Source organism: Mytilus galloprovincialis, chromosome 3 (assembly GCF_965363235.1).
Source record: "Mytilus galloprovincialis chromosome 3, xbMytGall1.hap1.1, whole genome shotgun sequence".
NCBI classification, from domain to species: Eukaryota; Metazoa; Mollusca; class Bivalvia; order Mytilida; family Mytilidae; genus Mytilus; species Mytilus galloprovincialis.
Window position 1 is genome coordinate 90041016 of NC_134840.1, and position 288358 is coordinate 90329373.

Sequence of the window (288358 nt, forward strand, 5' to 3'; positions counted from 1 at the left end):
GCACAAACAAGGTTCATTACATTCCGCATCATCCTGTAAAAAAGGATTCAGTCACCACCCCGATACGCATAGTATATAACTGTAGCTGTAGAGCGAATGACAGTAGTCCTTGGCTTAACGATTGCCTAGCAACATATCCACCAATTATGACTGATTTGACGGAGATATATGTACGCTTTGGAATGTATAAATATGCAGTTACAGCGGATATTGAAAAAAACATTTTTGCATATTGAATTAGATGTTGATGAGAGAGATGTCACAAGATTTTATTGGTTAGAGAATCCCATGGACATAGAAAGCCGTTTGATTACTTACCGGTTTAATGTTGTACTTTTCGGCGCCACCTGTTCGCCATTCATGTTAAGGGCCACGCTAATGAAACATTTTAGAGACAATCCGTCAACTACATCAACAGAATTACAGAGAAATTTATACGTGGATAACGTTCTGACCAGTTTTACAGATAAACAATCACTTTTGAAATTCTACACGGTCTAATTTCATGATCCTCATATATGACCATACATATCAAAAATGAGTTTATTGACATTGGGGCATGCACAATGCACCATTGACAACATTCTAACATTGTGTATTAATTTGCGTACGAGTCGGAGGCAGGCCTTGTTCGTAAAATCAGTATATGCTTTAATAAAGACCTATGCCACCTATATATGTCAAGAAAATTATTATCAGAGGCAGGATTCAACTTACAACCTTGAAATTCTAATAGTACAGAATTACAGAACGTCGCAGGACGAGACTAGATCGGCGACAATGACGACAGTCAAAATTTTAGGCATGAGATGGGATAGGGAATCCGACGATTTGAAATTTCAACAGATTGAATTTATGGAAAAGGACAAAATGATAACAAAGCGTGAGGTTTTGCGCATATCGTCTAGAATTTTCGACCCCCTAGGATTAATCACGCCAATTACGGTAAAAGCTAAGCTGTTTATGCAGACTTTATGGAAGGCACAGTTGTATTGGGATGAATGTTTGTCCGACGAACTGAGAAGTAAATGGCAGGTAATAGCTTTAGATATCGAGGAGGCTACCAAAATAGTATTTCCACGAATGTTAACGGAAGGAGTTATTACCGAGAAAACGTCGATACATATTTTCACAGACACCAGTCAGTTAGCATACGGAGCTTGTGCTTACTTAGTTACAGCAAATTCATCGGTCATCGTCATGGCTAAAAACAGAATAGTACCCGTGAAACCGATTTCATTACCACGTTTAGAACTTATGGGCGCGCTTATCGGCGCCAGATTAGCAAGGCATCTTCTTAAAGTCATAACAACAGAACATGTGTATATGTGGAGCGATAGTCAAATTGTTTTGAGTTGGATTAATTCGTCAAAAAACTTAAAACCGTTCATAGCAAATCGACTTAAAGAAATAAGAAAATTAACAGAGAATGCTGAATGGAATTATTGTCCAACAGATGACAATCCAGCTGATTACTTAACTCGAGGAATTTACGCTAAACACATAATAACAGCTTATGGATGAACGGTCCACAATGGATTTTAAATCGTGAAAATTGGCCGACATGGATGAGGAAAATTGAAGACTGCAGCACGATGGTAACTGTTAGTGATGACAATACAGACGATGAAAGTAAAAATGCTTCAACACAGACAATTTCATGTATAGATATACAACGATACAGATCTTTAGAAAAAGCAATTAGCGTAACAGCATACGTGTTGCGTTTTATACAGAATTTACGGAATTTAAAAGATAAACGGTCAATCGGATTAATCAGTGTTGAGGAGCGATGTAAAGCATTAAAAGTTCTAATAGTAACAGTACAACAGGAAACATTTAAGGATGAAATTGAAAGCTTGAATTCATCTTCACAGAAAAAAGTCCCATTTGTTCGACAACTTAAACTATATACAGACAAAAATGGATTACTACGTTGTACCGGGAGAATACAAAACGCACCTGTGAAGGAGAGTACTAAATATCCGTTGTTATTGCCAACACACCACAGTCTTACGTCCTTAATCGTAATGGATGCACACACAAAGACTTTACATGCCGGACTTAACAGTACAATCGCATATATTCAACAGAAATATTGGATACCGAGAATAAGGCAGTGCGTAAAATCACAAATTCGCAAATGCGTTCAATGCATTAAAATATCAGGAATGCCTTACAGCGCACCCGATCCGCCACCGCTACCTAAAGATCGAGACAACTACGATTATCCTTTTTCAGTAACCGGCGTTGATTTCACAGGAGCTTTGTATACAAAAGGAAAACACAACGAATTAAGCAAAACATATACTGCTAATAATATTATTATTGTTTAACGTAAATTTTACATTGAGGTTCTACAAAAAGAAATCACCAATTCACCAACATTCCAACTGACTCCATTTTCAGAAAACGACATCTGTAACAAACATAAACTTTTAGCTACCGCTTTACAAGCAGAACCAAAAACAATGAAAGTTCCAACTATGTATTGGCTTCCGAAACTACACAAAACACCTTACAAATATAGATTTACTTCGTCTTCAAGCCATTGTTCCACTACTAAATTATCTATTCTTCTTACAAGTACACTTGGTACAATCAAAAACCTGATAATAAATTGTTCAAATAAGGCCTTCAAAAATAGTGGAATTAATTACTTTGGAGTGTCAAAAACTCGTTGGAAGTACTTGATAAATTGCATGCTTATATTGGTGATTTTGAATCTGTTGAAAGTTTTGATTTTTCTACCCTATATACCACATTGCCTCACATTCTCATTAAGAAAAAATTCACACACCTAATTAAATGGGCATTTAAAAAGTCAGAATGTGAATATATATGTTCTAACTCTTTTAGGTAATTTTTTAGTAGCAATAAACAAAAATACTATGTCAATTGGACATGCTTTGATACTATATCTGCTCTTGAATTTTTACTAGATAACATTTTTGTTCGCTTTGGAGATTCCGTATATCGTCAGGTTATCGAAATTCCAATAGGGACTAACTGTGCACCACTTATTGCGGATCTGTTTTTGTATTGCTATGAGTTACAATTTATGACAAAAATCAGCAAAGACCCATCGAAACAACATCTGATACACAAATTTAATAATACTTTTAGATATTTGGATAATATTTTAGCTCTCAATAATGACGACTTCAGTATGTATACTAAAGAAATTTATCCTGTTGAACTTACTTTAAATAAAGCTAATACTCGATCTTGATATATATATCATTAACGGAAAGCTTAATACTAAAATTTATGATAAAAGAGATGATTTCTCATTTCCTATAGTTAATTATCCATTTTTAGATGGTGACGTTCCCTTGTCACCATCTTACGGTGTTTACATATCTCAACTTGTACGATTCGCTCGTGTATGTAACAATGTTTTAGATTTTAACGAGAGAAATTTATGTATTACTGAAAAATTATTACACCAGGGTTTTCGATATCACAAACTAGTCAAAACATTTACTAAATTTTGTCATCGGTATAAGGACATCATTCGTAAATATAGCTCAACATGCAGACTTCTTATACGTTCAGGTATTTCACATCCAATATTTTATGGAAATATTCTTTATAAAGCACAAAAATGTCAGTATTCACATCAGAAGCTAACAAAACCTTTAAATAGACTTATTAAGAAGGGATATAGTTACGATACTGTTGTCAGGTCATTAAAGATTGCATATTTTGGCGTTAATATTGATTCACTTATAGGGTCTTTGCATCGGAACTAAACACATTTATTATTAGTAAACCAGTTGTTGGCATGACACGGGTTATGTTCTTCTCATATTTGTTATGATGGTGTGTTACTAAACTCCCCACGGGGAGAATTGTGCCTGATATTCATATGATGAAGACATAAGTTTTCAATCAGTTTAATTGAAGTCCGGAGCTGGCATGTCAGTTAACTGCTAGTAGTCTGATGTTATTTATGTATTATTGTCATTTTGTTTATTTTCTTTGGTTACATCTTCTGACATCAGACTCGGACTTCTATTGAACTGAATTTTAATGTGCGTATTGTTATGCGTTTACTTTTCTGCATTGGCTAGAGGTACAGGGGGAGGGTTGAGATCTCACAAACATGTTTAACCCCGCCGCATTTTTGCGCCTGTCCCAAGTCAGGAGCCTCTGGCCTTTGTTAGTCTTGTATTATTTTAACTTTTAGTTTCTTGTGTACAATTTGGAGTTTAGTATGGTGTTCATTATCACTGAACCAGTATATTTTTGTTTAGGGGCCAGCTGAGGGACGCCTCCGGGTGCGAGAATTTCTCGTTGCATTGTAGACCTGTTGGTGACCTTCTGCTGTTGTCTGCTCTCTGGTCGGGTTGTTGTCTCTTTGGCACATTCCCCATTTCCATTCTCAATTTTATTTGTTTATTCACTTGCGCCGCTACACGAGCTATACACTTGGAGATAGTCACAGATTTAATCGAGGAGTCTTTCATGCTTGCTTTTAAAAGATTTGTCGCTAGGAGATCTACACCAAGGATAATGTTGTCGGATAATGCAACAACCTTCAAGGCAGCCGCCGAAAAGATTACACGATCAAGCCAAGACAACCGAATACAAGAAAAAGTTGCCGATCAAGGAACTGAGTGGAAATCATACCCAACCGTTCACCGTGGTTTGTGGAGGCTTTAGGGAACGCCCAATCGGACTCACGAAAAAGTCAATTAAAGCAATACTAGGAAAGTCATGTGTCACTACGGAAATTTTGAATACAATTATAATTGAAATCGAGGGAACTCTAAACAATCGTCCTATAACTCACATTTCTACTGATATTAAAGATCCCGAACCGCTGACACCAGCGCACCTTTTATATGGTCGTCGACTTGACAACCAATCGGAACAGAATATTGACAGTGTTACTTCCGAAGATTTGCACGTGAAACTGAATAAAAATTTACAGAGAAATAATGAACTAATCAACCATTTTCGCTCAAGATGGAAACACGAATATCTGACGTCACTCCGTGAATTCCACCGTACATCTGGAAGAAACGAACAAACAATACAAATAGGTGACATTGTACAAGTACACAATGACACAAATCGTATAATGTGGAAATTAGCAGTTGTACAAGATTTAGTTCGTGGAAAGGATGGGCTCATTCGATCAGCTGTTATCAAGACCGACACAGGAATCACCAACCGTCCGATTGTGAAGCTCTATCAGTTGGAAATACGCAGTACAAATGATGACAGTGAATGAACTTTTCTGCCCTGGAGAAATTAGTTTATGTATAGACTGTTCAATTAACTACGGTTATTAGATAGACTTGTTAAAGTGTTAAATTATTCGGACGTGAACAGTTAAAAAATATTTAGAGACTTTAACTATGATTATTTCACTTTATGTCACAATTGATCAGAAATAATTAATCTAATGTCAAATTTACGAATTTTTCATATTGTATTTCAAATTTGAGTTAAATATCATTTTTTGCGGCCCCAGAATGTAAAGAATTGCGCTTATATTAACGTACCTATTTGCAGTACTGCCACTATCTTTGTGACGTCGCGTAATTGTGATACTTATGTTGTATTGAATAGAAACGTAGACGTAGTTCTATCTTTAACGCCTTTGTTAGCTGACGATCAAATACACAACGCAACGCAATACTCTACAAGTATCATCAGTGCCAATCGATAGTCAAACCGAAGTATCATGTGAAATAGTATCATCAGTGCCAATCGATAGTCAAACCGAAGTATCTTGTGAAATAGTATCATCAGTGCCAATCGATAGTCAAACCGAAGTATCTTGTGAAATAGTATCATCAGTGCCAATCAATAGTCAAACCGAAGTATCATGTGAAATAGTATCATCAGTGCCAATCGATAGTCAAACCGAAGTATCTTGTGAAATAGTATCATCAGTGCCAATCGATAGTCAAACCGAAGTATCTTGTGAAATAGTATCATCAGTGCCAATCGATAGTCAACCCGAAGTATCTTGTGAAATAGTACCATCAGTGCCTATCGATAGTAAAACCGAAGTATTTTGTGAAATAGTATCATCAGTGCCAATCGATAGTCAACCCGAAGTATCTTGTGAAATAGTATCATCAGTGCTAACCGATAGTCAAACCTGTGTATAATTAGTCAGATTAGGGTCGAATTAAACAAAACAGAAAATTCTTACACAAGTAAATAAAGTATTACAAATGGCTATAACATTTAATTCGACTTTTTAGTCAATTAAACTCTAAGTAGACAAAGTGTGTTGTTTGCCTGCAGTGCTTTGTTCGTGCTTTGAATCTTTGAAGTTTTGATTTTGAGGTCATTTTTTTTCTAAAGAAGACAACAAGCACAAATAATAATAATAATCATTTAATAGAAAGGTATCAAAACAAAACTAAACTTAAAAAGCTTGTAAACAAATAATATGTAATCTATATTGCAATCAAACTGTTAACAACGTGCAATAACACACCACACAAGGACTAGAACTGTTCAAAGAAATTTGATGTTCTACAAAGTATATTAGTCTTAATAATAAACTATAACAGTTAGGTACAACATTATAAGGTAAACAATTAAGGTACAAATGTAGTTGAACTTAATGTGAGTCATTTAATGTATAAAGGAACTGTTTTGAAAACAATAACAAAAAGTGTTGAACTGAGAAGTTTGCAGTAAGACGGATATTATTTTTTGGAAATATCATAATTACTTGACTGTCAATTGTTTTATAATCAAAATGAATTCGATAAGCTGTGTAGTTAGTATCAGTAAATAAATGTAACTATATGCATATGGGAAACAGCATCAAATGTTACAAAATAAAAAATGTATTCAATATTTCATTTTTCTGCTTATCACAAAACACCCTGTTATCACAAAACATAACCTGTTAATATAAGTAATAAACATAGCAAATAAATTCTTACAAATAAATAAATAGAATTGTGCAAATTCAAATACATTAAAAACATTATAATCATTTTATGATTTCTAAATCGGTACCATTAAGTGCACCATACTGCAAATAAATTAATATACATCTCAATAAAATGAATACAAAACGAAACAATGTTCTATAAGTTAAAAACCGCATAAAATCTATTTTTGTGTACAATTAAAAAAATCAATAATCTCGTACAGGAATGTCTGCACTAGGAATTTCAGTCAAACATTCAGGTTTATAATAAATTTTATAAAGAGTTATCAAAACTTGCGAAATATAAATGAAACAGAAAAGACCGAATGGTTATATCCTGACTTGTATATTTATGCTCTTCAACTTCGTACTTTATTTGGCTTTTTTTTTCTTTTTTTTTTTACTTTTTTGGATTCGAGCGTCACTGATGAGTCTTTTGTAGAGGAAACGCGCGTCTTGTGTATATATAAAATTTAGTCCTGGTATCTATGATGAGTTAATTTAATGCATAAATAGCAATCCATACACCGTAAGATTCTTACGGGAGGGTAAACAAAAAATAGGTAAGAAACCTATTTCTGATAAGATTCACAGGCACTTTTTTAAACAATGCCAGTCAAGGTGGATCACAACTGTAAAACTGAGTATCCAACTAAATCTTCTTAAACAGGATTCTTTGCTTATCTGATATTCAATGCTATTATTTGAAATTATGTCTTAACTAAGAAATAACTAGGTAAATTGTTAAGTGTTCTTACAGAGGCATCATCTATGAAATTCATGTTCACCCATTTGATTTAAGTTCTCTTCTTTCTTGACTTATAACATACTAAATTGAATATCAAAAGTACAAAAAGTCTAAAATAATCCATTAACAATACATGGACTCGATAATATGTACCAGCGTTTCGTGTGTATTTTTTTTCTAGATGTCATTTAATTTACCATCGAGATGACCTCCAATAACTGTCGACGGTCATATAACCCGATATAAACATAAATTTATAAATAGATAGCAACTACGTGCAATAGATTTTTCTCGGTCTGTGTCATTTCATAATGTTAGTAAAAAGGTAGGTTGATCATCGTTTTTACCTGTATAAGAATGATTCAGTTGGATCGAATCAGTCAACTAATTATTCACCCTTGTTTCACTTTCAATTTTAAAATTTCTTTCCTTTTGATAGCTGAATACATGCGTCACCCTTCTCCAGCTAAGGGGTTTAATTGAGAGTCATATGAAAACGGAATCATTGAGGTCGAATTATTCACTTACAAGTGGATAACTCATCAGCAATGTTTCTCAACTTATTTTGACAAAGTTAAAACAACTGGCGAATTACTATTTTACTATTTGACTCTCATTTATGATTGAACAAAACAAATTCTTATTTCATTGTTTTTCATATTTCGTAGCTTAAGCCCATTTAAACTAAATCCTCAACTATATCTCTAGAAATAAGTCAACAACGAAACTTGTAAATGACTTCACAAAAGTTATTGTTATTAAAGACATATGCAAGTGCTGGCAGTAAAACCAAACATACATAGTATGTAAAATGACTTAATTGAAATTCGTTTTTTTTTTTATAAATACAATATTATTGAATTGCAACAATAATCTAGAGAATTGATACTTATGAGGAAACTCTGTCTACTTTTTACGGTTCATCAAATTATATTAACACAGTTTACCTGAAAATTACATTAATTGTCTGTATTTGATTTTTTCGGTGTTGTACGGATTGTTAGTTTTATTGTTTTAACATAATGTTGCATCATCATAGCTATCGTGTTAGTCTGTCTGCGTGGTCATAATCATCGACTCTCTTACGACGTTTGATGCTACATTTGATAGCATTTAGTATGGTGATTTCAGAATATGCTGTTCACAGACGACACACAAGAAAGGACAAACACTCCAGCTGTCGATTGGACAAGGTGAGCAACTAAAATAAGAGAACTTTCAAAATGTTATCCTTTCAAACAAATTGTATGCTTTAATATTCCAAGTTTCTATAACTTAATTCCAGGTCGTCGACTGTCAAATAAATCCCAAATTCTAATGGTACCATCTTCACTGCATGTCACAAAACGATCCTCCGTTACCTTAAAATAGAACAAAAGTGTGATAAGTCATAAGTATTATAGAAAACTAGCTTGCACACACTGTATGGTAAGGTTGGCTACAACAAGCTAAATCTGTTCAATCAATGTTGTATATTGGTTTAGGAGATGTAGATTCAAGGAATCAACCTAAAGATTCCAACTTTCTTCTTGCTTTCATACGTCAAATTAGTTTTATTTCACATAAACCGTAGCTCTGTGATCCGGCATTTAAAGATGTTCGTCCTGGTATTTAAGTTAAGTTTATTTTAAATATAATCAATACTTTTCACATTGGCCATTTTGTCATCATTAAACATTTAACGTTATGATTACTGAAACGCAATTTTCGCTATATTGTTTACGTTGTTGACAATTCATGATGTCAACTCGTAAAACAACGAACTTTGTAGGTTTTCACCTTCGCAAAATAATATATAAACATAACTAAAACACATGGCAGAGGGTATCAAGGAACCAGTAGTAAGTCATAAGTCAAAAGAGAAACTCACAATGTCATGGCAAAACTAGAGGCCTAAAGAGCTTGAGTCGCTCAACTTGATCTACGTGCATATTTAAGGACACGCATTATAGACAAGAAAAGAATTCATGACAAAATTCTCTGTTTTGACAATTTATCTCCATCTATAATGAACTTAACCCAGTAGGTTCAGAGGAAAATCTGTTTGTAAAATAGTACAAAAATTTAAGAAAAAAAATGTGAAAAATTGACAAGGGATCGTTTCAGAGATATAAGCCAAAAACTTCATTTTACCACTGTGTTCTATTTTTAGCCATGGCGGCTATCTTGGTTGATTGGCAGGATCATCGGATACATTCTGTAAACAATATACCCTAAGGATGACTTGGGCCAAGTTTGGCTTTATTTGGCCCAGTAGTTTAAGAAGAGATTTTTGTAAATGTTTACGGTCGACCACGACTGATGACGGACGCCAAGTGATGAGAAAAGCTCACTTAGCCCTATTGGGCCAAGTTAGCTAAAAATATATTAAACAAAAAGGAAAGAAAAGAAAAGACAAGACAAGACAAACAAGTCGACAAAACATAATATACAAACATAGACAGCAAACTTCAATTGCGGAAAGAGTTCCATATGGAAACCCCATAACAGTTAATACATAGAGGTTTTATATAAAAAAAAGTTTTAGCAATTTCAAGGAAAAAAAAAACCAAAATAAAACGTGAATAAAAAGAAAATACTGCTAGGAAAATGTCAATAACTATATAAATATATCTTTTGAAACAGCTTTGGTACATAATCCCTCCGGCATTTGGAATACCACACTTAAATTAAACCATACGTCAAGTTATTAGATCTACAGACGTGTTCATTAACGTCATCATTTTGGAAATGAGTAAGTTAAAATAAACATCTTTTATTTTTCGCAGGACCAAATTAAAAAAAAAAATGGATGCTCACTAAAAGTTTTTGACTTGTTTTCAAATACTATCTTTCTTTTGAACACAAAATGGATTTCATACAGTATATTATATATCAAATATGTTATTTCATCCCATTTAGGTGATTGTTCCATACCTATTTAATGACACACAAAATTGAATATGAAGCATGCAGAAAATAATTATAGGTTTATTATGTAAAGTTTGTGAATTGAAATTGATCAAGATATATCATATAAAAATGACGAGATCTAAAGAACTTTACATTAAAGGTAAAATTACCATTGACAAATTATTTGTCCCATAAACGGATACAAAATTCTCGTCTAATTGAAAACTAACGTAAATATGAACACCTGTGCTCTATCTTCATTATTCACATAGAAATTTACCTGAAACAGGTGTTACGATTTCAGCTGATAACGAGGATGAGCTTGAAATGATCAATCACTGAATCACCCGTACAAATTTGACAGATGATTTCAAAATTTTAATGTACAAATTAATAGCCAGGTAATGTAAAATGAAATACACAAGCACTTAAGAAAGCAAACAATAAATGACATTAATACTATCACCGTCATTAAATGCAGGTGTGTTTACTTTGTTTAAATTTAACTATTTATCATAAATAAAAACTTTTACCTTTTCACTTCGGTATGTAGTTATTTAAGTACAAATTCACTGTAATAGAATCTCATAGACAAGTAAAATTAGCCGATCAATTAATCAGTTGTACCCCCCTGAAGCAGCAATTAGAATAAGTATATAACTGTGGCGGCAACAGAAGTTTACGTTAGTTAGTACATCTAGTAAATTTTCAATATGAAAAGGGCTCATTTATACACCAAGTAGATTTTTACAAGCTGTAATTTATATTCAACAAGCATGTGTCAATAGTACAAGGATGCCCCACTCGCACTATCATTTTCTATATCCAGTGGACCGTGAAATTGGTCTAAACAAATGTGGCACTGAAATTAGAAAGAATCTGATCGTAAAATAGGGAACATGTGTACTAAGTTTCGAGTTGATTGGAATTCAACTTCATCAAAACTACCTTGAGCAAAAACTTTAACCTGAATCGGAACAGACGGACGGACGGACGCACATACCAGAAAACATAATGGCCATAAATGGGGCATAAAAATAACAATTTATTTAATTCATAATAATATAAATTATGAAATAAATGCGTTTCTAACTTTTACATTTTTTGTGAACTTTTTCCTTGGAGGAAACTCAACAATAATATGGTTTTATTTGTATTTAAAGACAAAACATCAAATAAATTTAAGTTAGAATGTACTTTCTATACTATTGTTTTAATCTGTATTCGAAATTGTCTTATATTGTGAGCATGCAGCTCATTAAGCATGAATCAGCAACATATAAGTGGGGTTTAAGCCAACAAGTATAAAACAAACCATCAAACAAACAATAAGACATCAAGCAGTTAACCTACTGTCTTAAACAACAATACTGATTCAAAATACCAGTCTCTAAATCGTACCAATGCAGAAAATTTTGGTATATTAATCTTCTATCCTCCATCACCTCCATATTCTATAAATTACAAACGTATCAAAATTGGTGCAGTGAATGTATTTTTTTCAAAAGTAATTAAAAACACAGAATTATCCCCTCAAATGACAGTAGCAGTATGCATCGTCAACTAGAGTTCTTAAGAACTGCATTGATAATCTGATAAGTGTCTGTGCTTAAATGGCTTTACAATGATTAGTTTGTTGAGTTCTAAAGTTTAAAAAAACTTTATTTAATCCCCATTAAAAAAAACACAGCAAACGACTCGTGCTGGTTTCAACAATTAACTCTTCAGAGATATCAGGCACAAATTGTGAACGCCAGACGCGTGTTTCGTGTACAAAAGACTCATCAGTGATGCTCGAACCAAAAAAAAATGTTAAAGGCCAAAAAAGCAGAAATTTAATGCACTTCTAAGTCTTACTGATATCACTAAATGGTAACCTGGAATACAACTAACTTTCGTGTTAGAACAGAGCTTTATGGTAGTTTTAGTATATGCATATTTCAAGAATGTTAACTTCACACAAGATGCAAATGCTTGGTATTGCAAACTTATATATAATGTTTAATAAACGACTTAATCGATGAAAGGTGGACATATATTTGTATGAAGTAAAGAAAACATATATCAGTTGTCATGATTGTGGGCACAATTTAAGATCGCTCAAGTTACTGCTGAAGCAGTGTCCTTGTGATTTTCTAATCAGAAAAGTAACAAATATTTGACTTATATTCTTTAAACTGTATATATAAGGCTTCAAAGTTTGACTTCTGAATCTTTCAATTTCTGTTTGCTAAATATTTATGGATTTTACGTTGAAAATAAACTCATCATAGATACCAGGATTGAAATTTTATATTTGCGCAGACGCACGTTTCGTCTACAAAAACCAAAAATTCCAAAAGGTTTTGCCGAATACAGCTAAGGGAATCTATTCCTAAGGTAGAAACGTCTTAGTATTTCAAAAATTCAAAGTTTTGTAAACAGTCAATTTATAATTATGAACATATCAATAATAACTCAAGTCAACACAGAAGTGCTGACTATTGGGCTGGTTCCCGAGTTTGGACATCTTAGGGCGATTTAAAGCAATTCATTTCATATAAAACCAGGTTTCAGCTTGGAAATTTTACGTTAACGTTATGGTTTTGATTTGTCTTAATTTACATGAAGTCAGTGTGAAATGTTATTCAAATTAAAAGCTGGTTTCTGTAAGTGATAAATTGATGAAAGTTTTTATTCCGGTTCCAGAAGTTTGATTATAAGGAAAACAATATTGGTATTTAGTTCGAAATTAGCTTTGCTTTGTTTGACGTTCGGGTTTCATGATCTGTGAAAAAAGCTAAACACGCCGAACACGTTTCAGACTTGGTTTTCAGCGATGGGATCCGAGAATCTTCAGCGTAAACAGGATTTTGTTTAAATCATAGATTCTTGCAAGCAGTAAGTCTTTATTAAATAAGTAAATAGTTTTTTTGGTTTTAATGAAATTATTGTATACATCGTGTAATAATTACATTGCATGAATGTTTCATTATATATACATTTGATTGGATAACAGCAATCTTGCGTCCTTCTGAAATTGACATACATTACACAATGAAATTTAACATTCATGATGACACGAGGTCCTACAATAAAGTGCGTGAGTAAATTAAATAAAGACTAAATAACGTTTTCATGATCCTAGCTAAAAATGTAATTTTAAGTACTGAATGTGTGTAAAAGCGTTGACCGTGCGCACAGTTTTAAGAATGAAGCGTAAAAGTGTTGACCGTGCGCACAGTTTTAAGAATGAAGCGTAAAAGTGTTGACCGTGCGCACAGTTTTAAGAATGAAGAGCGAAAGCGCTTCATACAAAATGTACTTCGTCACCGCTTTTACACCCCTGAGTTTACAAAAAGAAGCATTCAATTCTTAAATAATATTTAACCGATATGCCCGACCGATCTGGGAACAGTAAATTTCTTACTTCAAGGGGCCCAGCTGTCAAATTCATGTTCACCGATTTAACTCAAAATCTCCTGTTTGATTTATAACATTCTGAAACATTTCCAAATTACAAAAAAAAAAATTACAATGCATTGACTCGACAATTTGTATCAGCATTTGGTGTCTATTTCAGTTTAGACGCCATCTAATTACCAACGATATGACCTATGGAGACTATAGCAGGACTAGTCGAAAGTTGTTCGTAAAGTCTGCAGTGCTACAGTAAAATCAAATGGAACCTTAGCAAAACGAAATTTTACTGATTATGTTCTAAAGATAAACTGCGTTACACGGAGACATGTATTCGTAGAATGAAATCCCTGCTGGTACAAATGACAGTGTATTGCAAAAATAGAAAAAATAACACACACAAATCCGCTTCCACATGACCATGGATAGATTTCGACGCTTGTGCTAGACGAATATCTAGAGTGAAATGGTGTAATAATTTGGACAGCGGTATGGTTATTATTATAAAACTTATGTACTTTTTCTCAAGAAAATTCTATAATTTAACCAAATTCAGAAGATTTTTTTTTTAATTGTTTGTTTCCAATATATATACAAAAAACAATTTGTTGAAAACCATAAAATATAAAGGGTAAAAAGTAGATTCCCTTTTTGACGGAAAACACAATTCAAAGACTGGCGCATTTCGACAAGTGGAAAAGATTGGATATTTTCAAAGCAAATATTTTGATATGAGCGTCACTGATGAGTCTTATGTAGACGAAACGCGCGTCTGGCGTACTAAATTATAATCCTGGTACCTTTGATAACTATTTACACCACTGGGTCGATGCCACTGCTGGTGGACGTTTCGTCCCCGAGGGTATCACCAGCCCAGTAGTCAACACTTCGGTGTTGACATGAATATCAATAATGTGGTCATTTTAATAAATTTCCTGTTTACAAAACTTTGAATTTTTCGAAAACTAAGGATTTTCTTATCCCAGGCATAGATTACCTTCGCCGTATTTGGCACAACTTTTTGGAATTTTGGATCCTCAATGCTCTTCAACTTTGTACTTGTTTGGCTTTATAAATATTTTGATATGAGCGTCACTGATGAGTCTTATGTAGACGAAACGCGCGTCTGGTGTACTAAATTATAATCCTGGTACCTTTGATAACTATTTACACTACTGGGTCGATGCCACTGCTGGTGGACGTTTCGTCCCCGAGGGTATCACCAGCCCAGTAGTCAACACTTCGGTGTTGACATGAATATCAATAATGTGGTCATTTTTATAAATTTCCTGTTTACAAAACTGAATTTTTCGAAAACTAAGGCTTTTCTTATCCCAGGCATAGATTACCTTAGCCGTATTTGGCACAACTTTTTGGAATTTTGGATCTTCAATGCTCTTCAACTTTGTACTTGTTTGGCTTTATAAATATTTTGATATGCGCGTCACTGATGAGTCTTGTGTAGACGAAACGCGCGTCTGGCGTACTAAATTATAATCCTGGTACCTTTGATAACTATTCAAAGAAATTGTCATGAAAATAGGAAAAAGGCCCATAAATCAAAATCCAAGGTGGAAGAAACAAATGGCACCATAAGGATTAATAATCTAGCTCATGACACTAGTATGTTCTGGAAAAAAGGGAATATGGTAAATGCAAACTATTGTTAGAAATAGCATACATACTTAAAAGACAGTCGAAAAAATACCAAAGGGATCGTCAAACTCATTAGTCGAAATCAACTGACAATGATCTGACAAAAAAATAACGAAAAAATGATGATGTTGCACTCGACGTGTTTCTCGTGATAGTGCGAACCCGGTGGTAGGTCTAATTCGGTATGTAAAATTCAAGGAAAAGAGGACAGGATTGGGGTTTAGACAATCGGAACATCCATAACGCTCAACCATGCAATGCGTGATGGCGTACGTCAATTTTTCGAAGAAATGATTTCAACTTTACCGTTTTGATCTCTTGATTTAAAAGCTTCCGTGTTAGCAGCAACCATCTATCCAAGAAATCTTGACAGAACATTAAGCAGGAATGCAAAAGAAGATGCTCATAGACTTGCAACTTGTAGTGCAATTAAAACAAGAGTTAAAACAAATATGTATCATGACATGTAAAGGTGAAAATTTGAAAAGTGAGATGATGTTTATGTTTATTGCCTAAAGAAAACTTGGATGTTATTCAAAACTAACAGGTATGGACGGGTCCTTTTTAGATTCCTCGAAAACTTTGATGTTTTATTTGGGGTTATATGTGGAAAACGCATATTATGTGAAAATCAAAAGACAGGTGGCACAAATTTAAAGGAGACGATCAAGAGCAAACAGTGGTGAACAGAAAGTATGGATTTTAATTATTCAGAAAGAAATGAGGGATCTGTTGACGCTTCTGTACCCGGAAAATTGAACATCAAAGACAAAAAATATGGATACAAGGTCATTATTAGGATTAAATATGCACATTTTAGGTAGAAAAACAATAGGCTTCTGAAAAGTAAAATGACAAAAATACTGAGCGGAGAGGAAAATTGAAAACAGAAAGTCCTAAGGCAAATGGCAAAATCAAAAGCTTTGGCGAATGGATAACAATTGTAATATTCCTGACTTGGTACAGGCCTTTTTTATGTAGAAAATAGTGGATTAAACCTGGTTTTATAGCTAGTTAATATCTGTCTTAGAGCCTGCTCCATTCAATCAAACTTTGTTGTCAACTAGATCATTCTGACATATCAGCCAGGGCACAGACTGCGCATTTTTATTCTAGACGATGAGACTTTTGAATTTACATATTATGCATAAATCTTTGATGACATACTACCACAAGAAAACATGATTCGCAAATTTTGTTAGTTTGTACCATTTTTGTTTAATTTGTCTATCACGTCACTCGTGAGTCTTTTGTAGAGGAAACGCGCGTCTGGCGTAAATATAAAATTTCAATCTTGGTATCTATGATGAGTTTATTTACAACCACTGGGTCGATGCCACTGCTGATGGAGTTTTAATTCCTCGATGGTATCACCAGCCCAGGAATAAAAGATAAAGATAGAATAGTTAGAGAGAGAGAAAATAGTTAGTTAGACAGAGAGACGGGATAGTTAAAGAGAGAAAGGAGAGAGGCGGAGCAGTGAGAGAGATATAGTGAATGAGAAACAGGAAGACAGGGAGGGAATAGCGTGGAGTGAGTGAGAGACAGAGGGAATTATGAGTGAGTGAGAGACAGGTATTTGTGAGTGCGAGAGAGAGTAGTCTAGTCTATGAGTGAATGCGGGGAGAAAGCTAGCATTGAGAGAGGAGAATTGTGTGAATTTAAGAGAGAGCAGTAAAATGGAGAACACTGAGAGAGGAGAGTTAGAAAGAATGGACAGCGAACTGTAAAAACGAGAAGTGAATGGGGTACCAGAACGCGAAAGACAGCTGTGAGAGAGTGAGAGGTTGATTGAGCATAATTGTACATTATTTTCTGAGTGGTATGATTCAAGTTCTGTCTCTGTGTGACACGTGAGGTCACAGAAAAGATGAATTTACTGAGAGAAGATAAGCTTTATTTACATTTATTGTGCTATTTTGATAAAGTATACAAGTTGTAATAATTAGTGAGAGTGTTTGAATTGGGCGAGTTGACCTTTTCCGCCTGCTTACAAAACGAAGAGGAACCAGTTACGGTACTTTATTTGGAGTTTAATTAATTAAAGCAATTACTATAGTAAGCTATGAAGTACATTCATACACTGACTATTTATTATTATATAATACTTCAGACGGTCGTCGGCTGGGAGACAAATCAGCTAAAATATGTTTGCCTCTAATTTAATAGTATATATAGATATACAATTAGATGACGAATATTTCATTCATTTCCCTGATGAACAAACTTATTTTATATATAAATCCAACTTCTTTAGACATGGTAGAATTATTTACTACTTTCTAAAAAGGTAATTATAATTGAGGGCAGAGGTAGCATTGTAACATGGCTTTTGAGTATTGCAATATTGTAAATTTATCACGTATGTTATGATGTTTTTTTATTTGTTTGATTTTGTATACTGTTTTGTTTTCATATGGTTGTTTATTGTTTGTTTAAACTGGTATTGCCACAGTAACTGTTTAATGCCAATAAATAAAAATTAAATTAAAAAATATTAAGATACCTTTAGAAAATATATCATAGTTTTGTCTTACAAAAATCTATAACACTATGTATCATTGATAACTGCAATATAACAACAAATGTATAATTGGTTACAAGGCATTTGCTTATTTAAGGTTTGTGAATTTCCCGGCATACTGTATTTGAGGTCCGTACTCCAAGTATAAGGGTAATGAAGACACACGACAATTCATCTTTTAAATATACATTAAGACCTTATTAGAGAAAAAATTACATGTCAAGCACATAAAATGATGAAAAAGGTAGATTGAGCGAGAGCTGTTAGAGAGGTTTAGGTCGTTAAATACTCCCGTATAGTAGATCAAAACATTTTTTTCCGTCAGACTATGTGCAAAACGTTGCTTTGTAGAGGTTCAAAGTCCCTAAATAGATGGGCACTTTGTTGTTAATTTGGACACACGAAATTCATAACGTGTTTATTGCATTTGAATGCCTAACGTGACGGATGAAAAGGTGGTAAAAATATAGGACTAAGATCAGAAAAAAAAGAAGATAGCTGGAAAAACCATGACTGTGCACAAAGATAATATAACTTGGTATAAAAAGATGTGGTATGAGTGACAATGAGACAAAAAAAAGCTTGGATTTTAAACCAAGCGTGTGAGAATTCTTCACGACAGTGAGTTATTCTGAACCTGTAAGTTCCTTTGAGAATGGAAGAAGATTAAAGAATTCTTCGGTTTTGCAGTTTCATATGTGTCTCTGGTTTATATTTCAATGTTAGGGTTTTGGAATTACGGTTTGAAATTTTGAATCTCTGTTTGCCAAGTTATTTACGTTCAAAGGAATTAATGAGTTTGGACCTTAATTCATATCAAAAAAGATTTCACCTTTAAAGTTAATCTTAGAGCATATTTTGGGAATTTATTCTTATTTTCTCAAAGTTGGATTTAATTGCTTCTCGAAATTCAAACAATGATAATTGTAAGTAGTAAGTTGTTCCAAAGTTACAATTAATTCGTGTTTCAGAAGAGTTTTTAAAATACATTTTTTTCTTCTCAAACTTTATTGGTATCAAAATAATAATTTTTTTTAGGGAGAATATGAAACTCATATGCAACAATAACCTACAACTACCTACACATTAGATGAACGCGAATTGAAGTAGGACTGACAACGCTTCCGAATCTTCTTTTATCCAGTATATACTTGTGAAGAGGTTAAGTTTTTTGGTTGTCGGTCTGCATTTTGTGAGATTTTTTCCAAGAAATGTCAGTTTCTTTCTTTATTGGTTCTGAAGAACTTTATCTCAAACAATCGGTCGTGTCTCAAGCAAACTAACACGTTCCGATGTTTTATATATTTGTTTGATGCCTGAGTATTAGGCATTGCACATCCACGAGTCTGCTAAAGCATACTATGTGACCAATAACCATGGTAACTTACTTTTTCATTTAATGCAACCCAAAATTATTCTCAATATTTGATGGCATTTTAAAGTTAAATGGATATAATTTTATCAAAACTGAAAACTAAAAAGCAAAACTATATCTGAATTTCGATAAGCAAACAACATAACAAGAAACTGTCGTATTACGACTAAGTAACAGGATAACAGAACGGCTGAAATAGACGATCAGAGGCGGATTTAGGGGGCGGGGCAGGGGGCCCGGCCCCCTTTTTGGTTGCTTATATGTGGAATCACTGAAGCGTGACTGGAGCGGGCCCCCTCTTAGGTCAGTCAGTGCCCCCCCCCCTTATGAAAATTTCTGGATCGGATCCGCCACTGACGGTAATGTGTTAAGTAATATGTCCTGGTCATTCATGTGTATCAATCTACAGCTGATTTTTTTTTTCTTAATAAACCGTAAATAATGTCGGTGGTTCAATAACAATCCAAACTTCACAAAGTGAAAAATAACTGTTTTTATTTCCTTTTTATTTTTCCCATTTTGAAATTTTAGTTAACCAATAGCTAAACTACACCTAACTAAATTTAGCGATTTTATATAGTTATGACGTTATATCGAATTTCTACACCCCCTACATTGTTAATTTCCAAAAAGAAATTCTCTGAGTAGAAGAAAGCCGACATACTTTGATAGTAACGCATTGACACCTTATGACCAACACAGAGATTTTCCATTCTTACAATCTGTCAAATAATTCAATGTCTATTCATGAAATAACAGTTAGTGTCAAGGCCTGAAAAGGTATACACTAGAACTGGTAATGCTAAAATGAATCTCTCTGCTCACCTGACAGTGACACCTGTGAACCTTTATTTCAATACCTGCGTTATATAAGAAATAGAATAAACAAGGATCACACCACAAGACAATATAAAGTATATTTATTGCATGAAAATGATAGTTAAATAATGATTTAAAATAAAATTTCATTTAAGGTCGTTGTTTAACAATTATTCCACATAGGCTAGTGGCATACGAAAGGGGGATTGAGATCTCACATAACACCTTAAGTCCGACGCTTTTAAGAGCCTGTCCCAAGTCAGGAACATTTAGCCTTTGTTAGTCTTGTGAGTTTCTTTATTATTTTTTGGTTGTTTTTTTTTTTTTTTTTTTTTTTGGGGGGGGGGGGGAAGGGGGGGGGTCAGTTAAATGTTTCGCTGTTTTGCGATGCGTCCATTTTCGCTTGTATATATTATTGTTTAGGGGCCATCTGAAGCCAACCTCCGAATTTTACAGCTGAGTCTTAGACCGATTGGTGGCCTTGGCCTGTTTTCTGTTCTTTTGGTCGGGTTGTTGTCTCTATGACATAATTCCGATTTCCATTCTCAATTGTATTAAAAATCTGCCTGATGGGGCCAGGCTCTTTTGTGATTGAAATGTTGCTTTGAGTTTGACTTTTGATATGCTAAGATTGTTTAACTTGTACAAGGGGAAAAGGAATACCTTCTTCTGAAAAGATGGTTTGATCACCTTGAGAAGCCTGTTATTGCAAAACTGATAATACACATAAAGCCAAAAACGCAAATTAGATGACGTTACAAATTTATAGTTCGGCTGTCAGTATAAAACATGACGGTGTGCGTCAGACAAAAACACCCAATAGCACTAGGTTAAGTTTCTTTGATATTGAGTACCACAGGTTTCTAATATATAATGTTCGTGAACTAAAATTATGCACATCATTTTTAAATGAGTGCACATAAAGAAGTGTCAAGTAGATCAAAACAATTCACAAGAACTAAAAATGCTTCTAAAATGAATATTGTGGACCAGAAATCAATGAACACAACTTGATACAAACGAAAATTAAGGTTCGGTACGTACTAACAGCTGATAAAAATGTGGTAATTCTTAGAATATTTAGAATAATATCAACAGATGGTCATATAACACACGAGTCTTAAGTATGATATATATTGTTTTAAGAAAGAAGCAACTCGAGTTGAAACAAATGAGAACCGACACCTGACAGAGGTATAACACGTGCATACATCACCTTGTAATTATACCCTGAAGAATAATGTATTTTGATGTACTTATGAAAAGATACCTTTGATAATAATGCGATAATAATGTGTTCCAGTAAAAAAAAAGGGAAAGACTACATCAAACAAATGACAAAGAAATGAGCAGAAATTGCTTTAAACTATGATCCCTTGTGCAAGCAGAAATGGTTTAAAGACTATTTTTTTAAGAATAAATTACGAGATTAACTGATTACCAGTAATGTTGTTAAACTTATTCAGACAGATCTACTGAATGATAAAATACCAGATTTGAGGGAAATAGCCAATGTGGTGAATAAATAACAATACAATTTTAATAGTTCACGAAAACTAAATATCGTAATATCCAATTCAACAAAAAAAAATATTTTAAGGTATGGTAAACACAAAACATCCGATTCGATTAAGTCAATGATAGTCAAAAGTAAAAGCATGATAGTTTAGATAAAGATTAGATTGTCGCAAAAAATATTCTTTTCTCCAAAAAGTATCTGCTAGATCTTATTGACAAAATACTGAAGTGCCCACACACGCGTACTGTAACTTCTATACAAAATAATATCAAATACCACAGGTATTTAACACTTTAAAATTGGAGAGTCCAAGCGGAAAGGTCAATGTTAAAATTGGAGTTGAATTTCTCATTCACTGAAATACCATACGACAGAGGGTATAGATATACAAAAAGGATAACATTCCATCAACAAACCATATTGCATTCTTTATAAGCGTTAAATACTTCGGGTGGAAATGATGTCCTGTCATAAGCAGTTTAATCTATTATATACCCGACGATAAATTGCATAGAACAGATGTATTATTGTGGTGTTACAAGTCCCAGATCGTTAATTTTGAAATACGAGGAAGCTTATCTTTCCATTGATGTAGTATCCGACATTACAAATCTGACAGCTCTCTAATTATCACAATATTATACTTCTGTTTAACTCTTGATGAAACATCAGTCTGGAATCTTGTCAGATAATCAACTCAATGCATACGCGTTTCCGATTAAATGAATAATGAACTTTATTTTTAAAGGCAAAAGATCAGAATGTGTTGCAGTTTTAACAAGGTTATCGCTTAATTTTGAAAGGTTGACATTAAACCTTTATGAAAAACCTTTAACAAAAGGAGCCAAATAAAGCAAAACAATCCGCCATATACAAAAAAAGGTTAAAAATTAATAAGTATTATTCATAAAAGACAGTGGCGGATCCAGTCATTTTAAAAAGGGGGGGTTCCAAACCCAGGACAAAAAGGGGGGGTTCCAACTATATGTCCCCATTCAAATGCATTGATCGGCCAAAAAAAAGGGGGGTTCCAACCCCCGGACCCCCACCTTGGATCCGCCACTGAAAGAATAAGATGTGGTATGAATGCCAATGATACAACTCTCCACAAGATACCAAAATGACACAGAAATCAACATCTGAAGTAAAACAATTCGAACGAGAAAACTAACGCCGTTCTTTGTACAAAATAATGAACGAAAAATTATTATGATACCGGTATACAGCAACAAACAACAACGAATGAATTATAGGCTCCTGTAAAAACCAATATTCTATTCCATTTTTCGGTTTGCAACTTATACTGTCATATTTCTTCCAGTATAAGTGGAAACAATATTATAAATAAATTCAATGATTTTACAATCACAAAAACAGTGTCGTGCAAAAATTGATAGAAATTGTAGGTGGTGAATCAGAATTAGCTTTTACACTTTTGAATATGTTCCATTTATGTCATATGGTGAGGTCTTTGATAAATATAGATACAAAAAATCTAATCTTCCTTAGCGTTCGGCATTGTCTATATCTTGCTAAAAGTTGTGAACTCTTGGGGTCCATCTGAACATTCAATTAACTGTCAAGTAAAACAAAAACAGAAACAAAATCGCATTTCTTACATAGATAATTTAGTATAATAAAGAACTACTATTAAGTGATTAAAGAAGACCAATAGATTGTACAACACTTAGTATCCTTTACCTGAATGTTGATAACGAAATGAAATAACCAGAGTTGAAAAAAGCAACAATTTGTGTCAAGTTTATTCACATCACATTGGGAGTAGGCATACTCTTGTACATGAAGGTAAACTCGTCATAGATACCATGATTAAAATTGTGTACACCAGACGAACGTCTACAAAAGACTCATCTGGGATGCTCAAAGCAAAAGCTGTTAAAAGGACAATTAAAGTACGAAGTTGAAGAGGATTGAGTTCTGTTCGCAGTTTAACAGCACAAAATGCTTACAACCGACTGATGGCTGTTAATCTATGTGTCATTTGGTCTCTTTGGAAGAGTTGTCGCATTGGCAATCATACCATCTTCTTTTTTATATTTCAAACGGTAAAGCTGTGAATATGAACACGAAATAGCACATTTTAATTGAAGTCACGTTAATAAGTTCACTCATTATAATTGAAGGGAACTAAAATTGCATTCCTCCAATATAAGTGTCATTTTTCCAGTTTGAATATTTACCTAATTGATCATTTTATTTGATTGATGCAACCACCGATAACTGTTATTTAGTTCCTAAACACTGTTTTCATTATTTACGAGAGGTTCTATAATTAGTTATCAAAGGTACCAGGATTATAATTTAGTACGCCAGACGCGCGTTTCGTCTACATAAGACTCATCAGTGACGCTCATATCAAAATATTTATAAAGCCAAACAATTACAAAGTTGAAGAGCATTGAGGATCCAAAATTCCAAAAAGTTGTGCCAAATACGGCTAAGGAAATCTATGCCTGGAATAAGAAAATCTATAAAACGATCATCAAACTGAACGAAGGAAAATATTAAAAGCAAACATAATGCTACTATCTATTATTATAACACATGTGTGTAGTAGGTGATTTAAACACATGTTTGAGCATTTGTAAAATGCTTTTAAGTATATGCAAGGATCTACAACAATTATGTAACAATATGAAATTAAAATACCTCAAGGGACTATATTAATTTGTCAAGGTTAAAATTGTTACAATGAAGATGCACCTGTGCTTAATGAATATTTTCCATCAAACATGTACTATCATTACTGATATTTCCATGAAGTAGGGATGAAAAAAAAGGTACTAGGTCAACTTGAAACTGAACCTCACAAGGACTATCATTTAGCTAAAATACAAATGTTCAGTGAATAATTACAAAACCTCGCAGTGGTACTTGGTTAAAGTCTTGAGTAATTTTTGGCCTACCTGAGCGTATTAGCTTACTTCTTATAGATTGTATCATGATACTCTCAAAAGTCATTAGAGGAATTCTTATGTTCAGATTGCATAATTTGAATATTAAAAGCGAAATCTCTGAGGTCATCAGCTCAGTGAACTTTTCAATAATCCTGACATAAATTAACTATTTTTGAAATATGACATGGGGTTTATTCATTTAATATCAACCGACAATAAATTATAACAAAAGGTTCACCTTTCTATTCTGACATATGATATAAAACTATACTTAGCCAAGTCAAAACAAAAGGTGTAATTAATTCTTTATGTGACAGACTTTGCAAAGATTCCATGCCCGCAAAGACCCCCTGTAGTCAATTTAATGTAGTTTATTTAAAATGTGTTTAACACAATTTTGATGGAAGCAGAAAACTTCATTCATTACATCATACTGTTAAGTAATATAGTTATATGGTAATAGTAAGTACATTATTGATGATGCAATAACAGGTTATGGAGACAGTAACTAAATAACAGTAAAATTCAAGACGTCAAGAAGTAAACATATGCTTTTCACATTCAACAAAAATCCATACAATATGTCAAGCTAAATCACTTCTGACATTTCGAAGAGATGAAATATTTAAGAAACTACCAATGAACTAGCTGCCATTCTAAACCTCAAATGTTCTTATGAATAACCATGCTGTCCTGGTTCAAGATTACTGAGCCCTCCCATTTAAATCTTGACCAATAGACTTATAAGAAGCTTACAACTATAAAATGATCAGAACAAGCACTTAAACTTAATTGTAAAGTAGATGAAAATACAATTGCAAAATTAAAAACCAATTGTTAAAGGAACAATTGGATGTGTTTATGTTTAAAAATAACTCATTATTATATTCAGAAATTTGCATGAAAAACAGTGGCTCTGGCATCAGATGATATTTTATCTACATTGACTCCAAAAATTGATTACAGGACATTATTGACTGAAATAAATGAGATATATGTTCCTGGTTGTAGTTACTTCAACATGATTTAGTCCTAAACAGTTACTTTCTTTTAACAAAATATCACTTCCAATCTTTCGTTTATATTAGGTCAAGTCCTTACAATTAGGAACACTTTTTTGATATTTCTTATGATTTTTTAGGAGAAACAAAAAAAAACATCTAAAACAACTAAAAAAAACTAGAGGCTCTCAAGAGTCTGTTCGCTCATCTGTATATATTGATGCTTTGGAAATCAGGTAAAATAAGGTTAAAATCAAAATTAATAGTATTAGATATTAGATATTATAAGTTACAATAATAATATCTAAGATAATAACCAAAAATTGAAAAATTTCTGTAAAATTACTAACTTAGGGCCAACCACAGATTGTTGGAATCGCCTGAAATTTCAGGGCAGATAAATCTTAATCTTATATCATTTTTGCCACCTGTTGGATTTGCTTTAAATGCTATAGTTTCAGAAATATAAACCCACCACTGCATTTTACCCCTATCTTCTATTCTTAGCCATGGCCATATTGGTTGGAAGGTGTGGTCATCAGAAACATTTTTTGAAACTACATACCCTGATGATGATTATGGCAAAGTTTGGTTAAATTTGTCTCAGTAGTTTCAGAGAAGATTTTTGAAAAAGATAACAATAATTTAAGAAAAATTGTTAAAAATTGACTATAAAGGGCAATAACTCCTTAAGAGGTCAACTGAAAATTTAATTGTGTTAACTTTTTCATAGATCTTACTTTGCTGAACATTATTGCTGTTAACAGTTAATCTCTTATCTATTATAATATTCAAGATAATAATCAATAAAATGCTTTGCTGAGTGCAGCCTAATATGACCGCAGAGGTTGAACCGTGAACAGTTGGGGCAAGTTTGTACACAATATTCAAGCTTGATACTATCAGAATCTGGATTGTGATCAAATTTTTTACATAATATAGGTGTCTGACACAAAACTAATGTGCAATACTTTGCAATTGAAGGTTTCTTCTTGAAACTTTTCAAAAATCCCCCCTCCCCCCATAGTCATGGCTTAATTTTAAATTACCTTCATCAGCATTTTTAAAACTTCTAAAAATAAATTGACACTGAATCACCTGAAGACAATACATTGTCCATTAACCAGGACAACCTTGTTTACCCCTTTGAAGTCCCTATCCCTAATTCCTAAACAGCTTGAGCCATAACCTCCAAAGCCAATTCTTACCATCCCTTTGTGGTATGGAAACTTGTGGTAGAATTTCAGAGAGATCCATACACAATTCCACAATTTATTGTCTGGAAACAAGAAAAATGTTTATTTCAGCCCCTTTTTGGTCCCCATTCCTACACTGTTCAGACCATAAACTCCAAAATCAATCCCAATCTTCCTTTTGTGGTCATAAACCTTTTGTTTCATAGATATCTATTTACTTATACTGAAGTTATTGTACGATAACCAAATGTCTTGGACGATGCTGACAACAATATGATACCAATAATTTAAGGAAATTTGCAGTTTTCATACGAAAATTTTGCAACATACCTTGTTTGTATTTTGAAAAAATATTGTTCCCAAAATAAATATTACCCTGATTTTCAATTGACATTATAATTATACATTGAAATCATATTGGTAAAGTTATGCAGTAAACAAAACAAACAAGAGACTCCAATAAGTTTGCTCACCTGATAAAAATTATGCCAGTTTTCTTCATTGTAATCAGTAACATAGTACAACATGTAATATAATAAACTAACTTTTTTAAGAACTCATATAAGCTGTCAATTGACAATTTTGACAAAGTTGACTTACTAATAGATCTTATTTTGATAAACCCTTTAATCTATAACAATTTTTTATTGCAAAAAGCAAAAATTACTACAAACAGGTCGTCCATTTTTTCCCTGAAAATTGCACAGGAGATAGACATTGACCTCCTGTTTAATTCTACCTATATCAGAATGAGATATAAGCCAAAAACATTGAAATATACTAAACATTGACAATTACAGGACAATTAATCCCAAATTGTTTACTGATAGACTTTGACCTGATTTTTACCCTATATCAGATTTGCTTTTTATAAAAAAAAAAAAAAATAAAAAAAATGTGCAATTCATCTTTTTTAACTTAGCCATACAAAGGTGGATAACTCTTATAGTAAAAATTTTATAAAGGAATGAAATTTTATTTTTCACGTGTAGCAAGAATACAAATGGGGTGAAACCATTTTTTCTAAATGTATATAATTAAACTTATCTTCCCATTTTTATTTTCAAATCCTATTTGATATATTTTTTTCCTTTTCACAAAAAAAGTGCTTATTCATGAATTATCTACCGGTATGTAAAACTTATAGCTTATAAAACAAGTGTTATCACATTTTTTTTTAAAAAGCATGAACAAATCTACATTTTGCCAAAGTAAAAGCAAATTCTATCTGAGGAATTATTTGGTGATAATCCACCTTAAGACAGTAAATACATTAAAATAGTTCTGCAGTTAAGTCTGTGGTTGTAGAGGTTTGTTCCTTGGTGTCTAAAGGATGATGAGATAAATATTGTTTATGAATACTTCAGGAATTTCAATGCAAAAGGGTTTTGAAATTGCAATCTTAATATTAAGTAAGGGCATATGATACAGTTTTGATCCCATGATCATTTTCTTATGAACATTTGCTTACAAACTATTTCCCTCCTCAGAAAAATTCAAGAAAGTAATAAAAACAAAAATACCTTCAAGTGCTACTTAAGGTGGTATGGGTGTCTTTCACCATCTTGGATTGTAAAAAAAAAAACAGAGAACCTAAATTCCAGAGTTTTAATCAAGTTAGCAAAATTTTATGCAGGAATGCAGATAACTAATGTGTGAATTTGCATTTAAAAGAACAAATTTATAAGATTACAGCTTACAAATATTAATATTTTTTTCTTTGATTTTTAATGTTTTAAAATTGGCATTTAAGGGGAAGTAACTCTAAAATGGTGCATTTTCTGAAGGAATCTACATGGAATTTTGCTATTTTGTATTTTAACCAGAAAAAAACATAAGGTGACCCTATCTTTTCTTTTGATATTCTCAAAACATTTTCTAAAAGCTATCTTCTATTATTTTATTTTACAATTCTATCATTTAGCCAAGCTTCTAGTCACATAAGGACGTTTTTTGCTGTATAATCCATACAAAATGTGTCATTTTGTCACAACTTGTAGCTTGAGAAAATGCACGATGACCTATAATTTTTATTATATTTTTTAACATATATCAATAACAAGAGTGCACACACTGAAATGTCTCGCCTTCTTTACTAATCATTGATATTATGTTGATACTCCTAAATATAAAGCTTTATTACGACTGTCACATAAACTTAACATGAACCATGAAAATGAGGTCAAGGTCAGTTGAACCATATGCCAGACAGACATGTACAGCTAACAATGCTTCCATACAACAAATATAGTTGACCTATTGCTTATAGTTTAAGAAAATAGACCAAGACACAAAAACTTAACACTGAGCAATGAACTGTGAAAACCAGGTCAAGGTCAAATAAAACCTGCACGACTGACATATAGATCATAAAATATTTCAATACACCAAATATAGTTGACCTATGACATAAAGTATTAGATAAAAAGACCAAAACTCAGAAACTTAACTTTGACCACTGAACCATGAAAATGAGGTCAAGGTCAGATGACATCTGCCCGCTAGACATGTACACATTACAATCATTCCATACAACAAATATAGTAAACCTATTGCATAAAGTATGAGAAAAACAGACCAAAACACAAAAACTTAACTATAACCACTGAACCATAAAAATGAGGTCAAGGTCAGATGACATCTGCCCGCTAGACATGTACACCTTACAATCATTCCATACAACAAATATAGTAAACCTATTGCATAAAGTATGAGAAAAACAGACCAAAACACAAAAACATAACTATAACCACTGAACCATGAAAATGAGGTCAAGGTCAGATGACACCTGCCAGTTGGACATGTACACCTTACAGTCCTTCCATACACCGAATATACTAGACCTATTGCTTATAGTATCTGAGATATGGACTTGACCACCAAAACTTAACCTTGTTCACTGATCCATGAAATGAGGTCGAGGTCAAGTGAAAACTATCTGACGGGCATGAGGACCTTGCAAGGTACGCACATACTAAATATAGTTATCCTATTACTTACAGTAAGAGAGAATTTAACATTACAAAAAATCTGAACTTTTTTTTCAAGTGGTCACTGAACCATGAAAATGAGGTCAAGGACAATGGACATGTGACTGACGGAAACTTCGTAACATGAGGCATCTATATACAAAATATGAAGCATCCAGGTCTTCCACCTTCTAAAATATATAGCTTTTAAGAAGTGAGCTAACACCGCCGCCGCCGCCGCCGTAGCTGCCGCCGCCGGATCACTATCCCTATGTCGAGCTTTCTGCAACAAAAGTTGCAGGCTCGACAAAAACTATGTTTATGCAAAGTATGAACAAATTCTCTCATTTTAGTTTTAGACACCAATGAGCCATATACAACATTGCACAACACAAATAATAATTTTATTCAATCTTCTAATTTCGTGAAAAGTAAACTTTTGAAATCTTTTTAAGTACAAATAATGACACCATGTTTCTAAAACAGTTCAGAAGAATTTTAATCTTAAAGCAGATTAACTCAGAAATGAAAATATTATAAGGTCAGCTTTGGTTGCACTTGGTTTGGTTGTATAACATGAAACACTTTAAGGGAAAATCTTTCCAAACATTTATGAGCAACTATGTCATTCTAATGAACCGCACTGTTAACAAAGGGTAACTTATGAGAAAAAATGACAATATGTAAAAAGCCAGCAATAAAAGTGGGTGGAAATTAGTACAAACTCTTATAAGACAGAGAAACAGGTGTTTTGATACTTTATGAATATGTTATGACAGGTAATAATATTTAAATGTATTGTAGGCGTAGAGAAGAGCAGTACATTTGACAGGCTATAAGGTGACATACCTACAGTAATTCAGCTGTCCACTTTTAAGAATGTGACAAAGGGAATAGTTTATATATAACTATATTTGTAGAAAATTAAAATTTATTCAGATGTACTAATTTAATCTGTATGAATAATCTTATAAATTTTCAGGAATGTCATTTCCTACTTGACAAAACAATTATCACCCTTCTAAAAACCACCAACCCTAACTACACTCTTGTACAATGCTGGTAACAAGTTTGATGCATGCATGCTGCATGAAATCATCATAATTTTTTTGATTGAAGGATTCTAGCTTCAAGCCAGTAGATGATTGCAGTATTCTAGCGTCAAGCTAGTAGATGATTGCAGTATTCTAGCTTCAAGCCAGTAGATGATAGCAGTATTCTAGCTTCAAGCCAGTAGATAGTTGCAGTATTCTAGCTTCAAGTTAGTAGATGATTGCAGTATTCTAGCTTCAAGCCAGTAGATGATAGCAGTATTCTAGCTTCAAGTTAGTAGATGATTACAGTATTCTAGCTTCATGCCAGTAGATGATTGCAGTATTCTAGCGTCAAGCTAGTAGATGATTGCAGCATTCTAGCTTCAAGCTAGTAGATGATTGCAGTATTCTAGCTTCAAACCAGTAGATAATTGCAGTATTCTAGCTTCAAGTTAGTAGATGATTGCAGTATTCTAGCTTCAAAACCAGTAGATAATTGCAGTATTCTAGCGTCATGCTAGTAGATGATTGCAGTATTCTAGCTTCAAGCTATTAGATGATTGCAGTATTCTAGCTTCAAGCTATTAAATGATTGCAGTATTCTAGCTTCAAGCTAGTAGATGATTGCAGTATTATTATAGCTTCAAGCTAGTAGATGATTGCAGTATTCTAGCTTCAAACCAGTAGATAATTGCAGTATTCTAGCTTCAAGTTAGTAGATGATTGCAGTATTCTAGCATCAAACCAGTAGATAATTGCAGTATTCTAGCTTCAAGCTAGTAGATGTTTGCAATATTCTAGCTGGAAAACAGCAGATAGGAAATGGAGCAAACTAAGTATTTTGGTCTCAAATGTTATACAGGTATGCCAACTTTAGAAAGGTTCTATGACATTTATGCTCTACATCAACTGAATGTATTTCAGATCTTTTCATTTTATTTTGGGGTAAACAGGAATAATTGCCATAGGATCAGTTTTACTGGATTAATCTGTCATAACCTGACACAATGCCATTGGTATATGTACTAAAGTAAATTTCATTTCATATATAGAAAATGAAATGAAATATGACTGCCTATAATACGAACTATCCACCTAATCACCATCACTAAATATGGTCTTCACTTAATGTTAGACTTTGAATCTTAACAGCTTAACAATCATATTATAAAGTAACTCATTTAATTGTATCAAATACATGTACATGTAAAAATAAAAATGCTTTTTTCTACAATATCATGGGCAAATTTGGAGTACCCAGTAGCATATTCCGGTAGTACTGATCTGGACAAAGGTGCAATTACAGCTTTTGGGTCACTTCTATCATCATATAAAACACAATAACTTTTAAATATTTCTAAAGTAACTGCAAATTTATTCCTTCTTTTCCACCTGTTTTATGTCATTCTAAGGACCAGTGCAGATTGATGATTACAATAAAATTTGTATGTTCTTAGGTACTATACAATTTGTTATTATATAACAGGTGTACAACAATACTGTTAAAAAAATATATCAGACAATATTTCATACATGTTTACAGCTAATTAACTGTAAATTACATCAAATAAAAAGCACTGAAACATACCATAGGTCAATAGTTGGTCATTAAAATAATGGGATGAAAAAACAAGGCCATCAAAGCAATCATACAAATGTTTTTCACAAAGGTGAAAAATAAAACACTTACAAATAATTGTTTAACTTGTGCTTTTAATTTATCCTCCTGACAAACATCTAATGATATGGGTGTTGGTAACCAATTACAAACAATTAACACATAGTTGAATATTTCATAAAAAAAACCAAGAGACAGACTTGTTACTGTATGGCTCACGTGGTAAAAGTTCAAGTTTGTTAATAAGAACTTTTATATGCCTATACTGTAGTAACTAATTGTGATTCGGTCATTTTTGCAATTTACATGTCAAGCTCCTATAGATTTTTTTTAGAAATTCAAAGCAGCCAAACACTGTAAAAATTAATAAATATAGGGGCATTACTCCAAAATAGGTTGTCACTAAATCTTGTCATGCAGATCAAATTTACAATTTTTACTTTAAGCAAAGCACTTATAGTTTTCAAAAAATCTTGGTTGGCAGGCAGAATGAATTAACACAATGTTTAAACTAGATATTCCAACGATGATTGTGACCAAGTTTGTTTTGGACCTGTAGTTTCAGAGAACATTTAAAAAAATTAACAGATGATGAAGAAGGACGACAGATGACAGACACCAAGTGATGAGGAAAGATCACTTGACCCTTAGGGCTAGAGGAGCCAAAAATCGGCTTAACAGTAAAGGTTTATAATTTACAAAGACAAATAAAAGAACACTATAACACATTATTAAGGTAATAAACAATGTCAGTATCTAGATTATTTACTTCAAGACCATCATGTATAATTTGTGAAGTTGATACTGAATATTTATCAACAAGGTCTTGATATCTTGCGATAAACTTTTTTTTAGAAATGTCAATTGCCTAACCAGATGCTCCGCAGGGCACAGCTTTATACGACTACAGAGTTCGAACCCTGAACATTGGAACAAGAATGGACACAACATTCAAACTTGATACATCCCTGAATTTGGATAGTGATTAAATGAAATCAAATAAAGTTCAATTTTGGACCCTTTAGACCTCAATTTGGACCAATCTGATAACCGGGCCCAAACATCAAAAATCTAAATACATGGTTAGATTAAGCATATATCAAAGAACCCCATATATACAATTTTTGTTGATATCAAACAAATTTTAATTTTGGACCACGATTTGGAAAAACTTGAAAACTGGGCCCATAATAAAAATTATAAGTACATGTTTAGATTCAGCATATCAAAGAACCCCAAGGATTCAATTTTGGTTGAAATCAAACAAAGTTTAATTTTGGACCCCAATTTGGACCAACTTGAAAACTGGACCAATAATAAAAAATCTAAGTACATGTTTAGATTCAGCATATAAAAAAAACCAAAGAATTCAATTTTTGTTGAAATCAAACAAAGTTTAATTTTGGACCCCAATTTGGACCAACTTGAAAACTGGGCCAATAATCAAAAATCTAAGTACATTTTTATATTCAGCATATCAAAAAACCCCAAGAATTCAATTTTTGTTAAAATCAAACTTAGTTTAATTTTGGACCCTTTGGACCTTAATGTTGACCAATTTGAAAATGAAACCAAAAATTAAGAATCTTCATACACAGTTAGATTCAGCATATCAAAGAACCCCAATTATTTAATTTTTGATGAATTCAAACAAAGTTTCATTTTGGACCCTTTGGGCCCCTTATTCCTGAACTGTTGGGACCAAAACTCCAAAAGTTAATCCCAACCTTCCTTTTATGGTCATAAACCTTGTGTTTAAATTTCATTGATTTCTATTTACTTTTACTAAAGTTTTTGTGCGAAAACCAAGAATAATGCTTATTTGGACCCTTTTTGGCCCCTAATTCCCAAAACTCCCAATATCAATTCCAACCTTCCTTTAGTGGCCATAAACTTTGTGTCAAAATTTCATAGATTTCTATTTACTTAAACTAAAGTTATAGTGCAAAAACCAAGAAAATGCTTATTTGGGCCTTTTTGGCCCCTAATTCCCAAACTGTTGGGACCAAAACGCCAAAAGTTAATCCCAACCTTCCTTTTATGGTCATAAACCTTGTGTTTAAATTTCATTGATTTCTATTTACTTATACTAAAGTTTTTGTGTGAAAACCAAGAATAATGCTTATTTGGGCCCTTTTTGGTCCCTAATTCCCAAAACTCCCAAAATCAATCCCAACCTTCTTTTAGTGGCCATAAACTTTGTGTCAAAATTTCATAGATTTCTATTTACTTAAACTAAAGTTATAGTGCAAAAACCAAGAAAATGCTTATTTGGGCCTTTTTGGCCCCTAATTCCCAAACTGTTGAGACCAAAACTTCCAAAATCAGTCCCAACCTTCCTTTTATGGTCATAAACCTTGTATTTAAATTTCATTGATTTCTATTTACTTATACTAAAGTTATTGTGCGAAAACCAAGAATAATGCTTATTTGGGCCCTTTTTTGGCCCCTAATTCCTTAACTGTTGGGACCAAAACTCCCAAAATCAATCCCAACCTTCCTTTAGTGGTCATAAACCTTCAGTCAAAATTTCATAGATTTCTATTTACTTAAACTAAAGTTATAGTGCAAAAACCAAGAAAATGCTTATTTGGGCCTTTTTGGCCCCTAATTCCCAAACTGTTGGGACCAAAACGCCAAAAGTTAATCCCAACCTTCCTTTTATGGTCATAAACCTTGTGTTTAAATTTCATTGATTTCTATTTACTTATACTAAAGTTTTTGTGTGAAAACCAAGAATAATGCTTATTTGGGCCCTTTTTGGTCCCTAATTCCCAAAACTCCCAAAATCAATCCCAACCTTCCTTTAGTGGCCATAAAATTTGTGTCAAAATTTCATAGATTTCTATTTACTTAAACTAAAGTTATAGTGCAAAAACCAAGAAAATGCTTATTTGGGCCTTTTTGGCCCCTAATTCCCAAACTGTTGAGACCAAAACTTCCAAAATCAGTCCCAACCTTCCTTTTATGGTCATAAACCTTGTATTTAAATTTCATTGATTTCTATTGACTTATACTAAAGTTATTGTGCGAAAACCAAGAATAATGCTTATTTGGGCCCTTTTTTGGCCCCTAATTCCTTAACTGTTGGGACCAAAACTCCCAAAATCAATCCCAACCTTCCTTTAGTGGCCATAAACCTTCAGTCAAAATTTCATAGATTTCTATTTACTTAAACTAAAGTTATAGTGCAAAAACCAAGAAAATGCTTATTTGGGCCTTTTTGGCCCCTAATTCCCAAACTGTTGGGACCAAAACGCCAAAAGTTAATCCCAACCTTCCTTTTATGGTCATAAACCTTGTGTTTAAATTTCATTGATTTCTATTTACTTATACTAAAGTTTTTGTGTGAAAACCAAGAATAATGCTTATTTGGGCCCTTTTTGGTCCCTAATTCCCAAAACTCCCAAAATCAATCCCAACCTTCCTTTAGTGGCCATAAACTTTGTGTCAAAATTTCATAGATTTCTATTAACTTAAACTAAAGTTATAGTGCAAAAACCAAGAAAATGCTTATTTGGGCCTTTTTGGCCCCTAATTCCCAAACTGTTGAGACCAAAACTTCCAAAATCAGTCCCAACCTTCCTTTTATGGTCATAAACCTTGTATTTAAATTTCATTGATTTCTATCTACTTATACTAAAGTTATTGTGCGAAAACCAAGAATAATGCTTATTTGGGCCCTTTTTTGGCCCCTAATTCCTTAACTGTTGGGACCAAAACTCCCAAAATCAATCCCAACCTTCCTTTAGTGGTCATAAACCTTCAGTCAAAATTTCATAGATTTCTATTTACTTATACTAAAGTTATAGTGCAAAAACCAAAAGTCTTCAGACGCCGACCCCGCTGGACGACGACGGACGATGATGACGCCAACATGATACCAATATAAGATCAAAAAATTTTCAATTTTTGGGGTCGTATAAAAAGCAATGCACTGTCAGTTTCAGCTATAAAATTTCAATAAATGAAAGATAAGAATCATGATATCCACTGCTCTTTGTCATTATAAAACTTACCTTTATGTCCCTGACAGGTCCCTTGTGTCCCTGTAGCACTCTGACACTTGTCATTGACATCAGGTCCCATTCTCTTACTGTAGAATCACTGAAAGCAACAAATACTCATGAATTTTGTAATTTGCCTTATGTCAACAAGTACCCTTTACAGACACAGTTTATTTCAGTCAAACTCATTAATGTTTTTTCCTGTCTTCAGCTGAGAAGAATATATATAGACCCTTCTACAACGAAATTTGTTTTACATGCACACGTATAAAAATTGCGGTTTTTATCCAACGCAATCATAGGTTTGAACGTAGTTTTCAATTAAGACTCGGTTATATTTTTTCGTTTTGGGCTTGTATCATATTTTCCCTCCGGTTTATATGATCCGTTCATCCTATATTGACTCTTAAAATTCAAGAGTTTATCTAAAAATGAGGGTACTTTTTCTAAAATTGAGGGTACTTTTTATATGGCCTTCCAAATACCGTTTCAATCCCTAACATCACTGAAGAGACATTTATTGTCAAAATCCAGATCTGGTGTACTAAAAAAATATTGACACCGTATGTTTGTGGCATAACATCGTGGCCACAAGTTAAATTTTTTTCTGTTTAGTATTAAAATTATATTAAGATCCATTTAGTTACATCTTGTGATCCATTTTATTTGGCAATCGCCAGTGGCAGTCAGCAGGGTTAAAGAACATCAGTTGTTCGACCTGTTAGTCAAATGCGTTTTGTTTAAATATACTTTTTCACTTTTTTGGTCTTTTGGAAAATGTTGTTTGTGTTGTTTTTAGACCCTTCTACAACGAAATTTGTTTTACATGCACACGTATAAAAATTGCGGTTTTTATCCAACGCAATCATAGGTTTGAACGTAGTTTTCAATTTAGACTCGTGTATATATAGATATTAAAGTAAAATAGTTCAGAACCCATTATCAGTAGTTATTCTCCTAACAATACTAGATGGCTCTAAAGACTTAAATGGTAATCATTCTACAGTTTTGTACTCAACAATTTCAACAGAAAAGTTCATACAAAGTACTGCGTCTTGTCAATCAACTTCAGCAGAGAAGTTCAAAGTAAGTTGTCTGCGCAACGCACTCAGCAGAGAATTTATACAAGAAATGTGGTCTGAGATATGACAAAACTGATAGTATATTACAAAATTTCAGCTGAATGTTATCATTGATAGATGAAATTTCAATAGGAATATAGGAAAACACACTTTAAATTAGACTTAACAAGTCTCATGTACCAGTCTCAAATTTATTTTCATCATGGTACCACACTCCCCCCAGAAATCTGTTATCATGCAAAAAGATAACATATGTTTTAAATATGGTTAACTATTGGAGTTGCAGCTTCTTTTATTTCTTAAACAATTATGACAATATACCTTGAAGCTGTGAAAAATCTTCCTTTATGGAAACAGACTTTGTGAATTTGTCCATCATGTGCTTGTACAGCTGCTTCTGTCTCACCTGTTTCTTTGTTCCAAAAGTATACATGGCCTCCAGAGTCACCACTAATGATTAAGTCACCTTGCATCTAAACATAAAAAAGATCACTTATTACCTTGTTCATTTACATTTAAAAAGTTCATTGATATACACATAGAAATACATTCTAACATTTCAGAACAATTAAACTATTGCTATAAAAAATAAGGAGATGTGTTATGATTACCAATGAGACAACTATTCTCCAAAGCTCAAATGAAGTGGATGTAAGCAATAATGGGCAACCATTTGACCTTCAACAATGAGAGAAACCCATACTATATGGTTAGCAGATATTGTTGTTTATAAAACAAGAGTGCACATGCTGAAATGTCTCTCCTTTACTAATCATTGATATTATGTTGATAGTCCTAAAAATAAAGCTTTTATTACAACTGTCGCATAAACTAACATTAACCAAGAAAACTAAACATTAACCAATGAACCATGAAAATGAGGTCAAGGTCAGATGAACTATGCCAGGCGGACATGTACAGCTAACATTTTTTCCATACAACAAATATAGTTGACTGATTGCTTATAGTTTAAGAAAAACAAACCAAAACACAAAAGCTTAACTCTGGGGAATGAACCATGAAAATGAGGTCAAGGTCAAATAAAACCTGTGTGACTGACATATAGATCATAAAATATTTCAATACACCAAATATAGTTGACCTACTGCTTATAGTATAAGGAAAAAAGACAATCAATCAAAAACTTAACTTTGACCACTGAACCATGAAAATGAGGTCAAGGTCAGATGATACCTGCCAGCTTAACATGTACACCTTACAATCATTCTATACACCAAATAAAGTAGACCTAATTTGCATATAGTATAAGAAAAATATACCAAAACACAAAAACTTAACTATAACCACTGAACCATGAAAATGAGGTCAAGGTCAGATGACACCTGTCAGTTTGACATGAACACCTTACAGTCCTTCCATACACCAAACATACTAGACTTTTTTGCCTATAGTATCTGAGATATAGACTTGACCAACAAAACTTAACCTTGTTCAATGATCCACGATATGAGGATGAGGTCAAGTATAAAGTGTCTGACCGGCATGAGGACCTTGCAAGGTACGCACATACCAAATATAGTTATCCTATTACTTATAATAAGAGAGAATTTAACATTACAAAAAATTTTAACTTTTTTTCAAGTAGTCACTGAACCATGAAAATGAGGTCAGTCAAGGACATTTGACAGGTGACTGATGGAAACTTCGTGACATGAGGAATCGATATGCAAAGTATGAAGCATCCATGTCTTCCACCTTCTAAAAAATAAAGCTTTTAAAAAGTTAGCCAATGCTGCCGCAGCAGTTGCCGCCACCGGCCCCAGATCATTTTCTCTATGTCAAGCTTTCTTCGACCAAAGTCGCAGGCTTGACAAAAATCAAGAATATAGGACTGACAAAAAAATTAAAAGGATAGCATTTCAATTACTACAAATGGTCCACATTTGTTATTCACTTTCTTTGTTTTATCATACAATATAAAAAAAATCTCATGATTTTACTTACAAAGTTTTGAAGCTCCAATTGTTACAAACTCCCCTTATTTTAATTATATATAGATTAGATAGGGCTGTTTCATAAGACTCAAAACAACAATTACATTGTACCACAATTATTTCAAACTGGTTAGGTAATATTTCATTTATGGTACAAAACAAGCTGCCTTAAGATATTACTTTCATACCTAAACAAGAGAGCACATGCTGAAATGTCTCACCTTCTTTAACATTGAGCAATGAACCATAAAAATGATATCACGGTCAAATTAAATAAGCGAGACTGACATGTACATCCTAAAATATTTTCATACACCAAATTAACATGATCTTTTGCATACAGGTTTAGAGAAACAGACCAAAACACAAAAACTTAACCTTAACCACTGAAAATGAGGTCAAGGTCAGATGATACCTGCCAGTTGGACATTTACTCCTTACAATTAATAATTCCATACACAAAATATAGTAGATTTTTACTTATAGTATCTGAGATATGGACTTGACCACGAAAACTTAATCATGTTCACTGATCAATGAAATGAGGTTGAGGTCAAGTGAAAACTGTCTGACAGACATAAATACATTGCAAGGTATGCAAATAAAGTTATCCTATTACTCACAATAAGAGAGAAATTAAGAATACTAAAAACCTTTTTAGTCACTGAACCATGAAAATGAAGTCAAGGGCAATGGACATATGACAGACAGACACTTCATAAAATAAGGCATATGTATACAAAGTTAAGTACAAAGTATGCAGGTCTTCTTCTGAAATATAAAGCTTTTAAGAAATTTTTTAACGCTGTCCCTGCCACCAAATTATCATCCTTAATTTGAGCTTTCTGTATCAGAAGTCCAAGGCTCAACAAAAATCAATGGACAAACACACTGACAAGACTAAACCTTGAAGCCCATTTCACCTAAAGGCATGGTTAAAATAAGAAGATGTTTTGCTATTTAAAAAAAGATATCTATGGTCATCTCTGTCACACACAGATTTTTTGTATTGCTAAACAAATTCATCGATTTTAGGAAAAGTAAAAAAAAAATCTTTTAATTCATGTAATCACTGCTTTTCATTCTGAGATTTATAAAGATAATATAGTCATCAATGTATTTAACACCTACACTTAAGACATCAAAGAAACTTAAAATGGAAACATGTTGTAACTGTCAATGGCTTATTTACATACAACATGCAATGTCACAAAGGTAAAATTACATAAACACATCTATAAATTACAAATTGTCATCAAAATGTTCAAGTATGGCAATTATTAGAGTATTTATAAAGACAAATTTACCCAAAAATATTGATAACTTGATTGTGTTTTATTTGATTTATTCAGGTTGGTAGAAGTTCAAATTGTTCCAATACACCATTTGACAGTTTAGTTCAATGACTATAAAAAGATCAATCACTGTATTGTACTGTAGTAACAAATATTGTTCTAGACAGAAATGTAATTGTTATAATTAGCAGCAATCACATGTTATATGATACATTTTCAAAGATCTGTCACTTACAACATGAATGTAGTTTCATTATTTAAGCTTCTAGTTATCTATTTAAGGATTTAATTGAGAAAGTTAAATTGTTTTAATGGTTTACACCTGCAAGAATTTGGATAATTATGTAAATTTATATGTCAAGTAAAGTACTCAGTCAGTTGAAAAAGCCTCAAGCTGCAATCATATTTCTTACTTAATATCTAAAAGAGTTAATCTCTTCTGAATTATGTACCTTTCCTACCCTAAAAAATCAAAAAAATGTTTATGGCCTTGTTTTGCTAATTGTTTTTAAAACTATAATTATTAAAGTGAATATAATTTTGAGTGTGTACAACATAAAATAATTGTAACATGATTATAAGTACGGTTGATCACTTTGCACTTTAATGACTTGACTTATTTGCAGTTGCTTTGAATTTCTAACCAGATGAACAGTTTGATTTGAAAAAAAAACAAAATGAATTTGTCAGAATATTGAGTGACAGCAATAAGTTGAGAGGAACACTTATAATAAAGTGAATTATAATTAAAAAAAAAAATTGTTAGACATGTATAATAAAAGTGGAAACAAGCTTAGGTTTTTGTCTTGCCTCGAGGAAGTTGAAAAAAAGCAAGACTTGGGTGTGTTGTCTCCTGTGACAATGTATTAGTTTGAGATTTACCTGAAGGTCATTTTATAGAAACCACAAGTGGCAGGTCAATAATAGTTGAAATGCAGTTGTATAAGCATTGGCACATCATTTCTATGGAAATTATTTGGTCCCACCCCATCTCATGGTCTATTGACTTGAAATTTTAGTTAACATGTTAAGGTTTTGATTAGATCAGTTAAAGATGAACCACACCCTTTAAGTCAATGATATTTGGTACACAGTTGTATTAATATAAGCAGGTCTTATTATCATGGAGATGATATGGCCCAGCCCCTCATCATGGTTCTTTAAAAACTTTTGCATAGTTTACAAGTTAAGTTTAAGGGAACCACTATTGATAAGTCCATGGTAATTGGTTTGAAAGTTTTATAAGCATTTTCATTTCTCATTTCTCTGTTTCAACTATTCATTTCTTTGTGTTTTGTTCTTTATTTCATATTTTTCCTCAATAAAATATAAGTATACAGTAGATTCATTTGTTTGACCACTATAAGAGTACAGTTCATAACATTTTATACTTACTACTACAGAAAGAATTTGGTCTTGGCAGCCACTAAATATGCGTAAGCATTCAGATGTTTGTATGTTTACAAGCCTAAGTGTCCTGTAAATAAACAAGCAATAACAGATTATATGTGTACTAATTATATTCATAAATATAGTATGCTCTTATTTTGGCTGAAGATAAGAAATATGTTTACATATATAATCATTTAAGGTGACTTGATTGTAATAATTTGTCTCTACCTACTGCAGTTCATTCAAAATTCTGACCCAAAAGCAATTTGTTACATCAAATGAAATATAACTTATTTCTATCTTTATATAAATATTCATTATTTCTATTAGATTTATTTTTTTAATCTTTATCATTTATATTAGATTTGACTTCTTCTTTAAGGTTACTATGACAGGATACTGTACATTCTACATATATATTTATTGTAATAAATCATCTGAAAGTTAAGGTAGTAACTTTTGAATTGCTATAAAAATGTCAAAATTTTGTTTTTGAATAATCTCTTCTGACACATCATTTGTCTTTCTATTAAAACAAAGGTGTCTTTGTTAATTAAAATGGAAAATAACTATTGAAAAATATGTTTAGCTAAAATATGTTTTCTTTAAGTTGAAAATTCAAAGGGAGATAAGACAATCTAACTCAATATTTCAAATAATTAGGGGTGGTGGTGGTGGTGGTGGTGGAAAACAGTGGCGGATCCAGAACTTTCCCTAAGGGGGGGCCCGCTGACTGACCTAAGGGGGGCCCGCTCCAGTCATGCCCTGTATAATCAACCAAATTTTTCCCACGAAAGGGGGGGGGCCCGGGCCCCCCAGGGCCCCCCCTGGATCCGCCTATGGAAAAGGGGGGGATATAACATGTTTTAATTAAACTGCTTTGGTAATGGAACTCCACTTTTTAATTCTTGATCAATGCATTTGAAGGTCATAAAGTTGGAAACCTCCCCTTTATCCTGGATTGGCACCCCGTTGGATTCACCCCTGAAATGACTTCTTAAAATAAGCATATGAAGAAAAATGAATCCATCATTTCAAAGCATTGAAATCTAATAGGGTTGTTAGTATACTACTTTATTCTATCACTTGCACTTAGACGACTTGACCATGGTTCTTCTACAACAGTTTGTTAAGATCCATAATCAGTTGAAAGACAAACTGTAATTGGGTTAAAATTTTGAATAAACTGCTATAGGTTGAGAGAAAAATTAATAATCAAGTCAGACAACTATGATTTTCATATATAGAAAATTTTCAATTTCATAATTTAAATAAAGGGCTGCGCTTTAGCGTATGATACGCCCGTTGCTCTTTTAACTTGTCTTTTATGCTTTAAATGAATTATATGATCAACTAGAAATATATACACAAATCAAAAGGGATGTTACATTAATATATTCACCAAAGTTTCATAAAATCCCCCTTTTTTAAGTATAAAAATTCATTACTTAAGAAAACGTAAAATCTAAAATTTATAAAAATGGAAAGGGAGCTTATGTCAATAGATATAAACAATTTATCAAAGTTGCATAAAATTTTGTGAAAGTGTTAGTTATTGTCCCAAAATTGGAAAATCCCCCCTTTTTTAAGCATAAAAATTCATAACACGGAAATGTAAAATCTGAAAGTTTCATGGACATTGGTGAAAGCCTTTTTGAGTTATTGTCCGAAGTGTTGAAAATCCCCCTTTTTTTTATGAATAAAGCCCCATAAATCCAAAACTTAAAATCTGAAATTTATAAAAATTGAAAGGGAGCTTACATCAATAGATATAAACAATTCACCAAAGTTTCATGGACATTGGTGAAAGCCTTTTTGAGTTATTGTCCGAAGTGTTGAAAATCCCCCTTTTTTATGAATAAAGCCCCATAAATCCAAAACTTGAAATCTGAAATTAAAAAAAAAACGAAAGGGAGCTTACGTCAATAGATATAAACAATTCACTTAAGTTTCATGGAAATTGGTGAAAGTGTTTTTGAGTTATTGTCCGATGTGTGGACGACGGACGGACGGACGGACAGACGGACGGATGGACAACGGTATACCATAATACGTCCCGTCTAAAAGACGACAGGCGTATAAAAATCTCTTTACAAAAAAAAAACCAGACAATAAACAGTATAATCTGCTATCTTTTTATACATAATAATATTAATCGATAGCAAAAGTAAATTTTCATTTTCAAGAACAGACATGAAATAATGTAAAAGAAAAGAAGAAAAAAACAGCCATACAGATAAATTCGACAAGTTTTGTTTTGGCAATAATTATTAGTAGGAATATGCACATAGTTCCTTTGTATATTGACCTGATGAGTTAATTATCCTTTTTCAAAAGATTTTTAGTTTGCTCTTATGTTGTTTTTTACACTACTGTCCCAGGCCAGGGGAGGGTTGGCACCTTAAAACTAGTTTAACACAGTCACATTCTGTATGTGCATTTCCCAAGTCAGGAAACAATAACTCAGTGGTTGTCTTCTGTATATCATATTTGTTTTCCATTAATTATTTTGTACATAAATAAGGCAGTTACAGTTTTGTCATTTCTATTATTTTACATTTGTCTTTGCAGTGCCTTTTATAGCTGTCAGACTATGCAGTATGGGATTTGTTAATTGTTGAAGACAGTACAGATTTGTATAAAATTGATACCAAAAAAAATGCGATAAGAATCTTTGTGTTGAATGAAAAGTTCTTTTCTGGACAGAGTTTCTGATTTTTCATTTTTCTATGAAAGTTAATAAACAAATATGTTCTCAGGAAAATATGCATTATATATATAAAAATTAAAATATGTGGTATAATGATAATCTCCCATCCAGGATGTTCTTTTTTTATAGTTTATGCTAAAAATTTAACTTCCTAAGGATGCATAACATAATGTAAAGACCAAATAACATTTGTCAGACATAATATTTGTTACAACTAATACATATACCAACTGATAGCTATTGACCAATTTTGCAATTTTATGTAATTGCTGAATTATTTTTGTAAGTTTAACAAACAATCTTTTAATAAAAGTATCTTCTGTACTCCTTTTTCACTTAATTGTCTGTAGAAAAAATGATAAAATACCTTGGTCAGACATAGCATTGATAGTATCAATGTATAGACAGAATAATTGGTATTGACAGTATGCCTTTCTGTTCATTAATGTGTTACAGTCTTGTTGATTTTTCAAAAGATCTGTTAATCAAATACATCTCTGTGGTAATAGGTAGACATACAGCAATGATGTCATCAACAAATTAAACAAGTTTTGTCTTATAAATATTGCTGCCATTTGCCAAGATGTGAGGTTCCAATATTAAAACAATGTTATATTTTTCCAAGCCTCAATTAACTACAAGAATTCTTATATGAATATTCATTTCAAATATTTCTATTTACATTTGCACTCAAAAATTGATTTTTGCTTTAAACTCGACTTTTGTTATGTTTTTTCTGCAATGTCATATTTTGAGGCAATTCTCTTCAAATTACACTGATTTCACCTCATTTTGTTTCGACTATCCTATGTTATAGGCCTTGATCCAAAGCAGTTTTGTTATGTCATATCTTAATGTTTATGTCATTTTGAGAACCATTTATTCACTTCTATTTTAGAACTTGATATATTGTATTATACACATGACTTTTGTTTAAGACTGTGTACAGCCCTCTAGAAATCTTTTGGTTATTTTTGTTGGTGTCACATTGAGATATATACTCGACATCTCGTTTATTTATATCATAGTGAAATATTACACATGTAACTGTAAACATTTGTTTTATCAATGTGACATAAAAAATAATTGATTTTTGCTTCACAACAATATATTTTGAGTTTGTTTGCGCATGTTCACTTTTTTTAATGATAATGATAAGATATTTTCCCTTTCTAGAATTTCTCTACCTATCTATAACAGTTTCTGTAAAAACAAATCAAAAGGGATAAAAAATAGTCTTTTCATATAAGGGATGAATGGTAGATTGAAATCATATTGACCTCATTATAAATTTTATTTTCTGGTCACTTAAACTACTTCAAGATTCTCTATATGAACTATAGTTTCCAAAAATGCAAATAAATGAGAATTAAAAAACCTTCAAGGGCGATAACTTTGTAAAACATGGATTGACAATTTTCGTCATTTCTCATATTTGTAGATTTTACTTTGTTGGTCATTTTGACTGTTAAAAGATTATCTCTGTCTATCAAATTTTCTGCAAATAAATGTAAAATAATAAATCAAGAGCAATAACTTCTGCAAGTGCACAATTGACAATATAGGTCATGCAGATCATTAACCATTCAATTTTCTCTTTTTTACTTTTCAAATTTTCTCTAATTACGATTCAAAGTTTCTGTTTGTCTTATGTATTTCAAAAAATTTGCACATGATAAAAAACAGATAACAAAAGCCTAAATTATTTCATGTTTCTATTAATTTGATTAAAACTCATGTCATTTATTTGACTTGTTCTATAGCAGGGTTGTCAAACCTCCAAAGTTCTCTTAGACAAATTATTCAATAGGTGATTGTCATAGAAATTATTTTTGTAGAGTCAATATTTCTTTGAATAATCAGCTAATTAAAGGTAACAGCAAAAGTCTCACATTTAACTTGGAAAAAACACACGGACTATAGTTAGTCCAATTTTACATGACAAACAACTACCGGTACTTACTTAAAGACAAACTATGGTGAAAGACTAGAGGGAGAAAAAGAAGATTAGGCTTTAGGTCTTGAGAATACTTTTCAAAAGGAGATTCACATTTTAAAAATAATTTTGTGATGAAGGCTTAACCAACCAAGATATTGAAACTGACACTAATGTTGTTTAAATCTTGCCAGCAATGTTTCCATCTGTTGATGATTTGTATGTATAAATTTAGATTTAGTCTTCTCATATCTGAGGGGTGTTAGCCAAAGATGTGAGAGACTATATCTGATTATTACATAGAAATTATAAATAATGATATATAAGTCTCCATGTTGAAGACGGTAGCTTGACCTTAAATGGTTTACTTTTATAAATTGTGACTTGGAAGGAGTTGTTTCATTGGAACTCATATCACATCTTCCTATATCTATTTTCTCTTTTCTCTATTTCTTAAATGAGCAATCAGTTTTGATAAAACAAGAATAGTGTCATTATTTTATTCAATTTCAAGATGTATCTAACATTTTCAGAAGATGTTTCATAGTTTTGGATTTGGAATGAAATCATAACTGATCTGTCATCAAATGGGTAACCTTATCATGATTGTACATGCATGGCAATTTGATGTACTATCTGGTCTTTCTCTAGTTTAAGGTGGCCTTAACCTAACACAACAGGGAGATAACACTGTAAAATCAGTTAAGCGTTTTAATAACACTCTATTGTTAAGGAAATATTAAACTTCTCAATGATCAAAATAAGTGTTTGTCAAACTGTTATCTATCAAACCATTTTTTTGGAGAAAATAATTGGTTCAAGTTTTCTGAAATTTTTATATTTTTTTCAAAGGGTCAAAGTAAACATTTTGTCCAAATTTTATGAAAATTAAACCAAATTAATTTTAGTCAAGGTGTTGGGTACCACCTTAATTGCCAAATTCAGTGATTTTTGCTGATAAATGATAACACTTCTAGGTTTATATCTCCTATTAGCTACAACTAATGAAATAATTTATTTGAGTGACAAACTCCAGATGTTATGAGAATTTGTGGTCTGTGGTTTACACAACAGGAACTATAATATGATGTCAATATAACCTCATGTGATATCCAATCAGAAGTCATTACCAACTTGACTGGTAGAGACTGCTCTACATGTCACCTAGCTATTGTATTCAATCTATATTCTAACATTCTTTATATGTCAGTTTGTTAACACTGAGTCCCAAAATATGACATGGATTTTTATGAACTACCAGATTAATAGTTGCATTTAACATGGTATTCTTTTTATGAATTCAACTATATATATTTATAAAAACAAAAACAAAAACCTGCACCAGGTAGTCAAAATTCAAAAGTTACTAATAATATTATTGGTAAAAAACATTGCTATAGTGCCTAACAAGATTTTGTGAGGTAGACGAAATTGACCTTTAAACGATCGTATTGACTTTTTTGCTCCAAAAATAGGTAAATCGGACATATTTTGACTTTATTTAATGACTACCTTAGTTTGGGATTAATTGTAATTAGCATGTTCCTATGAGACTGAAAAATGTTTTTTTTTTGTAAGATGAATAATAGTTTTACCTGGCGTAGCCGTGTGTAAAGTGTATTTTGGCTTTTCTCTTCGAAAAATGACTTGTTTATTGGAACAAAATGTCATATTTGTAAACTTTTTTCTGTTTTTCTCTGCAATTGACTATTAAAAAATAATCTATCTACTGTGTATTTGGAAAATTTTGTGAAAATAGGAGAATTGTCAATTCTTACCTTTCATACCTATACTTTCATTGATAAAACATAACATGGACTCATCCAGTGTCCAGTTTGAAGGTCATTTTAGTTACTGTCACATTCATGCACGTTCTGATTTAATAAATAGTCATGTATGTAAAGCATAAACAGTTTGAAGGTAAACTAATAATAACTTAACCCAATCAAATTGCGTAATATTCAATAACAATGACCGGTCCACATTATAATAAGTGATAGGGGTAAACTGGGTAGGGAGAAAATGTAAGATATTCAAAATTTATTTGTTTGTTATAACGAATAAAAATTTGTCAACCAAAAGTTTTGCTATAATTTCATAAACATGTCGTTCTGTATTATAACAGTTTTTGGATCTTTCATTTATGTATTTAAGGCCATACAAAGTTTGGGCTTCAAAAGTCCACATAATTATTGACTTTATACAGAAAATTTGTACTTTTAAAACATAACATGTTTCCAAAAACAATACGTTACTACAGAGTAAAATCATTTCTCAAAACACTGCAAAAATTTTCATTTCGATTGGTACATAAGTATTCTCATAAAGTGCGTTAAAATAAACAGTGGTATAGCAAACATCGCATTCCCTCACAAAATCTTGTTAGACACTATAAGAAGTATCTTTAGAGGGAAGATTCTAAGAGCTTTTTCAGAATTCTAAAATGAAAATAACACTATGAATTTGGTGGGTCCAAAGCTCTTCCCAGGATGAACCTTCATAAAAACCATGGATGTATTAGACCTTGAATATGTGATGAGCTTTTAAACTAACAGGAATATAAAAAGAATAGCTACCCGGTAAATCCATCAAGGTTAACTTTGCCTGAGGGAGTTAATTTGGAACCTAAGTTTCCTAATAATTTCTAAATTTAAGAAAGGTATGACCACTATGTTATAAATCATGTCAGTACCAAAGTACTGATGAACTACCATAAAAGCCTAGCAGTCCAACAGTACCAGTATCAACCCAGTGAAATGAAATTACCTGTACACTTTATCAGTTTGTTTGACTTTGTCAAAAGCTGATCTAGAAAAGGAGGGAGACCACTGACTGCCAAAGAGGGGCACACTCCAGTCATGCTTCAGTGATTTGTTTAATAATGAACTAAATATTTCCCAGAAAAGGGGTACAGGCACCTACCCCCTAAATCTGCCTCTGTATGTGTGTATGAAGCACAGTCTAGGTCCATGATTGGTCAGAATGGTATTCAGAACAAAAATCTGATTGATTGATTGTTAGTGTTAAATGGCACTACCAACACTATGGCCACAACATTCAGTTTTTAATGTGTGCACAGTACTAATCACCTGCCTTCTGCAAAAAAATTGACAATCCTATTCTATGAAGATTACAGTTGATCTAACCTCAAGTGCAGGGTTCAAACTCACAGACTAAGTGTTGACTGACTTGAGATATATGAGATGAACTATGTACTTAGACCACTCAGCAATTGCAATAGGGGGATGTAAAATACTAAAGGTTCATAGCATTCAACTTGTTACTATGTTCTGCGCATAATTTTTAACGGATACAAGATAAATTTTGATAGAGGACAGACCAATATAATTTTATGCGATCCTAATTACAAAAGCAATATTCAATACAAGTATGTATGTGTTCTATGTTCTTTTTTTAAGAACCAACTTTAATATCTCTTAAAATTGTTGGTAAAACCAACCTGGTGCTTACACAATGAAATAAATAACAAATATATCCTGAATGCCAAGATACAACTATCCATCAAAACCAACAACAAAAATATGAAAACAGATAAGCTAGGAAAAGAACTTCTTGAAACTATTCAAAATGTTTTGCGCCTGTCCCAAGTCAGGAGCCTCTTGGTTGTTAGTCTTGTATATTTTTTAATTTTAGTTCATTTATCTGTTTTGGAGTTTAATGTGTTGTCTATTTTCACTGAACAAGTACAAATTTTATTTAGGGGCCAGTTGAGGATCATTTCCGGTACAGGATTTTTATAATTAGTGGCCTTGTGGCTGTTGTCTGCTCTTTGGTCAGGTTGTTGTCTCTTTGAAATATTCACCATTTCCATTTTAAATTTTGTAAAACTGATTTTTAAGTAGTTCTGCATAATTTGGTTTTGATGGTAGATTTTTGTTAGTCTCCCTTCATTTTATTTACTACCTTCAAGATTTTATATCATAATTCAAAGCAGACTATTCCCATAACTCATGTCACCTCTGCATTTCCTTTGCTGCTTGAATTGGTGTTATTGTGATGCTGTTTCATTGATATTACCCCACTCATGTCTTATTTTTTTTCAAACTAATGTTATAACAAGAATGTGTCCTTAGTACACAGATGCCCCACTCGCATTATCATTTTCTATGTTCAGTGGACCCTGAAATTGGGTCTAATTTGGCATTAGAATTAGAAAGATCATATCATAGGAAACATGTGTACTAAGTTTCAAGTTGATTGGACTTCAATTTCATCAAAAACTACCTTGATTAAAAACATTAACCTAAAGCAGGACAGACGGATGGACGAATGAACAAACAGACAAATGGACGCACAGACCAGAAAACATAATGTCCCTCTGCTATCTTAGGTGGAGCATAAAAAGGTAAATCTAATCCAATAGAAACTATTTCCATTCTCTGTAAAGACAGTAGGAATTGTCAGATTTAAGTTTAATAGAATTATATGACAAAGATTCATCAATGAATCATTAAAGTAATTAAGAATGAAGGTGGAGGTCATGTATGGCTATAATAAATATAAAACACATGTTCTAATACATATGAATTAAAATTTCAAATAAAAACAAGAGGTTCAGACCAAAACATACCAATCATATAAATTTCACATCAACTTTAGGATAATTGCTTGTCTGGACAATATATTTAAAAGAGACATAATTTGAGTCCAAATGATGTGCTGGTCACTGCACAACCTTCAACAGAGAGTAAAATCCATACTGTAGTAGTCAGTAAAAGCCAAAACAATAATAGAAGAAAATCACCAATTCAGAAAATGCTATCAGAAATTCTTTCTCTAAATCGTTCTATGTTATGAAAATCTAAATATTCTAAATAAGTAAAATCTAGATCACCTAACAGATGAGAAAGATGATCAGTTACTACAGATTAATAAAATAAAACTGCATCAAGGGAGATAACTAGAAAGCTGTCATGCTATAATAAACTCTTCTTAAGAAAAGCAGTTTCATTCACCTTCAAATAAACTTAACGTGTACTGAAAATTAATTGTAGACAATTAAATTAAAACTTCAATCTAACTGAACCATATCTTTTTTTAACTTTTAAATATTTTTTTGTTTAATTGCATTTGGTTATAGATGCAAAATATACTTGGAGATAATGTCTTTTTAATCACATATACTTTTGTGTTGCTCAAGTAGCTCTATTTGTATCTCTCACAACGTACACTCTTCATCAGAGTTCTAATGTCCCCTCTGTTGCACATGTTTTATCTATCTAGGGGCAATGAAAATTTAAAATAACTTTTTTTGTTGTTGTTTTTAAGACAATTTATAGATAAAAATCATGCACAGGGGGACAAAAAAGTTTTTTTTACTGTATACTTAAAGGGCATAACTTGTAGTATGTTATAGTTTATAAAACAAGAATGTGTCCTCAGTACACAGATGCACCATCCACACTATCATGTTCTATGTTCAGTTGACCGTGAAAATGGGATAAAATCTCTAATTTGGCATTAAAATTAGAAAGATCATATAAAGAACATGTGTACTTAGTTTCAAGTTGATTGGAGTTCAACTTCATCAAAAACTACCTTGACCAAAAACTTTAACCTGAAGCAGGACAGACGGATGAACAGATGAACAGACTGACGAACAAAAGGACGCACAGACCAGAAAACATAATGCCCATAAATGGGGCATACAAATTGTACCTGTGAGATTCCTAACAAAGGCCATTTTCCATAAATCTAATATTTCCAAGTAACATAATTCTGTTAGAAATAGTTCATTGAACATCATTATAAAACTTGTCCATTATATTGCTGATATTAACCTATAGTATAAGTTTTATAAAAATCTAGCAAGAATGAGAGAGCAGATAGAGGCATACTTGACATTTCCATGTCTACCACACTGTATTGGTGATAGAAGTCATGTAAAAAATGTTAAAATAGTAAAGTTTGTTGTAAATTCTGTGGATAAATGTTTTTTCATTCATTTTTATACATAAATAAGGCCGTTTACATTTGTCATTTGGGGCCTTTTATAGCTGACCATGCAGTACGTGCTTTGCTTATTGTTGAAAGCTGTACAGTGACCTATAGTTGTTAATTTCTGTGTCATTTGGTCTGTGGAGAGTTTTATCTTATTGGCAATCAAACCACATCTTCTTTTTATATTTATAATTGTGTATGCCAGACATGTGTCTCATTTATCATATATAGCCATATGGCAAAAGTATATTTCATTATTCATTATTATAAATGTATGTCCCATTAAGCCTTTGTAAATAGTTTCAAGCAACACTACACATATTTAAACACAATTTGAGATGCTAGCCTATATAACTCACATGTCACTGGACCCTGATACAAAGCAGTCTCCATCACATGACACACTGTTAACTGCTGCTGTATGACCCCTGATAACCTTCCACTGGATCAATGTCTGTCTAAACCATACCCGGACAGTCTTATCATATGATCCAGAAATTCTGAAACAAATATAAATTTATGTTAGAAGTAAAAAAAAAAAAAATGAATGAAATAATTATGAAAAAGCTTTTGAAAAAGTTTACCGACATTCCATGAAAGTTATAAAAAGTTATTTTGTTCTTAAAATCTTAAGCCCTATTTTAATGTAAACTAGAGGTCAAAAAGAGCCAGTGTACCTCACCTTGGTCTATGTGGATATTGAATAAAGGACACTCTCCAACATTGTAGACTATATTCATGACAGAAATCTATGTTTGATTGATCCTATATTGCTAATCATTTAGTCTGTTTACGGTAGATTCTTTATATTCTTTATTTTTTGCTCAAAACACAAATGAGGGTATATCAAGTATGTGTTCATAAAACGTAGATGCCCCACTTGCACATATTCAGTTGACCGTGAAATTGGGGTAAAAACTTTTTCTCTTCTAATTTTGGCATCAGAATTAAAAAGATCATATCATAGGGAACATGTGTATTAAGTTTCAAGTCTATTGGACTTCAACTTCCACAAAAACTACCTTGACCAAAAACATTAACCAAATTCTTAACCTGAAATGGGACAGATGGACGAAAGAAGGAATGGGCACACAGACCGAAAAACATAATGCCCCTAAGTGGGGCATAAAAAATACTCATTCAAAGGTAATCATTCCTATAAAGAATAACAGTTTACTAACTATATCTTGTCTTACTGATTATTGTTGTATTTTAAAGTGTCTATTTATCTGTTATAGTTTTTATCATACAAGGAAATTGGTAAAAATTGTCATAAGAGGGCAATAATTTCCACAATGCAGACTTATTTGTGTACCAGTTACTTGTCTTGCTGATCATTTTTGCAAAATAAAGTTTCTCTTTATCAATTATAGTTTTTAAGATAATAGGTTAAATTTAAAACTAGAGGCTCTCAAGAGCCTGTGTCGCTCACCTGTTACTGTATTTACTGATTTCGGACATCTTGGATGGTAGGCGGGGTCATTAGACACTTTTTTAAAATAGATACCCTAGTAATGATTGTGGCCAAGTTTGATTAAATTTGGCCCATAGTTTTAGAAAAGAAGATTTTTGTACAAGTTACAAAATGACAAAAAGTTAATTAATGTTGACTATAAAGGACAATAACTCCTTAAGGGGTTCTCTGACAATTTTGGTCATGTTGACTTATTTGTAGATCTTACTTTGCTGAACATTATTGCTGTTTACAGTTTGTCTCTATCTATAATAGTATTCAAGATAATAGCCAAAAACTGCAAAATTTCCTTAAAATTACCAATTTTAGGGCAGCAACCCAACAATAGGTTGCCAGATTCGTCTGAAAATTTCAGGACAGATAGATCTTGACCTGATCAACAATTTTAATGCTTAGGTTTTAAAGATATAATCCAAAATATACATTTTACCCCTGCGTTCTATTTTTAGCCATGGCGACCATCTTGGTTTGATGGCCAGGTCATCGGACACTTTTTTAAACTAGGTACCCCAAGGATGATTGTGGCCAAGTTTGGTTAAATTTGGCCCAGTAGTTTCAGAGGAGAAGATTTTTGTAAAAGTTTACGGACGACGGACGAAGGACGACGGACGCCAAGTGATGAGAAAAGCTCACTTGACCTTTCAGGTCAGGCGAGCTAAAAAAGGGAAAATTTGTCATTTAAGGATTAATAACTCCCATAAGAAGTTGTCTGACAGTTTTGCCGTATATTTACAACTGGTAAAGCTCAACATCCTGAACATTTTTGATCATGTCTGATTTATCTTATTCATAACACTTTTCCAAATAAAAGACAAAACTGGCATTTTGTGCCCCTATGTTCTATTTTTAGCCATTTTCATCATCCAACAAATTTTTAAAACTAGATGTCCCAATAATAATTACAGCCAAGTTTGTTTCACTTTGACCCTGTAGTTTCAGAGGAGAAGAGTTGTGTAAATCAGAGGAAAAGATTAGTGTAAAAGTTAAAGAGGATTACGACAATGCCAAGTGATCAGAAAAGCTCACTTGGACTTGAAAAGCAAGGTGAGCTAAAAACAAGATCAAATAAATAGTACAACAAAAATATATCTTATTATTATATTAAAAATTAATCCTTAACTATCATAATCTTTGCCTTGGTGCACCTATCATTGGAACCAAATATACCACAAAAACCCTGAAAGAATCTTAAATAATTATTTTTTCTTAAATTTCTGCTATTAAGGAGGGGTGGTGTATAATTGCTGCAATATATATATGATGGTTTCAAACTACACCTTATAAGTAATTTTTGTCAAATTGTGTTTTGTTTTAAATATTAATTCTTTTATTTTATATAGTACAATAATCAATAACATACATATATTCTGGCCCAATGTATAAGCATGAAACACAATCTGTATGTTTAGCAAGTACTGTCCTTTTCTCAAATGTACGCAAATCCCATACCTGAAAAGCAGAGAAATAAATAGTTTGAAGAACTAGTTTCGATACTTTCATAGCAATCTGAGAAATCGTAAATTAAACTATAATTGTAAACTTTGTCATATTTCAACCTTTATGATAAGTTAGTGTGAAAAAAAAAGTAAAATCACAAAGGAAAATTCAAAACGGAAAGACCCTAATCAAATGGCAAAATCAAATGATAAAACACATCAAACGAATGGACAACAACTGTCATATTCCTGACTTGGTGTAGGCATTTTCAAATGTAGAAAATGGTGGATTGAACCTTGTTTTATAGCTAGCTAAACCTCTCACTTGTATGACAGTCGCATCAACCTCCATTATATTTACAACGATGCAAGAAGAAAACAGATATAATAGTTGTTTCAAGGTCCATAAGACCAATGTTTGTAGGGATGAGAGTTGGAGATAACCACCACAAGTTATCAGTTAATATCATCACCAGGAACCAAAAACAATAATATTAATTGCAAATCCATTCTTTTTCAATTACCTTTCGCTGTTGTGCAAATATTTTACATGAAATTCAACGAAAAATAATGTCAGATTACTTTTTGCCCTCAGAAAAGTAATAACTTAACAGTCACTATTCAGAGGGATGCATAGAATACTACCCCTTTAGTAATGTAAATTGATTACAATGAAATATTTTTGGCACGATGAAACTGCATTGAAAAAAAAACATCATAGCTTAATCAAATTCCATTCAATTTTAGAAAAAAACATCATAAAAATCAAATTCCATTCAATTTTCGAGAAAAACATCATAAAAATCAAATTCCATTCAATTTTAGAAGCACAGACCCCAGATCAGTTGCAATTACTAAACTGATCATGGCAGAAATAATTACAATGGGATGAGAGAGAAAACTTATAAACGTACAATGCATGCACCAACAGAGAATAGGACTTAAAAGCAGATTAAATGACAGAAAAAACATATATATAGGTGAAACAGTGATTAAATCAATACGTGAGACACTTCTGAATCCAAGAAAAGAGAGTACAAAAATGTAATGCAGCAAATTCTTGATAAGAGCATTTCTAAACACAACTGATTTGGGAATGTCAATTAGGTTTTGGCTTCAAACATTGTTCTTTTAACCTTCTTTATTTTGTATTTCCTCAATCAACCTTGCTTTTCATTTTGTTTCCTAAACTCATACAAAAAGACTTTATTTTCCCTTTGATGAACATGTATTGCATATTCCTATTGTTAATGTACTTACAATGATGGTTGTATCCCATGATCCTGTAAGTAGTGTGTTGCCCTCAAACTGTAAACATCTAATACCTCCCTAGAAAGTAAATAAAATCTTGATCAACAGCTGACAATGAAAATTACATTAACCAAAGTTTTTTGCCAAAACAGTTAAAAAACAATTTTTTGTCTTGGAAAACATGAATTATCTATCAGTTATAACTGGCTTTCAGTAATACAAGTAATCTTAGATTGGTGCTTTATGTATAATTTTGTTTTTTATGAGCTTCCTGAGGATCTGATGAGGCAAGCCCTTTCCAAATGATTTCTACAGTTTGTACTCAAGTTGTGCTGTTTCACCATTGTCCCCTTTAGGGGAGGGTTAAGTTGCTTATTCTTTAGTTTTCTATGTTGTGTCATGTGAACTATTGTTTGTCTGTTTGTCTTTTTCATTTTTAGCCATGGCGTTGTCAGTTTATTTTCGATTTATGAGTTTGACTGTGGTATCTTTCGTCCCTCTTTTAAGTGCCAACAAACATGTTTAACCTTCATTGGTTCTATCTATCATCTTTCAGTGCAGGAATATGGTTGCATGGTTCATAACATACTTCAGATTAGACATTAAAATTACACTTTAAAATATAAGTTACCTTGTGGCCATAAAATTTGTGAATGCTTTTGCCACTTCTGATATCCCATAACCTGATGGTCCTATCTAATCCTGCTGATATAAGTCTCTTCTTGTCAAAATGTACACATAAAATGGAATTCAAATGACCCTACAAAAAGATTAATATAATATTACTGTGCTAACTATTGGAAAATATTATAAACAGTCCTTTAAACTGTACATCTGGTAAAAACTTTATGCTGATATAAACAAGAATGTGTCCACAGTACACGGATGCCCCACTCACACTATCATTTTCTATGTTTAAAGGACTGTGAAATTGGAATAAATTCTCTAATTTGGCATTAAAATTAGAATGATCTTATCAAAGGGAACATGTATACTAAGTTTCAAGTTGATTGGACTTCTACCTTATCAAAAACTACCTTGACCAAAAACTTTAACCTGAAATTTGCACTATCATTTTCTATGTTCAGTGAACCGTAAAATTGGGGTCAAAACTCTAATTTGGCATTTAAATTAGAAAGATCATATCATAGGGCACATGTATACTAAGTTTCAAGTTGATTGGACTTCAACTTCATCAAAAACTACCTTGACCAAAAACTTTAACCTGAAGCCAAAAACTTTAACCTGAAATTTGCACTATCATTTTCTATGTTCAGTGAACCGTAAAATTGGGGTCAAAACTCTAATTTGGCATTTAAATTAGAAAGATCATATCATAGGGCACATGTATACTAAGTTTCAAGTTGATTGGACTTCAACTTCATCAAAAACTACCTTGACCAAAAACTTTAACCTGAAATTTGCACTATCATTTTCTATGTTCAGTGAACCGTAAAATTGGGGTCAAAACTCTAATTTGGCATTTAAATTAGAAAGATCATATCATAGGGCACATGTATACTAAGTTTCAAGTTGATTGGACTTCAACTTCATCAAAAACTACCTTGACCAAAAACTTTAACCTGAAGCCAAAAACTTTAACCTGAAATTTGCACTATCATTTTCTATGTTCAGTGAACCGTAAAATTGGGGTCAAAACTCTAATTTGGCATTTAAATTAGAAAGATCATATCATAGGGCACATGTATACTAAGTTTCAAGTTGATTGGACTTCAACTTCATCAAAAACTACCTTGACCAAAAACTTTAACCTGAAATTTGCACTATCATTTTCTATGTTCAGTGAACCGTAAAATTGGGGTCAAAACTCTAATTTGGCATTTAAATTAGAAAGATCATATCATAGGGCACATGTATACTAAGTTTCAAGTTGATTGGACTTCAACTTCATCAAAAACTACCTTGACCAAAAACTTTAACCTGAAGCCAAAAACTTTAACCTGAAATTTGCACTATCATTTTCTATGTTCAGTGAACCGTAAAATTGGGGTCAAAACTCTAATTTGGCATTTAAATTAGAAAGATCATATCATAGGGCACATGTATACTAAGTTTCAAGTTGATTGGACTTCAACTTCATCAAAAACTACCTTGACCAAAAACTTTAACCTGAAATTTGCACTATCATTTTCTATGTTCAGTGAACCGTAAAATTGGGGTCAAAACTCTAATTTGGCATTTAAATTAGAAAGATCATATCATAGGGCACATGTATACTAAGTTTCAAGTTGATTGGACTTCAACTTCATCAAAAACTACCTTGACCAAAAACTTTAACCTGAAGCCAAAAACTTTAACCTGAAATTTGCACTATCATTTTCTATGTTCAGTGAACCGTAAAATTGGGGTCAAAACTCTAATTTGGCATTTAAATTAGAAAGATCATATCATAGGGCACATGTATACTAAGTTTCAAGTTGATTGGACTTCAACTTCATCAAAAACTACCTTGACCAAAAACTTTAACCTGAAGCCAAAAACTTTAACCTGAAATTTGCACTATCATTTTCTATCAGTGAACCGTAAAATTGGGGTCAAAACTCTAATTTGGCATTTAAATTAGAAAGATCATATCATAAGGAACATGTGTACTAAGTTTCAAGTTGATTGGACTTCAACTTCATCAAAAACTACCTTGACCAAAAACTTTAACCTGAAGCGGGACAGACGGACGAACGAACAGACGAACGAACGAACGAACGAACAGACGGACGAACGGACGCACAGACCAGAAAACATAATGCCCCTCTACTATCGTAGGTGGGGCATAAAAAACTAAATTTGAGGTACTTTTTAGAAATTCCCTATCATAATGACTATGTATGTAAAGTTACAAATGGATGCAACTATAACTTCATCATAAACTACCTCGACCAAAAACTTTAACCTGGCAAAGAGCTGTTTCACACAATCTCATTTTCATGTTCAATGAACCATGAAATGAGGACCAAAACCTAAATTTGAGGTACTTTTTAGAAATTCCCTATTATAATGACTATGTATGTAAAGTTACAAATGGATGCAACTATAACTTCATCATAAACTACCTCGACCAAAAACTTTAACCTGACATGGGACAGACGGACGAACGGACGAACGAACAGACGAACGAACAGACGAACGAACAGACGGACGAACGGACGCACAGACCAGAAAACATAATGCCCCTACTACTATCGTAGACGGGGCATAAAAAGAAGTTGGTATGTAGCAGGTATTTATTGTGCAATGACCCATTAGTACATGTATTGTTAAAACTAATGAATATCTGATCACTCATGCATTTAAAGTCAACCTAGATGCTGAGCTTGCACAAAAAATTAATAGCTATTGTCTCTTCTCCCCCGGTTTCAACAGCATGCTTTTTGGGGATATTTTGGTCCACTATGGGATATTCTACTGTAGAACTTCATTATAAGCAGGTAAAAACATATAATGTTGTTGGGGTTCTTAACTCTGATAATTATACTCATCAACTGAATAGGTCTTTCAATCATGATTTTATATGATACATGAACCTTCAGATGTTAACCCTTGTACACAGATTTGTTTATTGGAACATAGATGATGTCCTTACTTCCATATTTCATTTTCAAGGGACATAACTGAAGAACATAACTTGTGTATAAGTTTCATAACATTTGGTTGAGGCAAAATTAAGTTTGGGAATGGAAACAAAAATTCAGCAATTTTTCATTTGTAAATGGGCATAGTAATTTTATTCAAAGTTGGTGTTTTTCTAAAATTGTTTAACATTTCTCAACATTTCTCAACAGTTTTACATTTTTACTTTAATATTTCATCCCTTATTTTTATTAACTTTGTATTTACATTGTATCATAGATCAAATTTATTCATTCATTGTGTTTATTTTAGTCTTTTTATTTTTTTGATTGAGTTAAGTCATTCCAAATGATATTTTATAGTGTGTCTTTCTATTTGGTGATGTTATACTACTGTTTCAGAAAAGGGAGAAGGTTTGGTACCATTAAAACGTTTAAACCCTCTGCAATTGTTTGCACCTGTCCTAAGTCAGGAATCTGATGTTCAGTGGTTGTCGTCTGTTTATGTGGTTCATAAGTGTTTCTCGTTTTTTATATAGATTAAACCATTGGTTTTTTCCGTTTGAATGGTTTTACACTAGTAATTTTTGGGGCCCTTTATAGCTTGCTATTTGGTGTGAGCCTAGGCTCCCTGTTGAAGACTGTACCGTTGGCTTCAGGCAATAGAACAATGAGCTGATCTTCATACCATATAACGATAATATCCTGTGCAATAGACCATGGAACAAAAAATGGCACAAAAATAATAATATAGAAATATTAATAAAACAGTAAAATACTCTTTATAAGGTAATAAATAAATCTATGTTGTATTAGGTAGAAGATAAACCAACCCTTGCCATATTCAGTACAATTCAATATTATTACCCATGCTGTATAACAACTGTATTGCTTGTTTTAGTTAATTACAGTGGCAATTTTATTTCGCAGAAGTAACATTTTTTTAAAAGTGTAAATAAAACACATTAATCACTAATTTACCTGTAGCCTCCTAACTCGTTTGACACTTTTCACAATACCCATGTATCTTGGCATCTCAAAAGGTCTAGGTGTTTTATCATCAGTATCTTCCATTTGTCTCCATTCTAACTTCATACTTGGCATTGATTTACCCTAAATTAATTAATGATATATCAAATTAAAGCTCTCAACTTTTTCAAGATTTTTGTGCACAAATTTCACCAAATAAACTGTGACTTTTAAAAGATGGAATAATGACAATTAAAGTGGTGCTTTTTTGTATATAGTGATTATGTGTAATGAAATATAAGAAATATAACCATTATACTTTTTCTTTTTCATTAAAGCAGTTCTGGTAATCCAACATTTCTCACTTAGTATCGATGCATTATACATATTCTTGACTCAATCCAAGTTTTAATAATGTTAAACTATGATTCTAGGTCACTTTGTACCAAATAAGTTACCATAGACCATTACATCAATTTGTAGAATTTTTTTGTATTATACATGAGTAAAATATTATTATAATACCATCTGCAACAATTTAATGAAATTTATTAAATCTTCTTGGAGAAGTGAATTGGTCTGTTTAATGAATATATATATATTACCAGTATGTCTCTTGCTTGTATTAAATCAGTTCTAATATCAAATGCTGTTTCATCTGTTTTCTTCTCTGTGTCAACATTTCTCATTTGGTCTGGTACAAACGTACTAAAATTTAAAGTAAACTGCTACTGAGAAAAAGGTCATATTAAATATTTTTTTCATTTATGAACCTGAACAAGAGTAACTACTGTAAATTCAGAAATTATTGCGTGCATTAATTATTGTGATTTTGTCACTTCAAACTATTTTAATTTTCCGATATTGAGGAAAATCCTTTTATTTCATATACAAAATTTCAAAATGTAAGTTTAAATTATTCTGATTATAACCCTGTTGCATTTTTTGCAATAATTAAAACATTGCAATAATTTCTGAATTTACAGTATAGTGAAGGGATGCCAAAGAAACAGATAAAGGAAAATGGTATGAATTAAGTCAGAGTGAAGGTTATATCATACTGTAGTCTATATTGTGATCTTAAGTTAGTCTTTCTATCTGGAAATTGCAATCTGATCAATCAGCTACCACATTTTTTCACTGAAGAAACAGTATTTGTATAACAAAAACTTCCTTCTATTGATAAAGCTTCTTTTTTTTTTTAAATTTGCTCACATGATAAGAAAGAAATAATCAACATACAATGGATAATAATTGTATTTTTGATTATGTGATTACTAAAACTGTTTAACAGTAAGTTTCTACTGTAAAATTCACAATTGTTTCTGCAAATTATCACAGTTTTATGATTGCCTAGCCCAAAATGAAAGTTATTCTTTGGCAAGTAAAAGCTGCATTTGTTAATTTGTTAATTAGGCAAGTATAGTAAGACCAATACTAAGTGTGTAATATTATATGCGACTCTCCATGAAATTGGTTAAGGTTACATGCATACTGAAACTGATCATTCCCTCTCACTGAAGACAAAAAATGTGACAAAAATTTTCCTTGTACAGTAAGTACTGTCAAATTTCAAACTACCAGGAAGTAACTGGACAGCAGATGTAAAAATTGCTTTCTCATAACTATTCAACATTATGAAGCTGCAGCCTAAATCTGAAATCATTCCCTTCAATTAAAACAAGGTAAAGTTGATGAAAATCCCTTTTACAATGAGTGTTGAAATTTTTTAAAACCATAGGCGAACAGAAAGTGAGTGCAGGGTTGATGTAAAAATTGCTTACTCCCTAACACTCAATATTATCTATCTGTTGAGCAAACATTAAACCATTCTCCTACATAGTAACCAAGAAAACCAAAAACAAGCAGTGATATCAGGTGCTCCAGAAAGGTTAGAAGATCAACTACCCTCCATATCTTATAATGTGCTCCAGAAGGGTAAGCAGATCAACTACCATCCATATCTTATATTGTGCTCCAGAAGGGTTAGCAGATCAACTACCATCCATATCTTATATTGTGATCAACAAGGGTTAGCAGATCAACTACCATCCGTATCTTATAATGTGCTCCAGAAGGGTTAGCAGATCAACTACCATCCATATCTTATATTGTGATCAAGAAGGGTAAGCAGATCAACTACCATCCATATCTTATATTGTGCTCCAGAAGGGTTAGCAGATCAACGATCCTCCATATCTGATATTGTGCTCAAGAAAGGTTAGCAGATCAACGATCCTCCATATCTGTTATTGTGTTCCAGAAGGGTTAGCAGATCAACTACCATCCATATCTTATACTGTGATCAAGAAGGGTTAGCAGATCAACGATCCTCCATATCTGATATTGTGCTCCAGAAGGGTTAGCAGATTAACTACTCTCCATATCTGTTATTGTGGTCCAGAAGGTTTAGCAGATGAAGGATCCTCCATATCTGATATTGTGCTCCAGAAGAGTTAACAGATCAACGATCCTCCATATCTGATATTGTGCTCCAGAAGGGTTAGCAGATCAACTACCCTCAATATCTTATATTGTGCTCCAGAAGGTTTAGCAGATGAAGGATCCTCCATATCTTGTATTGTGCTCCAGAAGGGTTAGCAGATCAATGATCCTCCATATCGGATATTGTTTGAACAAATCTATGCACTTCAAACTTTCATATGGACCTGACCATTAAAACTTGACCTTGATCATTAATCCATGAAATGAAGTCTGACAGGAATGTTTACCTTACAAGGATCCCAGACATCAAATATAGTTATCCCTTTACTAATAACAAGTGAGTATTTCACACAACAAAGTAACTATTAATTTTTTTTAAAAGCAGTAGCTGAATCATGAAAGTGAGGTAAAGAACATTTGATATATGAAAGACAGAAACTTGGTAAAATAAGGCATCTGAATACAAGGTATGGAGCATCCAGGTCTTCTAACTTCTGAAATATAAAGCTTTATACAAATAGTTTACTCCAGTTTTATCTCTTACAGATTGTAATCCCTACATCTTCAATTCTATGAATTTCATCACACGCAAGACAATTCTGATCTTCATCTTATGTATAATAACTGTTATCGCAGTTATACTCTACATTTTGAGTTTTTGTCTACATAGAAAATTGTTGACAGACAATACAGATAGACGAGTGAAAACTTTAGGTCACCAGAATCCTCTAGCTAAGCTTAACTATAATTTATCATAGCTGCCATTCCTTTTATCTTATGGGAAAGGCTAGTTACTGACTCTAAGAGCAGGGTTAGATCCTGGCTCTATGGGAAGGTTAGTTAATGACTCTATGGGCAAGGTTAGTACTAGCTCTATTGGCAAGGTTAGTTACTGACTCTAAGGGCAAGTCAGATCCTTGCTCTATGAGAAGTTAGTTACCAGCTCTATGCGCAAGGTTAGTTCCTGACTCTATGGGCAAGGTTAGTTACCAGCTCTATGCGCAAGGTTAGTTCCTGACTCTATGGGCAATGTTAGTTACCAGCTCTATGGGCAAGGTTAGTTCCTGACTCTATGGGAAAGCTAGGTAATTTCAAAAATTATTTCTAGCAAACAGAAACACCTAAATATTTTTAAAATGAGAAATAAGACTATGTATCTTCATTGTGATATTTGAAAGAAACATATCATTTAGCCATCATATTATTGACAACTGATTTAATAACTGAAACTTGTGAAACCACACACAATGATAAAATCAATTTTCCAAAACAGAAATACAAATTATTATTTAATTATAATTAGAGTTTTGATTGTTTTATTGGTTTTTCTATTTGCATCATGATTAATCGTTAATATGTTTTGACAAAATGTATTTTGAATAACAAGGAAACATATTTTCTACATAAATCAGAAAACATGAAGTTAAGTCTGTCTTGTCAATATTGATGAAGTTATAAAAGAAAACATTTAGTTTAAGCACAGACATAATAATTTGTTTAAATAATTTCAATTTCAAATTATTCTAAAAATTCAAAAAAAAACCTGTCTTGAATTTGATTTGTTTCTGACAGCAGAAAACCAACCAATCAATCATTTTCAAAATATTCGCTTCATCGAAATGGATGCAAAATTCATGTGACAGGTACAAAATATTTCCAATATAGTCCACACCTGTTTCTCAAAATAACATGTGTTTAACCACAATAGGAAACGATCAAATAAAGAACAAGGAAAGTCATTTTATAATGAACATCAATTAACAACTAAAATCTTACATAATTGTACTTCAGATGATCATACAATGCTCTCATATTGTCTAATCAGAACTAATGTAACTTTTTTGTACTTTTATGGGCTAAAATTTTAGAGAACAAAACTAAATTGTCTGAATGTGTCAATTTATACAACCAAAAATCTAAAATTTAAATTTGTTATTAAATTAAGACAATAACATAAAACCAACTGAAAAAGACTTTACATACTCAATATAATAACATTAAAAAAAAAAATCAGAAAAATACAGTTCTACAAGAAAAATTACAGAATCTAGTAGGGTAAATTCAGCTGTTAGTATATAGGAGTTATATGTATTGTGTCTAGCCAAAGAAATGATTATATATAACATATAGTGGGTTATTTTCGCAGGTGTAAAATTTCGCGAGTTTCATTGAATAAGGTATACAAAATATTTTGGCAGTTATTATTTTGGCGGATTCGAAACTTTTATCAATCCTTGTGCATGTACACTTTTAAATTGGCTGTAACGCTATACGGTATAAAGCAACATTTCAGTCATAATTTAAGTGATTTAAACTGACTCAAATGCCTATCTAATAAATAATGCATTCTAATGATCTTCTTATATGTAATAACAAAAGTGGTCACCAAGAAATGACTTGCCTGCATAACAAATCATAACTGATTTTTTGGTGCTTTGAGTCAAGAATATAAATTAAGGCTCTACTACAAGTAATCACACAATTTTTGCATTATCAATGATCCATGAAAATGCATTCAAGATCAGATGAACTCTTCTTGCAATTTAAATCCATAGAATAAATATAGTTGATATATTACAAAATAGTATTTTATAAACAGACAATTTTGAATATAGATATTATCAAAAGAATCATGCAATAACTGTTGGACAAAGTAAACATGATTGATTTATAACTATAAATGGGAAAAAGCACTGATAAAGATAATAAAACATGATCAACATACTTTTCTGTGGCCTTCCTGTTCTTTTTTGACTCTTGTTCTAGTTTTTCTTTCTTTCCTCTTTCTTTCAAAGCTTTCCTTGCCTTGACTTGTTGCTGTGTTCTTTCTATATCTTGTAGCCTTGCTTGGTTAATCAATGGTCTCAGTTTTTTCCAATATGATGAGGATCTTGATTTTTCTAAAAGATTTAATGTATCATATCATTTAATTCATTCTTGACAAAATTGAAAAGTTTATTCAAAACTGACTTAAAAAGATAATCTTGGGCCAATTTGAAAATAAAAAATGTCTTCATGCGTTTCTTAAAACATTAAAATACTTATCATTGGTGGTTCATCTAAAACTTACATTATGTTACATTTATTACATAAACTTTAACATATATATAAACTTAACAAAAATTTCAAAGTCAATAGACAAGACTGAGGTGAGAAGATAAAACAATCATGGTAATGAGATGTACCAATGCTAATTCAACTGCATACCATACACTAGCTATAGTGGAACGCCTTAATCATACCAAATTACAATGTATTATATTATTGACGATACCACCACTGTCACAAACAGTCAGAAACAGCACCCATTAGTATCGCTTTTTCAACTTCATTGAAGCAGGTGAGACAAAAATCATATATTTTTGTAGTGAACGTGAATATTTGCATAATATAAAGATATAAGAAGATGTGGTATGAGTGCCAAGGAGACAACTCTCCATCCAAGTCACAATTTTTAAGAATAAACTTATAGGTGAAAGTACACAGAGCTTTAATAAAAAGATAATCTTGGGCCAATTTGAAAATAAAAAATGTCTTCATGCGTTTCTTAAAACATTAAAATACTTATCATTGGTGGTTCATCTAAAACTTACATTATGTTACATTTATTACATAAACTTTAACATATATATAAACTTAACAAAAATTTCAAAGTCAATAGACAAGACTGAGGTGAGAAGATAAAACAATCATGGTAATGAGATGTACCAATGCTAATTCAACTGCATACCATACACTAGCTATAGTGGAACGCCTTAATCATACCAAATTACAATGTATTATATTATTGACGATACCACCACTGTCACAAACAGTCAGAAACAGCACCCATTAGTATCGCTTTTTCAACTTCATTGAAGCAGGTGAGACAAAAATCATATATTTTTGTAGTGAACGTGAATATTTGCATAATATAAAGATATAAGAAGATGTGGTATGAGTGCCAAGGAGACAACTCTCCATCCAAGTCACAATTTTTAAGAATAAACTTATAGGTGAAAGTACACAGAGCTTTAATGTCCTTTTATAATCATTTGTCTTTGTATCATCATATAATCACCAACTTCTATCCATCTACTTAAACATCTTTAATACAATTATTCCCTGATGGTACTGTACAAAAACCACAAACCTAACCACAACCATCTACTCTGTAGAATTCAATTAAAGTACAAAAATCTCAAATAGGGGAATAATCAAACTATAAAATCTCACCTTAAATTACTTAGTACTTTAGAATATGGATAAATCAACCTTAAAATGAAAATTAGGTAAAGGTTTGATTTACCTGTTCGACATGCATTTACACTTTACACTAATTCAAAAGATAGATTTAAAAGAACCATAGTAAGGAAGCTCAGATATTCATGCTCCAAATACTTTCTAGGATGTTAGTGCTAAGCAGTACAATTATAAAGTGGTCCAATACTTTTTTGTATCAACTAAACTCATCATAGATACCAGGATAAAATTTTGTATTTATGCCAGACACGTGTTTCGTCTACAATAGACTCATCAGTGACGCTAAATTCCCAAAAAGTTAAAAAGTCCAAATAATGTACGAAGTTGGAGAGCATTGAGGACCAAAATTCCTAAAAGTTTTGCCAAATACATCTAAAGTAATCTATTCCTAAGGTAGAAAAGCCCTAATAATTTAAAAACTCAAAAGTTTTGTAAACAGTTAATTTATAAATATGACCATATCAATGATAATTTGTGTCAGAACAGAAGTGCTGACTACTGAGCTGATGATACCCTCAGGGAATTAAAACTCCACCAGCAGTAGCATCAACCCAGTGGTTGTAAATAAACTCATCATAGATATCAGGATTAAATTTTGTATTTACGCCAGATGTGTGTTTCGTCTGCTTCTTTCAAAAACTTCAAAATTCTCCAAAAAATACTAAGATTTTTTTTAAATCCTTGTTTTATATGAAATTCAATAGGTGATTCAAACAAAACAGTAGTCTTTTTGTAGTTGGAATGTAAACATCCCTACTACATATACTGTTTTTGTTAGATGTATTTCTATTTGATGAGTTAAGCCTTTTCTATAGCTGACTATGCTTTGCTCATTGTTGAAGGTTGTTAGGTGACCTACAGTTGTTAATTTCTCTGTCAGTTGGTCTCTTGTGGAGAATTGAATCATTATCAATCATACCACATCTTCTTTTTTATATTTGACAAACTAGTCTGTCTTTTACATTTAAAATTGATTTCAGTTTCATAATCTTTGTTTTTCTGAGTTTTTGTATCAAAAGTAGATATATAATTTGAATTCCTTGTTAGTTGTTTTAATATATTATTGCGAACCCTATGATAGTTTTCCATAGATTCACCTGCAAGTTACCTGTCCATTTAAACTTTTGTAAGTTCTATTGTCCCATCTAACAAATACAACAGGTATTGTTCTCTGTATAGTTCATTCACCAGGACCTTTAAATTTCTTCTAGGAGAAATATATCACTCATTGATTAATTTACCTGACCAAAAAATTATCTGTTTTTTTATTGAAATACTTCTATAAACTCACATAAACTGTATGCAATATTGTATTTGTTCAATATATCATTAATATATTTTCAATCTGTTCAATATAAAATCTGATTTAATAATAAAAAGTTTATTTTAGACACATTTTTTAGTATTTTCCAATGAATTTGCATGTTTTTGTTGTTTATTGTTTGTAATTTATAGACTATGTTTATGAAGGAAGACCTTAATTTAAAAATAATAATATTAAAATTTTTATTTATCAAACACACAAAAATATTTATTGAATATTTGATCAGAAATCAACTTTAATTTTTAAATCATTATTAATATTGAACACATTAAAAACGAGTTTTTGGTATTGAATTAATACAACACCACATGCAGTTTTGTGGGTCCTTTCTTAGTATTGGTAGAAGTATTTTTTCATCATTGACAGTTCAATTTTTTGTTCAGGTAAATTAATCAATGAGTGATATATTTCTCCTAGAAGAAATTTAAAGGTCCTGGTGAATAAACTATACAGAGAACAATACCATTTGTTAGATGGGACAATAGAACTTACAAAAGTTTAAATGGACAGGTAACTTGCAGGTGAATCTATGGAAAACTATCATAGGGTTCGCTATAATAACAGATTGTGAACTTTTGCTATCAGTTCAGTTGTGTGAACTTTGGAAGCAGTTCACAGATCTTACCTCTTTTAACAACCTGAAATACTGAGTCCATATACTCCTCCAAATCTTCTGAGGAGACTTCACTGGAAACATCATCATCTTTTTCTGGAACTTTAGTTTTTGACTCAAGTTCAGCTTTAGCTGCAGCTGCTGTTATCTCCCTTTGCTGTCTCTTTTCTTCATGTTTTTGTAGGCGAGACAGTGTCCCTCGTTTTACTTCAAGTTCAGCTGAAGATATTAATTGATTAAACATTTTAAATTATAATATATAGTTGAATTTCAAATGCCATATGTCTGTATGAAATATACATCAAGTGAGTAACAATATTCTTGATTTGATTTGGTACCTGAGATTATTTACATTAGTATAAAATAGACTTTAAATGATGACCTAACTTTAAACAAACATATTTAAGAATAGGTTAAGTTTGAAAAAATCATAATTTCATCTTCATTGATATTCAAAGGACTGTTATGTCTTTATTTTACATAAATCTATCACTTATAAAAAATTCTTTGTGTAAAATTTATTGCCAAAAATTACATATGGTATAACTGATAAAATAAATCATAAGAAACAAAAAGATTTCATGTCTAATAATCAAAATTAAAGTTTGAAACTACTAAGAATACTAATACTAATAAAAGATGTCATTAAGTCTATTTTGGAATAAAAAGCAAAATGTATTTTTTCATAGGATTTCAATGTAAACGTTGTTGGGGCCATATTGAATTTCCAATCATGATAACATCAAAGTTCCAACATTTGTTTAGGATTTCACACAAACATCTGGCAAGTTTGGTTCACATGCAGTGGTTCAATAGTTCTTGAAAAAAAATCTTTGCATTTCAAATCAATTGGACTCTCTTATATGGCCCCAATAAGCCATTTTGGATTTTCATTTAAAACCCAAGTATTAACACTTGGTAATAAATTTCCTTCAGAAAACATTTCTACATGTGTTTTTTTCGTATTTCACTTGGTCTGTTTTTGAAAAGAAAACAATATGTAATTTCCCATAGGGTTTTAAGTAAACTTAGTCCTGAACTCGCTAAATCTAAATCTAAATCTAATTCTAAATCTACAACATTTATGGTAACAATACTTAATAAGGACTTTCATAGGAATATATCTAGCAAATTCTTAATTTTATCAGTTCAGTGGTTCTAAAGAAGAAGATGCTTTATATGTATCAGTTAGGGGCTTCAAACTAGCTTTCAGAATCTGCAAGTGCTTCATGCCAATGTTACCTGTTTTCAAGTGATTTTATTTTCAGTTGATTCATATGCTGTCCTATAGCACCACTGTCCCAGATTTAGGACCCCCTTAGGCTGAAATCCACATCATTTAGACAATGGTGATTGCAAGTAGTTCATCATTGGCAAATCATCCTTATTGTTTATCAAATAAGAATTATAGCTGTGAGAGTCAACGTAACTTAACTGATTAATTGTTGGTGTTAATCCACTTCCAACATTTTTAGCTATATCGTGTGTGTGTGTGTGTGCGTTGGGAAAGTGGCAGGAGTGCCCAGCGAGAACCACCAACCTAATGCAGGAAAACTGACTATCCTAGGCATTCAATAACAGACTTGAACACACCAACCAATGTGGGGTTCAAACTCAGGCCTCATACTTGACAGGCTAGTGATTGCTATAGATGAACTTCTGAGACCAAAGATTAGTAGTTTACATTTCCAAGGGCATAACTCACATAAAAATATTTGAACCATTGCTAACTTATTTTTGCGTAAATAGATATAAGAAGATGTGTTATGAGCACCATTGATAAATATCTATATATAAATTACACCAAAAATATTCCATCAATTCAGATCTTCAAACTAAAGTGAGACATTGCTAATGAACATCTTTCATATAAATTTTATTTAACTCTGATATGGATTAATGATAATCCATCAGTGCATGATTTCAAACTTTTCTAAAATTTTGCTAATTGTTATCCTTGTCATCGTGTATTGAAATGTACTGTTCATTAAGAGTGCTTTTACACCATGTGAGATAAAACAAAGTTGCTCATACAACATCAATTGTGCATAGAACATTAAACTGAACCAGGTGCTCCGCAGGGTGCAGCTTTATACGACCCCAGTGGTCGAACCCTGAACAGTTGGGGCAAATTTAGTCACAATATTCAAGCTTGATACCGTCTGAATGTTGATTGTGATCAAATTTTTGACATAATATACGTTTTTGCCACAAAATTAATGTGGTTCAAGATCTAACACATCTATTGCACAATACTGTGCAATTGAATATTTCTTATTGAAACTTTTCAAAATTTCAAAAAAAAAAAAATCTCTTACAAAAAATGGTAAACTGAGATCCCCCCCCCCCAATTTATTGAACCCCCGCCCCCCCCCCCCCTTGGAGCAATAACCCTTAAACTCAATCCCATGCTTTCCTTTGTAATATTGAACCTTGTAGTACGATTTCAGAGAGATCCATACACTTAAACACAAGTTATTGTCATGATTGTTTGGAAACTAGAAACATGCTTCTTTTGGCCCTTTTTTTGGCCCTTAATTCCTACATATTTTGGGCAATTAACCCAAAACTTAATCCCAGCCTCCCCTTTGTTATATGGTACATTGTGGTACAATTTCAGAGCGATCCATGCAATTACACACAAGGTATTGTCTGGAAACTAGAAAAATGCTTGTTTTAGCCCCTTTTTGGCCCTTAATTCCTAAACTTTGGCCCCATAACCCCTTAAATGAATCCAAACCTTCTACTTGTGATTTTAAACATTGCAGTATACTTTCAGAGCAATTGAAATACTGGTAAACAAGTTATTATCCTGAAACTAGAAAAATGCTTGTTTTGGCCCCTTTTGGGCCCCTAATTCCTAAACGGTTCGTACCATCATCCCCAAAATAAATCCCAACCTTCCTTTTGTGGTATTGAACCTTCTGAAAAAATTTCATTAAGATCTATTCACTTAAACTAAAGTTATTATCCGGAAACCAAAGTGTCTTCGGACGACGACGACACAGACGACTGAGATGACGACATCATACCATTATACGAACCCAAAATTTTTTTGGGGTCGTATAAAAAGCATTTGTTTGGGATAACTGGAATGCAAAGTGAACTTTATTGCTGATTTGTACAGTCCACATGGCCATACTTGACCAAACAAAACATGCTAGACCTATAACTGATGTACTTGTATATAAGGGGAAACATGCTAGATTACCTATAGGGGAAACAAAACATGCTATATTACCTATAGGGGAAACAAAACATGCTAGATTACCTATAGGGGAAACAAAACATGCTAGATTACCTATAAGGGAAACAAAACATGCTAGATTACCTATAACTGATACAGATTTCACTGAGAGCTCTTCTTCTGTTCAATTCAAATGGATTATTTATTAAAACTATGTTTTTACTTTCTATAATGCATGATGTTAATCCATGAACAAAAGGAATGTGCTGCAAATGTTTTTAAAACAATTTTATTTTGTTTTATAGATGTATAAAAGGTTTGCAGTAGTACATAATGACTTATTTTTAAAAGTGAAATTTCTCAAAATTGCTGAGAGTATGGAAATATCTTTTTTCGAAATTTCTCATCTGACCATTCCCTAATTTTGGTGTTCTTTTGGCTCAGGCAGCTGTATAAACAGATAGGTGAAGTAAGAATGAGGACATCAAATCTAGTACCTCATGTAGAAAGAGTCCCACCTTTTTTGCATGACAAAGAGCCATATTGCAACAACTCTTTGGCCTGATGCAAACTAGGTTTCTGACCCTATCAAACATATTCCTATTTTCAAATGCAAATGAAAATCCCTGCCCATCATCCTGTCTAGATGTAGTTACATGTTCTTATCTGAATATGCATGAAAATTTTGCCACTGGATATAAGGAAAACAATAACGAAATCAATAAAATATCAATTTATATTTTGTTCAAATTACTTAAAACAGATAAACATATTTACAGCTGTTTGAGATGTCTAAAAACACACAATTGCATCAGGAATTTCTCATTTTCAATACTCAAAGTTCTAATATCACATGCTCCTATAGCTTTCGAAACATTATATTTGAAATTGCAACGTCAGTTGTATTTTAAACAACATTAAGTCGAAATGGACAGTTTTGTTGTTGTTGCTCCCTAGGAAATTAAATAAAATCATTCTAAAAGTAGCTGATATTAGCTTTCAATTTCTTGAATGAGCAAATACAATCTCTAGTATCAAAACTGTGCTTCTCCGAACTTTTCACTCTATAGTTATTAATTTTCTTTACTTAGCATACAAAAGTAACTAGAGGCTCTCAAGAGCCTGTGTCGCTCACCTGACTCTTCTTTGGTTTTGGAAATCATGTAAAAATAGATAAAATTCATAACAGATACCACAAAAACTAAACACTGTGCAAGAACCGTGAAAATGAAGTCAAGGTCAAATAAAATCTGCCAGATTGACATGATCATCATAAAACATTTCCATACACCAAATATATTTTACCTATAACATATCATATTAGAAAAAAGACCAAATCTCAAAAACTTTACTTTGACCGCTGAACCATGAAAATGAGGTCAAGGTCAGATTATATTACACCTGCCAGTTGGACATGTATACCAAACAATCATTCCATATACCAACTATAGTAGACCTATTGCATACTGTATAAGAAAAACAGATGAAACACAAAAACTTAACAATAACCACTAAACCATGAAAATGAGGTCAAGATAAGATGACACCTGTCAGTTGGACATGTACACTGTACAATCCTTCCATACACAAAATATACTAGACCTATTGTTTATAGTATCTGAGGTATGGACTTTACCTCCAAAACTTAACCTTGTTCACTGATCCATGAAATGAGGTTGAGTTCAAGTGAAATCTGTCTGACGGGCACAAGGACCTTGCTAGGAAAGCACATACCAAATATAGTTATCCTAATACTCATATTAAGAGAGAAGTTAACATTACAAAAAATTTTAATTTTTCTTTCAAGTTGTCACTGAACCATCAAATTATTGGTCAAGGTCAATCGAAATGTGACAGACGGAATCTTCGTAACATAAGGCATCTATATACAAAGTATGAAGCATCCAGGTCTTACACCTTCTAAAATACAAAACTTTTAAGAAGTTAGCTAACGCCACAACCGCTGCGCTGGAACATTATCCCTTTGTCGAGCTTTCTGCGACAAAAGTCACAGTCTCAACAAAAACCTGGTGGCCATCTTGAACAGAAAATTGGCAACAAAGTAGAAACACCTTATAAGGAACATTTATGCCATGTTTGGTTTCATTCCATTAAGATGTCCTCTAAAAGAAGATATTTGTATGTATTTCCCTTAGGGTCCTATGTTAAAATAAGCGCCCCGCTGGCAAAAATCTTGAAGATGGAGTGGCTTTAAAGTAATAACACTTGGTCAGCACCTCATAAGGAAAAAAATGTCATGTTTGGTTTCATTACATTTAGTGGTTCTCTAAAAGAAGACATTTGATTGCATTGTCCATAGGGTCCTATGTTAAACAAAGTCCCCCACCCCCCTTGGCAGCCATCTTGGATAATGAATGGGCTTCAAAGTAACCACACTTGGTCAGCACCTTATGAGGAACATTCATGTTATGTTTGGTTTCATTCCATTTAGTGGTTCTCTAAAAGAAGACATTTGTATGTATTTCCCTTAGGGTCCTATGTTAAACTAAGTCCCCTGTTCGTGACCATCTTGGATGATGGATTGGCTTTAAAGTAACAACACTTGGTCAGCACCTCATGAGGGACATCTATGCCATGTTTGGTTAAATTCCATTCAGTGGTTTTCTAAAAGAAGACATTTGTATGTATTTCCCTTAGGGTCCTATGTTAAAGTAAGTCCACAGCTGACGGCCATCTTGGACAATGGATCTGCTTCAAAGTAACAACACTTGGTCAGCACCTCATAAAGAACATTCATGCCATGTTTGGTTAAATTCCATTCAGTGGTTCTCCAAAAGAAGACATTTGTATGTATTTCCCTAAGGATCCTAATTTAAACTAAGTCCCCTGTTGGTGGTCATCTTGGATGATGGATCGGGTTCAAGGTAACAACACATGGTCAACACCTCATGAGAAAAATTCATGCCATGTTTGGTGTCATTCCATCAAGTGGTTCTCTAAAAAAAGACATTTGTATGTATTTCCTTTACAGTCCTATGTTAAGGCCAGGTTAGCTTATAAAACTAGAGGCTCTCAAGAGCCTGTATCGCTCACCTGATTCTACTTGGGTTTTTGAAATCATATGAAAAAATATAAAATTTGGCTAAAAGTGACAACACAACCTCATTGATAAGGAAAGGAACATGTTTAATTTCATTCAAAAGTCCCCCACTGGCGGCCATCTTGGATGGTGGATCGGCTACAAAGTAACAACACTTGGTCAGCACCTCATAAGGAACATTCATGCCATGTTTGGTTTTATTCCATTCAGTGGTTCTCTAAAAGAAGTCATTTGTATGCATTTCCCATAGGGTCCTATGTTAAACTAAGTCCCCTGCTGGCGGCCATCTTGGATGATGGATCTGCTACAAAGTAACAACACTTGGTCAGCACCTCATAAGGAACATTCATGCAATGTTTAGTTTTATTCCATTCAGTGGTTCTCTAAAAGAAGTCATTTGTATGCATTTCCAATAGGGTCCTATGTTAAACTAAGTCCCTGCTGGCGGCCATCTTGGATAATGGATCGGCTACAAAGTAACAACACTTGGTCAACACCACATTAGGAACATTCATGCCATGTTTGATTTCATTCCATTCAGTGGTTCTCTAAAGGAAGTCATTTGTATGCATTTCCCATAGGGTCCTATGTTAAACTAAGTCCCATGCTGGCGGCCATCTTGGATGATGGATGGGCTACAAAGAAACAACACATGGTCAGCACGGCATAAGGAACATTCATGCAATGTTTGGTTTCATTCCATTCGGTTGTTCTCTAAAAGAAGTCATTTGTATGCATTTCCCATAGGGTCCTATGTTAAACTAAGTCCCCCGCTGGCGTCCATCTTGGATAATGGATCGGCTACAAAGTAACAACACTTGGTCAGCACCACATTAGGAACATTCATGCCATGTTTGATTTCATTCCATTCAGTGGTTCTCTAAAAGAAGTCATTTGTATGCATTTCCCATAGGGTCCTATGTTAAACTAAGTCCCCCGCTGGGGGCCATCTTGGATGATGGATTGGCTACAAAGTAACAACACTTGGTCAGCACTCCATAAGGAACATTCATGCTATGTTTGGTTTCATTCCATTTAGTGGTTCTCTAGAAGAAGTCATTTGTATGCATTTCCCATAGGGTCCTATGTTAAACTAAGTCCCCCGCTGGCGGCCATCTTGGATGATGGATCAGCTACAAAGTAACAACACTTGGTCAGCACTCCATAAGGAACATTCATGCTATGTTTGGTTTCATTCCATTTAGTGGTTCTCTAGAAGAAGTCATTTGTATGCATTTCCCATAGGGTCCTATGTTAAACTAAGTCCCCCGCTGGCGGCCATCTTGGATGATGGATCGGCTACAAAGTAACAACACTTGGTCAGCACCCCATAAGGAACATTCATGCTATGTTTGGTTTTATTCCATTCAGTGGTTCTCTAAAAGAAGTCATTTGTATGCATTTCCCATAGGGTCCTATGTTAAACTAAGTTCCCGGCTGGCGGCCATCTTGGATGATGGATCGGCAACAAAGTAACAACACTTGGTCAGCACCTCATAAGGAACATTCATGCCATGTTTGGTTTCATTCCATTCAGTGGTTCTCTAGAGGAAGTCATTTGTATGCATTTCCCATAGGGTCCTATGTTAAACTAAGTCCCCCGCTGGCGGCCATCTTTGATGATGGATCGGCAACAAAGTAACAACACTTGGTCAGCACCTCATAAGGAACATTCATGCCATGTTTGGTTTCATTCAATTCAGTGGTTCTCTAAAAGAAGTCATTTGTATGCATTTCCCATAGGGTCCTATGTTAAACTAAGTCCCCTGCTGGCGGCCATCTTGGATGATGGATCGGCTACAAAGTAACAACACTTGGTCAGCACCCCATAAGGAACATTCATGCCATGTTTGGTTTTATTCCATTCAGTGGTTCTCTAAAAGAAGTCATTTGTATGCATTTCCCATAGGGTCCTATGTTAAACTAAGTCCCCGGCTAGCAGCCATCTTGGATGATGGATCGGCAACAAAGTAACAACACTTGGTCAGTACCTCATAAGGAACATTCATGCCATGTTTGGTTTCATTCCATTCAGTGGTTCTCTAAAAGAAGTCATTTGTATGCATTTCCCATAGGGTCCTATGTTAAACTAAGTCCCCCGCTGGCGGCCATCTTGGATGATGGATCGGCTACAAAGTAACAACACTTGGTCAGCACCTCATAAGGAACATTCATGCCATGTTTGGTTCCATTCCATTCAGTGGTTCTCTAGAAGAAGTTCAAAATGTAAATTGTTAACGACGACGACGACGGACGACGACGACGGACGACGGACGCCAAGTGGTGAGAAAAGCTCACTTGGCCCTTCGGGCCAGGTGAGCTAAAAAGGGGTCAAAGTGCAAAATGAAATCAAAGATCTTACTGATGTTTCTTTGTCTGGTTAAACTATTTATGTCTTTTAAACCAAGTTGGATTTAGTAAATTTAACTTAAAATTTTGAAATAGTTATCCTAAAATTTGTACAAAACCCAATACAAATATTATCAAGACTAAGGTTTTAATCTTAGTTTATTATTACAGAGGTCTGATGAATTCAAGAATATTTGTGTGGTTTCCTTGACACAGTCATAAAATAGGAAGAAGATAAATACCTTATTCAATTCACATAATAAAATCAGCATTAATTAACTATTTTTTTCACCCTGGGTGAATTTCCTTCTGGCAAATAAACCTGCAATAAATGGACCATATGGAAAATTCCTAGCTTGCTAAATTTAATAAGCCAAACAGGGGTAAATCCTTTCATGATTGCATAGATAAGGCCCAATTACAGTAACAAAATAAATGACTGGAACTAAATTTGATTGAAAATGGGTAGTAATTGATATAAATATTTTAATTTAAACTTTAAAAGATTCACTCAACATTCCAAACACTATCATCACATGCTGGCCTTTTTCATTTTTCTGCCATCCTGGTAAAATTATCAACTTATAAAAAACAGCTAAGGGCTGAAATGAAACTTGTATGGTCTAAGGTTGAATGAACAAAAGAAGTACTATAAATCAACCTAAAACTTCAAAGAAAAATACTTTTAATGTCAATTTATGTCAATAAAAGTATTCTATATATAAATTTCCAATAAACTTTTAATGATTTACAAGAAGCTTTCACTTTAATAATTTGGCATTTGAATTATTTATTAATCTCATTGAATATGTTTTAAAAACAGTGATGTTTTAATCTTGGATCTAAATTAAACATTTAAGTTGAATGATCACATCATAAATCATAGAATTTTCTATTTAATATTATACAATTTATTCTATTATAAAGTTTATCTTGATACAAAGTTTGATGTTAAAATTTGATATCAGCTATAAGTAACAATGATAAATGTTTAAATCACATCCTTCACTTAAATATTTAATTATAATCTGCACGTCATGGATGTAAACTGATTAGTCATTTTTTGTTCATTAACGAAACCAAGACATATCTAATGATATTTAATAAAATACCTATAGAACTTGAGATTTTCATTAACAATTTGATACAAAAAACATATAAAAAGACTTGAAAGTTTTACTGTCAAAATATGGGAGGGTCTTCATAATTATAAATAATTAAATTTAAATTATAAAATGAAACTAAGGAACAGCTGTATCGTATTTTATGATAAGTTTGTCCTTAAGATTAGAATATTCATTATGGTCAAAGGCTCAATAATTATAGTATAACTAATTGTCATATTTGAATAAAAAAATGACAATGCATGACTGAACGATACATGGATTGAAAAGTGTGTAGCACAAGTTTAATACATAGAGGCATTTAGTTACAAGTGATCTTACTCTTTATATATTCAAATTGGGTAATTAGTTATACTTTTAATTGTATAGAAACAGAATATTATTATTTTTCCCTGGTACTGGCTTAAGTTGGATTCACTTTATGTATACTGTACTTTTTTGGCTTATGAATATAATATGTAACAGTTGTCAAAATGGCAGATCATCACTTGAGAAGACTGATGCAGATTTTACAATAGTTGTGAATCAAGAAATAGGTTGAAATTCACTCAAGACTTTTGAAATATGACATACATAATCAATTAGCTTTTAAGTTTCAAGGCCCAAATCTCCAGTTTGAAGTCTCAAGTCAGGGTCCTAGACGGGGAAAGTCTCAAGGGTGAAAATAAACAAGTTATTTCATAAGTGAGATCATTAGAATTTATCATTATGGGAAATTAATATAAATCACCATCTATAAAATAATCTTCCTTGATACTTCATATTTTTTAAAGACTGGGTGAAATTTAAAAGTACAAAGTTAAATTTGTCTATTCTTGTCAGATCCTCTTTCAATCTTTGGTCATATAGCTCCTTACATGTTCAAGTTCTGTACCCTTGGCTTTCATCTGTTGGTGTTTGAGCATTCATTATGAAGGTAAATCTAGAAAAAGATTTGGACACAACACATGCAGAATGAGTTATGTTTGCTTATACAAATGGTTTATGTGCTTGCCACTGTAATTGTTGGATAATAAACCCCAAAGATTTGTATCCTGCTATATGTGTTGCTGTTTAGGTAAATAAGCCTTTTAGAAATTAAACTGCTATCTTTATTTAAAATGAAAATGACATTTTACCTTGTGCATTCAATCAAAGGGAGACAACTCAATCTAAATACTTACTATTCTACAAGCAGTAATCTAAAGCTGATATATATAAATTAAAGATGTATCTACTTTTATATCTGATTATAAAATGTTATATGATGCAAATTTTACCGTATGGACTGAGATGAAACAATTTACAATATTTCTCCAGTAAATCTTGAAAATCCAACACACTTGTTGACAATCCTGTCAAGGCAAAACAATTGTTTTAGAGCCTAAAAAATTTTGGCAACATTATATATAATTACCGGTACCCTAGTTTAAATAACCTTTGATCACTGCTAGGTATACTTTCAGATTAAAACTGTAGTTGCAAAAAAACTTACAAAGTGAGCAACAAAAACTACATGCATTTAAAACAGAGTGTTCACTCATAGGGTTGATATTATTTATAAATAGGAGCATATGTGCTCAATTTAATCTGCATTATTATGCATACAAAATCACAAAGTGAAGTAAATTCCATGAAAATATCTTAGATTCAACATACAGGAAACTATCTTTCTTACAAACATTAAACTTTCAAAATAGTTTTTGCAGAATTCATTTCCTGCACATACCATAATGAAATGTTAAATTCATATGAACCAATACCGAAACTAGTTCTAAAAAGTAACAAAATATGAATGTCATTTGTTAAAACAATGAAAATTGACATTTTTGTAACAAACGTTTGTTAGGAAAATTCATTATGATCCAAACTATGCATTCCTTTTCATCATGATTGCAAGATGTCTAATATATATTTCATTTTACAGTCACTATACCTTACCATTTAAAGTCAAGTAACAGTAAAAAGGCTATGTAGCAAATTTTTCTAAAACTGTGCATGCAACTTTGGCTCTTTGAACTACAACTGAAAATCGATTTTCAGTTGAAGTCCATATCCTCTCAGAGTTGTATGCAAAATTTTACTGAAATCTGTGACATAGCCCATTTACTGTTACTTGACCTTAAGTCAGAGAATATTTGGTCAGTGATTCAGTGATCCCTGCCTGTTCAAAATTTCCTTACAATAAGTTGTTTTAGGACTCAATCCAACCTAACCAAAGAGTATGTTTACCTGTTTATTTCAAATTTTAAATGAAATGACTGACATGGTTATATTGTATGCTCAAGTAAGGGGTCATCCATAATTGTCAACCATTTTCCAAAGTGTACAAAACATACACTTTTTCAGACCCCCCACCCTCCCTCAGAAAGTGTACATCAACCATTTTCAGATTTCAAGACAAGAATCAATAATTCTTAATAAAAAGAAGATCCTGTCTATTAAAGTTTAGTTTAATATAGAAATTTGCATTTGATGAAAAAAAGCGTACTGTAAAAATGTTGATTTTTGAACCCCCTCCCCCCAAGTGTACGTTTTGTACACTTTGGAAAATGGTTGATAATTATGGATGACCCCTAACTAAGTGGTATGAGGCATGAAAAAACAACAACACAACAATAACACATAATAGTTTAAGGCATTATTTGTACTTATATGGAAGTCACTGAAAATATTGATACAGTCTAATTCAACCTTTTGATTAAAATTGTTTCTTTAATTTTCAACTTAAAAGCAACAGTCTGCAATTCACTCAAAACCTGCCTTCACCGTCAATCTAAATAAATAACACAACAACATGCTTACAGAGTGCTTGTTAGAGTATGAGTCATGGATGGTTAGCAGATATACATGTAGCAATGCTAGAAGAAAGAAGAAAATTATCAGAATGTAAGTTCAGTGAAAAAAACATTTAAAGATTCAAACTATATATTAAACTTAAAGAAGACATGGAAGAACTTAAATATGTCATAATTAAATCGCTTTTTTGCAAATAAAATGAATGTTTTCCTTTTTTATCATTCTTAACATTTTGTTTTATTTTGTAAAAACAAGTATTAATAAAAAAAATACTGAACTGATTTATTAGTAATGTATTAAAACAATATATACAATATAACTGACTAAAACAATATCACAGGTTTATATCCTAAAATAAATTCCGATGAAATTGATATAATTTGTTATGATTACAATTCAAACAACCCCCTATTCACCATGCAGCTCATGCTATCAAACAGCTATACTTACTGGCCATGCTTGTTTTCCTTAACAAAGCTAACTTTCTCAGGAGCTCTATCATAAAGTACATCAATAGTCAAATTGTATGTATACATTAAATGGTATTTCAACAGATCTTTTGATATTTTCTGACTTTGCTCTTTAAATACTAGTACTGTAGTTAACCAGACTATTTCATTTGTATTTAGCTCAAAGGAAATGTGGTCTTAGTATTAAAGTATAAGTGAAACTTTATAAATGGAAGTTAACAGAATCGTTAATTATTTTTAGGCAGGAGAATTTGGAAATTTTCATCAAATATATGACAGTTATTTAAACAAGACACATGTGATGGTACAGCATTTCTACTTAGAGCACTAAAAGAGGAAACCTAAAAGTTCAGAGAAACTTTGTTATAGTTCTACAAGTAATGAAAATGACAGAGTTGCAGAATATCTATAAAAGTTAATCAAAATTGTAACAGATAATTTTATGATGAAAATTACAGAAAAATAGAAGAAAGAAAGACATAAATTGAGAACTATATGTATAACATAAATACAGTGCTATCTTATTAATACAAATCTAGGTCTATCAAATGAAAAGAATAACCCACTATTTTCTTATTTTGGAACTTTCAATTCCCAGACATAAAACGGACTGCGAACACAAGTAATGCTTGCTTAAATTCAAAGAACAAGATTTTGAGTATCAGAAAATCAAACATGCAAGGTATAGTTAAGTAATTCTTGCAATTATTTATTTAGAAAAAAACTTTTCATTTGGACAATCTAAAAGTTCCTATTATCTTGCAAGGATGCTTATACAACAGCATACCAAATATCAATAATCTTATACAACAGCATACCAAATATCAATAATCTTATACAACAGCATACCAAATATCAATAATCTTATACAACAGCATACCAAATATCAATAATCTTCCATAAGTACTTCTTTATTTACACAGACCATACCAAATATTAATAATCTTCCATAAGTACTTCTTTATTTAAACAGACCATATCTATGTATAGCCGTAGTGTGTTTAATTACCAGCCTGGTCCCACTAAAGACTTTAAAAAAAAATTGCTGCTTTTTTTTCAGCAATCTTCACTAAGCATGCAACATTCAGGAGTTGGAATAATGTGTCTTGCTGCACTGTTACATTGGTAACCAGGATTTGAAAAATCCACCTAAGTGTGTCTTGTGTGGAATGTTTGTGCTTTTATATAGGACATCTGTGTCTTTAAATGGACATTTGCAATTTCCATTTTTAGGACAATTCACTTTCTATACATAACCTATGAGCTTAGGTGTAAGGGACTAATGGGACCATTATGTTTGATCTGGCGACTTTAAGTCATATTGTTTAAAGCTTGGAGTTATTAATTTCCAAATCACAGCATATATCTTTTTTTATATACATCTAAAAATAAAAGTTTTAAAAATATATAGGTTATGCAGGTCAATTTAGGCTTTATACCTGCAAGGATAAACAAACTTTAAAAGGCTTATCTGTGATTACTGGTGTTTATCCCACATCTTAATTAAGTTTCCTTATACCTTTCTTTCTATTTTAAATTAAGGTGTCAGCTTATCAATATTTCTAATTTTGGTGTAGTTGATGGATACTCTTAATAGCGAATTGCAAGATGAGGTACTTTGAAACTGTTCTTTACAGTTATAGTCAGAATAAAATGATTCTGAACCTCTTGTTGTTTATTTGCTTGTTAAAGGTGGTGATTCTAATCTCTCTCACAGGTATAAAGGAAATAAACCCTGCAATTTTGCATGAAAAAAATTTTCAGACATAAATATATATCTTGGGTAAGCTAGCACTGTAGTGATGAGATACAACTTTTCTAAAGAAGGATGAATAAAGATGAATAAAGGTAAAATCTGTATAAAGTATTATGTATTACCTTCTTCTTCTTTTTGTTTTCTTAGTCGCTCTACTTCTTCTGCTGCTCTTAATTCTGAGGAAAATCAGATGAAACAATTAGAATAGAATGTAAAAAGAAAACATAAGTAATTTCATAATCTATAACAAGGACATAAATATGGTTAAATCTATCATCATCGTCAAATTTTCAAGATGTCATCATAACAACACTGGTTCAATTATAGACTCTTTCAAAGATCATTTTTCATAAACTTTGTGCAGTAAATGTTTTACTTTGGGACAATATTTGCCAACATTAATTCAATAACCTTTACTTTGTAATTGCAGAAAATATCCACCTATCTAGTCTACTTTGTATTATCCACCAACAATGCTCAGACATCTTTATATGTATATGTATCTTTACTAACCAATGACTTAAAACTATATTATAAACTGTTCATTGAATACAACTCTAGTGTCTAGGAACACCAGATGGATTTTAAAAACTTGTTTCTTCGTCAATCCAGACTTCTAGCCTTTACAATGTTTCAACAAAGTGACATCAAAATCAAAGGGCTAAATTAATAACCCAACAGTGAATAAAAGGGTCATTCATGTCTTATCATCAATTTTTAGGTTAATTCATCATTCCTTGCATTCAAATGAAAATTAATCAAATTACAGTAAATTAAGAAATTATTGCATGGTTTCTATTAATGCATATAATGCAACTAGACCTGTTGGTGGCCTTCCAATAATAAAAAAAAAATGAGTATTGAAAAGGGGAATGTGTCAAAGAGACAACAATCCCACCAAAGAGCAGAAAACAGCTGAAGGCAACAAACAGGTCTTCAACACAGCAAGAAAAATCCCCTACTTGCATTTCTGACAATGTATACATACAACTGTTCTGACAATGTATACATACAACTGCTCTGACAATGTATACATACAACTGTTCTGACAATGTATACATACAACTGTTCTGACAATGTATACATACAACTGTTCTGACAATGTATACATACAACTGTTTGTATATATATTTTCCTTAAAACAATAATTGACTTTGCATTTTTGTTGGTTTCAAAAATTGCAAGAGTAAATTGCACAAAAATTTCTGAATTTCCAGTAGTTCATATTGAGCATGTTTAAGTCTTCCTAGTTGTATTTGTCCTTGATCAGCTTTTGATGGTTATTTTAAGTCATTGGTAACAAAGGTGACATAAAACTGCTGTTTTTATATCAAATCCTGTATTTGTTCTCATACAGTGGTATTGAGAAAAATCAAACCAATACAGCTAACCTCAACTTATTCAACTTTCTAGAATATTAAACAGGAATAAACAGAAAACACCAACTTAATAACACTATAGTTTCAAATAGCCATTGACAATTTTATACTTAATCATTAGATAACAAGAATGTCCCCATAGTACACAGATGCCCTACTCACACTATCATTTTACATGTTCATTGGACCGTAAAATTGGGGTCAATACTTTAATTTGGCATTAAAATTAGAAATATCATATCATAAAGAACATGTGTACTAAGTTTCAAGTTAATTGGACTTCAGCTTCATCAAAAACTACCTTCATCAAAATCTTTAACCTGAGGCGGGACGAACGGACGAACGAACAGACGAACGAACAAACAGACGGATGCACAGACCAGAAAACATAACGTCCCTCTACTTTCGTAGAAGGGGCATTTAAATAAAAAAAGATAATAATAGTATTAATAATACACACATATATATGATTGAAATGTATATCTTTCACTCTACATTAAATAAAAAGCTAACTGCATATAAATTTGCTTGTAAACAATTACATAATGCATGATTACTATCAAATTATGTGTTCAAAATGCTACAAAATACATATTAAATGAAATTATATCTAGCCATGTGATTGTGGAAATCCATTATTCTACGTAACAGCTGTGCATTGAGTGCAACTTTGATATGCCCATATCCCTAAATTTGAAATGTTTTGACTTCAGAACAAAAATCTGGCACTGTAAAAAACCGACAGGGATGTAGCCTTTACTAAAAAAAATCATCAGTTGAAGGAAAACAAGACTTTGTTCAAGACCAACACAAGTTTCTACAATTTCAAGTCCCAAAACTGTTAAACAACTATTTAAAAACAGCTTAGTCAAAAGGTAACTTATCTTTATGGAACCATGAATAAACTTCTTACAATGAACTTGAATTATCATGATAGTAAAAAATAATTGGAAATGACTAACCAAAAAATATTCAAACCATTCAAAACACGAACTTTCTAAAACCAAACATTGTATTAATTTTTCAGACAGTTTGAATAATGCAAACTATAGTTATCCTGAGATATGATTGAACAGACGTACAGACAGGCTGCATTATAAAATAATACATCTATCATTAACAGGTGTATAGCAAGTGACATATAAATCAAATGTGAGATCAAAACAACATCATACCATAATATACCACTTCTTTTGCAAATCTTGAATCTGATATAGAAATTCATTAAAGGTTATCTATTATCATACATAATTCTGTTGATTTAACATCAAAATCTTATGCACTGCATATCATGCATCATAATAAAACTTAAAATGTGCTACTTCATGCTGTGTAGCAAGTTAAATAAGTTAAATACTTGAACAAATAAAATATAAGCAGACTTACTGATAAAGTAATAAATTAGAAGTGTTTATTGGTTAAGATCATAAAATGTTATAAATTGGCTATCACACTTGTAAATTATTCAAAATCCCATTTAGGTTCCCCTTTAGTAAAGTATCAAGTTTTTACCTAAAATCAATTGTTTAACTTTCAATAAAGTTTTGTTTAACATCGTTTGATGAGTTACATAACATTTCCAGTTCTGATCTGACCGTACTGTATGATTTGATTTATCACTACATGTAATATATCTTAATTTTACACAAATTTATTTTTGCCTGGTTTTATTTCTATTTGTTTACTTCTTAAACAATAAAAAAATGTATTTATGATCTTCAGGTTTATCTATATTCAAAGAGACAAATATGGATTAGATCCCATGGTTACAAAAAGGTGAATGGTACTTATAACTGCAATATAAACTATATATACTTTCATACTCTTTGAAAATGTAACTTTGTATAAAATTTATCATATGTCTATCATTTTTTATAATATAATTAAAAGATCATCAAGTGTAAGTTTGTTCAATGTTGAAGTTGTTTATGAATTATACAATTGCCATGAACCTATGATTGAATTGTCTTTTCTTAATATTTTTTATGTCAATAGAGTAAGTTTTATTATATTCCCCTTTCCCAAAATATTGTCATTCAGACTGAAGCGATATGTTGTCTGTGGTGGTTTAATCAAAGACTGGCTAGCAACTTTAATGAGATCTACAAAATTGTTTGTGATTGTCCTAGTTGTTTCTGGGTGGTTTTGAGTGGCTGGAATTTTCAATTTTGCTCAAGCAGTTTAAATGTTCTAGTGTTATTCTTAAACTATTCCCGTCCTGACCTGAACACCACATTTAGGTCTAGCTTTATACACATATTTATATATTCTTTTTGTTTTTCAAGTAAATTACTTAATATGTTTTAAAAATACAATTAAATTCTGACAAAAAGTAAGATTTATTTGCCTAATATATTTTTTAGTTTGTTAATATACCCAGTAGCTGCGTTCTTCAATGCATAGTTGTTTTGTTAATGACATCTAGCAAAGAATTTAGCACAAACTAATGGATGGGGCTGGCTTAAACTTGCAGTGAGATGAGATAATTAGCTCCATATTTAAGGTCCCACTGGGATTTTGAGTTGAAGAACACAAATAAAAGCATGTTTGGTTTTGGAGGCTTTGATTTGTCTCATGAATTGATACACTTTGTCCTTTCTATTTCACCATGGACATACAAACAACTGTACAATTTTACTTTATTTTAACTGACTGAGAAATTTAATCAATACATTTTAAACAGTTGAAATGATATTATGAAACCAAAAATGTTTGATTCTCAAATGAAATTATCATACAGAATGGTAATTTCTCTGACTGACATCTTTTTTAAAATTAAGACTTAAAAACAAACTGTCATATGAATTCAACTCATACAAATTTATTAGAAAAATTATTATAATATGCAAACCATAATTAGTTTCCATGCATAGAAAGTCTCTTTAATGAATTATGAGTGACATAATATGCATTTATCTTTGAACATGCAGCAGACATTTACCTGCACCTTTAGCAGTGCTTGGAATGGTCACCAAAACAGGCAAAAATTGTTGCCATGGTATTGGAATGTAACTTTCTTTAGAGAAATAAAGTTCTAAATTAACAATCATATACCGGTATATAATAGCACCTACTATTAACCAATAAGCTATGTGCATAATATTGCAAGTTTTCTTGACCTTTTATAGCAAAAATATGAACTAATTTTATCAACCTGAACAGGTAAAAATTGATAATTAAATTGGGGTTAACAGGGAAGTTGATTTTTTCGGCTAACAATTTTTTATTCCAAATTTACAGTCAAACATGCCTTAACAGTCACCTAGATTCAGTGGTAACCTGTCCCTATTGGTATTTATCATACACTTCAAAACCTTTTGCCTATAAAACTCAACTCTTTTCAGAGTAACCTAACTAGCAGTCAGCCTTCAAATTATTTTCACATGAAAATTGTCATTTCAACTTTGAACAACTAGAATTTTAATGGTTTTTTTTAAAACTACCAATACAATCATAACAAAAAGTATATTTGTGTATAAGTATTGAAGTAAAAAAAAGAATTAGATACAGTTTACAAACAAGATCACATAATAGAAGAGGAATTCGTGAATTCCTCACGAGTGCATGAATTCCTCATGTTCACCTCCTTTCATTTTTCCACAGTATCACTGACTTCTAGGAATATTAACATGTTTATAAAGTTTTCAAAAGGTCCCCTCTCTTGAGCAGTCACTTTTAAAGCTTCCCATGATTGACTGATCAATACAGGTTTGACAGTATCGTATATATCAATGAGTTTAGAAAAAGTTTAAATCTTGTCCTATTTAAATGATTTATATGTATATAATGTGTATTCCTACCTCTTTGTTTGGCATCCCATTTCATCATACGTGTGATTCTCTGTAGTTCCATATAAGCCAGCTTCCAGTCTATACCCATTTTACTTTGATTTGACTTCATTACAATATCATCCATGTTATCTATTCCCTCTTTCACACCTAAAGTTAAGTCATAAAAAGCTAAACAGGGAGCTCCAGGATTGCCACAGTTGAAGTAATTACAATAAACTTAATAAACAATAAAAGAAATGTATACTTTGTGTCTTCCTTGTTTTTTTAATATGTATAAATACACAGCAACGTACTGTGTGTGTTTTTGTTAGATTTTTTCCCCTGCTTTTTATCAATCTGATGAGTTAAGTCCTTTTCAACTGATTTTTATAGTAATATCACTTTGTAAACTGTACAATAAAACAAAGAAACATATTTTGACAATATTGTGAATTGATTTATTTCCTTTGATCTATAAAAGTGTAAGAATATAACCAATAGATTCCTAATTTACATACTACATCTGACAGTATGTATTTTAATAAAAAGGTTTTCTTTAAAAGTTTGGTAAAAACATATATTCTTTTGCAAATTGAGGTATCCATAAATTGCTAGATAATGGATAGAATCTAAAGTATGGACACCACACACTGATCTGAACTACATTGTGTTTATAAAGATTTATGTAATATAGCAAACCAACGAGTGTATATATGGAGTTGATTTGACTTTGTACAATCTTTACCATACAATAACTCAATACCTAGTTCATGACATTTAATCATCCAGAGATCATCTGTATCACATAAGAACCTCCATCTCCTGCACACCTGAAATTAACAAATTTATATAAATAAACTTCAACAAGAGGCTCTCAAGAGCCTGAATCGCTCACCTTCAAATTTTTTGTTTAAATCATTCATCAATGATTATTTTTGCTTTTCAGTGTGTGCTAAAATATGCCATTCAAACATTCTTTGTATCTGTCATATTTTCTTCACAGGCAAAAATAATGCATTTTACCCCAAGCAACATTGGCTATTTTTCTTGAAGTAAAAGGAAATGAAAGAACATTTAAAATTAATAATAATTAGAGTTATCTCTCTTTGCATATTTTAAGTCAGTGTGTAGAAACCAAAAAAATAACTAAATCTATATAAATTAAGTTAATTATCTCACTTCAAATATTTCAGACCAAGAATATCTTCCTTTATGCACATTCTCTGGTCATGTACTGGATCTGTGTAAAGTTTAATTAATATTGGTACAGTTGTGCTTATCTCCCTTGAAAAAAATCTTACCAGAAATATCTTCCTTCATGCACATCTACAGGTTGTGTACAAAAACTGTGTAAAGTTTCATCAATATTGATTAATCTGTTTAGGAGTAGTTGCGCTTACAGACTTGTTGCCATTTATAGCTATATTTAACTAAGTAAAATCAATTATCTCCCATAAAATAATTCCGACCAGAAATATTTTCCTTCATGCACATCCTCAGGTTGTGTACTACAACTGTGTGAAGTTTCATTAATATTGGTCCATCCATTAAGGAGGAGTTGCGTTTACGAGACATATGGACAGACAGACGGACGGACAGGGTGATTCCTATATACTTCCCCAAAATTTTGTTTTTTGGGGGGTATAAAAAACAAATTAATACAAGTTACCCTAAGGATTGTTAAGTTTTAAGTTAAAGTGAAATTGGTTCAGTAGTTTAAGAGAAAAAGATTTTTTTAAGTTAGCAAACAATGAAAAATTGTGTAAAATTATCATTAAAGGGCAATAACTCCTTAAGGCGTCAACTGGCATTTTTAGTCATTAAACTTATTTGTAGATCTTACTTTGATAAACATTTTTGTTGTTTACAGTTTATCTCTATCTATGATAATATTCAAGATAATAACCAAAAACTGCAAAATTTGCTTAATCAAATCGCTAGATATAATTATCTATATTATTTTGATCATGCTGACTTATTTGTAGATCTTACTTAGCTGAAAATTTTTCTCATTTAAACTTTCTTTCTATCTACTATAATTTTAAAGATAATAATTCAAAACCTGTAAAATTTCCTAAAAAAATAACTATATCTGACATTTACCCAACAATAGGTTGTTCAATTAGCCTGAAAATTACATAGCAGATAGATCTTGACCTTTTCATCACTTTGACTCCCTGTCACTTTTGCTCTTACTAATTTAGTTTTTGAGATATAAGCCAAAAACTGCATTTGACCCCTATGTTCTATTTTTAGCAATGGCGACCATGTTTGTTGATAGATCAAAACTTCGGATACAATTTATAAACTAGATACCCTAAGGAACATTCAGTTAAAGTTTGGAAGTATTTGGCCTAGTAGTTTCAGAGGAGAAGATTCTTGAAATAGCTTACGACGACAGACGACGGAAGCCAAGTGATGGCATAAGCTCACTTGGCCCTTCGTGCCAGGTGAGCTAATAAAAGCTTATTTAATTAGTTTAATAAGTAGTTGACTCTCCTTTAATAATTAAAAATCAAGGTAGCAATAAGTGTTGATAAATTATCAACAAATTAGAATTTAAACAATCTTAACTAAGATTGGCAATAAAATGTGATTCATAACAATACCCAGAACAAGGTTCTAATAAAGGGGTACAAATGGCGATCATAGGAATACCTACAACTCATCCATAAACTTTCTTTCCATAAGGTCTAATTACAGAAAAATAAGTTTCAGCAAATAAATCTGCAATCCAATTTTTCAAATGACTATTTAATTAGATGCACATTTTAATTTTTTCACAATAACATAGGAGTGTCCCAAATGTTGACAAATTAGCTTAATCTCTCCATGTTCTCTCCATGCAACTGTCAAGGCTTGGTTACTATTTTCAAAACTATTGCACTAACCGAGATGGCAACAGAGGTTTTATATTCAGGAATACACTATATCACAATTGGTCTTAAACCTGACAGACTCACCTGTGAAGCTTTAAAAATCTCATGTGGTGTCAAAAAGGAAAAAATGTACAGCAAAAGTTTATCTGACAGCCGATTCACATCTCTGGTGTCTCTAATTCTGTAAAATAAAATGGAAATGGTTAAGATTAATCTTTAAGCCCATAACTAAATAAAAATGTTGTTTTATTATAGAACAAACAAAGAATTTTGCCAAATAATAGAACCAAAAAAAATGTTGTCCTATCATGTTGTTCTATTATTATAAATATTATTCAATATTTAAAACTTAAGGCAAGTCTCACGTTTTAAATTTCATAATTAACTGTCTCGAGTTGATAAATATCGAATCACACTTGACTTATTGATAGAATCTATATATATAATACTGAAGTGAAATACCTTGGTTAATCATGTTGATTGGTTATATTGACAGAGAATATGAGCTTATAGCGATATACATGTATCATCTGATCAAAAATGAAGATCAGAATGGTAAATAATGTGTAAATCAGGGCACTTCAGTATAATATAATTGTTATATGGTCTTCACAGATGCCATGGGCTCATATTCCCTGTCAGTGCCTTATGTCCCCTTTGCCTGATGGCTCAGGGGATGTTAAACACTGAAAGGTAATTTAAGTTTATATCCTTTGTGGAGATTCTGAATAACATGCAATACAATGGATTTAAAGGAAAACATAACATAAATCACTGAAGCATACAATATAGGTGATATGGTAGCCTATAATCTGCTTTATAATAATAATATAGTATACAAGATAACTGTGTTGGTAGTAATTTCCTTCTTGTAACCATAGATTCTTTAGAAATGTATATAAACATATCACTGAATCAAAAGAATTTATTGTTTAATACAATATAATGTGGATTCATTTATTTTCATGGCTACCAATTTTCGTGGATTAAGAAAAACTTACATTTTCATGGATATTTGATTTCATGGTTTTACCAATGTCTGGATATAACCTTATAGAGAATTTGTGATTCGTTGAACATTAAAAGTTGTGGTTTATCTATACCCACAAAATCCATGAAAATTGGTACCCCACAAAAATAATGATTCCACAGTACCTATTAACATCTTTTGTTTGGTAAATTATACCTTTGTTGTATATGTGTAGTAAGTTGACTGAGAACTTCATCGCCACATAACTTCAACACTTCTTTTAGTAAGTTAATCTTTTCATATCCTTCCCACTGACCTTGCCACTAAAACAAGAAAATTCTCAAAGATGTAAAATATGTTATTTGACTTTTTTATTACCGGTACTGCAAGTGGTATTTCAACTGTATCTATAAATTAATTTCATAATCTAATTAATCCATTAATGTAGTATTTTAAGTCTGGATTTATTGGTGAATGAGATGCCACCTAACTTCACAAGTATACATAACATTCCTACACAGGAAAATTAATTCTGTAAGTGTTAAAATGATTTTTTTTGTCTAGCATGATTTCTTTTTTTAAATTAAAGAACCTTAGTGAGCACGCTCACATACCCCACGTCCCCACATTGTCATTGGAGAAATTAAATAAGTATAAGAAAAAATATTGAATAATAATTTCCTGTCAATATACATAGTTTGTCCTTATTATCTACAAAATTTCATGAAATTCTGTTGTGTGTTTTCAGAGGAGTTAAGATGACAAACTGTTGCAGAAGTACATTGAAGCAAATAAGTTCAAAGGGGCATAACTCCTAGAAAAAAATTGAACCGTAATTTCCTGTTGATATGCACATCTACATAGTATGTCCTTATTATCTACAAAGTTTCATGAAATTCTGTTGTGTGGTTTGAGAGGAGTTGCGATGACAAACTGTTGCAGTAATACATTAAAGTAAATAAGTTCAAAGGGGCATAACTCCTAGAAAAAAAATTGAATCGCAATTTCCCGTCGATATGCACAACTACATAGTATGTCCTTATTATCTGAAAAGGTTTCGTGAAATTCTGTTGTGTGGTTTGAGAGGAGTTGCGATGACAAACTGTTGCAGTAATACATTAAAACAAATAAGTTCAAAGGGGCGTAACTCCTAGAAAAAAAATTGAATCGCAATTTCCCGTCGATATGCACAACTACATAGTATGTCCTTATTATCTGAAAAGGTTTCGTGAAATTCTGTTGTGTGGTTTGAGAGGAGTTGCGATGACAAACTGTTGCAGTAATACATTAAAGTAAATAAGTTCAAAGGGGCGTAACTCCTAGAAAAAAAATTGAATCGCAATTTCCCGTCGATATGCACAACTACATAGTATGTCCTTATTATCTGAAAAGGTTTCGTGAAATTCTGTTGTGTGGTTTGAGAGGAGTTGCGATGACAAGAAACAGGACTGACGGACAGACAGACTGACGGACGGACGGACGGACGGGGCAAAAACATTATACCCTTCGCAACTTCGTTGCGTGGGGTATAATAAGTGCATTATATTGGGAAAATAAGAAATTAAGGTTAATTTTACAGATTTAGTTGGCCTTCAATTGCAAACACAAACTGTACATTGTAGTTTGAGAGCAAGTCAACCAAGTTAACCAATGGCAACACATCAATGAACTCCTTTAAAATAACTTTTTATTATGACTATACATAAAATGAGTGGCACATTTCCCTTTAAGGAAATCATAATAATATCAATAAAATCATATTGAACTGATACATGTATCTATAAAATATAAATCTGAAAAGTAAAAATATCCCTTTTCTACAAATTAACAGATTTATAAGCAATTGCAAGCTTTTCTTTAAAGTCAATATAGTAGTTATTGGAAAACAAAAAAGAGTTCTGGGTTTTGCTCATTGTTGAAGGCTGTAATTGTTCAGGTATTTTTCCTTTGGTCTTAATGGAAAGTTGTCTCATTGGCAACATACTTCATCTCCTTGTTATTTCTTCCCTATATCAACCTACGATGACATACAAACAAAAGTAACAAGAAAAACATTACATACCCTTCCACTGTCTTACTGGACATTAAAAACAAAATATTATAAACTTACAGTCCATATCTGCTTCAGCTGATCTTTAAAATTAGACATTAAATCGACTTTCTGTGCCTTTAAGAAGATTTTCCCTTTCTTTGGAGCTCCTGTCCACCACTTAACATTCTTGTAAGATTTCTGCAGAGTAACTGGCAAATCATCTACTCCTTTAGGTTTCCGTACTGTACCAAATCTAATTTGCCGTTGCATGGGTCCTTTCAAAAAAATAAATAGGGAACATTTTCTTGAAAAACTGCACAAAAAATCACATATGTACTGTATTTAATCTTATACTTGTTAATATAAAATTTGACTTTCATATATATCTCTGACTTCTTATGTATGTTTGATATTTTACTAATGTTACATGAAAGTACATAAAATAAAAGAGAAGTGAAAATTAAAATTTGGCAACTGTACTACAGTAGCAATAATCAAACGTTGTAAATTAAGATATAATCTATAGATGTTGATTTTTAAATTAATAAACCTTTTTTATTTCCTTGAAAGATTGACTCAAGTAAGCTTAAATATTTTTAAGAATTTTTTTTTATATAGTTGTCAATCTCTAAAATCATGGACGTCATAAGGTGTTGGTGTCATGTCAGGCAAGACAAAAGTATGAATGCTAAAAGAATTTTAGAATAAATATATGATTGTCTCATTAACGGTTAACCTATATACATGTATAGCTATACCTAACAACTCTGTATATCCTTTAATTCATAGGTACAATGTATATCTTTTGTCAATATTTACAATCAAAATGTATGGTTATTTTATTTTGTTGCCCTGATTTCCACTTTAGTTTCTTTTCTTTTTGCTAACTGCTTAATACTAATTTATTCATATTTTAATTCATACCTAATTTGTGGACATTTTCTGTATCAACAGTGAAGAAATCTGGAGTACTAGCAAAATTACTTCCAAATAAGTGTTGTCTAACTTGACTAGTATTTCTACTCGAAAAATGTTCCAGACTTTTTGACATGTCAGAATGCACACTTGAGTAACTTTTTTCACGGTATACTTTATTAGAAGTCTCTATGATTGTTGGTGATAATACTCTGATTCTAGAATACTGTTGAGATTTGGCAAGACCTCTCAATGTTGTATCGGTTCCCCTCATTGATATATTTGTATCACGTAAGTGAGAAATATTGGTTTCCCTAGCTAAAGATTGATTGGTAATGTCTCTCAGTGAAGTAATATTCTCTCTCCCTTCGTCCCCCTCAGTTGATTCAATATCTGTTGAAGCAAAACTAACTTGGGACACAACTCCTTGACGAGGAGTATGATAAATAGGCTCTTCTCCCTTGTACTTTGTTGCTGTACCATATTTATGTAAAACTGCAGCATGGTTCACTGCTTGTTGAATTATAGTTTCAGTTAAATCTGTTACATACTTCTCAAATGGGTTGATGTTTGCTCTGACTTCACATAATCTATCAAATGTATCCTGTTTTTCTAATTGTCTACTGTCGGGAGAATTTGTTGAACTGACTATATCCTCCAGCAGATCAATCCGTCCATCTCCTGTGACATCAAATTCAAATAGCTGGCCTGGTGTTTCACTGATTATATTGGACTTGGGAGGTTGTTTAACTGGCTCTTCAAATGTAAGTTTGTAGTTTCTTGACTCTTGTCTTTGTTTAAGTACTTTAAATGGTGTAGATGGATACCTATGTTTGTAAGCTGCAGCATAGTCTCTGTGTCTCACTGGTTCTAGTGTTGTGGCAAGAATATCCAGCTGAGTAATACTACATCTGTTTATAAAACAAATATATTTAGAAAAAATATATATAAATTAGGTAAGAGAATAATAATAGTAAATACCAACAAAATGTCAACTGCAGTGTATAAATGAGGATATAAAATGTGTGTCATAATTTGCTATTGTATGATTGTAAAAAAAAAATGATGATGCTCCTGCTTGCATGAAATCTTATAAAAAGACATAACTCAAGACTTGTAAAAGTGATGCTATCCAAATTCGTACTTGATCTGAGTTTTGTGGTAATAAGCTTAAGCACTGTGTATAAGTTTTGTAACATTTGGTTGAGGCAAACTTAAGTTAGAGGATAGAAACAAAACATTCAGCAATTTTTCCATCTGAAAAGGGGCATTACTTTAGAATGGTAAAATTTAAAGTGATGCCACCTAAACTCAAACTTGATTTGTGTTATGTCGTAATAAGCATTGTGTATGGTAAATATTTATAACATTTGGTTGAGACACACTTAAGTGGGAGAAAGGAAACAAAAGTTCAGAAATTTTTCAATACCTAAAAGGACACAACTATACACAAGTAACATTGAAGCCACTCAAACTTGATCTGTGTTTGTGGTCATTATCATTAAGTTCAAGAACAGAAATCAATTTTGGGGCATACAGACAGATGTACAAATGGACAAGTGTTAAATTGCTACAGCTGTAGGTGGATTGGTCATGTACAAATATACTTGTGGTAAGAGAAAAAGGATAGCACTTAGACAGCAATCCATTGGACCCAAAAAGGTAAATGAAAGAGTGAAAGACCAATCTGGTCAACTTTTAATGATAGCAAACAGAAGTATAAGAGCTTTTGTAAACTAGAGGCTCTAAAGAGCCTGTGTCGCTCACTTTGGTCTATGTGAATATTAAACAATGGACACAGATGGATTCATGACAAAATTGTGTTTTGGTGATGGTGATGTGTTTGTAGATCTTACTTTACTAAACATTCTTGCTGCTTACAATTATCTCTATCTATAACAGTACTTTCTGTGGAAAATGTTATTGAAAATCTTCAAATTTTAAGAAAATTGTTAAAAATTGACTATGAAGGGCAATAACTCCTTAGGGGGTCAATTGACTATTTTGGTCATACTGGCTTATTTTTAGTTCTTACTTTGCTGTACATTATTGCTGTTTACAGTTTATCTCTATCTATAATAATATTCAAGATAATAACAAAAAAACAGCAAAATTTCCTCAAAATTACCAATTCAGGGGCAGCAACCTAACAACCGATTCATCTGAAAATTCCAGGGCAGATAGATCGTGACCTGATCAACAATTTTACTTCCTGTCAGATTTGCTCTTAATGCTTTGGTTTTTGAGTTATAAGCCAGAAACTGCATTTTACCCCCATGTTCTATTTTTAGCCATGGCAGCCATCTTGGTTTGTTGGCCGAGTTACCGGACATATTTTTTTTAACTATATAACCCAATGATGATTATGGCTAAGTTTGGTTAAATTTGCCCCAGTAGTTTCAGAGGAGAAGATTTTTCTAAGATTACTAAGATTTACAAAAATGGTTAAAAATTGACTATAAAGGGCAATAACTCCTAAAGTGGTCAACTGACCATTTTGGTCATGTTTGACTTATTTGTAGATCTTACTTTGCTGAACATTATTGCTGTTTACAGTTTATCTCTATCTATAATAATATTCAAGATAATAACCAAAAACAGCAAAATTTCCTTAAAATTACCATTTCAGGGGCAGCAACCCAACAACGGAATGTCCAATTCATCTGAAAATTTCAGGGCAGATAGATCTTGACCTGATGAACAATATTACCCAGTCAGATTTGCTCTAAATGCTTTGGTTTTTGAGATATAAGCCAAAAACTGCATTTTACCCCTATGTTCTATTTTTAGCCATGACGGCCATCTTGGTTGGTTGGCCGGGTCACCGGACACATTTTTTAAACTAGATACCCAAATGATGATTGTGGCCAAGTTTGGTTAAATTTGGCCCAGTAGTTTCAGAGGAGAAGATTTTTGTAAAAGTTAATGCAGGACGACGACGACTATGGACGCCGGACGCCAAGTGATGAGAAAAGCTCACTTGGCCTTTCGGCCAGGTGAGCTAAAAACAAAGTCACAGAAAAATTGTAATTTTTAGTGTTAGTGTTATAAAAGTTAAAAAAAATTGCTTAAAGTCCCATAACTCCAATGAAATGGTTGGATCAAAATTGTGGTACAAAAAAGTACAATACTGTTCAATTTAGATGATGACAAACAACCTTACCAAGAATGTGAAATGGAACCAAAGGAGGTGTGGTCACATACGTACATGGTGCAGTTGAAACAATACAGAAAATGTAACTGTATTGTTGACAATGCGATTAGAATACTTTAGTTTCCAGAAAACCTATAGAGTTCAAATAAATAAAGAAACTAAGTTTTTTATACTTATATATAATTACCTATCAATAATACCGAATAACAAATGTTGCTGCTGCCATGATCTCCATACTTCAAACCAATCGCATATCTTTTTATAAATTTGTTGGTTGTTTAATTTTGAAAAGTTCTGTTCTCCTCTTTTCTCGTATTTGGCTGTGGGTGGTAAATAAACAACACCTTCAAAATTTCCATATCTTAATCCATGAGCTGGTTTAATAGAAAAATCTCTTGTGAGATTGATTGGGACTATAGATGATGGCATTTTTGTAGACCTGAAATAAAAAATTCAAAATCAGATTTACTGATTAAAACAATGGTATTCAATATTTGTAAAATATTACCTTTTAATCAAATTGACATGATTATTACTAATAAAAATGAATTATTTTTTACAGGAGGGCATAAAACTCTCTTAAGTGTATCTTTTCACAAATTTACATTTTACATTGCATTTGATCATTTGTGGATCAACACTTCCAGAAAAATTAAATCATTGACATCCTTTCAATCATACCAAAGGTAATACATGTACTTAATGAGAAAGTAAAAAAAAAAAAATTTTTAAATATAAGCAGGGATCTCCATGTATGAAAATTGAACGATGGAGGAACTTTCACCATCACAAACCGTGTCTACACCATACAGTGTAGTGCAATCGAAAGTATTTCATCCCATATAAGGAATGGTGAACATGCTAATTCATTGCTTATTCAAATTATATTTATTTTAATTTTCTTTATAAATATTTTCAATAATTGCCGTTTGTAACCGTTCAACTGCCAAGACTTCATGGTCCCCCCTTTAGTAGGTAATGACCAAAAGCTGTCATGAAGGTCCCCGTAGTTTTCTTGCTATTTTTGGTAATTGTTATGGGGATTAATAACCATGTGGAGCTTATTTTTCACGGACACTGTCAAATTCAGAAGTCATGAACCCATTAGACATTACCGGTATGGCTCATTTGTGGCAACAACAAAACGATTCGTACAGGTTATGTAAAAGGTTAGAGATTTGTAAAGCAAATGTTGACAAATGAAAAGGTTTTTAATGACTTTATCTAGCAAATTGATGCTATGCAACATGCATCTTTCGAGTCTGAATAAAACTGGAAAGGCGATAATTACGATAAGAAATTTTTTTACAGGAAATATTGAGTTTTCACTCTTTAACTATTAAAGTAATATTTTAATTCTATAGTACCCTTACAGCAGAACTCGAGTTATTTGCGATGAAATAATAATAAATGTTTTACGTCTTTAATATTTTGCACTTCTTAAAAAGGCGGATGCTGATTGCGTAAGTCAAAATAAAAGCATGTGTTCGACTTGTTAAACTGTTTTCTTTGTAACTGGATTATTAATCTATTTATTTAATCTAAATTATCATAAGCATTTGCAGAAACTTAGTTGAATAATTTGACAAATCAATCATCGATCTTCAGATAGTATTCTCCTGTCTGATTTGTTGATCTACCTGTACAAGCTCAGGTACAAGTGATTAGTGATCTTAATCCAGATATCCCTTAGGCATTAGAATTAACTGTATTGGATTATAATATAAAAAGCTTAGGTTTATGCAATTACATGCATTTGATTATAATTGCTCAAAAATGGCGTCAAGCTATAAAAACGATAACAGTTTTCAACAATGGGGGAAGACAATTTAACGATGGCGCAAGACATTTGAACGATGGCATCGTTAAACAGGCCATGGAGATCCCTCATAAGGATGAATAGACTATGCACAATCAAATCTTCTACAATCACTTACCAAAAGGTGGTTACCCTTTGTTAAAATGATATTTCTGATTTTGTGATTTACTCTATAACCCTCAGGCTGATGAAATTCTTGAAGGTGTAGTTTTTTGTATCATATCCAGAGAATTGTCTTTTGGAAGCAATTATTTTATTGATATGGTCCAGGAACACAATTATCCTCCTTTGATTTACCGTTGTCTTAGTTCAAATATAGTCCTTTGTGTGGACAGTACAAAAATGTATGTAACTTTGAATTATTTTCATACACCTTCCATATTTATTTCTTTATACTTTATTCGTATATAAAAACAGAAAGCTGGAGGATAAAATTACTAGTATAAGAAAACCGTCCAAATTTGAGAAAATAAAGGGTGGCAGGAAGTTGAAACTTACATAAATGAAGAGATAAATGAAAATAAACAAATTGAGGCCCAATTTATATGGATAGAAGTATGTATGTCGGTTGTGGCAGCAATGAGGCAGCGCATCCATTTTAGGGCTGGCAAATATCCACTTTTTATAATGGACAAGCTTTGACATTCCACAGCCCTAGCAGCTACATGAATATTGATATAACTTCAAAGTAGTAATCAATTTTTTTTACTAAAAAAAGTATTGACATGTTTATTTCACGTTCCATTCCCAATCTGATGCATTTTATTATAAAACCTTGTGCAAGGACAAGTAGCCTACAAATAGCCCTGAAATGGGTCAATATCGCTAATGCGCCTCAAAATGAGGAACTCAAAAGTTGTGTGTAAACAAAAAAATATCCCTGTGTAGTGATATTGGACATGTTTCTTTTTTTAACAAGTGACTAAGCTGAACTATTTGTGTTGATTTGGAAAGTAGAGGAACAAAGAATAAATTTGTAAAAACCATGAGTACTAAATTTTCAAAGAACTTGTTGTGTTAAAAAGGGATTTTTTACCTTGAGACGCCACATAACGAAAGGATTTTCGTGGAATGCTAATCTCACTTGTACCAGGAAAATGTAACCACATATGTGAAAATGTCTCAGCTTCAAAACAAGCTATCACACATATCCAAGTTTACGATATGGACTGAGCTACAGGAAAAGATGCTACCATCACCGCCTATGGAAAATCAATGAAAGATATAGACCAAAATGTCAATTTGACTACTCGTCCGTACACAGGGTGGCACAGACAGAATCTGTGTCCATTCACGTTCGCCCCCTTTCACTTTTGCAACTTCATGTTTACACCTTTTTTTTTGGATTGTCAAGGATTTGTAAAGTTAGACGTTTTGTGTTTAATAATTTTGTAATTGAGTTTAAATAAATCTTAATTATGCTTTTGTCAGTGAACGTATTGCTTTATATTTTTTTTCATTGTTTCACAAAAAAGTAAAATTCTGACTTTTTATTTTTTATTAAAATAAATCTTAATCATGTTTTGGTTAGTAGTGTATTGCTATAAATATTCATTTATTGTTTCAAAATACAGTGACATTCTGTCAACGTTTTTTGTGCTGAATTAATCTTAATCATAATTTGGTTAGTGCATTGTTTTTACTCAAGTGGACCTATGCAGCAAATATGTGTTTTGGGGGCTATCAGATCTGATATGCACAGTGCAAACATGATGTGTATTGGGTGCTAACAGATCTGATATACACAGACACTGCCAATCAGAAAATCATCCAGGACACCTGGAACAGTTAATACATATGTTCCTGGGGACACAGAATCCCAAAAGGGATGACATTTTCAATTATATTGTTTCAGACAAGATCATTTAAACTACAAAGTTTACGTTTTATCTGATTAAATGACACATAACATTGCCACACAATAATGGTACGAGTCAGTAGAAGCGCGAGTACAAATTAAAAATGTACACGAATAATTTAGCCGAGTACGAGTTCGCAAACTTCTGATCTATTTTACAGGTATGTATCAATTGTCAGCTATCACAGGCAATACGAGAAATGTTCAAATCATCATAAACATTTATTTCAAACCTTTTTGAATAGCATTTTCATATCAGAAAATAAGATAACTTCTGGTTGTTTACATCTGTAACCTCCATCTTCCCGTATCTAAGAACAGGTGCTTGACAGGGTAAAACATGCAATCAGTCCCGTATAAAATGAATCGATTCTGAATATATGATTTCCATGAATTTTGAAATAAAGATAAAATGTTAAAACTTTATTTTTTTATATATCTCCAATTACCATTGATGATTTAAATGATTTTTAAGCTAAACTCATTACTTGCGATATATAATTGACCTCGGAAGTTCATGGCTACCTTTTGCCGTTTACAAGCGTCTCACAGACTAAAACACTAAAATGACCTAGAGCGGGAATTTCAAAACAGTTCTAAACCTGTACCTTGTCAAGAATTTTTCTATGTCAAAACTAACAGAAAAAATGAAAGTCAAAGAATCACAAAGTGCGTCAAATTTGGATTCGTCAGACGAAGAACAAGGCGAATTAGATATGTCACCTTTGAAAGTTTCTTGGTATGCAGAATTTCTGTTTTGCCCCCCCCCCCCCACCCAATTAAGGATACCCCTTAAAGTTAAACAGTAACGACAGCTGAGATTAAATAAAAACAATTAAGTATACTTCAATCAGATGAGACTGACGAAAAACATTCATACACCCCAGTTAATGCAGCAAGTTTTTTAAGGTTCATCATAACAAATGGACAAATATGGCCGTATTTTCACCTCAAAAACCACTCTGTGTACAGACTTACATGTGCTGTTTGGAAAGTTTTAATGGCTAGCATCCACTAGATATATAAAAGTAAAATGCATTTTGTGTTTAAGAAAGATATAATCTTTCTTGGTTTTTGATGGGCATTTTTTTCCTTAAACTGCAGAAGGTGCAAAAATAAACAAACACCTGAATTACTTTGATACTGTCCACTCACAGCTGACTCAGATAAACTCTTTAACTCACCTATAGTTATGAAGATACCTCTTCTCCATGTCAATTAAGGACAATCAAAACAATACAAACCGGTTTTTTAACCTGAGGGTGCATCTGTAAGTGATAAATTTGTCCTGGTAAAATATGTCTGGGCGGACAAACATTTCTAGTATAAAAAGTCCATGGTTACAGAATTTACTAGTATATTTAGTCAGATGTTAGTAATATATGTCCCCAGACTAATTTTCCTAGGTAATCATGTCCTTTGAAATCATATATTTAAATTCAATTACATTTAAACCATGGAAATTTAAATATTATGTTTTAGTAATGTTTAAGAGTTGCATAGTTATATTTTTGATAAAATTCATGTCCTCAGACTAATTTTTCTAAGAAATCATATCCATGTTATTAATAGTCCTAAGTTAAAATGTCCATGCCCTTAATTTTAAAAGGTGAATATGAATGTAATATGTCTTAATATTGCTCAAGACAAAACAAAAAAGTTGTGTATCAATCTGTTAAATAAAACTTGTCTCCAGACTAATTTTCCTAGGAGATCATGTCCATGTCATAAATAGTGCTAGGTTAAAATGTCCATGCCCTTAATGTTAAAAGGTGAATATAAATGTAATATGTTTTAATATTGCTAAAGAGTTGTGTATCAATTTTTTAAATAAAATTTATGTCCCCAGACTAATTTTCCTAGGAAATCATGTCTATGTCATTAGTATTCCTAGATAAAAATGTCCAAGTCTTTTATTATAAAAGGAAAATGTTATAAGCAGTGGGAACTCAATATTCATGTTTTAATTAGGTTATAAAGGAAATGTCCTTCATTTTAATTGGAAAAAATAATGAAATTGTAACATTTTTTTCATCTATTTTAAATATATTTTATGATTTAATAAAACTATAAGAAAAATAAGTCTTGGGACAATTTTTCCTAGGAAACCAAGTGCCAGACATAGTTTACTAGCTATGGACTTATTTTCCTAGGAACATTTGTCCTAGGACTTATATTCCTAGTAAAATCATGGACATGGACTGATTAACTAGAAAAAAAAAGTCTGGAGAACAAATTTTGCTACCGGACCAAATTTACTATTACACATCTCAAAGTTGTACCACAACTTAGTTAATTTTCACACCTTTTGCATGAAGGAAAAAAAATGCCCATCAAAATCCAAAAGAGATTTTATTTTTCTGAAACACAAATTGCATTTAACTTTATTATATCTAGTGGATGCCAGGCATTAAAACTTTTCCAGAGATTTTTAAGACTTTTAAAGTCTGTACTCGGAGTAATTTTTGGCATGTAAATACAGCCATATTTGTACTTTTGTTATGATGAACCTTAATTACGAAATTAATAAAAAAATCCTTTTTTTTATCAATGTGACATGATTTTTAGCTGTAAATTTCCCTAGATGCAGAGTGCTGATAGATTTGATGAAATGCGTAACGGTTATATATTTGACATGCATTGATTGCTTTATTGTTTTCTGCGGAATCTTCTGATCATTGTTGACATTTAAAATAATACTTTTTTTTTAAACCAAAGCATCTGTTTGACTTATATATACTTATATCTTAGTTTTAAGACTTTACTCTTATTCATGCAATAAATTCTGCCTGATTTATGATGCAGGCCGTATCCCCATGAAATTTTGTTTTGAAAATAGGAATAAATTTATGAAAACTCAGGTCAATAGGTGGAAATACGGGGAATTGTACTCCTATCAATGCAATTTCGTTAAACCCATTCATTTTAAGATTATCACAAACAACACCGCTAGCAGAATAAAAAAAAGAAATTGATTGGACTAAAAGAATACAAAATGTATGGATGGAATCCGAATTAGGCAAAAAGCGCAATACAAGCATACGTTGAAACTCATGAGCATACAGAAAAGAGTTTGTTAGCATGGATTGAAATTTTTTTATTGAACTTGTTTATTTGTTCGAATAACTTTCACTGTGTTCCAAGTGAAAACTGTCTCTGAAATTCATTGGTTTGTATAGAAATCTGACATACAACCGATGTATTTTCGGAAATATCTTAAAAATAGTAATATTGTTTGTGTTACTTGTACATTATAGTTAAACCATTATTTTCAAGGCTTTAACATAAAATCAATGGTCAGCATACAGATCAATAAAAAAGGCTATACCGGTACATACAATGTACATCTTTATTATTATTGATCAACTTAAAAAATTCATTAAAAGAACAAGTTGCATTTTATCTTAATCTCCGATACATGTATTTATTTTAAGTCAAAAGATTTTGCTGTTATGATTGGTTTACAATATCATTGAAAAGTATACATTTTGCAGGGTTCAATTGGCCTCTTTCAGGAGTTTATTCAGTTGTTTTAGTGGTACATGTATATATATGTAGTGAGAGCTTGATGTCAAAGACATTAAATATATTATTTAGTTAAAATAAATTAAGTAGATGCGTTGTTTCAATGTGTTTTCATTAACATTATCATAGATGTCTGTTTTTTGCAGGTTAGATTTATCTTCATTAGGATGTGATGAACCTGTTGGGATTTGTGCATTGCCAGGTGTGTAAAATAAAAACTTATTTATAAAAAAAGCCCCAAAAATATTTAAATACTACCTACAATACTCTATTAAAAAGTCTTCCATATTTCATAACAAAATATTAATACATTTACATGTACTATCAAAAACAAAAGAGGGAGTATCTAAAATACAAATACCTCTTTCTGTGACTTCATACAGTTTCCAATTTCATGAATTTAGGGCCCACAAGGAGCATATTAGAGAATACAAGTATAAGGTAAAAGAACATTGATTAGCATAGATACATAGAATTTTAGATATGAATCCTCTCCAATTCTAAAAAGCCTGTGCTTTTCTACCAATCAAACAGCCTTTACCCTTAAAGTGATAACAAAGCTTATTATGCTGTATTGTTGAAGATAGTATATTGAATGTTGGTTTATTGTGTAGCTGGGATGTCGTCTCATTGATATATACACCACATATACTTTTTTCAGTTATAACCCTGTACATTGTACATTGTAGATGCACTCAATTCCAATCTTAATTGACAAGTTTTTCTGCTGAAGAGTAGTGGTTTTCTTGTGGCACTCAAACTGTCTTCACAAATAAAATCTGACCATCACTAAATAGCCAGTAGTGCAATGTAGTGCTGAAATAGTTTAACATCAATCAAATAATCCTTTTCTTCATGTTCATTTTAATGTTTATTGTGTGCATATGTTTTCAACTAATTGTTTGTTTTAAAATTTTAGGTTGCAGATTTAAAGACATATGGAGAAGTCTTGAAAATGACATAAGTATGCATAGTGGTGAAATATTAGACTTAAATATTAAAAAAAAATAAACAAAAACTTAAAAAATAAAAATATGGAACATACTGTTTGTCAATGCCACAGGTCTACAAAGCATATGACGAAGGCCAAGACTCCCATATCTCCATAAAAATCATTAAACATATTGAAAGATTGAAATATACATTCTCTGAGGGAACGAAATTTGGCAAATGAAGTCTGAATAATATTATATTTTAATAAATATCAAGTACAGCAAAATTTGTCTTAACAAATGTCTTCAAAATGTGCTACTTTGAGGGGGAAGCAAATTTAATCAGCTAGAAACAAGCATACATTCTTAAAACTAATAAATGAACCCCCAACAATATCTATAATACTAAAATTACGAGGTCCAATTTGTCAGCCGTCATCACGTAAAAACGACGAATCAAAGAATTCAACTTTATATATAACTAATATAGTACAAAGGTGTAGATTAAAAATTACACCACTCCAGGCCCTTTTGTTTTCCACGTAATTAATATTGCCAATAATTAAGAAGTTCCGGGTCGAGTCCGATACCGATACCAATAGTATATTCACCTGTTACCTATTACCTTATCTGTACGTTCCGCATATGACAGGCGCACCACCAAACGGTGTATTCAGGATTAATATGCTATATACACGGGTCATAATCACAGGGTTGACACTACTAAATTGTCAAATTGTTACCTATTGTAGTATTTTAATCAGTAAGACTTTCTAAGATAACAATACGAATACTAAAAATCTGTGACTAAAAATAAGGCGTATAGGTACAGTTTTCAATTTGTAAGCGGGCATGGCGTAAAACAGCGAATCAAAGAATTCAACTTTATTTATAACTAATAAAGGACAATGCTGTTGATTAAAAAATACTCCATTCCAGGACCTTTTGCTTTCTAAATAATTAATATTACCAATAATTGATAAGTTCCAGTTCGACGGGTTCAAACAGAAAGATTTGATAGCAGAGAAAACTTTGTATCTTATAATCGGCATGACTTTATCAGATGACAATACTAATACTAAAATAAGGCTTGCGCATAGTTATATACTTTAATTCAGTCACGGACCCGCGATATCACGGGTGTGTTCTAGTGACAATGTAAAAATATAAAGCCTGCTTCTTAAATTTTAAGCCTGATTTTGATAATAAGTTACCCTCAGCATAAGTTTTTTTAGGAAGACACGAGAAGAAGTTGAAATGTAGTCTTTCAATAAATAGACATTTATTTTCATTTACTGAATTTTCAAGAAAAATGTTTTATAAATGTATTTTTTAATTAAAAGATGCCTCATTATTTTTTAGAATGTCTAGTGTCAGAAGGTGTAAAGGAAGTGTTTTGTTTGTGCAGTAAAGGTGAACTTAACAAGTATAGAGTGCCAAAGTTAATAGGAGAGCTTCAAGAGAATGACATTACTGTACATCATACACCTTTCCCTGATGGACTGGTACCTAGCACTAGCGAGCTGATCAAAATCATTGATGACCTTCATGTTGTACTCATGAATAGAAGAAAAACTATTATACAGTAAGTTAATCATTGATGACCTTCATGTTACACTCATGGATAGAAGAAAAACTGTTATACAGTAAGTTAATCATTGATGACCTTCATGTTACACTCATGGATAGAAGAAAAACTGTTATACAGTAAGTTAATCATTGATGACCTTCATGTTACACTCATGGATAGAAGAAAAACTGTTATACAGTAAGTTAATCATTGATGACCTTCATGTTACACTCATGGATAGAAGAAAAACTGTTATACAGTAAGTTAATCATTGATGACCTTCATGTTACACTCATGGATAGAAGAAAAACTGTTATACAGTAAGTATAGGTTACTTGAACCTTGGTTAAAAAAACAACAACAACAGTACACAAAACACAAGTTCAGTACTATACAGAACTCTTAAAATATAAAACTAAAGACTGATCAACTATAGGTCAACCAAAAAACTGATTAATAAATATGGTCCTTGTCATGTTTGTTCCGCTAAAACATGCCATTAAAAACCAACAAACTGCAGAAATATGTTTTTTTAAACAAAGAAACAGTTAAATGAAAAGAGTACACAAAAAAGTAACCAAAACCAAAATGTAAACATCAATTAAAAACACTTGTTAGATGATAACATCAAAACAACAAACAATAAGATCAATAGAAATCCAAAATTTATCAGGTAGGGGTAATGGGAGGCACTCAAATCAATTAAACATGGTTGGTTGCATTTTGCTCAGAATTTTGTAAGACAAAAAGGTTATACACCTTTATAATTAAAGACAGATTTTTCACAACAATAATACTGTAGTAATTTTTTTTAGCTGTTATGGAGGTCTTGGAAGATCAAGTTTCTGTAAGTACCAAGTTATATACTATTTGTCAACTTTTTTAATTTTAGTTTTGAACACCTGTTATAGACAGTGTTCTTGAATTATAGTTGTCTTATATGAAAAAAGAATAAAATGTTACTTGAAAATCATAAAGGACAGCTTCTTAATCAGGTTGATTTTTATAATGATTCCAAAACAATATTTAAAAGCATTACAGTGTAATTTTGTTAATCTGTTATCTTGTCAATTCAGAAAGTGAATTTCAGACATTGTGATCACAGATAATTAAAAAGACTAGTGTATACTTGTGAAGGTAGTTTTAGTATTTTATTTCATATAATTACATTACATGTATGTTTCAGAAGAATCCCTTATTTTAGTCGGATAACAACGCTTGGGCGTCATACTAAAATTCATCTTCATATCCCAATGAAATTTAAAATTCATGATGACACGTTCTATCACAAAAATGTGCACAGGTTATTTAAAAAAATAAATGATACAAATCGATTTATCATTATCATATCAAAAATATGTATTACATTAAAGTATTGAATGCTTCTTTTAGTAATTTCATAGGATTGTAAAAGTGTTGACTGTGTGCACTTCTGCGCTTCATACAAAATGTATTTCGTCAATGCTTTTACACCCCAATGAATTTACAAAAAGAAGCATTCAATTCTAAGTACATGTGACCCCTTTATTTCAGTGGCTGCAGCATTGATGATGAAACTTGATTCTTCACTAGAAGCAGACAAAGCAATAGAGATAATGAGAGAACTAAGAGGTCCAGCAGCTGTACAATCTGTCAAGGTATGTATTCTATATCCATTCAGCGTTGATTCCTCACTAAAGGCAGACAAAGCATTAAAGATAATGAGGGGAAAAAAAATTAAAATTAACCAAATGTGTACAAAAACTGAGATGCCATAAAAATATATAAATGCATATAAAAACAATCAGCCCCATTTATATTTTCTATTTAATTGCAAACTATACAAAGTATAATTATCAGGTCATTGGAAATTTTGACCCTTTTTATGGATCAAAGTGATTGCAACAAAAAAACAGGTGAAATGTATAAAAGTTGTAGCTTACTGGTAGTCAAACAAACGATACATGTAGAACAAATATCTTTAGTGGTACACTTTACCAATAACATCAACATAATCTAGTACTTAACAAATAATGACAAACTTGTGTGGTTTCATTGTTTTAAGAGTTCTGCATTTCAATATTTAAAACTTGATTTATATGATTATTTATGATTGTTTTATCATTTCAGCAATACAATTGTCTACATGATCTTCGACAACAGATAGCAGATCATGAAGCAAAAATGGACGAATCAAAAAGATCATTATCTAGATGACTTTGTAATATTGATTTATTCTGAGCAAGACTTGTGACTGTTTTAGTTACCTGAAGGTGGTTGAGAAGGTCTATTAGTTGGATGCTGGCTACAACTTCTGTGTCATTAGCCTTTTTATAAGCTCAAGTTCAGTTGTCAGATACTGAGGGACTTTCAATTTAACTGTAACTTGGTGTGAGGGTACATAAATGCCAAAATATCACAAAACATCTGATTTTAGTAGGTCCAAGTCATTTTAGAATTTCAAAATAATTTTTTTTTTAAAGAAAATCCTCATCTTAATCCTAATTTTATATGCCTGTTTATATTGTTTTTCCTTGTTATGGTAATACTGTAATACATGTATATAAATATGTAATTGTTATGAACAGAAAGAGTAAGACAATTATTTTTTTATACTCTATAACTATACAGTTTATGTTTAATGTATTCTTAATTTTTATTGAAAGAAAAAGGTATTCATTTGGTCTCTTGTTTACAGTTGTCTCATTGGCAATCATACCACATCTTCTTATTTTTGTATTCAAATGTAATTATATGTGGAAAAATCTTCAGCTTATATATATTTGATTTAAATAATACCATGTAAATTATTAAAAAAAAATTGATGAGATATATCTTCTAGACTTTATGCATACAATTATTAAAAGGTACAAGGACAGACCAATTATTAAAGTTGTATGGAAATGGGGAATGTGTCAAAGAGACAACAACTCAACCATCATAGAGCAGACAACAGCTGATGTTGATACAATGTATTACCATGCAGCTAAGTTTTTCAATTCACAGATGTAGCATAATCAAAATCTAGCAAAGAGATCTTCTTGTAATCATAGCTAGGGGCTGTCTTGAACTTGCAGTGAGGTGAGAAATGAAAATTGCTCCATGGGAAAGGCCTCATCGACTTTTAGATGAATAATAGCAATACAAGAGCTGTTCCTTTGCCTTTGGTTTCTTCATGATGTACAATGACTTTGTCATGAATTAAACATCATATTCCAACTTTTCTACTACAATTAAGTCAACTGAATGGCTGAAATCTTCTGTAAACTCCTCATAGGAGTTATTGTCCTTAAATGTAATTTTTAGCTTACCTGGCTTGTAGGCACTTGGGATCCGTTGTCCATTGTCATCCGTCACTAACTTTTACATAAATCTTCTCCCCAGCCACTGAATTGGTAATTTTAAGGAAATTTTGCCGTTTTGGGTTATTATCTTGAATTTTATTATAGATAAAGATAAACTGTTACCATAAATGATGTTCATTTTGGTAAGATCTACAAATAAGTAGATCAGTTGACCCCTTAAGGAGTAATTGCCCTTTATTGTCAATTTTTAACAATTTTTCGTAAAATGATACAAAAATCTACTCCTCTGAAACTACTGAGACAAATTTATCCAAACATGTCCACAATCATCATTGGGGTATCTAATTTATAAAATGTGTCCGGTGACCGGGCCAACCAACCAAGATGGCCACCATGGCTAAAAATAGAACATAGGGGTAAAATGTAGATTTTGGCTTCTATCTCTGAAACCAAAGCATTTAGAGCAAATCAGGACAATATTTATCTGCCATGAAATTTTTGGATGAATCAGACAACCTGTTGTTGGGTTGCTACCCCTGAATTGGTAATTTTAAGAAAATTTTGCAGATTTTGGTTATTATCTTCAATATTATTATAGATAGAGATGATCTGTAAACAGCAATAATGTACAGCAAAGTAAGACCTACAAATAGGTCAACATGACCAAAATGGTCAATTGACCCTTATGGAGTTATTGCCCTTTACAGTCAATTTTTTACAATTTTCATATATTTTGGTAAATTTTTACAAAATGTGTAACTACTGGGCCAAGTTCATTATAGATAGAGATAATTGTAAGCAGCAAGAATGTTCAGTAAAGTAAGATCTACAAACACATCACCATCACCAAAACACAATTTTGTTATGAATCCATATGTGTCCTTTGTTTAATATGCACATAGACCAAGGTGAGCGACACAGGCTCTTTAGAGCCTATAGTTTTCTCATGTTGACGAAGTCCAACCAGCGAGACTTATAGTCTCTCATCAACAAAGTCCAAATGGACAGACTTCGGTATATTGTTTCTGGCAGCAATGTTGTCAAGAATGTATCAACTTGTGAATATGTCACTTTATAGGGAACCATTAGTGGTAGGTCAATGATATTTGGTATCCATTTGTACAAGCATTGGCACATCTCATTTCTAATTAAATGGAAATTATTTAGATCTGTCCTCAGTCATGGTCTTTTGACTTTGAAACCTTTGCTTAGTATTAAATTTTTATTAGGTCAGTTTAAGTGAAACCATTATTGGTAGGTCAATAGTATTTTGTATGCAGATGTATCACCATTAGCACATTTCATTTCTGTGGAGATTATTTCCCCCACCCCCTCAGTCGTGGTAAATTGACTTTGACTGATTTCCATAGCTTACATGTCAAAGTGTGTGATTAGGTCAGTAAAGGGAACCACTAAGCATTGGAATGTATGCATGTTTAGATATTGTCATTTTAATTTTAAGATTTGCATTATACTATCAAAATTAAAGTTAATTATGTTTATAAAATTGAGAATGAAAATGGGAAATATGTCAATGAGACAGCACTTCACCAAATTGCAGACAACATTATTATAACTTTTTATAACTTGTTCCTTTAAATCTTGAATAGAAACAGAAGAAGAAGTTTGAATTGCCAAATTGGTCAGGAATATAACATCTACAAATGGTCAACATGATTGAAATGTCAATTCAAATAACATTTTAAAGGATTCTTTTTCATTTTTGCAGATTATTTATAAAACTAGAATGGATAGTTCCATTCAGAAACTGCAATAAAAGTTGTTTTGAACCACTAGTTTCCATTCAACCTTAACATTACACTCATATATTCTAGTATCAGACCTGTACAGACTATAGCTGTTTGGTATGACAATCTAAAAACTACTATATTCAATTGTCTATTTTGCAATTTTCACCATTGATTTATGGGCTAGTACCACTCTCAGCTTTAGACTACCTGTAAACATGATGTCCTCGCACTGAGTTTCATGGGTTTGAAGTCTCTGCAAAGATATGAGGTCAGATATAACTTAATTTTTCACTCGAATGAAATCAAAGAGAAAAAATTAAATTGAGTACAGAAAAGGTAATCTTTTATTTCACTCCATGATTGGTTTACAGGTTGTAGATGAAAATGGTATTGTAATCTTCACATAAGTACAGTTGTGTGGATTAAGAAAGACAACTATGACATAAATGTATTGTATAATGGGAGATAACTCTACTTGGCTTACTTAATAACATATTTTTTGTGTAAAATTGTTCCCCTTTGTTTACTTCCTCTTTGAAAACAAGGTTGTTGTGAGAATGTTTTTATGTAACAGGTGAAAAAGCTAGGCCATGTCTACAGCTGCAAAAGTAACATTAGCAACATCTATAGTTGCAACTGTAGGAATAATCTCTTTTGTGCATTATAAACAGAAAAATGACCAAATGGTAATTAAATACATAATGTGAATGTTAGGTTTATTATACATCATTGCATGACAATACAGTATGAAGATGGTTCATGTCAAAATTATATTTTGACAAACTTTGTAACCCTTTGTTTCTAAAATAAAGAATGATTATGATTATTGCTATTATATATGAGTTCATTTTCCTCCAGTTCAACTGGAAACTGTCTATAAACATTAAAATTTACAACTTGCTTCACTTGTGACATTGGTTGCTTTTGTTGAATACCTGGAGACATAAAGGTAGTCTAACTGGTTGAGTAAGATTTTAAAGGATCCTCTTCTGCTCAATCATTAACAGCCTTTAGATCCAGAGATTAAGGGTTCAAATCTTGCTGGTACCATCCAGGTAGTTTCACAATACTTTTCTAACAGTCTAATACATAAAGATAAAAGTGGGGATGTAATTTTTATGTTGACATTCTTTGGAAAGGCTTTTGCTGAATCTTTTGACTTCACCAGCTAATTTTGAAAAATGTATTGTCTTGAAGATTATATAAATTTTAGGATTGAGTATATAATAAACCTGAATGAGTAAGCTAACATTAAGACCACACAACTAATGCTAACTTTAAAACAAAATTAGACCACATCAGTTGTAGATAATTATATACAAAATATAAATAAGAAGATGTGATTTGGGGACCAAAAAGACAACTCTCCATCTATAAGACCAATTAAAAGTCTGTTACAAATAGCAGTTTTAAGCCATGTTTTTTTTTAAAAACAGCTATGATAATTAATTATTGACCTACAAGCACAGGCACTTCCCTCTAAAAAATCATATTTTCCTTAATATTACACAAGGTACTTAACTTGCATTTATTTAAAATGTCACCTGGTAGCGAAATTCCCTTATATTTTAGATTTCTTAGTTGATATTAACCTCACTAAAACTAAAATAACTGTTTCTTGACATCTTCTAATTTTTTACATAATGATAAATTCTATTCAGACAAAATACTATTAGTCTTTTTGGAAATACATTTTATAATTAATCGTTTACTGCGAGTCTTTTATTTCCAATCTGGTTTGGATGAAAGACATGAAATAAAATTTGTTTGAATTCTTTCATCTGAAGATTTGGTTATACATGTACTTCAAAACAAAAGAAACCTCTAGAAAATATCAGTATAGTTTACAAAAGAAAGGGAAAAAATGATCAAGAGTTATCTCCCATAGGCCTTGGTCTATGAATTGATAAAGAAGCAAAATTTCTAAAGGTCACTGTGGCTTCCAAAATGACTTAATGTTTTGTCAATGACATTGTTTATAATTATATTACTTTGTTTAAATGTGTATTTATGATAAAAGTGATGTTTTTTTTTTTCATTTTCTATTCTTAATTCTCCAATTTTAGATGGTGACATGTCATTCCCTTTTCACCAAGTTATGGTGTTTATATATCTCAATTTGTTTGATTCACTCTTATATGTGACAAAGTATTTGATTTTAACGAAAGAATCACTATTACTGAAAAATTATAACACCAGGGTTTTTGATATTACAATCATTTACTAAATTTAATCAACGTTACAAAGACATCATTCGTAAATATAAATCAATATGCAGACATTTTAAACATTCAAGTATTTCATATTTTATCTTATGGTAATATTCTAAACAAAGCACACACCCCATATGGAATTTACTGACCCCATATATACCGTATTAGGTCACTAGCACACTATGTAACGAATTTATCTTACTGACTATCTTAGCGTGTGAAATTTAGACCTATCAAAATGAACAAGTCTTCAATACTGTTACCATTAAGAAACTACTTCCATTGATCTTACGAAAACAGATACCAACAAACAATAACAACTTGTTAGGTTTTAATGTGTTTAATGAATTTATTTCAATCTTAATCATCAATTTCTTCGTCTGTTGAAACCTTTACGTTTTTTTCTCAGTATCGTTTTGTTTTTATAAAGGGACGTAACACCACTACTAACCTTGTATGAAATAAGCCCCGCCTCCCTACTACCTTATATGGAATATAAAGGGACGTAACACCACTACTAACCGTGTATGAGATAAGCCCTGCCTCCCTACTAACCTAATATCAAATATACACGGTCTCCACGAGGGCGCTTTTAACCAATCACATTCCTAGAAATGTATAGGAGGTAAGATAAACACATGTATTCTAAAACCAGTTGTTGGCATGATACAGGTTTAATATGTTTTCTCAAATATTTTATGATGATTTTTACTGAACCCACAATGGGATGGATTGTGCTTGATTTTCATATGTAATGACATAATCTTTCAATGAGCATAATTGAGCTCTGGAGCTGGCATGTCATTAAATGCTAGTTAATTTATGTATCATTGTTGTTTTGCTTAGTTTCTTTTGTTTCCTATCTGACATCAGACTAGGTGAGTTATACTGTGCCTATTGTTGTGTGTTTATTTATTCTACATTGGCTAGAGTTATAGGGCCAGGGTTGAGATCTCACAAAACATGTGTAACCCTGCCACATTTTTGTGCCTGTCTCTATTCAGGAGAATCTGGCCTTTATAAGTCTTGTATGTGTTTTAATTTTAGTAAATTTATATGTTATGGAGTTAGGTGTGACGTCCATTTTTATTGAACTAGTACACATTTTTTTAGGGACTGACCAGCTGAAGACCGCCTCAGGTTTGGGAAGTCTCTTGATGTGTTGCAGACCCATTGGTGGCCTTCTGTTGTTTTCTGCTCTTTGGTTGGTTTGTCTCTGAAAAATTCGCCAATTCCATTTCTGTTCTCAATTTTATTTTATACATGTTTTATTTGAATGTACGTAATCATTCTAGTTATTTACTGTTATTTTATAATTCATTTGATTATATAACTCAAATGTTGGGCACCATGATTGGTTGCTGAAATATCTTGTACCTTGTACCTTAGAGCTATAAAGGCACTTTTAAGGATAGGGATTAAATAAAAAAATTCCATAAAAACAGATTATTGTTTTGTATTTAACATGTTCAATGTTTAAAAAAAAATCATAATCAAACATTATTGCAAATTGTTAGTTGAAAGCCTAAGATGGACAGAATTACTGAACATTGAGAGACTTCTTTCCTCAGGAATGTCAGAAGCATAATTATTATTATGATGACCAAATTTAGCGTCAATCATTACCGTATGTTGTGTATAGTCCACATCTTTTTATTTTTTTTCAAATATAGTTTTTTCTTTATTATTACTTATTCAAGATGTAATTTTATTTGATCATACATTTTATTTCATTCAGTTATTTTTTTTTTTTATATATATATCTTTTTACTTCGAAATTGAATATTTAAAACAGGATCAATGAAAAAATCTAAGAGAATTTAAGAGTTTTAAGCTTTTAATTACAGCTAAATAATTTAGATAAATTTTTGATCTATTTGATCTCTTTTATTTTTTTGTTCCATAATATTCCAATTACTTCTTGAACAGTGCATTAGCTTAGCTATGCTTAGAAAAATGTTGATTTTAAAAGTGATCTTTGATCAATATCTTCTATTTAATTAATAAATATTAATATCAGGATAAAAGCTGTACCACTGTGGCACATTTGTATTTCATTATTTATGACTTTATAAATTATTTGATGAAACAAAAAATATTACAAAAAAATTTGACTGACTATTTTCTATTTTTCTATTTTAATCTTACAAAAGACATAAATGGAGATTTTTAAATACATGGAATAATAGGTCCCTAACAAAGGATTTTTATTGTGAGGTAGATTTTAATCTTTTTTAAATAATTTTTTTTCCACAATTTTGGGGTGAAAAGGGGTGTAGACTATACATTACTGTAGACTATACGTAGTGGAAAACAGTACAAGGTTATTGTATGATTTTAATCTATTTTTACATTATTTTCAAAACCAAAGAAGAAGCAGTTGAGGGAAACAGGCTCTTGGGAGCCTCTAGTATGTAGTAATTTAAACAAAACATTTATTGATATTAAAACAGGTTATGAGAGAAGGGGTATTGAGAGACATGGAAAGGCAAGACAAAAAAGCCCAGAACTTAATGGAATTAAATAGGCAGAAAGCAATGACAAAAGCTTTACTTCAACAGAGGGAACAAGAGGAACAACATCTGAAGCATGAAAGTAGTTAAAGGTTTGTATTATTAGTATTGAAATAAATATTCATTTTTTTTTAAATTGGAGTCTTAGATGTGCTGTTTCAGACAGTGGTGTCACTAGCAGCATTATTTAACAATGCATTAGTTTGTGGTTGGGCAAGTTTAAGGGGAACCACCAGTGGTAGGTCAATGATATGTAGTAAACAGTTTGCTTTATTAGCCTTAGCACATCACATATCCTTGGAGAATATTTAGTCCCAAGCCCTCTGTCATGGTCTATTGACTGTGCAACTGCTTAGTTTACATTTGTGATTAGGGCAGTTAAAAATGAACCATTAGTGGTAAGTTTATAATATCTGGTATGTCACAGTGTAAGGTAACCAATAAAAACACTTTTTATTAGCAAAGTCTTTATACCAACCCTGTAATGTATGCCCATTTAAGGGGATAGACCTGTTGTATGGGAGACAACTCTTACAAATGTATTGGAATTCATTAGGAGTTTTAACCTAGCAGTTCTTGAAATTGTGACCAAGCATTTAAACTGTTTACATCTGTCTATGAAAATGATGCAGCATTGTCTAAACAAATTATACTCTACCAGGAATTACTTTTTTTAAGATTTAAAAATCAAAACCTGAAAAAGAAGAAAAATAATAGATACTGTTACTGTATACATGAAATACATCTTAAAATTATATGTACTGAGGAGTTTTGGAAAAGATTCTGGACATCATTGAAATAAAATCTTTGACGGATTTAGATACATTAAGGATGTACTTAGGTGAGGTTAAGTAAAAATTAATAAATTAAGAAACTAAAATTGATACTATAAGCTGGTAGAGCATCAATTAAGGATAAAGATAAGCTAAAAATATTGATAGGTCATGGACCTCCTTTTCGAGATATTTGAGGTTTAAAATATGGCGGGAAAAGGCTGACTTGGACTTTTACCTTATATTTGCATTGGTATTATTTAGGTCTCAAATCAAAAGAAAGAAAATCAAGAATCTTCTAAAATTTTGGTATATGACCTTTCATGAGCTGTTAAGTCTTGTATGAAAAAATAAATGGGTGTTATGGGGCAAAATATTTTACATTGTATTGTATGGGAAACACCAAGGAGTCCGAACATTTGATACAAATTCCAAAACCTCACCTTAGTACATCCTTAAACTAGCAAAAATGAGTTGAATTTATAACAGCTTATTGTTTAAATGCTTAGCAATAGGCTGTTCTTACTGCACCTCTTTGGTTTCCAAATACAATGTTCTAGGAGATCTAATTTGACCAACCATTATAGTACAATCTTATTCTAACAAATAGCATACCTTTGATAGCACAAAGATAGTACATAGAAAGTGAAAAACTGTCTGTTTTTATGGAGGTATATACATTAAATATAGCATTTTTTATAACTTAAATGACATGCTTTTTTGGGGAAGTAATCGAAGTTCAAACTTTTTGATTGAAATTGGATGACAATGTCATGGATCATAATATACAGGTCTATTTCAAATTTTTTCCCCATAGAAAATTTACCTGAAAATTTAGATGTTTGGTTTCCAGGTGATGTGGTTAGTACCTGTACTGTTCAACAAAATCTTTGTAACACTGGTTACAGGTCAAATTCAATTTGAAATTTTGGTAATAACTTTAAAAGAGATTTTTTTCAGCAAGCAAGGGTAGATCACTACATATCACTTAACTCAAGATTTTCAATAATTTGTAATACATGTATTTGTGTTTCCTTAATGTTAATTTATTTTGGTTATATAGTATACAGTAGTGGACATCATAGAAGTTGGTTCCAGTTAAACTACAGAAAATGTCTTGATGCCACGGAATAACAGTGATTGTTGTACGTGTATAACATCAATATTTAAAGTGTTAAAAATTCTCTTGTCAAATGTCACAAGCTTCCAAAATAGTGATAAAAAACTATAAAAAAAAGTAATGACTTCCTATATTTATATATCAAATTTGTGTAGTGAAATTAATGCCTGGTTTTGGCCAAAGAAAATAAAGTTATAAAGAGCTATTCCAAACTTGCACTCAATGTTTGGAAACACATAAAATCAAGAAAATATAACAGTTATGATATAGTTACATTTATGTCATTATAAGTTATGTGCTGTTTTTATCAAACGAAGAAAACAGCTCAGTTTATGCAGTTCCCCATCCTCATTTCCCTACTGGAAAATTGTGCACAGCCAAGAAACAACAGAATAATTTTGGATTATGAAAATTTTATTTTGGCTATTTACAAAATCTCACCTAATATTAAGTTGCTTCTTTTGTGCCCATAGACTTTTCCAATCCTAATTATACTTAGAAGTTGATATATAACCAGGAAAATGATAAACATTTTGTAAGTATAGGACAAATTTTATAACATTTAAATGTTAATTTTAATTTGCACCAATAATCTGTCCAAATAAGAGCATCATTCTCCTTTGTGAGAATTTTTACAATTGAAGAGGGAACAGGGAAATAGGTGTTTTTATTGCATGACAAAATTCTATTGTTAGTCTGGCAATGACAAAGAGATAAAAAATAAGTTTGACCAATTTAGATTTCCGTATAAATACTTCTCTTTTCCCTATTATATTTTAGCCTCTTCTGATGACATCACCTGTGGTTGTTGATCTTGATAAGGCTTATGTACAAGTGCCCTTTGAAGTGTTTTCTCATGTTATTTATATATTGTATGTTTATATGCATATAGGGCACTTATATAAAATAATTGACCTACATGCTTCTTAACAATACTTATTATGTTTTAACCAGCCAAGTCATAAAATTTATATCCGACATGAAAATCCCAAACTGACATTTTCAATTTTATGACATCAAGGTAGAACCATTAATCTGGTCAAATTGTTATGTGTTTTTTTTAAATAAAATTATCAAGGCAAGAAAACAATTTGATCAATGTTAAGTAGTTCATTCAAGGTGATTAAATAATTGTGTGTAAGGGACATAACTAGGTACTATATGGATTACCAGATGTAGATGAATGACAGCTCAGCATTATGACTGTCATAAATTTTACCACCCCTTATTTTCTTCATAAAAGTGCATAATTATGATGTCATGATGACATCATTGGTGTTGTGTACTAATGATGACCAGTAGATAATGTTTTTATGCCCCATTTATTGGCATTATGTTTTCTGGTCTGTGCATCCGTTTGTCCGTCCGCTCGTCCCGCTTCAGGTTAAAGTTTTGGTCAAGGTAGTTTTTGATGAAGTTGAAGTCCAATCAACTTGAAACTTAGTACACATGTTCCCTGTGATATGATCTTTCTAATTTAAATGCCAAATTAGAGATTTTACCACAATTTCACAGTCCACTGAACATAGAAAATGATAGTGCAGATTGGGCATCTGTGTACTATGGACACATTCTTGGTTTATTTGTCAGATAATTTTACATACCTTGTCTTTTACAATTATAATTGAATGTTAATAGCCTGGATTTATAGGGCTAATATTGATCCTTTGTGAACTTTCTCCTTTGTACAATAAGATAATAATCATCTCCTTCTGGATAAGTTTGGTTTGTTCTGTTAGATCCTTTTTCATGTGACTATTGTTTAATGTTTTAGATTCCATAAAAGTTAAGCTTTAAGCACCAATGAAGTAATATTTAATGGTTCTCAAAATTCAGATGCGATGCAGAGGCAGATCCAGCCATTTTCAAAAGGGGGTTCCCAACCCAAGATAAAGTGGGGGTTCAAACTATATATCTCCATTCAAATGTATTGATCGTCCAAATAAAAAGGGGGTTCCCAACCAATAAAGCGGGGTTCAAACTATATATCTCCATTCAAATGTATTGATCGTCCAAATAAAAAGGGGGTTCCAACAATTGGAACCCCCTCTGGATCAGCCACTATGATGTATCAAATGGTACAGTTTTAATGTTAGTCATTTTATCTTTTTTAACAATTGGCTTTTCAGAATTTTAATGTTTGACTTTATTGTCATATATTACCTTACTACCATTATACTTGGTAGACCTGATACTTATGTGGTCAGACAGTGTGAATGACAGAGGGTTTTATTCTTATTCTCTATTCTAATGTTAAGTCAATCAATAGGATTTGATAAGAAATAATCTTCATGCTATCTTAATTGTTGGTCCATTGATCTTCTGTCATAGTTTGATAAATTGCAACAATCAGTTACTTCATCTATCTTTAACAGAAATTATCTTTATGCTATTAGCTGCTCTTTATTGTAGTGGTCTAAGGTCATGAAGAATTTGACAGTACACGTAAATAAAAACTTCTAAAACCAACTCTAAATAAGGATTTTTTTTATAAAAGCTTTCCTAACCTTCAAGTATTAAATATTTCCTGTGACTTTGTAAAAGTGTTTATTTTTTCCTATGATTCATAAATTAACAAGGAAATTAACTTGAACCTCAGCCACCAGGATCAAGGATATTATTTATGTACGCATTTCTATTTTCATAATTAACTTAAATGTATAGCTTAATCTCCCATGAAATAAACAAAAGCTGTCAATTTAATGAAGGTAATTTAAACCTTTGAAATTAATAGTGTTAAAAAAAAAATACAAAATATTTGTTATGACTTTTGAATACCACAAAACAATACTCCTAAAAATGTTTGTATGTTATATGGTAAACTATTTATTTCATATAACTTGATTCAACAACAAAATATATCAATAAAATGAGATTTGGATTATACTTCAAGGAAAAGGCAACCTAACAACACAAAAAACCACAACAAGTAGAAGAGATCAATATAGTCTTAAACAATGCATATTGAGTGACTGTGCAATATGTCAATCACTATATTGTTCCGACTATCAAAGATCTCACATCAACACAAACTTTCCCAAAATGACAAATTTTAGACACAGTAAGATTGAACATAAGACTACCACTGAATAGATCTCTTACTTATAGGAAATGAACATAAACCGTTTTAAATTGTTTTACTGGATCTTTTCACTCACATCTTTGACCTGTAATTTAGAGTTGTTGAAATCATGGAAAAAGAATCAATTCCACAAGATTGAAAAATAAGAATAAAATTAGTCTGTATGAAATGAGTGAGGCATAGGCATTACAATCCAGAGGAGGCTTAAACTATTTGTATAAAGATTTATATTTTATAGGATAGAAGACCTGGATTGTTCATACTTTGGATAAAGATGCCCAAGTTTCTGTCTCTCATATGTCCATGATCCTTGACCTTTTTTTTTATGGTTAAGGAACAGCTTTAAAAAATGTAGTTTATGACATGTGTTAAGTTTGTATCAGATAATATTAGCAGTAGGTCAACTATATTTTGGTGTATGGAATGATTGTCACACTGGGAGGTTTCATCTGATCTTGACCACATTTTCATAAATTTGTGTTAGGGTTAAGTTTGCATGTTTTGGTCTGGTTTTTTTTCAAATTCTATAAGCAAATAGTCATCATTACAATATTTGGTGTATGTATAATTATTAGTTTTATATGTCTTTCTGGCTTAATTTTCCTGTCCATGTCTTCTCTAAACTATTAGCAATAGACAGAGGCAGATTAAGGGTGGGAATTGCCCCCCCCCCCCCCCACCTTTGTGGGAAGAACTTGGTTGATTATATAAGGAATGACTGGACTGGGCCCCCTAAGGCAGTCAGTGGGACCCCTCTTATGAAAAATATCTGGATCTATCACTGATAGGTCAGCTACATTTGGTGCATAGAATGTTTGTAATGTTTTGCAACATATTTAGTGTATGGAATGATTGTTAGATATACATGTCTGTCTGGAAGCATTTATCTGACCTTCATAATAATACATCACTGTCATCATTGATAGTGTTTAGCTTATGTGATACATGTAGTAAAACCTTAATCTTAAAGACTTTCAAGTTAAAAAATCAATCATGGTCAGTATAATCAGACAAGACATTTCAGTGTGTGCACTCTTTTTTCCTTGAATTTGTCTCTTGTTTTCATTTTCTTTGGCCTGACATATGTTACAGTTTCTATCAATCATTTAGACTGACATTGATGATAGAAGTGGCTTTAACCTTAAGAAATGAAAATTGATACTGCTATCACTGTCCTTTTACAAGGTTGAAAGTGAATGTTTATCTTTTCTCTATCATTAGTGAACAGGTAACACAAAGCATTCACTTAATTCCATAGAAATTCCTGGGTTGGCAAGACACCTAAGTTACAATTATGTACAAGTTATGTATCAGATAATGTAACTGAAGGAGATCAGACTTTTAAGTATTTTAGAGTGTTTTAAGGGGGGCATAAGAATGCCTGAAGTTGCAAAAAAATGGCCTTTACAGTGTGTGTGATAGTTGATTTTCTTTTGTTCAGACTGGGATATGTAGATTTACCCTAATCCATCAGGACCCATAGTTCTGAAGTGGATTTAGGTAAAGTTGTGTTTTTAGATAAATTTCTTATGATCCCTCAATGATACACTTATTAGTGACATTTCATTATTATATGTTCTCTATTCACTATTCAGTACAATACAATTTGTGTGATAATTTGGTCACTGTGACATACAATCCACCTTACAAGAGATGACTTAAAACATGACATACCATATCCGTATCCATTTTCTACTTAAGTTTCTTTTAAAAATAAATTAAAATTGAGAATGGAAATGGGGAATGCGTCAAAGAGACAACAACCCGACTATAGAACAGACAACAGCAGAAGGTCACCAACAGGTCTTCAATGCAGCGAGAAATTCCAGCACCCTGAGGCATCCTTCAGCTGGCCCCTAAACAAATCTATATACTAGTTCAGTGATAATGAACGCCATACTAAACTCCAAATTGTACACAAGAGACTAAATTAAAAATAATTAGTGTTGTCAACGGTTAATCGGTTAACCGGTTAACCGTTCGAACGACCGAATACGGAATACCAATAACGCTAACCGGTTAACCGGACTTTTTTCAATTTTAATAGATTTGATATAAATTTGTATTGAAATCATTAAATATTTATGTTGTCTTTAAAAATTGTCGTCGTGTTAATTAATTTGACAGATCAATTGTCCAGTATATTGATTGCTATTGTTAATCCAAAAATATAAAATTAATTAGCACTTGTCTCTCAGCTCGGGGCAATTTATTAAGGAAACATAATTAGTTACATGTTTTTTTAACAGTAACTTTAAATCAGTAATACGATTAAATTTTACGATTTACTTCATTATTTCAATTTTGATCTAATATTGTGTAGACCTACATCTGAATGTGCAATCTCCGTCGTGCAAGTCTTTGTCATATTTTAAACGAAAAGCTAACTCAAAAACTATTAAAAAAACAAACCAACGTGAATGTAATCAATATATACTTAATGGATGGATAAATCAATTAAAATTAAAATACTTCCCATTATTTTCGGAAACAACGAGTGAAAATGAAAGAATCATCGGTTTCAGACATATTCAAATCTACGAGATCACGATTTTTTTTTAAATTTTTTAATCTGAAGTTAGTACAAACGCCATAGTTGATACTGTGTAAATTGATTAAAAATCAAACCTAGCCAGGAATCTTCACAGACAAGCCTTATAATACCAACGGAAAAACTTCAATTCATGGTATCATAAAAACGTAAATGTATGACTTGAATGGAAGGTATTCACATTGACACTCATACCACATCTTCTTACATCTATGTGTAGGGTACTATTGAAAAAACTTTCAAACATCAACTTTAACTACCGGTTAACCGGTTAATCGGTTGAACAATTATCCAAGTAACCGGTTAGGCAAAAGTGTACGATTTGACAACACTAAAAATAATACAAGACTAACAAAGGCCAGACTTGGGACAGGCGCAAAAATGTGACGGGGTTAAACACGTTTATGAGATCTCAACCCTCCCCCTATACCTCTAGCTATACTTTATTTAATTGATTATGAAACAATTGTTTACAATCAAACCCACTCAAATGTGTATTCATTTTCTTGAAAACTGTTAACTTAAAAAAAAATCTTTATGAGTGGAGCAGCTTGATTCAAGTAACTCTCTCACTTAATTCCACTTGATCACTTTTGATTTCAATAGCTACAGGATTTTAAACAGAATCTCTTTTCTTAATAATCAGACAACCTACAAGAAAATACCTTGACAAATGAAGGAACTAATGTAAACATTTCTAGAAAAGATTCATTTTCATAAGATTATGGTAAATATAATGTTATGTTTACAGTTCAAATCATATACATGTATTGTTTGGTGTAATGATGTCAGCATTATGGGATCTCTAGTAGGATATCAAAAGGTTGCTTTTAAAAACTGCCTCAAGTCACCAATTCACTTTAACCAAACTACAGTTTTAAACTAATCTGATTCTTGGTTTTGAATTTCTTTTTAAATTACAGATCTTTTTGACTTGATTGCAGGTTACAAGGTTGCCCACTAAACACTCCTAAGTAGCAGGTCTGGAATGGCCATGTTTGAGCCATTTATTATCTTGTTCAAAGACAATTGCATATATTCCATCAAAATCAGAAAAGTTACTTCACGGTACAAATTGCACAAGTACACGATTTTTACCCTTTTTGCAATTAAAGCAACAGAAATTTTAAAACATGAGCAATTAGAATATGTCACATGCATGCTTAATAAATAGCTTTAAACAATTTTGTTTAGAAATAAACAAAAACATCAGTTATTTGATTTTAGTATAGTATTTCTGATTATAGTAATTTTGCATTGTTTGGAAGTCTGAAATTAAAGTATAGTTTATTTTTCTGAACACTAATTTGATTGTTTATAGCAAAAGAACATATACATAAAGTTTTGGCATTCATTTAGGGTATCTTTTTTTTAAGCTGTTACTTTTTTGTCTTATTTACAAACAGTAAACAGTTACAAATGATGATGTTTTGTGTATACACCTAGGATTTGCTGATATAAACAGTTGTTGTTACAAACAACATTCTGATGAGCCAGAAATTCTATAATTAGGCTGAGGAATTTATAGATATAATTACTGACTCAGCTTTATACAAACCATAATGCTTTCCACTTGGTAGTGGTTTTACTTTGAGTGTTTTTGTTGTTATAATTGGAGATCATTCAGTAGAAATTATATAAAACAAAAACAATAAGGTCTTTCCTCACCTAGAGGAAAGACCTTAATAATCACTTATTCTGTAGGTGGTTTGTTTTCATCCAATCTGTTTGGTTTTTAATTATATACCTTCTATTTTTTAAGAAAAAATGTCAAATTACTGGGACTACTATTTGATCTGTTTTTAAAAAATGATTTTTTGAGGATTGACTATTCTTTATATTTTTGTTGTCCATTGTCGTATTTTTTTACATTTTGAACTTCTCCTAGTGATCAACTGAATAAAATGGAACCAAACAAGGCATGAATGTTCCTTATGAGTAGCTGACCAAGTGTTGTTACTTTGAGGCCGATCCATCATCCAAGATGACCGCCAGTAGTGGACTTATTTTAACATAGGACTCTAAAGGGAAATACATACGAATGTCTTCTTTTAGAGAACCACAGAATGGAATGAAACGTGGCATAAATGTTCCTAATGAGGTGCTTATGAAGTGTTGCTACTTTGTTGCAGATTTACTGTTCAAGATGGCCACCAGGATTCTTTTTTAAATAATGTGGCCAATATTAACCAATGTTGGCCTAAATCATTATTTAGGTATCTGTTATGATCTTTATCTATTTTTACATGATTTCCAAACCCAACAAGTAGAGTCAGGTGAGCCTCTAGTTCTATATGAGTTTGCTTGAATTTATAGCCTTTTTTCAGCCAAGTTACTAGTTATTACTTTGCTACTTGTTTTGTTAATGATATTGTACTAACTATAATGAGCCAAAAAAGTTTAGCAACAAAAATATGAAATTTTATTTTATTACCAAATCATAACAAGATATAATTTTGATAATATAAAAATTGAATTATGATATGTCAGAAGCAACATGAATGGTTAACTCTCATATTCATTAGGATATTTTTTGTATGGAGCGCGGGAGGGTCAAAATGCGGAAATGAGTATAGTGTTATTCAAAATCAATTTCCCTGCCATGGTCTAAGTGCATCAATGAAAAATTGGAAGTCACACCAGCAGCTGCCCTTAGTCAATGCACTACTATTGTGGCCGGAAAAGACTTGTTACGTGTTGACGTAAAGCGAAGGTAACGCTCCTCCCTCGTCGATGGTTGTTGTTGGTTTACGACATATCGACCTATCCTGTGCTGTTGCAATTTGTTGATATCTGTTTGTTAGTCTCTAAACTGTTGACTTATGCACATTAAATTGAGCCACGACGTCAGCAACACTCATGCTTGCATCAACCATTCCAAGAGCCATCTGACGGTCATTTTCGGAGAGGCCTTGTTGACGCCCCATGCAATTTTTTCAAACTTTTATGTGTTTTTCTTACCAATGGTGTGTTTCTGAACGTTGGTACCAAACAAATTTAAATTTCGTTTTAAAAGTACAGGTACAGAAGGTAAAACATCAATTACACGTGCAAAGCTGAAATGGCGCAAAATCAATCACCAGGAAAAAAAGTACGACTGTTTAAAATTACAGGTAAAACTAAGGACTATATCAATGATGTTTAATAAAAAAAAAATCCAGAAACAACATAAAAAAAATTGGAAAAAAAGTGTTGCTAAACTTTTTTGGCTCAGTATATGTGTAAAATATTATAATATTGAACAGATGGTAGACTCTTTGCATGTGTTATCTACATATCTTCATCAATAATTATGTAAGATACTTCACAGGTTCCTGATCTCCTCCTGTGCTAGACCATTTGGTGGTAATTGACTGTGATTTTTGTGTGTACTAAATCATATATACAATTTTTTTTTTTTTCAACTCTCAAATAAAATATGAACTGCCACTAAAAATTTGTTCATTAGAAATTAAAGAAAAAGAAAAATGTGTAATGATTATAAGGTGGAACAATATGCACAATAGGTGTCTTTGTAAACTAACATACCAACTGTTACTGATTGTCTCTAGTCTTCTACCTTTACTTTTGATATATAAATATATACTCAACAACAAAAAATGAGTTGATGTATTTTCCACTTCAATAGTATAAAAATCTACTTCAGCTGTGAGCCATGAAGTGGCAGGAAAAAAAATCATCTTTAGTTATTGCTTCATTATTTACCGCTGTTATCAATTATACAACAAATTATTAAGTCAAAGTTTTTAGTTGGTTCAGTTTTCTTGAAAATTACATATATATGAAGGAAAAAAAATGTGATCTTTTTTTAAAAGGGCATAATAAGGCATAATAATGTAGCTGAAACAAGAAGGTTTTTTGAACAATTTTGAGGTAAATAAAATTAAATTTGTTTTTCAATCAAATGAGGGCCAATTCCCTCTTTGCACCCTACCCTAAAAATTACGGGGGATAGTAATTTTAGATAGAATTGAGATATTACAGGTATTAAGAAATTGTTGGCATGATATTGATGATACAACATGCAAGATATCCTGATTTATATGTTTAACAATTCTTCTGTGAGTGCTTGTTGAAATATGATGGAACTTATTTTTTTGGAGAGTATTAATTATGAATACATGTATTTTGATATAGAATATGCTTACTAGTAATGGAATAAGCAGACTTAAGTCAGTCTGCACTCGGCACATAATTATGTTGAGCTTGGCACTGAATCATGTGTTTGAAGCCATTTTCATGATATTTTTGTCTTGCCTTGACGAAGTCGAAAAGTAAGACTTAGCTGTTCTGTTTTCAGTGTCATCAATGTTTCAGTTTGTGGTTAGGTCAGTTGATGGAGAACCACTAGGTCAATGATATTTGGTATGCAGATGCAGTTGGCACATCTCAATCTGATTAAAATACAGATCTTGTATCCTTGCTTTGCTTATAGAGATCTTACAATACCCCCATCCTTATTTCTCTTCTGATTACTTTTATATCAACCAATGAAATGTCTACTTCCAATTTGTGATGGTGTTTATCATTACAAAAAAAACAAGGATCCCAATAGGACGTTCAAACAGAAAATAGAATGGAGCCTTATCAGATCCTAATGTAATCATGGACACAGGTTTTGTATTTAAACAGATTGGGCACTGCTCATTTCCATGAAGATTACTCTGGCATGCCCCCTGTCATCAGCATTTATTTTGCTTAGTTTACATGTATACCTTTGTGATTAGGTCAGTTCATGGGCAACCACTAGTGGTCGGTCAACGATATTTACTATGCAGATATGTTGGTACATCTCATTTCCATGTTCCATGGAGATTATTTGACCCCCCCCCCCCCCCAAATGTCATGGTCTAAAGACTTTGAAACTTATGCTTAGGTTAAATATATTTATAGTTTGGGATTAGGTGAACCACTAAACATTGCCATATTTCATTTCCATTCATGTGCAAATACTGCCATTTTCATTTCAACATTTGCAATATACCGGTACTATCAAAATTACAAATATGGAAACCTATCTCTGTGTAAATTGTTAAATTATCAAGTCAATACCTCAATGTAATTTTATACTTTTGTTGTGGTTGTATCTTCTGTTCACCTTTAACCCTGTCTTTCTTTAACTTGTTATTTGTTACATCTGAGTAATTTTTTGATGTTCAGAGTACTTGTAAATTTTGACCTAATTCGGTCAATGGCTGTAAGGCCCTCTGGGTAGTGTTGTGAGATCGTGAAGATTAGTTCTCACTAAATACTACATTTTGTCATTACAAAGTAAATTTTTATACTAAGCTCAAAGTACAAATTATAGCTTTATATAGATTGTAAACTTGAGGGACACAAAAGTAAGATTTCTACTGACCTTTTAAATTTTGTATCTACATTGACCATTACATAACTTAAAGTACCTGTATCTAATATTAAATAGTAAATGTATATTGTCTCTTTGAAATATACAAAATATTAATGTTTATAAGTTTAACGTGAGTTTTTCATTAAATATTTGAAATATGTCTGATATAATATAAAAATTGAAGAAAAAAACAATAAATGCTGCAACTGTAAAGGTGTAAAATACCTAACATATTACCTGTCTCAGGTAAATTATTTGTCATAAACGCACCTTGTATAACATTTTATCAGTAAAACGGATGTTTTAAATGGTAATGTTGTCTTTTAGAATATTAATACACACTTTTTTATAATTAAATGATTTTTTTAATGGCAAAGATAAATAATTCAACAAGTTTAAAAGTCTTGCTGTGTATAGTACTAGCTATACTTTACATTTTTGAATTAACTGAATCAGCAATTCCTTTGACCTTAGTATATAAGTATAAATAATATAACCCAATTGGTAGAAAAAATAGTCATCTTCATGTTCAAGTTACAATTCAATTCAAAATTATTAGCAGTTCAAAATCTTTGAATTTCATTAAACATGTGGTAATTTTTTGGCCAGAACATTTATGGTTTTGTATTAAAGGTCATTTCTATGAGATATCAGTTTTTCCATTGGTGTTTGGTTTGTGTCCTGGTTATTGGTTTTGATTTGTCTGGTATTGCTCTGAGACTTGTCTTGCTAAGGCCAACTACTGTCTTTCTTAAGAATACATGATATATAGTCCATGGTTGTATTATGAAAGGCTTGTGTATTCTACAGATTTTTTATACAGTTTCAGCACAGGCACTCGTCTCAAAAAAAAAAATCCTATATACCTTTATATATAGACAAAAGAAATTATGAGACAAGTGTCTGTGAGTTTCAGTGTGTATTTCATAGCTACATTGTAAAAGAATTTATGCATATTCTGTTTGTTTGAAGAATGAAATTAAAAAGGCATTATGTTGTATTGTGAGTCATTTTCCTTGATGTATTAATTGCTTAATTTTATTTATACTAGTACATACTCAGAAAGTATGATTTTTAGACCTACAACTTTCATTTATATTCCCAGGATGAAATACAAAATGCACAACAAATACACTTCTAAATTTTACTGGGCAAAGTTTTTACTTTCATTTCATTTTAATATGTATAAACCTAGAAAATGAGTAAATTATCTAAAAAGCTTTTCTATGTTTATGTATTGCAAAGTCAAAAATGATTTGGCCACATGAAAATAATAGAAAACAGACGTAATAATGACCCTATAGTATTTTCTGTCCACGTTGTTCTCACTGACAATCATAGCGTACTGTTGTTAATTAATGTACAGTGTGTTGTTAATTATTATTAACACTAATTTATTATATTTTCAGACACTGTGTATGCATAACACATGATGAGATTATTACCTCTTACCATGGATAATCATGTTACCTCAGCAACAGATTCTATTAGATGAAAGTGTCTTGCCTGTAGAGATCACCACCAAGATAACATTTTTTGTGTATTTTATTGTTAATAAAAGAATTATTGATTGCTCATTATCAGCAGCAGTTTTCATTATATGAGATCACAGATCTATTGCCTTGGCTTCTCATAACTCACAGAATTTCTTATCAGTTTGTACAGCAAGTTGTTCCTGAAACATAAAAGGGAGACTACGGTAGCTAGTTTTAGCAAAGTCCTTGTGGTTTTTCTTCTACCTCATCAGACAGTCAACATTCCTATGGGAACCAACTGTGTTCCTCTTCTTGTGTACTTGTAACTTTATTTGTTTGAGGCGTGTTTTTACTCCTCCCCCCCCCCCCCCCCCCCACCCCCTGGTCGTAGCAGTGGGGTCATTAAGTTTTACCCTTGTCTATCTGTATGTCTCAAAATTGGTTTCCATTCATTAACTTTAAAGAGATATAAGAAGATGTGGATTTTTTTTTATTTTGCCTCAACCAAATGTTTTGAAACTTATACACAATGCTTATTACCACAAAAAAAACAGATCAAGTTTGATATTTTTGTAGCATCACTTTTGAAATTCTAGAGTTATGCCCCTTTACAATTGTAAAATAACTTAATTTTTCATTTCTGCACATACAAAAGTTGTCAATTGTCAAAAATTTCTTTCTTGTTCTCTAACTTAAGTTTCCCTCAACAAAATGTTATGAAACATATACACAATGCTTATTACCACAAAACTCAGATCAAGTACAAATTTGGGTAGTGGCACTTTTATCAATCTTGATTTATGTCCCTTTTTATAGTTGTATGCAAGGGGTGCATCGTTTGTCTCTAATGGACATTTTCCCCATTGAAAAGCCAGCATTATCCTTTAACCTAATGTTCTGATGTCCTCTCCTTGAATATTTTATGACTATATTTTTTCTCATATGCCCCATAAAAATACAAGATAAAAAAGATAAAGTAAATATAAAAAAGAGGATGTTGCATGATTGGAAATGAGACAACTCTTCAAAAGAGACCAAATGACACAGAAATTAACAACTATAAGTCACTGTACAGCCTTCAACAATGAGCAAAGTCCATACTGCATAGTCAGCTGTATAAAGTCTGCTTCATATCTTGACTTTTACTGTGGATTTGTAATCATTTATGGGAAATACATTTTCGTGGATTTCATGAGTACAGGTGAACAACCAACTGAAGTGTTCAACATAATAAATATTTTTGTCGAGCCTGCAACTTTTGTTGCAGAAAGCTCGACATAGGGATAGTGATCCGGCGGCGGCGGCGGCGGCGGTGTTAGCTCACTTCTTAAAAGCTGTATATTTTAGAAGGTGGAAGACCTGGATGCTTCATATTTTGTATATAGATGCCTCATGTTACGAAGTTTCCGTCAGTCAAATGTCCATTGTCCTTGACCTCATTTTCATGGTTCAGTGACCACTTGAAAAAAAAGTTCAGATTTTTTGTAATGTTAAATTCTCTCTTACCGTAAGTAATAGGATAACTATATTTCGTATGTGCGTACCTTGCAAGGTCCTCATGTCTGTCAGACAGTTTTCACTTGACCTCAACCTCATTTCATGGATCAGTGAACAAGGTTAAGTTTTGGTGGTCAAGTCCATATCTCAGATACTATAAGCAATAAGTCTAGTATATTCGGTGTATGGAAGGACTGTAAGGTGTACATGTCCAACTGGTAGGTGTCATCTGACCTTGACCTCATTTTCATGGTTCAGTGGTTATAGTAAAGTTTTTGTGTTTTGGTCTGTTTTTCTCATACTTTATGCAATAGGTTTACTATATTTGTTGTATGGAATGATTGTAAGGTGTACATGTCTAGCGGACAGATGTCATCTGACCTTGACCTCATTTTCATGGTTCATTGGTTATAGTTAAGTTTTTGTGTTTTGGTCTGTTTTTCTCATACTTTATGCAATAGGTTTACTATATTTGTTGGATGGAATGATTGTAAGGTGTACATGTCTAGCGGGCAGATGTCATCTGACCTTGACCTCATTTTCATGGTTCAGTGGTCAAAGTTAAGTTTTTGAGTTTTGGTCTTTTTATCTAATACTATATGTCATAGGTCAACTATATTTGGTGTATGGAAATGGGGGGATCCAGGGGGGGGGTTCCGGGGGTGCACACCCCCCCTTTATTTTTGCCGATCAATGCATTTGTATCGGGACATATGTTTTGCATCCCCCCTTTGCCCTGGGTTAGCACCCCCTCTTTCGAAAATTCCTGCATCCGCCCCTGCTATATGTCAGTCGCGCAGGTTTTATTTGACCTTGACCTGGTTTTCATGGTTCATTGCTCAGTGTTAAGTTTTTGTGTTTTGGTCTATTTTCTTAAACTATAAGCAATAGGCTCAACTATATTTGTCATGTTTGTTGTATGGAAGCATTGTTAGCTGTACATGTCTGCCTGGCATATGGTTCAACTGACCTTGACCTCATTTTCATGATTCATGTTAAGTTTATGTGACAGTCGTAATAAAGCTTTATATTTATAAAGAAGGCGAGACATTTCAGTGTGTGCACTCTTGTTATAGGCTTGTTTGCAGACTTTTATTAAAACAATGAAATCAAATGTCCATTATAATACAAGTTTTCCTTTATCAGTACGCATGTATTTAGAAAATGTCTAGTTAACAATGGTTGTTGAGCACTAAAATGTACAACAAAAGTAGTAATTTCAATTTTCCAATGGTGAACTTTCTATTTCTATGTAGTAACATTTCAACATCATCTTAAGCAATATTCTAGGACTCACGTTCTTATCATGGTTTTCTTGATAGGAAGTTTTTCCTTACAATGAAGCTATTCAGTCAACGTCATTAAATGTTTAAATTGATGTCACATTATTACAGGGTTTTATTGATCCCATCTTCATTTGGTCGACCTATATTAGAATATTTGTGTCACAGATGACCATGGAAATGTTTCACTTATCAAATCAACAATCATCAAATACTATGTGTCATTGAATTTACTTGCCAATATCAACATGAGCGGTGTATGCCTTTAGCGGAGCAGCACAAGCGAACCCTACTATATATCACCTGAATTATCCCCTATTTTTTGGCTGGGTTTATGTGATACAATCTGGTTCTAAAGTTTGTTACACATTAACTACTTTCTTAAACATACATAGTTTAAGAAACTTTTATATGATAAAGAGATATTGTTTTCAGTAAACTTTCGAAAATACCTAAAGTTTTTAGTTCCAGTCATTTTTTTCTGAAAAATTGACACAGGCGCTTGTCTCAGAAAAAAAATATTATATAAAGGTATATAGGACATTTTTTTCTGAGACATGCACCTGTGAAAATTCGCGTGGAAAGAATTAAAAAGGTTCCAAAGAACCCAGTGTCTCGAATAAATGTTATAAGAACTTTAACTACAGACTATATAATAATAAATAAATTTGGTGTATTTACTGTCTTCTGATTGGTTAAAAGAATTGGGTTTATTTTCAATGTTATCAATCTTTATGGCGACACGCCCACTCTAACGTTGTGTATTCATACGCAAACATCTGTGTACATTGTTATCCTTATTAATATATATCTTTGAGCCTTATTTTTGATAGAAATTTATTTATAATGAATGGCAATAATTTATTTTGAATTTATTGAACCATAAAATTAATTTTTGACTCTTCACATCGCGGATTATTCAATGTGAAGAGTCAAAAATTAATTTTATGGTTCAATAAATTCAAAATAAATAACAGCCATTCATTAATTAACTTGAAGAAAAACTAAGTCCATTCATAAGTATAATATCCATAAAGAAAAACAGGAAATATAGAAAACAGAAAAAAATAATCAATTTATCTACACTTTGATTCTGGCAAAATCTAAACACAATCGCTACTCCAATATGAATAGATTGACCCTTTCACTGGTGATGAAACTTTTGTAGCACATGTGCTTACCATGCTTTTAACAACTCGTCTGATATTAGAAGACAATAAATGATCAAATAAGTTTACATGTGAAGCATTGACAAAGTATCAACTCAATTTTATCAAGATTCCCTAAATCTTTAGATTTTTGTCGAACCTGCAACTTTAGTTGCAGAAAGCTCGACATAGGGATAGTGATCCGGCGTTAGCATTAACTAATTCCTTAAAATCTTGGTTTTATAGTTCTATAGTTTAGAAGGTGGAAGACCTGGATGCTTCATACTTTTATATATAGATGCCTTATATTACGAAGTTTCCGCCTGTCACACGTTCATTGTCCTTGACCTCATTTTCGTGGTTCAGTGACTACTTGAAAAAAAAACTATATTTGGTATGTGCGTACCTTGCAAGGTCCTCATGCCCGTCAAGCAGTGTTCACTTGACCTCGACCTCATTTCATGGATCAGTGAACAAGGTTAAGTTTTGGTAGTCAAGTCCATATCTCAGATACTATAAGCAATATGTCTAGTATATTTGGTGTATGTCCAGGTGTCAAGGTGTCATCTGACCTTGACTATGCGGTATGGGCTTTGTTCATTGTTGAAGGCCGTACGGTGACCTATAGTTGTTAATGTCTGTGTCATTTTGGTATTTTGTGGATAGTTGTCTCATTGGCAATCATGCCACATCTTCTTTTTTATATTGACCTCAATTTAATGGCTCAGTGGTTATAGTTATGTTTGAGTTTTGATTTCTTTTTTTAATACTATATGCAATAGGTCAACTATATTTGGTGTGTGGAAATATTTTTATGATGTACCTGTCAGTCTCACAGGCTTTATTTGACATTGACCTCATTGTCACGGTTCTTTTCTCAGTGTTAAGTTTATCTGTTTATTTGTCTGTTTTTCGTAAACTATTAGCAATAGGTCAACTACATTATGTGTTATATAGAAGGATTGTAAGCTGTACAAATCTGTCCGGGATGGTTCATCTAACCTTGACCTCATTTTCATGGTTCATTGGTCAATGTTTAGTTTTCTTGGTTAAGTATTATTCTTAGCAATAAGTCAACTATATTTAGCGTATCGAATGATTGTAAGGTGCACATATATTTCTCGTTTTGTTTATATGACTTTGTCCTCATTTTCTTGGATCATGTAAAGTTTATGTGATGGTTGTAGTGAAGCTTTATATTTAGGACTATCAACATAATATAAATGATTAGTAAAGAAGGCGCGACATTTCAGCGTGTGCACTCTTGTTTATTTTATATGGATGTTTTTTTGCTTTTGCAATGAACTTCATTCTGGCCCGAACACAGAGTTATTTCGTAGTGCATTTCTTTTGGATAATTAACTCAAATTTTTTTTTTTTTTTAATCGGAGCTAATCTATCTCAGGGACTTTCTTTACTAACCAAGCTCCTGTCTATCTCAATAGAACAGCAACTACATTGAGGTAAATGTCTCATGTTGGATTTTTTTTTTTCTAGCTTGACAAATTCTTTTCACAGCGAGTTTCTTGCAATTAGCAAGTTATAATCACCCTCTATTGTTTTCAGGGATCTCATTTATTTTCAGTTTGCAGAGTTGATAGTCACTGTGTGTCTAATCGTCCTGAACATGCATGAAATATTTGCCACTGCACGTGAAGCAACCAACATTCAATCAATCAATCTATGTGTCTAATATCTGTTCCCAGAGTTGACGGTCTTGTCTTCATTGGTTGCCATCCAGTTCTCCAGTCCTAGTGTTGAATTTCAATTCTAAATTTTTATTTAAGGACCTTTTGTCCAATTTTGAATAACTAATTTAAATTGTAAAATTATTGGAAATTACATCTCGCCTTTTTATTCTGAGACGGCGTTAAGCGACAACCAATAAATCAATCGATGGCTTCAGTTGTTTAATATTCCTTGTTGCAATCGTTCATTCTTCACTTTGAGTAGATTTAAGACTTGGAGAGATCTAGGGTGACTACAGTGAACTGTCATGTGTAGTCTGGCAATGTCAAATGCCCACTTATGTCCAGATATTGTTTTGTGAAGATAAGATAATACCGGACAAAAACAAATGTTGTTTTTTCATGGAAAATTTATTATAATTAAAAAATACAAAACTGGTTTTCCTTTCTGTACACAAAACTAAAAAGCTGACATGACTAAATTAAAGTGAGACAGCACAATCTCACGGAACTCGAGCCAGGCTTTTAACAAGAAAAAGAAAAAATGTAATTGCCATATGACCTTTCACATTAATTGAAGAACTATACTTGCATTAAGCTGTGTTCGTGTCCTAACAAAGAAATTAAAGGGATATGGAGTAAATGTGCATGGGACAATATCGCAAACAATACATAAAAAAAAATACCAGTGAACAGGGCTTTTATTCCTGTTTTTCATTTAACAGTCGTTGGAGGGTTTTCAACAATGAATGAATCATGTATATCCTTCAACAAGGTCAAGACGGTTCCTAGCGTCGACAGAAGCGGTACTTAAAGTATTGTACAGTGAATATACTTTAAAGTCACAAAATATATTACACCAAAGTCTAAAAGCAGTACAAGACCAGAACAGACAGATCAGACATTTACCACCCGGTATCATATTAAAACAGCACAATGAAGCAATGAAAAACAGTTTCCATGAGTCGACCCTGACTGAACCCTTTTCTCCCAGATAGGAAGAACCAGAAGTTGGCATTGAAAAATAAAAACTTAATTTGCATAGGTATATCAATGATAACATAGCCTCCTCTTCACTTAACTCGGAAAAAAACATGTTTGGCAGGTAAAATACGTTTTTAATAGCAAAAAACAGCAGCCACACACTTGACTATATGTAAATCACGAATGTTGCTTTATCCTGCATATCGGTCTTTGATAGGGTCTATAAATACTAAAATTCTGCATTGAATTTTTATATATTTTGCTTTCAGACCAGAATATTGTCGAAAAAATAGTTGAAACAAAATTTGAGTTGAGCGGTCCCCGACTCCTCGTCGATTTTTTTTTTGTGTCCTTTTCTGCTCGTCGATAGGGGTCTATAATTCAGTTCGACAGCTTCAGACCTTTTTAACTGGCCCAAATCGCATAAAATTCACCACCAAATTTTTGGTATTATGTAAATTCATCCCGGCATCCCCTACTTAATATTTCATGCATTAAGTATAAAACGAAAATTTGAAAAGTTTACTAAAATAATATACGCTGTTCACACTAGGGACTGTATATCTAAAGAAAACGAAAATCAAAGGACGATAACTTTGTCCTCGGACCAGTCTGATTAAAACTAATTAAGCAAGTGGATAGTGGGGGCTTTTTATCAGACTGTCCTCGAACAAGACAAGTATGCCTGAGTTACAAAATTACCGAACTACAAGGCTTAGTTACTAAAAAGGTGGAATTAAATCTAAAATAAGGAGATGTGTTGTGATAGCCAATGAGACAACTCTCTACAAGAGACAAAATGAAAAAACTAACATCTATAGTTCATTTAAAAATCAAAAGCTCGTTCATATATTGTAGTGTAAGTCTTGTGAAATCCTGACCCATAAATATATTTCATGGCAAACTCGTAACCCATTCATATATTCCTCAGTTATCACATATTTTTTTTTTTACAACTTGACTTGATTTTAAATGATAAAAAATTATTAATACCAAAATCTAATCGAACTCGGTGACTATATCAGCCAACAGAACGATTGGGAAAAAATCTGACTTTTCCAAAAAAATAGTGGATTTAATTAACCTGGTTTCATAGCTAACTAAACCTCCAACTTCAATAACACATTTAGCGTTTTGTTCCGCGTACAGTCACGTTTATGCTGAATTGAATTTCCACAGAAATACGTAAGATTTGTAAGATGTCCGTCTGGTTGGTGTTATCAAAACCTTGACCGTCCTATCTTCCATGGATTGATGATAAAGTAGGTGTCCGGCAAAAGCCTTTTCTAAAATGAAAAAAAATTTAGACAAGTAAACATGTTGTTTTTATTTTGTGTGTATTTTAAAAAATCACAACGATACCATATAAAAACATAAAATTATCCAAAACACTTCAACTTATATTGGCATTTTCTCTCAAATTGTTGAATTCGAAAGAATTACTACTCAGTGGCATATTATTTAGTGGATTCACCTATTCATTTTTATATTAGCTGTTGAATTTAAATCTATGTTCTCCCAGAAAAAAATATATCAATCAGTGCACATTCAATCAGATATAGTAAAAAGACGTCAAACAAATAAGAATCGACAGGGTGATCCAGGATAAGGTCGATAAGCTATCATAACGGTTTTACTGCAAAAGTATTTTCAATTATTGAGCTCTTTTTTTATTATTATCCAATATTCTGAATTCAATCTATATTAGGTTGTACTAAATGAATTGATCTTTTAATATTTTTTAAGTGGAACGTCAATAGACAATATTTTGACAATATTTTATTGGAACCATGTAAGCCTCTTGATATTTTTTCCCGCATTTTCTTCGTTATGGTTTTAGATAAATCCAAAGGTGTTTCGAGTAAACCGGAAATAACCACGTGATCAGCGACCTCTAGTGAGGTGTAAAAACTGGTATTTCCCTCTTTGCAAAGCTAACGCCGGGGGGAAACAACAAACATCAAATATCGCTTTTAGTTCTGCCTTACACAGAGAGGAGCCTTCAAAATGGATGATTACCCAAGTGACGGATACGGAGAAGAGGAGGAGGAATGGGATAGGGAAGGGTTACTTGACCCGGCCTGGGAAAAACAACAAAAAAAGGTTTGTAAACTTGTGCCGGATATGTTTTGTCTTGACCGGTGTTTGCAGTAAGAATAGTCCAGATATTTTTGTGATTGCATACCGTTTAAAAGTTAAAAACGACATCGAATGTCGTCGAATTGCAGTTTCCAAAATTGAAAGTTTATTGAAACATATTTTCTTAGTTTTCAAAAACGTCGGCAGCCATGATGAAACCAAATAAGGAAAAGTCATAAAGGGGCGGAGCCAATATAATGGAGACTTTATGTATATGATTGATTCATAATCTGTGTCACTGTTTTAACCTTTCTATTAAAGTGCCGTTTTACTAAAATTAGTTTACAATGAATAAGGAATGGCTATTATTTAACTTGTAACAAAAAATAAAGTTTTTAATTTTGGTTTCCTTATTGTTTTCAATACGTTTTTCTTCAATTATAAATTTAAAACAAATAACAAGTGTCCATATTTTCCAGTAACTATATTTTTCCTAGATGTACTTTTCATACCGACATCATTCATATGAAAGGTAGTAGGTGTATTTAGTTACGCATGTTTAGTGATGTGTAATGATCACACACCTGGCATTCCAGAGATAGTATTACATTCCATCTAATCAATTACTTGCTATTTAATTTCACCAAGATTTATTATTTAGAAAACTTCATTGACTGGGTTTCTTTTAAACTCCTTTGTCTTTTTAATTAAGCTTTGCAATATAGTCTATGGAAAACTCTAGACACAGCAGAAAGTTTGTAACACTCCCATTACCAAAAATGGCCTTGCCAGTTGGATATCAAATCAAGGTGTTCTTCATTCACTAGCTAATTCTGAACTAGTAATCTTGACCAGCTGGATTGTATGACATTATATAACATTATGACAAGTAATATTTACTGATGAAAATGTATTATGGTAATTTTTGACATACCAGCCAGTTTCGTACTACCTAAAGGTTTTTTATCAATGTCAGATGATATTAATTAATAAGATAACGGATGCCTTATCAAAAATGATAAGTTCAAAAAGGGTTGTAAATTAATATGAATAGAAAATAGTTAATTTATTTACTCCAGGCCATTAAAAAAACTGATGTTTATAAAAAGAAAACCATACTTTGATTTATAGAGATTGCTTATATTAAAAATTATAATACAAAGTTCAAGGTCAGCAATGTAGTATGTACATTCTGATTATGATCCAGTGTGTAAGCACAAAATGTTTATTGCTTGCAGTGGTTTTTGTTGAACTACATCCTACTATAAAATGTGATAAATTTAATTATTTTGCAAAAGTAAACTTTATTGGTATATAAAAGACCTTCATATTCTCTGCTTAATACTAAATTCTTGAACATGTGGCTGTGGCTTCTTATTTTTTATCACCTTGTGCGACAAAACTGTAAATTTTGTTAGCTTACTCTGCATTGTGATATGAACAATTGTGACTTTCCATTGGGTATATTTAAGTACAAATGTATTTGAAAGAATGACAAACACACTCCTTTTCCTCTGTGGTTACTTTAATAATGATCAAAATATTCAAACTGTTACCAAGATTAAGTACAGTTTTATCCTATAAAGAGTCTGTGTGCACTTAAGCTAAAAAAAAGTTGCTTGTGATATCCAATTTTAGTCATTAATAAGCATCTGTCTAAATTTCATGAAATTCCAAAACGGTTTTACAAAGTTATTGATGACTGAAAAACTTGAACCTCAGACTGAACTTGAATGTTAAATGTGAAAAATCGAAGTCCATTTATCAGTAAAAATCCAAAAATTCATACATGTACATGTAAACGAGTACATTTTTACATACAATGTACACATGTACATGTATTTAGACAACAGAATAAAGCCCTCTTGGGTAGTCAAGGTCATTGATGCCAAGGATTTGATACAATATAAATAAATGGGAATTTGGACTTAAAAGTTGAATTGAATTATTATGAAAATGTGTTGATTTTTTTTTTTGTTACTTTAAAATATAATCTGTTAATTCTATTTATTTAATTTTGCAAGTAAGAATGATTCAATTATAAATATAAGGATACTTAAAATAAAAATGTATAAGATATGATGCAAATTGAATAATACCTGTAATAATAAACAAATAAACCTACGATAAAAGTATACTAGTCACAGACCTTTTTAATGCAAGTTCGCAGTCTGCACGGTTAGCCACTAGTCCGATGCCCCAGACTAGTAAAATTTCATTCGGACTAGTAAGTTTTTGCAAAACTTTGTTTGGCCAAATAAGAAAAATGTCAGAATATTGGTGTTTGAACTAGTAGTTGAAAAAGTTTTTGGTGCAGATTGTGCAAACATATTTTTGACATGATGAAATCTCTAGAATTTGATTTGAATTTCTTAAATATTTTTGAAATTTAATTGGTTTAACAAGTAGAAGGATGTATGATTCATTTTTTTTGAGAAAATATAAACATCTCATGATATCAGTTTGTAGTACCAACTTTAATATGATTAACTTCCCAATATAACACATTTCACTTGAAGTATAAATAATATAAGCAATCTCTATAAATCAAAGTATGGTTTTCTTTTTATAACTATATCCAGAAACAGTGATATTGTTTGCCTCATATTACAGCCGAAATTCGGCTTTTTCCCCTAGAGAAAATTCCCAATTACTAAAAAAAAATGGCTTGAAATTCCTCCCAAAAAGTTTTACATTTTCCCCAAACAGTGATGGCATTGGTAGTAATGTTTGTAAATTTCGTATTCATGTTATTATTTTGATATTAGGAAGCACTTTTGAGATCCGGTTTTCTGATCAGAATCATCATGGTGTTTGTAACACATGTGGTTTTCAATGCATTAAGTACCATCTTTGTTTCTGTTTCTTTACCCTCTCCAAAAAGTGCCTTTCAGGTTGAAAAAAGAAATGTAAGCCATGTAGTTTAGAGGAATAATAAATAACTGAAGAAGGCCAATGGCCGAAACGTCTGAACAATTGGTTTATTTATACAATTATGAAAATGTCTGACAACCAAAATATACATGAAAAACAGTGCAAAAAAGACAGCACAGGTCAGCAAATAATCGGAGATGGGTTTAAAATAAAATATACAAATTTCCCAATTTCAATAAAAAATATGCATTTTCCCAATAAAAAACGGTAGAGGTAGTTTTGAAAAAAGACTACAATATCACTGAGAAATGAGGTTATATAGACAGTCTATGTGAACCTCCACCCTTCACACTTTCAGATGATAAATTGCTGAATTTTATTGTTTTCTTCACTTTTACTATACCAGAGTAATACTACTTGATTTTTGGATTTTTATTTTTGGGAAAAAATCAAGTTTTGTGGGTTTTGAATGATATAAAAATAATGTAGATAAATGGCCATGGGAGAACAAAATTTTGAAATTGAAAGGAGATTTATATAGAATATTTTGGACCAAAAAGCAGAAGCATTTTTTCACTAACTTTTAAAAGTTAAACCCATTTACTATATGAATTTAATTTTCATTCCTTTTTCTTACAGTGTAGTTTCACTACTAGTTTGTCACAAATTCCTGTCTCTCCAGTGTTTTTCCATCTATTGGGTGCATTATGGAAAAAATATTTTGGTACATGTATACATGTACATTCTTAAATTAGCCTGTGTTCCTAAACATTGTTTATTTGTTAAATATGCCCATCAACTTTCCATAAAACTTTGACTTTTACCTTATCTTTTAAAATCAGCTGCTAGATTATCTTGACATAGGTCCTAATCCACATAAAATTTCACTTTTTATTGCCAATGAATTCTTATTTCAAGATTGATTAAATGCAAAATAGTTCATGTGTAAATACTTTTTTGTTTATATGTACATGCTTAGTTTGGATATTCTCATTTTTTTTTACATAAATAAAATGGTTAAACATACATGTACATTTTGTACATGCCAGTCAAATCATAAGACAGGTGTTATAGTCCTGTCAAATTTTTACATGTATGATGTAGCACACATTCAACCACATACACATGTCATGTATTTACATGCACATGTACGCAATTACATTGTACATGTCTTTGGTTGATGTGTTCTCTTTATATGATGCATACTTGGTCAATTTTAAAAAAGTACAAAGTACAGTTTTACATGATTATCTCTTTTATAACAGATTTTCATTTACATTGACAAAAATCATTAGCTCCTTTTTTCATTACCAAAACTCATCTACCTTCTTGCAGAGTTCGTACAAGTATGCTAGTTTCCATTATCTTGTGTGAATAATTCACTACACTCATTTGCTTTTTCAAGGATTAAATTTATTGTCAGATTTAATTTGGTATGAAAAAAGTCACATTTAGCAATTAAAATAAAAGTCATAAAGATGAATTCTTGCATGTATAGTAAATCAAGCACATGTTTATGATTGGTGAAAAATTCATGGAAACTGCCTTCCTATTTTACTAAATAAAAGTTTTGATATTCAAGCAGTAATTGCTTATAGCCTATGCAGAAAAGTGATTACATAATGAAATAACTCATCTGATCTTGATCAGTTCATTCTTCTATCAGTAACATTGAAGATATACAGATCATTAGAAAATATCTCATGAAGGCATCAAAATAGTAATTCATAGAGCCTTTCAATTATTATATAATATAGAATGGCAGTTTTATTACTGGGAAAGGATTTGAAACAAAAATTAATGCAAATTTGGTAAAATTTTTTAAAACAGATCTTAATGAAATGACCAAATTTATTACTGTATAACATTGTACAATGCAAATTATCTTTCTAAAATGCTCAATACCAGGTAGTAAAGTTACATTTTGTTTAAATACATGACAGTATGTGTAATGCAATGTTAATGTACAGTACACGTTTTCATAAGAACAAAGTTATGTTGTATTGAAATTCTTAGGTTAGTAAGGGACGACATCAAAAGATCGATGTAGGATAAAAAACTTAAATCAAATAGTTTGGGGGTGGGGGGGGGGGGGGGGGTTAAAATTCTGCAAGTTTTGTATATCTAAAATCGATTTTTACAAATATCCCTATTGGAAAATCAATTTTTCCCAAATTAAGTTAAGAGGGGGGTGGGGGTCAGCGAAAAAACTATGTGAATTAAGTTTTTTATCCTACATTGAACTTTTGATGTCGTCCCTAATAGTATACCAACTATTTTTGAGTGTTCCTGAAGAAGGTTGACCCAAAAAAGTACCAAATTTATTTTTTGTTAATTAATTCAATGGTTTTATTTTCTAGACATTCACAGCATGGTGCAATTCACATCTACGAAAAGCAGGAACTCAAATAGAAGACATAGATGAAGACTTTAAAAATGGCTTAAAACTTATGTTATTATTAGAAGTTATATCAGGGGAACAGTTACCCAGACCAGATAGAGGAAAGATGAGGTTTCACAAAATTGCCAATGTGAATAAAGCTCTTGATTTTATTGCCAGCAAGGGTGTTAGATTAGTGTCTATTGGAGCAGAGGGTAAGATATCAGTTCAATACGGATTAACGATGATATTTAAAGGATTTTTCTTCACCAGTTTAGTGTATTTAACATAGTGAATGTGGGCAGATGTCAACAAAGGATTATCTATTGTGACTGCTTAATGCATAAAATAATTTTCACCTGCATACAAAATGAATATACCACATGGATATACTTCATTCATGAATACAGTTACTTGTACATCAAATATGACTTTTATGTTGGTGTTGTAAATAGGAAAAGATGATTTTTCATATTTAAACAAGTGGTACTGATTGCATTGATAAAAAAATAAGCAGATGTTGTATGATTGCCAGTAAGACACCTCTCTACAAGAGACCAAATGACACAGAAACTATAGGTCACCATATGGCTGTCAACAATGAGTAAAGCCCATACCACATAGTCAGCTATTAAATGCCCTGAAATGTCAAATGTAAAACAATTCAGACGAGGAAAACTATCACCTAATTTATGCACAAAATAATGAACGAAAAACAATGATAACTAAGACTACATCATAAGAACAAACTATAAAATCAGCTGAAAAAGGTTTTACTCATCTGACAGATGGATACAAATAAGTTGATGTGGACAGTGTACCATCTTCACAACAAAAAAGACATTAGGCCTAAAAAAAAATAATGTTGTGTTTCCGATCACCCCCTTGAAATTTGGAAGGGACGGTAGGTAGGGATTTTTTTTTTTATAATATTATGAAATAAGCTTAAGTTATATAAAACTCAATTTCCAGTTACCAGACAAAAGTTTGGGATTTCATAGAAAGAGATTGATTACCCACTTTAAAAATCTCCCTGAGATACCTTTTAGTTTACCCCTTTTAAAATCCCCCTGAAATAACTTTTAGTTTACCCCCTTTTAAAATACCCCTGAAAAAAAACTAAGTCCAAACCTAAAAAAAAATTGGGCAGCACTTCCCCATGGAAATTAGCTTTTTAAACCCAATTCCCCTGTTTCGATCAGGACCAAAAGTTTGGGATTGTCAAAGAAAGAAATTGAGAAGATGTGGGGCAGATTCATTTATAGGAACATGAACCAAACATCATCCCAAACCTACAGATAGACAAATATATTATATACACTGTTCCCTGGCAGGACACTTTCTTTTGGCAAAGCATCTGTGGCTTTTCATCAGAATGTCTAAAGCGTTGATTGGCTGACCAGTTTCAGATGGATTAATATCAGGTTCATTTTGAAGAAGGGTCTGGCATGAAAATTTGATAAATTTAATTCCAAAAGATTGCATTGTTCCAACTGTATTATATGTCTCTGTTGTCATCAATCTCGGTCCAGTCATTTTTGCCGAGCACAAAATTTGTGTTGTGTATTCTTTTTCATCGATGTTAGACATTGGATGAATTTCATTGCTATAAATGTCAAAAAAGGTGTTACTTTCTGTAAAATTTAGAAATATTTTTTTCTCCGCGAAATGGTCACACTTTCCACATTGGACATTGAATAGGACCTGTTCTGTTGCCATGTTCAAACACTGACAAACGAAAGTAACTACTGCGCATGCTCCCGCATATATAATTAGCCAAGAAGATTCCACTTTCCAGTACATTCTAAAAATTAGCGTTGTTTTCTTTTGGGACGATAAAAAGATTGAGGGACTTTGAATTTTTTATTTTCTCTCAGAATAAATGGTCGGTAGGTATACAAATTATTTTTTTTCCCACATCAGCTTTAAAAACTTTTGAGTCGGGGGGTCCGAAGGACGGTCGGTCGGGTGACCGGAAACACAACATTTTTTTTTAGGCCTTAAGTACATTGTACGTGAAGTACAGATATGAGAGTACACACAGTTACTGAAAGCTAATTCAAAACCAATAACCCTTATAAAAAAAACTATCATGCATCTTAGACTAATATAGGATTATCAACCCATACACATCCAATAGATTTAGTGTGAAGATGTCTTAAATAGTCAGAGAAAAACATGACCTTATGCAACGCCAAGATACAGGGATCAACAGATTGTAAAGCCATGAATGTGTTTATGTACAAACATGTACTGTGGATTTATTTATTTTCGTCAAGTGGATATCAGTTTTAGTGGATTGCTGAAAACTTGCATTTACGTGGATATGTGATTTCGTGGTTTTGGCAATATCTGTTTACCAAGCCTTTTGAAATATGTTATTTGTTGAACATTTGAATTCATTGTTTGTCTATACCTATGAAAATTGGTATCCAATGAAAAATAATGTATCCACAGTATAGGAAAGTAAAATTAGTTTGATTTTAATTGACTGATTATGAGTGATAACAAAAATCAATATTAATACCAATAAAGATCCAATTACAGTGTTGAATTTCTCATGCAATAACAATGGAATAGATGAGAAAAGAAGCTGAATATTATTGGCCCTGAATTCCAAAATACAAACCAGATGAAAAACAACTTATACTTTAATAACAACACATAATCCAAAAATAAAACATCTCTACCTACCCTAGACAGGAAAGATCAACAATGATTTTGCATCACAGAACCCCTTTTTGATGATGTTCTCTAGTGATGTTACAAAGTCAAATTTCAACTTGAAAGGTCTTGTAAAGAATAAAGCACTAAAAATATAAACTTTTATTCCTATTAATTGTTTATTAAAGATATATGTTTATTTATACACATTTGAATTTGTTATTACTAATTCTTTAAAATGATTTTTTTCCCTTTTTTTCTCCAGAAATTGTAGACGGTAATTGTAAAATGACACTTGGTATGATATGGACCATTATTCTGAGATTTGCCATTCAAGATATTACTGTAGAAGGTTAGTCATCATTTACTCCTCAACTACCACAGCAGATTCTAATAGTAAAAATAGGTTATTGCACTAATGTTATTAAGTATTAACTGGCTGTTACTGTTATGGCCCTGTTATATTTTCAATGTTAGCTGTATTTGAATCCAGACTTGAAGAGTTGAGAGCCATTATAGCTGATAGAGAATCTATAACAGGGTCAATACAGAAACAGTCAGTTCATAACACTTTTATATAAACTAGGTTAGATAAACCTACACACATTGACACATGAACTAAGAAACTAATTACCATGAAGGAGATTCAGAATTTCATATCTGAACTTGGTCTTTTAGCATTCACATCCATGGATTTGTTTTTTGTCAATATTGTCAGATGTAATTTCTGATTTCTTGTCCAAGTACTTAATGTTATGCTATTACAATTATCTTTATTTAGCGAATATAAATAAGCTGGGAAGAATAATTAAGACAGATTTACTATTCTTACTTTGAGTAGTCTGTGTTCTGATGATTGATCATTATTGCACATTGTGATTTGCTAGTGTCCTTTATTATTAACCAACTTACTACAATATGTTTATGCTTTATAAATGGAAAATATCGACAACTGGTCATTAGCATGATTAGGAATGGAGAAAAAGCTACCACAGTCTTAACTTAGTCACAGAGCTTGCCTCAGGGCCATTGCAACCATCTTTGGCCATTATCAATACCTTGGGCATGTTATAGGGCCAATATTAAAAAGTCCATACATTTATAATAAAATAATAAAGAAGGTTATACTGCTCCAGCTCACCAAACATGCTAAGTTCTTCTAAAGGGCACAAAGTTGTGAACCAGCTGTTTTAATTTTATTAGAAAAAAAGGTGAATGTGGTATGATTGTCTATCAGACAACCATCACCAGAGCTCTCACATACCCAAGAAACTGATTATTTTTTTATTCCATTGGATCAATTTCTGAACAAAGCAAAGTGATCTATACAGGCTCCTTTGAGCTTCTAGTTTTATTTGTTGGTACATGTACATGTACTAATAATCATGGTTTTGGTAGACATTGGTATTTGTTATTGAAATATTGTGCATATAGAATTTATTTAAATCAGTTGTTGACAATATTTTTGTTTACTTTCAGAATTAACAGCAAAAGAAGGTCTTCTGCTTTGGTGTCAAAGAAAGACTGCACCTTATAAAAATGTTAATGTTCAGAATTTCCATATGAGGCAAGTCAAATACCCTGCACAAGTCGGTGACTGAATAAAAGGAATTTAAACAATGTACAGATGTATATATGCTATGGTATTAGATGCCAATAATCAAAATACTTAAGATTAGGAAATATATGTTGGTCTTGTCTGTGGTGTAGTCCATGATGTAGTCATGGATGTGAAACATTAGGCAGCAACAGCATTATTTGTTTGAAGGTTTATATTTCAGTCAGTGGAAGACTTTGAAACTTCATAACATGTATACTAAATGTTTTGAAGCTTTTGTCTGGCATATATATGTTTTCCTTAACCTCATTTTCAAGGTTCATCTGACCTTGACTTTCTTTTCAATGTTTTTTGGTCAATGTTAATTTTTCAGTGTTTAGTCTGTTTTGAAGTGTTTCCTTAATTTTTTAAGCAAAAGTCAGTTATTTTATGTGTATGGAATGATTGAAGGGTGAAAATGTCCTTCTAGTAGGGTTATCTGACCTTGACTTCATTTTCATGGATGGTTAATTTTTGTACTAGTCAAACATAAATTCCAGTCATGATCACACAGTTAAGCAGGTGAAACATTTCTGCAGGTACACTTGTATAAGCTGTCCAGAAAGAAAAGAAAGCCTGTATCAAATCTTTCTATATCACATTCTTATAAGATTAAAGGTTTACAGTGTTTCTTACTCATAGGGAAACTTTTGTTAATTTTGGAACAGTCTCCATGACATGATCTATTAGTTAATGGATATCATTAAGTATGTGCTAACACAAGCTTCCTTGCTCAAACACTGTTTTTTTTTAATATACTCATGAGATGTGAAAATTGTGTGATACTATTGTTTGGTCTAGAGTCGGGACTACTTTAGGTAACATAACCATGATAACTGTTTAATATTATACAAAGATTCATTTTCATATAAATGCACCATATTCAAGGCATATATGAAAATTCATTATTAAATCACCCTTTACACAGAAAATTCATCAGTTGTGATTTATATGATATAAGTCAAAATACTTATATAGCAGTGTATTAAAACCATTTTGATTATTTCAGTTGGAAGGATGGTCTAGCATTCTGTGCCTTAATCCATAGACATCGTCCTGAGTTAATAGATTATTACAAGCTTTCAAGGGTAAACACACTGCACCCCTGATGTTAATTCTGTTAGTTTGCAGAACCCATGTAATATCTCCTATTTTAGAGGAAAAACGAGATGTGCTGTTGCATGCATTTTTATTTCATAGAGTGAAAAAAGTAGAAAGTATGAACTTATGACAATGAAGTGATAAATATTCAAGAAGCTAAAAATAATAAACTATAAAAAATATACCTAGATTTTGTGTTTTATGTTTGGAACGTTTTGCTATGAAATTTGTTCAATATATCTTTCTATTTAAAAGGAAAAAAAATGATATTTTGTGTTATCAGTAAAACTTTGAAATTAGCCTAACTTGATCATTGTCATTCTCTGATTGCTTGTTTATTTGTGCTTGGATAAAATAGTGTTGGTTCTGGTTATCTGAAATCTATTTTTAGTTATCCCCATTCTGTACTAGATTTTGATTAATATGTCTTATTCTTGACTTGTTTTTAATTTCTCAAACATGAAATATAATTTTTGAAACTTAAGACTTTTTTTAAAAAGTTTATTAAGAACACTTTAGTTCCAAAAAGACAAATATTGTTAAAAGATATCTATACCAGAATCTCACAAAAAATTTCAAGCACTCTAACAGAATTGAATCTGAGTTAAGCATGTATTGAAATCTTGTTTTTCAGTTATTTAAAATGTCTATTACCAGTACATGTCTGTCATTTTGTAAACAGAAATTTTATTCATATTGATCTTTTGATGATAAAAACCATGAACATTTCATCATGTCATTAAATCTAACTAATGCAGAAGAATTTTATGCATGTTGTTTTGAGAGTGATCATTAGAAAGTAAAACAAATGACAGACATGTAATTAATCAGAACCACATAGTACAAAATCCTTAACCCAGCATGTATTTGCTTTTTGTCTTCAGCTTTAAGGATGGACTGGCATTTTGTGCCTTGATTCATAGACATCGTCCAGATTTAATAGATTACCACAAATTATCAAAGGTGAGTGAAGGAAGCCATGTTTAACTACAGAAAAAACCCCAACAACTTTCAACTCAACAAGAGTAACTAGTTAAATACATTTTTTATGGAATTGAAAGTCATAACTTGGTTGTATTGTATATCCTAAGTAAGAAAAAGATCAAACAAAAAGCAATGTTTTATGAATGACCTTTGATCTTCCAAATTTGAGGAATTTTCAAATACATTTATTTTAAGAGTTAGTTTAGCCAGAAAGTTCATTTCTTTGATCTACAATTATAGTAACATTCTTTTTATGCCCCGTTGGTAAGGGAGGGGCATTAAGTTTTACCCTTGTCGGTCTGTACATATGTCCCTAAGTTTGTTTCTATTCTCTCACTTTAGTTTGCCTCAACCAAATATGAAACCTACAAAATGCTGATACCTAACAACACAAGATCAAGTGTGATATTGGGTGGCTTCACTATAACTGTTAAAGAGTTATGCCCCTTTACCAATAGAAAAAATGCTGATTTTTGTTTCCATTCTCTAACATTAGTTTGCCTCAATCAAATGTTATGAAACTTATACACAATGCTTATAACATAATACAGATAAGTTCGAAATTGGATGCCCCTTTATGAACATTAAAATTGCTGAATTTTGTTTTCATTCTCTAACTTTAATATGCCTCAACCAAATGTTCTGAAACTTGTACACCATGCTTATTACCACAAAATACAGATCAAATAGCGTCACTTTTATCATTTTTATATGACTGCAAATTTTGAAAAAATTTTCGTCATATATTGCTATCACGTTGGCGTCGTCGTCGTCGTCCGAATACTTTTAGTTTTCGCACTCTAACTTTAGTAAAAATTAATAAAAATCTATGAAATTTTAACACAAGGTTTATGACCATAAAAGGAAGGTTGGTATTGATTTTGGGAGTTTTGGTCCCAACATTTTAGGAATTAGGGGCCAAAAAGGGCCCAAATAAGCATTTTCTTGGTTTTCGCACTATAACTTTAGTTTAAGTTAATAGAAATCTATGAAATTTTGACACAAGGTTGATGACCACAAAAGAAAGGTTGGGATTGATTTTAGGAGTTTAGGTCCCAACAGTTTAGGAATTAGGGGCCAAAAAGGGACCCAAATAAGCATTTTTCTTGGTTTTCGCACCATAACGTTAGTATAAGTTAATAGAAATCTATGAAATTTAAACACAAGGTTAATGACCATAAAAGGAAGGTTGGTATTGATTTTGGGAGTTTTGGTCCCAACAGTTTAGGAAAAAGGGGCCCAAAGGGTCCAAAATTAAACTTTGTTTGATTTCATCAAAATTGAATAATTGGGGTTCTTTGATATGCCGAATCTAACTGTGTATGTAGATTCTTAACTTTTGGTCATGTTTTCAAATTGGTCTACATTAAGGTCCAAAGGGTCCATAATTAAACTTAGTTTGATTTTGACAAAAAATGAATCGGTTGGGTTCTTTGATATGTTGAATCTAAAAATGTACTTAGATTCTTGATTATTGGCCCAGTTTTCAAGTTGGTCCAAATCGGGGTCCAAAATTAAACTTTTTTGATTTCATCAAAAATTGAATAAATGGGGTTCTTTGATATGCCAAATCTAACTGTGTATGTAGATTCTTCATTTTTGGTCCCGTTTTCAAATTGGCCTACATTAAGGTCCAAAGGGTCCAAAATTAAACTAAGTTTGATTTTAACAAAAATTAAATTCTTGGGCCTCTTTGATATGCTGAATCTAAACATGTACTTAGATTTTTGATTATGGGCCCAGTTTTCAAGTTGGTCCAAATCAGGATCTAAAATTATTATATTAAGTATTGTGCAATAGCAAGTCTTTTCAATTGCACAGTATTGTGCAATGGCAAGAAATATCTAATTTCACAATATTGTGAAATAGCAATTTTTTTTTTAATTAGAGTTATCTTTCTTTGTCCAAAATAGTAAGCAAGAAATATCTTATTGCAAGATTTTTTTTTAATTGGAGTTATCTTTCTTTGTCCAGAATCAACTTAAATCTTTGTTATATACAATATACAATGTATATTCACTTTTTACTACCAACTGATAAATTTAAATAATCTTTACCATTCAGTGATAACAAGCAGTTTTTTTACATCTTAATATTTTATGATGTATTTAAATGAGTAGTTATTGTTGCAAACTCCATTAGAATATTTTAATTGAGATTAGTTTTGGAATAAGGGAAAGGGGGATGTGATTAAAAAATTGGGTTCAATTTTTCTCATTTGAAATTTCATAAATAAAAAGAAAATTTCTTCAAACATTTTTTGAGAGGATTAATATTGAACAGCATAGTAAATTGCTCTAAGAGAAAACAAAAATTTTAAGTTCATTAGAACACATTCATTCTGTGTCAGAAACCTATGCTGTGTCAACTATTCAATCACAATCCAAATTTAGAGCTGAATCCAGCTTGAATGTTGTGTCCATACTTGCCCCAACCGTTCAGGGTTCAACCTCTGCGGTCGTATAAAGCTACGCCCTGCGAAGCATCTGGTTCATTTATGTCCTCTTAATAACTTTATACGATAAGCAAGCAGGGGCATCACATTCACAATTTTTTTTTTCAGTTGTTGCTTATCCTTTTTTCGCTGCCGATTTATTTTTTTGCCAAATTTGTGCATTTACCTTTTGCCAGCATGCATTGAATTAACCTTGTGTTCAGCAAATGGCTGATATTTTTTAGAAATGCAAATTTTATAATAGTTCTGATTACTTGTTGTGAATTACTAACACTTTTGTAGAAAAATGTTTTATACAAAATAACTGATTTATTAATACATATGAGTATGATAGCAAAACACACCAATGAACAAAAACATTTAATAATAATATTATAGGATAATTTAAAAAATAACAAAAAATCGATACAATAATACTTATAATACTCATTTAGTTTCAAGTGACATTTGATCTTTTTGTTATCTCATTTTGTTTTTTTCTGGATCTAAGTAAAATTGCTCACTGTAGTCAGTTTAATTTGGAGAAAGTTTTATTGCCACTCATGGTAAATTCCAAAAAGACCCCACACACTAGGGGAAATATTTTAACAACTATTATTTACCAAGCAATAAATTTGTGTAAATCATTAGTGAAAGTTCATACTGGATTCAACAAATATTCTCATTCATAGAGTTCAATGGATCGCACATCCAAAATTGCTGGCTCTAGATATATTTAAGCACATGTAAAAACCTGTATGGTAAATTTATAGTATCAGAAGTGTTGATTGGTATAAGAAAAGATTGAACTTTATAGTATAAATAAATCTGTCATTAATATTATGTTCTCATAGTGAATTAATGAAGAAACAAGGATGTACATGTGTAATAGGAGTATGATTCTTATAATATAATAAATGATCGTATTTTCAATTCATCAGGAAAATCCTTTAGAGAACTTAAACACAGCATTCAATGTAGCAGAACAGCACTTAGATATTCCAAGAATGTTGGATCCAGAAGGTAACTATTATGTGTTCATATTTAGGATTTCTGTTCTTTATCCATGTTCATATACTTTTTATTTAGTTTAGATAAAAATGAGAGACTAGACTTATATATGCAGTTTTCATCAAGTGTCATCAAAAATTGAAATTGTTATTAGGTCACTGAGTGAGGAACCCTTAATAATGGGTCAATGAAATTTGATAGGCAGTTGCCTTACTATTTGATCTTTTGATCTTTTGATTATGAAAATAATTTGCCCTCTCTATCAACTTTTTAAATTTTTTACAGGTCTTATATGTTCAATTTCAACATTTAACTATCAAAAAGTACACAGTGGAGAAATATCTCTGTAGCAATAATTTATAAACCTGGAATTTAATTTATTATCAATAAAAGAATATCTTTTACTCAAACATGTTTTAATTATTATACGACCGCAAATTTTGAAAAATTTTTTGTCGTATATTGCTATCACGTTGGCGTCGTCGTCCGAATACTTTTAGTTTTCGCACTCTAACTTTAGTAAAAGTGAATAGAAATCTATGAAATTTTAACACAAGGTTTATGACCACAAAAGGAAGGTGGGGATTGATTTTGGGAGTTTTGGTCCCATCATTTTAGGAATTAGGGGCCAAAAAGGGCCCAAATAAGCATTTTCTTGGTTTTCGCACTCTAACTTTAGTTTAAGTTAATAGAAATCTATGAAATTTTGACAAATGGTTTATGACCACAAAAGAAAGGTTGGGATTGATTTTGGGAGTTTTGGTTCCAACAGTTTAGGAATTGGGGCCAAAAAAGAGCCCAAATAAGCATTTTTCTTGGTTTTTGCACAATAACTTTAGTTTAAGTAAATAGAAATCAATGAAATTTTAACACAATGTTTATGACCACAAAAGGAATTTTGATATTGATTTTGGGAGTTGAGGTCCCAACAGTTTAGGAATTAGGGGCCAAAAAGGGACCCAAATAAGCATTTTTCTTGGTTTTCACACCATTACTTTAGTATAAGTAAATAGAAATCTATGAAATTTAAACACAAGGTTTATGACCATAAAAGGAAGGTTGGTATTGATTTTGGGAGTTTTGGTCCAAACAGTTTAGGAATAAAGGGCCCAAAGGGTCCAAAATTAAACTTTGTTTGATTTCATCAAAAATTGAATAATTTGGGTTATTTGATATGCCGACGCTAACTGTGTTTGTAGATTCTTAATTTTCGGTTCCGTTTTCAAATTGTTCTACATTAAGGTCCAAAGGGTCCGAAATTAAACTTAGTTTGATTTTAACTAAAAATGAATCCTTGGGGTTTTTGGATATGCTGAATCTAAAAATGTACTTAGATTTTTTATTATTGGCCCAGTTTTCAAGTTGGTCCAAATCGGGGTCCAAATTTAAACTTTGTTTGATTTCATCAAAAATTGAATAATTGGGGTTCTTTGATATGCCAAATCTAACTGTGTATGTAGATTCTTAATTTTTGGTCCCGTTTTAAAATTGGTCTACATTAAAGTCCAAAGGGTCCAAAATTAAACTAAGTTTGATTTTAACAAAAATTGAATTCTTGGGCCTCTTTGATATGCTGAATCTAAACATGTACTTAGATTTTTGATTATGGGCCCAGTTTTCAAGTTGGTCCAAATCAGGATCCAAAATTATTATATTAAGTATTGTGCAATAGCAAGAAATTTTCATTTGCACAGTATTCAGCAATAGCAAGAAATCTTCAATTGCACAGTATTGTGCAATAGCAAGAAATCTTCAATTGCACAGTATTGTGCAATAGCAAATATTTTCAATTGCACAGTATTGCACAATAGCAAGAAATATTTAATTGCATAATATGTGCAATAGCAAGAAATTCCAATTGGATTTCAATTGGAGTTATCTTTCTTTGTCCAGAATAATAGTTGAATCAACTTCAATCATTGTTTTATACAATATACAATGTATATTCACTTTTACTACCAACTGATAGATTAAAACAATCTTTACCATTCAGTGATAACATGTCAAGCACTTTTTTTACATTTTAATATTTTATGATGTATTTAATTGAGTGGTTATTGTTGCAAACTTCATTAGAAATTTGAATTGAGATCAGTTTTGAAATAAGGGAAAGGGGGATGTGAAAAAAAAATTGGGGGGTCAATTTTTTTCATTTCAGATTTCATAAATAAAAAGAAAATTTCTTCAAACATTTTTTTGAGAGGATTAATAGTCAACAGCATAGTGAATTGCTCAAAGGCAAAAAAAAAATTTTAAGTTCATTAGACCACATTCATTCTGTGTCAGAAACCTATGCTGTGTCAAGTATTTAATCACAATCCAAATTTAGAGCTGAATCCAGCTTGAATGTTGTGTCCATACTTGCCCCAACCGTTCAGGGTTCAACCTCTGCGGTCGTATAAAGCTGCGCCCTGCGGAGCATCTAGTTTTTTATGTTGTAATCTTATTTTTTTTAAATTTGAATTTTTATTTAAAATGTCAACAACAATTTTATCAGTCTTGAGTCAGAACAAATCTTTATTGTAATCAGTTAATAACAGTTTGGAAATTTTTCTTCCAGATATGGTAAATTCAGTGAAACCAGATGAAAGATCAGTGATGACCTATGTATCAGCATATTATCATGCATTCTCTGGTGCACAACAGGTAAATTGGGATTGTAAAGTTGACCATATGATTGTGGTACATATCAATGAGACAGCAACCAAACAACACATCAATAACTAAACAGACATTTAGTGGTACCAAGCTCTGAATGAACAAAGTCTCATCAAGTCTAGAATGTTACAGACACTTTCAAAGATCTGCCATAAAAATACTCCTTCAAGAACAAAGAACAATAAGATATGAATTGAGAATACTGCAGATACTATATCTGGATTAAAAATAGCACACAAAATGTTTATAATATGAGTAATAACATCAGGGTTTCCACTGGCGGTCGCCATTTTCGCAATTTGCGATGATGTATGATATGACAAATTGATATGGTTAAATGGCTTCTGCCACATGTCACAAAAGGAATTTATTAGCCACTTTGCGACGCACGTGTTTGAAGCAAATTTTTTACGCTTCCTCTCCTTCTTTCAAGGATAGTCTAGAAGAGAAAATTGTTGTTATGACGAAAAATGTTCAAAAGCAAGAAAGGTCTCTGATTTAAAACTTTTATCATTTAACTTTCATATAGATCATTGATATGAGTGGGTATTTCAAAGTCGTTTCAGTTACACACATGTTTCAAGCATATAGTTTTACTTGTTTACGATGGTCTAGAAAAGAAAACTGTCGTTATGAAGAAATCTATTCAAAAGGTTGACATGAGAGTAACCCTTCAATGTAATGACTACACCTCACACGAGGGATCAATTCCAAGTGATAAGATGCTTCGTTTTGTTGTAAAAAACACTTCTTATTTAGGGGTGGCTGGAACAAAAGGAAAATTTTAAAGGAAAATATATTTGTGTTACTTGGCGAAAAAATTAATAAAGTGGCGAAAGAGGTGGCGAAAATAATTGACCCAGGGGAAACCCTGAATAACATATTAAAGAAAGAAGGTGGGATCAAGTTCTATTAATCTTACATATTTGAAAAGCAGACACCTTAAAATAATACTGAGAAATGCAAATGGTACAAGTCAAAATTGTTTCTAAAGATAAACAGCTTTTTTTTCTTCATAAAAAGACGAGATCAAAATGTAGGGTGCATTTAGTGTTGCAATTAATCTATTGAAAACATTTCAACCTAAAAAAAAAGGAATTGTTCTCTGCTGCATTAAAATAGATATAAATGACTTTCTTTTTCTTATAGCATTCTTGTCTCCATTTTGGGAAGGAGGTCTTGAGGTCTACACCCCCTGAATATAAATAAGACATAGAAGTTGGTATCGGGATTTTTTTCTCTGCTAAGCACACAGTATTTAAGGATTTAGCCCAAAAACAGGTTAAGAGTAGTGTGTATTTGTTAGTTGTGTAGGGTGACATGTTTAGGAGAAATGGAAGTGTAGATAAAATACAAGTAGGTTAGTTGTGTAGGGTGACATGTTTTGGAGAATAGAAGTGTAGATAAAATACAAGTAGGTTCAAAATCATATTACATCAACATGTTCACATTAACATCTAATATTAATATTTATTACAGGCAGAAACAGCCGCTAATAGAATCTGTAAGGTTCTTAAAGTCAATCAAGAAAATGAAAGATTGATGGAAGAATATGAAAGACTAGCCAGTGATGTAAGTATTGAAATTAAAAAAAAAATCAACGAACTTTTGTACAATTTATATATCCGTGAGCAGTTACTGGTATTGTTTGATATTTTTTTAGTTATTAGCAATCCTGGTTTATGACAAACAACATCTGCCTCATTGCACAACAAGATGAATTCCAAGAGTTTGGTTTATTTCTTAGTTTCATTATTTCATAAAAAGTAGCAAACAACAAAGTATTTCTGTGACAAGAACAAAGTTACATTTCATTTGAAATCAAAGTGTAACTTAATTTCTCTGGTAGACTATGGACACATTTCAAAAAATTTGATATTATATATTGACCTTGTGAATTTCTTTGAGCATTTTACTTTTTGGATAGTGGTGATGATCTGTGTAGTAAGATTAGGTGCCAAGTCATGCTTTATTAAAGCATTATATTTTTTTGTGGACTTTAAAAACTTTAAAGACACAGATTGTAGTTGTTTGTTTACTGTGTATCAATCATGAAAATTCAAAATAAAAGACCTGCTGTATATTTCATTTGTTTAAGATATTTAAATTTATTTTATGTCTGTTTTGATTCACAAACAGTATTATAAATAAATGATATGAAATCAAATTTTGGAATTACTTTTCAAATGATATTGTTTTCTTCAGCTTCTTGAATGGATCAAGAAAACCACACCATGGTTAGAAAACAGAACAACAGATAACACCTTACCTGGTACTCAACGCAAATTAGAAGAATTCCGTGATTACAGACGGAAACATAAACCTCCCAAATTAGAAGATAAAGCTAGGCTAGAAAACAGTTTTAACACATTACAAACTCGGTTAAGGCTGAGCAACAGACCAGCTTATCTACCAACAGAAGGAAAAATGGTCTCAGTAAGTAAACAAGCAGGACTGGGAAGGTCTTTAATGTAAGAAGTGGTCAACACCCCAAAAAAATATATATGGTAGTATGTAGATTTTGTAAAACCACAAAATCTACTACTAAATTAAGGGGTTTCATTTCATGAATATAATTATTACATCTCATTAGACATTGAAAATGGGCTAATGCGGTATAAAGCAACCAACAATCAATCTGACAATCATTGAGAATGACAGGATTTGTTGAAAACTTATGTTAGATGGGTAGATAACTAGAAGTTGTTAATTAATTTCCTTCAAACAGTTGAAATTACATATTATTGCACTAAAAGTTTATAACAATCATTTAATTTAAATATCATGGAATTTGAGGGCTAATATAGACCCTTTGTGAACTAACTCTTTTAAATTGACTTCTCAAGATAAAATTTACTTTCTCAAGCATTATTGTAGAAGGAAAAAATGCTTGAGAAAGTGAATTATATCTTGAGAAGGAAATATTGTCTTGAAACACCTTGTTATAATTTGCTTCAGTCACAGATACAGCAATTCTTTCATTTGAAGTTTTTTTTTGTGAAAATGAGATTACTTTATATACTTTGTTCTTCTTTTGTATAGGATATTGCAAATGCTTGGAAAGGCTTAGAACTAGCAGAAAAAGGCTTTGAAGAATGGCTCCTCTCTGAATTACAAAGGTTTGTAATTTATATATGTGTTTCATATTGTAATGTATGATGTTTGTTCTATTTTTGTCGAGCCTTCGACTTTAGTCGAAAAAGCGAGACTAAGCGATCCTACTTTCCGTTGGCGGCGGCTTCCACAAATATTCACTCTGTGGTTAAAGTTTTGAAATTTTGATAACTTTCTTAAACTATACTGGATTTCTACCAAACTTGGACAGAAGCTTGTTTATGATCATAAGATAGTATTCAGAAGTAAATTTTGTAAAAATAAAATTCCATTTTTTCTGTATTTTACTTATAAATGGACTTTGTTTTTTTCTGCAGGGAAACATTACATTCACTCTGTGGTTAAAGTGTTTAGAATTTTAATAACTTTCTTAAACTATCCTTGGTTTGAACCAAACTTTGAGAGAAGCTTGTTTATGATCATAAGATAGTATCCAGAAGTAAACTTGTAAAAATATAAATCCATTTTTTCCGTATTTTACTTTTAAATGGACTTAGTTTTTCTGCAGGGAAACATTACATTCACTCTGTGGTTAAAGTTTTTAAAATTTTAATAACTTTCTTAAACTATCCTGGGTTTGTACCAAACTTGGACAGAAGCTTATTTATGATCATAAGATAGTATCCAGAAGTAAATATTGTAAAAATATAAATCCATTTTTTCTGTATTTTACTTTTAAATGGACTTAGATTTTCTTCCAGTTAACATAACATACAGTCGGCAGTTAAAGTTTCCAAAACATTAATTAGATTCATTAACTATCCTAGATTTTTACCAAACTTGGACAGAAGTTTCGTAAAATCAAAAGATAGTATCAAGAGGAATATTTTTATTGATTTTTTTCCTCATTTTTTGTTGAGCCTGCGATTTACAGCAAAAGTAGGCGAGACACTGGGTTCCGCAGAACCCTTACAAATTTTTATTTGAACAACACTGGATATTTGTGTTAGCTGAATCAGAAGTCAACTGTAAGATGCCTTATATATCAAAATAGTTGCTGTACACTGTCAAAACTTTGTCTCTTTGATTGAAGACAATTTATGAACGAATTGGTGGATTTTAATGACCTTGACGCTGATATTTAACATTCCTTACTGATTTGGAGAACAGGTCAATTCTCAACATATCAGTATTTAAATCTTTAGATACTCACAATATTTCACAAATGCATAAAAAACATGAACAAATTGGAATTCAGATATGTGATTACAAAATTTTTAAATCTCTCAGCTGCACCAAGTGCCAATAACCATTGTCACTCCCATATGATGAAAACAAGATGTATATATATTAAAAATGTAATAAATATTTGTAAAAAACATCAGACTTTAAGTTTAATTTAATTGACATGTGTAAAATTGAGAAGGGATTGAATTTACCACTGTGTGTCTATGCCTCAAGTTTAACCCTTTCATAGCTTATGGATTATGATTTGCAGGTTAGAACGTTTAGATCACCTTGCCCAGAAGTTTCGACACAGATGTGAAATTCATGAAGAATGGGCTGAAGGAAAAGAAGATATGTTGCAAAGTCAAGATTATCTTAAATGTAGACTAAATGAATTGAAGGTAATTATTATGGTTAAAGCTCAGAATTGAAAGTTCTATTTCATTTGTATAAAGAGAAACCAGCCATTAATTAAATCTTGGCAATATTAGTTTAATTTATTAGCTGAATTAAGCTTTGAACTAGCTTTCAGTAATTTTTAGTACTCTTAGATCACCACTTCATGCATGTGGGTTTTTGTCGAGCCTTTGAATTTAGTTGAAAAAGTAAGACATAGCTATCCTACATTCTGTTGGCAGGGGCAACACATATTCACTCTGTGGTTAAAGTTTTTGAAATTTTAATGACTTTCTTAAACTATCCTGGATTTCTTCTAAAATTGGACAGAAGCATTTTTATGATCACAAGTTAGTATCCAGAAGTAAATTTTGTAACAATAAAATTCCATTTTTTCTGTATTCTACTTATAAGTGGACTTAGAAAGCATAACATTCACTCTGTTGTTCAAGTTTTTAAGATTTTAATAACTTTCTTAAACTATCCTGGATTTGCACCAAACTTGCACATTAGCTTGTTTCTGATCAAAAACTAATATCTAGAAGGTAATTTTGTTATCTGTATTTTACTTAAAAATGGACTTAGTTTTTCTTCCAGTTAACATTACATACAGTCAGCAGTTAAAGTTATTTAAACATTAATAAGATTCGTAAACTATTCTGGATTTTTACCAAATTTGGACAGAAGCTTCTTACAATCAAAAGATAGCATTGAGAGGAATATTTTTATTGATTATTTTATTCATTTTTGTTGAATCTGCGATTAACAGCAAAAGTTGGCAAGACATTGGGTTCCATGGAACCCTTACAATTTTTTTTGGACAAAGATTTGCATTCTATATAGCCTTTATAGAAGAGTTAAAATAATACGTATAGTTAAAGTTATTGTATCTTTTGATAGGCAATGAAAAAGAAACATGAAGCTTTTGAAAGTGACCTGGCAGCACATCAAGATAGAGTAGAACAAATTGCAGCTATTGCTCAAGAATTAAAGTAAGTTTCATTGGCTGTAATGGTTAACAGGCAAACATTACATTTTATACTATAAATTATCAAGAACAATTCCAGCCAGTCAATACTATGATACTATTAGAAGCCCATTTAGTAATGGTTGGTCTTGATCTTGCTATAAGTTGTGTTCTCTTTTAGTTCTTCAACATTGAAAAGTCGAGATGAAGTACATCAATTATAGCACTGCACCTTCAATTGACTAACAGAGTCAAATCAAAGACCTAAAATTGGTATTTGATACTTCTAAGCTAAGCATTTAGCATTAAGTAGTACTTGGTTTGATAATGCTTCACCAGAAGAGGAAGATATTAATTCTAGGTCAATAGGGTCAAGGTCAAAGTAGCTACCTAAAGACTGATATCTTTAAAAAAAAAAAAAAAAAAAAAAAAAAAAAATGTGTATGTTATCTTTTAATCAGTATACCAACCATGGTTCAATGATTTCTCATGGGGTGAATTCTATAGGTCATGGTCAGATCAGGTATAGATAGACTTGGTTTAAGTAATGTTCAGAATGTTATGTTTTAACCATTTGTCCATGAATTGTCTCCACACTTTATAATCTTTATTGCTTAACTCCCCAAATTAGTACCTGACAAACTATTTTTGTGCTACAATTCATTAAGATCTGATATAGTGCTTCTGTAATTTTACAATAATAATTTTCATGTTTTTCAGTGTTTTACATTATCATGATGTTCAAACAGTCAATACAAGGTGTCAAGTGAGTAAATATTTAAGAAGTATTCACTAGAACTATAATTGAAGTACTAATTCAGTGTTCTCCCCAAGAATTTCAGCACAATGGTATGCTTGGTAAAAGTCATGTGTTGAGAAAAAAATTTAAAACAACTTGTTATAAATTTCATGTGCCAAAGCTTCTTTCTTGATTTACCTCTAACTGACCTAACTGGAGAAATAGTTTGAGTAAAACTCAAGTTTACACCTTTACTGAAGAAAAAGATTGATTAAAAATTAAGTTTACACCTTGAATGGAGAAAAAGATTGATTAAAAATTCAGTTTACACCTTGATGAAGAAAAAGATTGATTAATAATTAAGTTTACACCTTGAATGGAGAAAAAGATTGATTAAAAATTAAGTTTACACCTTGACTGGAGAAAAAGTTTTGAGTAAAATTTAAGTTTACACCTTGACTGGAGAAAATGATTGATTAAAAGTGAAGTTGCACCTTGACTGGAGAAATATTTTTGAGTAAAACTTAAGTTACAACTTTACTGGAGAAACATTTTTGAGTAAATCTTAAGTTTACACATAGATTGCAAAAAACTTATATTTACACCTTGACTGGAGAAAAGAATTGCTAACTTTTTCGCTTTGTTTTATAGCTCATCTGCGATCAGTGGGACAGACTAGGAACATTGACGGCACAAAGACGTCAAGGATTAGAGGTAAATAATAGCTGACTTCTTCATTCTAGTAACACATAATCAATTAATTGGTTGATACTTTTTTTATAGTTTTTAAGAAAGTTTAAATGAGCTTTTTTTGACTCACTCAGTGAAATGATCTGTGTTCAAATTAAGTTAAAGATTTAGAAAATTAACAACTGAAAATATGTTGATTATTTACCCGTGATTTTCAAGAGTATCCTTTTGATATAAATTTATGAAATTCATATAACATTTACGTTTTTCCGAATAAGTTGAACATTTTTTAACTTTGCTATTACAGGAAGCTGAAAAAATATTAGAAAAAATAGATCAACTTTATTTAGATTTTGCCAAACGTGCTGCAGTAAGTATTTTGTCAATATATTTGTCTATTCTAAATAACAGCTGTGTAAACTGACCTTGACCTTTTATTGATGGTTCATTTATGAATGATATGTTTCCCTTTTTCAGTCAGTTTCTCAGTTACTGTAAGTAATTATTCAACAACATATGGGCTTTAGGATCATGTATGTCAGACATGAGTTAGCTAAGCTTGGCTTCATTTTCATAGTTATTCATTGATTTACACAAAGTGATCTTTATAAATTTGATATAATTATTCTGTAGAATGGTTCTAGAGTGTTTATATTGAATTATACATAGGAGACAATTCAGCATGTCTACTCTTGTATCAAATATTATATTGAACTATTTTAATAAACATTAATTTCTCATCATAAATAACCTGAGAGATTTGGGAGTCACCACCTTGTCATGTGTGTTTACAGCTCATGATGTTTATAGTTGTTGATGTTTTTTTTTATTTTTCAGCCATTCAACAATTGGTTAGATGGTGCTAAAGAAGATTTACTAGATATGTTTATAGTTCACAGTATTGAAGAAATTCAAGTAAGTGAGAATGGATGGTCTGTATTATTGTATATTAACCATCTCATAAAAATTGGTTCTCAGTACAACTTTCTACAGTGTTAAGAATTTCAGCAAGATTTTAAATTCAAAATAAGATCACACAAACCTTAATGGTTTTTTGTTGGGGAAATATATATTAAAGGGGATGTTTATTTCTCTAATTTTTGTGCTATTTACACATTTCCTGACCGGTGTGAGAAAAATATTTCATCTCACTAGTGAAAAATCTGTTCTCGGCAAATGATTAGTCGGAATTTGATTGTTTTGTTTTCTTCTGAATTTTCCTATTGTGACACCATGAAAAAAGCGGTAATGCCTGAATACAATGCATATTAAGATTACAAGTTTCTGAAAACCTTTGAAAAAGAAGGTTAAAATCATTGGAGAAACAGATTCCAACACTATAACTCGTGTATTATGATATTTCTCCACTCTCGACAGTTAAAATTTAGTTATTTAAAGAGCTCGGCAAGCTTTGCTCTTAAAATAATAAAAATTAACTCTCTGCAGTGAAGGAATCTATATAATGTCAATGAGACAGCATACCAAAAGCAAACAGCGAGGACGTTAAGAGATCTTCAACAACTGACAAGTGTGTATACAATATATAACACTAATTCATCTAAAAAAATTGACACATTCTACATATAATGAAACATTTTTGGACCTGGAAATATGCATAAAGGTTCCAAATACTTGTAAATACTTCTTTTATATGTTGTTCTTATTGACCAGGGTTGGAAAAAACTGGGAAAACGCTGAATTTACTGTGGTTTAATTGGGTAATATCTATGAAAACTGGCCTAAATCTTCAAGAGGATTCAGTTGTTTATTACAAATGCATTGATGAAGCAGAGACATCATCTGTGTCCCATGGACAAATATTTATTTTTCTAGACCCAGTTATTTTATATTTTACATATTCACCTCAATTTATTTTTAGGATTTAGTAGAAGCACATGAACAATTCAAAGGAACTTTAGGTGAAGCTGACAAAGAATTTAATTCTATAATGAACTTGGCTAATGAAGTACAGAGATTATGTCAACAGTATGGGTTAACGTTGAGAGAGAATCCATACACCACAGTCAGTCCATCAGTTAGTATACTTATTATCTCAGGCTTATGCAGACATACAGTTAATTTAAGAATAACAAACAGTAGAAGAAATAAGCATCCTTAGCAGGCCTACAACTACTAATAAGGTCTTATCATTTCATCATCATTTGGCTTCAGTAAGCTTTGGTTTGGTGGATGCATATTTAAAAAAGAAATATTTTTTGTATCTCTGAGACCAGACAAAGTCAATACTGTTAGGATTATCAAGTCTTTATTTTTTCTGTTTTTTTAACTTGTTAGATTTTTTCAAATGATTGAAAAAGATGTGTGTATGTTTTCTCACTCAGGTACTGAATTAAAGAAATAGCAACCGCAAACAGCAAGAAAACTAAATCACAGATCAATATGAATAAAATAATATCCAATGATTTCAAAGATGTTTCTAGGTTTAATTTTGATCACAATCCATTTTATTGTTGAAGTGCTATTTATGATTGTTGAAAATAATTGCTTAGTTTTATGCTTGTTTTCCTTCCATAGGAGGTTAGTATACAGTGTAGTATACAGTGTAAGTTAGTTGTCATCTACTGAACTGTCATGGTTGTAATGTAGGTGTACTTTATTATCTTAAGGATGTTCTCTACTCTTGTTTTTTACTTTTTGTCAGATATTCAGAATTCTCTTGTTTTATCCATTTCCTTTTATAATTTTATTACATATATTTAAAAGGGCCATTTTTAAAAATCTTATAAAATCCTTATTTTTTTTTTCATAGTTCTAGAAAATTGATGACAATGACAATTGGATGAAAAATTACGAGAAAGAATCAATTCCCACCTTCAACGGCTTATAACTCAAAAATATTGATATGAACCAATCTTTTTATTATGCTTTTTAAGTTCCATTAATTATACACTTTCATGACTTTCTATTAATAACAGTCTTTTCAAGAGATTGTTATTATGAAACAAAGAAGAGCATTCTTAAAGGCTTTTTTTGTTAGATTATTTGAAATTGTTGTCTAAATATTCCTCACTTTGTATCTTGCAAACAAGAAATTTTAATCTACACAAATTTGAGAGGACAAAAATAGGATAAGAAAATTGAGAGAGCTATATAATCTTCTCCCCCTGTGTAGAATTGAATGGACACATCATGACAGTTCAGCATATCTGTAGCTTCATTTCATCTAACTTTCATTTTCATCCACTAAACAGTGCAGAACTATATATTGTTAGCAACTCTGAAAAGAGTAGACTGGTGCAAGTGATAATTTTTAACAAATGTAAAATTTATGTTGTTGGGTATTGGGTAAACTTAAACCTTATTGAAATACATGCTGCATTAATGGTATAATAATGAAATCTGTACTTATGTTTTTAAATCCATAAAATATATCATTATGGAGTTTGCTAATATTTTGGATCTACCATTAATGCAACATTGCATTCTTTAAGAGAGTAGTACATGTAACAAAAATGAATGGCTCTATATTGCAGCATCAAGTCTTTGTAATAAAAGCAATAACATAAATGATGACGGGTCAGTTAAAGTTAGCAGGAATTTTATAAATTATGTACAATGTACATCTCTGCTTAAAACTTTATTCTACTTCCTGATCAACAGCCTCAATGTGTGAATATTCTGCCACTGTGGAGATTGAAGTTCAGGGTTCTTATTGCCATTTATTCATTTATCACATGAATGGTTTATTAATTAAGTTAAGTCACTGAAGTAAATCTTTTGAAATTATGAAATGCATCATGAACTACAAAATACTGATTCAAGTATGGTGTATCTTGAATATCTAACTCTTGAGAATTACAGACCCTATTTATCAAAATATGTTTTCTGAATTGGTATTAAAATTCTCCTTATGCAATTCATTTCCTTTCATAAATTTGTTTTGCAGATCTGATATTTTACTAATTTTAGTTTAAATGAAAATTTGGATATTTTTTTTTTATTTTGTGGACAAGTATCATTTAAACTTAAAATTTTAATTTCTATTGAACAAATTTTATTATATTTTCACACAATGTAAAAGAACCTAAAACACAGGTGAATTAAGTTTTTTGCTTACTTGACATTTTCTGTTGGGCCTTGCCACTGCAAAATCTTGTATTCTACCATTACAGTGATAACCCATATATGTATGGCAAATCCTTGATTTTAGATATCTGTGATTACCCAATTTTAATTCATTGTTCTTTTGTTGGTGGTTTTTTTTTTTAACAATTGACATGTTTGTTTTAAGAAAATCCCTGCCTTTTTAGTTTGAAGAAATCATTTTTCAAGTAAAATAAATGTTGGAATTGACTATAATTTTATAGAATTATTGGAGACTTAATAAAAAAAAAACCAACAATATTTCCAATAGAAATTAATGCAATTATTGGAGCCTTTCATTTGTTTAACTAACCATATGATGTTGCATATATGTATAACCATGTCAATCTGTTATAAAATGTCAATTATTTACTAACATCTATATGATATACAGGTAAAAGGATGTAAAGAATTTTTGGTGTTGTTTTGGTGTACAATTATATATGTCCTAAATTTAGGTTCATTTCTTATTTATATACTATAAAACCAAGTAACTGTTGTGTTAGAAAACTTAAACAACAAAATATCAGAAAAGCTTTTCACATCTGAAGATTTCAATTCTATTTTAATATACTTTGAACATGTTTATTATGTATGAGTAAGATATTGTCAAAAGAAATATACTATTAATATTCTTTATTATTTTCTTGTAAACAACAATTTAGATATTTTGATCCAAAAATCTGTAAACAAGATTAAATTTTCATTTAAACATTTGAAGAAAAAGATATTGGTTTACATGAATTGTATTGGTTTTAAAAATAAGTTTATTGTAACAATTGTAAAGCTTGATTGATAGATTGATTGATTGATTGTTGCTTGCTGAACATTAAATGGAAAATATTGCATGCATATTAAGGACAAGAACAAATTAACATTAACAGGCTCTGTTAGGTGGGACAACAAGGGTGAATGAAGGGAAATTTTGGGAAATATGGATGTGTTTGATAGGGACAACTTTGAAGGAAGAGTTTCACTGCTAGAAAAGATGGCCATATACACTCTTGTCGGTTTATTAGCAATTATAGAAATTATAGGATTCCTGATACAAAAACAGTTTCCACCACAGATTTAAAAATTGCTTATTATGTCCACTCTATTACAAACCTCAGTTGAGTTATATCATATGCTGCTGTTGTTATCCTTGTATACGTCATGATTGCACTAAAATTCTGGCTTGTATCAATTTTATTTTTTGTCACTGGTGTTCTAAGAGCATCTGTTTGACTGTTTATAACTTGTTTTAAATGATATTTTCTTTTCTAAGGACATCTCTAATAAATGGGGAGAAGTCAAACAGTTAGTTCCCAAGAGAGATAGAACATTACATGATGAAAGAATTAAACAAGAAAATAATGAGAGACTTAGAAGACAGTTTGCACAAAAAGCAAACATTGTTGGACCTTGGATAGAGAATCAGCTAGATGGTGTTGCATCAATTGGTGTTGCAGCTAGAACCTCTCTGGAAGAGCAACTGAACAAACTTCGTCAATTTGAAAAAGCAACAGATTCATACAGAGTTCATATGAATGAACTTGAAAGATACAATGAGGTAAGTCGCATAGCAATGTTGAATAGATGACAGTACAGATATAGCATTATAAAAGTGGGGGCTATTTAGTAAAAACCTTGTTCGTGCTGATTTCCAAAACATATTTTCCTCACAAAAATAACTGATTAGTATTACTTCATATTTCGTATGTTGACACTGGTAAGGTGTGAGCACTTTTCAGATCTTTCAGGTGCCTGCTTCCTGTTATTGCTCAGAAACTTTCATATAATTTTTGTCACACTTTTTTCAATTCTCAACAGAATGACTTCATATTTGGTCAGCACCTAAATAGTAATGAGTAGTAAGATGTGTGCCCTTATTTTATCTTTCAGAAATCTTATTCCTGTAATCAGATGATTTGAGTTATGAAAGGGATTAAACTTAACATGACAATCATTAACATGTGCATTCTTGTTTAATGCTGCAAAAATAAAAAGCAATTTGTTTAAGGCAGAAGAGACCAGTATAAAATAATCGTTTAAAATTTTTTGATTTTGTGAGAACAAATTTGCTATGAAGTTACATTGCTGGATAAGTTATTGTAGAATGATATCAATCACTGCTTGTTACTTTCAGGAAGTACAGGAATCTTTGATATTCGAGAACAGATACACACACTACACAATGGAGGTAAGGATTATTGATCAGCAGTTAACTTTGTGTCAGAAATCATTGGAAAGAATAAAAATAAAATTAGCAGCCAACAGTACTAATGAATTAGTTTATTTAAAAAATTGCAAGGTGACAAAATTTGGGCTGTAGGAGCATATTTGTAGCTTACAGTTATTGTTTTAAAAAGAATTTAGTCTATTGGAATGACTTACAGGGAACATAAAGTTAACATGTTTAATACAAACAAAAGACAAATCTGTAATATGCATTTGAACCAGATTATTTTGGAAATTAAAACAGTAATAACAGAATAAATAAAAGACCTGTTGTCAAAAAATGATATCTTACTATGTATTTCAGACACTCCGTGTTGGATGGGAGCAATTGTTAACAGCGATTGCCAGAAACATCAATGAAGTAGAAAACCAGGTAAGTCTTTTGTCTGCTTAAGGAGCAGAAATTTGTTTACAATAGCTTTTTATATATTGCTCTTTGATGGTCAGCTGTGGGCCAAATCGTTTTACTCCTTGCAATCTGTTAGCCTATGTAAAAACTGTAAAAGACCAAAATTAACAACAATACAAGATCTACACTAGTGAGTGGAAGAAATATTCTGGGATATTATTTGTACTGAAAGAAATATTTCAGTATTTGTTCCTTACAGAGTAAAGGATATAGAATATATGGTCCAACAGAAACAGATATAAAAGCATGATTTATAACAATGTTTCCAGAGGAACAAACATGCCTTGAAAATCTAGACAACATGGCCTTGATGGCTAAAAAAAACATAATGCAAGAATTGTCTTGCAACTTTAATACCCTAACAAAAAGGTAAAATTATACAATTACAAAAAATCAAAATGACAAGATCTGCCGACTCCCAATTTTCATGTTTTGCCTTTTATCATAAGAACTATAATACAGTAAAAAAAAAAATCAACTGCACAATACTGTACGCACAAAAATGCTAATATGAGATGAACCGTTAGATGATTCCTGAAGGTGTTTAAATCCTTCAATGACTATTTTTATATGTTTTGAATTATCTCAGTGGAGCATCTTAGTTGTCAACTATCATATGAAACACATGCAGAATTTTTTATATGATGATTTTTGAAATAAAATGCTGGACAAGTCTAAATTGACAGTGGACGAATAAATGCCAAGTGGTGATATTATTTACATTTTGATAAGTTTGTTTTATAATATAATTTTGGCCTATTTACAGATTTTGACAAGAGACTCTAAAGGCATCAGTGAAGAACAGATGAATGAATTTAGAGTATCATTTAATCACTTTGATAAAAACAGATCCCGGCGATTAGAACCTAAAGAATTCAAAGCTTGTCTGGTCAGTCTGGGTTATAATATCAGGGATGATAGACAGGTAAGAAAATACAAATATAGTATTTAAGATTTTTAGTCTCACAATTACATTGGACAAGATTTGGAAATTTTACAAATTGGGACTTGGATGAGAGTGTTGTCTTGTTGGCAATCAAACCACATCTTTTTATATCTAGATAGTCCCATGATTTACTAGGCTACTACATACCTGTCATTATCAGGTATTGTCCTTAATGACAATTAGAAAAAAAATCATAAAATTATCTATGCTATTGAATGAGAAGACCACATTTTGTGTGTTGCTTCTCTTCCTTCTGCAATAAATTAATCATGCCTCTGTGTCCTAAAGATACAATGTGGCATTTATCATCCTTGCTTATGATTATTCAGTTTGGGTCATTTTGGGAGGAAAACAAAAATAAAGGTGTCTGGATATTGTTTCCATCATCGGACTGACTTTTGAGTCATAAAAGACTTCAGTTTAAGACTATTATAATTACACATAATTTTCATTAACTCAAATTATTTAGCAGAGGGGGGATAGGACCTTTTTTGGGACTCTGGGATCGGGCGTTTTTAAGCTCTGGATTTCAGGATTGACCCTTTCAGGATCTGGGAATTCTTTATTCGATTTTCAGGATTTTGGGATTATGTTGTTTGTAAGCTTGGGATTTCATTTTTTTAAGCCGGCGAATTCGGAATCAGGACCCCTCCTACCCTCCCTCATTTAGCTCCCTCTATCGGCCAGTGTTGATCGATAGTGAGTCTGAATAAAACAACTGGATTAGTTGTGTTAAATTTTCATAAATACTGTGGATATGACAATTATTTTGAGTGTTATTCAGTATACTATGATCATACATATACTATATATTAAGTGGGAACTTATGCAAAAAAGTGATTTCTATATACTTAAATGTTTAGTAAAGACCATTCATTTATTATTATAGAAGCAATCTGGACAAACCAGTCATTTGAGTCTTTCGTCATTGTTGAAAATGCAAGTACGTGAAACTGGCTCTGTAGGGCCTCTAGTTATTACAGTTATGAATAAATTTTAGAATGTTTAAATAAGTGCATTACTTATTTCAGGGAGATGCAGATTTCCAGAGAATTATGTCAATAGTTGATCCTAACAATTCTGGCTATGTAACATTTGAAGCCTTCCTTGACTTCATGACTAGAGAAACCGCTGATACTGATACTGCTGAACAAGTTATGCAATCATTTAAAATATTGGCCGGTGATAAGGTAAGAAGTTTAATGTGATATTCTTGACTGTCTTTTTGTTCTTTTTCTATCAACATTATCAATGGAACTATGTTCTAGTGTTGTCTTTAACAATGTCATCATTCAGTAATATTATCAAACATTTTATAAAAAAAAAACTGTTTTAGAAGATTTTTTAAGATATTTTCCTTACTTTAATTTGTGAATTCCAGGGTTTATAATTACAGTTCTAACATGATTTGTTTTTTTATGAATGAAGTATCCGACGCCATAGAATGATGACGTAATAATTTAAGCTGTTTACGGGAAAAACATGCTTCTGATACCAAAAATCATCACAAGGAAACGTAAACAAACAAAGCTAAAATCAGCCCATTTTTTTTATACATAGACGACATATTAGTAAATTGTCATTAAAATTCATCCAAATATATCAAAATATGTTAGAGCATGTCAATAATTCTGTTTGCTCAGTTCTTTTACACCAAACTAAAAGTGCGGATATTTATGGGAACGGCAAGTATTTGCCTCTACCTAGGAGGCTTTGATCCAAAAGAATTGCCGTATTTGTCCTATTAGTATTGAAATAATTCAAAATATCGGCATAAAGGGCCAACCCGTGGTAAGATCTAGATATATCCAAGCCCCCATGAATTATTTCTTAAATAAACATTATTGATAAAAAAAATGTATCTGATTTAGATGGAACGTAAAGAAAATAAAGAAGAAAAAGCATCCTTTTTTTGTCAAAGTTGAAGGTTGCTGTTGCTAGAGTTTTTCTAAAAAGTTTTAAAGGAAATTTCTAGATGAAATCTCAACTAAGGCTTTTAGTCTATTCATGAATATTATCATGTACCTCCAGATCTGATGGGCTAATCAGAGTCATGGGAGTCCCTGCCTTGTTGCTTAGAAGAGAGTTTTAAATTTTTATTGTGTAAGACTGTCAGATGTTGGTTGATACTAGCTTTGTAGTTATTATAAGTGATGAAACTCAACAAAATGAATTAAAGTCTTATTATTATAATATATTCCTTTTGTTGATACTAGCTTTGTAGTTATTATAAGTGATGAAATTCAACGAAATGAATTAAAGTCTAATTGTTATAATATATTCCTTTTGTTGTATTTTGTAGCCTTTCATCACTGCACAGATCCTCAGACAAGAGCTGCCACCAGATCAAGCTGAATACTGTATCCAGAGAATGGCACCATACACTGGACGTGATGCTGTCCCTGGAGCACTCGATTACATGTCCTTCTCGACGGCACTGTATGGAGAAAGTGATCTATAAACCATGTTTTCATCACATATTACCTTCAATGGTCTTGCAGCATAGACATCCTTATTTTTACTGACTAGCATGATTTACTTTGTCATGACATATGTACGAGCAAGATATATTTCAATTTGTATTTTTATCAGATTTCTGTAAAGTTCAGAAAAAGCATGTTAGTTGCTGTATAGTTAAAATGAAAGCAATAGATTGTAGAATCGTGGATTCTGTGCTGCATCCCTGTCAAAGGTTTTGTCTGGTACCCAGATGGATGTATATGCAGACAACCTTACTGTTCATGCTATACATATTAGTATATTCCAGGTTTATTTTTAGGGGTATGGAGACTTTCAAAAATATTTATAGTAACACAATCAAAAACATTGAGGGTGAAGAATCTGAAATATACCTGTACATTTTGATATATTTATTTTATTATTACAAATTTAATATGGTATTTATATCATGATTTAAAACCTAACCAACTCAGAAAAAAATGTCCCAAATGTCTCTTTTGTCAAGTATGGATTTAAAAGAGTTTTACTAATTAACTAACTCTGATTAGAAATGGACAATTATGGGAAGGATGGATAATGTTAATACCATATATTGGCAATTGTGTTTTTATACATTGGTTATTGTTGATATTTTAATATATATTGCAAAATATGAAATTTGTTAAAGATATTTCAAGACTCAAGTTACTTGAACAAGAAATACATGGACCTATATCCTATGTTAATTTAGCAATGGTGCTTGTTACACTCTTATAGATGTATATATATGTATAACATTTTCAGTTTTATTTATTCTATTATTTTAGTTGGAGCAAGCTTTGCCTTAAATAATAACCTAGCAGTTTGTGCCATACTGACTGGCAGGGTATTTAATAAACAGACAAATCCAAGTCTATAACAAGCTGGCCTGTGTTATGTTTACTTCTATGAACATGTAATTCTGTAGTATATCTTGTTATAGGATAATTCTGTTCAGTTTTGTAAAAATTATGCATAACTGTCCACTTTTACAAGGTAGAACTATGCAATGTAATAGATAATTCCTGTAACTTGAGTCTTGTAAAGGTCTATTCAAGATGAAGAATATTGTCTGTGAAATAAGTTACGCAAGCGTCTTTATGGAACTTTGGTGCATGTTCCATTCATTTGTACTGGGTGGGAAACTTTCAATTAGTTACAAAATGGAAATCTACAATTTTTTATTCTGTAATCAAATGAGTATATTTTTGTTAACATATACTTGTTTTATATTTAAGTTATAACCCACATTTATTTTCGTTCTGTGAATCCCTTTAGTTTAACAACCTATGATTATGAATAGGTGCCTCCTTTACGACATTAAGTCAGTGTTTCCTCTCTACTTTTGTGATTATGCATATGGAGGACTTATCTACTTACTAGAGTCAATCAAAAGATTATATTTTAAAGTGTGATATGATGTGACCTTTGACCCACATTAAAGGCCTAAACGGTCACTGTCAGGGATGTTTAGGATTATTTTTACCTTAGAATGTATTCTTCATTGGAAATGACAGTTTGTAAAAATGAGAGTAACCTTGTAAAAGTATAAAATAATTTTTAAAATTTTAACATTTTAATTTGTAAAATTGCCAAAAAACGGGTGTAACCATTGTCCTGTTGTCAACTTTAAATGGGTAATGTGTCTGTGTGTGTGTCTGTATGCTATATGCTTTTTTAGCTTAATGGCCAGCTTGTACAAACTACCATCATGGTCTTGGTTTATAAGAATCCAATAAAGTCTTTCTACCCACCATTTGTTTCATTTATCAATGAAAGTTCTGCAGTGACTGAACAATGAAGGTAGTTGCATGTTTGATAATTTCAGCTTATCCTCACTCGGGGAGATATTCATGATATTCTCTAATTTTATTTAAAAGTCGCATTCATCATGACTCAACAAAAGTCACATCAGTTTCTTCCAATATTATAATTCTAACAAATTGTAGATAAAGAAAAAATAAGTGTACAAATATTATTCTGTGATATAAACCCATGATACCAGCTTCACGACAAATGTTTGTGGAAAAAACCTAGAACGGGCATCCTTTAACCCAAATTTGTTGGAAGATAACAGTTTTGAGGTCTTTTTATTCTGTAAAATCTATTTGTACCTTTAAATTGCATTTAAGCAAATTCTATAAAGCTTGGTAATATTTGTTTTTAAGCTGGTGTATTTCTATACTGTCATCTCTGTGGAAATGACTGTCTTGTTTTTATTTTCATTTAATGATAGAATAAGCACAGTAGTTGTTTCTTTGGCTTTTCCTGTAAACGTTAAAGTTTTTTTCCGTGTAATGTTACAGATTATGTTGAGTTGTCTTCAAGTTAATCTACTTTTAAAATATTTTTTTTATTAAATTTCATTTGGTTTGACCAACTTGATACATTTCAAGTAAATGTTTTAAGTAAATGTTTTGTACTTTATTCATTCCTTTTAATGGATACAATTATACCTGTGAAATAAAATTTGAATGTGAAACCATGTAACACTGGAGTAAAACTTTAATTGCATTTCTTGGTAAATTAAAATGACAGTAGTTTTGCAAATTTCGGAAAAGATGAGTAATAATCAAATCAAGATGACCAACAGGAACTGAAGAAAACCCTTGAACCTCAATAGGAACTGGCAGGTTAGCCTCTCCTGCTATGTACACATTAAACCATGTGAATTCAAACTCAGTAAAAATGTCACAATCAAGAAGAGATCAAATTGCAGATTAGACTTATCTGGTATCTTTTGATCAAATATGGTGTAAACACGTCACACTACTGACTACTTACCGTCTTGTGAGTTGAGACCAGGACATATATTGTTTAACTAATTCAATAAGTACTGTAAAGCTTGTGTAGTGTCGATTTCAATTGTTCTTGTGAAAGTAAAACACCCCTGTGAACTCTATAATGAGTACCAATATCAAAGCATCACATATTACCACATAAATGTATCACCTTGTAACACTGAGTAAACAAGATAAATGCATCGCCATTGTATCACGAGTAAATATGGAGGAATTACTGAGAAACACTGGGTAAAAACCTGAATGCATTATTGAGTAACACTTGGTAAAATCCTGAATGCATTACCGAGTAACACTGGATAAAAACTTTAATGCATTACTGAGTAACACTGGGTTAAAACTTGGATGCATTACTGAGTAACAACACGACGGCATACATCTTTACAGAATGCATCACCTCGTATTAACACAACATGAATGCATTCTTCTTTCAATTCAGAGTTGTTGGACGTCAGAGTGTATAATGACTTGCTCGTAAAATCATGAGGCCTTTCCTCCTACAATATCAAAACCAGCAGTAACTTGACAGTATTTATGATTTATAAATTAAAACCATATACATCTGGGATCTAAGGAGTTCCAGATATGAGAAGCTCATGTCAAGACTGGCATTGAACCCTTTTAGTGGAGCTGATGTTGTGGCTTTTTCCGGTAATGTGTTCTAATCCCTGGTTGATCTGTGGAAGGAGTATCTGTACTGGTCTTTTAGAGTACCCTGTTGGTGTATGCGATGACATCCTCTGGTCAGTGAATCTCCAGGTTTGTATTAGTTGATGGGTCAATGTCTACCAAACTACAAGTATTGTGTATCTTGTAAGACATGGTAAGGCAATCTTTAAGCGGCTCCCATCTTAAGTCTCTCCTTTAAAGAGCCGACACAACTTCGGGATACGTCTGTGTATTCATTGAACACGAATCTAGCTGCACTTGTTCTAGATCTTTTCAATGTTTTGTTGGTCGGTGTCCCTTGCAGAGGAATCATTTTCAAGTGTTGGTCTTACAAAAAGCGTTTTGTTTGCTCCTTGTGTTCTGTGCTGATGATATCTTCCACGTATTTTCCATGAGCAAACCCTGATTCTTTCTATAGCTTTGCCTTGAGAAATTGTCAAGCTTCCAATCTTTAGTGTTTTAGTACTTTTAAGCCTTGGTGTATGCTCGCTGTTGCTAATTTTCCGAGGATGATTGTATCTCTCCTTAGTCTGTTTTGTTTGTACATATGTAGGCATGACGTTCTTGATGAAGTTTTTGAAATTATTCCACATTGTTATGATGTCACTGGACTTGGTGGTTTAAAATTCAGTGAAGTTATCAGTAAATAGTTATCAAAGGTACCAGGATTATAATTTAATACGCCAGACGCGCGTTTCATGTACATAGGACTCATCATGACGCTCAGATAAAAATAACCATAAAGCCAAACAAGTTACAAAGTTGAAGAACATTAAGAACCCAAAATTCCAAAAAAGTTGTACCAGATACGACTAAGGTGAAATATTCCTGGGATAAGGAAATCCTTAGTTTTTGCCTCGCTTGACGGACTCAAAAAGCGAGACATAGGTATGCTGTTTCCGGCAGCGACGGCGGCGTGATTAATTTATTAGTTTGTGATTAGGTCTAGTTTATGGTGAACTACTAGTGGTAAGTCAAAGATATTTGGTATGCAGTTGTATAAGTATTGGCACATCTCATTACCATGGAGATTATTTGACTCCGCCCCTCAGTTATGGTCTATTGACATTGAAACTTTTGCTTAGTTTTCATGTATTAGTTTGTGATTATGTCAGTTTATGGGGACCACTAGTGGTAAAGTAATGATAATTGGTATGCAGTTGTATACACATCAGCATATCTCATTTCCATGGAGATTATTTGGCCCTACCCCCTCATTCATGGTCTATTGACTTTGAAATTTTTGCTTAGTTTTGATGTATTAGTTTGTGATTAGTTCAGTTTATTGGGAACCACTAGTCGTAGGCTAATGGTAATTGGTATGCAGTTGTATAAGTTTTGATAAACCTCATTTCCATGGAGATTATTGGGCCCCGCCCCCTCAGTCATGGTCTATTGACTGAAACTTTTGCTTAGTTTTCATGTATTAGTTTGTGTTAGGATAATTTATGGGGAACCAGTAGTGGTGGGTCTATGATACTTGGTATGCAGTTGTATTAACATTGGCATATCTCATTACCATGGAAATTTTTATACCCTCCACCTCAGTTATGGTTTATTGACCTAGAAATTTTGCTTAGTTTACATGTATTAGTTTGTGTTTAGGTTTGTTTAAAGAGAACTATTCATGATAAGGAAATGGTATTTGGTATGCAGTTGTATTAGCATTGACACATCTCATTTCCATGGAGATTGTTTAGCCGTTTACCTTCAATCATAGTTCATTGACTTTGAATATTTGTTAACTTACATGTTAAAGTGTTGCTATTTTTTATTTCAACATTTGCATTATCGAAATAACAAAAAAGCGAGACATATCTCTGTGATAACAGTTTATTTGAAAAAAAATTAAGGTTTGTCAACAGGAAATTTATTAAAATGACCATTGATATTCATGTCAACACCGAAGTGCTGACTACTGGGCTGTTGATGCCGTCGGATAAACGTCCACCAGCAGTGGCATGATCGACCCAGTGGTGTAAATAGTTATCAAAGATACCAGGATTATAATTGAATACGGCAGGCGCGCGTTTCGTCTACATAAGACTCATTAGTGACGCTCAGATAAAAATAACTATAAAGCCCAACAGGTACAAAGGTAAGCGCATTAAGAACCAAACATCTCAAAAATTTTGGGTCAAATACGGCTCAGGTAAGACTTTTCTTAATTCCTCCCCATATTGGCTTTTTTCCAGAGTTTCGTGGTTCTACTGGTTGGTTTTGGTTTTGTTACTTTTACTGCTTGGTCTAATAGTACAATGTCGTGGTCGTTGTTTCCGATTAGCGGAAGTGCCTTATATCTCTCAAGATGACCTGTATGTTATGTAAACATAAGGTCCAAAGTATTTTCCACTCTAGTCGTTTTGTCCACCAATTGTTCGACGCTTAGGTCTGCAGTCATCCTAGAATGAAAGCTCGGTTGACCTGTGCTGGTACTTGATTGCTGTGAGTATCATATGTGGTCCAATAAATGTCTGTGAGATTAAAATCACATCCTACTAGGAAAATGCATTACCTCATGACATTCATAAACATAAAATATTTATCAAATAACCACAACTCTTACATGGGAGACGCCACTTGCAGAGACAAGCGCACATTTTATTATAAATATGAGTATAATATTGTTGAAAGTTCATATAAATATATAGCTATTAAGCAGCCTGTACTGGTTCCCCACACTTGTGGTCCACAAATCTGAAAATAAAGAATATGATTAATAATATTATTTATTTTGCAAAATGCAACTGTACACTTTGACTGCAATGGCTCGAATGACTTTAAACCACATGAGTTCACTCGTGCATGAACTCAATATCCCAATCGAACCGACCTTACTATAATTAACCAAACACGTGTTAACTATAAACAAACAACATTGTACATGTTCGATTTTGTACAACTTTGATAAATACATCTCATAAAACAGAGTTGCATCACATCTGCATCACATAGTTACAGTGAATAATATAATGAATGCATCACATCGAAATAAAAGGTAACAATATGAATACATTGCCTCGTAACACAACATGAATGTATCGCTGAGTAACATTACGAATGCATCATCTTGTAACACCCAGCAACAGCATGAATGTAACACTGAGTAACAACACGAATTTATCACTCGGTTATAAAAATGCATTACCAAGTTTCAACATGAATGTATCGATTCATCACACTAAATAAACTCATCATAGATACCAGGACTAAACTTAGTATATACGCCAGACGCGTTTCGTCTACAAAAGACTCATCAGTGACGCTCGAATTCAAAAAAGTTAAAAAGGCCAAATAAAGTACGAAGTTGAAGAGCATTAGACCAAAATTCCTAAAAGTGTTGCCAAATACAGCTAAGGTAATCTATGCCTGAGGTAGAAAAGCCTTAGTATTTCAAAAAATTCAAAAATTTGTAAACAGTAAATTCATAAATATTACCATATCAATGACAATTCATGTCAGCACAAAAAGTGCTGACTACTGGGCTTGTGATACCCTCGGGGAAATAAATCTCCACCAGCAGAGGCATCGACCCAGTGGTTGTAAATAAACTCATCATAGATACCAGGACTAAACTTAGTATATACGCCAGACGCGTTTCGTCTACAAAAGACTCATCAGTGACGCTCGAATTCAAAAAAGTTAAAAAGGCCAAATAAAGTACGAAGTTGAAGAGCATTAGACCAAAATTCCTAAAAGTGTTGCCAAATACAGCTAAGGTAATCTATGCCTGAGGTAGAAAAGCCTTAGTATTTCAAAAAATTCAAAAATTTGTAAACAGTAAATTCATAAATATTACCATATCAATGACAATTCATGTCAGCACAAAAAGTGCTGACTACTGGGCTTGTGATACCCTCGGGGAAATAAATCTCCACCAGCAGTGGCATCGACCCAGTGGTTGTAAATAAACTCATCATAGATACCAGGACTAAACTTAGTATATACGCCAGACGCGTTTCGTCTACAAAAGACTCATCAGTGACGCTCGAATTCAAAAAAGTTAAAAAGGCCAAATAAAGTACGAAGTTGAAGAGCATTAGACCAAAATTCCTAAAAGTGTTGCCAAATACAGCTAAGGTAATCTATGCCTGAGGTAGAAAAGCCTTAGTATTTCAAAAAATTCAAAAATTTGTAAACAGTAAATTCACCATGGAAGTATCAACACCTAGTAACACCGTGACAGTATGAATGCACCACTGAGTAACAACATGAATGTATCGGCTCATCACACTAACACCATGGAAGTATCAACACCTAGTAACACTGAGTGACAGTATGAATGCATCACCGAGTAACAACATGAATGTATCGGCTCATCACACTAACACCATGGAAGTATCAACACCTAGTAACACTGAGTGACAGTATGAATGCACCACTGAGTAACAACATGAATGTATCGGCTCATCACACTAACACCATGGAAATATCAACATCTAGTAACACTGAGTGCATTATGGAAGTATCAACACCTAGTAACACTGAGTGACAGTATGAATGCACCACTGAGTAACAACATGAATGTATCGGCTCATCACACTAACACCATGGAAGTATCAACATCTAGTAACACTGAGTGACAGTATGAATGCACCACTGAGTAACAACATGAATGTATCGGCTCATCACACTAACACCATGGAAGTATCAACACCTAGTAACACTGAGTGACAGTATGAATTAATGCATCACCGAGTAACAACATGAATGTATCGGCTCATCACACTAACACCATGGAAGTATCAACACCTAGTAACACTGAGTGACAGTATGAATTAATGCATCACCGAGTAACAACATGAATGTATCGGCTCATCACACTAACACCATGGAAGTATCAACATCTAGTAACACTGAGTGACAGTATGAATGCACCACTGAGTAACAACATGAATGTATCGGCTCATCACACTAGCACCATGGAAGTATCAACACCTAGTAACACAGTGACAGTATGAATGCACCACTGAGTAACAACATGAATGTATCGGCTCATCACACTAACACCATGGAAGTATCAACACCTAGTAACACTGAGTGACAGTATGAATGCATCACCGAGTAACAACATGAATGTATCGGCTCATCACACTAACACCGTGGAAGTATCAACACCGAGTAACACTGAGTGACAGTATGAATGCACCACTGAGTAACAACATGAATGTATCGGCTCATCACACTAACAGCATGGAAGTATCAACACCTATAGTAACACTGAGTGACAGTATGAATGCATCACCTTGTCACACAATATGAATGCATAACTGAGTAACACTGAGTGATACTATGAATGCACCACTTTGTAAAAACTGAGTAGCAACATAAAGGCATCAACTGATAACACAGGGCTTTAAACAAAAGAATTAACTTGCAGCACTGAGGAACAACATTAATGCATCACATCTCGACACTGAGTTAAAAAATATATGTATCTCCTCTTTACACTGAGTTACAACGTAAACGCATTACTTGATTTTTTTCTACATGGACACAAAATTACAAACTGACACTCGATCATTGGTTATATATATAAATAATCAGACTTAAAAAATCTCATTGTTGCCAATAGAATTAGACTATCATCAACTGGTGTTGGGGTTCAGGTAATGAATGACCTTGAAAAAAAAACCAGTTTAATGCAAAGAAAAGCTAATGCTAGAGAACAGAATCTACCATTATCATAAGTATTTAAAATATCTCATTTGTTTATGAGTAGAAAATATTTTGGTATGTGTCATTTATATCTGGCACTAAAAAAACTAAAGACTTATAGAAAGCCAAATCAAAAGGTTACAAACATTCTTCAGTGATGCTTGAGGCAACACTATATGAAAATCATAAACTACTAAATATTGAAGAGCTGACGAAACAAACAAGAAAAGTATAGCTAAAGCCGGAGAAGGAATCGGAGATATGCATGAGGGAGATTTATCCCTTTATTTTCAAATATTTTGTTTTTGCAAATTTCTTAAACACTATTTGTATTTTTATGCCAGTACCGAAGTATTGCCTTCATGGCTGGTAATACCATCGGGGACTAACTTTACATCAACAGAGGTATCGCCCTACTTGTTGCAGTCACGTACAAAGGTACTAATTTTACAACACCAGATGAGACTTTCATCTGCAATTTTTATAAAAGTTTAAGAGGGGCGAAATATACCAGAGAGACATTCAAACTCATAGATCAAAAATAAATTTACAACGCCATGACTAAAAAAGAAAAAGACAAACAAACAATAGTACACAAGACACAACATAGAAAACTAAAGACATCACGAACCCCACCAACACTGGGGTTGATCTCACGTTAACAAAATACTTGTATCCGTATGTCATGCCATAAAGGAGGTACCAAATAGAATCATATTCAAAACAGTGTGGCTGTGGCCATTGATTGACGACCTAAAGTATCCCATGGACTGGGACAGATTAGGTGAACGTATGTCTGTAACGACCTCTGCTCACTTCTTACTTATTATAGAATTTAAACCGTAGGGTCATCAAAGGTTCTTAACGCCTTTATTATAAAATAATTCTAAAAATTAATCAGGAATAACCTTTATATTTTGATTTATATTATTGATATAAATCAAAACATCGTGTTATTCCTGATTAGTTTTTCGAATAACTTTATTTAGGTCTTGAGAACCTTTGGTGACCCCACAGTTTAAGTGTCATAAAAAAAAGTACATAGTGAGCAGTGGTCGTTACAGACAAACGTTCACACAACCTGTCCCAGTCAATGGGATAATTTAGGTCGTCAATCAATAGCCAAAGCCACACTGTTTTGAATATGATTCTAAACTCATCATAGATACCAGGATAACAATTTTATATTTACGCCAGACGCGCGTGGGTAATCAAAATCCATATCAAAGAATAGGAAAGATAGTAAGTTGGTATTAGCACATCAAGTCAACTGGTAAGAAAGAGACCAAGTTGTCACTAGAAAATAAAGTCTAAGAAATAAGAAGCCAAGAGCATTAGAAAACCAAACCAAAGGATAGGAAGAAATCAAGGGATAATAAAATAGACCTGGCGAACCAAAGGATAGGAAGATACCAAGGGAAAAATAGAAACCCAAGTCAAAGGATAGGAAGATACAAAGGGAAAACTAGAAACCCAAGTCAAAATATATGAAGATACAACGGGGAAATTAGAAACCCAAGCCAAAGGATAGGAAGATGCAAAGGGTAAACTAGAAACCCAAGTCAAAATGTATGAAGATACAAAGGGAAAATTAGAAACACAAGTCAAAGTGTATGAAGATACAAAGGGAAAATTAGAAACCCAAGTCAAAGTGTATGAAGATACAAAGGGAAAATTAGAAACCCAAGTCAAAGTGTATGAAGATACAAAGGGAAAATTAGAAACCCAAGTCAAAGTGTATGAAGATACAAATGGAAAATTAGAAACCCAAGTCAAAGGGTTGGAAGCTACAAAGGAAAAATAAGAACACCAAGTCAAAGGGTAAGACGATACAAGGGGAGAATAAAACAAGTCAAAAGATACAAGTGGAGAATAAGAACACCGAGTCAAAGGGTAGAAAGATACCAAGGGAGATTTAGAAAACCAAGACAAAGTATAAAAGTTACAAAGGAAGAGTAAGAATACCCAATCGAAGAGTATGAATATACTGTGTTGCAAAACACTTGTCCTACCTCAACGAAAAATGTGTTGTTGTCCCCGCAGATAAAGTCCTAAACAACATCGTTTTGTGTGTAAATCACATTTACATAAAAGAGGGACGAAAGATACCAAAGGGACAGTCAAACTCATAAATCTAAATCAAACTGACAACGCCATGGCTAAAACTGAAAAAGACAAACAGAAAAACAAAAGTACACATGACACAACATAGAAAACTAAAGAATAAACAACACGAACCCCACCAAAAACTAGGGGTGATATCTGGTGCTCCGGAAGGGTAAGCAGATCCTGCTCAACATGTGGCACCCGTCGTGTTGCTTATGTGATTACAAATCCGGTAAATAGTCTAATTCGGTAGGTCACATTCATGAAAGGGAAGGGGATTGTAGTTACGACGTAAGGAACATATCCGATATCATTTGTGAAACGGTTAGTCCATAACGGTCAACCAACTCGTGATGGCGTCCGTAAAATTTACGGAGGGATGATTTCAACTTCACCATTTGGAACTCTTGGTTTAATAGCTTCCTTGTGAGCAGTAACCCTCTATCAAGAAAATCATGATAGGAAATGCAAGCACGGGAATATCGTATCAATTGGGAGATATATACCCCGTATACAGGTGCTGCTGGAATGTTGCTACTTAGAAATGGAAAGTTCACAATTGGAAAGCTGAAATCATCTCTTTTGTCGTAAAGTTTTGTTTTCAACCGACCCTCATTGTCAATTTCTAGATGTAAGTCAAGATATGAAGCCGACGTAACTGTATCTGTAGTATCCTTTATCTCCAATTCGATGGGATAGATGCGTTCCACATAGTCACCAAATTTTGAATTGTTTAGTGAAAGAACGTCATCTATATAGCGGAAAGTAGAGTTAAAGGATATTGCTAACTTCTTATCTTTCTTCCTAAGAAGTTCCTGCATGTAGTCAGCCTCATAATAATAAAGAAACAAGTCGGCAAGTAGAGGGGCACAGTTTGTTCCCATTGGAATGCCGACAGTCTGTTGAACACGTTCTCCGAACGTTACAAATATGTTGTCAATCAAGAAATCAAGCATCTTGATAATATCGGTTTCAGAGAATTTTTTGTTTGAATCAGAGTGATTCTTTACAAAGCATGATTTATCCCTCCCTAAGACAAGATACTTGTATCTACGTTGGCCATTCTTTTTTATGAAGCAAAGTAATACCAACTCTTTCAATTTGTCTTTTAGTTTGGAATGTGGAATACTTGTGTAAAGAGTAGAAAAGTCAAATGTTTTAATACTGTTACAAGATGAAAGAGAGTTAGATTGTATGTACTCTAAAAGATCTTTGGAATTTTTAAGTATCTACATCTGATTTACGCCACCTCTAGAATAGGCAGTTTCACAATAACTTTGAAGCCCGTCTTTGATTGCTGATAAAATAGATGTTAATAATTTAGAAAGAGGTTTCGTGGAGCACTTGGAAGACCCAGCAATATACCGTTGTTTGTAAGGACACTTATGTAGTTTAGGTATCCAATACAGTGATGGAAGATCCAGTTCTTCATTTTTGGTTGAAATACCAAAGGAACAAAGAACAGACCTATGATTATCCAGGATTTCCTCTTTGGTAAGTGTCGTGAGGGTATATGTTGAGTTTCCCAGTGAGTTATCTATACCTAATTCGTTTATCAAGCAATTAATGTAGTGACTTTTACAGACAAAAACGATGTTATTTGGGGCTTTGTCTGAGGGGACAACAACATATTTATCATGGAGGTCGGATAAGTGTTAAGCAACATTTGGGTCTTTAAAGATTGACGTAGCATGGGCATTGATGGACCCATTCAGTTTCTTGATTCTGATTTGTATTAACGACCTCACTGCCTTAATCCATTCGGATAGAGTGTCTACGTCTTCCTTTTCACGTTTAGCCCATTGCCTGACATAATCCTCGACTGAGTCCATCAAAATTTTAAAGTTGTATTTCCAATTGATGGATTTAGGCTCACGATATTTCGGACCTTTCGATAACACAGTTCGTAGAGAAGTGTTTTTAACAATGTTAAGGTCACCGGTAATAACGTGGCCAGCAGGATTATATATGAATTGGGAACTAGCACAAGTGCAATCAGGAGGTTTAGACTTGAAGTCGTCAATATCTGCTTGATAAATGAATTAGGTATTGACAATTCACTTGGAAACTCAACATATACAACTATGACACTTACCAAAGATGAAATTCTGGATAATCATATAGGTCTGTTCTATGTTTCTTTGGAATTCAACCAAAGATGAAGAACCGGATCTTCCATCACTGTATTGGATACCTAAGCGACATAAGTGTCCTTACAAACAACGGTATATTTCTAGGTCTTCCAAGTGTTCCACGAAACACTTTTCTAAATTGTGAACATCAATTATATCAGTAATCAAAATGGGCTTCAAACTTATTGTGAATCAGATGTGGATGCTAAAAAAATCCAGAGTACATACAATCTGATAGAATTGAGAAAGAAAAAAATGTGTCAAAGCGACAACAACCCGACCATAGAGCAGACGACAGGAGACTCTTTCATCTTGCAACAGTGTTAAAACATTTGACTTTTCTACACTTTACACAAGAATTCCCAATTTCAAACTAAAAGACAAATCAAAAGAGTGGGTATTGCATTGTTTCAAAAAGAAATGACCAACGTAGATATGAGTATCTTGTCTTAATTGGATGAGGTGTTTTTCTACAAACTGCCAATGACAGTCGGTAACGGGTTGAAAACAAAACTTTACAAAAAAAATGATGACTCCAGCTTCCCAATTGTAAACTTTCCATTTCTAGCAGCAACATTCCAGTAGTGCCTGCTTACTGTGTATATGTCTCCCAATTGACACGTATTCCCAGGCTTGTATTTACTATAATGAATTTCATGATAGAGGATTGATTCTAACAAGGAGGCTTTTAAATCAAGAGTTCCAAATGGTGAAGTTGAAATCATCCCTTCGTAAATTTTAGGGACGCCATCCCGAGTTGGTTGACCGTAATGGAATATTCGTTTCACAGATATAGCGCCGGGATATGTTCTTTATGTTATGTAGTTTAAATATGTATCCGATGACCCCGGTCATCAACCAAGATGGCCAACATGTCTAAACATAGAACATGAGGGTAAAATGCAGTTTTTGGATTATATCACTGAAACTAAAGCGTTTAGAGCAAATTGGAGAGGAGTAAAATTGTTTATCAGGTCAAGATCTAACTGCTCTGATACTTGCAGACGCATTGGACCACTATTTGGTTCCTGCCCCTGAATTGGTTCTAGTTAAGGAATAGAAGTGAACCAAGACGAAGTTGTAAGTAGTATAAACCAATGGAACAAAAGAGAACCATGTCAAAGAAGTAAGAAGATAACAAAGGGCATAAAAATATAAATATTTCGGATAACATATATCCTTCGTCAGTATAATTATGAGGTAAAATTAACACAAAAACGCTTGTACAATGCTAAAATTGACGTAGGTTATAAATGAATTTACAACAGAGACTGTGCGATATGAACTGGTACATTTCTAAAATTTCAAGGGTAAAGGTGACGATAGTTAAGATGTTACAACAATAATTACTTGGAATATTCCAAATGAACAATACTGACTGATCTAAGCTGGTAAAATATTTGAAATTTGACAATGTTAGGCAATATTACAACAGACCATCCAAATAAATAGCAGTTTAATTATGAAAAAAAAATTGACTTGGACAGAGATTAAGTAATTGAACGTGGCAATCCAATTAAAATATAAATCTCTATTATGAACGTAACTAAAGGTACTTAGATATATCCCAAATGAATAGAACCCTGCGATTTAAACTGGTATTAATAAAAAATAAAATGTGATTTGACACAAGTAAAGTAAAAGCAACAGTGACTGTGTAGTAATATGTAAAATTACCCAACTGAAAAGCATGGCGCTAATTAGAAATAAACCTTTTCATTCAGAGGCGGATTTAGATGGGGCCAGGAGGACCCAGGCCCCCCTTTTCCGGAAAAAAAATGGTTGGTTATAAAGGGATTCACTGAAGCCTATGTCGAGTGAGAGGTCTGGTCAAAGTCGATTCGTTTGTGAAATAGCTGTTCCGACTCGCCAACATACTGTTTACCACATTTACACTGTAGAAGATACACAGCCTTTGTAGTCTTGCAATTAACATTGCAAAATAAGGTGTATTCCGTACCAGTGGAGTGACTGTTAAAAGTCTGGGTATACAATATTTCACGTTTTGCAAGTCAGCCATGTTTGTTTCCGCATCCATTGCAAAAATGCACGGACCAGTCTGCTTCAGAGGATAAAATAGTTCTCACCAGCAAGTCTCAGGTTTTGGTCCTACAGATCAAAATATTGGATAGTTAAGGATGATGGATGAATAATATGATGATATCATATATCATAAATGTTATAAATACTGTATAATAATAATAATTATAATAATAATAATAAAAGTACGTTCCTGTAACAAAAAAAAACCCAACAACAAACAAACAAAAAACCACTGATATGCGAAAGAATTACTTGATGTTTGGTTTTAATATTCAGAAAGAGAAAAAATGCTGAACATTGCTGATTGCTATCTTAGACTTGTACTGTTTGTTTTGTTTTGATTATTAAACAGGTTGTCACTTTAAATCAATTCGATTATGTATATCTTCCTGCTTTGACTGATAAATGTTTTAAACGATCATCGGCATGTGTAGGCTAATGTTACCAGAGATAGTTCATGTATGCCCTTGATTTCGCATTAGCCTTTCATAAAGTGCCTCACAAGAGATTATCAAAGAAACTGTATACGGTAGGACTTTACATTGAATCATATAAGGCTCGGATGGATAACTGACTTTTTACTGAGAGTGAACGTGGACACAATGTTGCGGTGAAAGAGTAAAAATCTGAATAGTGGCAAAATATAATATTTAAGTGGAATGTCCCGCTAAGACAGTATGTTTACTAGGCCTTGTGACCAAGTTTCACGGCCGCTCTGTTTCAATGGAATACATAATCGATATGCCCGATGTTAGTCTTTTGTACAAAAAATCGCAGACGATTATGATACCACCAACTTCTTAATCTGATCATCTTTCACAATGATCTATATATACGCACTCTAAATGTACAATTGGTCCAAGCAGTGATATAGTCTATGCTCTGGTCCAAGTTATGGTCTAGGCGGAAATATAATGTGAACAAATATAACAGAATCCACCAAGGATTTGTATAATACCAGAGACATATATATGTCTCTCATAGTACTTACTATATACACATTTTTGAATCCACTCATAAAAATGATGTCACTGTACACCATAGAACCAAGGATTTGTATAGTAATTTGTCTTACTATACAAATCCTTGATAGAACACTGAATTTTAATATCACTTAATAATATGAACAAGAAAACGACCAAAGACATATTTTTCAAAAGAATCTTAATATAAATTTTCACAACACAGCTCTAAAATCATTTACCGGCGCCGGCAAAATAGCCACTGCCTAGTTATTTTACTGATTTAACAAGTAAGATCCGCTGACTACGTTCTTGGTCGGAATATAAATATAAAATGTGTCCGCAAACCGAGTCCCTGTGCTATCTGCGAAATGATTTTGTTGATATATATATGTACTTTCTATTCCCATGTTATATCAATTACAAAAAATGGTCAAGAAAAGTCGGAGAAAAAGGAGCCACCCTTTTGTATTTACCGCAAAAAATACTCTTACGTTTAGCACGACATCTGGCGATCAATTTATCCGTTAAAGGGAAACCAATGTATTCGCGCCAATGAAACATCTCAAGAAAAGCAATTCTTCAGGGGAAAAAATTCACAGATACTTCGCAATTAATTCACTTAACGACCCTACATTCTATCCAATGTTAGTACTGCCCAAATACTATAACATTTATGGTGGCTTGTAAAAATTTTGTAAACAATATTCCGAGAGAGCAAAACAAACATGGCGGACACTGGCTCAGGAATGAATGGTGTTGTTCTGGTAGGGCCAGGAGACCTTAATAACCAGGAAAATATGATTAGTTCAAATGAGAATATTATACAAAATGATGAAGTCAACGGTGACGATCTTCTTCAGCTTGCTTTAGACGAGGCATCTGGTGGTCTATCGACAAATACTATAGCTTACAGTGTGTCAAATGAACTGGTTGATGCAGTGGCAAATGATACATTTCAGGGGACAATAACGGGTGGGGATAATTCTGAACTAGCGTTTGAAAATGCCACTTACATTGTAAGTGGTGGTGATTCTGTTGATTTTAATGCAGAAGGAACACAGTTCCAGCTTGAGACCAGTGAACCTGGAAACAATGATTCAGGAAATATTAGTGTGTCGGTTGCTTCTGGTTCAGACAATCATACTAGTTCAGTAATTGGAACTACAAGTAGTGGATTGACAGTAACCCTTGTTCCAGCAAATGAGGGTAGTGGGGCACCATTAGGTTCAAGTCAAAATCCAATTCGCATTATTCAACAAGGTAATCAATATACACCTGTACAACAGTTAACTACTGAACAGTTACAACAGATAATGCAAGTTGTCCAACAACAGCAGGTAGCAAAAAGTGCATCAGAGGGTGGTGGTTCAAGTGTACTCTATAATCCACAAACTAATACAAAAATAGTATATCGGGTCATTTATCCATCAGAACTTCATAAAACTGCAACAGGCTCTCAGAATTCCCAGGGACAGCAAACAATCATACAACTGAACCAGCAACAAAAAAGGCAATACAAAAAGAGAATAAAAGAAGAAGAAGAAAGAGTTGATGGCCCTGATTTGACTCGTGAGGAAAAGGAAGCTAGAAAAAAACACCGTCCTCGTACTCGATCTGGTCGAGTTTCAAAGCCACCAAAACACATGATGAAAGATTATAAACATATTCATGTTGTAGATTGGGACGAAGACTATGATGATTCAGATGGTGGGTATTCTGACTTCAAATATAGTGAAGATGAAAAAGAAGAAGAAAAGGAAAGTGAAGCTGATTTTATGTTTGATACAGGTATGAAATGTTCACATTAAAACCAACAATATTTTGTAACATATTTCATACTGGTCATTAATGGATAAAATATTATCTTAAGACTTAATTTACACTTAAAGGGTGTGCATTTTGACAAACATTTGAGTTTATTTGTTAAAATCACTGGTTATACAAGAACTACATCATTAGCCCATATAGAACTCTATCTTTCTACTTTTTAGGCTGAAAAACTTGTCAAGCAGTTAGTCACACAAGTTTTTCAATCATTGCTTGGCACAGTTAAGCTTTATATGCAGCATGTTTTGAAAGGTGTCCTGCTTCATTCTGTTTTTATGTTCTGACACACTTTACCAGTTTCACTTTTCTACCTCTGCTGTGCTTAATGGCAATACAGCACAAAACAGCTGTGCTCAGTAAATGCCCAATATTAGGATAAAGCAACAGTGAAAATTTGTATTAAAAATGAAGAAGACAAAAAAAGATGACCAATGCACCCTACCAACACTGCTACTAAGACCCTCTTTAACTTTTCCCATAACTCAAAATACCTCAACATATATATTCTTAAGTTTTTCGAAAAATTCGAACACCGAAGTGCTGAGGCCGAGAAAAAAAGATCGATGTTTCCGGTAACCCGACCGACCCTGTTTTTTAGCCCCGACCCTAACTTTTTTATTGGATCTTCAAAAAAAAAAAAAAAAATTGTATCAACCGACCCCATTTTTGACACAGGCTTCTGATAGATGACATAATATTTTTTCTCTCTTGCTTCTACTTGCATAGAAAGCCAGTAAAACATTTTATTAATGTCAAAAGGTATTCCAAATAGGTTAAAATCCAAGAAATTTGCACAGCAGGTGCTTCTAAAACATTGCAAATGGCACACTTCCGGTTTTTGAAACTAATTACGGATCCGGACTTGGAAAAACCATGATAATTTTCCGGATTTCATTTACGATGTCAAAAAAAAGAATTCCGACCTACCGACCCTATTTTTCAAAATGATGTTACCGGAAACACATATCTTTTTTTTTTAGGCCTGACTACTGGGCTGTTGATACCCTCGGGACCCATGGTTTTCTCCATGAACCTACGATAAACATAGCAAATTGTGCCCAGGTTGTCGTATGCACATTTCTTAAAAGATAATTGCCGACCGACTGATGCTATTTGAAAGAATTTATGTTGATGATCATTCATGACCCATCCGATAAACAGATTACCTATAACAACAGATTATGACACCAGCTGTAACTGTTGATTAGCTTGGGTCGTAAACAAAGTCATAAAATTTTCGCCAGGTAAAATTTAGTAATTAACGGATCATATCAATATGAACAAAATAAAATACAACCGATCTTTAAAAAAGGCAGGGCGCTCTGGAAACTGTAAAAAGGGCACAGGGCGGCACTCAGGGAAAGGGCGGGCGCCGCACCCTCTGAAAAGGGCCTAGCTGGAACACTGATGACACACCTTTTTACAACACAGCCATCAGTGACTCAAAAAAGGTTCTTTTTTCGGAATACCTATTGATTGATTTCATATATAACAAAAATTGCATAGAAAAATAAAAAATCACATGATATATATTTGTACTCATATTTATTTGATAGTGATCAACTACAACATGTATTAGTTATGTTTAGTTAAGTTTATGGTATACAATGTATATACAACTTTAATGAAAGGTGAACAGTAAAACACTTCATTTTTTCATCTTTTCTCATCACTTGGCGTCCGTCGTCGTCGTCCGTCGTCGTTAACTTTTACAAAAATCTTCTCCTCTGAAACTACTGGGCCAAATCAAACCAAACTTGGCCACAATCATCATTGGGGTATCTAGTTTAAAAAATGTGTGGCGTGACCCGGTCAACCAACCAAGATGGCCGCCACGGCTAAAAATAGAACATAGGGGTAAAATGCAGTTTTTGGCTTATAACTCAAAAACCAAAGCATTTAGAGCAAATCTGACATGGGGTAAAAATGTTTATCAGGTCAAGATCTATCTGCCCTGAAATTTTCAGATGAATCGGTCAATTGGTTGTTGGGTTGCTGCCCCTGAATTGGTAATTTTGAGGAAATTTTGCTGTTTTTGGTTATTATCTTGAATATTATTATAGATAGAGATAAACTGTAAACAGCAATAATGTTCAGCAAAGTAAGATCTACAAATAAGTCAACATGACCAAAATGGTCAGTTGACCCGTTTAGGAGTTATTGCCCTTTATAGTCAATTTTTAACCATTTTTCGTTAATTAAAGTAATCTTTTACAAAAATCTTCTCCTCTGAAACTACTGGGCCAAATTAATCCAAACTTGGCCACAATCATCTTTAGGGTATCTAGTTTAAAAAATGTGTGGCGTGACCTGGTCAACCAACCAAGATGGCCGCCACGGCTAAAAATAGAACAAAGGGGTAAAATGCAGTTTTTGGCTTATAACTCAAAAACCAAAGCATTTTGAGGAAATCTGACGGGATAAAAATGTTTATCAGGTCAAGATCTATCTGCCCTGAAATTTTCAGATGAATCAGTCAATCGGTTGTTGGGTTGCTGCCCCTGAATTGGTAATTTTGAGGAAATTTTGCTGTTTTTGGTTATTATCTTGAATATTATTATAGATAGAGATAAACTGTAAACAGCAATAATGTTCAGCAAAGTAAGATCTACAAATAAGTCAACATGACCAAAATGGTCAGTTGACCCGTTTAGGAGTTATTGCCCTTTATAGTCAATTTTAACCATTTTTATACGACCGCAAATTTTGAAAAAATTTTCGTCGTATATTGCTATCACGTTGGCGTCTGCGTCGTCGTCGTCGTCGTCGTCGTCCGGCGTCCGAATACTTTTAGTTTTCGCACTCTAACTTTAGTAAAAGTGAATGGAAATCTATGAAATTTTAACACAAGGTTTATGACCACAAAAGGAAGGTTGGTATTGATTTTGGGAGTTTTGGTCCCAACATTTTAGGAATTAGGGGCCAAAAAGGGCCCAAATAAGCATTTTCTTGGTTTTCGCACTATAACTTTAGTTTAAGTTAATAGAAATCTATGAAATTTTGACACAAGGTTTATGACCACAAAAGAACGGTTGGGATTGATTTTGGGAGTTTTGGTCTCAACAGTTTAGGAATTAGGGGCCAAAAAAGGGCCCAAATAAGCATTATTCTTGGTTTTCGCACAATAACATTAGTTTAAGTAAATAGAAATCAATGAAATTTACACACAATGTTAATGACTACAAAAGGAAGGTTTGTATTGATTTTGGGAGTTTAGGTCCCAACAGTTTAGGAATTAGGGGCCAAAAAGGGATCCAAATAAGCATTTTTCTTGATAAATCTATGAAATTTTGACACAAGGTTTATGACCACAAAAGAACGGTTGGGATTGATTTTGGGAGTTTTGGTCTCAACAGTTTAGGAATTAGGGGCCAAAAAAGGGCCCAAATAAGCATTATTCTTGGTTTTCGCACAATAACATTAGTTTAAGTAAATAGAAATCAATGAAATTTAAACACAATGTTAATGACTACAAAAGGAAGGTTTGTATTGATTTTGGGAGTTTAGGTCCCAACAGTTTAGGAATTAGGGGCCAAAAAGGGATCCAAATAAGCATTTTTCTTGGTTTTCGCACCATAACGTTAGTATAAGTAAATAGAAATCTATGAAATTTTAACACAAGGTTTATGACCATAAAAGAAAGGTTGGGTTTGATTTTGGAAGTTTTGGTCCCAACATAATAAGGGGCCCAAAGGGTCCAAAATTAAACTTTTGTTTGATTTCATCAAAATTGAATGATTGGGGTTCTTTGATATGCTGAATCTAACTGTCATGACTGTGTATGTAGATTCTTAACTTTTGGTCCCGTTTTCAAATTGGTCTACATTAAGGTCCAAAGGGTCCAAAATTAAACTTAGTTTGATTTTGACAAAAAATGAATCAGTTAGGTTCTTTGATATGCTGAATCTAAAAATGTACTTAGATTCTTGATTATTGGCCCAGTTTTCAAGTTGGTCCAAATCGGGGTCCAAAATTAAACTTTGTTTGATTTCATCAAAAATTGAATAAATGGGGTTCTTTGATATTCCAAATCTAACTGTGTATGTAAATTCTTCATTTTTGGTCCTGTTTTCAAATTGGTCTACACTAAAGTCCAAAGGGTCCAAAATTAAACTTAGTCTGATTTTAACAAAAATTGAAATCTTGAAGTTCTTTGATATGCTGAATCCAAAAATGTACTTAGATTTTTTATTATGGGCCCAGTTTTCAAGTTGGTCCAAATCAGGATCTAAAATTATTATATTAAGTATTGTGTAATAGCAAGTCTTTTCAATTGCACAGTATTGCGCAATGGCAAGAAATATCTAATTGCACAATATTGTGAAATATCAATTTTTTTTTTAATTAGAGTTATCTTTCTTTGTCCAGAATAGTAAGCAAGAAATATCTAATTGCAAAATATTGTGCAATAGCAAGATTTTTTTTTAATTGGAGTTATCTTTCTTTGTCCAGAATCAACTTAAATCTTTGTTATATACAATATACAATGTATATTCACTTTTTACTACCAACTGATAAATTAAAATAATCTTTACCATTCAGTGATAACAAGCAGTTTTTTTACATCTTAATATTTTATGATGTATTTAAATGAGTAGTTATTGTTGCAAACTCCATTAGAAATTTTAATTGAGATTAGTTTTGGAATAAGGGAAAGGGGGATGTGATTAAAAAAATTGGGTTCAATTTTTCTCATTTGAAATTTCATAAATAAAAAAGAAAATTTCTTCAAACATTTTTTTGAGAGGATTAATATTCAACAGCATAGTGAATTGCTCTAAGAGAAACAAAAATTTTAAGTTCATTAGAACACATTCATTCTGTGTCAGAAACCTATGCTGTGTCAACTATTTAATCACAATCCAAATTTAGAGCTGAATCCAGCTTGAATGTTGTAACCGTTCAGGGTTCAACCTCTGCGGTCGTATAAAGCTACGCCCTGCGGAGCATCTGGTTCATAAATTAAATTAATCTTTTACAAAAATCTTCTCCTCTGAAACTACTGGGCCAAATTAATCCAAACTTGGCCACAATCATCTTTGGGGTATCTAGTTTAAAAAATGTGTGGCGTGACCTGGTCAACTAACCAAGATGGCCGCCACCGCTAAAAATAGAACATAGGGGTAAAATGCAGTTTTTGGCTTATAACTCAAAAACCAAAGCATTTTGAGGAAATCTGACATGGGATAAAAATGTTTATCAGGTCAAGATCTATCTGCCCTGAAATTTTCAGATGAATCGGTCAATCGGTTGTTGGGTTGCTGCCCCTGAATTGGTAATTTTTAGGAAATTTTGCTGTTTTTGGTTATTATCTTGAATATTATTATAGATAGAGATAAATTGTAAACAGCAATAATGTTCAGCAAAGTAAGATCTACAAATAAGTCAACATGACCAAAATGGTCAGTTGACCCCTTTAGGAGTTATTGCCCTTTATAGTCAATCTTTAACCATTTTTCATAAATCTAAGTAATCTTTTACAAAATCTCCACTGAAACTACTAGGCCACAATCATCTTTGGGGTATCTAGTTTGAAAAATGTGTCCGATGACCTGGCCATTCAACCAAGATGGCCGCCACGGCTAAAAATAGAACATAGGGGTAAAATGCAGTTTTTGGCTTATAACTATGAATTCAAAGCATCTAGAGCAAATCTGACAAGAAGTTAAATTGTTAATCAAGTCAATATCTATCTGCCCTGAATTTTTCAGATGAATTGGACAACTGGTTGTTGGGTTGCTGCCCTCCAATTGGTAATTTTTAAAGAAATTTTGCCGTTTTTGGTTATCTTGAATACTATTATAGATAGCGATAAACTGTAAACAGCAATAATGTTCAGCAAAGTAAGATCTACAAATAAGTCAACATGACCTAAATGGTCAATTGACCCCTTAAGGAGTTATTGCCCTTTATAGTCAATTTTTAACAATTTTCATTAATTTGGTAAATATATGTAAATTTTTACCAAATATAGTTCTCTGTTACTAATGGGCAAAGTTCATTATAGATATAATTGTAAGAAGCAAAATCGTTCAGTAAAGTAAGAACTTCAAAATTGAATTTTGCTGTTCATGAGTTATAGTTCTGGATTTATTGGAAAATAGCAATTCAGTCAATATCATGATATAATTTTAGAATAGTTGAACGAATTCTGTTCATATTTTGACATGTTGACACTATTGACAAAGTAGAGATCAGTGCATTTTTGACGATTTTTACTCTTGTAATTCAGGTCAAATGAAGCCAAAGAACTGGAAGTGCAGCACATGCCATAAATCTTACATAGGGAGAGGAGGCCTTGGGAGGCATTATCGCTTAAATCCATCACATGGAAATGTTGATGATTTACCTCAAGAAGAATCAGGTATTTTAACATATTTAATGGTCATGATCAATTAACTGAAAAATGTAAGTAAAAACTAAGAAAGTGTTAATATGTACAATGTAATACAAAATATACTTCTGTTAAGGCTTTTACACACCGTTGAAATAATAATAAGAGTCATTCAATTGTTACTACTTTTTAATTGTGGAAATTATGAAGTCAAAAATGCTCTTCAAAATTTAGAAATTGTCATTTGAAAGATATAGGAGTTGATTAATTGGCGTCCGTCACGTCACTTAAAGGATTTATTTACAGCTTTGCAATGCAAGTGTTTGAGGCATAGTTTAATGTCTCCTTTTTTTTCTTTTAACGATGACCCGGAAGGGAATTTAACTGTGATGACGAAAAATGTTCCAGTGCAAGAAAAACCTCTGCCTCTAAACATTATCCTTTAACTTTTATATAGATAATTAATTTGTAGAGGGTACTTTAAAATCATTTTGGCGAAGAATGTGTTCCAAGCATAGTTTAACATCTCTACATTTTCATTTATGATGGTCCTTATTGATGAAGAAATAAATTTTAAAGTAAGAAAACTCTGCCTTTATTCTTTATTCTTCAACTAAAAGTCAGGTGTCTAAATTAAGATTTTATGATCTATATTGCAATTTTTATACGACGTCAAAATAAAAAAAAAATTGTTGGTCATAGATTGGTACCACCTAGTTGTTGTTGTCAGCATCGTCCGAAGATGGATGATTTCCGGATAATAACTCAAGTATAAGTAAATAGAAACCACAAATTTTTTAACACAAGGTTTATAACCACTAAAGGAAGGTTGGGATTGATTTTGGGGGTTTTGGTGCAAGAGTTTAGGAACTACGGGCCAAAAGGGTCCAAAATTAAACTTTGTTTATCAAAAATTGAATCTTTGATATATATATACTGAATCTAACCATGTACTAATTAGATTTTGGACATGTTGGATATTGGACCATAAAAGGTATATTTCCATTTTAAAATTTTTAAATCCTTAGACCACATTCATTCTGTTTCAACTATTAAATCACAATCCAAATTCAGAACTGTATCAAGTTTGAATGTGTTGTGTCCATAATTGCCCCAACTGTTCAGGGTTTGACCTCTGGGGTCGTATAAAGCTGCACCCTATGGAGCATCTGAGTACAATATCTTATGAAGTAAATGTTTAGTGTGTAGACTAAAGGATAAGATTAAGAAAATTAAGTAATCATAGACAACAATGGGCCAAACTCATTTTTTTTGTTAAAAAAAAGGAAAAGTTTACCGGTAAATGAAAATATGTATATTTTACTGGAGAAAAAAAATTGAAAGTGGCTAAAAATATATTGTTTTGGCAAAAGAGGTGGCCAAAAAAATAATTGACCCAGGGGAAACCCTGAATGAATTATATAATGCATGAATAGTGAACTTTATTATAGATTCCAGTAATTTAAGTAGGCCTACAGCAAATGGTATAGCATATACAGGCAGTATATCAGAAGATAGCAATACTCAAGACTCCATTCCAGGTGCAACTCTTTGGTATCCAACACCTGGACGGCCAAGAAAGAAAGGTCAGAGAGGAAGACCACCTATGTATGAACAAATTCCAGCTCGGAAAAGACATAAACTTAGAGAGGTAGTAAAATATACCGCAAAAATTTTTTGCGTTTGTATAATGGTATGATGTCGTCTGTGTCGTCTTCATCTGCGTCGTTGTACGGAGACACATTTGGACAATAACTTTAGTTTAAGTGAATGGATCTCTATAAAATTTTATAAAAAGGTTCAATACCTCAAAAGGAAGGTTGGGATTGATTTTGGAGATGATGGTCCCTACCGTTTTGGAATGAGGGGCCCAAATGTGGCCCAAAACCAGCATTTTTCTACTTTCAGGATATCAACCTGTGTATAAGCATCTGAAATTGTACCACAATGATTAAAACCACAGGTAGAAGCTTTGGATTGATTTTGGGGGTTATGGTCTCAAATGTGTAGGTATTTGGGGCAAAAAAAGGGGCCAAAATAAGTTTTTTTTTTAGTTTTCAGTCAATAACTTGTGTTTAAGTGTATAAATATCTCTCAAATTATTCCACAAGTTTCTATACTACAAAGGGATGGTTATTGGGGGTTGAGGTGGGTTATGGTTCAAATCGTCAAGCAATTAGGGACAAAAAAGGGGGAAAACAAGGGTTTTTTGTCGAGCCTGCGACTTTAGTTACAGAAAGCTCGACATAGGGATAGTGATCCTGCGGAGGCGGTGTTAGCTAACTTCTTAAAAGCTTTATATTTTAGAAGGTAGAAGACCTGGATGCTTCATACTTTGTATATGGAGGCCTCATGATACGAAGTTTTCGTCAGTCACATGTCCAATGTCCTTGACCTCATTTTCATGGTTCAGTGACTACTTGAAAAAAAAGTTAAAATTTTTTGTAATGTTAAGTTCTCTCTTATTATAAGTAGTAGGATAACTATATTTGGTATTTAAAATTGAGAATGGAAATGGGAAATGTGCCAAAGAGACAACAACCTGACCATAGAGCAGACAAAAGGAGAAGGTCACCAACAGGTCTTCAATGCAACGAGAAATTCTGGCACCCGGAGGCGTCCTTCAGCTGGCCCCTAAACAAATATATACTGGTTCAGTGATAATGAACACCATACTTAACTCCAAATTGTACACAAGAAACTAAAAGTTAAAATGATACAAGACTAACAAAGGCCAGAGGCTCCTGACTTGGGACAGGTGCAAAAATGCGGCGGGGTTAAACATGTTTGTGAGATCTCAACCCTCCCCCTACACCTCTAGCCAATGCAGAAAAGTAAACGCATAACAATACGCACATTAAAATTCAGTTCAAGAGAAGTCTGAGTCTGATGTCAGAAGATGTAACCAAAGAAAATAAACAAAATGGCAATAATACATAAATAACATCAGACTTCTAGCAATTAACTGACATGCCAGCTCCAGACCTCAATTAAACTGATTGAAAAATTATGTCTTCATCATATGAATATCAGGCACAATCCTCCCCGTGAGGGGTTTAGTATCATACCATCATAACATATATGAAAAGAACATAACCCGTGTCATGCCAACAACTGGTTTATTAAGAATAAATGTGTTTAGTTCCGATGCAAAAACCCTATAAGTGAATCCATATTAATGCCAACATATGCAATCTTTAATGACCTGACAACAGTTTCGTAACTATATCCCTTCTTAATAAGTCTATTTAAAGGTTTTGTTAGTTTCTGAGGTGAATACTGACATTTTTGTGTTTTATAAAGAGTATAATATTTCCATAAATAATTGGATGTGAAATACCTGAACGTATAAGAAGTCTGCATGTTGAGCTATATTTACGAATGATGTTCTTATACCGATGATAAAATTTAGTAAATGTTTTGACTAGGTTGTGACATCGAAAACCCTGGTGTAATAATTTTTCAGTAACACATAAATTTCTCTCGTTAAAATCTAAAACATTGTTACATACACGAGCGAATCGTACAAGTTGAGATATATAAACTCGGTAAGATGGTGACAAGGGAACATCACCATCTAAAAATGGATAATTAACGATAGGAAATGAGAAATCATCTCTTTTATCATAAATTTTAGTATTAAGCTTTCCGTTAATGATATATATGTCAAGATCGAGGAAAGGGCAGTGGTCGTTGTTAGTATTAGCTTTATTTAAAGTAAGTTCAACAGGATAAATTTCTTAGGTATACATACTGAAGTCGTCATTATTGAGAGCTAAAATATCATCCAAATATCTAAAAGTATTATTAAATTTGTGTATCAGATGTTATTTCGATGGGTCTTTGCTGATTTTTGTCATAGATTGTAACTTATAGCAATACAAAAACAGGTCTGCAATAAGTGGTGCACAGTTAGTCCCCATTGGAATTCCGATAACCTGACGATATACGGAATCTCCAAAGCGAACAAAAATGTTATCTAGTAAAAATTCAAGAGCAGATATAGTATGAAAACATGTCCAATTGACATAGTTTTTTTGTTTATTGCCACTAAAAAATGACCTGAAAGAGTTTGAACATATATATTCACATTCTGACTTTTTAAATGCCCATTTAATTAGGTGTGTGAATTTTTTCTTAATGAGAATGTGAGGCAATGTGGTATATAGGGTAGAAAAATCAAAACTTTGAACAGATTCAAAATCACCAATATAAGCATGCAATTTATCAAGTACTTTCAACGAGTTTTTGACACTCCAAAAGTAATTAATTCTACTATTTTCGAAGGCTTTATTTGAACAATTTATTATCAGGTTTTTGATTGTACCAAGTGTACTGGTTAGAAGAATAGATAATTTAGTAGTGGAACAATGGCTTGAAGACGAAATAAATCTATATTTGTAAGGTGTTTTGTGTAGTTTCGGAAGCCAATACATAGTTGGGACTTTCATTGTTTTTGGTTCTGCTTGTAAAGCGGTAGCTAAAAGTTTGTTTGTTACAGATGTTGTTTTCTGAAAATGGAGTCAGTTGGAATGTTGGTAAATTGGTGATTTCTTTTTGTAGAACCTCAATGTAAAAGTTACATCAAACAATAATAATATTATTAGCAGCTTTAGGCCTAAATTAAAATATTGTTTGTTTGCCCTTTTCCGACCCTATGTTTTGAAACAGGGTAGGTAGGTAGGTAAAATACTTGGCTCGGTATATTATTTGTCATGGGTAGGCAGTAGGTAAAATATTTTATTTTATAGATACAAAATCTGCATAATGTCATTTTTTTGTCCGTTTTGTTTTTTGCAAATAAGTTTTCCGCTGGGACTATTAGTTTTGAAAAAAAAAATATATAAGAGATAACTTTGTACTGGTAAGATAATGTCCGGGCAGACATATATTACTAGTAGAAAAAGTCCCTAGAGTGTTACAAATTTCGTGTGTGCCTTTTTTTCCAATAAAAATGCTATAAGACTTAAAACTCAATTGTCACGTATTTTGCATCACATTTATAAATGATCTGTATGGAAAACTTGGCGATTTTACTGCCAGATATTCTCCACTTTACAGGGTTTTGTCACTTTTGGTTCATGTCAGATATAAATAATTTAGCGGCATCGTTAACATAATCATTCTGATATGCGGATTACAAAAGGCCATCCCTACATAGAATACAACGTCTTACAAATTAGTTTGTACACACGTTAATACTTTTGTATCAAACAAACTTTTTTGTAAATGAACCCTGCTCTTTAAGTTTAAAGGTACAGAGTAACGTACTTCATATCATGATTTCAGAAAGCGTACAACATCGATTTCAAACAAATGCTTTGAAACTTCAAATGCAAGTGTTCATGTCAAACGCTCAGGTGATACCAAACGGACTGGACCTTATACGTAAAGATAAAACCCGAGGATTCCGGTAAAAATGTTTTGAGCGGGAAATACAAATATAAGATTTTTGGTAGGAACGAAAAAATGAAATAAAATAAAATCTTGCTGGTAAATAGAAATAAAAGATTTTCAGGCGGAATGAATTGATAGGGTCGGTCGGTAAAGGGCAAACAAACAATATTTTAATTTAAGCCGTATCGGCCGGGACAAAAACAAATTCCTTGGCTAGTTCTTTTAGTTTATGTTTGATACAAGAAATAGGTTTATTGTGGTTATTTTCAAGAGTAAAATGTTCTTTAAAATGTTGAATACGTATATCAACAATGTTTATTACTGAATTAAAAAAAGAGTCCAGAGATTTTTTGTGCATACCTTGCAAAGTCCTCATGCCCGTCAGACAGTTTTCACTTGACCTCAACCTCATTTCATGGATCAGTGAACAAGGTTAAGTTTTGGTGGTCAAGTCCATATCTCAGATACTATAAGCAATAGGTCTAGTATATTCGGTGTATGGAAGGACTGTAAGGTGTACATGTCCAACTGGCAGGTGTCATCTGACCTTGACCTCATTTTCATGGTTCAGTGGTTATAGTTAAGTTTTTGTGTTTTGGTCTGTTTTGCTTATACTGTATGCAATTGGTCTACTGTATTTGATGTATGGAATGATTGTAAGGTGTACATGTCTAGCTGGTAGGTGTCATCTGACCTTGACCTCATTTTCATAGTTCAGTGGTCAAAGTTAAGTTTTTGAGTTTTGGTCTATTTTTCTAATACAATAAGCAATAGGCCAACTATATTTGGTGTATGTAAATATTTTATGATCATATGTCAGTCGCACAGATTTTATTTGACCTTGACCTCCTTCTCACAGTTCACTGCTAAGTGTTAAGTTTTTGTGTTTTGGTCTGTTTTTCTTAAACTATAAGCTATAGGTCATCTATATTTGTTGTATGGAAGAATTGTTAGCTGTACATGTCTGCCTGGCATGGTTTGTCATGTTTATCTGACCTTGACATCATTTTCATGGTTCATTGATCAATGTTTGGTTTTCTTGGTTAATGTTAAGTTTATGTGACAGTTTTAATAAAGCTTTACATTTAGGACTATCAACATAAAATCAATGATTAGTAAAGAAGGCGAGACATTTCAGTGTGTGCACTCTTGTCTGAAGGACAATTTAGAAAATTTTAAAGCAGTGAAGGGGAGGCAATCCAATTAAAATGTAAAGAACACTGTTATATATATGTTTGATTACTTGATTACCTCCCTTACACTGGTTGAAAATTATGTATAAAGAAATGATGATTGTCTTCAGATGTGTAGCTGTAAATTTATTTTTAGAAGTTACAGTTTATAAATATTTATTGTTGCCAACTCATTCAGAAATTTGAATTGAGATTATTAATAAGGATACGGGGGAGGCAAAAAAAAAATGTGGGGTGGGGGTAGGAGTGTAAAATTTTTCTCATTTGAGATTTCAGAAATTAAAAAGATTTTTTCTACAAATATTTTTTTGGAGGAGATTAATATTCAACAGTAAAGTTTATTGCTCAATAGCAAAAAAAATGTATTTATAAGTTCATTAGACCACATTCATTCTGTGTCAAAAACCAGAAATGATCTGTCAACCACTTAATCACAATCCAAATTCAGAGCTGTATCAATCTTGAATGTTGTGTCCATACTTGCCCCATCTGTTCAGAGTTCGACCATTGCAGTCGTATAAAGCTGTGCACCCTGCAAAGCATCTGGTTATCCTTAAATTAACTTAAAGACCTTTGTTTAGGAATAAGATACCAAGTGCCAATCTACAAGCCGGTTGCAAAAGATAAAAAGGTGAACAGTACACAGTACACAATTCACTGTACAAAAATAAAAGATTAAAACACACCAATTCCAACCATACTAAAAGCTTGAGGAACTCAGATGCTTTAGAAGGTCAGCTCTGCTTCACTTGTGAGATTTTATATAATAGAAATTTCAAAAACATCTCAAATATTATAAATCATTCAGGAAATATCTGCAACAAAGTTTAAATGGCAGAGACTGGCTAAACTGGAGAATACCTAATAAAAAGTTCCTAGTAAACAATAGGTTAAATGATAATACAGTCGACAAGTAGAGGATTGATAGGGTTAATTATTGAGATTACGAGAGTGAATTTAATTTGAGTTTGACAGGTAGAATGTATATTTGAATATGTTTTCAGACACTGTACAACTTCACAAAGTCCCAAAAAGTTTAAAAGGTTTTCCATATTTTTTTAAATTATAGCTGCTGTAATCAATTTTCAAACTTATCAATCTTTATGATTCATTCCCTACAGTTGACTTATACTGTACATTTGATGACAACATGTGTAATCAGTGATAGACTTTTCAAAAATTAAAGGAATGAAATTTTGTAATTTCTAGATAGCTTCTGGATATTCTCTAACTTAAGTTTGCCGCAACCAAATGTTATATGAAATTTATACACAATGCTTATTACCACAAAGTACAAATAAAATACAAATTTGGGTAGTGCACTTTTACCGTCCTTCAGTTATATTCATTTATAACTTAATTTGACATGCAGCAGGGGCATCATGTGCGACTCATGACACATTCCTCATTAATTGTAAGTTAGTTAATATGATTGAATGGAAGCTTAAAATATGCCAGAGGTGAGTAGATTACGATATAAGAATAGGAATAGATGAGCAGCATATGTAAAATGCTGTTATTGTACATGTTTTGTCGTATGGTTTTAAAAAAAAACACTTTGAAATAGTGAATATAAGTTAAAATATTAAAGAATACAAGTACACACCCGTGATATCGCGGGTCCGTGACTGAATTAAAGTATATAACTATGCCTAAGCCTTATTTTAGTAATTGGTATTGTCATCTGATAAAGTCATGTCGATTATATTAAAGATACACAGTTTTCTCTGCTTTCAAATCTTTCTGTTTGAACCCGTCGACCTGGAACTTATCAATTATTGGAAATATTAATTATTTGGAAAACAAAAGGTCCAGGCTATCCAGGAATGGGGTATTTTTTAATCAACAGCATTGTCCTTTTATTAGTTATCTTAGAAAGTCTTGCTGATTGCTGAATAAAGCTACAATAGGGAACAATTTGACAATGATTGAATTTAGTAGTGTCAACCCTTTGATTATGACCCGTGTATATAGCAAAATCCTAAACACACCGTTTGGTGGTGCGCCTGTCAAATGCGGAACGTACAGATAAGGTAATAGCTAACACGTGAATATACTATTGGTATCGGTATCGGATTAGACCCGGAACTTGTTAATTATTGGCAATATTAATTATGTGGAAAACAAAAGGGTCTGGAGTGGTGTAATTTTTAATCTACACCATTGTCCTATATTAGTTATATATAGAGTTGAATTCTTTGATTTGTCGTTTTTACCCAATGACGGCTGACAAATTGGACCTCGTAATTTTAGTATTATAGATATATTACAAAAAAAAGAAAACCCCCCAAAAATGTAAAAAAGTGCCTGTACATGTCTTGATGAAAGTTTCCTGATGTTTTAGCCTGAAAATATGAGGTATTCCCTATTGCCATTGAATCTGTCTATTTATAGACAGTTTCAGCGCTATAACCTTAGTTTTCCTTGTGTTATGTTATGATATGTGAACACAATGGTTATTACCATCAAACACAGATCAAATGCGATTTTGGATAGCATCACATTCACTTTAAGTGAGTTATGTCCTTAATGTTTAATACCAGTGGCATATTCTTGTTGATTTTTACAAACACATTTTAATTTCACAATATGTAACTGGACTTTGAAAAATTCTAGGGTAATCTTTTCTTAATAATCTTGCAGGGACATCAGTGGCATCACATCTATAGCATTAACCTTGAAGCATCATTAAGGACTAAAAATTATACCTTGAAGGACTGACTGCATCTAAAATAAACATGTTTGTTTTGCAAATTGAGTTTTTATGATATGTAGATTTTGTTTTTTTGACTATATTTGACTATTCTGAGTGAATGATTGATTTGTATGTTATTGTTATTCCTACAGTTTATTAAACAGTATGACACAGAGGATTTAATGGACATTGTTCTACCAAGGCTAGCCAAAGTTGTAACATTGTGGGAATTTCTTATGATGAAGGTAGAATCCACCAATACCAATAAACCAAATATACAAAGTGTATATCAGGAATTTGAATTGCTGACAGAAAAAGTGAAAGATTTATTTAAAACCTGCTTAAAACTTTCAGACGGCAAGTCAGATGAAAGTTCAGATAATAGAATGAAGGTAATCAATGTTACTAGCTTCCCCAATTCCATACAAATGAAAGTTTCAGCTACTGTGAAAGTACTTTTATGTTTGGGTATCAATTTTCGTGGTTTGAGTAAAATTAATATATTTGTGGGTTCTTTAAACATGGATTTAAGTTTTTTGAAAGAAAAAAAACAAAGAAAGAATTTGAATCAATCAGAAACAAAGATTCTTGAAGATAATCATTATATTGTTTTGATATGAATCGTGGAATTTTGCTAAATAGTTTGTTTTTGCTCTTTGGTTGGGTTGTTGTATCTGACACATTCCCCTAGTCCATTTTCAATTTTATAACATGGGGATCTTTCCATTTTTATATGACCGCAAAAAAATTTGGGATCGTATATGGTATAATGTCGTGGTCTGTGTCGATAGTTGGAAGACACATTTGGTGTCCGGACAATAACTTTAGTTTTGGTTAAATGCCACAAAAGGAAGGTTGGGATTGATTTTGTGGATGATGGTCCCACCCATTTAGGAATTAGGGGCCTAAAAGGGGCCCAAAACAAGCATTTTTCTACTTTCATGATAATAATTTGTGTATAAGTATTTCATTTGCTCTGAAATTGTACCACAATGTTAAATACCACAAGTAGAAGGTCTGGATACATTTTGAGGGTTATGGTTTTAGGAATTAAGGGCCAAAAACAAGTTTTTGTAGTTTTGTTGACAATAACTTGTGTGTAAGTAAGGGTATGGATTTCTCTGACATTGTACCACAAAGTTCCAAATCACAATAGACAGGCTGAGATGGAGTTTGGAGGTTATTGTCCCATTCATGCAGGAATTAGGGGTAAAAAAAGGGCTTAAAAACAAGCATTTTTCTTGTTTCCAGACAATAACTTGTGTTTAAGTGTATGGATCTCTCTGAAATTGTACTACAAGGTTCCATTTACTACAATGGTAAGGCTGGGATGGCGTTTGGGGTAATTGCTCCAAGGGGGGATTCAAAAAGTTTGGGGGTTCCAATTTTTTTTAAGGGGTTTAAATTTTTTTAAATTTCTCAAATTCCAAATTTTTGAAAAGTTCAAGAAGAAATTTTTAATTGCACAGTGTTGCATAATAGATTTGTAAGATCTTGACATTTGTTATGTGTCAGAAACCTATATTCTGTCAAAAATTTGATCACAATTCAAATTCAGAGCTGTATCAAGCTTTAATGTTGTGTCCATACTGGTTTTATTTAGACTCTATCACCTATGAAAACCACAAAAATTGGTTTCCCACTGATAAAAGTACTTTCACAGTAATAGAATGAAGGTAATCAATGTTAATTATAATGTCTTCCTCAATTCCATACACAACATTTTGCTTAGATTTAGGTTTTCTGGCTTGTCCATAGTGGACAGCCTAACCTTTATCATTGATTTTTTTTTTTTATCTATTTACTTTAGAAACATACCGAAAAATCTATGCTAGTATATTTATTGGTAGACTGGCACTGCACTTACAATTCTTCTTAAAAAAAAAAGCAACAAGATTTTTTACCACATTCCTGCTTGATGACAAATGAAAAGAATAAAATTTTCCTGAATTACTGGTGCATGCAATTTTGTTTGAAGCTCTCATTATTCTTTAACATGTCCATATTAGTTGCAATGCATATTGTCAGTTACCATTGTTAAAAAAAAAAAAGCTGATAAATGTATAAAGAGATGAAAGTAAAAAAGAATATTAATGAAACATCTCTGTACATAGTTATGCCTTGAATTTTGTTTAAAAAGATGACTTTTAAAATTTTTATATCATTGAAACAGCTCCAAATTATCTCCCTTTGGTGCAAAAATGCCATTTTTTGGCATTAAATTTGAAATATCTGTTTTAACTCATCGGTGACCTATATTTTTTTATTATTGTTTTCATATAAGCTGTACATAAACTAAATAATTGTAAAATTTAAGCGATTTCTGTAATTAGGTTATTTTTTTATTTCGATATTACCTCCATTTCTCCTATTAGTTCAACAGAAAAAAAGGACATTAACAAAAATGTATGCTTCTTCCAGAGGCAGATTGTGAGCTTAAATGAACCTCATTTTTTTATTTCATTTTTCTTTTAAGTATATGATAAAGTTCATTTATAAAAAAATATAGCGAAATCCTATATTAGAAAAAAAAAATTGATTTGTACCCAGGAGCCCCTTAATCAAGTTTTTAATTTTTGTTGACAATTTGTATTTATGATTGTAAATTCAGAAATGATTGTGAGGCTAATACAAATATGTATATTGTGACTGGGTGAGCTCACAAACATATTGCTGTACAATGTATGTAAATTTTCCTGAAATTGCAATAATTTATCTTAGATTTTTGTCCATTCTTCAAAGAATGTATAACAGTTTTTGCAGATGATCAATTTTCTAAATGAAATTAATATGAGAAATAAAACAAAAATTACTATAATTACTGTAAGTTTTATAATATTTTAAACATCTCTAGCAAAATGATCACAATCACCTCATTGTAATTTTCACACAGATGATTTACTAATCTCCTAAAGTGAAACGACAGAATGAAAGATTTACTTATCCCCTAAAATGTAACTTTTGGTCAAATGTGTGGTTTTTTAGCTCACCTGTCCTGAAGGGACAAGTGAGCTTATGCCATCACTTGTCGTCGTCCGTCGTCTGTCGTCGTAAACTATTTCAAGAATCTTCTCCTCTGAAACTACTGGGCCAAATACTTTCAAACTTTAACTGAATGTTCCTTAGGGTATCTAATTTATAAATTGTATCCGAAGTTGTGATCTATCAACAAACATGGTCACCATTGCTAAAAATAGAACATAGGGGTCAAATGCAGTTTTTGGCTTATAACTCAAAAACCAAAGCATTTAGAGCAAATCTGACAAGGGGTAATATTGTTTATCAGGTCAAGATCTATCTGCCCTGATATTTTCAGATGAATCAGACAACCCGTTGTTGGGTTGCTGCCCCTGAATTGGTAATTTTAAGGAAATTTTGCTGTTTTTGGTTATTATCTTGAATATTATTATAGATAGAGATAAACTGTAAACAGGAATAATGTTCAGCAAAGTAAGATTTACAAATAAGTCAACATGACGGAAATGGTCAGTTGATCCCTTTAGGAGTTATTGCCCTTTATAGTCAATTTTTAACCATTTTTCGTAAATCTTAGTAATCTTTTACAAAAATCTTCTCCTCTGAAACTACTGGGCCAAATACTTCCAAACTTTAATTGAATGTTCCTTAGGGTATCTAGTTTGTAAATTGTATCCGAAGTTATGATCTATCAACAAACATGGTCACCATTGCTAAAAATAGAACATAGGGGTCAAATGCAGTTTTTGGCTTATAACTCAAAAACCAAAGCATTTAGAGCAAATCTGACAAGGGGTAATATTGTTTATCAGGTCAAGATCTATCTGCCCTGAAATTTTCAGATGAATCAGACAACCTGTTGTTGGGTTGCTGCCCCTGAATTGATAATTTTAAGGAAATTTTGCTGTTTTTGTTTATTATCTTGAATATAATTATAGATAGAAATAAATAAACTGTAAACAGCAATAATGTTCAGCAAAGTAAGATCTTCAATTAAGTCAATTTGACCAAAATTGTCAATTGACCCCTTAAGGAGTTATTGCCCTTTAAAGACTTTTTTCACAATTTGTTCATCATGTTGACTTACTTTAAAAAATCTTCTCCTTTGAGAACTGCTGTATCAATTTCAGCCAAACTTAGGCTAAATGAGTTTCAGAGTATCTAGTATAAATTTTATATTTTATTTCCTTGTATGTCAAGAAACATAGCTCCTATGGCTAAAATAGAACATAGGAGAAAATGATTATTTTTTTTGGCTTTTGAAGAAAATAGGACGATCCAAAAAACATTTAAATAAATTGAAAAGCCAAAATAATCATTGATGAGAGATTTAACCAAAAGAATTAAGGTGAGCGATTCAGGCTCTTGAGAGCCTCTTGTTTTTTATGCCCCACCTATGATAGTAGAGGGGCATTATGTTTTCTGGTCTGTGGCTCTGTTCGTTCGTTCGTCCGTCCGTTCGTTCGTTCGTTGGTTCGTCCTGCTTCAGGTTAAAGGTTTTGGTCAAGGTAGTTTTTGATGAAGCTGAAGTCCAATCAACTTATAACTTGGAACACTTGTTGCTTATGATATGATCTTTCTAATTTTAAAGCCAAATTATACTTTTGACCCCAATTTCACGGTCCATTGAACATAGAAAAAGAAAGTGGGAGTTTCAGGTTAAAGTTTTTGGTCAAGGTAGTTTTTGATGAAGCTGAAGTCCAATCAACTTGAAACTTAGTACACTTGTTGCTTATGCAATGATCTTTCTAATTTTAAAGCCAAACTAGACTTTTGACCCCAATTTCACAGTCCATTGAACATAGAAAATGAAAGTGGGAGTTTCAGGTTAAAGTTTTTGGTCAAGGTAGTTTTTGATAAAATTGAAGTCCTATCAACTTGAAACTTAATACACTTGTTGCTTATGGTATGATCTTTCTAATTTTAAAACCAAATTAGACTTTTGACCCCAATTTCACTGTCCACTTAACATAGAAAATGAAAGTGGAAGTTTCAGGTTAAAGTTTTTGGTCAAGGTAGTTTTTGATGAAATTGAAGTCAAATCAACTTGAAACTTAGTACACATGTTCCCTATAGTATAATCCTTCTAATTTTAATGCCAAATTAGATTTTTATCCTATTTCACGGTCGATGGAACATGGAAAATGATTGAGTGGGGCATCCGTGTACTTAGGACACATTCTTGTTTTAAGCTAACTTAATTTAGAAGTTTATACAATAAATCTCTGGACAAACAAATATATATAAAAGTATTTTTTTTTAATTTTGAGAAATTTTTGAATGCAGTACTTTTTGTTTTCAAATTTCAAATTTTGTAAGAAACAAGATTGAACTCTCTACTAATAATCTGAATAAATATCCAGACTATTTTCGTGTTTATTTTCATGATTTTCATGCTAAAACCACTTATTAATTAAAGGTTCTCATACAACTGTTTACCAGTAGTTTCGGATTTATGTAGAAAAGTACATTTTATAATTCAGCTGACCCAAAGATTAATTGGATTATTATATTTTTTTTATAAAATACCAAAAACTTTTTTCTAGTGTTTATCAGAATTATCATTTGGATATAAGCAAAAGATTAAAGATTGTAATGTAAAGAAATCTAATTTTTGATACATGTACAGTAGTTATATTATTTTTGAGTTGATTAATGAATGTGGAACCATTTTTATTTCAGATGTCAAATAGTAGACTGACTGAAGCTATTGGTTTTGAAACAGGGACATATGAAGTGAATACAGCTGTTCTTCAGTCTACTTTCATGGACAATGATCTGAACAATACAGAGAAAATTGAAATTGTAAAACAGTTTGACCACGTTCGACATAAAAGACCACATAAAATAGAAGTTATGATGGGTCCATCCACCGAATCGCCCACCAAAAGATTTAAATCTATTTTACCTAATGATAAAAAGAGTAATGTTGTAGTGTCTACTCAAGGAAACATTGTGTTAATGGGAACACCACAAACAACTAATTCTACATCTCCTAAAATAGTTCTAGTTAATAATGCACAAACTTCACAAACAAGTTCTAATCCATTAATAGTCATGAATAAAAATCAATCCAATTGTTCAGCTGCAGTTTTAGAATGTGTGCAGTCTTCACCATCTAATGTTATATCATCACATACATCAACACTACCTTCTGCAAGTAAACAAAGTCATTATGTCAGTAATCAAGTATCACCTACAAAGAGTGTTGTGTTAAATAGTAAATCATTACCTCAGAAAAGATCTTCACAGACTTTACCATCAAAACCTAGCACAGTGGTACAATCCAATATCTCATCAGGAATCACAATAGTTCCAGTCAATAACTCGACTGGATTTAATTCTGTAGGAAAGATAAGTTCTGTGTACAACACATCCTTGTTAAGTCATAACCAGGTACCAAAACAGACTGAAATTATCTCTAATTCTGTAGCAACTAGTTTATTGTCATCGGTAGTGTCAAAAGCTGGAGTCATGATTGCAGAAAATAACATAAATAACATACGAGAAACAGACATGGAGTCAGAATCTTTAGAGATGAAACCTGAAGTTACACAAAGCAATGAAGGCAGTACGTTCATTATTACAAATTACAACAATGTTGAACCAAATAATTCTTTAGAACCAACGACTTTAGGCAATTCTAATGTTGCTCTAGAGAATACCATGATAAATTCCTCTGGTGGTTTAGAAAATCCTGAATCTGGAGAGCAGACTATAGGAGAAACGTTAATAGAAACAAATCACATGGAGTCAACTGAAATGATTGAGTTAGTAAACGATCAGTTAATCACAGAAGATGCTTCTTTAAATAATGTCATCACAGCATCGAACATTTATCAGACACCAGAGGGCATCATAATTATCCAGAATCAGGACGGCAGCACTGTACAATTACAGGGAAGTGATGGGGAACCCATTCCCTTAGAAACAGTTCAGGCATTATTAGAAGGACAATATCTGCAGACAACAGAAGGGAGTGTCCTCTTAAATCAATAATTTAATAGGAAATACATCATAATTGTGCATAGCTCATTTATGTCTTATTTATTATTTAAAATATTTAAATTATGTCAAATATTAAATTTATAGGAAGCACATTAAAGAACATTGCATCTCTTTGTTGTATAAAATCCTGGATTATAGGGTCGCTATGAAAAGTGAAATTAAGTATCTAAATGGAGGTCTTGTAAAATGTGTACCGGTATATGTACTAAGTATTTTAACATTCAAATTATATGAAAGCCACAGAAATTTTATTTTTTTACTATGTTTGTTAGAGAGATCTGTTAAGTACATTTAGTTCAGAAGTAGATTTTAGTTTTTGTTTTGCATTAACAGTCTAAAAAGAGGAAAAGGGTGAGCTTTTTCTGGCAATGACTTTGTCAATACTGTTTATGTTTGTGATTAGGTCTCACCATCTCTTTAGAGGAACCATTAATTGGTAGGTCAATGATATTTGGTATGCAGTTGTATTAGCATTAGCACACCTCAATTTCAGAGATAATTTTGTCTTTCCCCTTCAGTCTATTGACTTTGAAACTGTTGATTTGTTTACAAGTTTTAGGACAGATTATTAAAGGGAACCACTAGTACATGTAGTAGATCTGTGATGTTACTGTTAAATATTTAGTTGTATTAGCATTGCAACATCTCATTTCCTTGGATATTATTTGGTCCTATCCCATCAGTTGTGTATTGACCTTGAAACTTTTTATTTAGTTTTATGTTAAAGTTTGTGATAAGTATTACAATTATGAGATGTGGTTTGATTGCCAATGAGATAACTATTGTCTAAAGTTGATATGAAGTAGATGTAAGCAATAATAGGCAACTGTACAGTCTTTCAACAATGAGAAAACCCCATTCAATAGTCAGCTATAAAAGGTCTAAACATGAAATATAAAGTGAACCACTTATGATAAGTCAATGACATTTGGTATGCAGTTGTATTAGCAATGATATTTTTAATTTACTGAGTTTATCTGGAATTGCAACATTAAGTCGTGGTTCATTGACTTTGAATGTTTTGCAAAGTTTACATGTAAAATTATTTCCATTTTAATTTCAACCTTTATATTTTATGATATTCTGAAAATCTTGCAAATTTCAGTTCAGTTTAAATCCAAGTAAAACCCCTATAAAAGTTATCCTGTTTCACCTATACCTGTTGCAGTGCAATGTTTTCAATGTGTTGCTTAGCTAAACTGTCAATTTTATCTGCTATTTTACAGTTCTGTTTAACAATAAATTGGCTTCTTTTTGGCAGTGAATAGGTCAAAATATGGTTTGGTAATTAAAATTTCTATTTTTTTTAAATTTTGGGATCTTCCTTCTGTTACAAAAGTTAGTCACATGATCAAAGTATACACACTTTATTTTCTCTATGTTTAACTCTTATGAATGAGAACAGAATTCAGCAGAAATGGATAAGAAGCATTTGTTTATACTCTATGAGAGCTAAAGATGGTCTCAATTATGACAGGAGATGTAACACGGTATTTATACATGTATATATCAATTATTTTTGGGACTTAATTCAGTGATCTGAAGTTTGTGGTTCTCTTGGTTATTTAATTGAATCAAAGTATCCTAATAAGTTTAAGATTATCTATCCGTCCAGTCAGCTTATTTAGTTTCTTGTGGAATTATCAGTTGCAATACATTTTATATGTTAGTACTTTTTTTCTATATATGTGACCTGTACAATTTGATTTTAGTGTTGGTATTTAAATGACATGGAACACAAACAGAAGGTAGAAATGGATGTATTAACAGGGGGAAAATGTAATTTTTAGCATTTATATTTATGATACTTCAGAATTTCAAGCTAAAAGTGTAAAGGACAACTGCTATTTGTTCCATGAAGTTTTAGAAAAAATAGTAAGATTCTTCATTCTCTTTAAAAAGTTTGATGGCACAGACCATTTTTAGCTCACCTGGCCCGAAGGGCCAAGTGAGCTTTTCTCATCACTTGGCGTCCGTCGTCCGTCGTTGTCCGTCGTCGTCGTCGTCCGTCGTCGTTAACTTTTACAAAAATCTTCTCCTCTGAAACTACTGGGCCAAATCAAACCAAACTTGGCCACAATCATCATTGGGGTATCTAGTTTAAAAAATGTGTGGCGTGACCCGGTCAACCAACCAAGATGGCCGCCACGGCTAAAAATAAAACATAGGGGTAAAATGCAGTTTTTGGCTTATAACTCAAAAACCAAAGCATTTAGAGCAAATCTGACAGGGATAAAAATGTTTATCAGGTCAAGATCTATCTGCCCTGAAATTTTCAGATGAATCGGTCAATCGGTTGTTGGGTTGCTGCCCCTGAATTGGTAATTTTGAAGAAATTTTGCTGTTTTTGGTTATTATCCTGAATATTATTATAGTTAGAGATAAACTGTAAACAGCAATAATGTTCAGCAAAGTAAGATCTACAAATAAGTCAACATGACCAAAATGGTCAGTTGACCCGTTTAGGAGTTATTGCCCTTTATAGTCAATTTTTAACCATTTTTCGTTAATTAAAGTAATCTTTTACAAAAATCTTCTCCTCTGAAACTACTTGGCCAAATTAATCCAAACTTGGCCACAATCATCTTTGGGGTATCTAGTTTAAAAAATGTGTGGCGTAACCTGGTCAACCAACCAAGATGGCCGCCACGGCTAAAAATAGAACAAAGGGGTAAAATGCAGTTTTTGGCTTATAACTCAAAAACCAAAGCATTTTGAGGAAATCTGACATGGGATAAAAATGTTTATCAGGTCAAGATCTATCTGTTCTAAAATTTTCAGATGAATCGGTCAATCGGTTGTTGGGTTGCTGCCCCTGAATTGGTAATTTTGAGGAAATTTTGCTGTTTTTGGTTATTATCTTGAATATTATTATAGATAGAGATAAACTGTAAACAGCAATAATGTTCAGCAAAGTAAGATCTACAAATAAGTCAACATGACCAAAATGGTCAGTTGACCTGTTTAGGAGTTATTGCCCTTTATAGTCAATTTTTAACCATTTTTCGTAAATTAAAGTAATCTTTTACAAAAATCTTCTTCTCTGAAACTACATGGCCAAATTAATCCAAACTTGGCCACAATCATCTTTGGGGTATCTAGTTTAAAAAATGTGTGGCGTGACCTGGTCAACCAACCAAGATGGCCGCCACCGCTTAAAATAGAACATAGGGGTAAATTGCAGTTTTAGCATTTTGAGGAAATCTGACAGGGGATAAAAATGTTTATCAGGTCAAGAACTATCTGCCCTGAAATTTTCAGATGAATCGGTCAATCGGTTGTTGGGTTGCTGCCCCTGAATTGGTAATTTTGAAGAAATTTTGCTGTTTTTGGTTATTATCTTGAATATTATTATAGTTAGAGATAAACTGTAAACAGCAATAATGTTCAGCAAAGTAAGATCTACAAATAAGTCAACATGACCTAAATGGTCAATTGACCCCTTAAGGAGTTATTGCCCTTTATAGTCAATTTTTAACAATTTTCATTAATTTGGTAAATTTATGTAAATTTTTACCAAATATAGTTCTCTGTTACTAATGGGCAAAGTTCATGATAGATATAATTGTAAGAAGCAAAATCGTTCAGTAAAGTAAGAACTTCAAACACATCACCATCACCAAAATACAATTTTGTCATGAATCCATTTGTGTCCTTTGTTTAATATGCACATAGACCAAGGTGAGCGACACAGGCTCTTTAGAGCCTCTAGTTTGATAAAAACATAAATTGTTGTTTTTCTAAAACAATAACGAACAAGATTTGGTTATTTTATTATATGTATGAAAAAATATAAACAACAAACATTTTGTATTTCCTTTCATAAACCTTTTTTCTTTAAACAAAACTAAAGTATCAAAAGATAAATTTTCTAGACTGAACACTAAAGTGCTTAACTATCAAATAATACATCCTATGCCATCACAAATATCCCACATGTTGACCAAACTTTGTTATTTTTACAATAAAGTGTGAATTAGAATAAGTATTTACCTACGTTACTTTTCACGAGATTGTTTTAAGATATAAAGAAAATATCTTATACTGTAGTTCATGATTTCTGACAGTAATGTCTACAATATCTGAAGAATGTATTGTGAAAGATTTAAAAAAACTATAGTCTATTATTTATGATTCTAAATACCAACAGTGAGGCCTTTTACCATATCTTATCATTTGTATATTTTACACACATGCAATAAGATGACACAGAAATCTTATTCATGTCTATATAGTTGTCAGGTTATTTTTCAATTGTCCATCAGTTGGTAAAATAGATTCATCCACATCATTTTATAAAAATCTGAAATGATATTTACCCAATTAAAAGACTTTACATAGTGCTTCTGTATTTTAAAGTTTGCATGTGGGATGTACGATTTAAGTAGGACCAGATTGACGGATTCCTCTGACCTCTGTACAGTGAGATGTGTGTCACTTTTAAATAGAATGCTTATTCCTATGGAATATTTATTTTATACAAAATTAAAATGTGAAGTATTCAGAGAGTTTGTGAAAATAAATATCAGCAACTTTATTATAAAGTCTAATTTGGTAACAAGTGTCATATTAAACTGAAGAAAAGAAAATTACCTGTTTACACTAATTTATTTGTTAAGTAGCCAATGAAGAACCATATGTATTTTTAGTGGCTTTAAAATGTAGTTCTATAATATAAAATCAAATTTAGAATAGAAACCTGAAGAATAGTACATAATTATTGAATGAAAAAGCTGATTATGACAGTAATTCCTGATATTAATGTTGATGTTTCTCCTAGTGCTACAAAGTAGAATTGTGAAGAACATGTTTTATGTTATTTCAATCATTCTGTATCTTCATTGTGTAAGTTATGTGTACATTTGACCCTTATATGTTACATATACAATATGCACTAATATAGATATTCATTGTTTTGTTCAAGTGCAGCTATCAGTTCTAAAGGTATGATTCATACTTATTTCATTAAATACTTTTAACAGTGTTGTGTTTTACTATTATCAACCCATTGGAGTCTGGAATAAAGTTTTTGCTTAATTTGAGTCTCGGAATAACGTTTAAATTTTTTTTGCTTCGTAAAATGCTATCACGTCGTTGTCGTCTGAAGACACACTTAGTTCTCGAACAATAAATTTTAGTGAATGGATCTCTATAAATTTTTGTCCAGAAGGATCAATACCACTTGGGATTGATTGATAGTCAATTTTTACCAATTTTCGTAAATTTCTGTAATCTTTTACAAAAATCTTCTCTGAAACTACTCAGACAAATTTAACCAAACATGTCCACAATCATTATTATGGTATCTAGTTTAAAAAAAATGTGTTTGATGCCCCTGCCTGCGAACCAAGATGGCCGACATGGCTTAAAATAGAACATAGGGTGAAATGCAGTGTTTGGCTCATATCTCAGAAACCAAATTCTACATGTATAGAGCAAATCTAACGGGATAAATTTGTTCGTTAGGTCAAGGTCTATCTGTCCTGAAATTATCAGACCAATCAGGCAACCGGTTGTTGGGTTGCTGCCTCTGAATTGGTAATTTTAAGAAAGAATTACAGCTTTTGATTATTATTTTAAATATTATAATAGATCGAAATAAGCCATAAACAGCAATTATGTACAGCAAAGTAAGACCTACAAATAAGTCAACATGATCAAAATGGTCAGTTGACCCCTTTAGGAGATATTGCTCTTTACAATCAATTTTTAACAAATTTCATAAATTTTGGTACTGAGACAAGTTCATTATAGATAGAGATAATTGTAAGCAGCAAGAATTTCAGTAAAGTAGATCTATAAACACATCACCATCACCAAAACACAATTTTGTCATGAATCCATCTGTGTCCTTGGTTTATGATATGCACATAGACCAAGGTGAGCGACACAGGCTCTTTAGAGCCTCTAGTTTGTTGTTCTTCTTAAAGATGATTTGATTATTAGTATATGATTTTATCATGACAAGTTACAGATCAAGTTAGAATTTTGTTCCAGTCTGATGATTTAGTGCAGAGTTTGGTCTTTGAACACAAAAAATTCACTTAAATAATCAGTTTTCAACAGTTTTTTTCGTCATGCTGACAGAAATTGACTTGATATTTTTTTGCACCATGATAAGTTAAAGATCAAGTTCACTGTGCTTAAACGGCTGTCAGGGCCGTAACTACATTGAGGCAAATGAGGCAAATGCCTCATATTGGAAATTTAAAAAAAAACACAAAAAAAAACCCAACTGAAACAAGATTGTCTTCATATCAACCTGAATTGTTTTCACGGAAAGTGTCTTGCAAGAAGCAAGATCTCTTCACTCTGATGTCGCCCCTGCATGTTTTTCGCGATCCATGTTTCTATTTTACTTTTAGTTTTCAGAGTTGATGGTCTATTGTTTCTATTTCTGTGTCCCGGGTTTGTCTTTTGATCATTTATCGTCCTACTTTATAACTGTAGTCTGCAGAGTATTGATTTTCATTTGTAAAGTGTGGTTTTGCAATGTTGCATGTCCACCGATGTTCAGACATTATACGAGAAACTATTTTAAGAATATACGATGCTACTGGGAAAAAAATTGTCGTTTCTGCATGGATATCAAAGAATTCAAAACTGGCTCTTTTTTTGTACATAAAACTAGATAGCTGACATGGTTTAAATTAAAGTAAGACCACCAATTTCCCGGTATCAAATCATCTTTAAAAAAAATGTCAATGTATATTGCCACATGACCTTTTACATTTAAGGATTAAACTTGCATGAAGTCGTGTTCAGACTCTTAAACAGGAAATAAAAGAATATGGAGTAAACGTGCACAGGACCTTATCTCACACAAAGTCAATGCATAGAAAAATATATAAATGATCAATGGCCAAACTTTTTTTTTCTATTCTTCATCTTGATAGTTGATGAAAGGTCTTCAAGAATTAAAGAATCATTAATACCGTAAAACAAGGTCATGATGGTCCTTAGGCAGTACTAGTACTTAAAGTATAATACTGCACTGTCACTATATTTAAATCTAGTCATAAAAAAAATCACCGAAGTCTGAATTAAGCACAATACAACTTCAAGACAAGAACAGACAGACATAATGATTATGAGAATTTCGGTTTTTGCTTTATCCTACATATCGGTCTACTTTTAATGTTGACCCCGTAAAACCTAAAAGTCTTAAATTACAATGAATCTATGTGTTTGCTTTGAGACAAGAATATTGTCGAAAGAAATAGCTAAAAATTAATTGCGTTTCAATGTAAGAAAAAGTCTTGGAAACGCTCAGAATGCACGATTTTGCGTTATTTTTCTCAGAGCTTCTGGGGGCCTTAAGCGGCCCCAGATCCCTCGCCAAATTTGTTCACCGAAAAATATTTTTTGTCTCAATATTAAAAGAGGCTAGTTACGGCCCTGGCTGTGGGTAACTTAAGTTACCCACAGCCCAAGATGGAGCCGCCTTGCGTCGGTTAGATACTTTTCTTCTATAGAATAACAATACCACGAATGCATCAATTAAACAACTCAATTTAAAAGTTGCTTTAATCGTTTAGGGAAACCCCTAAACTGGAAAGGTGATTAAATTCTACAAAATAAACGATCACAGCACGATTTTAAAAAACTCTTAGGCTGTCCGTAACTTCAAAACAACTTGTCCGTAACTTTTTTCATCATACCAATAGAGATGTCCGTAACTTTCAAAGAATCGACATACGCGGATGTAATGTTTAAACTGATGATAGAGATTTCATCGAATACATATTCACAAAACGAAGTAGATGTCTAGTATGATATAATTCATTGTATCGATGGAAGACAAAATTGGGAAAAATATGAAAAAAATCACGATAAATCCGCAAAACTCGGGTCTCATTTTGTATAACGTCGGGGTACCCGAATCGCCTAGTTCGGAGGGTTGTTTCCGATCATAGCAGATAAACTGTTGAAACATCATTGTTCGTTTTTATTTTTGAACAAGTAGACTACGCAAGTATTTTTTACACATACATGTAGCATGTATACACTTACTAGTTTTCTGCCAGCAACGACAAGGGTAGCGTGGATCCGGGATTTTGGAGGGGAGCCCAAATTGCCCAGGCATGCAGTGGATAGACTATACGAGACTTAAGTGCACAAACTTTTTCCGTCTTTTTGAAAAAGCTCTCATCCCCACAAAAACAAATCCCATCAGCATTGACAGTAAAATAAAAGGGATGTCAATCTGGACACACTGGGACGTTGCGCACGGTGATATTGCGGCACCCTGGCCAAGATTTACAGTAATTGGGAAAACTTAAAAAGGGACATTTTGTATAAATGAATAAACCTAGTTTTACAGCTAGCTGCATATTTCATTTGTATGCAAGTTGCATTAAATCTCATTAAACTGAATAAAACTAAAAGACACAATAGGTAAAAGTCAGTGACAATAAAAGGAAAAGAGCAGTCAACATAGTGTAACAATTCGACATAGTATATAAAAATATAAATAACTACGTAGGACAACAGGGTAATTTAATAGTCTAACAACCCCTGATAACATACAAAGAGAGAAAAAAAAAACATATTAGGAAACATATTCAAAAAATCATAACACTATAACTAACTGGTGGGATGTATAAATACCGAGCCGCGTCAAAAAATATTCATCAAAATACAAAAGGAACAGAGGTGAAGGTAAACCGCAAACATATAATTAAACTCAAAACGTTAAAGAGTACGGAAAAGCCTTGGTCTGACAAGCGAAAAACGTCAATAAGACGCATATCAGTAAATAAAAGTTCAAACCATAACCAGGATGGAGTACCACAAACCCCACATAAAACTTCTGTGGTGTAAGTATGATGCGTTTATAAAATCACATTTGGTGGTGAATGAGTAGTATAAACGGCCGCGAAGGTTACAAATATGATGTTAATTGTCTTCTAATTGTGGAAATTATAATTTTAAAAATTTTAAATCAAAAGTAACCCACATCTAAAAATAAAGTTACGGACAGTCTGCTTAGTTTCGATCAAAAAGTTACGGACATCTTATGCATTTTTTAAAGTTGACCTTGCGCTTTAGTGAACTCTATATTAACAAATTTATGGTAAATGTTAGTCATTTCTATATTCAATAATCCTATAAATATTTACATTCTGTATGAAAAACGTCGCAAAAGGTACATTTTGTATGAATTAAATATCAACGAGTTTAGAGTCCGCCATCTTGGGCTGTGGGTAACTAACTTAAGTTACCCACAGCCGTTTAAGCACAGTGAAGTTAGAATTTTGTTCTGTTACAATGAATTTTTAACAGGTAGGGGACTTTGTGTTATCATGCAATACTCACAGAATGCTTGTTAATGTTAAGTTTTCTGTTTAAGTCGATTGGATAGGATCTACTTGTGTTTGATAAATGATATTTTTGTAAGAAGTTATCTAATATCAGTATATCTCAATTTGTCAACTATTTTGAGCCCTTGTCCACTAGATCGTGATCTGGGATCTGGATTTATAAGCAATGTTGCTGTCCATGAGATTGTCTTTTTCTGAATTTTATGCCAACAGGCAGTTTATTTTTGGAAAAAACGTAGGAACTATAAAGCAATCATATTCAGCAAAATTAGGTCCTAGACAATTTTAAGAGAAATTGGACGACCTATTTAGGAGTTGTTATCACTTAACTGTCAATTTAAAGCAAATAATGAAGTCTTTTGGGACAGGGCTAACACTAATTCAGAATCTTAGGGAGAAGTTGTTTAATTTTATCATATCTAGTTGCAAATCATTTAAGTCCTCTTGCCAGAAAAAAAAACTTTTTTTCAGGAAAATCGCGATGTTTATAATTTTTTGGGACTATTTTAATCTGCACTGATCACAACTTAAAAAAATATGAAAATACCAAAAACCGCACAAACGTATATAATACATCTATAGACGATCCAGATTTTTGTCAATACCTTGTATATATATATATGTATAAAAGCAGGTATAATACATCAATAAACAGCAATCCAACAACACACTATGGCAACAGATTTAACGGATCTGTGGAGAAAAACAGTCTACACTACAATGTAAGATGCAGAATTGACCGTCAACACTGCCGAAGACGCAGTTAAAGTAATTACACCCAGACAGATTATTACTGAACAAACAAAAATGCTTATTGAAAACAGCTCTTTTCTATAGCCACGAAGTCTCCCAAAAAGAGTCCGACTATTGAAGAATGAGTGCATCTTTTTTCTTTCCTTTTCCTCTTCATTTAGTTATAGCTCATTTGAGTTTGTCTCGATAAAATTAGTAAGACTTAACTAGAGATTGCAAGGATGTCTCTGCTTTTTTTCTCCAACATGGTTTAAATACTTTTGTGTTAGTGCGTAACTTGATTACCAGAAGGTATAGCACCTCTGATAATTCGGACCCCATGACAAAAGAACGTACATGAAAGTAGTACATATTTAAAACAAAATTGTTCCTACGGATAGGTGTAGAATTAAAATATAAAAATTTGTAGAGTACATTTTAGATATTAAGGTATCAAATGAAAGGTGAACGACTGGTGATCCTTGTAGAACACATATTGACTGACAATTCTGAATTATACAAAAAAGTATGAACGAATTCTAAAATTGGGTACATATTTTGCCTGTTTTACAGATATGTAGTACCATGAATGATGTATCTAAAGTTCCGGTAACTAGTACGGTCTGATATTTAAATAACGGTATATTGATCCCGCCACTATACAATGTTTGGAAGTTAAAAAAATTACCTGGATTGGAATGAGGGCTAAAAAAGCTGATGTGCCTGTAATTCAGTGATTGTCGTTTGTTGTATATTATATATTTTCATTCATTGTTTTGTGCATAAATCAGGCCGTTATATTTCTCGCTTAAATTGTTTTGCATTTACCATTTCGGGGCCTTTCATAGCTGACTATGCAATATGGATTTTGCTCATTGTTGAACCTTGTACAGCGACCTATAGTTGTTAGTTTCGTTACGACTGTCCTCAACATTTTTTGTTATTTTAGTTACGACCATCATGCTCGAATTTTTAAACGACTATTCTACGAATTTTTCGAATGATTTTATGTACTAGTATCAAATTGTATTTCAATATCAACGTACTCAAGATTAGTGTGTATATGAGAGAAGCGATTTGGCTCAAATGCACGACAATTGGAAAAGAAAAACTAATCTCTAGAGTTATCTCCCATTTTCGGCTAACCGTAAAGTTCTATACGTTACGACCATCCGCTTACCACCAATGAGTCTGGCATGTTTAAATTGAACTTGCACTGATTTTCACGGTTCATTGCTCAATGTAAAGTTTTTGTATTTTGTAAGTTTTTTTCTTAAACATTGAGCAATAGGTTTATTATATTTAGTACTACTAAATATGAATTTATTGTAAGCAAGGTGCATATGACGCGTCTGGCGTACTAAATTATAATCCTGGTACCTTTGATAACTATTGACTTCATTTGCATGGTTCATTGGACTATGATAAGTTTTCCTGCTTATGTTTGCTTCTTAGATATTATATGCAATAGTTGAACTATATTTGATCAACAGAATGATTGTAAGGTGTTCATATCTGTCAGGTAGTGCTTTCCTGACCTTGACCTCATTTTCATGGTTCCTTGACCAATATAAAGTTTACTTGTATACTATAGCAATATGTCATCTATATTCTAGGTATGGAATGATTGTATGTCTGACATTGAAATCATTTTCTTGGATCATGTTAAGTTTGTTTGATACTTATAGTAAAACTTTATATTTTGAATTTTATGGTCATAAAAGCAGGCGAGATATTGCAGCGTGCGCAGTCTCGTTTTAAACTTTCCATGGGGTTTATTGCATTTGTTATTATGCCTCTTTTATTTATATCTTTTGGTCTTGAACAAACGAACAGGAATAAAACCATGTGTCTTGCATATTTAACAAGATATTCATTTTCTTATATTCTGTTGTTTTAAAGTCCTTGTATCAGTCTACTTTCCCTCAAACTGTCCACTACAAACTGACTGTTTCATCACATGTTTCGGCTGTAAATAAATATCCTTTGTCAACATGTGATAGATTGTTGCTGCTGATTTTGTCCTATTTCGAAGAGGATCGGATGGTGTCGCCGCTGCCAGTCCTCGAGCCATCTTATCACAAACTCCTACCAAGATATATAGTAGATCAGTTTTAAATTCTGCGTTTAAAAGACCCTTAAAAACCTTATAGATACAGTACATTAACCAACCACCTTTGCCACTGTCAGACCAAGCTATTCGTTCTGCAAAAGAAGAGAATACTTTATTGATTAAGTCGCGAAACAGGGCAGGCATAATGTTTAAAAGCCAGTTAAAAAACTAAAAGTAGTATACACATGCATTTAAAATTTACCTTTAACTGTATTTTAATTCCAATTATCGATATAAAGCAAACAAGTTTACCCGACAGTACTTAATATGTGTTTGTAGATATTCAATCTTTACTTGACGCTCAAACAGTCGACACCAAACCTATCAAAAAGTAATTAAAACTAGAGGCTCTCAAGAGCCTGTATCGCTCACCTGATTTTACTTCGGTTTTTGAAATCATATAAAAAAATATAAAAGGCTAGAAGTAACAACACTTGGCCAGCACCTCATAAGGAAAGGAACATTCATGCTATGTTTGATTTCATTCAATTCAGTGGTTTTTAAGAAGAAGACTTTTGTATGCATTTCATATAGGGCCCTATGTTAAACCAAGTCCCCCACTGGCAGCCATCTTGGATGTTGCAATGGCGACAAAGTAACAACACTTGGTCAGTATCTCATTAGGAACATTCATGCTATGTTTGGTTTCATTCCATTTAGTGTTTCACTAAAAGAAGACATTTGTATGTATTTCCCGTAGGGTCCTATGTTAAACTAAGTCCCCCGCTGGCGGCCATCTTGGATAATGGATCAGCTACAAAGTAACAACACTTGGTCAGCACCTCATAAGGAACATTCATGATATGTTTTGTTTTATTCCATTTAGTGGTTCTCTAAAAGAAGTCATTTGTATGCATTTCCCATAGGGTCCTATTTTAAACTAAGTCCCCATGCTGGCGGCCATCTTGGATGTTGGATCGGCTACAAAGTAACAACACTTGGTCAGCACCTCATACGGAACATTCATGCCATGTTTGGTTTCATTCCATTTAGTGGTTCTCTAAAAGAAGACATTTGTATATATTTCCCATAGGGTCTTTATATGTTAAACTAAGTCCCCAGCTTGGGGCCATCTTGGATGATGGATCGGCTACAAAGTAACTACACTTGGTCAGCACCTCATAAGACACATTCATGCCATGTTTGGTATCATTCCATTTAGTGGTTCTCTAAAAGAAGACATTTGTATATATTTCCCATAGGGTCTTATGTTAAACCAATTCCCCCGCTGGCGGCCATCTTGGATGATGGATCGGCTACAAAGTTACAACACTTGGTCAGCACCTCATAAGGAACATGCATGCCATGTTTGGTTTCATTCCATTCAGTGGTTCACTAGAAGGAGTTCAAAATGTAAAAAGTTAATGACAACGACGACGACGGACAACGGACGCCAAGTGATGAGAAAAGCTCACTTGGCCCTTCGGGCCAGGTGAGCTAAAAAATGAATAAATTCAAATGCTACTCGAATGCGACTTAATTCTAGTTGACACAAATTCCTGTTACAATTTTCTTATCGATATGATACTAGTAGTTATTTTGTCGTACTAACCAGATGCACTAGAAAACATAACAAGAAAATCTTCATGACATGGTATAAAACAAAATGAAGCTGGTTCTGCGGAATGAAACCTTCCACTGCTAACTTTTCTATGATGGTCTTCCGGTCTTCCTCTCGTATCTGCTTTACTTGTAGTAAGTAACGTCTCGTCTAATATGAAATCACAATTTTCATTTTCATCTGATTTGCTAGCTTTTTTTACTTCATCTTTTGTGTTGTCAAAATTATATTTACTTCTTCTTTTGAAATGGAAAACAGGATAATCTTGTTCGTGAATGCGAGTTCGTGTAACTTCAATGTCTACACCTTTGTCGACATCTAAATCCTCGTCTGCTCCCATAACACATCTACAAGCCTTTGAATAAAAAAACAATAATAAATAGTAGAACTAAGGATTCTCAAAGAAAGGGAAGTCCATCAAACCTCACAAAATGAAACGTTCGACTATATCAACCAACAGAACAAATGGATAACAACCGTCATACTGCTGACAGATTTCTCCCGTTTAACCTGGTTTCATAGCTTGTTGAATAACTTGTATGGCAGTAGTCTCGATGCACCAGAGTTATCGTTCTTACAGCCAACAATAACTATGCATATGGAGTGTCTGGATAATCGAGACTAGTAATGCAGTGGTTTATCCACGAAGTTCCGTTTTATTGACAAACTAAACATACACATTTGGTTAACCTGACAGTCATTTGGTAGTAAAACGCTGTAAACATTTATGATCACAGACACAAACACAACAAATTTTTAAATTCAAACAAAAATACCAGTATCTGAGCCAAAATTTAATAAATATACACAATAGACAACACGCCAAGCTGACTTAACATTCATACAAACATGCAAATAATTATGACAGACTCAGTGACAATATTTTGTGTATAATGGCTTTAAGCAGGAGCCTGTATTTCAGTGGTTGTCGTTTGTTTATGTGTTTCATACTTGTTTTTCGTTCAAATAAGGCCGTTAGTTTTCTCGTTTGTATTGTTTTACTTTGTCATATCGAGGTCATTTATAGCTGTTCATGCTGTATGGGCTTTGCCCATTGTTGAAGACCGTGCGGTGACTTATAGTTGTTAATGTCTGTGTTATTTTGGTCTCTTGTGGACAGTTGTCCCATTGGCATCATATCACTTCTTCATTTTTATATTAACAATGCCATCATAGATTGTGATTAGTTATACGTTTGTAAACTAGTTTTGTTCTATAGCTTTAGTGCAAAAAAATAGTTATAAATATAAAGTTTCTTTGAGGTTACGTAAAAACATACAGTTAATATATCTACCTGTATAAAGAATATGCGTGGTTTTCCTTGAAGATTTTTACAACCTTCATCATTAAAAATGTTCAGAATTTTATCTGTTGGAATAGATCCATCCCTTGTATATATAACATGCTCACGAAGTTTTCTCTGTGAATCCCAAAATCTGGACAATGGTAGTTCTGCACCGTGCGAACTTATAACACAAACAAAACAGTCATATTCAATTGTTATCGATGTCTGTATTGCTAAAATGGAAAACTTTAAAGTTAATGTGACACAAACCAGAACACATTGCCATTTTTAACACAATTTTTTCCCGCTCAGAAAATTCATTTTTAATTCTTCCAGTAATCTCCACTTTGCACAATCTTCAATGGCGAATCTAGAAATTTTCATTAGTGGGGGCCCATTGACTGCCTAAGTAAGAGGGGGTCCCTCTCCAGTCACGCTTCAGTGATTCCCTATATAAGCAACCAATTTTTTCCCAAAAAAGGGGGGGGGGGCGAGTCCCCTAAATCCGCCTCTTTCAATTCACCGGATTTAATATCGCACACCAAAATACATATCATACATCATTGTACAAGTTATAAGTGAATTTTCGTCCAATTTTTTACAAATTGTACAGGCACTTTTTGTACAAATTACAATTTGTACAAAGTCTAAATACAACTTATAGTTTGTACAAAGTCTAAATACAAATTTTAATTTGTACAAAGTCTAAACACAAATTATGATTTTATGTCATAGGTTAGTGATCTCAAATCAAAAGATCCAAGGTCAATCACTTGTATGATTGTGGAGAAAAATTGATTTCAAATACACACGGGGAGGAAACTCCTATAAGGATTTTTCAAAACTCTTGACTTAAATAGGTTGAAGTTGTGCCTTATTGTAAACAGTTATTTGGCAAACACAACATATCATTTACTGTAACAGTTTCTTTTGAATAACGATAACAAGCAAAATTCAAAATGTATAACATGACCTTGACCTTTGACCTCGACCTCAATTTCCTTCAAATGGACCAAGGACTTCATATCAAAAGACTGAAGGCCTCTACGACTTATAACGTATGAATTTATCCAACATATCGCCTATTTTAAATTTTCAAAGGGAAATAACTCCCATAAGATGTCTTCTGATCACTCCAGTCAAAATAAACAAATCATTCTTTAGAGTAGACAAACAATTTGGTGAAAACAGTTTGTTAAAATCTTTTACGGTTATAGAGATATAGCAATAACAAGAAAAAGGGGACGCAGGGAGATAACTCCTATAAGAATAAGTGTTCGGTCACACAGGGTGAGTTTTGAAACCCCCATTACTGTACAACATCATTGGCCAAAAATCCATTCGATATTTTGTAAGGCAAAAAAGCATCTCCGACGGCAGAAAAAAAAGAAATTAAAACCCAATTCTTCAGAGAACAATTGAAGGCCTTTCCACCTCGATAATAAGAATGAAATTTAAAAAAACGATGTTAGAAAATGTCACTCCGTGTTGATGTAATGTGGTAAATCAAACTGGTAAAAAAAGATTAATAGGTCGATGCAGAAGATTTAATTGTTTTATAATGAACTTTGAATTTTTAGCAAAGGTCAAAATCTAGAAGGTCAAATTGACCTTTGACCTTGACCTCAACTTTGAGGTCATAGGTTAGTGATCTCAAATCAAAAGATCCAAGGTCAATCACTTGTATGATTGTGGAGAAAAAATGATTTCAAATACACACAGGGAGGAAACTCCTATAAGGATTTTTCAAAACTCTTGACTTAAAAAGGTTGAATTTGCGCCTTATTGTAAACAGTTATTTGGCAAACACAACATATCATTTACTGTAATAGTTTCTTTTGAATAACGATAACAAGCAAAGTTCAAAATTTATTACATGACCTTGACCTTTGACCTCGACCTCAATTTCCTTCAAATGAACCAAGGACTTCATATCAAAAGACTGAAGGCCTCTTTTAAATTTTCAAAGGGGAATAACTCCCATAAGATGTCTTCTGATCACTCCAGTCAAAAATAAACGAATCATTTTTTTAGAGTAGACAAACAATTTGGTGAAAACAGTTTGTTAAAATCTTTTACGGTTTTAGAGATATAGCAATAACAAGAAAAAGGGGACACAGGGAGATAACTCCTATAAGAATAAGTGTTCGGTCACACAGGGTGAGTTTTGAAACCCCCATTACTGTACAACATCATTGGCCAAAAATCCATTCGATATGTTGTAAGACAAAAAAGCATCTCCGACGACAGAAAAAAAAATTAAAACCCAATTCTTCAGAGAACAGTTGAAGGCCTTTCCACCTCGATAATAAGAATGAAATTTAAAAAAACGATGCTAGAAAATGTCACTCCGTGTTGATGTAATGTGGTATATCAAACTGGTAAAAAAAGATTAATAGGTCGATGCAGAAGATTTAATTGTTTTATAATGAACTTTGAATTTTTAGCAAAGGTCAAAATCTAGAACGTCAAATTGACCTTTGACCTTGACCTCAACTTTGAGGTCATAGGTTAGTGATCTCAAATCAAAAGATCCAAGGTCAATCACTTGTATGATTGTGGAGAAAAATTGATTTCAAATACACACGGGGAGGAAACTCCTATAAGGATTTTTCAAAACTCTTGACTTAAATAGGTTGAAGTTGCGCCTTATTGTAAACAGTTATTTGGCAAACACAACATATCATTTACTGTAATAGTTTCTTTTGAATAACGATAACAGGCAAAATTCAAAATTTTACTACATGACCTTGACCTTTGACCTCGACCTCAATTTCCTTCAAATGAACCAAGGACTTCATATCAAAAGACTGAAGGCCTCTACGACTTATAACGTATGAATTTATCCAACATATCGCCTATTTTAAATTTTCAAAGGGAAATAACTCCCATAAGATGTCTTCTGATCACTCCAGTCAAAATAAACAAATCATTCTTTAGAGTAGACAAACAATTTGGTGAAAACAGTTTGTTAAAATCTTTTACGGTTTTAGAGATATAGCAATAACAAGAAAAAGGGGACGCAGGGAGATAACTCCTATAAGAATAAGTGTTCGGTCACACAGGGTGAGTTTTGAAACCCCCATTACTGTACAACATCATTGGCCAAAAATCCATTCGATATGTTGTAAGACAAAAAAGCATCTCCGACGGCAGAACAAAAAAATTAAAACCCAATTCTTCAGAGAACAATTGAAGGCCTTTCCACCTCGATAATAAGAATGAAATTTAAAAAAAAACAATGTTAGAAAATGTCACTCCGTGTTGATGTAATTTGTTAAACTAACTGGTAAAAAAAAGATTAATAGGTCATTGCAGAAGATTTAATTGTTTTTTAATGAACTTTGAATTTTTAGCAAAGGTCAAAATCTAGAACGTCAAATTGACCTTTGACCTTGACCTCAATTTTGAGGTCATAGGTTAGTGATCTCAAATCAAAAGACCCAAGATCAATCACTTGTATGGTTGTGGAGAAATACTGATTTCAATTACAAAAGGGGAGATAACTCCTATAAAGGTTAATCAAAACTCTTCGACTTGAATAGGTTGAAGTTGCGCCTTTTTGTAAACAATTATTTGGCAAACACATCATATCATTTACTGTCACAGTTTCTTTGGAATAACGATAACAAGCAAAATTCAAAATTTATTACATGACCTTGACCTTTGACCGTGACCTCAATTTCCTTCAAATGGACCAAGGACTTCTTATCAAAAGACTGAAGGCCTCTACGACTTATAACGTATGAATTTATCCAACAAATCGCATATCTAAAATTTTGAAAGGGAGATTACTCCCATAAGATGTCTTCCGATCATTCAAGTCAAAATTAACCAAATCATTCTTTAGAGTAGACAAACAATTTGGTGAAAACAGTTTGCTTAAATCTTTTACTGTTTTAGAGATATAGCGATAACAAGAAAACGGAGACGAGGGGAGATAACTCCTATAAGAATAAGTGTTCGGTCACACAGGGTGATTTTTGAAACCCCCATTACTGTACAACATCATTGGCCAAAAATCCATTTGATAAGACAAAAAAGCATCTCAAACGGCAGAAGAAAAAAAAATAATCACAAGAAACACAAAAGGGTTTTCCACGAAAAGCGGAAAGACCTAATAATCAGAAGAAAAACAAAAGGTCTTTCTTTTCACGGAAAGTGGAAAGACATAAGTATACGGAAAACACTATCTATCAAAATTCACGTTGAAAAAATCCAGTGTATATGCTGGGATTCGAACTCAAGAACTTTAGCATATCAAGCCACGACACTTACCACTACACCAGGATGACTGGATACAACTTACAGTAATTTAACATACTTAAAGGAAGCAAGATCTTTTTATAAGTGGGGCGATTTGGGAGACCTTTATTCAGTGGGGTTCAAACCTTTTTCGTTAATAAGTGAGTCGTCAGACTGATTGTTCAATTTGATTTTACACTTTTTCAAAAGTGGGGCGAGTCGGTAAACAAGAGTGGGGCGATTTTTTTTACAAAGTGGCGATATAGTATGGGCCGATTGGCAAGTGGGGCGAGTTGACATTGTTTGATATCTAATCATCGTGTTCGGGGGTCATAAAGGGTATACATCATATAGTAATATATTAAGTATATTATAATGGTTGTGTGGCGTTCTAAACTCGATTTTATGAATTTTAAATGGTTTTTTATGGCAAGCCGTTCTCGTCAAAACTATGTTTAAACCATTTTTCGAAAAATTTACACACTGAGAATTACAACAAAGCACACTGAGATTTAAAAACTTCAAAACGCACACTGAGAACTGAAAATTACACACTGAGAATTGAAAATTACACACTGAGAATTAAAAATTACACACTGAGATTTCATAAAGACGCACTGAGATTACAAAAATGAAAAACGCACACTGAGAATTGAAAATTACACACTGAGAATTGAAAACTACACACTGAGAATTGAAAATTACACACTGAGATTTCAAAAAAACACACTGAGAATAAATAAACTGAAAACACACACTGAGAATTTGAAATTACACACTGAGAATTTAAAATTACACACTGAGAATCTAAAATTACACACTGAGATTTGTGCGCACTTTTTATGCGCACATATCTAATTAGCATACTTAATCTGAATCTATTACAAGCTTAAAACAACAAGGGGACATAACTCGTTAGTCCTTCGATTTGGTTCCAAATTATTAATAAAAAAAACCCTTTAGAAATACAAGAACAAGAAAAATACCCACTTACTCTTATTCCAAAATATAACCAAATGGTGAAAAACTTTATTAAAATTATAAGAAAACATTGGAACAATCTGCAAAAGAATGCAGTGATTTTTTTTACTCAAGTGTCTATTATAGCATATAAATGTAACAAACATATAAAAGATTAACTAGCGAAACCAGGGAAACAGTTGGAAGACTTTTGAAAAGAGACACATGTTTAATTACTGGTAGTAATGATCTGAATTATAGGCAACAAACTTATGAATATGAGCGATGTTAAGTCTTGAAATTTATTACGAATGTTGGTTGAAGGAATCGCATTTCATTATAATGACAAGAGTTCTTGAGATCAAGATATTAATCTGTTGAATTATTCATCTCATGAATATTCATTAGTAATTTGCATATTAATCTCAGTGTGTATTTTTGAAATCTCAGTGTGTAATTAACAATTCTCATTGAGTGTTTTTCAATTTATTTCATCTCAGTGTGTCTTTTTAAAATCTCAGTGTGTAATTTTGAATTCTCAGTGTGTGTGTTTTGTTTTTTTTTAAATCTCAGTGTGAAATTTTGATTTCTCAGTATGTTATTTTAGGTTCAGTTTAAATCTCAGTGTGTATTTTTTTCGAAAAAAGGTTTAAACATAGTTTTGAGGAGAACGGCTTGCCATAGTTTTTCGTCTAATCTTAAACAGCTGGGATGTATAATAGTTATCCCACACAGACTTGGTGTGTCAGTGTTAGATCACCCTCTGGGCTCTGGCCATCGGGTGATCTTACACTGACACACCGCGTCCTTGTGGGATAACTATTAAAGACATGTATATATATTTTTGTGTGTATCATTTAAAGTTTTCTGTTTTACTTAGCAATTGGTTGAATATAAATTTTACTCACCTATCAGCTCTCTCCACAAGTCCTGTCCTTTCAGGTCTTTCAGAAGACGTACTTCAAAGCCTAAATGTTTAAATAGTTTTACCATATAATGACAGTCTGTTTCTGCAAATGGCCTGTACGGTTGATGTTCAAACCTTGAATTAATGATGAAAACTGCAAGGCCTGGCTTTCTCCAACTCAGATTGTAATCATTTGATTCTAGAGCGGGTTGGAATTCCTTGTCTTCTGTTGAATTCGTTTCTGCTTCTATTTGTCTTCCTTTAACAGTTTTACCATTTCGAAGACGAGTACCAGACTTCCTATTTATTTTTATTCTAAAATGGATATACTTAAATGAATTAGATTAAATCTACAATCTAATAACACTTTCCATGCAACGTCTGAGTAACATATTTCTTTATACCAGTATTCATTTAATAATTTTGCACCATACTTTTACCTTTCCTGTCTTTTGCATTTTTATGATTTTAAATTACACAAGAAATCATCTTTTCAAGCAATTGATGCAAGATTGTATGTGTTTGTACATAGAAACTTTATAAATTGGAAAACATATCTCATTAAAAAAAAATACAAGTAAAAGAACAAACTGTGACAATCTAATTATATGTTTATATAATACATCAAATGCAGTTGGCGTTGTTTCACTTTTTATACATATGTCAGAATTAGCATATAAGAACTTAAGACAGAAAATCATATTATAAGAAATAAAAGTACAAATAAGTTACCAATGTCTATAGAAAGTTCTGCATGGTATGGAAAATCTTGACACAATTCAAACGTGAAAAAGATCTCACTTATGGTGGCTTGGGAGTCTTAATCCATAATATTTTTTAATAACTTGTCAAAATGAGCTTTTTTTTAAATTATAATAAAAAGTATGGTTTCACGCTGCAGGTTGTGTATAAGTGTCAGATTTTCACACGGTATAGATTCTGCATGGAAAATCTAATTTTTGTGTGATAAAAAGAATACTACACCATATAATTTAAAGATTAAACGTGAGAAGATAGCTATTATAACATACTTTCAGATTAGAAAAAAAATGAGGTCACCACACTTGTTTTCTTGCTACATATTAAATAAGGTAAATTCACTTTCTATTATAGAATTATTTTGACTGAGTTATCTCCCCTTATGTATGAGTTATCTTCCCTTATTTGACAAAAGTGACAAAATGAATCAAACAGAAATGTTGTGTCCTTTCTAAATATAGCCGTAAATATGATAAAACACATAATATTATATATTAACATTAAAAGTCTGAATTACATACTACTCTCAAGATTTGCATAGTTCATTAAAGATCTAGACCAATTATTATCCGCTACTTCAAAATCCCAGACGGATGTTCTCACTCGAGTCAGTACCCTATGGCCTTTGTTCAGTTTTACTGAACTACAGTGGAGATCACTTCTAACCTCTCATTACAATTGTAAGAATTATCTGTCATAGAACTGTTCTACACTCCCCTAGAACAGTTCTAACCATAGAACTGTTAACAGAACTGTCTAAAACTGTTCTAGTCGTAGAACTGACCAAACCTGTCAGGATTGTAGAACAGTTCTAAATGACGTCACTGCATCTCACTGGTCACCATTCAGTGTTATTATTTTCGTTGATTTTTTTAATATATATGTATATTATATTCTTTTGACATATTTATATTTAAGACAAAGAGTTCCTAAAACTGTTCTATGGACAGAACTGACTAAATCAATACTAGCCGTAGAACTGACAAAAGGTTTGGTCAATTCTAGGTGGAACTGTCTAAAACTGTTCTAGGGTAGAACTGTCAGGATTGACCAAATTAGTTCTAGCTATAACTGTCTAAAAGGTGTCAGGATGACAGTTCTACATACTGTTCTAGAACAGTTCTCCTGACAGATTCTGACAGATTTGATGAGAGGTTAGATGTGGTCTCCAGTGAAGTTCACATTTTTGTTTAGTGGTCAGCTGAAGTCCTGATGCGGGATTTTCTCGCTGTGTTGAAGACCAATTAATGGTCTAGAGATGTTTTTTACTCTTTTGTGGGGTTGTTGTGCCTTTGCCACATTCCCAACTCCAATTCAGTTCCTTATTTAACTCTATTCTGTACTGTATCACATTTTTATAAACCAACTGCAACATTATATAAACATACTTTCTGATGAAAATGACAGATATCTTTGATTGGTTATCAAAGGTACCAGGATTATAATTTAATACGCCAGACGCGCATTTCGTCTTCATAAGACTCACAGTGACGCTCAGATCAAAATAGTTATAAAGCCAAACAAGTACAAAGTTGAAGAGCACTGAGAACCCAAAATTCCAAAAAAAGTTGTGCCAAATACGGCTAAGGTAATCTATTCCTGGGATATGAAAATCCTTAGCTTAACTTTCACAGTTGCCAACACGAATTGGTTGAAGTGTCTGTGTCATTAGCGACATCACTATCTTGACGAATGCATGCCAAGAATGTATACCGTTGTTGACAACACAAAAGTCTCTTTCAGATTTTTCGGGTGTAAAACTCTTGCTAAATAGATAAAAAATACATACCTTTTAATTACAGTTAATATCTTCTGTCTCAATTTAATCCCATCAGGTGATGAGTCGATTTCTAAAAAGAAAAAAATAGAAAAAGAAAAAAGAAAAAAGCAAAAAATTTAGAATTAGTAATCAGACTTGTTATATTATTAATTTATTGGCCAAGTCCTTCAATGACTTGCAATGTAAATGATACTGCTGAAGTGGGATATAAAAGAGCCTGATATTATAATTTAAGGAACAAACTAACCTTTTACTCTTGGGAACTACTATTTATGCAACTCCATACATTTTTATAAGCTTTAAATATTCAAGGGACATTTTGAACAGCGCCTGTTTTTCACTTGTTCCGTTCATTGATATTGTTTGATTTTAACAGTAAGTTTTAATGGACTCCCCATTTTTGAATTTGTCTTGGAATCATGTGTTTTAATGCCCCATTTATGTGCATTATGTTTTCTGGTCTGTGCGTCCATCCGTCCGTCTGTCCCGCTTCAGGTTAAAGTTTATGGTCTAGGTAGTTTTTGATGAAGTTGAAGACCAATCAACTTGAAATTTATTACACATGTTCCCTATGATATGATCATTATCGACTCCTAGTTAAGAATTGAACGATGGACAGTTAGTGCGTGAATTTTTCTTGCTACCTGATTGGAAGATATTACGAGACGTGAATAATCAAAGTTTATTGATAAGTTAGGACAATCCAAACCTAGTAAATGTCCTTCGATCCCGTAGAGTATCGGATTTGTCCTCTCTATTTTAGCAATTAGATTTTGTCTGGTCATTAATCATGCATATTTATGATATTGGTACACAGGCAACTTTTATCTATAAATAGTCGAATCTTCTGGAGTTTCGTAAACAACAACGTTAAATGATATATATACCACTTCATAACGTGTGACCTCACGTGTGTGGTAAAATTTGTTGATTGATGTACGTGGCTATTCTAGTAAATGAATTAATCTACAAAGCGAGAGCACTTTCCATTTTCATCAGCTAAGAGTCGACTAGCCCTTTTTGAAAGGCTAATGCTTGTTCTAATTTGATACCAAATTAGAAATTTTCCCCAGTTTTCACGGTCTACTGAACATAGAAAATTATAGTGCGGATGGGGCATCCGTGTACTGGGGAAACATTATTGTTTTATATATCTTATTATACTTATAGAGAAAAAAATAATATTAAAAGAATTAATTACAGTGTTGAATTGAAAACCTTTTGGAATAAGCATATTTAAAAATCCATAATTTTACCCGGATTGTATCTCAATTTTACGGTCTAGGTTAACAATATCACCGTAAAAATCAGGGCAGCAGTCCTTTTGTGCCAATTACTATTTTTCAGGGGTATCATTTGCACCTAATTTTGTTTCCGAAATGTATCAATTGCGCCAATATTCGGAACTCATTTGCACCAATTTACCTGCACACATATCTTTCATAAAAATAAATGAGTAATATAATTATATTTATTCTTATTTTTGGCTAAAAAGTATTATATGTTCGGAGACAGTCAATGTACAGAGAGAGAATAAAACTTATTGCTTTGCTTAATATTTAATAAAGATATACCAAAAGAGAAGAAACTAGAAGCTTTTGCTGATTATGTTTAGCCACATATGTTGATGACACAGTGTGTTTTATGCATTTCAACCTTCAATGTTTGTGTTTTTGGACAAAAAAGTGAAGTTACAAGCTACTACATAAATTAAAGTGGGAAGTAATCATGCAGCAGCAGTAAGAAGAAGAAATGTTTCAGAAAAGGAAACATTTGCCGTGTAAACTGCCGGCTCCAAGTCCGAATAAAGGAGTAGGGAAGTCATTTTTCTTCTAATTGGCGCAATCGTATGTTTTATTTTTGGCGCAAATGATACCGTGTAATTTTGAAACATGTGGCGCAAACGTAGCATTAGAGGGGAAAAGTTGTGGCGCAAAAGAACGCATTTTTTTTGGCGCAAACGGATCTCTTTCAAAATTAGCATGTCCCATCTCCCGTTTGCATTAAGTCGTCTACAGGTACAGTTAAACATTCAGTCAATTCAGGAATTTGGCAGTTGTTATCCTTTTTATACTTTTTTCAATCCATTATTTTTATCTATGGAATTATTTAGTAAATAAAAATCCTTGATTCAATAATTACCAGTAATACATAGATAACTATCATTGAATTTCGGAAGATTTTTAAAATTTTTTATAACCGTTCGGAAAACAAAAAAATATCATAAAGATAACGGTAAGAATGTTGAAATTATCCTTATATCTATACACATGAAGTAATGTTTTAATAATTAAAAAAAAGTGCCGATGAAAGCAAACTAGAGCTAAGTTCATAATGTTCAGCATAAGTTTATTCAAGGGATCAACAACTTTACAAAGATGTTATCTAAATTTGCATGCTCTATAAACAACATCACCGTTAAAATTAGTGTACGATATCCCCTATTAAGTAAGATTTGTAGAGGTACAGTCAAACTTTTAAACAAAGTCTTGTAACTTTGAAAGGATTTAGTTTAAGTATTTCATGGTAAACTAAAATCAATAACTCATTAATTTTCAAGTTAAACAAAAAGGAGGTAAAAAATGTAAAATGTCACTACAGACATGGCATGGCAAACGAGTAAGAAATTACACAGAAAAACGTCACCATACAAAAAGGAAATAAAAAAATCGCATCTTTAATCGTAAATTTGAGTAAACATTATTCATGTGAAAGTGAGATATCCAATCTAGATAAGGATTATTATTATCGTTTATTTTAAATTTATTTAAAATCAGTTTCTATGCCCGCTGCGTAATAAGGGAATTCTTCATCATTAAAATCGACACATATCATTAAAGACACAGATTGACAGTTTTGACATGTTGTGTTCTATTTGTTGATTTCATCTAGTTGATCATATTAGAGTAAACAATTTCTTTCAATTTATTGATATAAAGTTTTTAAGATACTTCACAAAACGAAAAAAATGATTAAATTGTAATTTAAAGCCAAACGTTTCTATACGATGTCTTCTATCATTTTTCGCCAAAATAGACAGAAGGCAGATTTATAAATTCTGATTTTTGTTTTGTTTTACAAGAGTTTCTCTACCTTAAGCGGTTAACAAGATATATAACAATAAGAGCATGCTATCCATATGTTTCATTGCTAATCATGACAGTCAATTTTGGCTGACCAGCGACTTCATTGGATACCGTTATAAACCAAATACTTAAGGATGGCTGTGGTCAATCTAAGTTGTAAAGAACCTGGCAATTTAGCGTAGAAAATTTGTGCAAAAGTTGACGGACGATGGACGCTAGGTCACGCATGAGAATAGGAACACAGGCAATGTGGATAAGTTCACATAAAAAATCTATAATACGGTCGCCATCTGATCTATAGGTTATCTGAGAGTTTCACTGAAATCCTTATCTGTAGGACAGAAATTGCGAACTTGAAAAAAAAATAATACATGTATACCGTAATAACGTACGAAAAAGGCATAATAGACTGATGATTCGAACATACACAAGTCAACTTTAAGTCTCAATTTAATTTAACAGGATTGCATTCACAGATATATTCATGTGTGGTGGCGAACATTATTCAAAACCATTCCTTCGTTTCTATAAACGGTGATGTTGTTTACATGCAAACCCATTCCTTCGTTTCTATAAACGGTGATGTTGTTTATATGCAAACCCATTCCTTCGTCAAAGTGAGGGCATTGTGAATTTCACAAGGCACATCTATAACAGAATTTGAAGAAATCAAATTCATTGAAAGTTATTTTACACAATAAGAACAAATAAAACTAAATAAAAACCTGTAAATTGGGTATCTTCTGTGTCGTCTGAATCTGAAGAATCAGTTGACATGACTTCGTTATATTTCTCTTCAATTTCCGGGTATTTTTATTCTCCCTTTAACAAACAACATATTTCAAGTTATTAATAAGTAAACATACACCTACAACTTGAAAAGAACCATCCCACCATGACAAACGTTGAACGGGATATATATAAATACCCGATGAATAATATTTAAACCATTGAATTTCGTACAGTAATTTTCAATTTCCCAAAGATTAAGTATAGCAGGAAATTTGTTACTTTCAGTTTGTGATTTTGTTATGCACTCCTTCAAACTATAGCCTTCAAATTACTTTTCAATGTAGATAACATTCTTACGAAATAATAATATGAATAATAAAAATGCACGTAATTGAACTTTAATTGGCTTCTCGAATATTTAAAGATAAGAATACTTTGTGAAAATCACAAATTCAGCTATTTCTGTAACACTTTCTTTAAATGTTTAAATCATCTTTTATGAAACGTGTAACCGAGCGGATGGCAAATTACTATACTTATATTTTTACGTCTAGGTTCGTACCAGATTCGTGGAATTTGAAAAGCATTTAACTAAAGATAACTGCTAGAGATAAATCCGCCACAAACCTTAAATACACTTAATTGAAAAAAAAAACTATTTTAAATTTTACACGATCACCTGCACGTACGTCTTATGACTAAACCAAAGTTCTGTATAAACAAATTACTTTCAATACCTGATTCAACTTGTTACCAGATATATAAAATAGGTATGAAATCTCTCACAGAAATGTTTTCAAACGTGTATGTAACCTATTTTCAAATCCTGTTGTATAGAAGCTTAAGTAAGAACAGTATAAAGAAGTGGTGTGAACCGCAAACTCCCAGTACATTAATGTCACTTTATAATGTGGGATATGAATTCTGCAAAACAAAGCACCTACTCATCTTGAAACGATTAATGAAATAAGTTATGTTTCTGCCCTAAAAAACGTAATGCAAACCGTAAATATATTTGGCCAGACACCTCTTATCTATTTATAACGTATGAAAGTAGACCAATTTTTAAATTTAGCTCCTTCTAAATTATCTGATACTTTAACAACATATTCCCTCGTGACTTCACTCTACATACAAAATAATAACTCGGCAGACTATGAGGTGTTTAATTACATTAACTACCAATGAGGGTATCGCACGGTCAATCTTTTAGTCATCCGATTTCTTCAAAAGCGCGGTCTCGAAGTAATGCTAGTTTGACTGATGGTTTCGGCAATTTTTTGTAGTAAAGTTCTGTTACCCTTTAAAATAGGCATGTTCGACTACTAGTATTCTTTACTGCATTTAGTTGTATTCAATTATGTTGATAAATTATTTGTTTTATTTTTACGAATAGATCAAATCAATCAGCATCTCTCTTTATATCAAAAGATAAACATGGGTTATATGAACCTTAGTCTGAAGATCCTTTATTTGTTAAAATTGAACTAGAAACCATGAGTAATATTCGATTGATTGCACTGTATCTTTTGTCATTGTGTTCGTTATTTTTGTAATACGTTTTTGTAATATATAATCAATTCAATGAGTGAAGCTCTATGGAGGACATACAATGATATATAGCTGTTTACATCCTTTGTGGATAGTTCTTTTGCCACGTATTCTTGATGTTCCAGGCGCGGATCCAGCCATTTTAAAAAGGGGGGGTTCCCAACCCAGAGTAAAGGGGGTTCCAACTATATGCTCCCATTCAAATGCATTGATCGGCCAAAAAAAAAGGGGGGTTCCAACCCCCGGAACCCCCCCCCCCCCCCTGGATCCGCCACTGCGTTCATCTTATCGAGTCGGCTCATAAGTAGAAACAGTCAAACTTTATACAAAACAATATTTTATTTGACATACATGTATCATAGTGTTTAACAATTATTAATATTTACCCTTCACAAAAACAAAATAATGCAAAAAGCAAAGAACCACCTCATATTAAAATATAAACAAAAAATGAGACATTTTCTCCTATACAATGATAAGTAAATGCTGCATCCCTTAGTTAACACAAGAACTATAAAGACGAAATACTAATATCAACAACATGAATATAACCCTGTATGGTACTGAAGGTAAGTAAATATACTATTCTCGTCTTACCTCGCGAGACTTGCAATTCAAACAACAAGCATGTAAATTGTTTGTACTGTAATAATATTATAAATGTTATATAGTACATTAAATTGAACATCAGTAAAACATTTCACAATAAAAAGTTTTAAAAATACTATTAAAAAGAGCGAGAGAGAGACATATAACAGCTATAGACAACAGCAACATATCAGTCTATGACAATAGACACGAGTCTATACAATGTCAAGCTGTAATACTCCAGGGTAAAACAAGATAGGTAAATTAAACTTAAAAGTGCTGCCGTCAATATCAATTGAAATAACAAAAAATGTATCATAAATCTTATAAAACAAAAATGACACATTGTAACCGTAAAAATAATAAACAATAATGCTGTAAAATCGAGAAAACACAATCAAGTTAAAGCAATACACAGTACAAATATCAATAAAATACATATAACCCTGTATGGTACTAACGTTAAGAACGATCATCAAAATTATGATACAAATATTTTCTTACTAACTATCACCCAATTTAAGTATTTATATGATTTTGAATCCATTTTTTGTCGATTTTTAACTATTTCGATCTGAGCGTCACTGATGAGTCTTATGTAGACGAAACGCGCGTCTGGCGTATAAAATTATAATCCTGGTACTTTTGATAACTATTTACTTTTTTCATACACAATCGGACTAATAATCTAAGACGGATGTACCATGTGTGAATGTGTGCAGTGGCGGATCCAGGTGGGGGTGTGTGTGTTTCCCCACTTTCATTTTTTGGACGATCAATGTAGGACATGTAGTTGGACCCCCCTTTTTGTCCTGGGTTAGCACCCTCTTTTTTTAGGTGGCTGGATCCGCCCCTGGTGTGACTATCCCCTTAAAATAACTAATACATCTAATAAAAATAATATTGCATAGAACAAACGAAACAATGAGATAAAGAGATCAAACCGATGATTCTAAGACAGGTCCAGGTAATGGAACGAGTTTGTGAACCATTGGTTTTAAGAAGATATCCTTTGTCAACATATGATATATAGTTGCTGCCGATTTAGATCTATCATATGAAGGTATCGACGGTGTTCGAGTTTCCATTTCTTTGGCCATTTTGCCACAAACATCAGTAAGAATATGAAGTAAGCTAACTGAATACTCAGTGTCCAATAAATGTTTAAACACTTCATATAAACAGAAGGTAAGCCATCCTCCTTTTCCGGAATCAGACCATGCAATCTTCTCTGGAAAAAAAAATTGACGCAATTTTGTAAAAATATGCAAAGAAATATCGCTGATGAATTTATCACTTGCAAGTGAATAACTTGACCTCGTGAAATCCGTTTTTATGTGACCTTCAATTTAACCAATTAGCTAGAGATTGGTGACGCATGCATAAGTCGTGTTCAGTCACAAGGAAAAGAATGTCAACATTGAAACTGAAACAAAGGTAAACCGTTTCGTTGACTGATTCGATCCACAAAAATAATTCTTATACAGGTAAAATCTTTAATTTTCTTATTTGTTAAACATATAAAATGAAACCAAACCAATCTATAAAAATCCAATTTCACGAGGTCGCAATCTATTTATATTTATGTTTATGTTTCGAGTTATTTGACCGTCGGCAGAAATTGGAGGTCTTCTTGATAGTTAATTAGATATCGTCTAGGCTAAAATACACACGAAATTCTGATATATTATATATATATATGTTATTAAGTACATGCTTTTCCAATTTATTTCACACTTATTGTAATTTGGATATACGTTTCAGTATGTTATAAATCAAATATGAGAATTTGAGTGAAATCGGTGAACATGAATTTTACAGAATTTGAATATTCGAACGAAGCATATTCGATGTGTTGAGGATAATGCTCTATACATTTTGCTTTTTCAGATAATGCTAATTTATTTTCAATAAAACTTTCAACACTGGTAATACAAATTACCTGATGAACTTGAAAACATAACTAGATAATCCTCGTAGCATGGGATAAGACAGAAATCTACAGGTTCAATTGATTTACAATTAGTCAGATTGATTTCTTCCTCTTCAGGTCGGCCTTTTGTATCAGCCAATGTTTCTTTTTGTCGTCTTCTAAAGAAGGATCTTTTCTTTTTCACCACTTTCACAGGAATCATATCATCACCAACCTGCTCTTTTACCAAGTCAAAGGTAAACCCTTCATCAATTTCGCTTTCAGTGTCATTTTCTGTATTTAGAATACATCTACAAGCCTTAAAAAAATAAAAAAATATAAAAGATAGATATAACTAGATCTTCTTCGGATTTATTGCTAATTGCAAAATTATGTTTGAAAGATTAACTTTGAGTATGAAAACAAGTACTTTTTTTTCTTCTTCATAATTTGAAGAGTTGACAAGATTGTCTGGATGGCATGAAATTAGTAAATTAGTGATGATAGTTTATGTATGTCATGTCAAGTACGTTCTATACCTGAATGAAAAACATTCTTGGTTTTCCTTGTAGATTTGGACAATGATCGTCGTCAAACATCTGAAGAATTCTATCAGTAGGAATAATTCCGTCTGCAGTAAAGAGTACATGATGTCTTGGTTGAGTTGAGGTATCGATGCTTGATGTAATGGATATTTCTGCTCCATGAGAACTGATCACACATGCCAAACAATCACAATTCTCTTCTACCTTAAGATTGATGTCTAAAAGTAAAGAAATGTCTAAAAGTAAAGAACAATATCAGGGGACCATCCAGGATTTTGGAATGGGGGCGTAGAGTATATCATCAAGCCGAGCGGAGCGATGCAAAATGTGTTGACCTTTATTTTGCTAAAATCACGTAAAATGATAAAAAAAAAGTTTAAGTAAAGGGGGCGTACGCCCTCTACGCCCCTCTGAATCCACCACTGAATACAGTTTAACTTATTGTAAATTCAAGTACGTGCTAAGCGATGTTTTCTATTTTATTCTAGGACACAGTATTATCCATGATTATTCGTTGTTGCTTATGTTAGTTGAAGCAATTTACTAAGTTGATATCATATAACAACAACCCCCCCCCCCCCCCCAAAAAAAAAAAAAAAAAAAACCGCTCCTCCAATTCAATCATTTTCATTCAATTTTAAAAATAAGTTGAAGAAACCATCACTTTATTGGCTTGCAACTCAATATTTCAATCTCATTTCTTCCGTATTCATGCAACCTTCAAATCGACCCTTACCAGGAGGTGGGTTACACATGTACCAAGCATGTTTGGTTATCAAAAAGAAATAATTTCCAACATTAAAAAGTGAAACTCATTGAAATCATACCATATCTTCTTATTTATATATTTCACTTTCTTAAGGGACAGGCATTTATTCATAATACCTCCCGAAATAAGTACTGGGTTTTCATGAAACTTTTCATATTCTTTCTTATATTTTAGTACAGTACACTTTTTATTTTATCACTTGAATGATATTTTTAATATCACATTTCAAAACCAGGCGGATAGACAATGAAACATAGCAAAACATAGACAATGGAATATGTCAAAAATGGTCGATGAGATATATCAAAACATGGTCTATCTTGTCATACTTTGAATGACAAAATTATTTTATGATGTGACTCTGTACCTATGTATCTTGTCATACTTTGAATGACAAAATTATTTTATTCATTAATATTACTTTTACTGTTAACCAACTTTTTTTGTGATATACATTTTACGTGACTCTGTACTTATGTATCACGTCATACTTTGAACCACACTATTATTTTATTTATTATTATTACTTTAACTGCTAAGTCAGTGTTTGTTATATCTATTTTGCGTGACTGTATTTATGCATCCCGATATACTTTGAACGACAAAATTATTTCATGTCTACCTGTGCGAATTTCAAACGCGCAATTTTACACCAGTACCCATACCCTCCTTCCTTGATGGGTGCATTTTACATAGACAAATATAATCGTATAATATAATCAAAATGAGGATGTTAATTTGATGTATGCCTTTTTGTGCTTCTTCGTTACATTTGTTGTTTTTATAGTGATTAAGATGATAACACAATGTTTACTGCTGTACCCCTATTTTTGACATTTTTACCTATTATGTCTGTTTGTTGAGTTCACGCATCGGTGACTATATAATGGAATTTGATGCGACTGTCATACAAGTGAGAGGTTTAGCTAGCTATAAAACCAGGTTCAATCCACCATTTTCTACATTTGAAAATGCCTGTACCAAGTCAGGAATATGACAGTTCTTGTCCATTCGTTTTTGATGCGTTTTGTTATTTGATTTTGCCATGTGATTATGGACTTTCCGAATTGATTTTCCTCTGAGTTCAGTATTTTTGTGATTTTACTTTTTCAGACATATCAAAACATGGTCTATCAGACACTTTAAAACACAGACAACGAGGCTCAGCAAAACACAAACAATGTCAAATCCATACCGTCAGGAGGAAACCTGCAATCATGGATTTGATAGCTCAGCTAAGGTTTTCTTTAACATAGCTGTTCCCAATCAAGAGCAAACATACCTTGTAAACTTTTCCAGAGATCAACGCTTGTTTTATTTTCTAACAATACTACATCAAAGTCCAGCAATTCAAACAATTCTCTCATCTTTTTAATATCTTCACCAGCAAATGGACGCTTTGATTGATTATGAAATGAAGAATTGATGATGAAAATGGCAACACCTCTTTTTGGATGATTAAAGTCATAAATGTCATTGAACAAATCATTTTTTACACTTGGCAATTGTTGCCTCTTTGCTTGGTCTGTTTGAGATTGTGATAGTCGAGTAGTCTTCTTAAACCTACATAAATGTATAGATTAAATAAAAATATCATGATGTATAGATTTCGGGAGGAAAATAAAATACTTGTCATTCTAAATTTATCAAATACTTATTACTAATATAAAAGTTATTTACATTGTATCCACATATCATATCATCTAATAAAATGGACATATATGTGTTAAAATGCGCATTTATTTATTTATTTATTCAAAACTGTAGTATTTAGTTGCTGCCTTCATGCACTTCATTTGGACTCTGGTGGGAAGTTGTTTCTTTGGCAATTATACCGCATCTAGCTCCTTGTTGTTTGATAAATTCTGTCTTTGATAAGCATCAATTTTACTCGATTCTTTAAATTAGAGCAATTGTGTCCAATAAAAAAGAATACTTTTCACAATAAGACAGGGTAGGGATATGATCTACAATCTTTCTCTGCGTTTAATAATATACGGTGTATTAATCTCTGTGCGAACCTTGATGACAATACCTAAATGCAGTATTTTAGCACGTGGTTGTCCAGGTAAATTCTCGTTTCCCGATTGCCTCCAACAACAGTTCCCTATGGCAAGCCGTTTTACTATTTATTCGAATTTCAAGATATCTCCTATAATATATAAGATATCTCCTATAATATGTAAGATATCTCCTATAATATATAAGATATCTTATATAATTTCATTTTTATGAGATATCTTATATATTACATGAGATATCATATATATAATATAAGATATCTTTAATGTTATATAAGATATCTCCTAAAATTTATAAGATATATAATATACTTTATAAGATATCTTCTAAAGTTTATAAGATATCTTATAAAGTATATGAGATATCTTATAAACATTTTTTATATAAGATATCTTATATAATTTATAAGATATCTTATATAGTTTATAAGATATCTTATATAGTTTATAAGATATCTTATATAGTTTATAAGATATCTCATGTAGTTTATAAGATATCTTATATAGTTTATGAGATATCTTATAAAGACAATTATATAAGATATCTGATAAATTATATGAGATAACTTATCAACTAATATCTTATAAACTATATAAGATATCTTATAAAGTTTATGAGATATCTTGAAGTAAGAATAAATAGCAAAACGGCTTGCCATAGTTCCCGTATGTGTGGTTTCTGTTTTTAATTGAACAATTATTGGACACTAATATGGTAGTATTGGAATTTCCGAAAATAACTATAAAGTAAAAACCCACTGCATTTGTATGCACCTGTCATAAGTCAGGAGGCTGTTGGTGTTCAGTGGTTGTCGTTTGTTGGTGTGGTTCGTATGTGTTTCTAGTTTATTTTTTAATATAGATTAGACCGTTGGTTTTCCTCTTTAAATTGTTTTATATAATAATTTTCGGGCCCTTTATAGCTTGATGTTCGATGTGATCCAACTGAAGACTCTGTGTTGAAGGCCATACTTTGACCTATTGTTAACTTTTTATACATTGTGATTTGGATTGAGAGTTGTCTCATTGGCACTCATACCACACCTTCTTATTTATATGGTTATACCTATCTATCAGTTGCATTATCTTTTTCTTCGCGCTATCAGGTGTTGATTCTGAAAAGAAAGAATGGACCTTCTAGTAAAATATGAATCTTATAGTTAATTCAGAATTTTTAATGTTTTTTTATAGGTTTAAAATGTAAAGGTGGAGACAACTATTCGAAAGTTTTGGCCATCAGTTGGAGTGATTAGCGTCCTTCACAACAACGTAATACTATAAGTCGGAGTTTTTAGCCTTCATTTTATGGTTCGGACCCTTTACTTGACAAATGACCACGGGTCTGTCCCTCCGTGATCAAAGTCGTAATCCCATCTTCTTTACTAGATTGTGACATCACCGACATATCACCGAGTATATATTATAAATGAGAACATGACGGATGTCTGTTGTGGAGTCACTCCGAAGCACCTACGTTTTAAGTTTGGTTCGTGTTGTTGTATTGGCATTCTTTATAGTGTTTTGTAGATTGTTTACGTCGGTTTTCTTTAAAATCATGGTGTTTCCTTTTTCTATTCGACTAAAGTATGCCAAATAGCCCCCCTCACAATACCTTCTCTCTATCTTTAATTTCAACACATGCTTCTTAATGTACCCGTCCCGTTCCAAGAACCTGTGGTTTAGTAGTTGTCATTACTTGAGGTCTGTATTTTTGTTTTATGTTATGAGCTCAAATTAGGCCGTAAGTTCTTACTTTTGAATTCTTAATGTATGCCGTACTGTGACATGTAGACTTGTACACGTTTATCCTTTGTTTATTAAGCAGTTGTGTCATCTCTTATCTCTATGATACTAAATAGAACAATCCTTGTAAACGATCAGTGCTTTTAGATTTGAACGGTTTTTTTTATCGAACGAAGTTAGTATTTGAACACATGATCACCGTGTGAAACTTTAATAAACAAACTTATTGGAGATTTAAATTTTACATTCATGGATTAAATTATTAAAGATATTTAAAATCATAACTAGGTCACATTTCAATTGACAATTTCTAAACGAAAAAATCCTACCATTGTTTTTACTCCCAGATTCCGAGGTCTCCATCTTTCGTCGTCTATTCAGACCTGTTTTGGGGAATTTCCTGGTTATTTGTCGGTTTTGAGTCACACGTCATGCAATTTTAAATAATTTTAAAGTTCTTAAAATTAGAAGGTAGATAAACTTTAACTCTACACAACAATGTTTAATCAAAGGAATCAATAATGCGTGGTATACGCAAACAATAACTGTGCTCGTGACAGGCTAACTAGGAACATTTATTATCAGTTTGTAATCTGCCATAGAGATATTTAATATTAAAAATGGAATACGTATTTCAAATTTATTTTTACATATACATTGGAGAAAATTAACGGTACTAGTAGCGAATGTATCCACCAAGTTAAAAACATTCAACATTCATTGAAATATTAAGGCTATAATATATTTTCAATTACATCGTTTCTATAAAATGTGATGCTCAAGTCGGCCATAATCCGCTTGATCATATTTCTAATATATCTGCCTTACATCTAGTTATAAGCGCATTTACCATTTATACAATAGCACATATCAAGAAAAGATAAGATGTAAAAAAATTCTCAAACATGTAACACAAAAAAACATGGATCGGAGATAGTCATTCATGAGGGAAGCAGGAAGCTAAACAATTGATTCATTGATAAAGGGGTGCTTAACGATCAATAGGTAATGTGACAAGATGTCATATTAATATAACCTGCTTTGTTATAGAGCCAACGCACTAAATCACAATATGACATACAGGTCACAACAATTCACCATTATCGAACACTTTATTTACAAATCCCGAGATAACCCTCTTTAATTATGTCAGTGTTTTGTCTGAAGGAATTAGAGAAATCTTAAATTCTTACAATTACAAGAAAAACGTTAAGAATTTTTTTTAAAACAGAGCATTGTGGGCAAAGGACAACACATGTTCTTTTAGAAAGGTACAAACAAGCACAAAACAAATTGAAAGATCTAAAAACAAATAATTAAATGTTAAAAAGAAAAAGATAAGAATATGACAACCAAATATTTTGGCCTAAAAGGTCATTGTCAAGGTTTAATTATTTTGTTTTTCAGAGTTTTTGTGTTTTTTATTCATAAGTCCATTTTTATATTTTAGAAAGAAAAGAAATGAAGGTTGTACGTCAATGAGAAATCAACACAACGACACAAATAAACCAAAACAGTTACAGTGAATTTACAAAAGTGTCCTTTGGTCTGTGTGGATAGTTGACTCATTTGCAATCATACCACATCTTATTTTATATAGATATAGCTAGTCTTCAATAACAGACAGAATTTATGTCCATACAGTATGTCAAATTCTTCAAAGTTTAAAAAATGTGAATTTTCCTTTAACAGTTCATCGCGTCACATGGTTATGGATACAAATCTGCATAGTCATTTTAAGTTATCTCGCTTTACATATTATATTAAACGCTCATTCGTTTCATATTTATGATCTACCATTATTTGTTTTGTAAACTGTTGGCATCATACTTCCGTCTAGTAGTAAACACGTTTCATATTTATGATCTATCGTTGGGTAAATACTAGTGTTTGTAAACCGTTGGCCTCATACTTCCGTCTAGTAGTAAGCACGTTTCATATTTATGATCTACCATCGGAAAGATACTGTCCGTTGTAGACTGTTGGCCGGGTAAGACCTCCCAGTAGTAAACACGTTTCATATTTATCACCTATCGTTGGGTAAATACTAGTGTTGTAAACTGTTGGGCTCATACTTCCGTCTAGTAGCAAACACGTTTCGTATTTATGATATTATACGATTGTATGTAGACTGTTGGCCGAGAAAGACCTTCCAGTAGTTAACACGTTTCATATTTTAGATCTACAATTGGATAGATACTATTGATTGTGGAATGTTGGCATCGTACGTGTACGTGACAGGAATACAATAGAAACAAACGGAAAAAAAACTGAGCACAGAGAAATGCATAAATAAATAATATAAGAGTACATTGGTAAAATGTAAACCACAGTATCAGAGGCGGATTTAAGGGGGGCAGGGGGCCCGCCCCCCCCCTTTTTGGAAAAAAAATGGTTGCTTATATAGGGAATCATTGAAGCGTGACTGGAGCGGGCCCCCTCTTAGGTTAGTCAGTGGGCCCTTACTTATGTAAATTTCTGGATCCGCCAGTATAACAACGAACATCTTTCATTGACAACAACACAGAACTCCACAAACAGTGACGTAATTTGTGACGTATATATATAGTCTTGAAATTCATAGAAAAATAAAAAAATACTCTCACAATACTAGTTCATACACGTTTCATAGATTGTGGACTATTGGCCTCGTACGTCATTCTAGTAGTAAACAGATTCTATGTTAATGCTTTTTTAGCTCACCTGGCCGAAAGGCCAAGTGAGCTTTTCTCATCACTTGGCGTCCGGCGTCTGTCGTCCGTCGTCGTCGTCCTGCGTTAACTTTTACAAAAATCTTCTCCTCTGAAACTACTGGGCCAAATTTAACCAAACTTAGCCACAATCATTATTGGGGTATCTAGTTTAAAAATGTGTCCGGTGACCCGGCCTACCAACCAAGATGGCCGCCATGGCTAAAAATAGAACATAGGGGTAAAATGCAGTTTTTGGCTTATAACTCAAAAACCAAAGCATTTAGAGCAAATCTGACATGAGTAAAATTGTTTATCAGGTCACGATCTATCTGCCCTGAAATTTTCAGATGAATCGGACAACCCGTTGTTGGGTTGCTGCCCCTAAATTGGTAATTTTAAGGTAATTTTACTGTTTTAGGTTATTATCTTGAATATTATTATAGATAGATATAAACTTTAAACAGCAATAATGTACAGCAAAGTAAGATCTACAAATAAGTCAACATGACCAAAATGGTCAGTTGACCTCTTTATGAGTTATTGCCCTTTATAGTCAATTTTTAACCAGTTTTCGTAAATCTCAGTAATCTTTTACAAAAATCTTCTCCTCTGAAACTACTGGGCCAAATTAATCCAAACTTGGCCACAATCATCCTTGGGGTATTTAGTTTACTAAATGTGTCCGGTGACCCGGCCATCCAACCAAGATGGCCGCCATGGCTAAAAATAGAACATAGGGGTAAAATGCAGTTTTTGGCTTATAACTCAAAAACCAAAGCATTTAGAGCAAATCTGACATAAGTAAAATTGTTCATCAGGTCAAGATCTATCTGCCCTGAAATTTTCAGATGAATCGGACAACCCGTTGTTGGGTTGCTGCCCCTAAATTGGTAATTTTAAGGTAATTTTACTGTTTTAGGTTATTATCTTGAATATTATTATAGATAGATATAAACTTTAAACAGCAATAATGTACAGCAAAGTAAGATCTACAAATAAGTCAACATGACCAAAATGGTCAGTTGACCTCTTTATGAGTTATTGCCCTTTATAGTCAATTTTTAACCAGTTTTCGTAAATCTCAGTAATCTTTTACAAAAATCTTCTCCTCTGAAACTACTGGGCCAAATTAATCCAAACTTGGCCACAATCATCCTTGGGGTATTTAGTTTACTAAATGTGTCCGGTGACCCGGCCATCCAACCAAGATGGCCGCCATGGCTAAAAATAGAACATAGATTCAAATGCAGTTTTTGGCTTATAACTCAAAAACAAAAGCATTTAGAGCAAATCTGACATAAGTAAAATTGTTCATCAGGTCAAGATCTATTTGCCCTGAAATTTTCAGATGAAACGGACAACCCGTTGTTGGGTTGCTGCCCCTAAATTGGAAATTTTAAGGAAATTTTAATGTTTTTGGCTATTATCTTGAATATTATAAATCTCGGTCTGTTTCTGAAATAAGTGCTAACATACTTTTGATTTTTTTAACCCTGTACACCACCATTCCACATATATATTTTTTTTAAATACTTTGAACGACAAAATTATTTCATATTTCTTCCAATGTGACTTTTATATTTATGACATCAAACAAGCGAAGCAATGCATGTGGTTTTTAAATTTGATAGATGCTTTTTGTGTTTTTTTGTTAAATATTTGTTTGTTTTGAAATTGTGACACAGTGATGACTGCTGTAACCATATTTTGACTATTTATAACCTATTATGTCTGTTTTGTTCACGCATTGTAAATATAATGGAATTAGATGTGACTGCTGGTGGACGTTTCGTCCCCGAGGGTATCACCAGCCCAGTAGTCAACACTTCGGTGTTGACATAAATATCAATAATGTGGTCATTTTTATAAATTTCCTGTTTACAAAAGTTTGAATTTTTCGAAAAACTAAGGATTTTCTTATCCCAGGCATAGATTACCTTAGCCGTATTTGGCACAACTTTTTGGAATTTTGGATCCTCAATGCTCTTCAACTTTGTACTTGTTTGGCTTTATATATATTTTGATATGAGCGTCACTGATGAGTCTTATGTAGACGAAACGCGCGTCTGGCGTACTAAATTATAATCCTGGTACATCTGATAACTATAATCATACAAGTGAGAGGTTTAGCGCTATAAAACCAGGTTAAATCAACCATTTTCTACATTTGAAAATGCCTGTACCAAGTGAGAATATGACAGTTGTTGTCCATTCGTTTGATGTGTTTTATCATTTGATTAGGGACTTTCCGTTTTGAATTTTCCTTGGAGTTTAGTTTTTTGTAATTTTACCCTTTTCTATGTTAAACTAGCATTGTAATAAATAGTTTTTCGTTTGTACGTTTTTACATTTTCGTATACAAAAAATTGCACTCGTTGTAATTTTTAAACTCATTTCGATATTTCAAATCGACTTCCAGTATTGACAACTTGAGTAAAGGGATAATAGATATAAATAGCAACTCAACAACACGACCCTAGCAGATTCTAGAATTAAACATACAAATCTAAATGATAGAAAACCACACGACAGGCTAATAATCGCCCTATTGAATGAATACAATAGAAACTGCTAATGATTAACCACAATCCCACACAGACCAAATTTAATGGACCATACGGCAACCGCGCTGAACGTAGCAACAACAGGGATATGTTTTGCTTTCACATACACGCACGTCGGTACGTGATGTGGGGGATAATCTACGCAACCACGAATACGAATTTTTGCCGAAAACGGATTTCTTTCTAGTGAGAAAACTATTGGAATCTTCTACACTATTAAGAATATAAAGAAGAAACCTGTATCGAAAGTCATATTATATGAACTTGCTTGACCCATGATATAATACCATACGATTTTTTTGACAAGATCGTCAGATGTTCCAAAAAACAAGAAATCGATAGTCCTCGCACACTTGTTACATCATATGAGATAGGATTACGAAAAATAGTGTTTACTTAACACTCAAGAAGTTGTGCCAAATAGCTTCTGGATTTAAGAAATTACTCTTGAGCAAGAATTATGGGTGAATGTGTATTCTCGGGGATCCAATGATCAACAAAATCTTTAAAACTCTGAAGCATTAAAAGTTAAAATTTGAATAACATATCACGTTAGAGATACGAATTTTACCAGTGGTGTCGTAGTTTTCATGCTCGCCATAGGTGCATGACCTTCAAGGAATAAAAAAAATAAGAAAGTCCTGAAACTGCTTTTACTCCATGTGAGATATGGCACCCGAAAATTTGATATATATCCGATGAGACCAGAATTATTGGAGAATTGTTCAAGTTCTCAAGTATCTAGCGAAATATTATAAGGTAATTTTGGTGATACCCGAGTCAAACTAGCCACAATCTCTGAAACATGTTCAAAACAATCGTGGTGAGGTCATGGCGAAATCAGGTCGTAGTAGAAGCGTAGCGAGAGTGCAGTAAGGTTGTGGTTAGATCGCAAGGTCTCTGTGCCTTTGTAGCGAGAGCGAAGCGAAAGCACGATTCTAGTCGTAGAGATTGCGCTACGATTTCACAGCGACGTTACTACGACCTCACCAAGATCGTAATTATCGTAGTGAGGTCGCAGAATAAGCGTGGTGAGAACGTTGTATAACCGTAGCGGGATCGTAAATTATTGGAATCTTCTACACTAATAAGGATATAAAGTAGACACCTTGGGCCTGGTTTTCGAAAGTATCTTATGACTAAGACATGTCTTATGATGGTCTTAGGACATGTTATAGTCGTAAGATATGTTTTCGAAAGTGTCCCCAGTTACGATTTGTCATAACTTTTGTCGTAAACTTAGTATGAAATTCAAAACAGTGTAGCTGTGGCCATTGATTGACACATTAAAATCATTCATTGACTGGGACAATTTAGGTGAACGTTTGTATGTAACGACCAATGCTCACTATGTACTTTTAAAGACACTTAAACTATGGGGTCACCAAAGGTTTTCAACACCTAAATAAAGTAATTCGAAAAATTAATCAGAAATAACACGATATTTTGATTTATATCAATTATATAAATCAAAACACAAAAGTTATTCCTGATTAATTTTTCGAATTATTTTATAATTAAAGGCGTTAAGAAACCTTTGTTGACCCCACAGTTTAAATGTCTATCGTAGGTACGTCATGAACAGTGGTTGTTACAGACAAACGTTCACGTAAATTGTCCCAGTCAATGGATGATTTTGATGGGTCAATCAATGGCCACAGCTACACTGTTTTGAATTTCATACTAAGACCCCTCGCGACATGACTTATGATGGTCATATGATTGTCAACTAAAATTTTAATTACTTTTCATGTATAATTTCATGTTCATTGCAATAAAAATATTAGTTGTGGTTCTCAGTTAGCTAAATAGTAAAGGTTTTTTTTTCTCAACTACGTTAATTAAAATTTGAATCTCCTGCGACATACAATTTGGATTTTTTTTTTCTAACTCATGGTTTTGTATAATAAATATACATATTATTTCGTTCCTAGTATATTTAAAATAGTACTGTATTAACGTATGTGCACTGTCATTTCGTTAAGCGGGTATTCGATGTACCGAATCTAAAAATTATTCACAGTTAAATAACAATGCATGTATGATAATACACGACAGCGAAGTTCAAGATTTATTATATATTACAAACTAAATTTAAACAAATTATCAAATCATGTTTCAATTCCTTTTTGTATAAAATTTCATGTTCATTATAATGAAATAAATAAAATATTCGTAAATATTAAGAATGGTAATAGAATGAAATTCAAAACAGTGTGGCTGTGGCCATTGATTGACAAATTAAATTCATCCATTGACTGGGACAATTTAGGTGAACGTTTGTATGTAACGACCACTGCTCACTATGTACTTTTTAAAGACCCTTAAACTATGGGGTCACCAAAGGTTCTCAACACCTTAATAAAGTAATTCGAAAAATTAATCAGAAATAACACGATGTTTTGATTTATATCAATTATATAAATCAAAAACATAAAGGTTATTTCTGATTAATTTTTCGAGTTATTTTATAATTAAAGGCGTTAAGAAACCTTTGGTGACCCCACAGTTTAAATGTCTATCGTATGTACGTCGTGAACAGTGTTCGTTACAGACAAACGTTCACGTAAATTGTCCCAGTCAATGGATTAATTTAATGTGTCAATCAATGGCCACAGCCACACTGTTTTGAATTTCATTCTAATTAATATGTTCATACTTTTCATTTTCATTTTCATTTTTTAATCATTACTTAAAATAATAGAACATGATGTTCACTTATGACAGACATAAGAGCATCATAGCTGTGACTCTCTTACGACAGCTTTGATTTACATCCTATGACATATCATAAAATATGTCCTAAGATATATCTTATGACATATCTTATGATACTTTCGAAAACCAGGCCCCTGTATCGAAAGTCACATTATATGAACTTGCTTGACCCCTTGAGACAAGATCTTCAGATGTTCCAAAAAACAAGAAATCGATAGTCTTTCAGTATATTGAACATTGCCAGAAAGCGAGAGGTTTTGCTCTAGCCACTAAATCAGGTTCAACTCAATAGTGTTTCTTTAAATGTCCTTTACCAAGTCAGAAAATAGGCAGTTGTCACCTAAATGTTCGTTTCTAAATATGTTGTATTGTCGTTTTTTTTGTTACACTTCAATATATCTGTCGTTTCGTTGTATTCCTCTTATAGTTGAAGTGTTTCCCTTGGGTTTTGCTTGTGACTCGGGTGTGTTTGCATTTAAACGATTTTTGACATTTGAACAGCGGTATACTTCTCTTGTATAGAGAATGTTTGCTTTTATGGACACTACCAGGAGTTGGTTGACCGTTATGGAATATCACAGATGAAGACAAATATCTTCCAATTGTCATTACCACTATTCCTCGATTTTGACATAATCGAATTTGTACTTGCATAAGCAACACGATGAGTAGGAACAGTCTTTAGTTTTCTATATTGTGTTTTGTAGACTGCATTGAACTATGCCTTAAATCAAAAGAGTTAAAAAGCCAAATAAAGCAAGAAGCAGAAGTACAGAACTAAAAGTTCAGAACAGTTTTGCTAATAACAACTTTTATAGTGATGTATTCCTGTAGTAGAAAATCCAAAATCATGTTGCTTCATTATCCTATTTTTAAACAAGCGTTCACTATTTTTGAATTTCATGGTCCTTGCAATAAACACTAGAAAGTATAGACTATCCTTTCGCGTGGTTTTATATATGTTACGGTATTATTTTCTTGTTATCCCTCTTTTGAAGCTAAAAAGTAACTGAAATTGACAAAACAGTTGAAGGCAGTGACTATAATAATCTGTTCGAAACGAAGTTGTAAATGTTGAAAAGAAGTCTTATTGTTAAAAAAGATGAACTGAAATAGCCTGCGCATTATTGACACAAAATAAGAAGGATAAAAATTCTGAATTGCACAGTCGAAATGTTGTTTTTAAATTATGCATATCTTTAATAATGAAACATGTAGTATTCTAATTAGCATTTAGAAGGATGAGTTGAAGCATGTAAGATAAAATGTCAATCCTATCATCCTTTTTTTATCTTCATTTTTCTTCAAATCACAAATCACACGTATGAAAGTATTCCAATCATTCCGTTCTTTAAATACTATGGTGGCCGGATGCGGCCATTTCCCCTTTTCGTGTTGTCGCGTTTTCTCCTCTCACTTTTCCAACGCGAAATCGGGAAATCGAGAAATCGAGAAAGCAAAATCGAGAAATTGAGAAATCGGGAAATCGGGAAATCGAGCAATCGAGAATTAGGGAAATCGGGAAATCGGGAAATCGAGAAAGCAAAAAAGCGAAATCGAGAAATTCATTTCACGTTTTCGCGTTTTTGCTTTCTCGATTTCTCGATTTCGCTATTTCTCGATTTCCCCTTTTCCCGATTTCTCAATTTCTCGATTTCGCTTTCTCGATTTCTCGATTTCCCGATTTCCCGATTTCGTGTTTGTAAAGTGAAGGAAGAAAACACGAAAACGCGAAAACGCGAAATGGCCGCATCTGGCCACCATAAAATACAGTGGAGGCGATATGTTAATGTTTTTAACCACCAAATATCCTAGTTTTTTTTCTGTTATAATAAACTCGCTAGATACATTGAGAAATGTGCGCTCTTGTTTCTATATATGAATGATAATAATGATACCGCAAAAGTCGAAACGAATATAATTATTTATGAATGTTCATATTTTAATGGGTATTCGTCTCGTTTGTCCTAAATTTATGAGCGTAAATTATGTCACCATAAATCAAATGATAAAGACGATTTATGTTTTGTATTATTTTATTGTGTCAAGAACATTAACATTTGATTCCTGGCTTTCACTATTGTCATAAGACTATTTCTGAAAAGAGAAAATAAAGAAAATGAATAAAATTTCATCGTTTGTTTACATTTAAGACAGTAAAATTTTGCTGAGTCACAACGTTGTACACACATGAACATGTAAGGAATGTCAGTAAATTGCACTTTAAAAAATCACTACTCTATTCGAGTCAGGTGTCATTTCAACTAGCACGTTAAAACCAAGCTCAGTGTGTCAGTCTAGTATAAAGTATTTTATATCATCTCAACATGTTCTCGTTCTACTTAATAAGTAGTTCCTGCTTATATTTAATGAGTATTTCTGTCTGAAATTCTAATTTAAAAAACATATTCCATGTGATTGAAACAAATGTCAACTGAAAAAGTGACAAACATTAAGGGAAACAGCGGCATGAAGAACACTTTCGTTTAATGATTCGACCAGCATAAAATCAGTCTGGTGTAGGTTATGGGTAATTAATACGAAACTGTTTCGATTTGAACGCCATGGATTAGTCTCATGAAGACTGATGTATCGTATTAAAAATGGCATACCGAATTACCCACCATTTACTTCCATCAACCCCGATTTTTTTTGTGTGTGTTATTTTTTGTCGATGCATTGACATATATCCAACATATCCTTTTATTCATCGTGTTTTCTCGAAGTCAGAATGTCTTTAATAACCCATTGACCTGATTGTGTTTTATCAAGTGGAGCAATATAATACGGACATACAACTTCATTATTTAAACTGAGGAAATAATGAATTTCAGATTTGAAAGGTTTTGTGAAATAATGCACATTTTTATGACAAAGAATTTTATACTTATAAATTGTATCACCTTTTGTATCCTCTAGAACAGTTTAATGTACACAGGAAAATAATTTGCAGCAATCATCGATGGCATTGCACACACAATAGAAATAATACTGTATGAGTTGCGGTTAACTGATTTTGTATTTGCATTTTAATGATGAATATGAAGGACTATACTTTTTACATTATATGTTAATAGATTTTATATACCCGATGACACCAAGTTTTATTAATTTTGTCTATTCCAATGAAATTTGATAGAAGTGTAAGGTTTCTTACTTCAATGAGATGAAACTATCGCATACTCTCTTTGTATCGTAATGAAAAATAATAAAATGTTACAAATGAAAAATACAAACGAGAATTGAAAATAAAAAAAAAATGGACAATTTTTATTCTTTTATGATGATAACTTACAATTCATCACGTCCCACATGTAACTTAGGGTAAGAAGTTAATTGAGAATGGAAATGGGGAATGTGTCAAAGAGACAACAACAAAGTGTACATATAGTTGCTCAGATATACGTTTCTTGTTAAAAGTTGTTTCATAAGCAAGCATGCCATTTAGGAGATAACAGTATTGTATTTTAAGCTCCGACGGCATCAATTGGGGATTTGATGGTCGCAAATTAAGTTTACTGGCGACCGTCGGAGCTTAAAATACAATATTGTTATCTCCATTCTAATGAAACTGACAGAAAACAACGTTAAAACATGTATTTAAAATCTGTCATGTGCCGTCTGCGCTTGCGCGTACGTCCCATAGCATCAAATGCATAAAAACTGGGGTACCACAAGGTTCTATCCTGGGCCCTCTGTTATTTATTTTATATATCAATGATTTACCACTTAATATAGAACATTCATTAATAGATTTATATGCAGATGATTCTACATTACATTGTAAAGGTAATAATTTAATTCAGTTAACTTCTAACCTTCAAAATGATATTCATGTAATTGAAAACTGGTGTTCGCAAAATTGTATGAAATTAAATGCCAAAAAGTGTAAATCAATGATTATTGGTTCAAAACAAAGGCTTTGTTCAACTGGAAACAGTTTAGATATCAATATTTCAAATGAACAAATAGAAAATGTAGATTGTGAAAAACTTCTTGGTTTATATATTGACAAAAACCTAAGTTGGAATCAGCAGATAGATAAAATGTCATGTACTATATCAAACAGAATCAATTTATTACAAAAGATAAGAAAATATTTACCTATGCATATACGTATTATCTATTTTAATGCTTATATTCTGCCATTATTTGATTATTGTTGCAATATATGGGGAAGCTGTTGTGAAAGTGGAATAAATAAACTAAATAAGTTATTAAAGAAATCTGCTAGGGTTATAGTAGAAGCTCACATAATGACATCATCCAGTTTATTGTTTAATAGTTTACACTGGTTAAATATGGAAAAACGCATTCAATACATATTCAGGTTCTCAAATATGGAACAGTTTACCAAATGAAATAAAAATGAGTAATACACTTGTATCTTTTAAAACAAAATGTTACAAATTTTTCATCAATTGTGCAAATTAATATGCTTTTTCATTATTATTTAAATACAATTGTATATTGTGTATAATATAACTTTATAATACTCTATGTACTTATAAATATGTTATTATTATTTTGAGGACTCTCAGGAAGATTAGTTTTAACTAATGTGATCATCCTCTTGAAATAAAGATTATTTATTTATTTTATTTATTTATCAATTGTCAATTGATGCCATGTAAGAAAGTGACGTTATCCAATCAAAATGAACGTTACAAACGTTGTTGCATTAGAATTCTCCGTATCTTATATCCATTACATGTCTGCCAAACGACCAGAAATGCTGAAGCCTACATGTTGACAAGGAATATTTTTCTATTTATGTTATTGACTGTGATTTAGATAAGGTTGTTGTTTGTCTCTTTTGGATTATTCAAGTTTGACTAGCTGTAGTGTAAAGCTGGTGCTGCTGTATCTATCTTTGTTATTGTGTATGTACGATGGCCTGCAGATGCTGATATTTTATGTTTGGTTCTTATCAATCGTCTTAGTAGACAGTTGTCCTTTTGGCAATTATACCACATATGTCTCGTGGAGGTTTTGCAGAATTTTTGTAGTTCCAAACGTGTATTTAAACAACCAATAACAAAAACTAACAATAAACTAAGTATGGTGATCTGAAAAAAAAAGCTAACAAAAAGTTTCGTTGATCCTATTAGTTTCGATTTGTCACACAAGACCTATTTTTTTTCTTAAGTAAAATAATGTAGATAAAAACACGATAAAAATACCAAATCTTTTGAACTAATCGACCTTGCATATTTGTTCATACTTTAGTATGAAAATAAAAAAATCCAAGGTTAAGACGCTGACAAGCAAAAATGCAGATCATTCTAGACTAATATTTAAATCATTTTCATGGTCCCAGTTGTGTTTTTTTTTTTCAATATTGGAAGATCGTATTATAAGATAAACTAATTCATATTAATTACCTTTTGAATAAGAAACTTGATTACTGTAAAAGTGAGATCAAATAATGAAATCATTTGACCTGCAGTTCTGTGGATGAATGCTGGGTGTTAAGATGTCAAACTAGTAGTGAAACTTGACTAATATAAGGAGGCCACCCATAACCAAAAATCTAACCTAAATAACTCTTTTAAATCGAACAAATTCCCCTTGATATTGTAATGAACAATCTGGGACACAACTCAATGATTTGAACAACATCAATATTTCTATAAGCATTTTAAAACAGTAAAAATGTCAGCCACAACATTCTATAATACTTCAATATTAATAGCATGTGTTCTCTTCTTTTTCTCAAGACCGCCATAATCTTCTTTTGTAAAGTAACCTTATTGTTTAAACCACTGATATAGTTTAATAATATTTGGAAATTATATCTATGCTCTAAAACCATTTCAGAAGGACGAAGACGATATACTTGTTACATTACTTGGTGGAGAAAATAATTGTGAACAACTGAACTAGGATGTGGGTAAACTGTTGATGCTGTGCTTAGTGATCAATATGTAAAAAGTTACTTAAAAAGTCCTAATTATGATTTTAATTACTAAATAGGCAATGGTGTTTGTATTTATCATATATCAGACATTATAATCCTTCTCTGTCTTGTATAAATCATGTTTATTTCCATTTGTATGTATCAACTATATGCCAATTAGGTGCCAATTTTCATGTTTTTTTTTAAATCTTTATTAAGGTGCCAATTTTCATGTATTTGAAGAAATAAAACCTTTCATTCAACCAATCAATCGTTCTGCATCATATATTTAAGGTAGTATAGGCCTGACTCAAATACTTACACACACAGGTACCTTGTGTTAATTCGCTCCATCAATGTTTTGCGGGAGCGTTACCTTTAGCGGAATTTACAGCACTGCTTCGGCAACAAAACAGCACTGAGTCCGGCGACCTATTTACAGACATCTCGGCCAACTAGGTTATATCTTTTTCTGTATAACATTGAACATTTTGTTGGCTTATTTTATAATACAATTATCTCTATTTCTTTTCTTAACCATTCTATATAGTATAGAGAGACATCGATTTAAAAATTGAACTTATACCTGATTCAATTACAAACAACACAATTAACCAATTTTGCTGAGTGGTCTAGGTCGCTGGACATCAAAACTTGTTAAAACTAGTATATGAAAAATCTAGTAAAAAAAACTTGATGATTTTTTAGAAATATGAAGCAGTTAATTTGCAATCATTTTTAGACATCGCGTCTGTAGTATCGAATACAATGTGACAAAATGAGCCCCTTTTTGGTACACGATCGAGTTTCGGGTGTTCAACGTCATCACTATACTATTGTGAGACAAACCAAACATTAAATAAGTAAGTATTAAATAACACGAATTTAAGACGGAATCTAAATTACGGATCAGCTGATTCAAAGATTTTTGTGATATTGTAGCCTTCATTAAATAATAATATTCCCTTGATAAAGTATTGACTAATATTGCAGAAATAAATTTGACCTCTTCACATGCTCTCGTACATTTTTAAAGATAGTTATAAGAGTTACAGTAACAATAAAAGAGGCTTTGAAGAACGAGCATTTTTATTACTTTTTAAGGAGATGCAACGTTGCATTACTGATGATCTTGGGTGATAATGAAAATTCATATCTTAATGGTGAAGCATAATTATTCGGGTAAAAACAAAAAAAGAAATACAAAAAACAAAATATTTTCTGTATCCATTAAGATGTTTAGGGGTTTAATGATTTTGTGATGTTTCAATTCAAGTTGGTATCATCCTATTCTAAAATCATACTACTATTGAAATGTCACTGAGCTACAGACGGTGCAAAGTTCTCATATTTTGTTAAGATTGTTTATTGAAAAAACACGTAACAGTGAACGAAATAAAACATTGCAATATGATACAAGAACATAGCTTTCATCAAATACTTTCATAAAATAAATAAAAAGAAATGTGTCATCCTATTCGTTGCTTGTAATGTATACCGAAATAAATACATTTATGGTAAGATCGATCACATTGCATGTTTTACATTAAATAATGTTTGACAATGAATAAATGATGCAAAGACTATCAAAGATATTCCATCAACACAGAAGCTTGAAAACTAAAAAAAAAACTAAAAAAAAATAATAGTCACTGACGCGGTTTCTGACTGTCTAAAACTTTATTTCCTACCTTTTGCACTACTTTTTCCCATGCTTATGTGTAAGACAGAATACACTCATTAAACGGAGATTATTTTCTGCTAATATGAGGTTTTAAGATTCAAATTACCTATGAAAAGTCATATTTTGTGGAAAGAACCACACTGTAGTTTTACAATAGGTACTAATTGAGCACTTTTTATGTATTGATATGAAGCAAATTTCAAACAAAACCCTCCAAAAGATATCTTTGATTAGTTTATTACCAAAAAAATAATAATCTTGCGAAGTTCTTTAATTTCATTTTCTTATATACGTATGATGTGCTGTGCAATCACCTCATATATCCTGATGAATTCGAGACAACAAGGAGGTTCCATGTCTCGATCTGTTCAATTTTACTGACATTGTTTGAGAATCTATGACAACCGTTTGAATTTCAACTTTCGTGTCGTCAACTCTCCGTTCATTAGTATTGTCCATTTGACTTCTATATATTTGCAGAACAAAATTCTTAAAAAATCATTTTAATAAATTCACGGTGGGTATGGTTGTCCTGCGAGAGAACGTACTGTGCTGGTGATTTGGTCCTGACGGGTGCTGGTGGGTCCTGATTCTGTGCTGGTGGGTTTGTTTACATTGTATCAGAACGGCAATAAAACGACTGTTTTGTTGCTTAATTTTTCTCTGATGTGTCATAAGTACCATGCAAAGTATATTACAACAATATTATATTGCAAAAGTCGTGCAAGTTCGTTAAACGGAATTGTCCTGACGCTGTGCTGGTGATAAGAAAAACGGTCCTGGTTCTGTGCTCCTATGTCCTGGTTCTGTGCTTTTATATTTTAGTTAAAAGTGGCATATATTCAAGAGCATTGATGCTGTACTGTTGTTGACTAATTAGCTGTTGTCTGCTTTCTTGAAATTGACATTGTTGTGAATCTGTTTACTGTTATTATGAGAGAAAAAATACCCCTATTTAAAAAAAAAAAAAAATGAAATTAACTGTAATCTTATTTATTGGCCTGTTAATGGAACCCTTCTTGCCCCCTTTAAAGATAAGAAAATATGTTTACGATTTTCGGGATTACGATCATTTTGCAAGATCACCAAAATACGTTGTAATTTATACAATACTTAATATAATGTAGATGATGTGGTATGTTTGTTGTCAATGGACAAATTTCCATAAGAAACCAAAGGAAGTATGTGTTAACAACCATAGGTCATCGTACGACCTTCAACAATAACCCATAAAAAAAAATGTGAAAGGTTTTGCATAAATATAGAACAAAGGACTTTCTGAGCGTTTGAATCATGTCTTTAGCAGCTTAAAACACATTTGTTTGTGAACAATTGAGTGTTGACTATAAGAATGACAATAGTATTGCGGGTTTGTTTGTTTGGTGTTTTTTTTGGGGGAGGGTGGGGGAGGGAGGGGGATAAGTTAGAGCGAGGTTACAGTGAAAGCTTGGAATAGTTTCCCGTAAAATTTTAAAGGTGGATTGTAAAAGAAAAATGTATCTTATATTAGCCTTGGTCACACCTTACCGGATAGCTCGAACGGACGCCTAACGGATAACTTTTTCTCAATCCGTTCATGTCCGTTGGACGTCCGTTCTTATCCGTTAGGCGTCCGTCCATATCCGTTGCATGTCCGTTAAGCGTCCGTTTTATCCGTTGACGTCCGTTCTGTCCAGTGGAAATTTTTGAGCATGTTCAAACTTTGAACGGAAGTCCAACGGATAAAATGTCCGTTGAACGTCCGTTAGGCATCCGTTTTGTACGGTACTCGTCCGTTTTGTATCCGTTACGTATCCGTTATGCATCAGTTGGAGATCCGGTAGACCAATTCACCAACGGATGTCTACCGGACGCCTAACGGATAAAACGGATGTAAAACGGATATTAACGGAAGGATGACGGATAAAACGGATGACTACCGGATGTAAAATGGACAAATGCCAATTGAAATTTCTCATGGTTTATTGCCTTTAATTTTTAGATGGTTTATTGCCTTTAATTTTCAGATTATTTTGTTCATCCGTTTTATCCGTTACGCTTCCATAGCGGTGTCTGTTTTATCCGGTACTCGTCCGTTGGATGTACGTTCGACGTCCATTCTGTCCGGTACGTATCCGTTTCACGTACGTTCAGTGTCCGTTGTGTGTCCGTTTGGCATTCGTTACATGTTCGTTAGTACACCAACGGACTCCCAACAGATACAAATTTTGTCAACGGATAACTTGTTTTTTATCCGTTAGGCGTCCGTTCGAGCTATCCGGTAAGGTGTGACCGAGGCTATAGCTATTAAGAATCACTTGTTGATAAAGAATTACGGGTGAGGAAGTGAACAATGTGTCCTACTTTTCTATATTTAAATATTTTTCATGAATAAAAATCAAATGTGCCTTGATTATAATTGAAAATGAGTAAATGGAAAAAATACCCAACTAAAATACACTTTTATTTTAATATTGGTAATATCACTAAGCTTTTAAGTTTTCTGTGTCAAACACACCATCTCTGCAGTTATGACTCCTTACTAAGATATTTCACTTCATTCATTTTTTTTCTGCATTTTTTTATATTGTGAATTCATAGAATTATTATATTAAAATGTAGCCTTAATTTATATTTAAAAAACATAAACACGCCTGGAAAGTAAAATGCGTACTCGGCTGTCTGTAATCGACCATTTTTAGACACCCCAGGCTCCTAAAAAACAAGCCGGGGTGGGGGTTCAAAGATGCAAATTAAGAACTTATATCAATATTTTATCTTTTCGTGTACGGTTTATGACAATGTCAGTTACGAAATGTGCATATATCAAGGGGAAACTTCTTGCAAAGCATTATTATTTATTATAGTTCATTATTGTATTTAGTAGAAAAAAGAGAATTTAGTGAAAATAAAATCACTATTTTTGTAGAAAATTCACTGACCTTTGTACAGAGATTTTTGTTATGTTTACCATGGGATCAACACAAGGGTTCATTACCGAGTAAACAAATCAAAATGTCTATCTACCTTGCACATTTCAGAAAATTCGGATCAGATAACGAAACTAGGTCCAGCAACATTTATAAGCAATTTAAGATTTTGACCCTCACAGTTTCCATTCACCACAAATATTCTCGTTACAACGAATCATTTTAAATACAAAAATACCAGTTGCAGCCTTTCGTTTATGTATTAATATATGTATACGGATGAAGTTATGAAAGGCAGTAGGGTCATCAGGGTGAGGATCGAGTCCATGTCATCTGAAATAAATGCTAAGCATAGATCTAGAAAGCGACAGATAATCATGACATTAACTTAAACTCTCTTCTTTTCGGCTTTTTTCTAACAAATTGACACATAAAATGAATTATATAGTATTGTGGAATTTTTAACTTATTTAAGATACTATATATTGTTATCTGATATTGGACGAAAGATGTTGCCCTTTTATGTTATTATGTAATACAAGTTAAGATCATTTGAAAACACATATTAAACAGCCAAATGGATACACAAGAGCTAAAATAGGAGTCATAGATCCTGTTGGCAACAATTATCTGCCCAATTTTATTGATTTTGTAACATTTGTTTCAAATATGACCAACTTCTTATCCAAAATCACCAGCACCGTATCAGGACCCACCAGCACAATGACAGGACCCACCAGCACAGTATCAGGACATGCATAAATTGAGAAAATGCTAAATTTTAAGAAATTGCAATGTTTTTTTCACAAAATTGTTTTGTCGTGTGGATTGCGGTATAGAAAGCGGACTCTATGAGCTTTTTTGTTTTATTTTTTCAGTTCGAGATTTTCTGAAAATGAGCATTTTTGTGTTACGCTTACTGAAACAGTTTAGAGGGTCAATTTTTTAATGGTTTATATATGAACCCATAAGAAACGAAATTGAAAAATCTCAACTGTTTTCTTCCATTTTTTATGAGTGAAAACGTCAAAAATCATCATTTTCGTCTTTGTTTACATTTTTTCATTGATCACCAGCACCCGTCAGGACCGAATCACCAGCACAGTACGTTCTCTCGCAGGACAACCATACCCACCGTGAAATTAATATTTTTTCCCTTGATGTATAATAATATATGATATATACGAACTCTGACTATTAATTTAAATTTTTTTTGTCAATAATTAAAAAAGTTTCCAATTAGGTCTCTATGTTAATTTTATTTTTTGAATTGTTGACTACCTGATGGAGTAGGTATAAGTAGTGTAACGGCTCAAAACAAAAACAACATACATGTGTTTTTAATGTTTGTTTTTACCATGTGACTATACCGATTTGAATATTAAAGGACACCAATGAAAATGATCATCTCTTTATAGTTTTGATTATTGATTTTATCTCATTATATAAGTTAACTTACTATACACAAGCTTTTCATGCTTTTAGCATGGTGAGTTGTATAACAATGCAAATAGGCTCTGAAATAAAATTTTTTTTTATAGTTGGTAAATTCTGTCATAACTCATGTCCACTAACATAACATAAGAAAGGTAAACATATAAAACAATATTCGTTTTCATATCCTTTGCCTATTAAGTATTATTTTACTAGTTTTATATCTAATATTTTTTAAAACAGAAAATGGAAATTTCAGTTTCCTATCATTTATAGAACTATTATTACAATCACAAGACATGCAATCTAAGTTTTGTTGATGGTCAGTAGAGGTCATCTTAATATTTAAATATACAAAGTCATATGGTACAAATAAACAAACATTAAAAGCACATGTATGTTGTTTTTGTTTTGGTTGGAGGGTCGTTACACTACTTATACTTACCACGATACGTAACGCTCGTGCATGTTCTTACTATTTACAGACTATATTAGATGCGGTGTGGTATTAACATAAACTGCTCCAACAGAGTTATGAAATTTTACAGTCAACCTCACTTATTTGATAACGGATACGATATGTCTGTATCTCTCCAAATTACCGACATATTTTCGCAGTCTTTGTAGACGTGGCACGGTACTTGTCTATCCCAAATTCATGTATTTGGTTTTCATGTTATATTTGTTATTCTCGTGGTGTTTTGTCTGATGCTTGGTCCGTTTCTGTGTGTGTTACGTTTCGGTGTTATGTCGTTGTTCTCCTCTTATATTTAATGCGTTTCCCTCGGTTTTAGTTTGTTACCCCGATTTTGTTTTTTGTCCCTGGATTTATGAGTTTTGAACAGCGGTATACTACTGTTGCCTTTATTTGATCATAGATACCAGAATAGTCGTCTGATCTGTAATTTTACCGATTGTTTCATATTCATTTCCGATTGCAACATTGACCGATTATCGATGATGCTCAACAAGAAGATGCTTCTATCCTGTCAACGTACCATGCATCACTTCTTATAGCAATTCCTTCGTGTCTTTTGTTTGTGACATTCAATGTCTAGATTGTTTAATAAAAGCGATATGAACATCGGTAAGCTATTGCGTAAATTTGACAACTGACGAGTTTTTTAACTTCACCCCTCTCGAATGATCGTACATAATAAATTTCACTAAAAGGCATTTTACCACTAGCTGAATTTAATAAATCATTTTGATATCTTTGCCATTTAATAATTATGAAAAAGGCAATTACGAATTGTTTCGTCTACAAAAGATGGACAAAAGATACCAGAGGGACAGTCAAACTCATAAATCGAAAATAAACTGACAACGCCATGGCTAAAAACGAAAAGACAAACAGACAAACAATAGCACACATGATACAACATAGAAAACTAAAGAATAAGCAAAACAAACCCAACCAAAAACTAGGGGTATCAAATTCGTGAGGGTGACTGTACAACTTCATTCCTCTGTTGGAGTAGTTAATGTATTAGTATCACACCGTACCATATATAGTCTGTATATGTTGTAAACATGAACGAGCGTAACGTATCAGTAGAGAAATATAGGGTATGTTACTGCTAATAAATGGAAAGGTGACGACATGAAAGTTGAAATCCTCACGGTTGTCATAGATTCTCAATCTGCACAGATCAAGATATGAAGCAGATCTTCTAGCAATCTCGAGCTCACAAATGTAAGGATAAATGAGGTGAAGGCACTCACTGAATTGCTTTTTAACTTTTAATGAGAAACTCATCAAAGATGTTTTTTGGAAGGTTTTGTATTAAATTTGCTTCATATCAATACAAGTACAAGTGATCAATTAGTATCTTTGGTAAACTTAAATATGGTTCTTTTTACAAAACATGATTTTTCATTACCTTAAATATATAAATTGTATCTAAAATCCTCATTTTAAGGAAAAGGCTCTGTCCAATCAGACGCTGTTTTCATATGAGCATATTGTAAGAGGTGTTCAAAAATAAAAAGATTTTGAAAGTCAGAAACTGCGTCAGTGAATATTTTTTGTTATTTGTTTTCAGTTTTCAAGCTTCTGTGTTGATAGAAAATCTTTGATAGTATCTGTAAAATTTATGTAATACTTTTTTTGACTGGAGCATTTTGAGCGAGACATACGGCGAAAGATTGCATTGTTCTCGGACTGTCTTTTATGTTGATGTTGATAGGTTTTTGTCTCATTTACATATTCCATTTTGTTGTCGAGCTATAGGCGGAGAGCAAAAGTGAGACAAAGCGATCTTCCATTACAACACCTTCAACATTTAGATTCAGTCTGATACTAGAGTTAAAACAACGATAACTATGTCAAATTAAGTTTGAATTTTATGAAAATTGGATAGGATTTTGGTCTTCACCTAAAGATCAAATCCTAAGGAAATGTTGACAGTACATTTTTGTATCTTTTCATGTTTTTATTTGAGTCCGTTTTTTTTAGCAGTTAACACTTATGTCTATTGTACTTAACGTTCAAATTGCAGATTGATAAATACGAGGGAAAAATATATGATCTCATCGCTCATGTGACTAGGCTATGCACTTATACATCCCGTCATTGTGTCATGGTAAATATTTGTTTATATATCTGTTTGTTTTATAGTGATTAAGATAATAACACAACGTTGACTGCTGTACCCTATTTTTTTTTTATAATTTTTACAAAATATGTCAGTTCGTTTTGTTAACACATCATTGTCAAAATAATGGAATTTTTATAAGACTGTCATACAGTTAATCCACCACTTTCTACATAAGAAAATGCCTGTAGGAATATGACAGTTGTTGTCCATTCGTTTGATATGTTTGATCTTTTGGTATGCCATCTGATTTAATTAGGGACTCCGTTTTAAATTTTCCACGGAATTCAGTATTTTTGTGATTTTATTTGTTTCATCATCCAGTGCAGACAAATCAAAAACCTATAATTCAAAAGAAACTAAACAGAATGTTCACCAATACTTTAAAAAATAAAAATGATAAAGCTGTACTTTTCAGCCTCATGACTTTTTTTCATATATAAAGTCAACATAAAACAATACATATTGCTTTATTTGTGTTACTTTGCTTATTACTATAACTTTGTTATGTGAATAAAAGTCATAGTGTATTACGGTCGATTTAAAAATCTAAAAGACAATAATGACAGAACATTCAGTATTATGAATTAAAATAGAATATAGCAGAGAGGGAGATAGAGCAGATTGTTACCGCTCATTAACATGGTAAATAAAGGCAACAGTAGTATACCGCTGTTCAAAACTCATAAATCCATGGACAAAAAACAAAATCGGGGTAACAAACCAAAACCGAGCGAAACGCATTAAATATAAGAGGAGAACAACGCAACACACACAGAAACAGACCAATCATCAGACAAAACACCACGAGAATAACAAATGTAACATGAAAACCAAATACATGAATTTGGGATAGACAAGTACCGTGCCACGTCTTATCTCAATATCTCAAAAATAAGAGAAAACACAAACGACTCAACGTTAAAATGCAACACAAAGAGAAAAGAACAATATTATAACAATGACCATCTTCCTGACTTGGTACAGGACACTTTTAAAGGGGAATAAAAGTGGTGGGTTGAACCTGGTTTTAAGGCATGCCAAACCTCGCACTTTAATGGCAAAGTTAAATATAACATTGAAATGACAACATAATAGTAAACCTTGGCTTCGACTTGGTTGACAATGTTTTCTCGGTGTAGCAATGTGCTCTTAAGGTTCATTTAAAATTCTGTAAATGCCTTTTTATTCAGTTTTAAAACGTCGACATCCAATTATATCAACTTTGTACTTGTTTGGCTTTATTACTAATTTGATCTGAGCGTCACTGATGATTCTTATGTAGACGAAACGCGCGTCTGGCGTACTAAATAAACTCATCATAGATACCAGGACTAAATTTTGTATATACTCCAGACGCGCGTTTCGTCTACAAAAGACTCATCAGTGGCGCTCGAATCCAAAAAAGTCAAAAAGGCCAAATAAAGTACGAAGTTGAAGAGCATTGAGGACCAAAATTCCTAAAAGTTTTACCAAATACAGCTAAAGTTATATATGCCTGAAGTAGAAAAGCCTTAGTATTTCAAAAAATTCAAAATTTTGTAAACAGTTAGTCTATAAATATAACCATATCAATGATAATTCATGTCAGCACAAAAAGTGCTGACTACTGGGCTTGGGATACCCTCGGGGAAATAAATCTCCACAAGCAGTGGCATTTTCCCAGTGGTTGTAAATAAATTCATCATATATTATAATCCTGGTACCTTTGATAACTATTTACACCACTGGGTCGATGCCACTTCTGATGGACATTTCGTCCCCAAGGGTATCACCAGCACAGTAGTCAGCACTTCAGTGATGACATGAATATCAATTATACGGTAATTTTTATAAATTTCCTGTCACAAAACTTTGAATTTTTCGAAAAACTCAGAATTTTCTTATCCCAGGAATAGATTACCTTAGCCCTATTTGGCACAACTTTTGACTTTTGGGTCCTCAATGCTCTTCAACTTTGTACTTGTTTGGCTTGATAACTATTTTGATCTGAGTGTCACTGATGAGTCTTATGTAGACGAAATGCGCGTCTAGCGTACTTAATTATAATCCTGGTACCTTTGATAACTATATATGGTGTATGGCGAACTAGGGCGCTATATATCCTATAGATAAAGACAGAGACATAAACGTTAGAATGCTTATTGTTTTTGTTTTCAATATTTTCTTACTTGGAGTTCTGTATTTTTGTAATTTTACTTTTTGCAGTGTAACTTAATGTCAAAACTCTTTGTGGAATATTTTACAAAACTCTTAATGACCATGAAAAATCAATAAAAGAAAAAAAATAGTTTAAAAACAGTTCCGTATATTACTGCTCAATGGACTTATGTTAACCTGTAGTCGATATCACACTTTTAAACTGACAATCGCAGCAAGGCAATTAAGGAACCCATTATGATTTTTACTTTTAATAAAAGTCGAATACAAGGGGACATAATTATGAAGCAATATCTACTAGTGTGACATATATGGTTTGTACGAACGAAGTAACTTCTTGATATATACAAAACAACTAGCAAAGTACTTATCGTAGGAACGTACTTTGACATGTTAACAATATTTAATGAACTGTGCACCCAAATTGTTATTGACTTACATAGTTGAGATTTTTTTAAGGATTTTAGACTGCCGCACTTGTCAGCCCACTGACCACTAATTTTTGTAATCTGCTGTTAAAAATTATATCCATTAAAAAGTTAACTAGTGACTGTTACATAGCGCTTACCAACATCCCATTTGACATTAAGATATATAGTCTCGATATATTTGTAAATCGAGTTATACAATAGATCACGAAAAATAAAAACTTGACAAAATAATTAAAATATCGAACATTTTTATTTAGCAATTATTCTGTTCGTTTCACTTTTTAACACGACAAATCTTAAATTCTCACGATACAATATTTTTGAAGGTTTCTATGATTTTAGTCGATTCATTATAATGATATGCTTTTAGAAATTTATAGAACACAAATATTAATTAATCGTTAAAATTAGATATTAGTTATCTGAACACATAGTTGTTAATGTCTGTGTCATTTTGGTCTCTTGTGGACAGTTGTCTCATTGGCTATCATACCACATCTTTTTTTTGTGTATACATAACAAGAAAATAGTTTGTACTCCAAACCTCAAATCTACCACCATCTCCTGTAAACAAATCTTCACCATACAGAATTGACTGGAATCTTATGAAAATTTTGGAAGAACCCCTAGAGTTTAAGGGTATCTTTGGTCGTGACGTTTAAACTGTAAACTGTTCAGTAAACTTACATGACGGAGTAAAGATAATAAGATTGGAAGATATCAGAAATGTGCGGTTAATCAGTCGATCAATTTAAAATTTTGTTCAAAATGGGTTTTTAATTGTAACCTTGTTATTATGTTTCTTTTCTTTCTTGTGTTTTGTGGTTTGTAGCCTGTTCTCTCATTGTTTTATCGTTTATAGCTTGTTCTCTCTTGTATAATCTTTTGGTCATGGTGTGTTTCCTGTCTTTTTTCGCCTGAAGTTTTTGATTGCCTTTTTACCTTTTATTCTATTTCAAAGATTCAGTTATTTGGTTAATCTGAAACACCGGGAAACGCAGTGGTTTGTTGTTTATAGTGGTGTTAAAACGTAATCATGAAAAATTAAGACTTCAACCCGAAAAGAAAAACAGAGGGACATTTTCACTTTTTTGTATACTATGCATAATAAGAAAGCTTGGCTTGTTTACCTGCTATAGATTCTTGTATTTTTCTGTGGTTTCTGTTTCTGTTGACACGCGAATCAATGAATGTGTTTGTAGATAGATGTATTTGTGTTCTGTTAAATTGTTCTGTTTAAAATTGTTACACGATGATGACTGCTGTACCTATATTTTGACTATTTTATTTATTATGTCTGTTTAGTTCACGCATCATTGTAAATATTACGGAATTTGATGAGACTGTCATCAATGCGAGAGGTTAAGCGCTATAAAACCAAGTTAAATCCACCATTTTCTACATTTGAAAATGCCTGTACCAAGTCAGGAATATGACAGTTCTTGTCCTTTCGTTTTTGATGTGTTTTGTCATTTGATTTTGCCATGTGATTATGGACTTTCTTATTTGATTTTCCTCTGAGTTCAGTATTTTTGAGATTTTACTTTATTCTAAGATGCTTATGATCGCTAGATCAATGACCTTGGCCAACCACCGATCCATTTCATAATTCTCATAATTATCGTGATTCTTTGCTTAATTTCATGCTTGTAAACACAGTTTTTATTTTCTTATTTGTTAGAAGTAAAAAAAATAATTGCTCTTTTGAAAATTTACCAAAAGGAACAGGTAACACAAGGTATAATTTTTCTAAATTTACGAGGTGTAAAATAGATCAATCAAAATATCAAATGAAAAATGTCATATTTAGGATTAGGGTAATTTGTTGTAAGCATGAAAAGTTGCAATCAGATACTGAACTACATTTACAATTTAATATCCGTAAGACCAGCATGCAAGCAGTTTTAGTACAGTAATGTGAAAGCATACACATATTTTGCTTTAGATGTTGAGCCACTGCTTCTTATTTCAAACAGGTGGGATAAATAAAATAAGAGCAGAAACAGATGTTGATATGATGGGCAGTTCAACAATATTTACAGTCCGAGTTAGTTTAATAACAAAAATTAAGCGGTTTCTGGTTACCAGTTGTCATTTACTTTCTGTGAATAGTTTGTATATTTTAATATGACAGTTGCTATCCATTCGTTTGAGCTTCCGATTTTTACATTTGCTTAGGGACTTTCGACGTTCATAGAATTTTCCTCGGAGTTCGGTATTTTTGTTATTTTACTGTTTACACACGGCAATCTATACTTAATGTCATCTTATGGGCATAATTGAAAGCTTGTCAATTATGCAGTTTATCGAAACGAAATTTAGATTTTAGCTAGTTCTGTACAAAAAATATTGGACAGGCAGTTATTGTGGTTAAAATTATTGTTAAAGTAAGCAGTAATGACTAAGAAACATGTTGCAATGTTACACAAAGCATAGATAAGCGTGTGTAAAATTTTCACAGATTAATTGACAAATGTCATGACAAAGGAATATATGTATATATATATAGACACATTTATAGAATTAGAGTTAATAAAATTATCGCAAAGGGTACATATAAAAATCAACAAAACAAGATTGTAATATAATATTAAGTGCAAACTACCATGCGTACAATTTGATCGTTTACTTCAGTTCTACTGAAACTAAAAGACCTATATCGGACGTTTGAAGTTTTATTGGCTTTTTAAATATGTTTAAACACTTTTAGGTTTGTAATTAATGAAGTGGTTAAATTAAAGTCAGTATTGTAAAACCCGTTGAGATTAAGTAAATTGTCCATTATATCTGTTTCCAACTGATCTGTAATTATATCACAATGTCTGTCAATTGCATTATGAATTTACAGACGATTTCAAACTGAACTTGTTAACTTTGTAAGTATCCACAAAAACTTATTGAACACTTATCTTATGCTGCCACATCATGTAAGGTCTTTAGAAAATCTAAAGAATTTCAGTTCATTTGTAAATGCATTTTTGAAAACAATTTTGTTAACTTATAGCATTTTTTATTGATGCCCTTTTATGGGAAAAGTTCGAGCTTTTTTTGTTATGAAAAAATAGCTTCAACAACAATATCTATTTCATCAAATTAATATAAACACTCCCTTCCACGAGGAATTAGATTTAAATCCATGATATTGTTCTATTACTTGGGACCTTCACAACTTGGTACTATTTAATCACTACGGAATCAGGATTGATTAACACCTTAAAAGATATGTATGAATGGGACAATGTGATCTTTTGATGTAAACCATTGATAAGCTATATAAAGTCTTTTAAAATGTCAAAAACTGAATAGCACAGAATCAATCTAAACCTATTGGACGTTCATCAGACTTTCAGACTGTAGATGGACTATGATTTCTGGTGAGATAAATTCATGTTATCAACAATCAACAAACCTAACAAAACAAGTCAATACATTATGTATTATTAAAAAGCATCTGAAAGAAAGGTTGGTTTATTCAGTTTAATCTATGTAAATTTACATAAATGTTGAACAAAACATATGATTATGTATGAAATATTATATTTTAATGAATAAATACATATTTATATTTTTATTGACAACTTCAGATGTGTGTTTTACCAGAGGAAATTTAAGTAATACGCAAATATGCAATTAATATGTCGTAGTGGTTTAAGAAGACGATCATGATAGGAGTGTTGTCAGACCTTGTTTGCCTGTTCGAGGATAAGAATGTAAATGGAGGCAGTTTTCTAGCTGACGCCATAACGGGGTAACAAGAAAAAGTGAATCGTCTCTGACTTTGTTCACACAGATGAGTGTTGTCCTAGTTTAAACTGGTATTGCTTGAAGAACACATTGGATGTTCGCTGTGTTGATTGGTTTGATAAATGACTACCTCTTTGTCTGTTTCACGACATACCATTATCAGCTTGGCGTTGTCATCATTGTATGGGTAGTGTGTTATATCTGTTTTAGATTATTAACAATATTCTATTACTTATTTGGCCCGTCGCATTGTTTGCCTCAACAATGATTGGTTTCTCTAGACGTCTTTTATTTGTCTCTTTTGTAAGTTTACGCGTGCCAGTGTTAGCAGGTGTGTTGGACTGCCTCTCTGTATGTTTTCTGTTACGACGATGTGTAGGATGAATTCTTTTTTTCTTTTCCCCGATTGGCGCAGGAACTTCTTCATAAATCATATTAGTCTGACCATCTTACATTGGATAGGATAACTAGTTGACAAGTATACTAATAAACGGTCAAGAGGATGATTTGGTGAACCTATATATCCTATATAACTTAGAAGCTTAAGGATGACTTGTCAAGTACTTTAAAGGAAACTACTGGCTGCCATTCATTAGAGGAAATCAGAAGTAGAGTGAACGTCTTCCTTGACCAAAGAATGGAAAACAGAAGGAATAGACACCGATTTATGACGCATTGAACCGTGGATTTGCGCAAAGCTGCATAATATTTGAAACCATTAGGATTATTTTCCAATCACTATCTAAAGAGGTCTCCTGTATTTGTCTAATCAAGGTCATAATAAAGCTTTTGTCACAACCAATGCATTCATAGTCCCAGGCATAGATTAATTTAGCCGTATTTGGCACAACTTTTCGGAATTTTGAATCCTTAATGCTCTTCAACTTTTTACTTGTTTGGCTTTATAAAGATTTTGATATGAGCGTCACTGATGAGTCTTATGTAGACGAAATTCGCGTCTGGCGTACTAAATTATAATCCTGGTACCTTTGATAACTATTTACACCACTGGGTCGATGCCACTGCTGGTGGACGTTTCGTCCCCGAGGGTATCACCAGCCCAGTAGTCAACACTTCGGTGTTGACATGAATATCAATAATGTGGTCATTTTTATAAATTTCCTGTTTACAAAACTTTGATTTTTTTGAAAAAATAAGGATTTTCTTATCCCAGGCATAGATTACCTTAGCCGTATTTGGCACAACTTTTCGGAATTTTTGATCCTCAATGCTCTTCAACTTTTTACTTGTTTGGCTTTACAAAGATTTTGATATGAGCGTCACTGATGAGTCTTATGTAGACGAAACGCGCGTCTGGCGTACTAAATTATAATCCTGGTACCTTTGATAACTATTGGCTTCAACTTTCTCATACCTTTGATCTTAGGGATAGCTTTTGCAATTTGTTAAGGTCTTTTTTTGCCATATAGCTCTTCAACTGTTTTGGTTCTTGTACAAGCTTGGTTTCAAATTTTCGGCTTTGACCGTTCCTGATCTAAGCGCTTTGGACGGATGACATTTATAAAGTGTTTTTTTCAACTTGGTTTAAATTATGAATGAACGGTCACACAAGTGTGATATTTGAAGTATCGTCAAAGGAAGCGTCAAATATTTTTTGGATCGTAAAAAAACCTTTGTGTTTAAGGTCGGCACTTAAAAGTCTAGATAAAACCAACCTGTGCAGTTATCGATAGTGTTAATCTTTAATTGTTTTGCTATTTTTATAATTCCAAGGTTATCATACCTCCTTCTTTGTCATCGGTTTGGTTTCGTTAAACAAATTGCGACTCTTCATATTCTAAAAGTGTCATCTAACATTTTCGTCATTAAGAACATAGATTGGAATAAATGAGCAAGTATATAGGTGTAATGCCACCATTGATTTTTCCCTATTAGTCTTTGTTAAATTTGCACTTTTTAAAAAAATTGTGCAGAATGTATCTTTGTTTCAAATAAAGAAATACTTGGCATGAGTAAAGTTTCATCCTGGCCAGTACTATAGAAAAAAATCATATAACCTTTCATTGCATATAGGATAATAACCATCACTGGAAGTCAAACAATCAAATGTCCCTCCTTATTTAACCTGTGTACAAGCTTTAGTAACCATGTATCAAGTTTCCAAAATATTCTATAGAAACCCCAAATATAAAAAGAATGGTGCTTTAATACACCGAAAACATATGTTTATGACCCATAAATGTTTTACTGTAATAAAATGTAGGAATATTTTTTTCTACCTATTTTCGTATGCAACCGGATGAGACGTACCATGATTACCTATAACACCTATATAAGAAATCGTCTTCGTGAAAGTTTATGAAAACAAAGTGTAATTTACACAAATACCATAGGAAGTATTAGATACTTGTAATCGATTCCCTTCCGATCTGCAACAAAATGTTTAAATATTGTCTCATGTATTACTAATGACTAAGCATAGAAATTTGGCACGAAAGTCGTACAGGTGTTAATCATAGTTATTCATGTCCAAAAAAATCAAAAAGTATACCCCTTATATCATATGGAAATCTGGAAAAAACAAAGTTCTTTTTTAAATAAAGGAAGGCAAACTACTATTGTATTATATAATACATCATGTTTTGTCTTATAACCCGAAACTTAACCAACGAGGAAAGGTGTCTCCCGAATAACGAAAGTTATATCTTATGTATATTCTATATGGTCAGATGGAAACGGAAATTTACGCATCAACAACATGTAATTTCTAAGAAAAAGCTACACGTGACAAAATCGATATTTTTTATAAAACAAATATAAATAATTTGTTTTCCAAGAACTATCAGGAAGTCAACTGTCTTTTAGATATTTAAGAGCATTTCTCTGTTAAGACCATTCATTTTATTAATGGGTGTTTGAATAAATAACCGATTTCTCTGAAACTTTGCCATCAAGTAGGTGGATAATCTATAAAAAAAAAACATATGCAAAAACGAAACTCGCAAGAGCATGATGCCAAAAAAATTTCATGTAAAAATGTTTTGAGTTTTGCAGTGAACATAAACCACTACTCTGGAGCCGTTCTGATGAATAAAATATTTGATTTGGTTGAACTTGTTATAATTGTAATTTAAGATTCAAATAATTCAAGAAATGCTCTTTGGAATAATATCGATCGAAGGGAGAATCAGCAAAACTAGAATTGACATAACCATGCAAACCGCCGTCATATGATATATTAACAAGCAGGTATTCTTGTAACAAAATAAAAAAAATATTCAATAATCATAAATCAAAAGTAAATACACGAGGAGGGGAACCTCATTGATAACCCGAATAAAACTTCTTCGGTTGCTCAGATGATGAAATATTTTAGAAATGACCCGAGCAACTGCTACAAATAAGTCAAATGGGCGAATGAAGATTTCTAACCATTTGTTTGTTTTTGACGACAGTAGAGAAACTAAAAGCAGCAAAACTCGTTAACAATCAGTTGGTATAGTAATGAATGTACCGAAAGCTTTAATATTGTGGGATGTGAGCCAAACTCGAGGAGCCAAAATCTTAACTTCACTTTACATTACAAAATATGGATATATATGTTAAAATAAATCAACAACAAGTGCGATAAATTAAACAAATAGCTGGTAACCATATGTATGATAAATAGTCATTAAATTAAAAGTTCGTTTTGGAAAGAATGTTATTAAATGTACCAAGATTATAATTTAGTACACCTGACGCGCGTTTCGTCTACGTAAGACTCATCAGTGACGCTCATATCAAAATATTTATCAAGCCAAACAAGTAAAACGTTGGAGAGCATTGTAGATCCAAAATTCCAAAAAGTTGTGCCAAATACGGCTAAGGTAATCTATGCCTGGGATAAGAAAATCCTTAGTTTTTCGAAAAATCCAATGTTTTGTAAACAGGAAATTTGTAAAAATGACCACATTATTGATATTCATGTCAGTGGGCTGGTGATACCCTCAGGGACGAAACGTCCATCAGCAGTGGCATCGATCCACTGAGTGGTGTAAATAGTTATCAAATGTACCAGGATTGTGAAATTAAAAGAGACAAAATCCAATAATTCTCATAACAATAATTGACCCTGATCTGTCTGTTGTTATTACAGAAGACAAGATATCAAAAACTATATAAAGATATTGTAACTATTTATTTTTCATGTGTATTATTTCATCTAGATTTGTATATAATATTGGTTTCATTACGTCCCTTTTATCTATTAAGTTTGTTGTTTAATCAGTTATTAAGCTATTTTTATATGCAAATAACCCATCAGAAAGGCTAACGCAACGCAAGTTCAAGAGAAATGACACATATCCTGAGACTGAACATTGAACCCATGCAACGTAATACCTCATTTCAGTAAATCGGGTAACGGGATACCTTTTTCAGATAACCCGGGTAACGTGACACATGTGTATTTCCGTCATTTATATCAAATTTAACATGAAGATGAGTTAATAGAAATTGTATCAATTTACATGAAATTACAAATGTCATCGGCTGGTCTTCCGATAATATCTATAAAAAAAATTGAGTATCTTCGTATTAAATAACACATAATTAACGTCGTTATGTGCTAATTCCACTGAATTTAAACTTAAAAATA

At 32.3% G+C, this 288358-nt stretch overlaps 6 protein-coding genes across 14 annotated transcripts; 3 read left to right on the forward strand and 3 right to left on the reverse strand.

Annotated features, from left to right (window-relative positions):
- Positions 1 to 6347: 6347 nt before the first annotated feature.
- On the reverse strand, positions 6348 to 104116 carry LOC143069321 (uncharacterized). Of its 8 annotated transcripts, XM_076243890.1 has the most exons (24): positions 103992 to 104116; positions 100269 to 100520; positions 96937 to 97838; positions 96091 to 96287; positions 94197 to 94303; positions 93095 to 93191; positions 90895 to 90961; positions 90162 to 90299; positions 85105 to 85158; positions 83207 to 83251; positions 81238 to 81312; positions 73589 to 73624; positions 70270 to 70476; positions 66804 to 66978; positions 62239 to 62341; positions 61646 to 61777; positions 57712 to 57840; positions 57090 to 57158; positions 55754 to 55842; positions 53279 to 53419; positions 42316 to 42397; positions 37992 to 38143; positions 36601 to 36688; positions 6348 to 9022 (listed from the first exon to the last, which is right to left on the reverse strand). In XM_076243890.1, the coding sequence occupies exons 2-24, from the start codon at positions 100508 to 100510 to the stop codon at positions 8930 to 8932; spliced, it is 3420 nt and encodes a 1139-aa protein (XP_076100005.1). In that variant the 5' UTR covers positions 100511 to 100520; positions 103992 to 104116; the 3' UTR covers positions 6348 to 8929. The 8 variants fall into 8 exon arrangements, with proteins under 8 accessions (XP_076100005.1, XP_076100007.1, XP_076100008.1 ...); XM_076243892.1 differs by lacking the exon at positions 83207 to 83251; XM_076243893.1 differs by lacking the exon at positions 81238 to 81312.
- A 196-nt stretch (positions 104117 to 104312) lies between these two features.
- Positions 104313 to 134002, forward strand: LOC143069324 (cyclin-dependent kinase inhibitor 3-like). The gene is made up of 9 exons (XM_076243900.1): positions 104313 to 104497; positions 107430 to 107485; positions 108203 to 108247; positions 109578 to 109800; positions 110601 to 110632; positions 111319 to 111422; positions 111895 to 115506; positions 119487 to 119638; positions 133832 to 134002. Exons 1-7 carry the CDS (start codon positions 104385 to 104387, stop codon positions 111979 to 111981), a joined length of 660 nt encoding a protein of 219 aa, XP_076100015.1. The 5' UTR covers positions 104313 to 104384; the 3' UTR covers positions 111982 to 115506; positions 119487 to 119638; positions 133832 to 134002.
- An 8373-nt stretch (positions 134003 to 142375) lies between these two features.
- On the forward strand, positions 142376 to 177929 carry LOC143069334 (alpha-actinin, sarcomeric-like). Of its 2 annotated transcripts, none has more exons than XM_076243915.1 (23): positions 142376 to 142600; positions 147811 to 148045; positions 150760 to 150846; positions 151974 to 152061; positions 153101 to 153179; positions 157552 to 157633; positions 160182 to 160267; positions 161759 to 161851; positions 162485 to 162715; positions 163322 to 163398; positions 164832 to 164961; positions 165857 to 165948; positions 166644 to 166689; positions 167314 to 167376; positions 167660 to 167722; positions 168190 to 168267; positions 169232 to 169387; positions 172724 to 173008; positions 173585 to 173638; positions 173981 to 174049; positions 174852 to 175010; positions 176063 to 176221; positions 177334 to 177929. In XM_076243915.1, the coding sequence occupies exons 1-23, from the start codon at positions 142505 to 142507 to the stop codon at positions 177490 to 177492; spliced, it is 2667 nt and encodes an 888-aa protein (XP_076100030.1). In that variant the 5' UTR covers positions 142376 to 142504; the 3' UTR covers positions 177493 to 177929. The 2 variants fall into 2 exon arrangements, with proteins under 2 accessions (XP_076100030.1, XP_076100028.1); XM_076243913.1 differs by lacking the exon at positions 153101 to 153179 and adding an exon at positions 154077 to 154155.
- A 16458-nt stretch (positions 177930 to 194387) lies between these two features.
- On the forward strand, positions 194388 to 223297 carry LOC143069336 (uncharacterized). The gene is made up of 5 exons (XM_076243919.1): positions 194388 to 195671; positions 201943 to 202074; positions 203496 to 203695; positions 211482 to 211721; positions 216988 to 223297. Exons 1-5 carry the CDS (start codon positions 194609 to 194611, stop codon positions 218302 to 218304), a joined length of 2952 nt encoding a protein of 983 aa, XP_076100034.1. The 5' UTR covers positions 194388 to 194608; the 3' UTR covers positions 218305 to 223297.
- Positions 223298 to 230137: 6840 nt separating this feature from the next.
- LOC143069337 (caspase-7-like) lies at positions 230138 to 246011 on the reverse strand. The gene is made up of 6 exons (XM_076243920.1): positions 245790 to 246011; positions 241988 to 242048; positions 239441 to 239754; positions 233337 to 233560; positions 232034 to 232397; positions 230138 to 230573 (listed from the first exon to the last, which is right to left on the reverse strand). Exons 1-6 carry the CDS (start codon positions 245839 to 245841, stop codon positions 230284 to 230286), a joined length of 1305 nt encoding a protein of 434 aa, XP_076100035.1. The 5' UTR covers positions 245842 to 246011; the 3' UTR covers positions 230138 to 230283.
- A 1653-nt stretch (positions 246012 to 247664) lies between these two features.
- On the reverse strand, positions 247665 to 255426 carry LOC143069325 (caspase-3-like). Its single transcript, XM_076243901.1, has 7 exons — positions 255255 to 255426; positions 254249 to 254297; positions 252444 to 252724; positions 250387 to 250610; positions 249878 to 250166; positions 248596 to 249166; positions 247665 to 248499 (listed from the first exon to the last, which is right to left on the reverse strand). The coding sequence occupies exons 1-6, from the start codon at positions 255286 to 255288 to the stop codon at positions 248874 to 248876; spliced, it is 1170 nt and encodes a 389-aa protein (XP_076100016.1). The 5' UTR covers positions 255289 to 255426; the 3' UTR covers positions 247665 to 248499; positions 248596 to 248873.
- Between the last annotated feature and the right edge of the window lie 32932 nt (positions 255427 to 288358).

Coding starts and splice junctions, on each gene's coding strand:
- LOC143069321 (XM_076243890.1), bottom strand. CDS start 100,510: ATGCCATCATCTATAGTCCCAATCAATCTCACAAGAGATTTTTCTATT. Junction 96,288..96,936: donor AGAAAATGTCCACAAATTAG/GTATGAATTAAA, acceptor TTTTTTTGAAAG/GACCCATGCAACGGCAAATT. Junction 83,252..85,104: donor AAAACAAAAAGAAGAAGAAG/GTAATACATAAT, acceptor ACTTTATGATAG/AGCTCCTGAGAAAGTTAGCT.
- LOC143069337 (XM_076243920.1), bottom strand. CDS start 245,841: ATGTCAACTGATTCTTCAGATTCAGACGACACAGAAGATACCCAATTT. Junction 233,561..239,440: donor CTTGTGGAGAGAGCTGATAG/GTGAGTAAAATT, acceptor TTTCCATTTTAG/CAATACAGACATCGATAACA. Junction 232,398..233,336: donor CACGCATATTCTTTATACAG/GTAGATATATTA, acceptor TTTTATTCAAAG/GCTTGTAGATGTGTTATGGG.
- LOC143069336 (XM_076243919.1), top strand. CDS start 194,609: ATGGCGGACACTGGCTCAGGAATGAATGGTGTTGTTCTGGTAGGGCCA. Junction 195,672..201,942: donor TGATTTTATGTTTGATACAG/GTATGAAATGTT, acceptor CTTGTAATTCAG/GTCAAATGAAGCCAAAGAAC. Junction 203,696..211,481: donor AAAGACATAAACTTAGAGAG/GTAGTAAAATAT, acceptor TTATTCCTACAG/TTTATTAAACAGTATGACAC.
- LOC143069324 (XM_076243900.1), top strand. CDS start 104,385: ATGTCAAAACTAACAGAAAAAATGAAAGTCAAAGAATCACAAAGTGCG. Junction 104,498..107,429: donor TCACCTTTGAAAGTTTCTTG/GTATGCAGAATT, acceptor TGTTTTTTGCAG/GTTAGATTTATCTTCATTAG. Junction 108,248..109,577: donor AAGTCTTGAAAATGACATAA/GTATGCATAGTG, acceptor ATTATTTTTTAG/AATGTCTAGTGTCAGAAGGT.
- LOC143069325 (XM_076243901.1), bottom strand. CDS start 255,288: ATGGAGACCTCGGAATCTGGGAGTAAAAACAATG. Junction 250,167..250,386: donor CAAGAATGTTTTTCATTCAG/GTATAGAACGTA, acceptor TATTTTTTTAAG/GCTTGTAGATGTATTCTAAA. Junction 249,167..249,877: donor TATGTTTTCAAGTTCATCAG/GTAATTTGTATT, acceptor TTTTTTTTCCAG/AGAAGATTGCATGGTCTGAT.
- LOC143069334 (XM_076243915.1), top strand. CDS start 142,505: ATGGATGATTACCCAAGTGACGGATACGGAGAAGAGGAGGAGGAATGG. Junction 152,062..153,100: donor GTTCAGAATTTCCATATGAG/GCAAGTCAAATA, acceptor TGATTATTTCAG/TTGGAAGGATGGTCTAGCAT. Junction 162,716..163,321: donor CAGAAGGAAAAATGGTCTCA/GTAAGTAAACAA, acceptor TCTTTTGTATAG/GATATTGCAAATGCTTGGAA.